Source organism: Pteronotus mesoamericanus, unplaced genomic scaffold (genome assembly GCF_021234165.1).
Source record: "Pteronotus mesoamericanus isolate MK-2021 breed Mesoamerican mustached bat unplaced genomic scaffold, CSHL_Meso_final scaffold_533, whole genome shotgun sequence".
In the NCBI taxonomy this organism is placed as follows: Eukaryota; Metazoa; Chordata; class Mammalia; order Chiroptera; family Mormoopidae; genus Pteronotus; species Pteronotus mesoamericanus.
The window spans coordinates 2,765,607-2,992,432 of record NW_026555320.1 but is presented as its reverse complement, the minus strand read 5'-3'; the positions used below and the strand labels follow the sequence as shown (position 1 = coordinate 2,992,432).

The following is a 226,826-nucleotide window of genomic DNA, read 5'->3' as shown; positions in this document are numbered from 1 at the left end:
CGTTAGAATATACAAGGGCTGGTCAAGGATGTTTATTCTCTTAGCTCCCGTTTCAGCAATTATGACACATTGTTTTAGTTCAGGCTGTGACAGCAGCCTGCTGCAGGCGGGGTAAGCATAAACAGAAGGGACTTGTTTTTCACAGTTCTGGAGGGTGAAAGTCCAAGGTCAGAGCGCCCGCGCGGCCGCGTTCTGCCGAGAGCCTCCTCGGCCCCTTCCTCACGGCAGCCTCAGCGGCGGGCGCGGAGAGAGGGCGGCGGGGCCCCTGCCCCGCGGGCCGCGCGCGACAGGCCGGGCTCCGCGGCCCCGCTCGCCTCCCGCAGGCCCCGCCCCCCCTGCCGCCGCTCGGGGGCTGGGATTTCACCCGCGACCGGCGCGGGGGGCGGGGGGTGCGCACCCCAGCGCTCCGCCGCTCCTCACACCTCCACTCAGCTGTTTTGCTGGTAAAATCGGACTCAGAATTTTAGCGGACAAGAAAGCCCACAGAAAAGTTCACCCGACGAACTTCTGCCCCAATCTCAACCGCCACTGACTCTCCCACGTCCGGAGGGCTCCGCCAGGGGCTTTCTGCATGCTTGCTCCTCCTTCCGAAAATAAAAGGCCGCCGTTCTCTCAAGTTATCCTACTTAATCTCACCTTGCCGTTCGTGCAGGAAAGTGATTAACATTCCCCCCCCCCCGCCTTTTTTTAAAGGACATTTCCTTTAAGGGCTTACGAACCGCGAGGACGGGAGCGGCTGCTGCCTTCCAGATTTGGGGTGGGGGAGGAGGGAGCAGGAGGGGCCGCCCCGGAGCTCGGTTGAGGGCGACCCCCCGGTTTAGCTCCGTCTCCGTCCTTGCCGAGGGGATGAGATGGAGAGGCCTAAGGGAGAAGCAGCAAGGAGGAAAGACAATGGCGAGGGGCGAGAGGAAAGACGGGCCCGGGAGGCGCGGCGGCCGCCTTACCTCAGAGCCCGAGGAGACCTCGGCCCTCGGCGCCGCTGCGGACTCAGGTGCTCCGGCAGGGCAGGTCTTCAAGGGTGGCGAGGCAGGAAGGCTCGGCCGCCGGTGGGGTCGGGCAGTTCTCCCGACGTCGCCTGCTACCAACCCCGAGGCTGCCAGCTCACGCCACAGCCCCAGGCCACCTTGGAGAGCCGGAGGGGGAGGGCGCGACGCCGCCGCTCTCGATCCGAGTCCGGCCTACAGCGCTCGGGCCCGGGGTTGTTGTTCCGGAAAGCCGGGCACCGGGTCCGGCCGGTCGGCCGGCTGCGCCCAGCCCCGCCTGCGCCTTCCTGGGGCCGGCCTGCAGCTGCGGGCGCGCTGACAGGCGCGGACGGTGCGTGTCTCTTTAAGGGGCCGGGCCTGTGCGGCTGAGGGGCGGGCGGGGAGCGTGTCGCTGCCCGACGAGTGTGGGGGAGAGAGCGGCGGGCGGGAGGGCGCCGGAGGGAGGGAGCCAACGAGCGACGCGGGCCGCCCCTGCCGCCGCCGCCGCCGCCGCCGCGGTCGGACCAGCGGCCTCTTCCCCTCCCCTCCCCTCCCCCGCGTCGCTTTGCCGCGGGGAGGGGGCTCGCGTCGCCGCCTCCAGCCGCTCCAGATGAAGCAGCTGCCGCCACAGCCGTCTCCGAAGATGGGAGATTTCTACGACCCTGAGCACCCGACCCCTGAGTAAGTATCAGCTCCGCGGCCTCCCGCTGCCGACGGCCGCCTCAGCCCGAGCCCAGGGCGGCGCGTCCTGACGGGCGGCGGCGCGGGCCGGCGCGAGGAGTAACGGGCCTGCGGTGGACTCGCGCGGCCGGCGTGGGGAACAGGCCCCCGCCGCCGCCTCGCTCGGGCCGCCGCGGGTCGGCGGCTGGGCCCGGCGTTGGCGCCGCTCCTCGCGTCGCAGCGGCGGTTGGGCCGGGTCGGTGGGGGATGGGCGGCCACGGCCTCCGCTGCCGCCGCGTCCGCACGGACCCGGCCGGCCCGAGGCTCGGAGGTCTCCTCGGCTCCCCGCGGCCCGCTGAGGCCGCGCTGCAGGCACGAGGGCCGAGGCGGAGGAGCTGCCGGCGCCTAACTCGGCGCGACGGTACTGGCGAGTGTAGGCCGCGAATCCCCGGGCTCGGGTGGAAGCCCGACCCGTCACCCGGCCTCCTGGCAACGGCGGCTCGGACCGGAAGGGCCTAGCGCGCGTCGCTTGGACCGGGGCAGCGGAGGGGCCCGCGCTGCACTCTCGGGTTTGATTTTTTTTCCTCCTGGAACTGGATCCTGGCCTCGGAGTGCTTCCGGCTACAAATTCTGCACCTTTGGCACTTCGGTTTTGTAATGGTGGCGAGGTTTGTGTAGCCCCGCTGCTGAGGTGACACCGGGGTTGTTTTTCCGCCCGAAAGTGAAAGCCTCCGGGAGGGGGGCACACATTCTCTTCCAGATTAAGCGATCTGCACACTTTGGAAAGGACACTCTGCTGCCTCGGGAACAGGAACCTCTCACCCTAAAAGGATGACTTTCCGCTCCTTGTGAGGAAGACTTGCTTAAAAACCAGGAATCGTGCGAGGAGTCCCTAAAGAGACAGTATCCTAAAAAACTGAAATACAGGTTTGCCCAATAGTATTTTTTGTTTTTCTTCATCGTAAGACTTTTTTTACATTTTGTTAAGGGTTGCAGCTGCCCCTGTATGTGACACCTCGGGGAGCTTCCTCTCCACAGCCTGGATCCACTTCTTTATCTACGGCCTTGCAGGACTATTGTTTTACAAAGCTATTATTAAACTCCATTTGTTGGTGTTGGTCGAAGTCTGGATCGACTATACGGTTCATAACGCTGATTGGGATTTCAAATGAAACTGTCACTTTTATGACCGGAAAGATACCACTAGATTTCCTTTGGACACATTTTACCTTAGTTCTCCTGTGGCTCCTGTTTTTGAACCCTTTTCCCAGTCTTTTCACCTTGGTCTAGAAATGTCTGGATCTTGGTAGTTCTACACTTGATCGTAGACAAAAGGCTGAAAAGTGATGGATCTTGATAGTTCTTAATTTCAAGGGCAACACAGAATTCTGTTGGGGTGTTGATGGTTATCTCTGCACAAAAAGAGAAATAATTATTCTATCTTCCTAAAACAAAACTGAACTCTTACTTGAAATAAGTTTTGTCAACGTGGCGTTTTCCTTTCATTGGTTCTTGCTTATAGGTTAATGGTACCTTAATTAGATTGCTTTGATTTACTACACCGTCATTGGTCAAATTACAAAGCTCATGTTATAGACTTTTGGTTTGGGGCTTGGAAAACCTAAAAGGGGGGAAGTCATGGTCCAATAAACTCTTACTGAGCACTTACTTGTCCTGTTCAAAATGACATGGTAGTTCCTGAACAGGCTAAGTGCCTACTTTCAGTTCCTTTCCAGGTTGTTGGGCAGAGTCCACAAGCTTTGAGGATCACATCCTTACATTTCTTTGGGGAAAACATAAAGTTTCATACTATGTGAGGAAAATGGACTGGAGTGCACCTTAATAGAAGACCTGAATGGGGAGGACTCAAGAATGTTTATTTAGTTTTACACAAGGTCTTGGAGGTTTTTCTCTGCTTTTCAGTCTCTCCTGCTTTGTATGGCTACCAGTGACTTAAGTTCCAAAGAGTGAGTGAGTGAGTGAGTGAGTGTGTGTGTGTGTGTGTATGTATGTATGTATTGACCTGTCTGGACTGTATAAAGAATTATAAATTGTTTTCTATCATATACTCTGAGAACTGGAAGGGATCTTGGTAGGCATCCTGAACAATATCATCTGTTTTACAGATGCAGAAACTGGAGCCTAGAAAAGCGAAGTGACAGCAAACCCTATGAGGTAGTAAGTATAAGATAGTTAGTGTCTCTACCATTGGGGAGAGAAAATGCAGTATAGTATAGGGTTAAAGAAATAGTATTACAGAATGAGACCTGAATTTGAACACTAGTTGAACCACGGACAAGTGACTTCATCTCTCTAAGCTTGGATTTCTCATCTTTGAAATAGGTATATAATGGTGGCAACCTCATAGGGCTGTTGGGAGGATTGAATGAGAATAATGTGTGAGAAGTACTTGGCACAGTGTGGCATGTGTAATTGCTTCTAGCTGGTGTCCTCGGGACATTTCAGAGTTAGGATTTTAAGTCAAACATGAAAAGAGTAGGTGGGTTTGAGAGGGGGTGATGTGGCAGGGGGAAAAGAATGATCAGGTGCCCTTTTTAGACTAGATAGTATGACATGATTCTTACATGCATGAAAAAATTGAGGCACAAAACAGGTAAATTCATTTTGAAGTAATAGTTGGAACCTGGTGCTATGTATTTGTCTTGTAGCCACTCTTTAATCAGGCACAGCTGTAAGACCTGACTTTTTTCTGTGGCATATAGGATTGTGTTTCAGGTGAAAATGACTGTAATCACCTAAGTATCTCTGCTTTAAGTGCCTGCTATTGGGCAGGGCCAGGGCCAGGTGTTGAGGACACTGCAAATTAGAGCCAGAAACTTTAAGGAACTCTTCTAGAGATAGACAAGTACTTTGCAGTGATGAAAGTGCTGTTCTTTGAACATATGGATGTCTGCTTTGTGCCAGACACAGGCACACTAAGGGTTGTATAAACCAAACAAACTTTTGATCTTGTGGGCACCAGTGAAGGAGGGGTGGTAAACAGTAAATAATACAGGATGTTCAAAGGAAAGTGCTTTGAAAAATGGAGCAGAGCAAGGAGGATCCAAAATTTCTGGGGAAGCTATTGCAATTTAAAATGAGGTGGACTGGGGCCCTGGCCTGGTGGCTTGGTTGGAGCATTGTCCTGTGCCCCAAAAGGTAGTGGGTTTCATTCCCAGCCTGGGCACATACCCAGGTTATGGGTTTGATCCGTGTTTGGGGCGTGTGCTGGAGGCAACCCATTGATGTTTCTCGGCACCCCCTTCCTTCCTTCCTCTCTCTCTAAAATCAATAAACATATCCTCGGATGAAGATTAAAAAAACTGTATAAAATGAGGTCAACTGGGTGAGCCTTTCTGAGAGTGATACATAGACAAAGACACAAAGGGGAGGGAGATAGTCATGTTAATACCTGGTGGGAAAGCATTCCAAGTAGAGGAAATAAACAGCTAGTTCCATGGCACTGAGGCAGACCTAGTGAGTTCCACCCAGTATGACTAGAATGGAATGAACAAAAAAGAGTAATAGTAGATTGGGTTGGGATGGGGTGCAGATTTCACAGGTCTCTGTGGAGCTGTTAGTATAAGGACTTTTCTTGGAGCCTTCAACAGACAAGCGACATGATTTGCTTTCAGCTTCAGAAGGATCACTCAATTTGCAAGGGGGAATAATAGAAGCAGTAAGACTTGTAAGGAAGCTGGTAATCTAGGAGAGATTTGTACCAAGATGTTAGGTAATAGGAGATGATGAGAAATGGTTGAATTCTGGATATACTTTGAAGATCAAACCAATATGATTTGTTGATAGATCAGATGTGGCATGTGAGAAAGGGGCCAAGGATGATTCCAAGGTTTTTGGTCTGAGCAGCTAGAAATACTGAGTTGCTGTCAAGAAGGATAGGGATGACTGTTAAGAAGAGCAAGTTTGGAGAATAGATTAGGAGTTTACTTTTAAGCATGATGAGTTTGAGGTGCCTGTTAGACATTTGAGTTATTGATATCCAAGTCTGGAATTTAGGGGGAAGGTCTGGGTGAGAGAAAAATTTTGTAGTTGTCAACTTAGGTAGCATTTAGAACCTCAAGATTGGATGAGATCATCCAGGGATCCAGTGTAGAAAGAGAGAAGGACCCAGGGTGGGTCTTTTTAAACTGCAGTATTGAGAAGATTGTTATAGTGTGCAGTGTAGGGGTCTTAACATTGATGACATCCATGAACTTAGGGGCGAAATTGCATCTTCACTAACCTCTAAATAATAGTTAGCATTTCTTTTAAAATATTTATTTATTTTTAGACAGATGGGAAGGGAGAAAGAGAGGGAGAGAAGCAGCAGTGTGTGGTTGCCTCTTGCACACGCCCTACTAGGGACCTGCCTGGCAACCCAGAACCCACGTATGCGGCCTGACTGGGAATTGAATTGGCGACCCTTTGGTTTGCAGGCCGTCGCTGAGCAACACCAGCCAGGGCTAGTTAGCATTTCTTTTAATTACTGATGTAAAACAGCAAACTAAGGTATATTAACAGTACCTGTGTTTTTATTACTAGTACAAATCACAGATTTTTTTTATAATATATTGTGATTATTGTAGATATTTCAAAGTGTTATTTATGTTCTTCATTACATTGAAATTATAGTAGACATGAGATTCACCATTAGATTGTTAAAGAGCATATTACTATTTTCACACATTTGGGTTTTTTGTCCCCAATGTAACTGGTCACTTTTGTAATCATATGTATTTTATGCATTAAAAAAAAAAAAAAAAAGCTGAGAAGGCATCCACAGGCTTCATCAGACTGCCAAAATGGCCTGAGGCACAAAAAAGTTAAACCTCTAGGCTCTGGAGCCATAATTCCTGGTTTGGAATCTTACCTCTTTTATTTAATAGCATTATTAACCTGGGCAAGTTTTGTTATGACTCTGTGCTTTGGTGTCCTTATTTATAAAGTGGGGATCATAATAGCATTTTCTGCAAAGGGTGTTATGAGGATTTAAGTTAAGATTAATAATGGATGGAAAGATGCAGCTAGAAAGAACAGTACTATACAAAACACCATGATATAAAAAACATGGTGAATTTGGCAAAACTAAAGTTTATTAACTGGGAAAAATATTTTAGCATCTTTAACTAAAATACAAAGCTGTGAGGATAAATTCTCAAAATTGTCATGTCACTTTAGCTACATTGGAGATAGAGATGCCATAGGAAGCCAACTAAGATAAAGTCTCATAATGTAATCACCAGATTCCACATATGATCTAGACATTTAGTAGCTTTGCATTCAGTGCATGAATTAAAATTTTTGTTATTTTATAAGAGAAATAGCTTTGTAGTGATTGAGGTATGGCTCCACAGGCAGAGTACCCTTTTCGGGTTACTAAGGTACATAAAAGGCCAAAATATTACTTGGAGGGTTTTCTGGTAAGTACAGAAAGCCTCATGAGCTCTCCTAGTACTTAGGATAGAGTATACCTCTCCAGCATTCATGTCCCTGTTTGCTCTTGCCTTTTCTAGATTTCACATGGGCCATTCTGTTGATACATTATGTCTTTAGCAAGGTATCAAGCAACTGTTGATACAGTTGTGTTTTTCTAGGAAATATTCAGAAGACTAAGACACTTTGTACATATAAGATTATCAATCATACTTTGCTAATTTTCTTCGTGGAATGTTTGTATTCCCAAGTCTTTTCTGCCACCTTTCATTGTAGTGACTAATTGATTTAATCTATTTCCCTTTTAAAAATGGAAATTCATTATGAGTTACTCTTTAACAGATGTTATAATAATTTTTCTTGACCCTTATATTCAGTGTTCTGTGGGCATTGTCAATTTTTGCAAAGAAGAAAGAATAGTTATATTCTTGGTGGCAAAATATTACTAGTCTGGTTACAGAATAAAAAGTTGCCCAGCTTCATTATTTCTGTCAGTTCTTTCAGAGTACTGATGAGTACTTTATTTTGTAATGCACTAAGGACAATTATTAAGATCCTGAGAGATCATTTATATTGGAAACTGAACCATTTATATCTAAAGTCACCGAAAATCGGGTTTAGAATCCTTTTTCTTTGTGAGATCCACTCCTGATGGGGTAAAAATCCTAATCCTTTGAAATTTTGAAAAAATTTCACACTTGCAGGAAAGTTGCAAGAATAGTATAATGAATTCATTCCCATATATTTTCTGTGTAGATCAATTGAGTAATTGAAATTTTGCCACATTTGCTTTATTTTTCTATATTGAAATATATGCATGTTTCTTTTTCGCTAAGTCATTTGAGAATAAGTTGTAAACATTATGACCCTTCACCCCTGAATATTTCCTTTTTTCCTTTTTTTTTAAGAATGTTTACTGATTTTAGAGAGAGAAGAAAGGGGAGAGACACACACACACACACACACACATGCACACACACATGCACACACACATGCAAAACATTGATTGGCTGCCTCCCTTAAGTGCTGCAACCTGAGATCAAACCCACAACCTAGGTATGTGCCCTGACCGGGAATCGAACCCATACCCTTTTGTGTATGGAACGATGCTATAACCACCTGAGCCACCCAGCCAGGGCCCCTGAATATTTCATAATATGATCTAAGAACAATCATTCTCTTAGGTAACTGATATACAGTAATCAAATTTAAGCGATTTAACTTAACAGTACTGTTAATTTACAGTTCATGTTTAAATTTTGCTGGTTGTTCCAATAGTGTCGTCTTATTTTAGTCTAGGGTTATACATTTCATTTAATTGTCATGACTCTTAGTCTTATTTCCTTCTTTAATATCTGAGGATAGAGCTTCAAATTCAACCTTTGGAGGTACTTTACTATGATGATCTCTTTGTACTAACTGTAAATGTGATATTTTAGAAACAATAACAGTGTCTGATAATATGTTTAAAATGGTTTCTTTTTTTAGATTGCTAAAACAATAAATGCTTATTGCAAAAGGGTAAGATAATACAGATGTTTATAGAGGAAAAAGTGAAAATCCACCCTTAACATCTCTTCCCTGCTCCACCTTTCCGGATTTTTTCCTTTTGTTTGATTTTTGATTTTACATAAATGGAGTCAAAACTACCATACGTAACCCTTTTTTCTACATGTTGTAGCATCTACATGTTTGCATTTACATAAAAGATGTGCTTATTTTTTTTAATAGGCAATATTCTATGTTGTGGATATACTATAGTGTTTTATTTTCTTAAGGTGTCTGATTATTATGTTAAGCAGCTTAAAAAGTGCCTAATGACATACTGTAATATATGGAACGGGTCTCCTTTCAAATGTTTCCTCATGGGGTGAGTATATCTGGTAATTTATGATAGTGTTTTTATGACTTTATTTCGAGTTTGACTCCTATGCTTTTTTCTTTTTTAAAAAAAATTAATTTTATTGTCTGTGCTTATGTTTGTTCTGTCTGGTGCTGATGGGTTAAAGAACTTTTATTCCTGCTCTACTCCCATTAGTTGCTTGGTTATTTTAAAGAGAAAACTCAAGGCATTTAAGTGCAGTCTCTTGAAAATGGTTGGCTTGAAGCTGGCCAACTGAAAATTCAATAGTCTTGTTTTTCATAATGGGATTTATAGTTGGAAGTCTACTTTCATGGGTTCAATGAGAGGCAATTATCTTGTGTAATTTTTGGTTATTGTTTGATACTGAAGTGTTGTATTTGGGTCCTTTAGTTTTGGAATTCATGTATAATGTTCTTTATGTTTAATTTGGTAGCCTTTTTAAAAAAAAAATCAAGCTAACATTTACTTCAATGTCTTTTCCAACTGTGCAGATAATACCTTGGTCATTAGATGGAGGTTTAAAATTGGTCTGAATTACTATAGATGCTTTTTATTTTAGAATGCTTTTTCTCTCACATGCTAACATCTCACAAGTGAAAATATCCTTGGGATGGTGTGTGGGTGTGGGTAGGAGTGTGATCATGCTGGCTGTTTACTGGGAGCCTGCTGTGGGCTTGCAAGAACCTGAAGCAAGTATGGTTTTTCTCTATAGATCTTCCTGTTGCCCACTTCCTGCCAAGTGCAGTTAGAGCCTCTCTTTGGGGAGGGTTGTATAGTAATCACCAGTATTTGCTTCATGATTACCTCTTTGGAGACCCATCGATTAACTTGTACTTTGAGTGTTTAGTCTGGTATTTGGCCTCTTGGTGAATAGCTATTAATTACATGCTCTCTACTTTAGTTGCTAAATGATGCATGCCAGGTTTAAAATTTTTATGAAATTTGTGTTAACGTAAAGCTAACATTTTTAATAAATTTTATAGATGTCTATGAAAACCCTTGTATCAAAATCCATTTATTCTGATCTTGAGCACAAATACTTTTTAATTACCTGGCTAAAAAATACAACTCTTCCATTAATTTATCAATTCTAGAGCAGAGTATCTATATCAACTCTGTAACATAAGCTACATATTTTATGGTACTGCGTCTATGGTGAAAATGATAGTTATGAAGAATCAAGTGGACTGCAACATTTACTAAGCATGCACTATTATGTACTCAGTTCCTAGTTACTGGGATTCCTCCATTTCAAAGAATAGTGAGTCTACAACATGTTCATTGTGGTCTTTGGATTTTCTAGTACTTGGGACTGCAGAATTTCTTAGGTCTTAGCAAAAGAACCATACAAGTCTAAATTGTGCAAAAGAATGCATGAATGCTTAGGCTCCAATAAAATGTTAGCTTTTCTTTATGCTTGGTATAACTAACCACCTAAAGTATCTTAAAGCTTGGAGAATTATAACAATGCACATGCATATAAACACATCTTTTTTTATTGATTGATTTTAGACCGAGAGGGAGTGAGAGAGAAAGAAAGATTGACTTGTTTCATTAATTCATTAATCCATTGGTTGATTCTTAGATATGCCCTGACTTGGAATTGAACATGCAGCCTTGGTGTATCAGGTCAATGCTCTAACCAGCTGAGCTATCTGGCCAGGGCTGTAAACACACTTTTTGAATTTTTTATATGGCAAAAAGTAGTATAAGCAGTGGCTGCATTTCATAAAAGCACATAGCTGACAGATTTTGCAGCTAGCATATGCTAAACTGAAAAAATATCCTATCACAGCCAGGTTCCACCTTGGTCCTAAAATTCATATTCTCCAACACTATTTTATCCAATAATGAAGAAAAGTAGTCAGAGAAAGATGAACACTAAATATTGGGTTGGCCAAAGATCATTTGGTTTTTTTCTGTAAGATGGCTGTACTAGTGCTTAGCTGTCTTTAACTTCATTTGAAACAATTTTGTTAAATTGTATTGTGACAGCTGCCATATCAGCCTGCATTTAAAAAAAAACTTATCAAAATTAGTGAATTTTTGTGTAGCCATTTTAATGCCGAAGATGGAAGAAAATACACAACATTTTCAGCATATTATGCTTTATTATTTCAAGAATGGTAAAAATGCAAAACTGAAATGCAAAAAAAGAATTGTGCAACGTGTGGAGAAGGTGCTGTGACTGCTGGAATGTGTCAGAAGTGGTTTGCGCAGTTTCATGCTGGAGAGAGTTCTTGCAGGATGATGTTCCACGGTTGGGTAGACCAGTTGAAGTTGATAGTGATCAAATCAAGACATTGAGAACAATCATTGTTATACCATGTGGGAGATAGCTGACAGACTCAAAATATTCAAATCAATAAAGTTATTGGTGAAAGTAAAAAGTGTCATTTTATGGAAAAAAAAGTTAATGGACTTTTTGGCCAACCCAATATTTCTTGGTAGTCTCATTGTTTCTCTAATGTACACAAGCAATACTGTTAATTGGGGAAACATGGGTTTTATATTCAGCTACCATTGTTTCAGTGTCGGTATTCAGCTATTAACATTACTTCTTTGCACAAACTGCTGTTAATCTGCCAAAAAGACTATACTGTACTTTTCATAATTGTGATCATTGGTTTCCTGAATAATTATACAATAAAAGCTTTTTTTATTCTTAAAGATTTTATTCATTTATTTTTAGAAAGAGGGGGAGGAAGGGAAAAAGATAGGGAGATAAACATTGATCGGCTGCTTCTCATTGGTATCCTGACCCTGACTGAACCCACAGCCCAGTCATGTGCCCTGACCGGGAATCGAACTGGTGATCTCTTGCTTTGTGGGATGTCGCTTCGCCTGCTGAACCACAACGGTCAGGCCTGATTTTATTTTTTACTGGACATGATGAACTTAAGTTTAAAGGGTGCACTTACTACAGTTACCTTGAGAAAAACTTCAGGAGTGCATTTTCACTTATTTGTAACAATATTTTATTGTACCTCAACAAAATTTATCTGTTTACTATAGATAATTTGCCATTTATTGAGAGGGGTAATGTTTATTTTATGCCTTTCTCATGCCACTTATATTACTGTGCTGTTGCTTGTGCTATGTTTGTCTTGTTATCAGTGCAAGCTGTGTCGAGGTGATGAGGTAGTCCTAGTTCATGGGTGCTCTTAGGACTTGAACTCATGGTTTTTGGGTAGATGGACAGAGTTCACAAGTAGCAATAATGACCATATTTGTGGGAGCATTAGATATCATTCCTCATTGCTGATACGAGGGAATCAAAGTAATTGTGGATTAACAGGAAAGGCTATATAATTATGGGTACTCTATAATAAGAAATTTCCATGTAACTTGCTTAGATGTCTATATATGTTTTCTCTACTTGAAGAATTGTTTGGAATATGGGAACATTATTACTCTAAGTCCTACATCATTAAGACCCTAACTTAATGCTTCTCAGATTCAGAAATTTGTGTTATTTACAGTTAATTAAAAAGCCAATGCTTATTTTGTGGAACTATAGAGGTAGAAGGAATATATATAAGGTTGGTAAATACTTAAAAAGAACCTAGATCCTATTGTACTGTGAAATTTCCCTGTTAGTAAACTTTCTTATCTTTTGTTCTCATTAAAAGAAAGCTTGAGGAGGATAAGTGATACTGTTCCGTTTCAGTGAAGTTTCAGGTTAGTTATAGTGGGTTTTTTTTTTTTTTTTGAAGATTTTATTTATTTACTCTTTAGAGAGAAGGGAAGGGAGGGAGAAAGAGAGCCTGTAAACTAAGAATGATTTTATGTTTTTCTTAAATGGTTAAAAAAGAATGGAAAGATTTTAAGTTTTCAGGAGAGCATGGCTCATCCCAGTTTTATGCTTTTTAGAGTGACTTGATAAAAAGCTTACTGTACCACAATATATTAGAGTGATGAATATCACAGTTATGTTGGAATAATTATTTCTATTTTATATATTTTCCTTTAGTATAACCTTTTAAGAAAAGAACTTTAAGCTCTCAGGTTGTTTTACTGTGTGTCAGTCAGGAAAACAATTTAATGTAAGGAATTGGTTAAAAGGGTTTTTGGAGAACTGAGAAAATGAAAAAGGGACACTGAGGTGACAGAGGAAGGCAGTAATTTATAGCCACCCTAGGGTTGGGAGAGAAAAGGGAAGAGGGTGTGGCTCCAGAGCCTAGAAGCTTGGGGTAGGGCCCTGTAGAACCGAGACTTCTGTTGAAGTTGAGTACTGGGTTCCTGGTGCTGGTGTTTGTGAGGAATTGCAGTCAGCCTAGTCTGGGATTGTCAGGAAAAAATGTAGAAACTGGAGTCAACACCAGGGCAAAATGCACTGATGATTTATGGGTAAAGATAGGAACCATGACCTACAGGAGAGAGCAGATTCCTTCTTGTTCTTCCAGCCTTTGAGTATTCCTCTACGTAGCACATGCTATTAGTGTCAAAGGAGAAATGTAGTTTACAGGGTTCTAATTATACTTTCACAAACAGTGTAGGAAGTGTGGACTTGGGGCCAAAAGAAAATTTCTTGCAAACGACATGTAGTCTGAACATTGTGAAAATTTCTCAAAGCTCCAGGTAAGAAATGATTCTAGTTTATTTTCAGGAATTCAAGAAGGTAAAGAAATCCAAAAGAAGATTTTTGGATGAACATTGTGAAGTTTCTGGAGGCCTCTTTTTTTTGTTTTTCCTTGTTCTTTTCCTTCTTCCTTGTCCGTTCTTCCTCCTCCTCCTTTCTTCTTCTGTCACATCTGTTTATTACCCACATGTATACTCTTCTCTAGGAGGCCTAAACAGTGAAATCCTGGCTTTTGTTACCTTGACCTGTTGTGTAAAATAGTGGTAAAAGACTGAGGAGTGAAGAATAGAACTTTATTAGGTAGCAATAAAACCCTAACATACAAAAAGTTGGGATTTTCTGAATATGCTTCAAATTAAGATTGCTACCCCATAGAAGAAAATAAATCTAATTATCAGTTATTTAGGGTTAAGGGGTTCCAAATAGGATAAAGCCATTCATGGATGTTTTAGTTTAGTGTCTCTTGAACTACCTGTGGTGAAAGACCAGTGCTCGCTTTTCTTTCTTCTCAGGATATTATGGACTGATACTTTTTAAATGTACAATAAAAATGAATTCCTAGAAAAATGAAATGAAAAATTTAGACATTCAGAATACAGTGCCACAGATGGAAGTCAATATCTTGATGTGGTGGTGGTTACATGGACCTATACATGGGATAAAATTGCGTAAAACACACATACACACACAAATGAATGTGAATGGAGGTAAAGAATGGTGAAAACTGAATAAGGTCTACTCTGGTTAATAGTAATGTACCAATGTCAGTTTCCTTGTTTTAATAGTGACTATGTTAAGATGTCACTGTTTGAAGAGGGCTGGGTAAAGAATACAGGGACTCTGTACTATTTTTGCAACTTCTGTCAATCTGTAATTATTTCAAAATAAAAAGCTTAAAAATATATAAGCCTATTGATCACTGGTCAAGGTCAGATTGCTGTAAAAGTTTCTAAACTTCAGTCTCAGTTATGTGCTTGTGGATTTGTAACAAAACTTAGCCAACTGGCTCAGGTCTGAAGACTACAGTTAAGTGTTATTAACCCCTTTTTCCCCTCTGTCATGCCTCCGTATTTTTGCAATTCTCAGTCTCTCTTACCTTTCATCTCTTACCTCCACTTCTCTGCTCATTTGATTAAACTTATTTACTCTGCATCCTATCAGTGCGAAAACCTGGGGATAAAAAATGAACAGGGCCTTTACTATTTACGCTTATTTTCTAAGAGTGGAGACTTGTTAATCAAAGAACCTTATAAATACATAATTCAAATTGCTAACTATATTTCCCATTTATTGAGCCATAACTATATGCCAGGCCCTATATGGAGGATTTTAAATAGACATTTTTCCTTTTTTGGGGAGGGGATACCAAAGGACTTTATTTGAAGAAATAGTACAAATGAAAAAACATAAGTGGATGATTTGGTGCAAGTTATAGAAAGGTAACTCCAAAATGCAGGAACTGCTTTGGTGATCAAGGAAATTACCCCCGTGGCAATGGGAAGCCAGCCTAAGGTTTAATTAGTTCTCTTCATTGTCTCCCAGGGTGAGTTTCAATGAAGTCACACAAAGGAGAGTCATTTTTGTTAGAGGCCAGTTTGTGCAGTTCTAGTAATGACTGATGGCAAGCTTTTTTCCAAGTGTAATGCACACTCCATTGCATTTAGCCTATTCTCCCAGTCCTCAGGTCTGGTTTCTTGATATCCTAAAGGAAGATTTGGCTACCTTGTTGGTTTCTGCAGCATCTTCAGTTTCTCAGCATATTCTCTCACGAAATTGGTGAAGAAAATATTTAGCAAAGTTTTCAAAGCTGCATTATAGTAGTCAAAGAAGTAAGACATGGACAGTTAGATGTAGGATGCGTGAGCTCCAGGTTGTTCTGGTGGTCAATGGAAGCCTTTGGGTCTCGGTGGTAGTTCTGGTGCACCTGCGGTGTGGGTGCTGCTGTCATGGCTAGAGGCTGAGGAGAGGTGGCTGTGTATGGCTGGAGTGGTGGTAGGCCTTGGAGCGTCTGAGCGCACTGTGAGGAGGTGGCATAAAGCTGGACTTGAGTAGCTGGCTGGGATGGGGGTCGAGCACTGTTCTGTCCAAGCACTGTTGAAGCAGGAAATCAAGGTGACTCTCTGTGAAGATGTAAACAGTTTCTCCCCTGCGCTCCCCTCTGCTCCGCACCCCTTCCTTCCCTCCTCTCCTCTCTCTTCCCCTCCCTGCTCTTCCCCTGTCTTCCATCCTCTTTTTGAAGTAAATACATTATTACTATTTTAGTTCTATAGGTAATCTTTTTGGCCACCACTGCTTGGTTAATTTTGTTAAAAAGTGGTAAAGTATTGGAGATGGTATTCAAATCCACATTGACTGACTTTCAAGTCTTTGCTCTTAACCTATGTATGATATGATAATGCTGTCCCCCGTCTGGAATTTTGGAAACATATGATGGGGGAGAAGAGGAATTGGAACATGACTTAAGGACAGGAGGCACTAGAAAGGCCCTAGAACAGAAAACTTAGATTAAACTATGTAGTTCTTTTTCCTCATACTAGCTAGGGTGTATAACAGTGTCAGCTTTGATTTTCAGTGCTCTTAGTGTGATTGTAGGCATGAAAACCAGCTGCCTGGTTTGACTTTTGGATATTATATTCAACTACTGTTGTTACTTCCAAGTCACAGTCATCCTTCTGTTACTTTACTTTTTGTTTCTGTGAGGAGTACATCTGCCTTATCAATTTGCAATATTTCTTGTAGCGCATAAAATTTGATCTCTTCTAGTGAGCTATTGATGATACTTAACATTCCTTTGTGATTACTGGAATATTTTAAAGTGGCTAGGGACTTGATAGCTAGGGCTGTGGACCAACTGCATTTTCATTAATTCTGGTTATAGTATAACTTGATATTTGAGACATAAAGCAATCAACCCACTGGACAGAAGTGATAAAGTTCTGTTTTATAGATTAATTCAGCTTTATTATTATATATTATTAATATATAGTGTAATGTACATACCTGGAATTTGATATCTGGAAGTGGAAATTGCATCTAGATTTCTAATTTGAAAAATTATATACAAAATGTTCTATTGTTTTTATGTTTACCTTGAGAACTCAAAAGATAATTTTCACAGGAAATGAAAATTTAGCTCTGTGTGGTCTCTTATCCTAAAAGATTAGAATAGTTCTATATGTACTGTTGAAAATTTTTCACCTTGAGTCTTCTAAAAAATTTTTCATACTGAGTCTTTTCAAATTAAATGACCCTAGAGTAGAATGGTGTTGATGTTATTTGGCAAAAGTTAATTTACAGAAAATATTTGCCATCATAATATAATGTTTGCTTTGGTTACATATTTATGATTTTTTAATTTATTGTTGGGGAGTGAAATTCTTGCAACCATAGGAATAGTCTAAATCAGGTGAGTGAATCCTGGTGATTGCTTCTGCTTGGGTCAAGAGATGAATGCTGAGCCCACAGCCAGGTGAGTGGGCCCTGATTGTGGATAGGTGGGTGATTGGATGGTAACGGGAATGGACACATTCTGCCAACACACTTCTGACCACCAGCCCTCTGCTACTACATGTGCATGTGTGGTCTCTTGTTGTTTATTTGGAGATTTGTTTTCCTCTTTCGTATTACAATTAAACTTTAAAACATTTTATTCTTGAAAATTTTAAACATTCATACAAGAGAAAATAATATGCCCCTGCCCAGTGTACTCCTCTAGCTTCATCAGTTACTAACATTTTGCAATTCTGGTTTCATCTATCCCCTACTCTTTCTGTTGTTACTGGAATATTGTAAAGCTACCAAGATTTTCTATCATTTCATACTTTATATTTCTAAGAGATAAAGCCTTTACAAAAAAAGCAGCCATGCCATGGCTGGGTGGCTGTTGATTGGAGCATTGTCCCCTGCACCAAAAGGTTTTGGGTCTGATTCTTGGTCAGGGCACATACATGGGTTGCACCCAGGTTGAGGTGCAACATATCAGTGATAATTTATTATGCTAGAAACTTCCTGATTTTCTGTATTCATTGTGTTACCAAAATATAACATGGCCCGTGTATATTTTTAATATTTATACTTAAAACAAAAAAATGGCTTGTGAAACATGAAAGAATAAAATTATTTTCAGAAGTAGTTTTAATTAATACCAAAGTAAGCAAGTGTTTATGAAGGAAAGAGATCCTGAATTCTTTATCATCTTAGTATTTAAAAAGAGAAACCTCCTCTTTCTCATGTGTTTAGGGTTAATCACATCCCATGTTTTACTTTCATTGTTTTTGTTGTTTTTGTTTTGAAGATGGGTTTTAAAGGGCTAATTTGCATGAAAGTCTGTAACCACATGAAGGAACTGACCACTGTGTATTTTCATGTTTCTGTTTAATGTGGTTAAATAAGAGTAGGACTGTAAGGCTGGCATAAGAACTCAGTGTGGTAAAATACAGGATCGGTGCAGCTTATTGAACGTTAACTGGATGAGTTTATATATCCTACAGTCTGTCTGTAATAAGCCATCTCTCTCAGACTCTTGGGAGCCAGTGTTCCACACTGCTTTCAGTGTAGTATCTATTTCATAGAAGAATTTAGTCCTAAATTGGGGAAGAAAAACAATTCCAGTTATTTATTTTTTTTACATCTCGTTTAGGAGTTTCCTAATACAGACACGATCATCAGGACTCTCATGTGAACACTTCTGTTACTTTTTATTTCATGTTATAGCTCCTTCTGTTGCTAGGCAGGTAACATTAAATCAGAATATGTTTTCCTGAAACTTCTTACCCTTTGCTCTCAGTTTTGTGTACTTGCTAATATTTGATGTAAAGAACAAGGGCCCTGCAGTCAAATAGCCTATGAATTTTCTTGGCTTTGCCGCTTCACTAGCTATATAACTGTAGGTTACTTCATTTGTAAAACAGGCATACAAATAGCATACTTTTCATAGATTTGAGGGACAAATGAGCTAAAGTTTGTAGAGCATTTAACCCAGTACCTGAAAAATGGAAAATAATCTGTTAGCTGCTTATAATGGTGATGGTGGGCTAATAAATGGGGGCTATAAGACAGTAGTATAATATGATCAGGTCACTGAGAACTTACCCTCAATTCTTTGTGTTGTGATTCATTGGCTAGTACTAAAAATGAGTTTTAGTACTTACACATTTCTGTCTTTTGAAAAATATTTGGTAATGGGTATCTCCTCTCCCACATTTTGCTTATTAATAAGGAAAATAGGTAATTTAAGAGATTTAATTCAAATAATGAATGCAGATAGTGAAACATTTGCATATAACAGGCCCTGAAATGTCCAAATTGGGTCACCATATAGCCCAATTCATGAGTTTTGGAAAAAGCAAATTGCTTTAACAGGAGAACATAATTCCCTTTATGCAAGTGTTTGTGCAGACTAATTTGGAAGACAAATTTAGGAACAGATTTCAGGTATACATACCGTTAATATTTGTGATGATATTCTTACCTTTCTTCACTTACTGTTGAACTCTACAATGATACGTTTGAGATCAGCTGTGTTTGTTTATAAAGTGATTTCTTGTATAAAGAAAATAAGTTAGTAAAGCTATCTTATACAGACACCACATTAAAATAAATCTACAACTATTTGGGGGTATAAGAATAGTTTATAGGTATGGCATTGCGGGAGAGGGCTGCTATTCTGACGTATATGTATATATCAGAGATGAAATTACTTTCTGTGAGAATATTCTCGCCTTGTAAACATTGTAATTTTAATATTTGTTTTTGTTTTCAAATTACTTTATCTAGATTTAATCTGTACACATTAGATTCTAGCGCTAGGACTTTTCTGTATATCTGAGATACGATGCCACTTGAAGATGTGGACTTAAAAAAGCAAGTGAGAAATGCTGCATGTGTTTATCAAGTCCATTGGTACCAGTTCAGGTTAGCATATTCATTCCAGAGTGCTTTGCTTAAAGTTTCCAGACCTTTGAAAAAAGCAGTGTGGTGTGCCTGGCTTTATTGTCCACATAAATTATGTATATTTCTCATCAGTGTTCTAACTCACTTATCCTCATAGGTCCTATTTCTGGAATGAGAGTATGGCAAATATTATAAATTATGGCCTGTATGGCTTGCTTTTTCTACAAGACTGTTTTGGGGTGTTTCTTTTCCTCTGGGAATTACCTGATATTGGAAAGCTAAACTTGGTACTAGTGTTAAGGAAGTTCTTTAATTCAAAGTGTTTTGAGAATTATGCTAGGGGTGGGAATGGTAAGCCAGGGGAGATCACACAATAAAGACAAGAGAGTGCCTCTGTCTCTTTGTAACTTAAACTCTAGTTGGGAAGGCAGGAACAAGAAATGCAAGTCAAGGCTATATGTGATTGTCATTCTGCAAAGTGCATGGTGTAGGAATTGAGTTCAGTAGAAGTGTCTGCAATGGTAAGGAAAGGGATGGGAAAAGGCAGTACAGTACAGAGTTCATAGTAGAACTCATACTTGTCAAGTGAATGAAAGTGAGATGGAAATGGCTGAGAGGATTAAGATGGGCGGGGGGGGGGGGGGGCGGGGATGATTTGTGCATGCAAACTGGGAGAGAGGGAGGAAGATGGTAGAATGAAGAGCAGTATGCAAAATTATTTGAAGTTGAGGATGATCTGTGTTTGAACTTAGGGGAGGTTTTTGAAATTTCTCCTGTGGAGTAGTTGGATATTAGGGAGATGGGAATGATGTGAGTCAAATATTTACTAAGTACTTCCTATGTTCCAAGTAGTGCTTTTGGTACTTTAAATGCAGTGGTGAACAAGAGAAACCAAATCCCTGCCCTAAAGGAGCTTATGTTGTAGTGGGAGGAAACAGGCACTACATTAAAACAGAAAAACACCTCATACTGATAAATGCTAGTAATGAAATAAGGTGCTATAAGAACAATGGGGAAATATCAGAGGAGATAACATTGGTGGTATCATCTTATTGTTAAGGAGTGGTCTGTGAAAGATCTACTGGGAATAGTACTGTGTCCTAAGAAGAAACCTTGGGAAGAAAAGGCTAGGAATTAGCTTGGAGTTTGAGGGACAGAAAGAAAGTGGGTTCCATTCCCAGTTGGGATGCAAACGGGAGGCAACCAGTTGATGTTCCTCTCTCACATCAGTGTTTCTCTGTCTCTGTCCCTTCCTCTCTCTAAAATCAGTAAACACATCCTTGAGTGAGGATTAAAAAAACTATAAAAAGAAAAGCTATTATGCTAGTAGAACTACAGCTGTAGCAACATCTATATATGTTGATGTGTAATGATGATCAAGGCTTTAAGTGGAGAAAAAACAAGGTGCAGAACATTTCCACCTGTGTGTTTTCTCCTAAAAAGAGATGTATATGCTCATATATCCACACAATTTTTGGAAGGATATATAAAGCTTAACAATAGTTGCCACTGGGGAGAGAGATCTAATTTTAGTTGTATATCTATTTGTATTATAAAAACTTTCCTTGAATGCATATATTTTAAAATAAATAAATTTAAAATGTTCTAATTAAATGAGCTAAAATCTGTCATTCTGTACTTCTGTTGGTCACAGCTCCAACTTTTGGAATTATGCAAAATAAGATTATTTTATCTCTGAGTTTCCTGATATTTTGAAATAAATCACTGTGGTCCTCTGTAAGTCATCTTTTTTTCCAGAGTAACTAAAAATATTTCCAATTAACTGTAACCATTTCTTGTGTGACATGTTACCCAGAATAGCTTTTCTTACTATCCAACCTCTTTATAACAATTTATGAATATCCTTCATATGGACAAATCTCTCATACCAGGTCTTCCATTGGAAACTTTACTTCTTGTGTTCTATCCTTATATGGTTGGTTGGTTGGTTGGTTGATTGGTTGATGTTAATAATCATGCCATTCTTTGGGGTTTTTTTTGTCCTTGGTAAGTAAGACTAAAACTCATCTTTTTCCACATGTGCTCTCTGACCCAATAATGATTGTCTTTGTGTTGACATAGATTAATCAGCATTCTTTAAATATATTTCTTCAGCAAGCTGCAGATCTGCACACTGTGCATTTTGACGGTCAACATGCTGCAATATTCCTCTGATTTTCTTCTGTAGTAACTTTTCAAAAGAAGTAGTAAGCCATTCTAGCATGATCTAATGCTAGAGAGTTAAATGCCTGTTTTTGCATGCTGCCTCAGTGTTTATGGCAGGGGCACCGGGGGAGCCCAGTACTTCTAGCCCTGGCTTGCATACCCGGTTCTTTGCTGTTGACATTATATTATTGACTAAAGCAAGTCTTTTGTTAAAAATACTTGTGGCTGTTTCTTGCTATTAATTGTGGCCTCATAATTTCATTAATTTCTTCAAAAATCTCTCATCCTCTTACTGTGTGGCAGTCTACTCCCATGGCCACACCTGAGTATTGTCATCTCCTGGAAGTGTACCCCAACTGTAAAATATTACTCTGACCATACTTTTTAATTCTTTCACATTACTCTCCTACTTTTTGGTTTCCACCAAACCTTCTCTTTGAAGGTGCTGATATCTCGTCCTTACTGGTCCTACAGTTTATCAACTTCCTTCAGATTTCACTCCCTTATCTATTGTCTGTGGATCTCTAGGTCAGTCACTTCAACATTCTTGGAAATACCTTCAATTTTTTCAATCCCTTGCCTTCTACCCTTCTTGTCCCACCCAACTTGCTGGAGTGACTCATCAGTTGTTTCCTCTAGTTGCTTCTAGACAACTTAATGTTGCCAGCAGAAGTAGAATAAGTATGCTGATTATAAATTAGTAATGTCCAACTTTGGGCAGCAACATTGAAGATTTATAGTTTGCTTTCATTTTTTTCCCACACTTGAATTTTCTTTAGGTCTTTTACCCTGCCTCTTCCCCCAACTTTCAATTAATTCTGTCAGAGAGAAATTGAGGCCAAAAGATACATGGTTGCTTTATTTTGAAAATTGACTATACCTTCGCTCATTTATATCCCTTTCTCTCAGGATCATACCCTCAGTCTGTTGTGATGCCATACTTTTTCTGTGATCTGAACACCTTATTTGCTCACCTGCTCTGTTTATGATGAAGGAAGGAAGATACAGAATGGCTTAAATGCTGTGATTACTATACTTAGAAAGAGACCTCTCTGTTTAAGTCCTCCACACACACAAGTACACAGAAATAGTGTTTGAAGGGTCTAGACTGAGGATTTAACAGCAGTTGTCTCTGGATGGGTTGAATTGTAGACTCTTCTTTTTGTTTGTAATTTGTTTTTTTTCTCTTAATGTGAAATGCTCTTTTGAAAACTTTGATATTTTCTCCGTATTTTTGTATGTGCTTATATTATTTTTATTATAAACATTTAATTTTATTATCAAGTTATGGGATATGGCTTGCCATCTCTGTCTAGCAGTTCTCTGATTTTTGAAACAGACCTTTATCTTCCTCTGCCTACCTGTTCCCCCACCAATCCTATATTTATAATGCTTCTTCAGCCGTTTGACCATGTAATGACTGTCCTCACAGTTTGTCAGGATTTTCTTTTCATTTGCTTGTTTATAATAGAATGGCTGAGGCTTAGGAAAGGGCTTTGTCACTGAGGTATTTTCAGCACTTCATATGTAGGGATACCATGCAGACGAGCACAGATGCTCTTAAATGTCCACTGAAAGAGGAGTACAGATATAAATGACACTCTTAAGTGCTTGGACATCTCCAGGTATCTTTCTGTTCTTGGAAAAAATTTCACGTGTTTCTAATTTAAATCAAATCTAGTATGCAATAGGTTGGAAGACACAAGTGTTTAACCTAGGCACTACTTCAGCTCTCATCCATGCAGTGTCAACTCTTTTCCCCTTTTTACTTGGTTTTGTATGGCTACCACACACACTAGTGAATTGACTGAATTATGGTGGTGACAGGCCTACATTTAGGGAAAGGATTTTTTGTACATTTTGTTTAAGGAGCATTTAAAACAGATTATATTGTACGCCAGTCTTGCAACATAGCCTGTGGAGTTACCTGCTTAAAATATAAATTTGTGTGTCATAGTCTAAAGCCCTTTGCAGCATCCCTTTCCCCCTTATATCCCAGTGCACTTGTGCACACTAGCCTTTTTGGCTTGGATTCCTCAGAGTCATTGTGGCTACCAATTTTAGAACATAACTAGGAGCTCAGAGGGAGGCGTGCTGTGATGTGGAGCAGAGTGTGTATACCTTATATTCATCAAAGAAATTGTTGAATGTATACCAAAAAGGAGTGAGAACCACTAATTTATATGATAAAATATGCTTCTCTTCAGGAGAAACATGACCTCTATGTCTGGCCACTGCCTCCTATTTCATCTAACTATTGGCTTTGTTCTGCTTTACACTTTATACTTAGGTAATGTTGGATTGTTTGTAGTTTCCTTGCCCATATAGTTTTATGTTTTAATCTGTGTGCTTTTGCCGGGGTCTTCCTCCCCATATATTCTTCAAAAACTACCATATTTTGCCCTGTGTAATGTGCTCCTGTGTGTAGTGCACACCCACATTTTTGTGCGCAGTATACATGGGATTATTATACACATGGTATGTAATCATTATACCCATGTATAACGTGCATCTTTGTTTTTCCCTAAAAAATTTGAGCAAAAAAAGTGCGCACTATACTTGGAAAAATACAGTAATCTTTTAGGAAGGATTCTTTGTATTCCTTCCCTTCCACTAAACCCAGTTACTTATCTTAGTCTTTGCTGTTACACTGTGTATATTTCTATCCTTGTATTTACTCCATTATGTTGGAGTTACTTTTGTAACAAAGTTACATCTTGGATTTATAACTATAAGCTTTTTAAGGGTGAGGACTCAGCTTTATTCTCTTTTTATCTTCAGCACCTGGCATAGTACATGGCACTACCTTCAATAAATATTTGCTATACTAAATGTACTTGAGGATATGAAGGAATGGACAGTCCATGTAAAATATACCTGTATGTTGTAGGTATCCTAAGTTTTAAAAAGAAAAACAACTTTCATTTCCATTTATGATTTCTTTTTATTTCTTTGCATGCTCTCTTGGCTGGATGGTAATAGAGAAGAAGAAAATGAGGTAAGTATAATATAGGTATTCAGTAATTATGAGATTAAAAACATTTAAAATTTTGCTGTCATTTGGAATGTGATATGAAGTAATAGTTTTTGTTTAATTTTGGTGTTGGATCTACAGTAACTTATTCCAGAGTGGGATGTTATATATATCTAAAAAATGTTAAAGTTTGGTGCTTCCAGAGCTTTAAGCAAGGTAAAGGAAGCTGGCAACTCTGGAGATAGTTTCTCACCTGTTTTTATGTGTTGAGCTTCAATGTAAGATTTAATTTGAAAAGTAGATTCTGCTTCTTTCAAGTATTTTTTTTAATACCACTGCTCTGTATGATAATGCATGTGAAGATACTTACTTTCCCACTTGAATGGTTACTGTATAATTTTGAAAATTGATTTTAGATTGTACCATGTTGGGGGGGGGAAGCTATTCTCTTAAATAGCTGGAGTTGATTAAAGAACATCAATTAGAAGAATGTTGCAGATGGCAAGTGTACCACTTCTCTTTTAGGCCTGAGTTTGTTGTAGGTTTTTCTGAAGTTCTAGCCTACACCCTAAGTTATGCATTTCACTTCTAAAGCCCACTATTTCCTTTGGTGGTTTGGCAAATAATGGAAGGAGAAGTCTTCTTAGATTGTACTTTGTAGTTGTCGCTTACACAGTAGGATCAGACTATAAATCAGCATGTCCTGAGTGTGTGGGGCCTAGGCAGAGACAGTGATGGTGTGCCAGGGCAGAGCAATTTCCCAGAAGTCAGAAAGGCCTCTTTTAGTTAACTTCATCTGGCAAATGAGTCAGATGGGAGGCTTGGGTTGTGGAAACTTGGGTGGGTACTTAGCAGTTTATTCTCCAAATATTGATTGAAAATTTTCATAATAAAGAGTTTTAAGAATGCTCATATACTTACAGAAATTTTACTATTTATCATTAAAAAAGGACTTTCATTTCCCTGACATTTTAAACTGTGATACTAACCATTTGAAAATAACTTTATTATAGTAGTAACTGCTTCTTTTGTTCATTTGTAGGCAAAGATTGAAAATGTGCAGAAAACAAGTTTCATCAAAGGACCAATGTTCAAAGGTGTTGCTTCTGGTCGGTTTTTGCCCAAAGGCACCAAGACAAAAGTTAATTTGGAGGAACAGGGACGACAGAAGGTGTCATTCAGCTTCAGCCTTACAAAGAAAACTTTGCAGAACAGGTTTCTGACTGCACTTGGCAATGACAAACAGAATGATACTCCAAACTCCGCAGCTGTACCTCTTCAAGTAGACTTGACTCCTAAAATTAAAATGGACATTGGAGATACCTTATCTACTGCAGAAGAATCTTCCCCACCAAAATCAAGGGTAGAATTGGGCAAAATTCATTTTAAGAAACATCTGCTTCATGTAACATCCAGGCCACTGCTAGCTACGTCCACAGCAGTGACATCACCTTCCCCCATAGTACCAGCAGTCTTAGCAGAATCAACAACTGTAGACTCACCACCCTCATCTCCACCTCCTCCACCTCCTCCACCTCCCCAGGCCACAGTACCCTCACCACCAACACCAATAACAGAGCCAGTGGCCTTGCCACACACACAAATTACAGTTCTGATGGCAGCACCTGTAGATGTAGCGGTTAGAGCCTTGAAGGAACCGCCAGTTACAACTGTACCAGAATCTTCAGAAGTGGACACTAAACAGGACTCTGTATCTATTAGTTTAGAAGAACACATAGCTCAAAACTTGAATGAGCAAGCAGATATTCCCTCACAAAAAGAAGATTCCCATATTGGGAAGGAAGAAGAAATTCCAGATAGTTCTAAGAATAGCCTGGGCTCTAAAAAAACAGGTTCTAAGAAGAAATCCTCACAATCTGAAGGCACCTTTCTTGGTTCGGAATCTGATGAAGATTCTGTACGGACTTCCTCAAGTCAGAGATCACATGATTTAAAATTTTCAGCAAGCATTGAAAAGGAAAGAGATTCAAAAAAGAGCTTTGCACCTTTAAAAAGTGAGGATTTAGGGAAATCTTCACGATCTAAAACAGAAAGAGATGATAAATATTTTAGCTACTCGAAACTTGAAAGAGATACTCGTTATATATCCTCTCGATGTAGATCTGAGAGAGAACGAAGACGAAGCAGATCTCGTTCTAGATCTGACAGAGGCTCTAGAACTAGCTTATCTTATTCCCGGTCAGAACGATCCCATTATTATGACTCTGATCGTCGCTACCATAGGAGTTCCCCTTATCGAGAGAGGGCACGCTATTCTCGGCCCTATACAGATAACAGGGCACGAGAGAGCTCTGACTCAGAAGATGAATATAAGAAGACATACTCAAGGCGCACCTCATCTCATTCCTCCTCTTACAGAGACCTAAGGACATCATCCTATTCTAAATCTGATCGGGACTGCAAAACTGAGTCCTCTTACTTAGAGATGGAGAAAAGAGGAAAGTATTCTTCAAAACTAGAAAGAGAATCCAAAAGGACTTCAGAAAATGAAGCAATGAAAAGATGTTGTTCTCCACCTAATGACCTGGGATTCCGAAGGGGGTCATCATATTCCAAGCATGAAAGCAGTGCTCGTTATAAATCTGCTCCTTCAAAATCTATACCCAAGTCTGATAAGTTTAAAAATTCTTTCTGTTGTGCAGAATTAACTGAAGAAGTCAAACAATCTCATTCTTTTAGTTTACAGACTTCTTATTCAAAAGGTAGTGAAGTAAGAATGATTAGTAAAATTCCTGAAAGAGAAAAGACTGGGTCTCCGTCTCTATCAAGTCGATTAAATGATTCACCTACTTTTAAAAAGCTAGAAGAATCTCCTGTTTTTAAGTCTGAATTTATAGGACACGATAGCCGTGATAGTATTAAGGAATTAGATTCTTTATCTAAAGTGAAGAATGATCAATTAAGAAGTCATTATCCCATAGAATTAAATATAAATGGATCTCCTGGGGCAGAATCTGATTTGGTAACATTTTGCACTTCTAAAACTAACACTGTCTTGATGTCTTCTGATGATAGTGTGACTGGATTGGAGGTATCCCCTCTGGTAAAAGTATGTATGCTTTCATCAAATGGATTTCAGAATATTGACAAATGTAAAGAAAAAGACTTGGATGATTCTCGCATGCAGTGTAGTAAACCAGAAAGCCCATTTAGAGAGACAGAACCTCCAGGGTCGCCACACCAAGATAGACTCATATCTTTGCCAGTTATGACTATAGATTGCTCTAAAGCAGTAGTTAAAGAACCAGTTGATATGAGTGTGTCTAGCTGTAAAACCAAAGATTTGGACATATACTGTACTTCAAATGACAATAGCCCTTCATTGTGTCATTCCGCAGCTGAAGATATTGAGCCTTCAGTTACAAAGATTTCTTCAAATAGCTTTATGAATGTACATTTGAAATCAAAAACAGTTATATGTGATAATAGAAATCTGACAGATCAGCACTCAAAATTTGCATGTGAAGAATATAAGCAGAGTGTTGGCAGCACTAGTTCAGCTCCTGTTAATCATTTTGATGGTTTATGTCCATCTGTAGGGAGTTCAGGCATTGCTTCATCTCTTCAGAATCTTCCACCAGGAATAAAAATGGACAATTTAGCTCTATTGCAATGTGGAGTGAACACATCTCCAGTTTTGGATACCGTACTGAAAAGTAAAAGCACAGAGTTTTTGAAGCATGCAGAAAAAGAAGTAATAGAAGTAGATAGTGGCCTTCCTGATTCAGGAAGGGGGTTTGCTTCTTGGGAAAACAGGCATAATAATGGGTTACCTGGGAAATGTGCGCATGAGGCTCAAGAAGAAGGGAAATCTATATTGCCTGATAAAAGAGGAAGACCAGAAATCTCTTTAGATGAGGAAGGAGGAAGAGAACGTGAACATACATCTGATGATTCGGAAGTTGTATTTTCTTCTTGTGATTTGAATTTAACCATGGAAGACAGTGACTGTGTGACATACACCTTAAAATGTGACAGTAGTGGCGGCCATGCCTCAGAGATCGTGTCTACTGTTCATGAAGATTATTCTGGTTCCTCTGAAAGTTCAAGTGATGAAAGTGATTCTGAAGATACAGAATCTGATGATAGCAGTATTCCAAGAAACCGTCTTCAGTCTGTTGTGGTTGTGCCAAAGAATTCTACTTTACCCATGGAAGAAACAAGTCCTTGTTCTTCTCGGAGCAGTCAGAGTTACAGACACTACTCTGACCACTGGGAAGATGAGAGATTTGAGTCCAGGAGACATTCATATGAGGAAAAATTTGAGAATGTAGCAAGTAAATCCTGTCCTCAAACTGAGAAGTTCTTCCTTCATAAAGGAACAGAAAAAAATTTAGAAATTTGTTTTACACAAACTAGCAGAAAACAAATAGATAACCACTTGACTGAAATTGCACATTCTCAGAATGATGGGGTTGATAGTACAAGTCATACAGATGTGAAATCTGACCCTCTAGGTCATCTAAATTTTGAGGAAACCGTGAAAACCAAAATAACTTCTAGGCAAGAAGAGCTGCCAGTTTATTCTTCTGATGATTTTGAAGATGTCCCAAATAAGTGTCGGCAACAGACCACTTTCCCTAATAGGCCAGATAGTAGACTGGGAAGGACAGAGTTGAATTTTTCTTCCTCTTGTGAGATCTCCCGAGTGGATGGCTTCCATTCATCAGAAGATCTCCGAAACATAGGATGGGATTTCTCTCCACAAGAAAAGCCTACTACCACATATCAGCAGCCTGATAGCAGCTATGGAGCCTGTGGTGGACACAAGTATCAGCAAAGTGCAGAACAGTATGGTGGGACACGTAATTACTGGCAAGGCAATGGCTACTGGGATCCAAGATCAGCAGGTAGACCTCCAGGATCTGGGGTTGTATATGATCGAATTCAAGGTCAGGTACCAGATTCATTAACAGATGATCGTGAAGAGGAAGAGAATTGGGATCAACGAGGAGGATCTCAGTTTTCAGGCCAGTCTAGTAAATTTTTTCTATCCCTTCAGAAGGACAAGGGGTCAGTGCAAGCACCTGAAATAAGCAGCAATTCCATTAAGGATTCATTAGGTGTGAATGAAAAGAAAGATCTTTCAAAAAACTTGGAAAAAAATGATATAAAAGATAGAGGGCCTCCTAAAAAAAGGAGGCAGGAATTGGAGAGTGATACTGAAAGTGATGGTGAGCTTCAGGACAGAAAGAAAGTTAGAATGGAGGTACAGCAGTGTGAGACTGCAGTGCCCCCAGGCTCAGCACTGGTTGGGCCTTCCTGTGTCATGGAGGACTTCAGGGACCCACAGCGATGGAAGGAATGTGCCAAGCAAGGGAAGATGCCTTGTTACTTTGATCTGATTGAAGAAAATGTTTATTTAACAGAGAGGTAAGTGTAATTAATAATTTGACAAATTTTAATCTCAAAAAATATTACTACTCTTTATTTTAGAGAGAGAGAGAAAGGGAGGGAAAGAGGGAGAGAAACATCAATCTGTTGCCTCTTGTATGCCCCAGCTAGGGACCAGAGCAGCAACCCAGGCATGTGCTCTGATGGGGAGTTGAACTGGTGACTGACCATTCGCTTAGCAGGATGACGCCCAGCCAACTGAGCCATGCTGTCCAGGGCTTAACCTCTTTTTTTCTTTTTTAAAGATTTTATTTATTAATTTTTAGAGAGAGGCAAAGGGAGGGGGGGAGAGAGGGAGAGAAACATCAATGTGTGGTTGCCTATTGCATGCCCCCAACTGGGGACCTGGCCCACAACCCAGGCATGTACCCTGACTGGGAATCGGCAACCCTTTGGTTTGCAGGCTGGCACTCAGTCCACTGAGGCACACCAGCCAGGTCTTAACCTTTTTTTTAAAAAATTAGCTTTCAACAGTTCAGAATGTATGAGCATAATAATATGAAATGTAGTTGCGTAATAAAATATGAATGGAAAAATATAAAATGTGTATTTACCTATTTAGGTCCCCGCCTCCGCCCCAGGAAGGGGTGCCTGATTTTTTTTTGTCTTATTACCTCTTTGGTTCTAAAAACACAACTTAGGCCATGTGAAACTGTGGCAGAAAATGAAACAAAACTCTAGCAAAACAGCCTGCTCTTAGAGAAGTAAAAAGTAGTTATGTTGGATTTTTTTCCTTTTCAAAATGGTTCAGAATAAAGTATCTTTAGGTACTTTATAAAGCTGGAACTAGACTAGAATATAGTTTTCTTTTGTCAGGCTTTTTAGTCTATTGTTAATAGGTTGAATTTGGCATTAGCATAACAAATACTCTAGAAATAAATGGTAAAATGGTTTACCACAAATCCCTAACATGAAACAAGGTATAATGAGAGTGGGAATAAGGAAAACATATTCCTTTACTCATTCCAGAGCTTCTCAGTCTTTCTTTTACCCCTCCTCAATAATCTCATTTTCCTAATATAAATGTATGGTGAATCTGCCTTTTAAAAAATCTGGTCTCTTGCCTTGGCTGGTGTGGCTCAGTGGATTGAATGCTCGCCTGCCAACCAAAGGGTCGCATTGGAGAGCCTTTTAGGAATGGGAAGCATTTTTACATATTCCTTACTTTTAAGTGCCTCTTGCTATACGCTGGGCATTTAGGAGCCACCGAGAAGACACATTATTATAAAATAGTATGACTAGAGTGAAAATTTTTTTGTTATGTCTAATGAAAATAGGGTTACCTGGAAAGAATGTGTGCCCATTAGTCCTATTTTGGCCTTCTAGGGCAATACGTAGTAAAGCTACTGCTGATTTTTCAAAATTACAGCTCCCAAGTACTTGCAAAGAGGTATTTTGTTTATCTTTAGTCATCTCCATACTAAGCAATATACTCATTAGAATTACATCTTTAATTGATTCAGATGAATTCCTCTTGTTACTCAAACTTAGTTTAACTATCATGACACCCTTTAGGTACTTTATAAAACTAGGATTGTCATAGAAAATAGTTGAAAATGAGAGCAAATTAGGAGATTAAGTAAAGACAGCTACTCAAGAGCATCTGTGCTGTTCACTGTCTGATAGTTGAGGAGTAAGGCATCGTTCCCTGATTTTAAAAAGAAGATCTAAGTTGACCATCTTTCGTTTTTCTTCTCTTTGACAAGGGTACAAAAATAGAGTTCAACAAAAAGGCCAGTAAATAGTCACATTTTCACTTTTGCTTTGCAAATTCTGGCATAGGTTTTTATGAACCTGGTCAATTTTGAACACTTTCCCTTCTCCCCTCAGTAGTTTACCTACATTAAGAAAGTTTAGCTCTCTGAAGCCTTTACCTGATTATTTTATAGTTATACTTCATTCTTTTTAAAATTACTCATTTTTCTTTTAAATAGGATTTGTACAAATGTGATGTTACTGAAAGATTCTCTGAAAGATTAATTCATTTAAATTCGTAATTAAAAACCTTTTTAGCAACTCTTTTTTCCATCGTAGCTTGTATCTCAACTATTATTTGTTCATCCATGAGGACTGATTTTTAAACTTAACTAATCAGCCATGCCACTACTGTATACTCATAAGTTTCCTGTTTTTTTCCTGAGCCAAATATGAGTATTAATACTTGAAATTGCTCAAAATTCTGGGCTTAGAAGACCTGGACTAGGAAATAAGGGCTGAGTACAAAATGATAAACTTGAACTTACGCTATTCTCCTGTTTGCCAGGGCCAAGGTTGCCTCTCTCATCTTTTTTGCAACACAATTTGTCGTGTTTTTAGTCTCACAAATTCCAGTGATTAGATTTTTTCTTCCTTGTGAATGATTGACTTAACCAGAATCCTTACGTGTGAAGCTAATGAGAATTAGCAAATTATTTGGTTGTCAGGAGATTTATTTAACTGGTTTCTATAAAATTTTACCCACTAGAAAGAAGAACAAATCCCATCGGGATATTAAGCGAATGCAGTGTGAGTGTGCACCGCTTTCTAAAGATGAAAGAGCTCAAGGTGAAATAGCATGTGGGGAAGATTGTCTTAACCGTCTCCTCATGATTGAATGGTAAGTAAATGAGAATGCTCTGCTTTTGTTCAACCTGTATTAAATGTCTCGAAATATTAAAAAGAATTATTAGTGAAGAGTAAAATTTAACCTTTTTCCTTCTACTTATTGTTGAGTGTTGAGTGTTTATAAGCAATAAAATGTCTTTCCCTTACATTGTGCATTAGGTTATAGCATAGATTGTAAATGATTTGTAAAGTGGCCCTATACTGCTAATAATGTAATAGTAATTTTTATCCAGTTTCCTTTTATTTCTTGTAATGTTCATGTCTTGAGTGGTAAGTGGTGGGATTTTTTTAGCTTTTACAGTGAAATGAGATAAAACTCTTAACATTTCAAGAACTCATAGAACAAAATGTCTTCCTCTCTCAAACCTCAGTCTGTCTGTAGCCTTTCCAGATGATTTTTATGTCTGTGCCAACATAGGTAAATGTTTACTCTTTATGAATAGAAATGAAATCTTACTGTATGTACTTTTTAAAACTTTGTTCTTCCTTTCCCTTCCCCCCCTCCACACACATTTAATAAATATGTTTTGAAGACCTATTTAAAGTTATACATACAGGCCTACCTAAATCTTGCCTTTACCTGCATTACGTATTCCATTCACAGCCAACCCCTAAGTGTTAATCTCCTATTGGTAGACATTTGCTTTTATATTTTTCTTATAAATGGTAAACATCTTTATATTAAAAAATGTGTGATAATTTTTTAACATGAAAAGAATATTAAGGTGATGTATAGTTGTAGGTACTTTATTTTTAGTGTTAATAAAGTGTTTTCTTTCAAAGCTCAATTTTTGCTTTTGTTCATATTATAGTGTTATAAAAATAAAATGTATACCTCAAAAAATAAAAAAGAGAAAGCATTTTTGATATTCCTTTACCTAAACTAAAAATAGAGGTTCATGTAAGAGGAAGAGACATAAGAATCAGCGCTGTTCTCCTAATTTAACATTGTTGTCCTAGTCTCTGCAGTATTCTGGCTTTTTTCTTGCCAACCTTGCTAAAGAGATATGAAGTACAGAATTTCTTTCTTCATGTTATTCCCATTTTGAAACTGTTAGTAGTTTTCTGGATTAGGTTCAAATTGAGCCTGGTATTTAGAACCCTTGATAGTAAAGCAACAATCTGCTTTTCCATCTTCCAGCAACCCACCTTTCTTATCAATAATCCTTAGCAGTTTTAGTTCCATTTCTTCAAGAAGGCCTTGTTTCCTATTTCTGCATACAGGCAGGCACTGCCGTTTTATCTCTTGTCTTCCTTACTACCCATATCTTAAGTGTCACTAAAGCTTTTGCTTTAATTCTGCTCCCTCTTGAAAGCTTTCCTTCACTACCTCACTCTAAAGTTAGTCCTTCATCCTTTGAGCTCCCATAAAAATGTTATTTACTACTTGTTTGGCAATAAATAATAATGTATTGGAAATGATCAGCAATCTCTATTAATATTTTAACCTTACTCAGTATTTAAAATGTTTGTTTCTGCCAGTTTTGGAATATTGAAAGTTTAGTGAATGTTTGATTTTATTGTTTCTATCCTAGTATACATGGGGAGAAGGCTTGCCACTTTATATTGTGTTTATTCTGAACAATGTTTGGTTTCTGTTTTTTTTTTTTTAAGATTTTATTTATTTTTAGAGAGAGGAGAAGGAAGGGAGAAAGAGTGGGAGAGAAACATCAGTGTGTGATTGCCTCTCACGCGCCTCCCCTACTAGGGACCTGGCTTGCAACCCAGCCATGTGTCCTGCCTGGGAATTGAACCTGCGACCCTTTGGTTCATAGGCCAGTGCTGAATCCACTGAGCCATGCCAGCCAGGGCTGAACAAGGATATGTTTAATGGTGACTTTGGTTTCTCTTAAATGTAGATCAATTAGTTAGCTACATTGAAATGATCAAATTAATGATGATTGGAGTGGAATATAAGAGGAGGTGCACTGGTAGAAAATAAGTTAGCCCTGCAGAGTTGTCAGGAGTACTGCAAGCTTACTTCCATGCAGCCTAGAAATGTTTTCTAGACACACAGGGAGTGGGTAATGATTAGATGACAAGACTGTGTTGTGGGCACCCTCTGATTAAGTAACAATGTAGACACTCAGTTCTGAGAAATGTCTTCATGGTGGAAAGAATTATTGAGGAAGACTCACTTAAAGATGTACCACACATACGCTGATTATACCACAAAGATACAGATATACTATGTATTCTAGCAAATGTATTTTTGGTTCTTTCGCTGCTTTGCGGAATTAGTTTTCTCCATTTCTTATTTCAGTTCTTCTCGATGTCCAAATGGGGATTATTGTTCCAATAGACGATTTCAGAGAAAACAGCATGCAGATGTGGAAGTCATACTCACAGAAAAGAAGGGCTGGGGCTTGAGAGCTGCCAAAGACCTTCCTTCGTAAGTTATGTTTTAATCACCTTTCACTTAGTTTTTGTGTTATTGAAGTTGATTAGATACTTTGTAGGGAAATACTTTATCTATTATATTGAAGTTTAACAGTGAGTTATACAGAATGACCACTTGGTAGCTAGTGTGTAAAAAAAAAAAACAAAAACCCCACTTTTGGGGGGGAAAAAACCCCTTCTGCTTATATATATAAAAAAAGAAGGGCATTTTGTCACTTGTGACATTTGATAGGCAGGTCCTTTTTTGTCTAATAGTTATGTTTCTCTTAATTCCAAGCAATTACTGAATGTTTGTTGTAGACCCCCAATGAAACTCTCTATAGAAAGGAATTGGGACTGGCTGTGTTAGTGCATATAAGACTGAGTTGGGATCAGAGGAGAAGAGAGCACCTGAGGATATGGAGGTAGAGAACTAAAACATAGTTGACAGACACGCAAACATTTGTTGAATGAGTAAGTGTTGCCCTCCACTTAACTTATGTCAGCTTTTTATATGTAATGCAATAAAAGGTTTACTTTATTTTCTACCATATTCAGTATTTCTTTTAAACATAATTTTCTTATATATCACATATTAAAGTATTTTTATGCCTTTTTCTTTTAAAGTTAAATATATACAGATTACATGTGTTGATGGTTTAAAAAATTTTTGAATACATACCAGGAATGAGGGAAGAAGGAAAAACATTTGCTGAGTTCTAGGTACTCAGGCACAGCTATTCTTTCAGAGTCCTCTAAGCATATGGCCACACTTAGATGGGAATTGGAATGGGATGAAGGTTTTTAGTCTGTCTATTGTGGGGGTTCAGAGGAATCCCCACAGGCAACAAATAATCTAATAATCACCACTACCACCACGAGGTAATTTAGTTTTCTGACAGGAATTTCCTGTATCTTTTAAAAGTAAACTTGTTCTATTTTTCTTGTGAAAACAGGAAATGATATTTGTATCAGTCCATTCTTTTGGGAACCAACCAGTAAAAAAAAACATGTTTTATTATATAAAACGTGGTTAGTCAGAACCTCATATATTTTCTTCTCTACAGAATCATCTTATTATATTCCCTATCCAATTCATTGTATTCTTTATAATAGTTTAAACAAATAATAGGCAAAATTTCCTTTAACCACTATTAATGGCATTGAACTCAAAACTTTCTAGTTTAGCCCAGTGCATTTCTAAAATCACTAACTCTGGTCTAGATGCAGGTTTTCAGGGACACTTGTATATTCTACCCAAGCCAGCAAGCCAGCTGGGGTTTTCTATTTGAGAGTCTTCTTTTATTTATCTATTTATTTTTGAACTCCAGGAATAGTCTGGACACTGCCTCTTAGCAGAGTTTCACTAAAACCTCATGTAAATTCTTGCTATATGCGACATAGACTTTGTGGCTTAGGAATCCATGTCTTTTGGGGAAGGGAGGAGAGAATGTATTACTGGCTTATATGGCCGGTTAAAATTTTCTACAGCTCTTTAGCTTTCCTCGGCTACTCATAGAGATTGCTGCTGTGGTAAAATATACTAGAACTTAATATTTCTGTGTTTCCTACACCTTCCTATTCATATGATTTCCATATGCTGATGGTAATAACAACGTCATAAATTTTTAGTGCGAAACTATTTAGATATTAAAGGAGAATACCAGTGAACAAGGACATATTATCAAGTATGCAGAGGTTGAGGAAGCATTTGGGGCTAAGGTGCTAGTTAGTGTTAAAGTATTATGGTAGATTCCATCAAAGAACCCTAAACAAATCCCTACCAAAATTTTTTAGTTTTAGGCTGTGGGAATGGAAGCCAGTGCTTGTTCAGGTTGACTTAAAGTTATTGGATACCAAGTGGGGCTTTTTAAAAAAGTTGAGGTAAAATTTACATGCTATTATAGTAATTATTTTAAAATGCATAATTCAATGCCATTTATAGTACATTTACAGTATTGTATAGCTATCACCTCTTTCTAGTTCCAAAACATTTTCATTACCCCCAAAATTTTCATTAGAATGTGTATAGAAAGGAAACCATGCACATTAAGTAGACTCTCCTCATTGCACCCTCCTTCTAGCCCACGGCAACCTCTGATCTGCTTTCTGTCTCTATGGATTTACCTATTCTAGATATTTCATGTAAACGAAATCATATAAATGTGGCATTTTGTGTCTGGCTTCTTTAACATAGATGGCATCCTGTTTTTGAAGTTTTACCCCTGTTACAGCATGTATCAGCACTTTTTTTTATGTGAATGTGCTGCATTTTGTTTATCCATTTATCAACTGATGAACATTTGGACAAATGTGACTTTTTTTTTTAAGATTTTTATTGATATTTTTAGAGAGACGGGAAGGGAGCGAGAGAAGCATTGATCTGTTGCCTCTCACACTGGGGACCAGGCCCTCAACTCAGGCATGTGCCCTGACCAGGAATCAAACCGGGGACCTTGCGCTTTGCAGGATGATGCCCAACCAACCAAGTCACACTGGTCCTGGCCAAATGGGACTTTTTTTAAAGCCATTTTTTCCTGTAATGTTTTATGAAAACATTGAAAAGTTGAAAGAGTTGAACATTTCACACTTACATAATTACCACATATGTTCTCAAGTTGTTGGCATTTTGCTCTATTTGCTTTATCATATATTCTCCCTGTGCTCACCTCTTTATTCATCTTTTTGATGAATTTTAACGGGGACTTGCAGGCATTCCCTTTAACCCCTAAACCTCCCTTATCTGTAGCCATCCAGCTTTTCAGTGGTAACAACAGTCTGCCCACTTCTACCTCCTGCCTGCCACAGTGCAGCACTGTTGCTTTTAACAGACTTCAAGGAGCAGTGAAGAGAGACCCCTATTAAGCCAGGAGCAATATCAGACTAAGACGAAGATTAACTAAGAATCATAAGATTTATTGCCTCTGCCTTCAGGACCTTTAGTCACCGTGTCAGGCAGTTTGGTGTTACTCTTTTTTTTTTTCTCTTTTGGTTGTTTTTAATTGAGACATAACTTTTCTAGCTACTTTTAAGGACTGCATGATATGATTTCACATTGGCTTCATTTAGTTTTTTGTAGGTTAGGCAGCTGAAGGGTCTAATGACTCTTCCTACATTTCCTAAATTACTGAGGACTTTGAGACTCGTCTTTCAGCTGTGTCATCAAGCCCAAACTGTCATATCCATGGGTAGTGACATGTCCTTCAGAATTCCTGATGATGTGAAGTCTCTACTCAGATTGAATGTTTCGTCAGGTTGTAGAAGTGATTTGAGAACAGTATGTTGAAAATGGAGTATTTTAATGTAATTGCAAAACGTCTTTATGATACAATGGAGCAAGCTGTCATTCAGGTGTCTTTATGATACAATGGAGCAAGCTGTCATTCAGGTGAAGTTTGAATCCTGGACTATACATCTAGCTTTGTGACCTTGTGCAATGAATTGTATTTGCATTTTTTTTAAGGAGTGGGAGGAGAAGAAGAGGGAAGAAACATCAGTGTGAGAGAGAAATATTGATTGGTTGTCTTTCATACATGCCCCCACTGGGGACCAAACCCGCAACTCAGGTGTATGCCCTGACCAGGAATTGAACTCGGAACCTTTTGCTTACTGGATGATGCCCAACCCAGTTAGGGCTTCAGAGAACTTTAAATGAGCATTAGGGGAGGAAATGGACTTACTTTTTACTTAAAATGTACCAAATTCTGTATAAGATGTGTTTTGTAGTTAGTCACTATCACATTTAATCTACATGGCAGCCTGTGATGTGTCATTTTTTTTCTTTTTCTCAAGAGAGGGTACTAATCCAAGAAGTGGAGAGTCCAACATTATAGGAACTTAAATTTTGTGACCATTCTAGTACATTTCTTACCAAAAAATAATCTTCTGAGGTTAGAAAGGAAAATTCAAGTATTGTCTATAAAAGTAGTAGTTTTTCAGGATTATCTGTACTATATTTTGGTTATTGAGACCTAAATTTATTTGTGATGGACTGTTGCACAAATGCATGTATATCCATTATAATCCTGTTTAGGGGGTTTACTTTTTTACATAATTGTTTTTTCTCATTTGTTTTTAACTGCTTTATTTTCTAAGCTAAGAGGGTTTAATTTTTTCAGTTGGCTACTTAATTCCTTCTTTAATAAGTGCATTGATTATATCAGTATGTTGTAAAAAAATACAAATGATTTATATTTAAAAAATCTCTGGTTAGAGTCAGGGCATTTTTATTTTGATGAGATAAGCTGAGACTTCCTGGCAGGTCATTTCAGGGTAGAACTTAGGATCAAAGCATATAGAGATGCATCTGCCTACAAGGAGGTAGTAATACATGATGTCATTTATGGGAATGACCTTTTATAGAATAAAAGGAAGGGGAAGAGTATGAGAATTTAGTATCTTCAGTAGAGGAAAAAATAGATAAATAGCCAAGGAAAGAACAATCAAGGGTGGAAAGTAACTGAAAGCCAAGGAGAGAAATTCATAATAATTATTGATAAATGCTAGAGAAAACTCAAAAGAGAATGCAGCCAGAGAAATGGCATATTTGACCTTTATCATTGGAGACCTCTGAGAATAAAGCCAGTAGAAGGGCTGCTATATTTAAGTTGCCTTCTATTTTTCTAAAACATAAATGTCTAATTTTTCAGTGCCTTCTGATTTCTTCAGAGTTGTTAATCAGCTCTGAATCACTTTTTGTCATGATAATGTAAACCAGACTTGCAAGTTTGTTTTAATATCTAGTTAGAAAAAGTATGTGCATCTTGGTACTAAGTACAAATTATAAAAGCTTCTTAGAATCAACATTCTTAAAACTATTAGGAAGGAGAAAAGTAACCTTGATTAGATGCTAGATACTTTACATCTATTTTACTTATGTCTTGTGTAATACCAATTTCAGCCACTTAGGAATATTTCTTTAAACTCATTACTTTTGCTTGGATATATGTGCATTCCATATAGGAAAGTACTTGTAGGCAGGAAGTGTTACTGTTTCCTTTTTGTTTTGCTAGAAACACCTTTGTCCTGGAATATTGTGGAGAGGTACTTGATCATAAAGAGTTTAAAGCTCGGGTGAAGGAGTATGCACGAAACAAAAACATCCACTACTATTTCATGGCCCTGAAGAATGATGAGGTGAGCAGCATGAATATTTTTGCTTTGAAACAGATCTGGAAGCTGTTGAATTGAAAGATTCATTGATCTGGACCAATCTCTAGAATAAGTGACAAAAAATGAGGGAAAGAACAGTGTATATAAATTGTTTCTGTTTAGAAAAAGGATGGGAGAGGAAGGTGTTTACATATATATAAATGTAGACATAACATGCTTCATGTTACAACTCTTTTTATTTTTATTTTTTACTTTTGTTAAGGACAGTTGTCTCCATTTTTCCCCCACCACTCTCTCCCCATGCCACCCATCCCCATCTCCCACCCTTAAACCTATGCCCTTTGGTTTTTCCGTGTGTCCTTTATACATGTTCCTTGATGGCCCTTTTTCTATTTTCCCCCATTATACCTCTCCCCTGCCCCTTCATTACAATTTTTAAAAATTATTGATGACCCTCCCCAGGAGCTTTTGTTTATGTCAGTTATATTTGTCAGTATTTAGCATATTAAAAATTAAAACTGAGAAATTAAAAAATAATTATTAAACCATTTCAAAGTAATAAGCCCATTATATATTGATACAAATAGTTATGAAAATTATTGTAAAAATTTTTTTAGTGAGGAGTGCTATTGTTTTACATTTTTACAAATTTCTTTAATATTTGGCTTAATAGGATTTAGCTAGCTTCTCATATTTGTCTCTACATTCAGTCTAGAAATGCAAATCCTAGGGATGGACCCCAGGACCTGCTGAATCAGAACTCTGGAGGCAGGCCCAGCAGGAGTTGTAAAAAGTGGTCCAAGGGATTCAGATGGACAGGGGTCAGAGCTGTTGCACTGTGATGTAGCATGCACTTTAAAATGAAGTTAATATACACATAAAATGAGATTGGAATATGGTAGGATGTAAGAAATAGCTTAAAGTAAAAGAGAAGATGATAGATAGGCAGATAATTTTGGCTATAGGTAAAATGTTTATAGTTAGCAGATTTTCTGGAGGAAGCAGTCATCACTATGATGTGTAAAGTAGTGATGTATAAAGAGAAAATGCCTCTAGAGCATTCTCTAGAGGAAAGCAGGTTAGGGTTGGGATTTTAAATTTGTCTAATACCTTTCCTTTGCAAAGTGCAAGTATATTTTAAAGTCTCATTTTTAACTCTTAAATTATCCTTTTCCCTAGATAATAGATGCCACTCAGAAAGGAAATTGCTCTCGTTTCATGAATCACAGCTGTGAACCAAACTGTGAGACTCAAAAAGTAAGTTGAAGGAGATTTAGAGTTTGGGGTATTTGTTAAAAATTCGTATTCTGACCATTTAGATTCTATATCCAAGGTACCCATGGCTTTTTAAATTATTTTTAAAAAAATATTTTTTTAATCCTCATCAGAGTATATGTTTATTGATTCAAGAGAGAGAGAGAAACATAGATGTGAGAGAGAAACATCAACCAGTTGCCTCCTGTATGTGCCCCAACTAGGAATCAAACCAACGACCTAGATACGTGCCCTGAGTGGGAAATGGAACCTGCAACTTTTTTTAGTGTACTGGTTGATGCTGTAACCAACTGAGCCACCTGGTCAGGGCCCCAACGGCTTTTATTTTTAAGTCCTTTTCTTCTACTCTACTTTCTTGTTAACAAATTTTATTTTCAAATAGGTTTAGATTATAAAATAATAAATAGTGCTGAAATAGTACAGATTCTCATACTATGCTTCACTTAGATTCCCCAAATGTACACACCGTATATAACCATAATATAATTACTCAATCCAGGATATACTGTTAACTGTTAGCTAATCTAAAGACCTTATTCAAATCTTGCTATCTCATTTTTTAGAAAGATTTTCTTTTCAGAAAGAGAGGAAGGGAGGGGGAAACATCAGTGTGCAAGAGAAACGTCAGTTGGTTGCCTCTTGCACACCCCCAGCTGGGGATTTGGCCCACAACCCAGGCATATGCCCTGATAGACTAGAACCAGTGACATTTTGCCTCGCAGGCCAACATTCAGTCCATTGAGCCACACCAGCCAGGGTGCCATTTCAGTTTTTTGGTCTAGGATCCAGTCCAGGAAACTTCTGTTGGCACTTAACTGTCACCTCTCTTTGCCCACAAATTTTAGGTATTATTTGAAAGGTGCCAAAATACAAAACTAAATTTTGATTTTGGTGAAGTCCAGTGTGTGTGTGGTATTCACATTTTTATCAGCTCCTATTCAGGTTCCAAATTTGACTATTTTAATAACATACTAAGGGGCCAAATGGCCACAAATAAGAGAGATTATGTGATGTGCATGTGGGTACGCTGCTCCTCCTCAACAAGGCCAGGTTTTGGGTCTTGCTTTTCTTTACGTGCTGTGCCTGGCACATCGTTGACACTTGATAAATGGATTCATCAATGGATTTGTCATTTTGCGTACCTCTCATTTGTGTTTTGAGCATATATTTTAAAAACATATATACATTAGAACTTTGGTTGTTTTTTAGGTTAAGAAAACTGTGGGCCCCCTCCCTAGAAAAGTATATATCAATGATCTCCTCTCATATTGAAATAGTGCTTTTGAGTCCTGGATGTTTTTTACCTTTGATCTTTGTCCTAATAGATCTTAAGATATGATGATTTCTAAGAGCTGAGTCATGTAATGAATAGGAGAAACCAGCCTGAAATTACTTAACCTAAATTCTGGTTCTAGTCTTGCCTGTAGCTGGTGGCCACATGTCTAGCTGTGAGACTCCATCTGTACTATGTCCCTTCATTTTTTTAAGTCTGGGTTTTTTCATCATTAACATGTTCAAATGATCTGGAGAGGAGCTTTACAGTCGACTTATATCTCAGATGTTCTGAAGCTACAAGGTCTAACTCTTGTGTATGTACCCCCACGTTAATTCTTGAGTTTTATACATGTGTTCTGATGTTTCCCTTCCCTTTCACTACTTCATGACATTAAATGATTTTGGCATCATTTTCCCCTGGTTCCATACCGTAGGTCTTATCTAAGAACATAGTTACTTTAGACATGATATAAGGGGATATAAATTTGCCTGTGATATTCATTGACACCAAGCATTCCCTATTTTCCTATTTTTGGTACAAGTAACCTTTACTATGTAGAAATGTGTATTAAATTAGTTAAAGTAGCAGTTACTTTTATTAGAGACAAATTATAGATGATGTTTAATCTGGTAGTTCATGAAATAAGAGTACCACTTAAATATATTAGTTTATTTAAAGAAAAAAAGTCCCCCATTTATCTATTTGGAAAAACCTTTATTTTCTAAAGAGGCACATGAATAATTAAGGTTGATAATGATGTTAAAAAAAAACCACATGGATTAATCAGTTACTAATTTCTTTTCTTTTAAAAACAACATCTCAGTGGACTGTGAATGGACAGCTAAGGGTTGGGTTTTTTACCACCAAACTGGTTCCTTCAGGCTCAGAGTTAACATTTGACTATCAGTTCCAAAGATATGGGTGAGTATTGTTTCTATCCTGTTTTGCTGCTTCTGATGGGGAAATAGACTGTTCAGACATAGAGATATAAAACTTTGATGTGAATTACTAAGAAATTATACATACTGCCAGCTCTTATCTGTAGCGTACTGTTTCAGTTTTGTGTGTTTTTTCTACTGTATGGCACTTCTGTCCATCGAGGGGTATTGTACATGAACTACATAATTTTCCTCTGAACTTCATACTGTCATATTTACATGATTATGTTTCTAATGTATTAAACATTTTTTAATTATAGAAATGTCAAATGTGTATAAAGAGAATAGTACAGTAAATCTCTGTTCACCTACCAGTTACCAACTGATGATTAATCTTGTCTCATCTATACCATATTGTACTTTGAAAAATAATTTGTTACCTAGTTTTCTTTCCAAAATCAATAAGTAATGCAGTAGCAATGAGTACACTTAGCATCTATTAAAATACACTGTGGTTTTACAAAATCCCACTAAAGAAGAACAGGGTTTCTTGGAGCAATACCTGATTTCAAGTTTGAGAAAGGAACTGAGCAAGGCGATCCTAGGTTATCTTGTCATAACCAGAAAACCAGTTATAAAATATTAGGAGGGTCATGTCAGAAGGACTCAGGAGCTAGCTTGAGTAGGCTCTCACTTAGCAGAAGCGGGAGATCACTTAAGCATCAATAAGGATAACTGAAGCAGTTTGAAACATGTTATATAAAATCCTTGAGTTTTAACGGTATTTTAAAAATGAAGTTGCATTCATCATAATTAATGAGAATCACTTCATGATTTTAAAAACTAATTTTATAAATTCAAAAAGGAAAAAAAAATCAAGCACTTCTCCTGCTTCTGCCAACTGAATTTTACTTCAGGTTTAACAAAGTTAATGAGAGGAAGTTCTTCTTTACACAGGTTATTTCAGCTAACAAATGAAGTATGATGGTATCACCATTTAGCAATACCTCATGAACGTCTGGATCTGGGCAGTGGCCGAGTGTTGAGGGATGAGTGCCAGCCAGGCTCTGTGTAGGGCTCTATTTTTTTTTTTCTCCTGTCTTTGTACTGTCCTCTTTGAAGGAAGGAAAACTGGAAACCAAGTGCTATTTGTGATTTCCTGCTCTATTTTTTGAATAATTTATTTTTGTGCCTCTAATTGCTACTGTCATATACTAAATTTTTCAGTTTGCTTTGGAATAGTTTTCCTCAGGTAGCACTCTCAGATCACATAGCAAACGAATGGCAGATGCAGTTTTTACCCAGGCCTATACACTTAGGCCTATGTTCTTTCCACCATTTTCCCTTGTTTCTGTAGTTACATTTATTTATTACTGTATTTATTATTAGTGTCTCATCCTTATGTGATAACTTTTCATAATCATGTGTTTCCTTTTAAGTATCCTGTACTAATAATGCATTTTATGTCTGTGTATATCTGTTTATAATAATACATCTGATTGTTCTATATACCAGTTAAATATTTACATACAAGCAGTAGATGTTGAATTTTTAAACAATTTTGTTCTTAGTCCAGATATGTATATGAGCTCTTATTTTCATATATTAGTAGGTACTTCTATAAAATAAGTAGATTACTCATTAACTTCTTAGTTAGTTTTATCTAGCTAATAAAGGAAGATTGGAAAAAGAAAAAATATTTTTAAGAGCAATTTTCAGGCATTTGCATTAGATAGTATGAAGTTTTTTGAAGTTTCAAAATAATTTTTTTTTTCCTTAGGCTGGATTAACTTCTCTCTTGTAATTGTTATATTGTCAACATTTTAATATGATGTACTTTCACATACTGAACATCTTTCCTATGCTTCTTGAACAGAAAAGAAGCTCAGAAATGTTTCTGTGGGTCAGCTAATTGCCGGGGTTACTTGGGAGGAGAGAATAGAGTCAGCATCAGAGCAGCAGGCGGAAAAATGAAGAAGGAACGATCTCGTAAGAAGGATTCAGTAAGTGTTCCATTTTTCTTTAAAATTTCACCATGTGCATTTTCAGATGGGAAGGTAGCTTTTCTGATTGATGTTTGAAAAATTAAAACTACAACCAGAGAAATTGAGAATCAGGTGAGGTAATTGTGGAAGAGAAACAGGAATGGTTGTTATTTTTATTTCAGGTTCATAGAGCTTAGAATTGGGTATGTTTGAGAATTAATGAAGTCATCTTCAAAACACATGGGCTAATAGTTTTTCAGAGCCTGTAAAACTCTTAATCCTGAGTACAAATAAAATGTTTTCTGTTAGCTCACTTAAGGTTGGTCTGTATTCTTAATCTTTTAATATTGGTTGTCTTTTGTATGTAACTCTAAAGTTTGCAAGTGTTCTTAAAATCTGAAAGCCCTATTTGGAGGGTAAAATGAATTTTGAGAGGTAACAGGCAACGCAAGAGTAAGAAAGGAATTGTTTCAGGTGGTCTTTTAATACATGAGAACAGTAGTGATAGCCTCTTTCTACCCCAGCTCACCTGAGTTACTACTGGAAGTAGGAGGTATTTGGATACTAAAAGAACTCCTAATTGGGGGGGGGGGGGGGGGGTGGCGTGGGGAGGAGAGAGAGAGAAAGAGATGTATATTTCTCCTCCCTTTTTATGAAAATTCCTTTTTCAGAGCAGTGTTTCTTAGCCTTATAACCAGCCATCTGGCAAGTTCCATAATGAAAGTGCACATTTTTGAGCCCATCCCCAGACCTGTAAATCTTATTGGAGGGCTAGGAGAAAGAGTTGTTCCACTAAAATCTTTTGTAGTTAGCTCATTCCGTGACTTTTTAGGAAAAAATAATGTTAAGAATTATAAATGATATCAATCTTGCTGTTTAAATGAGGAGATAGAAGACATCGTGGGGGGAGCAGATAGAAATACAGTGGTTAAAGATGATGTCATTAAGCCCAAATTAATTGGAGAGAATTAATTGTGGAGAACCTGAATTCTATAAGAAGACCCAGATATCAAAAAGCATTGAAAAGGGCCACTTAAAAAATTCAAAAAAGGAGTTTATAACAAACACTCATTTTTCTGCCACCCAATATGCAAAAAACTGTAAGTTAAGAATATTTTATGCACTTTAGCTCTCTTTTTAGAGAACATATATACTGGAACTATGTGCCACTCTTCTAAGTACTTGAACTCATTCAATTCTCACAATAAGCCCTTACTTAAATTAGGTACAAGGATTTTCCCTCTTTTACAGACTAGAACACAAAGGCTGTACAAGGTCACCCCATAGGTTACAAGGTCACCCCGTAGGTGTCATCTAGTTCTTGTCTTTGCTCCTAACGACTGTTACACTGCAGTCAAATTGTAGAGAGCAATCCCATCCCCTCCCAACTCTGAGACAGATGGGGTCGTAACAGCTGCTCTTTCTGCATTTTAGAATATATTGAGTTGTTTTGTGTAGAGTTTTAGAAATGGTATGTGTATGTATGTATGTATCTGCAATTTGTTTTTAACTCTTATTTTAAAATTTGATCCATGTTTATATACATGTAAAAATAAACACTTTGCTGTAAAGTTTTTCATCATACAACAGTTTACTTACATATATTCCTACTAATTGACACTTGTGTTTCCAGCTCTTTCGTCTTAATGATAAAAGTTAGTTGTCTTTGTACATGTTCCTTCTGCATGTTTCTTCAAGGGTGTATCCATGGAAGTGATCACAGGTCATAGCCTATTAGCCTTTTTGACTTGACTATTACAGGAAATTTTCCTTTAAACTCCATTAAGGTTGCATTTATTTTTAACTCATTTCATACAATTGATAGTTTACCAGAACAACCACAAAATAGTCATTAAACATATTGACCTAAGCTAAAATCTTCATTAAAAACCTCCCTTTGGCTATTTCCTGTTTTCAAAACTTACATAATAAACATGCTTTTAAAAACTACATTATTGGTAGGAAGTGTCCTTATAATATGATGGTTTCTTGGACAGAGTTTTACCTCCATCATACCAGTATCCGATGGCTTTCTACCTTCCTGATAAGATCAAAGAACAACCCCAAGGAACCAAAGTGTAGGTGTTCTTGTATTTTATTTGCTTTTTTTTATTCTGGTAATGATGTGTCAATATCAGTGTAGGCCTTGGTATTATAGACTGAATTAGGTGTAACATGAATCCAGTCATTTGATGGGCTGAAGGTCATGGGTTCTAGATGTGAAGTTACTCTGAAATAAGGATATTTTGGATGAAACTTTACCCAGATAGAGGATTGACCTAGTATGAATCTAGGTTCCTAGAAGGGTCATTTGTCCTTGACCCTAATGAAGAGTGTAACTCTAGTTTTACTTGTATTGTCTCCTGCTGAAATCCCCTTCTGCATGTCTAGGTTCTTTTCTTTTTTTAATTTATTTTTTTTTAAAGATTTTATTTATTCATCCTTAGAGAGGGGGGAACAGAAGGAGAAGGAAACATTGATGTGTGAGAGATACATTGATGGGTTTCCTCTCGCAAGCCCCCACTGGGGACTGGCCTATGACTCAGGCATGTGCCCTAGGCCGGGAATTGAACCCGCGACCCTTTGGTTTGCAGACTGGCACTCAATCCACTGAGCCATACCAGCCAGCACTGTATGTCTAGGTTCTGATTCTGATTAGGTACAGTTGAATAGACTCAAAGATGTAGCACCTCTTGAATTCCCGAGTGAGTCTTAGGACTTCTTTTGGTTAGGAGGTACCATGGAGAGGACAGTATAGTAGCAATTTAAAATACAGTTTTGCATGTTTTAATTATTAATAAGAATATGTTAATGATATGTAGTCTTTATCATCCCCCCATATTAGCCCTTGATTGGCAAATATTTTTTATTCCTTGCTGTTGTGATTGCATTTTCATACAGCTTATCTCCTTAACAGAACTGTAAGCTCTTTTGGGAAGGTGATTGTCGTCTTTGGGTATGTCACAAACTAAGTACATAATTAAACCCTCATTTGGTGGAGGCATAATAGTCCCTTATTTGTAGTTTGGAAAGTACAAAAAGGAAATGGTCTAAAACGTCCTTTAGTCTCTCTTGTTTGAATTTGTGAAACAAATTAATAATTTACACAATAAAGAGTGTGAAAAGCCACCAAAAAGAAATATGTGCTTTCCACACATAACAAAAAGTTGTAGTATTCAGAATATCACTAGTATCTACTAATCAATAAGAAAATAACAGCAAGCACAAAAGAAAAACAGGCAACTTCCACAGACACGTTACTAATTCAAGTAGCCAGTAAACATACAGGAAGGCGTTTGACCTCCTTAGTACCCGTAGGAGAGTAGAGATTAAAACTGTCAGATGTCATTTACATACTCACCAGATTGATAAAAATTAAGTCTGGTGATACATCACTACAACAGGAGATGTCATACAGTACTGGTGAGGTTGTACATAGATACAATCACTTTTGAAAACACTTAAGACATGTTTGCTAAAGGTGAATGAATGTATAGATGAACCAGTAGTTGAACTACTGGGTATATGACCAGAGAGGAACTAGTTACAGTGTGTGTCAGGAGTCACAATAGCATTGCTTATATTAGACAAAGCAGAAACAACTCAAATATGCATTTACATTAGAATGACTAAATTATAATGTAATCATGTAATGAAGGAACTGTGGCTGCATGCAACAACATAGATGGCTCAAATCTAAGATAGAATGAAAAAGAAGCATGACTCAGATTTTGTCCAGTATGATTTCATTTCCATAAAGATTAAAATTAGACAGAATTAAACTATAACATTTAGGGATTTATATAAAAGTAGCAAATCTGTTTTTTAAAATCAGTACTGTTATCTCTAAAGCAGAGAAGAGGAGGTGTTATATAAGGAAAAGGTCCATGGAGCATTTCAGGAATAGGTTAGGCAACATTCCTTTTTCTTAGAAGAGTGTCGGTTGCATAAATGTTGCTCACGTTTTTATTAAACCTATTTATTTACTAATTGTTTATATACTTTTCTGTATGTATACTATTTTTTTATTTTTAATTTAATTTATTTATAGAGAGAGGGGAAGTGAGGGAGAAAGAGAGGGAGAGAAGCATCAGTGTGTGGTTGCCACTCACAGCACCCCAACCTGGGGACCTGGCTTGCAGCCCAGGCATGTGCCTTGACTGGGAATCAAAGCAGCCCCCTTTCGGTTCTCAGGCCGGTGCTCAATCCACCGAGCCACACCAGCCATGGCTGTATACTATGTTCTATCTGCAGGTATTAAAAATGGGGCTTAGACCCATTAAAGAAAGTTCATAGCCAAAAAATACTAAAGTATTAAAAAATAACGATTTTTGTTTTTATTTCCTTTTTTAAAAATAACATCTTTTTAAATACTTATTTGCCATCTGTATATTTTCTTTGGTGAAGTGTCTGTTAAGATCTTTGGCCCATTTTTAAATTGCATTGTTTGTTCCTTTTTGTGGATTTTTGAGAGTAAATAATTTTCTGGACTGATTAAATACTTAACAGAATAAATTTTTAAGTGCTATAGAATTGTGCATAAGTGTACATATAAAAGTTTAATTATCAATAATTTATTAAAATACATCCTAATTCTTATACTTTTATGTTAATTTTTAGTTATTTAACTCAAATCCTTTTTGGAAGGTGGTGACGCATAAATGAAAATGGTATGTGGAATCTAATGAACAAACAAGGAAAATGAGGATAGACTCAGATGGAGAGCAGGCTGTCCGCCATGGAGGGGAGAGGATGTAGGATGGAGGGATTGAGCGCAAAGGACTCATGGGCGTTGACAGCACTGTGGTGATTGCTGCGGGGAGGAGGGTTTAAGGGGACTAAGGTAACGGACAAAAACACAAGAAAGAAGAAATTCAAAGACTAAAAAAGAAAAGAAAAAGAAAAATACTTTTAGTAAATGTAAATTAATGAAAGCAGTTAAACTCAGTCATCCCTTGCCCCCCCCCCGCCAATGTATCTTAAAAGTTATTAATTCCACAATTGATTGTCAACTGTATCCAAAATTATAGGAGCTGTATCATATCACCATTGGGATTGCCATGCTTACTTTTACATATATCAATACAATCATTAACCTTATCATTATAGTAGGAACGTTCAAATGCTGTTTGCCTCTGTATTTTGTTTGCAAAATAGTATTCTTCAGTTTCGCATTTTAACTGTTTATTTCCTAAAGATAAGATTACTACTTTATAATATTCCAGGAGTGCCTTAATTGTAGTAATATCTATTCAGTACATGTTTATTGAAGGAATGAAAATAACAACTCAGTTTTGTCTCTAAGTTTTCATAGTTATAGAGTCATTACATGCCTAATTACAAATGATAATAACCCAGGTCTTAACCCTTAACCCAGTGAAATATTTACATCTTAAAACTGTCTAAAGCAGGATTCTGGCTGCTGCTTTTGGTGGGGAAAATGAATTTAAAGTTCTTGGTGTTTCCTATGTTAATCCTCTAGAATTTGGGATACAGGAAGTTTTATATTTAGGATATGCGAGGAAAAAACATCTTTGAGGAAATTGTCTTTGAATTAAGATTTAACTCTTAAATTGGCTTTTTTTTGTTCAAGCCTTTTAATCTGTTCAAAATTTAAGAAACTATATTGGAAATAAAAAAGAATGAGCCTTAAATGTACATTTTAGAAGGAAAAAAATGAGTTCATGTATCTTCAACTTCTAGTAGGCAGCATTTTATATTTTCTAATTTATTTTTGTTCTTTACCATAATGTGAGTTTTGAGGTATAATATGAAATAGAAATGTTTAGTGCCTTGTTTGCAATTATATTAGTTGAGTTGATAAAATAGTTAGCCCGTTAAGTAACAGAAAATTTTCTTAAGATTCTTTCATATTTGCTTTTCTCTAATTTTTTATCAGCTCATTCTAGACTTATTTCATGCCAAGTTGATTTAATGCTATATTTCTATCCCTTCTCCTTCAGTCTTATCTTCTCTAGATTTCATTTTATTGCCATACTAATTATTCTCAAAATCCACTTTGATTTGATCATATTACTCCTGTTTTGAATTCAGTAATAGATCTCTCTTGCTTAGTTGCATCAAGGTCCAGATTCTTTTATATGACATCTGAGATCTTTAATCTAACACCAGCCTCCCTTCTGATACAGTTTTTCTCAGTTTCTCACCGTACCATAATCCACTCCAGCCAGCCTGAGCTATGTATGCGCTATCATAAATTCCCATTTTCCTTCATTCAAGCTTTTCCCTCTACCTTGTTCACCCTCTCCTCCTTCTTCTTTATCTTACTGTTTCTGTTTCTACTTCTGTAAACTCATTTCTGGTGACTCATTCTAACCACTCTCTTCCTTCTTGGGCGTCTTTGGTTTTTAACATTAGCATTTACAATAATGCTTCATTGTTCATTTTTATGTGGATTAATTTTATCTTTGCAATTGTAAGTGCCATGAGAGCATCTTTATAACTGCTACAATACAGCTGAAAAACAGCCTTTGATAGGTTGATTTTTCTTTTGTTTCCCATTATTGAAATGTAATATCTGAAACATCCAAAGAATATGTGTAAGCTAGAAAGCATAATTATAATGTAAACCCTTCTGAGCACTTCTGTTTCCTTCTCTCTGCTTAGCCCTTAAAGGATACCACTGTCTTTGAATTTTGTGTCTTAACTTTTCTTACCTTTTTAAAATAGATTTTTCAGATAAGTAGCTATAAAAAAAATTGGTTTTGAGGTACATAAAAACAGATTCATATAATATGCAATCTGAAGTTTGCTTCTTTCACATAACATTGTCAGATTGATGCATGTCGTTGCATTTGGATGCACTTGATTCCTTTCACTGTGATATAATATTCCATTGTGTGAACATGCCAGTTTATCCAACCTGACCACAGACATTTAGGTTGTTGGCAGTTTTCTGCTATTATGAATGATTGTTCAGTGAGCATTCTCATGATTCTCTGAATACTTTCTTTCTCTAGGGCTTATTCTTAGGAATAAGAATATGTGCAAAACTTTCTCTAGGGCTTATTCTTAGGAACGCAATTGCTAGGCATTAGGGATACAAATATTTTATTTTTCAAGCTAATGCTTGATTTTTTTTTTTTGGCAAGAGCAGATATTTTTGTTTTGGTTTATCGCAATGTCTTCAGCACCTTAGAGTTATACTTGGCATATAACAAGTGCTTTCTCATTATGGTCTTAATTGCATTTTCCTTACTGGTGAGGTTGAGCAACTGTTCAGGTTGATTCTTAGATATCATGGGGTTTTTGTTGTTGTTTTTGTTTTATAACCAGATATTTTTTTTTGTTGTGGTAGGTGGATGGAGAGCTAGAAGCTCTGATGGAGAATGGTGAAGGTCTCTCTGATAAAAATCAGGTGCTCAGCTTATCCCGGCTAATGGTTAGAATTGAAACTTTGGAACAGAAACTTACCTGTCTCAAGCTCATACAGGTGAACACTTTGATGTTAATTAATTTATTTTTTTTCTGAATTTGAGGTGGGATATTTAAACTACAATTCAGAATAAATGAGTGGAGAAGGAATAATTCCGATGAGAAGAATTACTCTTATTTTTAAAATAGATATGTAAATTCTACATGACTTTGAAAGCTTGTACTCTTAAAAATGGCTTAAGAGTTCACTATCACTTAGTCTATTAGTAGATCTTATTTGCATTCTCTCTTTAGTCAGAACATGGTGGGATTTTTTTGTGCAACAGTTCATGACACTTGATAATTTTTCCCCCTTGATTATTAGCATAAGAAAGCCATTTTCACCACATGATCTCAGAGCAAAAAATTATAAGAGTAATCCCATTTACTCCAGTTTATTAGATATGCAATAAGAAGGTGGATAATAAAAAATGGATCATTTTTTTAAATCTAAGAGACAAAAAGCCTTTTGAACAAGCATCTGAGAGAAAAGATAGTTATTTAAAGACTAATTTTTCTAGTTTCAGCTTTTTCTGTAAAAATGGTGAATGTGATTTTTTTCTTAGTCCTTTAGAATTGAATTTCATTGTAAATGACATTAATATTTATGTAATTTTCTACTTAAATAAAGTAGAAAAGATACATTGTGGGTATCAAAATAGATTATAATCCCTTACTTTAAAACATCAAATAGAGTTATAGTTGAGTTAAAATAGTTTCTACGTTTTTCTGGAATATAAACTAACTCTGTAGTCCTCTTCCTAAACCCTCTTTAATGCTCTATCTGGTATTCTTCTCTCCACCCCTCCAACCCCTCAAAATACCCTGCATCCTGCTTCCCTTCCACTATGGAAGAACACACACTCACAGTCTTGCCTAAAGTCTTTTCTGGAACGCCATGGGCTGTCTTTGTTGTGGATCTGGATGGCAGAGCTAGGTGAGGGCCGGGAAAGTAACCAGAAGCTTCAGGAAGAGGTAAGTTCACGTTCATCTTGCTTGTTTCTTTCTTTTTTGTAATCCTCACCTGAGAATTGAGATAGATAGATAGATAAAGATATATGAGAGAGAGGAAAAAACATTAATTGGTTGCCTCTGTATATGCCCTAACCAGGAATTGAACCTGCAACCTAGGTATGTGCCCTGACCAGGAATCCAACCCACAACCTTTTGGTGTACGAAATGACACTCCAACCAACTGAGCAACCTAGCCATGGCCAACTTGCTTGTTTCTTAAAACCACTATAGTGATTATGTAGGTGGTTGTATATGATAATATTAGAGATAATGAATTTAGCATTATATTTGCTGCTGGTATTAAGTATTTTTATCATCCCAATGTCACCCCAACTATAACCTTTACATGCACCTTACTAGTAGTTTGCCCTGTGGTTTTTCTGGTAGTATTTTTTTAAAGGTTGGTACTATACAGCTGGGAACTAAGAGAAGATATAATATCATACTTAAGTGAAAGATCCAGTATGTTGCTAAAACCATAGGTTTTAAAAGATAGGAAACCACATGGAACTTAAATTCTGGGGTTCTAAAGAATTTGTAGGAGCTCAGTTGTGAATGACAAGAGTAGGGCATTTTTAGGAGTAAATAAGTGTTTCAAAAGATCTAAGTAAGTGTTCAATAACAGCATTGTTAGTGGAGTTGTGATTTATACCTTCCCATGAAGTAAACAGTATTTCCTAACTTGGTTTAAATGTAGTTCCTTTTAGTTACTTATTTTTTTAATCCTCACTCAAGGACAAGCCCACTGAAATTAAAGAAAGGAGAAGGGAGGGAGAGAAACATTGCTGTAAGAGAAAAACATTGATTGGTGGTTTCTTATATGGACCTTGGCTGGAACCAAACCCACAACCTAGGCGTGTGCCCTGACTAGGAATCAAACCCATGACCTTTCAGTATACAGGATGACTCTCAACCAACTGAGTCACACCAGTCAGGGCTAAATATAGTTCCTTTTAATCATAATTTCTAATATAGTCCCAAAGTTGTTTAACAATACTCTTAAAAAACAAAAACAAAATATGGGAGTAGGCAAATCAGTGATTGTCTTGCCTTCACATTATTCTCCCAGGAGATTTGGCAGTAAGTAAAAGTCAGGAAAACTTTGAGGTTTTGGGGAACTACGTTATGGGATATACTTTGGAAGAAATTCTTGGATTTTAGAGTGGGAGGGGTGATTATTTCTGAAGAAAGAATCTTCCTTTGCTAGACAGATATTTATCAAAGGCTACAGAGGTAAGTAAATATATGCAATTTTTTGTGTTTTAGTGAGACATTATTTAAATATATGTTGTTGCATAGTCCCCATGCCTGTAACAGTCACTTGGGAAACTTTTTAGAAAAAGATTCCTTAGGTAAGGTCTAATAGTATATATGTAAATATCTACTCAGGTTTGAGAACTACCAGTGGGGAATATTAATATTAAGCAGTCCTATATGATGTTGTGAGCACACTGTATTCTTGCTTGTGAGTCTTATTAAAATTTTTTCTTCCCTTCTATAGAAAAATAGTATTATGACATTTAAATCCTTTTGTGGTTTTCAAAACTTATGTCTTAATTTAATAAGACAGCAACAGAAACCCCCCTGCTCCTGCAGAAATGATCTGACCCCCATCCAGAGGTTTGAATGGTCATCTGTACAAAGTGATTTTTTTGTTGTTGTTGTTGTTGTATTTAACCAGATTATAAAGACTTTGGAACACCTACCTATTCCTACTAAAAATATGTTGGAAGAAAGCAAAGTACTTCCAATTATTCAACGTTGGTCTCAGACCAAGACTGCTGTTCCTCAGTTGAGTGAAGGAGATGGGTATTCTAGTGAGAACACGTCACGGGCTCACACACCACTCAACACACCTGATCCTTCCACCAAGCTGAGCACGGAAGCTGACACAGACACCCCCAAGAAACTCATGTTTCGCAGACTTAAAATTATAAGTGAAAATAGCATGGACAGTGCAATCTCTGATGCTACCAGTGAGCTAGAAGGCAAAGATGGCAAAGAGGACCTTGACCAGTTAGAAAACATCCCTGTAGAAGAAGAGGAAGAGTTACAGTCACAACAACTACTCACACAACAGCTGCCTGAATCTAAAGTTGATAGTGAAATTGCTGTGGAGGCCAGTAAGTTATCCACATCTGAACCAGAGGCTGACATTGAAATAGAGCCTAAAGCGAGCAATGGCACCAAACTAGAAGAACATATTGCTGAGGAAACACCATCCCAAGATGAAGAGGAGGGTGTATCTGATGTGGAGAGTGAGAGGAGCCAGGAACAGACAGATAAAACAGTAGATATAAGTGATTTGGCCACCAAGCTCCTGGACAGTTGGAAAGACCTGAAGGTAAGAAAACATTTTTTGTTCATTTTAATATAAATTACTCAGGTTTAGAGTTGCACAAACTTTAAGTCGAATTATCTACTTTGCTAGCTATACATTGAGAAATGGAATAGTATCTTACTGTCAGCTAATTATAAATGTCTCAAACATCTTTAAATCTTGGCAAGAGATACACCAGCCAAACTAATATACAAATGTCCCCTTTTCCTCATTTAGAAAAGGGTATCACAACAGGAAATTTAGTTATTCAAGTGCTCTTTACGTTGAAAACAAAAGCAAAAAATTCTTTGTGTAACAATTGTATGATTCTACCTTTGAAAATTCTGTGCAAGAGTCTACATAAGAAAAAAATGAATGTTTAAATTAATTGGAAATTTATTGGATTAACTGAGAATTAATCTAAAATAAAAAACTAATTGGAAAACCAAGGTAGTTTAGCATCTTTTCAGCAAAAAATGATTTGATGTAAATTTCTATTGCAGTAGAATAACTTTATATGTAACTAGTGGTATTCAGTTCCAATACTGTGTCTGAAATAGATCTATTTTTAAATGCCTATTTCTTTCCACAAAAGATGCTATTTAGAGGAAAAATAGAGAGATGTGGGACCCTTGGGCCTAATATGTACATAATTGCCTCTTAAAGAAGGTAGCAAGGTGTGCAGGGTTTGCTTTGCAGAAAACCCAGGCTGGTTCTTGGATAAACACAAGTGAGTAACAGGAAGAGCCTAGGAGAGATGTGGTACATTTCTACTCTAAGTGATCTAGATCTGGGGTCCAGGTCTTGAGGATCCTATGGGAACAGGTTACATTTCTAGTTTCTATTTCTCTGTTCCTCCTTTCTTCTGGCAGAGGTGATAAACCAGCCAAACCAACAGTACAGATTTGCAGCAAGATGGATCCTGAATCCTCCCTATCCCCAGTTATGACTACAAAGTTCACCTCTTAAATTCTGTGATTTTTGACCCCTACAGAACTGGCCTTACACTGAGCAAAATGAGTAGTTGGTTGGTTGTGCACTGTGCTTATTTTTGGCATTCGCAACTTGCTGTGTTGAGACCCGTCTTTAAGTATGGTGTGGTTTCAGCTCGTTTACCCATTTGAGCTCTTACTCGTGCTACTTTTTCATCACTTACAGTTCAACATAAACTCAAGTCTTACTAAGCTCTATGAAATCGGACGTTTTTATAAATCTCAAAGGAAGGACTCATAGTCAATATGCCTGTGACACAACATGTGAACTACAAGAACTGGAATTGCAATTAATTGAAAGAGATCCTGGGTCAGTCACTTGGGTGGACCTTTATTTAAGGCCTGCCTTATTCTCCCCTGGAAGAAGTCTCTTGTGTTTAGAGACTGCTTGCTAGCAGAGTCTTCACTATGGCTGGCTCATTAAGGAAGGTGGAAATGGAGACAAATACACAGGTGGACATAGAAAAGGTGGACATAATGTAATAGAGAGTGGCGTTATAGACCCAGTATTTCACCTTTGCCTGAGAAGTCTCTGGTTGATATAATTAAAAAAAAAAAAAAAGTCATCATAATTCTTTAAAACCCTGTCTCTTCTTAAAATCTGGAGAAAGTGACTATTTTTGTTTCTCTGTGTGGTAGTTTTTTATTGTAACACTAATGCTATGAATTATTCTTAAGTCCTACAAATTATTTCTTCCCCTGCCTGTTATCCTCCCTGTTTCTATTTGAAAGATCAAAGCAGTTGCACAGTACTATGTAGCTGGATGGTCCTCTTGATTTGAAGTTTAAAATTTTATTCATACTTAAAATATATCTTCCTTACTCTGTACTTTGGGTTTATCCTGATTCTTAGCATTAAGGAAGCCATTAAATAAAATCCTCTTTTTTCAAACTTTACTTTGCTCTGGAATCATTACCCATCTAGAATTGTATTACTGAGAAATGTTTTTGCTCAACTGAACTTGTAATGTTTTGTTACATATCGGTGCTGGGGTTTTTAATTCACTTATTGTTCTATTAACATTTACAACGGTTCTAATTTCAAAACTATGATTATGATTGTCCTTAAGTGCTTTAGCTAGTATCTAACAGGAGCTCGGAACTTAGGAACCCATAATTTGAACATTTTAGAGAAACACATTTACATGATGTGATTACTATACAGTATATTCGTACTATCCGGCATTGAAAGAGTTAACTGCTTCTGTCTGACTTCCACCTAAATGTTCAAGTAAACATTGGCGGGAAAGAAAATGTCTTTTTCACCCAATCTTAGCACCAGTTGCCAAGCACTGTTAGTTGCTGATGTTAATTCTGAGATCATACTAAAAAACATTGATCTAAGATTGTGGTTATGTTAGCCACTCCAAGCTTCCCTGACCTACTGGGACCACTTTAACATTGCTGGACATGTGTTCCAGTTGGCCTTTCTGCACACTGGATGGAGTGAAGAACTGAAAGAGGTTGCTTCAGATTCCTTAATCTTTTTTTTTTTTGCTGTGAAGGCAGACTATAGGGATCATCAATAAATGAAAAAGGGTGGGAGGGAAGGGAATGAAGCTTCATGAATTACTCTTTGTCCTCCCAGATCTGATGATGATCCCTCTTGTAACTTGAACCATTTCCATCTAGCTTCTCAGGGCAGCAAGGAGCTTGTTAACATCACCAGCTGACCATGTGTCTCCTTTTCTCAACTCCATTTTCAACTTCGTGCTGAAGAAAAACAAGAACCTAGCGTGCATTCTGTGAAGAAACAGGAAGATGGTTGGGAAGTTGGATGATGCATGAAAAATATAATAGGTGAAAAGAGGACAGAGGTGGTTAACTCACTGGCGCCGGCGTTATTTTGGTGCGTCCATTGCCGACAATGGATGTCGTTCTGGGAAAATCCCGACTCCTGGCAAGAAAGGATTAAGTGAGCTACTTTTTCTATACATCTATACACAGGACCACTGCCTTGCCTTGGCTCCACAAGGCTTAACACATTTTAACTCCTAAAGTAGTCCTAAACAAGAAACATCACCTAGCACATTGCGACACATGAGCATGTCTTGACTTTCACAAACAGATTTACTGGGCTACATTTTCAGCAGGGACATGTGCATATATTTCTTGTTTGCAAAAGGAATTGTTGTACATCACCCCTCATGCTGAAAATTAACCCTAGACGTCACAGGGCAAAACAGCTGGTTATAAGTGGTGATTAATTATAACCTTGACTGGACAATCTTCATTTGGATCATGAGAGAAAGAGGTAAGGTCCCTATGAATTTGGCAGTTTCAGTTGTAATTAAACACTCAAGAGATTGTGATGGCTAGTGATTCCAGAGCCCGTCTTATAGACACTTAGGTTATAGGATGTGTATCTCTCTTTACAATGAATTCCAGGCAGTTACAGTTACACCTGAATTAGAAGATTTAGAGGCAACATTCTGTACTGTAATATGCTGGACTCTTCTTAATGACCATTCTTATTCTTTCATCTTTCTCTCCAGACATTATCTTGCAACAAACATTATTTTCTTTTCTTGTCCTTTACAGAATAAGTTTGCCAACACCTGATCTAAATAGTAAAGTACAGAATCTGGCTGCTCTAAGCATTCTGATATTGAGTGAAGTCATTTAGACAGAGCTCTTAAGGTCATTTTGGGAGAGCTCTTAACCCTATTTTCCTAAAGACATAATGATCATGTTTTTGTAGGACATGAAGTTAGCTTTAAAAAAAAAAAATGACTCTGTTTAGGGAAAATTACTTTATTTGGATGTAAGACTACCTGAGAAGTGGGAGAATATATGCATTATAAAATTACTGGGCTAGAAGAGACCTTTAAGGGATATTGTTTTTCCATCTGGACCATGATCAAGTTAGTGGGAAATGAGAATTTTTGAATATAGATAAGTTGGTATCATGTAGTTTTATATGTAATCATAACTTAAAAATACAGATTTTTCTTCTTAAATGTTTTTTTTAATTCTTATAATTTTAGACATACCAGAAAACTGCAGGCATACTCTTGTGTATGTGTTCTGCAAGTAATACACATTTTAGTGACAAAGTAGAAAAAAATCAGTTAAAATTTTTAAACCCTTCACCCAGATCCCCCAACTTAACATTTTATCCAATTTGCCATATCACTTTTCTTAAACTTTTTTTAAAGAGTAAGTTATAAATAAGATGCCTACTGACCTTGGTATTTCAGTGTGTACAAGGGTATTTCATAAAAACAAGGGCATTCTTCCACATTACTTCAGTAGATGTCTCAATCAGCAAACTATAGTGGCAACACTATTTAATCAACAGACCTCATTTAGATTTTGCCAGTTGTGTATATAATGTTCTCTATAGCAAAAACTTTTTCTATTCAAGATTCTAACCTGAGAGCAAAAGTAATTGAATTGTATTACTTAATAATCCTTTAATCTGGAATAGATTCCTCAGTCTTTCTTTGCTTTTATAAATTTCACATTTTTTAATACTTTTGAATTTCTTAGAATATTTCTCAATTTTGGCTTGTCATGTTTTCTCTTGTTTGGATTCAGGTTATACATTTTTGGTCAGGAATATTACAGTAGTATTCTTCACATGATGTTGATTTGTTCCATTATTGGCATCATCAACTTTGATCACTTGGTTAAAGTGGTGTCCTTCAGGTTTCTCCAATGTAAAGCTACTGTTTTTCTAATTAAAAAATATCATATAGGAGCACCTTTGGAAATATGTAAATACTCAGATTTTCCATCAAATTTATCCTTTAGTTTCAGCATTCAGTGAATTTGCTTGAATCACATACCTATGATGGTTGCCAGATGGTGCTTCTCTAATCCATCATTCCTTTTACTTCTGTGTTTTTACGTTGGCATTCTGTCATAAATAAGAGCTTTCCCTGCCTTTCCATTTATTTTTTCATTCATTGATTTATATCAGTTTAGACTCATGGATTATTGTTTTTATTCAATGAATTACAATTCATTAGTTCCATTTATTCAATGTTTAAATGAAATTGTCCTTTATTTGGGCATTGAGATTCTGTAAGATCCTTTCTGTGTGATTTTGACATCTCCATTTAATTAATTAATTAATTAATTAAAAGATTTTATTTACTTCCAGGGTGAGGGGAAGGGAGGGAGAAAGAGAGAGAGAAACATCAGTGTGAGAGAGGAACATCAGATGGCTGCCCCTTGCGTGTGCCCCATCCAGGAACCTGGCCTGCAACCCAGGCATGTGCCCTGACTGGGAATCAAACCAGCGACCTTTTAGTTCACAGGCTGGCACTCAATCCACTGAGCCACACCAGCCAGGGCTCTATTTTATTATTTTAACATGTTCTTTCAAGCTCATCTTGTACTTCCCCTTACCCAGTCCTGAAATCAGCCATTTTTTCTAAGAAGCTCTGGTTTCTTGTGGTGGGAAATAATATTTAGAAACCAAGATCCAGGATTTAGATGAAGTTATTGCTACTGGGGCATTACTTGTAGGAGTTGTCAGCAGACTATAAAAAATATATACATATGTATATTTCTGTATGTATGTGAATGAATGTGTGTACTCATAAAGTACTTAACCTCTCTTATTTCTCTTGCCTTTCCTTCTGTTAATGTGACAGCACACCCTCTTCTGAATCATTTGAGCTTCCTTCTGTGGCGTTTACTAATGTTCTATTCTGCCTGTCCCTTAAAAGGTGGCAGTTCTTAGGGCACGTGAGATTTCTTTTGACCTACTTGTGAAATAGGTCATATTGTCTCCTCTTTGCCATTTTTAATTCAGGGTCTTTTCATTTCTTGATTAGACAACTTTAACAGCCTCCTATTTGTATTTCTTGCTCCTATTCTTTTCCCCATTTACATTGTTTTTTTATGCTACAGTGTTATTTTTTAAAAACACAGATGTGATCAATAACTGGAATCTCTAATGGCATCACAGACTCCCATTACTAAAATAGCGATGCCTTTAAGTATATGAGGGACTAAATAAGTAGAGGTGGTACTATGTTTATTTTACCTTCTTGTTCAATAATTTCACTTAAACACTAAGTGCATGAGTCACATCAGGCTGTTCATTTATATGCAGGGTGGGGCAAAAACAGGTTTACAGTTGTGAGTATGTGAAACAGTTTATTCTTGTATTATTGTTTATTATTTATTCTATTTTCCATATGAACAACCATAAACCTACTTTTCCCAACTGTGTTTACTTTTCTGTGTTCTTGTATATGCTGTTTTCTTTGCTTAGAATATCCTTTCTTTTCTTTGTGTCTTTTTTTAAATCTTCCTTTATTCAGAATTACAGTTGCAGTTCATCCTGTGTAGTACTCTGTCCTTTTCTGTATTTTTATACAATGGAAGTAATCTTAATAGATTACTTAAATTACTTGTGTAAATTCTTGTTTTCCCTCACTGGACCATGAGATCTTCGAGGGCAAGGACCATAAGAGTTACTTTTATTATTGTATCTTCATAGTAATGGTTATAATAATAAGTAACCTATTAATAATAGTGAATGACTGTGTGCCCCAACAGCCTATGCTATACTTAGTAGCCAGAGTGAGCTTTTGGAAAATGAAGATGTGTTCCTGTCAGTGTCCTATTTAAAACTTTTAAATGGTTCCTCATTACACTATTAAAATTAAGCTCATCTTTTCTTAACAAGGCTTGCATGTCAGGACATAGTCTGGTCCTCATTTATTTATGTAGTCTTACCTCAAGCCATCCTGGCCTACCAGTGGGCCGGTGCTAGTGATGTTCACACACGTAAAAGTGCTCATTCCTGAAAACACTTGTTTGTTTGTTTGTTTAGATTTCTGTTCTTTGTTCTCTGTAGATGTCTATTCTCTGTTCTCCGGGAAAGGCCTTTCTAGTCCTCCAAGACAAAGTCTTCTTCCCTTTCTATCTGCTCCCATAACATCCTTCCCGGTCACAGCAGATAACATTTCATAATTGTACATTGTGTGAAAGCAGAGATTGCTTCTCTCTTGGTCACTTGAGTTTGCCAGGTACACTGGGGTCATGTTTTTATCAGCTGCAAATGGAAACAAACAGGTCCATTAGGTTGTAACTTAGCTTTTAAGTGACAGAAATAAAAATTGACTCAGGTCTTTTGATTTAAATCCTGTATTTTTTCCACTCCTTTTTCTGATCCAACAAATAGTGATTTCTATATTCTTGGTAGGCAAATCATGGAATTATGGTGAAATGGAAATATGGTGAATACTTTTCAGGTTTATCTTAAGCTGCTTTTGATTTTAAAGCTGTAATAAGTCCAAATTCATTCCGAAATCATAGAAACTATCATTTTAATGTTCTGTTCAAGTACCTTTTTTTCCTTAGTGCTGCAGAGCTTTTAACCTGCGATTCATGGGTGAACATCAGGAGGTTTTCAGAAACCCATGAAAGGATGCAAAACAATGGGGCTTTCTGGGTCAAGAGGTCCATAAATACGAGCAGCTTCTCAAACAGTGTTGAAAGCCAAAACTGACTCTTACTACCTGCGGTTTCTTGGGAGCCCAACTCTCTGCAGTTAGAAGAGTGTCTCCTCAGGGGACACTTCTTCAATTTATTGCAACCAGTGTTTTGTAATTTTCAGTGTCCTAGCCTTGCTCTTCCTTGGTTAAAAATTTTATTCCTAAGTGTTTAATTTTTTATGCTAACATAATAATGGGCCTACTTTCTTGATTTCATTTTTGGCTTGTTCATTGTTAGTTTATAGAAATGATTTTTTGTGTTTGTTGATCTTTTGTCCTGCAATTTTGGTGAGGTAATTTATTATCTTTAGTAGGGGTTTTGTGTGTGTGTGTGTGTGTGTGTGTGTGTGTGTGTGTGTGTGTATTCTCTAGTATTTTCTGCATACAAGATCATTTTATTTGCGAACAGAGGTAGTTTTACTTTTTTCTTTCCAATTTAGATGCTCTTTATTTCTTTTTCTTGCCTAATTGCCCTGGATAGAACTTTCAATACAATGTTGAATAGAAATAGTGAGAGCAGGCATCTTTGTCTTGCTCTAAATTTAGGGAGAAAGCTTTCAGTCTTTCATCATTAAATATGATGTTAGTTGTGGGTTTTTCATAGATACCCTTAATCAGGTTGAGGACGTTCCTTTCTATTCCTGGTTTGTTGAGTGTTTTTATCATTAGGGTATGTTGGATTTTGTCAAATAACTTTTTTTCTACATGTATTTTTAGTATATCTAAATGGTACTATGTTATCTCATTGCTTTTTTAAAAATTTAGCACTATGTTTTTAAGATCCATCTATTATGTTGTTTTGTATTTTTTCTAGACCTTTGTGCCTGATTTCCATGTTTTATTTTGTGGTGTGCACCTACAATATTTTATTCATCCTTCCCCTAGTAATGGGCACGCAGATTTCCATCAATTCTCTCCCACCATAGACATTGTGATGATGAACATTTTTTACATTTTCCTCTATGAGCCAATATAAGGTTCTGGGGGGCATATAATCCCAGTTGCAGACTTGTTAGGTCATAGTTTCTTTATTTTCTGTTTGGCTCTGTTAGCCTTTTTAATGAATATTTATATATATTTTTAGGTCTGGAAAGCTCGTCTTCATTATTTCTTTTATTTTCTATTATTTATTTATTTATTTATTAGAGTGAGAGAGAGAGAGAGAGACCGAGAGACCTCAATTTGTTGTTCAACTTATTTATGCATTCCTTAGTTGATTCTTGTATGTGCTCTGACCAGGGGTCAAACTTGCAACCTTGGCAACTTTAACCAATTGAGCTACCTGGCCTGGGTTCATTTTCATTATTTCTTAAAATAGTTCCTTCTCTCCTAGGACTCCTTTTCCTGGAATTGGCACTTAAACTTTTAGTCTTCATATCTCATAGCTTTTCTTTCAAATTTCCTATCTTTCTGTTCCCTCCTGCTGTTCCTCTTCTTCCAGGTACGAAAGTGGCAGCTTGCTCACAGTCTTTCTTGTTCTAGTCTTGCTGTCATTTTTAGGAAAATAGGAGAAATAATATGGTTGGTACGTACTCGGTTTGATCTGTACTTGCTAACAAGGAAAAACTAAGCAGTCTTAGTTTTAAAAGTAAATGTTATCATACAATAGATAATCTGATATGTATATAATAAAAGGTAAAAAATTAATTATACTCTCATTAGCTTGGGAGCAGTCTACATTAGTGTTAAATTTTTATCCTTTCCAGAAAAAGTATTTTTAATAAAATATTGGTTTGTAATTTTGTTTTGATGCTGTTTTTATAACATATTTCCAACAGTTCATTTGGGACATGTTAAAAACGTGCTGCAGTGCTTTGCCAACAAACTTCCAATGAGTACTTTTTGAGACTGTTGGATGAAAACATTCCAGTTTAGGCCCACTTAATTACTTCGTAGGTGACTTGTTCAAGTGTTTTTTTGCTTTTTAACCAAAAATGGGTATTATAAAAAAGTATATAATTAAAAGTGAACCTTTTTTAATAGATGATTCTTTTTACTCAATCTATTTACTGTAGCTTTTTTTTTTTTTTTAAAGATTCTATTGATTTAGTTTTAGAGAAAGAGGGAGAGAAACATTGATTTGCAAGAGATACACCAATTGGTTGCCTCTCACATGCCCCCACCTGGGGACCCATCCCGCAATCCAGGCATGTCCCCTAACCAGGGATTGAACCAGTGGTGACCTTTCGGTTCGCAGGCTGGCATTGAGCCACATGATCCAGTGCTACTGTAACTTTAAACATAAGCTAACTAACTGCTTTGGGGAATTATGATTCATATGTAATAAAGACAAAAACATCAGAATCATAGCTGAATAACATTTCTTGAGCTAAAACAATTTTTTTAGTATCAACATTTGTTTTCATTTTTATTGTGATATAATTAACATATTGCATAAGTTTAAGGTGTACAATGTGGTGATTTGGTACATTTATATATTACAAACTGATTACCACCATAGTGTTAGCTAACATCTGTATTACATAATTATCATTTTTTTTGTGGAGAGAACATTTAAGATCTATTCTCTTGGCAGCTTTTATAATCCACCCCTTTTAATGTAAAAATTTGTTGATTATAGCAGTTGATCAAAAAGTGCTTTTTGCAGATAACTAAACTTTTCTGTGAGGCACAGTATTGTTGGCTAGATAAAAAAAGATAACTTTTTTCAAAATTTAACAGGTTTGAGTGACATCTTCCTATCTTTTGCAAGTTTTTAAAAAATAACCAATATCTCCTGGTTATTTGCACAAAAGTAAAGATTCAATACATGACCTATATTGAATGCTCAGTTGTTGAATTTAGATACATATATGTATTAATAAATGCCTGTATCATAATTCCAAATGCTGGGAAATTCATTTACAATAACTTTGCAGAGCTTTTCCATCACTCTTTCAGGAATCATTAGGTCTTAAGTACCTAGTATAGTACAATATACACTGTAGGCAATTTATGAGATCTGTGAGACAGATTTTAGAGTCTTGAATCTTGGGTCATCCACAGTCTTGGTCTTCAGCGGTCTCTGCTGGTAGAGAAAATTATGAGACCTCATGGATCTGAAAAATGCCTTTATTCTATTCTTGCTTGTTTGGCAGATCCTGTAGTTATCATTTAGAAATAAATCTTCTTTTAAAATGTTCATTGCATCATTATCTAGCTTACATTGTTATTGAAGTCTGATGCCATTTCAGTTCCTTTGTTGTGGTAGGTACTTGAGCCCTTTCCATCTGGTGGCTTATGTCTTTCAGTTCTAAAAAATGTTCTTATATTATTTTTTGATCATTCCTCTCCTCAGTTTCTTCTCGTTTTCTGGCATACCTGCCACTACATGTACACTTCTAGCACTTATCCTCTAACTTTTTTTTTTTTAATTTTCCAGTTTCCTTCTTAACTTTTTTGTTCTGCTTTCTGGGAGACACTCAAACTCTTTTTTTCTATCATAGTTTTACTTACCAAGAATTTGTTCTTATTCTTGGTGTCTTTTTTTAAAAAAGAGCATCTTGTTTCATGGATGCAGTATTTTTTTCTGTGTGTTAATCATCAAGGAAAAACATGAAAGACTATGCATGGAATAGAATAAAATGTTTAATTCTACACACATTTAGTACCACGTAATTAATATTCTTAGAAAGAAAAGATACTATAGATGAGTTTATATCATTTTTATTCTTCCACTCATTTTTTAGGGCTTAGGTATAAACTTGGAATAAACACATGTGTTCAGTCTTCCATGTTTGTATTTTCCACCTCTTTCTTTCTATGTACAATTATTAGTCATCCTTCAAAGCTAGGCAAATGTCTATTTCCTTCAGGATACTTTTCCTAGTCCTCTCTCTTAAACCCCAAACCAGTTTTAATATCCCTCTGTTGTATTTTAGTTACTATTTCATATATTCCTATCATAAGATAGTGTATGCTTATTTTCCCTTTTTCCTGAGTGCTTTTGAGGGAATGGTAACCGGTTAAGAGCTTGTACTTTGTACAGAGACAAAGCTTGGACTCTGGGTGCAGTATGTAATTCACTTTCTCATAGTATGATCTTGGTTGGGATAGTTAACCTTTCTGAGCCTATTTTGTATGTATTGTTGATATAGCAATAATAGCCCCTTAGCAGTGTAAGAATATATAAGAATGTAGTTAAAGGATATGGCACACAATAAGAAGCGTTATCAGTCTGTGAACCCTCGGCAACAGGTACTGTGCATCTCCAGTGTCCAAAACATAGGAGGCCCTTAATAATATGCTTTTTAGCACATAGTTGTTGCTCAAGTAGTTGTTATATAAATGAGCAAATCATAGTTCCACAAATAACATCTCTGCCTACATTTAAACATTTTCATAAAAAGAATATTGGGTGCATTAATGGTGCATGAGCCTATTAATGACTCAGTGTTTATCAGACAGTATCTGAAGGTTGATTTTTAAGCCTTCAACTGAGGAGGAGTGATTGGCCAAGGGTAGGCTCTTCTAAGCAGTGAAAAGAGTTTAAAATGTTGCAAAGGCACACTTATTCGTCTGACCCTGGAAATATGTAATCTTTGTGGTTGTATGTGAGGCCTGTAAATATGTTCTTACCAGGGATGAAAGAGAATGATGGTATAGGTGTAGTGATAAAAAGCATGAGATATATAATACTTAGAGTTTATTTAGCAATATGTGATTGATTTCTACAAATTAGAAGTAGAATTTCACCAGTAATAGTTATGTGCCCAGCATTGTTCTTGATGTTAGAGCTACAGCAAAGCGTAAGATAATCTTGGCCATGAAGTATTATAGCTTGAATGTATATGAATGTGTATATTAGTTGGGAGCACCTAGGCACCAAAGAAATAAAACAGGGTGATGTGTAAAGAATATTAGTTGAAGTGAGGAACCAGATCTTTTTTAGGACCCTCCTAGGGCAGGGTTAGTCCCAGAACCCAGTTCCCTGACTTATAGTTCAGTGTTCTTTCATAATATGCCAGTCTCTTGAGTAGAATTTTTAACAGAGTAAAGTGATTTTACATAAAGTGCTAATGTAAAATGTAGCCAACTCAAATAGCCTGTGAGTATGACATTATTCCAAACAGACTTCCATATCTTGTAGGCTAACACTATTGCTACCTATTCACAAGACAGAATGATCTTAATAGAACTGTTATAGTAATCCTCACATGGCTGCTTCCTTCTCAGTTTTTGGTATTGTGGGACTTTGGAAAAATTTAGTTGTATTTTCAGGGCGTCAAAGTAAATAACCTGAGTTTCCAGTTTAAGTTTTATATGCAATTTTGAATATATGTAGAAGGGGGTCAAGTTAGTAACTCTTTAAGTGCTTAGGTGTATATTGATAGAATTTGTTCTCCATGGTGTTCCGCACACACTAACAAAATAGTTGCTCTTGGCCACTAGTCATCCATTTTGTGAACATCAGAATATATTTTCTATTTAACAGTAGCTCAGAAGTTTTGAATGATATTAAGAATGTTTCTTTGATAAGCACTTCCTCTGATACTTAACAGCCACCACAGAATAGGTCCCCAGCTTGAGGTCTGTGTAATAAATTTCTACAAATGTTTATAGCGAGCACTTGTAATGCCAAGACCTTATGCAAAAGAAGCTAAATAGGTTAAATTTATGTAATTCTTAGTTGACATAGACATATATCTGTTCTACTCACCCTTCATGAATAAACATGTTATCTTTAGGAGTGCCTAGATTTGCAGAATACTTATTTTCTTCCTGTAGAATGGGTGGATGCTGGTGACTTGCTTTATTACTTTTTCCTAAGTTTGGTAACCCCTCTGAGAGGCAGATAGGAGGAATCAGACAGAGCTAAGAGTATCAGCTCTTTCTGTCCTTCCTGCCTTTACTCCTGACTCAGTATACAGGTAGACACTGACAGCTAGACAACTGCAGGCATCCCACAGAAGAGCAAATTGGAATATATCCTCTCCCCAAACAAGAACAACCCAAGAGGAGGCCCACAGGGCTCTGAACTGAGGATAGGAAGCATATGCGTAGTTCTGTCAAATTTTCCCTTGTGAGCAGTGAGTGAGGGCTATTAAAAGGAGCTAGTAGCTCAGTGGTTCTCAATCTTCTTTGGGCATCCAGAATCATCTGGGGAGCTTCTTAAAAATGCAGATAGCTGGGACCCATGCTCATAGTTTTAGATTCAATAAAAGTTTCCTGGAACGGTCTAGTATGCAGCTGGAGTTGAGAATCACAGTTCTAGTGGAAGTCCTACAGAGGAAAGACAGCCTCGGAGGGGATGGACAAAGCCACTACGTTAATGCGTAACTCTCCAAGTGGTACTGCTTTCCAGATTCATGACGTTAGCCGTATTCTGTGTGTTAAAGGATTTTTTTAAACCTACATTCATATAGATTGTTCTGATTCTGTGTGGTCCACAGTTGACATTTTGACCCTTCCTCGATTATGTGCCGTGTGGGTTATTTCTCATTTTCCTCATTTTCTGTGGATTTGCTAGAATCAACAATCATGTGGCAAGAGGAGTTCTTTGATTTTTTTTTTTTTTTAGGAGTGCAATTCCTTTAAAAATGGGATTACCAGGTCATATAGGTATGTTCAATATTATGAGATTACTATAAAGGGAGGGTATCATATGATATACCATTGAGATGTATAAGGTTGCCATTTGCCCATTGACTGGTAGGAAGTGTTGTGCCCTAGAGCTACTTGATGGACCAGAACAGTCAAGGACTGTCAGGGAATAGAACTGGTTCTAGGCCTGAAATTTATGCTGTAAGAAAGGTACCTCAAGGCCTAAAAACACACTTTACCATTTCTCAAGAATAATTTTGGTATAGTATTAGGTGCTATTTTAAGAGCAACAATGATCTAATGTTTCTCTTCCCTTTTTAAAAATGACAACAGTATGAAAGTAGATATTACATTTGGGCATTAGCCAAGTTGGTTTTGCATTTATAGAAAGATATGCTGAATAGCAGGAATTGTCTTTACACACATAATTTTTCTGAAGTGTTTTTTTTATATAGCTGAGTTACTACTAACCTTTTCTTTAAGTAGAGGTAGTAAGTGAGATGTTAGAATAGTTCTTATGAATAATCTCAATAAAAGAACTATAGATGACTTAATTTTATGTGCAGAAAGCATACAGAAATTATCAGGAAGTGTATCCATGTTAGAAATATAATGCCCAGTTCCTTAGACTGCTACTTGACTAATGAGATCATATGAGCCTTGTAGATGTTAAAATGTTTTTACTTGTGCTATATATTTTTGTTTGTTTTTAAGGGGCTGGGATATATTTTTATTTAAAGCCAGGTACAACTTAATTTTTGGAAAAGAATTAAATACCAGCCTGTTCCTTCTCATTTCTTTGTTGCTGTGTGAAACTACTCAGCTTCAAAGCAATCACCACTTCCACTCCACGCTAACAACCCTCTTTTGGTTTGTTTTTTTGCAGGAGGTATATCGAATTCCAAAGAAAAGTCAAACTGAAAAGGAGAATACAAGTAGGTATTGCACGATACTCTGTGTGTGTAGCTTTACAAATATATTTTGGAAATATTCAGAAATAACTGATAAGAACTTGAGCTATTTTGTTTTTGAAACCAGACAATATATAAATAGGTAAATGAAATATTTGGTATAAAGGTTTGGAAACTTGTATTTTTATGCTTAGTGAATTTCTGCCAAAGGAGAGGTCTCTTTATACTACCTTTGTTGTTGGTTTCCTTGAAGTCATGGCCTTTAGTAACTTTTCTTCCAGTCACTTGTTCCTCTAGAGCAAACATTATTAAACCTGCACTTCTAAAGTCTTTACTCTAGGAGTCTGTGTCTTTACTTGTGTATGTTTCTATACAAAATTCTTTGTGTACATTCATTTTTCTGAGGAAAATTCAGAACTTTCATCATATTCTAGGAATCAGTAACTCCTTAAAAGGTTAAGAATCATTATTACAGAACAGATAACAGGGAGGCCATGGTGGTCTGGTTTCTGGGTTTTCAACATACTCCTTTAGAGATTAAAGCAATGGGCATCAATTATGTCTGTCTCTTTAGCCCCTCCAGCACTGCCCTAGTTATAAGTATATTGTAGGAGCCACTATGTTCACATTTTTAGTCTTTCTCTTTATTTTTGGCATGAAGAGCTGTTTATAGTCTTAAATTGGTTAAATAATCTTAATGGTTAAAGACCTGTGAGGTGTCCTTTGCATGATTGTATCTTTTGGATATATATTTTTTAAGATTTTATTTATTTTTAGAGGGCAAGGGAGAGAGAAAGGAAGCAAGAGAAACATCCATCAGTTGCCTCTCACTTGCCCCCAACTGGCTACATGGCTTGACCTCAGGCATGTGCCCTGACTGGGAATTGAACCAGTGACCTTTTGGTTCACGGGCCCGCGCTGAATCCACTGAGTCACACCAGCCAGGGCTCTTTTGGATATTTTTAATTCTACTGGTTTAATCTCCTCACAGACAGAAATCCTACATTTAGGGCTGCAAAGAATTCTTCCCATAAGAAACAAGGCAGGGTTGTACAGTACTGGTTGACAAAACCAGTGGAATCACTGTAGAGTTGATCATCAGAGGGTACCTTCTCTGGAACCACTGACTTGAAAAGATTAGCAAGAGAGCCAAAGCTTACATACCTCTGAGGGTTCCCCGAAATATTTTGCAAATATCTAGTCTGGTGTGGCACTCTGAGAAATGCTGCATGACATGGTCTATAACAGACAAGTATAATTTTTCCAGGAAGCAGCCTTTTGTGTGTCAACTTTAGTTTTTCGTTTACATATGGACACTCCTCCCCAATCATAGTCTCAGGCTTTTCAGTTATGGAAATGCTTAAAATTCAAACCTGGCTTCGTTACCTCTCAATGTCAAACAGTTAATAAGCTCTTTAGAACTTTTAAAATTCATAAGAATTGTGAAATATTTTGGGAAATATGTAGTCTCATTTTATATGAGAAAAACAGCCTGAATAAATGGAATGAGTTGTCTGCCTCACATTTTCTGAGATGCAAAGTCAAGACTATGAACTGTTGGTATGATTCCTTTTCTAATTTAACAGCATATAGAAAAGAAATAGCCACATTTTAAGGAAATTAACACCAGGGAAAGGGACCTTGGGTTGAAGGTAGAAATACAGTAGTCATGGACAGATACAGATAAAAATAGGTAATAATATTTCACAGAAGGATGTTGTGCTAATACTGTGAATTGGAACAGTTATTTTAATTGTACAACATTTTCTGCCAGCATATGGTATTGATGAGTTCTCTTAGCTTCTCACTGGCAAATGCTCACACATGGCTGTAGATTAGTAACTGTTTTACAAATAAGCAGAGTTTCTGGCCAACTAAAAGGGGAATGAGATGCTGTGTGCTAACCTGACCCTACTGATAGCACGTTTTTCAGAGACAAGAAAAAGAACAAACAATTAATGTGTATTGAACATCTGCTTTGTATTGTGAGATTTTATAGGAAATTCTGTCAAGAAGAGAGCAGTCTGATTCATCAGGGACTAGTAGCTAACATGTACAAAACAACAGCATATACCAGTCAGTATATATTGAAATGTTCAGTAGTGGGATTTAGACTTCTCAGGGAGATAAGCAGCTAGGAGGTGTGATCAGTGAAAATACTTAGGGCAGCCATTGGGAACAATGACAATGGCACTGGGTGAGGGTAACACAAGTAAGAACCATTTTAGGTAAAGAGACTGGGTGGGTAGTAGTACCATCTTTCAGTGGGAAGCTGACATTCTTTTTTTTTCTTTAAGACTTAGCTCTGGCTTGAATAACTTCCTGAGTTATGACCTGTGTTGGAAATGTTTTCCTTTTGAAATTGTTGTTCATAAAAAGTTGTTTAAAAATTGAACTACCTTAGAAGGTTACATTCTGTAATTTAGTAAACTGAACCATGCTAGTTTGTTAAATTTTACAATCATTCACTTTGGAGGAAGTCATAAATAAAAGCTCCCACTTCTTTTTTTAATCCTCACCTGAGGATGTATTTATTGATTTTAGACAGAGAGAGAAACAGAAACATGGATGTGAGAGAGAAACATTGACTGGTTGCCTCCCCCGTACGCCCCCTGACCAGGGGTCGAACCCGCAATCTAAGTATGTGCCCTGACTGGGGATTGAACTGCAGGTTCAGCCTTTTGGTGTATGGGTTGATGCTCCAACCAACTGAACCACCCAGCCAGGATGTAAAGCTCCCCCTTCTTGAGTAAAGAAGCAAATAAGAAGTCTTTTATTGTTTAAAGTCTATTTTTTTTTTACATTAAAGAGACATTTCCTATTGAGGTTTTTATGCCTAGCTTGCAAATTGTAAATATGCAGAGTTCCAGGGGCAGTACAAGGCTTTTACATTTTGAACTGACAAGCAGACTGTCTTGCTTAAGGTGGCATTCACAGAAGAGGCTTTCAGGAAGTAGAGTACACTCATATGCAAGACCTTGTGTCTCATCCAAATTCAGGACTAGAATATGAGGGAGGAGTCCATAGACCCATTTGCTGCATAGAATTTTATTATAGTTGATGCACTATCATGATGGAGGAAAGTCTACCGAGTAAATTTTTTTAAACAACCCTTTTCCCTTAGTAATTGAACGAGGAAGGGATGCTGTTGGCTTCAGAGAACAAACAGCTGCTCCAAAGACTCCTAACAGGTCAAGGGAGAGAGACCCAGACAAACAAAATCAAAACAAAGAGAAAAGGAAACGAAGGGGCTCCCTCTCACCACCTTCTTCTGCTTATGAGCGAGGAACAAAAAGGCCAGATGACAGGTAAGTGGCTTGTGTGAGTTATTCTCTCTTTTGAGCAAGTCAAAGAGTGCTCAAGTCACATACTTATGATTTTTGGACACCAAGAGCTTTTGGGGTAAGTACATTCTCTTTATGAGTGAGTATAAAACTTTACCAATACATATTGAGACAGTTTCTTTTGATATTAATATTAGCTGTAAAGACATAATATATTTTGGTATTTGAATGATTTCTAATTGATAACATTTAAATTTTATTTGAGGAGTCAAAGATTTGTTCTCTAATGGGGTGTGGGGGTAGGTGGGATGTAACTCTTCAAAGATCATGGTAATCCCTCTGAAGTCGGAACTTTGTTTTCTAGTGACTCTTGTGCCATTCCAGTCAAAATATGATTGATCTCTGTGTCAGAGGCTGTCTTTGTTACGATAGTAGGGAAAAAGGCCACATAATCACCAACTAGGGACTAGAAAACATTCGAGGGAAGTTCTTTTTAAATTTTAAATTTACATTTATATAGCAGTTATCAGAATTTTTAGTTTGGGGTTGAGTATGTCATAGTAACTCATTGTGATTTTAGTTTGCATTCCTCTAATTACTAAATAGATTGGACATCTCATCATATATTGGCCGTTTCTGTTTCCTCTTCTATGAAGTATGTTTGTATGTGTTGTTCATTTATTAAATTATTTGTCATTTTGAGTTTTACAAGTTTTTATATACATTCTAAAAGTATAATTATGTTTTGGTGATAATTTTTGCAAGTATTTTTGTCTCCAGTTTATGGCTTGTGTTTTGACTCATTTTGTATCTTTTGATATACAGAATTTGTTAATTAGATTTAATTGAATATATTGTATGTTTCCTTTATGAATAGTGCTTTCTGTGTTTTAAGAAGTTCTTTTCTACCCTTGAGGTGATGATATTATTTTCTTTAAGAGACTTGAGTTCTTGATTCATTGGGAATTTTTGTATGTGTTATAAGGTAAGGATCTGGTTTTATTCTTTTTCTAGGTGAATATCCAATTGTCCCAGCTCCATTTACTTGAAAGCCCATCCTTTCTCCACTGATCTGCAGTGCAGCCTCTCTCCAAGTTTTCGTAGATGGGAGGATCTGTTTCTGAGCTTGTAGTGACTCTAGCTTATATGGTCTTGATAGCAAGTAGGGCAGATCCCTTCTTGATCTTCTGGATGTCATTCGTGTCTTTTCTCAGATTTGTTCCTCCTCACAATATGCTTGTCAGGTTTCTTCCACACCCTCTACCCTCTCAAAGAGATGATTCTGAGGAGACTTGACATCTTTACATTTTTTAGTGTTTCTATTCCTATATTCAAATTGAGTGTTAGAATGTTGTCTGTCTAGTTAGGTCTTCTTTAATGTTTTTAATAAAGATGAAGGTTTTCATTAATCTCTTTAATTGTTTACAGTTTTCTCTAGAAAGACTTACGTATCTTATGGTCTATTTCTGAGAACCTTAATTTTTGTTACATTTTCACTTTGTTGCTGTTGTTCAGATATGCATTTGACTTTTGTATATTGATTTTATGTTTGGCGACCCTACAAAGCTATTATTAGTTTCAAGAGTATGAAGGGGTTTTTTTGCTACTGCTTCTGTGCTGCCACAGGCCCCAGCATCAAGATCTGAGCCTTGGAGGGCAAGATCATTGGAGATGAATTGAAGCAGGAGGTTATCGGTCCCAGCAGCAAAGGCACAGCTGCCCCCAGTGCACCTCTCTGGCCTGGTCTGCTGATGGCCAAACTCTCTTTTCCAGTTACACTGACAGCCTGGCGTGAGCGTGGCAGGTGACCATCATCACCTGCTAGAAACAGATAGCAGAGCTTTAGAAATAAAAATCTGGTTTTTTTGGGGGGGGGCGGGGAAGAATACAGGGTTTCTACCCTTTTTTTCCTCTGTCACTGTCAGTCCATATCATATGAATTTATTTATTTTTCTTCCTAATCCTTATGGCTTGTTTTTGTTATTTTACTAGCAGTGCCACCAATACAGATATATTTTTTATCTTGGTATTGATTTTTACTGATGTTTTTATTTCCTTCCATTTTGGATAACTCCAGTATCAGCAGTCTTTGTAGGTCTCTTCCTCACATTTGTTTATATGTATATAATTTTATAATTATATAATTGTATTCTTTAATGAAATTACATTCGTTAGAACTTTATCTGGGGGGATTCATTGAGGCTTGGATTTAAGGTGCTTGCTTTTATAGACTTTTTGCATTTGTTTCTGCCAGGCAGCTAAGGACACTACCACCCCACTAACACTCTAAAGGAAACGTTCAGCTTAGAGGCTTTTAAACTATCTATTTTTTGTTGCATGGGAAAATGTTATGCCCTTATCCATCAGGCTCTTACTGGATGTATCTTTGCAACAAAACATCTTGAAATAAGTCATTTTTAAAAATATTTACCAAGAGCACTTTCTCAGAACTTTAATTCAGACTATAGAACTTCATAAAAGAATCTTTTAAACCCTCAATTCTCTTCATGTTATGAGATTGTTAGAGCTGATGGTTTCTTGTGGGCTTTCTGAGGATACTTGGCAAAACTATCTATGAGGCTTAACAGTAAGATATACTTGGTGTTGCACAGAGAAGAGTATATGAATTTAATTTTCCATACACATGTGTGCATGTTCATTCTTTGTTAATATCTGTTGTAAATGTGTGCGGCCAGACATATGTCAAAATCTGTGGCTTTTATTAGTATATTTTGGTTTTTGTTTTAATTTCAAAATTTGTAGTTGTAGATCTGCCCCCAACTTTAAATAAGAATCTATTTAGGATGCTATGTGTTTCTTTAATTTGAAATGCTAGAATCTGAGAATAGGATAAAATTTTTCTTTTCATCTAGGTGTCTATTTCCTTGGACTTCTATCTGGAAGACTTCTTAAAGTAATTTTGAGTGTGATTTTTAACCAGTGCCAAATTAGACTTGGTGAAGTTAATGATTTAGTATTGGGTGACATAACACTTACTAGTGCTTTGATTATGCCTATAATTTAGGGAACAACTTTTTGTGACGCTCTCATTGTCTTCCTTTCTAGATATGATACACCAACTTCTAAGAAGAAAGTACGAAAAGACCGCAATAAACTTTCTACAGAGGAGCGTCGGAAGTTGTTTGAGCAAGAGGTGGCTCAGCGGGAGGCTCAGAAACAACAGCAGCAGATGCAGAACCTGGGAATGACATCTCCACTGCCCTATGACTCTCTTGGCTACAATGCCCCTCATCACCCCTTTGCTGGCTACCCACCAGGTTATCCCATGCAGGCCTATGTGGATCCCAGCAACCCTAATGCTGGAAAGGTGCTCCTCCCCACGCCCAGCATGGACCCTGTATGTTCTCCTGCTCCTTACGATCATTCTCAACCCTTGGTAGGACATTCTACAGAATCCCTTGCTGCCCCTCCACCTGTGCCAGTGGTACCACATGTGACAGCCCCTGTGGAAGTTTCCAGTTCACAATATGTGGCCCAAAGTGATGGTGTGGTACACCAAGACTCCAGTGTCACTGTCTTGCCAGTGCCAGCCCCAGGCCCAGTCCAGGGACAGAATTACGGTGTTTGGGATTCAAACCAACAGTCCGTCAGTGTACAGCAGCAGTACTCTACTCCTGCACCATCTCAAGCGACCATATATTATCAAGGACAGACTTGTCCCACTGTCTATGGTGTGACATCACCCTACTCACAGACAACTCCACCAATTGTACAGGTAACTAGTTTTGGAACCTCTCCTGTCTGTCTGAACAGTTTATTTATGGGACATTAAATCTGATGCACAGGAATGTCTTGCCATTTATCACTTTTATATATTGATGAATACCAGTTATGCGTTGTATAACAAATTACTCTAAAACTTAGCAGCTTAAGACAACAAATAATTATCTTACAGTTGTTGTGGGTCAAGGATTCAGAAACAGCTTGACTGGGTGGTTCTGGCTCAGAATCTCTCATGAAATTACATTAACCAATTAACCAGGGCTGTAGTCATCTGAACACTAGATGGGGGATGGAAGATTTTACCTTCAAGCTCATTCACAAGGTTGTTTATGGCCTGGGCTCCTTACCCCACATGGGCCTCTGAATAGCGCTGCTTACAGCATGCTAGCTGGCTTCCTCTGAAGCAAAAGAGAGAATGACTTGGATTGTTCCTCTCTTTTTTGCTTATAGGCAATAAATTATATAAAATTTATTCTTCTGTATCCCTATGAAGGAGATCCCTCTGTCATGGTCATTGAATTAGGACATGGCTTGTCCTTTCTTCTTCTAGACTTAGCTTGCACATTATTTCTTATAACCCTACATGTTTATCATCATGAAGTTTGCCAGAGTGACTCTGATGCACTGAACTTAAGGATATTACTATGGTAGGAAATAGTAATGTTAAATTTAAAAGCTAAGAGTGTACTGGTTTTATATTTCAAATTTTTTTTTCTGTTTTTTTAATCGTTTCTCTTTTTTATAAAACAAAGTAATACATTTTAAGCTAAAAAAAAAAAGAATGTACAAAGAAAGTGTCATCCTTACCACATTCCTATGTTTCTCTCTTTTCCCCATTACATTTCATCAACCTTAAAGGTGAAATGTGGCTAGCAGAAATTCCCGCAGATGTTTTCTGTACACCTTACTTAGTATTGATCAGTAATGTTCACTTGTTAGTATTTTTATGCTGAAGCCATATCAAAATTTTGTTCAAAAAGTCGTGACAAAGTGTCCTGCTTTAATTCCTAAACCGTAACTGTATTAACTTTCATTTTTTATGATTTAACCACAATTACATATTTTTAATATATTGGTAATCTTAAAGACTTGAAGTTTTTTATCCTATCTTTTTCTGCTTAACAGGATTCTTAACCATTTTTCCAAATCATTCTGTATTTTTGTGTGTATACATACATACATGCATGTACATTTTAATGGCTATATAATATCCTGTTTCCTTATAAGGTCATTTTTAATCTACTTTTCTGAGATAGTCATTTAAGTTGAAAGTTTGTTTTCATAATTATAAATAACACTGCACTGAACATTTTTATACTTAATTTTGTGTATGTGGGTTGCCCCCCATGTTTGGCTTAAAATAAATGTTACAGTGCTAAATAAGGGTAATAAGAAAATGTTCATTATTGGTTATTAGGTATTGATTTTACAGAGTGTTCAGGAATCTTAAACAGACTTCTTAGGTCCTAACTTCTCCTGCTGTTCTGCTGTATTCTTTCTTGGACCAAGACATTATTTTTGAGTTTCACCCTGGGAGTGTATATCACTGATAAAAGAAAAACAGTCTGCTTCTGTCCCATTCCTATTCCTGAAATATGTTCTTAACCTAGGTGTTAGAGCCTAAGCAACAGCAGTGGAAGATATCCTTCAGAGACTCAGTAGGGAGCTCACTGGACATATGGTGGTTCTTATACAATAGAATCTTTTTTTCCATCTCATTGAGCAAAAGATTTCTCTAGGCGTTAGTCATACGTAGCTTAAGACTCAAGTATCACAGTTTTATATGTTTCCAGTTTTCCAGTCTGTTCTTACCAAGAAGTCATTTACTGACTCTAACCCACTTTGTGTGTGCTAGAGTAGCAGATAGCTGGACTAGGATGGTTCAGACTATCCTTCCCTTCTCTGTGAGATTAGTTGAGCAAACATGATGTTGGGCTTTGGGGAATGAGAAGCACAGATCATGTTGTTAGTGTGTATTTTGAGTCCTAATCCATCATTTATTCTGTGTCCTGAAGACAAGCACTTAGTTTCTTTGGTTTTAATTTTCTCATGTATAGCATGAGCAGAATGTCTCAAGAGTGCTTGAGGTTTGCATGAGATAATGGATATTAACCATGGTAGATTTAAAGCTCCATTTACCTTGAAGGTTTAATTATAGTTATTACTCAAACAATTACCATAATAATACCGAGAGAGTATTGACATTAGTGAGCTGTGAAATGTAGCTAGTCAAGGTCATCTACCTCTGTCCAGCCTAAAGATCTGACCTCCAGGAGGAAGCCTTGACGCCTGCGTCATTCAAGCTTAGTATTAACTAACAAGATGGGCTACTGAGGTTATAGAGTTTATAACCTTGACAGTGAAATATTATATGATGTGATACAGATTTGTGTGTGTGTACGTATGCAATATCTTTGACATGTGAAATAGATGTGTTATTAGAAAGTGATCATGTCATTTTTTTGTCACAACAGCTTATTAAACATAAGCTCAATTTTTAACTGAGGCTACATGATTTATAGTGGTCTTGTGACATTAGTAAGTGACCTTACAAAATTATGCTGAATCAAATCTCAAAAAATTGAATGGTTAGCCTTAGCCAGGTAGCTCAGCTAGGTAGACCAAGCATCCCAGTATATCAAGGTTGCAGGTTTGATCCCCGGTCAGGGCACAACAAGAATCAAGCAAGGAATGTAAATCAGTGGAACAACAAATCCTTTGTCTCTCTCTCTTCCCCTCTTCCTTCTCCCTCTCCCTCCCCCTCTGATTCACTCTCCCTTTACTCTCTCTCCCTAAAATCAATTTCAAAAAAAGAATTGAGTGCTTAGATTATAATTTCTCATATAAAGTCAAGTGACTCAGATATAAAGTAATAGTGATTTTTCCTTCCCTCTAGAAGTGGGAGCGGAACAATTATGTTTTCCCCTCTACAACATATTGGACCTTAGTTTATTTTGAAGATATTTCTAGACGGTATTTATGTTTGCAAAGTTAGGTTTTGTGTAATTTCCAGTCGCGTAAAGGGGAGACCCAGTTTCCTACAGATTATCCCCTCAGCAAATGGATTTGACAGACACATGCTATTTGGATGTATCTCACAAGCGTGTATATCTTTAGTATTATTTCAGTGGGGATGTAAACCAGTTTTCCCTTTTTATTGCTGCTATCGGTTTTGGCATTGGCATATGATTGTCACCTAGTTTGGATAGATACTAGAGAACCCTGAAAAACATTGACTTTCCCTTTACTTTTTGACAGCTTGAGTTTCAAACACTATACCTCCAAATGAAAGATTATGCCAACTTGGATGTTAATTACTGCTTTATTGGAGCTAGAAAAATATTCATTATGTGTTTCTTCATTTTATCTTTTAGAGTTATGCCCAGCCAAGCCTTCAGTACATACAGGGACAGCAGATTTTCACAGCCCACCCGCAGGGGGTGGTGGTGCAGCCAGCGGCAGCCGTGGCTACAATCGTTGCACCGGGACAGCCTCAGCCCTTGCAGCCAGTGAGAAATCTTTTGGTTGATAAAGCTCTCATTTGCTGCCTACTTTCTCTTTAGAAGGTTTACCTTTTGTTTTAGCAAGTTTGTTGTTGGTGATGTGGTTTAGATTGGTTTTATTTTTGTTTTTTTCACTCTGGGTGTGGTTTTTAAAAAAAATTTTTGTCATCATCAATTTTATTTAAGTGCCTGTACACCCTGAGAGAATGCTACTCAATCCTCTGCAGAATTTACAGCGATGTTAATTGATATGTATTTTGCTCCTAGGATCCTTTTTATCTGTAATTTAAACAGACTGACCTTGTATTTTTATACTTGGCAATGAGTTTCTGAAGTAATAATTTTTTAGACCAGCTATTATTATTTATGATATTGTATGATACCATACTAGACTCCATGGACTAGTGTAGCATAGATTTGAATGCCGTACTTTACTATTCACGTTGTGCAATGTGTACTGAGGGAAGCTTTTGGTATTCACCATATGTAGAAGGACATGGTGAAATTTCAATGAAGTGTTGTTTTGGGACAAAATGGGAAATAGGAAGCTGGTCTTGGAAGCAATTGAAAAAATAAACATGAGGAAGAGCATGATAACAGGGTAGAATACTTAGAATTCTGAAGAAGGTTCCTGAGGCACTCTGGGAGTGATGGTGGCTTTAGAGAGGTAGGGCAGAAAGTGGAGATGTAGGAAAAAGACTGCACATGAAACATTTGGGAGGAAGGCAGTGTGTACTTCCTTCAGGAGTTCGAGGGCTTGCTAGGAGTTTGGGCCCTCCTAGGCATTTTTAATACAATCATAACATTGCATTTCTGTTATTAGAAGCTGACCCTTTACTGAGAGTTGAGGACAAAGAATTATACTTAAAGTAGTCAGAGGTTAATGTCATGAAAAGTGCAGATGAAGAGTTTGAAGAGAGAGTCATTCACAGGTGTGGGAACAATTAGTAATTTACTAAGTACTAAATGATGTGAAATATTGAATTACACTGAAGCTTAAGGAACAGGGCAAATAGAGGACTGTGGGAATGGAAGAGGTAGAACCTAAGCAAAGCCCCCCAAAAAGCAGCTACATAAAGTAGAAATTCAGAGGCGCTATGCACAAAGCAGCAATCTCAAAGACCCACAAGTGCTTAAAAGTGGACACATTTTGTCTTAGCCTAGTATTTTAGGTTCCTCTTTAACTGCTCAAACAAAGATAAAGCTGGAAAAATTATTTTTGTGTGTGTGTGTCTGTGTTTTTTAGCCTGAAATGGTTGTGACAAATAATCTACTTGATCTGCCACCCCCCTCTCCTCCAAAACCAAAAACCATTGTCTTACCTCCCAACTGGAAGACAGCCCGAGATCCAGAAGGGAAGATTTATTACTACCATGTCATCACAAGGTAAGAAGGGCTGTGTGGCATCCCCCCAAAAGCTTTCAGTTCATCAGAGAAGCTGCCAGCTTAAGGGGAGTTTTATGCAGTGACTTGTTGTCATTGGCTGTGCACTGTGCTTGAGGGCTGCTAGGTTTCCAGAATCACGTCTTAAATGTATGTTATACCTTAGACTTTGATCCTTTTTAATATGTTTTGGTGTATTTTTAATCTGCAAGGCTCTTTTGGAGAAAATGAAGGAGTTTTTAAAAAATGGTAATGATTTCATCTAACATTATAGATTTCTGGGAGGACTCATGGGCAGACCTTTTCTGTAAAAGGCCAGATAATAAATATGTCAAGCATTGCTGGCCTTCAGTCATGACTACACAATTCTCTACCATTGTTGTGCAAGCAGCCAAGACACTACATAAATTAATGGGCATGTCTGAGTTCCCATAAAACTTTATTTACAAAAATAGTCATTGGATCAGATTTGCTCTAAATTTTTAAAATGTCTTTTGATCAGACAGCTTTTTATGAATTTGTGTTTTCTCTGTGTGTGTGTCTGTCTTTATTCATCAGTATATTATTTGCAACTACATTTTTTTATTTTTCAAAGTACTTTTTTTTTAAAGTAATTTATTTTTTCAACTACATTTGTCTCTGTCTTCCCCCCACCACTTTCCCTTGCCCCCTCCCTCAACTCTACCCCTTTGGTTTTGTCCATGAGTCCTTGCTATATGTTCCTTGACTTTCCCCTTCCCTTCCTTTTCCCCCGCCCCCCCTTCCCTCTTTCCCTCTTGTCTCTGTTGGTTTCTTTTCCTTTCAGTGGCAACTACATTATTTTTAATGCTTGCTTATACTTTGTTGTGGGGGTCAGTAAACCATGCCCTTGGATCACTTGTTTTTGAAAATAAATTTTTCTGGGAACACATGCACACCCATTTATGTAGGAATTGTCTGTGGCCGTTTTTACACTACAATGGAAGAGTAGGATAGCTGTGCCAGAGACCTTATGGCCCACAAGGCGAAAGATATTTATTTTCTGAATCTTTATAGAAAAATGCTTGCCAACCCCTGCTCTTTTGTATGGCTATACCAAAGTTTATTTAAATTGGTAATTATTGTCTGCCTACCAGTAAAAAAAAAGAATTATTTGTACCAATTTTGACTCCCGCAAACAGTAAACAAAAGTGCCTTTTTCATCATAGAAGTCTTAATAGGTGAGAGATCTTAATTTCACTAACAAGTCTTACTGTGATGGAACATCTTTTTTTCTTTAAGATTTTTTTTTAAAGAGTAGGGGAAGGGAATGAGAAAGAGGAAACATCAATGTGTGGTTGCCCCTTTTGCTCCCCCTACTGGGAATCTGGCCCGCAACCCAGGTCTGTGCCCCGACTGGTGACCCTTTGGTTCACAGGCTGGCACTCAGTCCACTGAGCCACACCAGCCAGGGCTGGAACGTCTTCATTAGATTAGTCACAGTTTATTATCTTTTGTGAATTGTTTGGGGCATGTACCCATTTTTGTCAACATTGTTAGATTTAAAAAAAAAATTTTTTTTTCCAGATTTTATTTATTTACTTTTAAAGAGAGGGGAATGGAGGGAGAAAAAGGGAGAGAAGTATCAATATGCAAGAGATACACAGATAGGTTGCCTCTCATTTGCCCCTAACTGGAGACCTGACCTGCAACCCGGGCATGGGCCCTGACTTGGGATTAAACCAGCGACCTCTCAGTTCATATGCTAGCACTCAATCCACTGAGCCACACCAGCCAGGGCCATTGTTAGATCTTTTTATCAAAAGTATTGCAAATGTTTTTTGTTTGTAATGTGACATGAAAAAGTTATATTTTCATATAGTCAAATATTTTCCCTTTAGGTTTTCTTCTTAGAAAAGCCTTTCTTCTATAAAATCCCTTTATAAAACAAGCCTTCAGTATGTTGCCATCTGAAAGCATAGTGATTTTAAAAACCATTGTTTGCAAATTTTATCAGAACTTTTGTTTTTTCAATACCAAAGCAAACTTTTTAATGTACTATCACTTTTCCTAAAAGAAAAAAAGATTGTAGTTCTTATTTATATGTATACCTTTTCATCTTTTTTTCTAGGTTTTCCTTAGCTAGCACCTAAGAGCATCATACTTCCCTTTCTGTTTTCATTATAAACCCACAGCTGCTTATGGGTCTTTGATTACAGTAGAAACCTTGAGCACCCCCCCCCCCTCTTTTTGGTAATTAGTTGCATTGGTCAGAGGTATGCCTGTTTTCACAATCATCTGCCAAACTGATTTATGTCAAATACCCTTAATGTTGCTGACGAAAAAGACTCGTGTGGTATGAGAGCAGACGACTATGATGGCAGGGCCGGCTGGCCAGACGCATGGCCAGCTTCTCTGAGGCTTTTGACATATTAAATGGTCAGCCTTAAAGCTTCCCCTGTGGGAGCTGACTTCAGACTCCTGAATATGAATTTCCTCACTTCCAATTGCTACCTCACATATTTAGCTTAAAAAAAAAACCCAACTTTGCCTATGTGTTTTCAAAATAACTGTAAACATACAATCAGTTAACATGATTGAACCCTCTTTTTAGCAGTCAGTCAAGAATATTTTTAGCAGAGGGCACAAGTTTTTAACCCATACAACTTTTCCGTGCTGTCAGAGGGTACAGCTACAGACAAGAAGGCTACTAAAAGCAAGGAAGAACTATCTCACATGCTCAAGGATTGTGAGGAGTATGTTGTGATTTATTTTATTTTGCTCCATGAACATGCTAGATATAGTCACCATTGATCTCTTCACCTGCATAGGGATGGCATAGGCAGCCACCCACTCCACGTACTTTTTAGGCTTTGCTGAATCTTCAGGACATAGCCAGGTGAGAGACAGAAAGATGTTTGGCTTTACTGCTTTCTTTGACACCTAGCAAATGTTGCTACATCACTGGATACAGAAAAATGGTGGGCTAAACAGTCTGTCTCTGGGATAGGATCATTGTCGCTGGGAAGATGTCAAGGAATGTCTTTGTCTTATGGAGCTGTCTTGTCCTGTGTCTCATTGCATGTTGTATTTTCTGTATACATGAGCAGAGATGCCCGTGCCAGAGTTCTCTGTTTTCTGGCCATGACAGCATGGCTGTTCTTATCTTCTTCTAGGCAGACTCAGTGGGATCCTCCTACTTGGGAAAGCCCAGGAGATGATGCCAGCCTTGAACATGAAGCTGAGATGGACCTGGGAACCCCAACATATGATGAAAACCCCATGAAGGTTAGTGTGGCTTACACAAGTGTTTCCTGATCATTTTGGATGTCATTTTGTAAGGCCAGTAGCCACATGGTCTTAGGATTCTATTTTTCTTGTTGTTTTGGAGTATTACACATGTAAAAAATGCTGGGGGTGGGGGTGAGGGGGGCACCTGAGACATCCGAACAACACAAAAGTATGGTATGTAGAACAGAAGATAAAGGCCCTTAATTTCTGTCAGCTGCTCTCCTTTCATTATACTTCCCTCTTTGGCGATAGTTAGCTTTTAGTGCAGGGGTTCTCAACCAGAAGCAGTTTTTCACCTCAGGGGACATTTGATAATATTCAGTTAGTTTTGGTTGTTACACTTAAGGAGATGCTACTGGCTTCTAATGGGTAGAGGCCAGGGAAGCCACTAAAACATCTTACAATGCACAGGACAGTCCCCCCAGAACAAAGAACTACAAAAATTTAATTTGTTGTATGTTATTCCATGACCTTTCTGGAAAACACACACACATATTTTTCTCTTTTCATTTTAAACACACAAATAGAATCATAGTACACTGATGACCCCTGGGAGCCAACATATAGAAAAGGCAAACTGATTACCACTGAGGTCCTGGGAACACATTGCTTTTTGAAGCGTACGAGTGCTCCCTGACTCCCCCTCCCCTGCCCTGTGGGTTTTTTAATCTGAACTAGACCACTTGTGGTACAAGTAGATAGATGTTCCCTAACCCATGAAGTATCCTGTTATATTTTGGGGATCATTGGTCCAGTCTGATGTCTTTTCTGGTGCCAAAGTATTTTAATTGGCAGTAGACATTTGGGAAGGTTAATAATATTTGGTTTTAAAAGTTTACGAATCTCCCTGGCTGGTCAGGCTCAGTTGGTCAGGTGTTGTCCTGCATACCAAAAGGTCGCAGGTTTAATTCCTGGTCAGGGCACATGTCTAGGTTGTGGGTTTGGTCCCAAATCAGGGTGCATGCAGGAGGCAATCAGTTGATGTTTCTCTCTCACATTGATGTTATTTTCTCCCCCCCCCCTTACTTTCCTCTCTCTCTAAAATTCAATAAAAACATATTCTTGGGTGAGGATTAAAAAAAAAAGTTTATGAATTGTAGAAATGGTAACACTTAAATGGGATTTTTGGAGTTGGAGTGTATTCCCAAGGTTTTCATGTATCCATCAAATGGCCCTGACTCTGGCTCCTGGTATTAACCAGTTTCTGAAGCTATTTCTTATGCCTTTTGCAGACCACAGACCAAAGAGGGGTATGTGAATTTCAGTACTTCCAAGAGTACTTCATTTTGGTTTACAATTTCCGTGATATAAGTCTAGGCACACTTCATTTGAACATTTTCTTTCTCAATCTCAATTGCATAGCACTCACCAGGACCACAAATCTAGACAGTGCTCAGTGAATTGTGCTCTGTAACTGTTTTTAAAGCCCTACCAACCTCACCAAGTCAGAGATTAAATTAGAAAAGCAATAAATATGCACTGAATTTATTTAGCTTTCTGAACACATACCCCATTCAGAGGGAAGCAGAACATTTCTGTTTATACATACAGTAGTCTTGCTGAGAGCCTGGCCTCTTCCATAGGACCAGGAGCCTTGAGATGGTTGTTATACCTCAAGGGGCTTTCTGTACTCATTGCTGTCGCTGCTCATTTTTTGAGATCTACAAGAGAACATTTGAGGATGTGTTGAAGTTTCCTTGGCTTGTTCAGGCAATTCTGGATCCCTTGCTATCTGAGGTCTTGTAAAGCACACCACACTCTAGTACTGGAAAAGTAACCACAAAATCCCAAAGCATTTGAAAACAGATTACTTGTTGGGTTTTTTTTGTTTTATTTCCTGAAAACAGAGGTTGATGTGTGTGTGTTCTTTCCCCTCCCCTTCCCATCCTGCTCCCGAAGCCACAGACAGTAAAAAAATGGAAAATATGTAAAACTTTTATAACAAATCAGAGAAAGCTGATTTGTAACAGCCCAGAGCAAGGCAGTGCTGCCTTCCTCTGGAGTCAGTCCAGAGCAGAGGGATGGAACAGCTTTATCATTAGTACCTTCATACTGTGGGTGGAAATGGAGGAGTCAGAACTCTGAGGGGTGAGTTAGGAATAGAAAAAAGTTTCTGTTAAACAATTTTCCAACAAAAACATGAAGTACCTATAATACCAACTGCAGCTTCTCCATCCATCAGAAATGGCTATACTCAAAGAGCAATGCTCAGAATCTTTTTTTTAGTCCTCACAGAAGGGTATTTTTAAATGATTTGCCAGAGACAGACAGACGGGCATAGGTCAGTTGTTTCCCAAACACGCCCCGACCAGGGATCAAAGCCGCAACCTTTTGGTGCACAGGACGATGCTCCAGCCAAGGCCACTCAGCCAGGGCAATGCTCATGATCTTTTCCATGGAAAAGTACATTTTCTAGCAAGGGGCCTGATGGCTGGTAGTGGGCAAAGGTGTGGGGAGATGGCCTTGCATGGTGGGTGCTCTGAATGCCATGGCTGCTGGCCCCTCACCTCTCAGCAACTCCTGATTAGGAGAACTTGGCAGCCACTCTTTTGGCACTGCTGGAAGGGAATATTCCTAGGTTTGTCATCATCTTACCAGCTTGGACACAGTGTCTTCTGTGTCTTATCATCTACTCATCTGTTCATTGACTTGGACAACCCTTATCTCCTTCCCTCCAAATCCTTGGTACCTCTTCAGTCTTCACATTTCCAAACTGTAAGATACCAACCTCCAAGGACCCTCCCTTGCATGGTGAGACTGTCTCCTACAGTCTGGCCAGCTTTACCTTTGAAAGATGAGTATCCAAGGGGAGCAGAAGGTCTTGGGTGAGGATCCTCATGTAGTAGGAACTCCAGATGCGTGGTAAAAGGTCTTCAGAGTGTTTTGCCTTTGTCCTGGAATCCGGGACTGTCAGAGCCAGGAAAGGTGGAGCTCACGGAGGCTAGGCCTTGCCATTGTGGGGCACTGACCATGTGGGGTGTTGAAGCTTGGGCAGGGATCTGAATGATCCAAGTCACACAGCACATTCTGCTCTGCAGAGAAATTGACTCTGAAATGACTAGAGATGTTTAGCTACATCAAGGAGGTAGATTTGAGTTAAGGTAGAGAATTAGAACTTGGTTGACAGCAGCTGTCCCCAACCTTTTTGGCACCAGGGACTGGTTCACGCACCTACTGTTCACCTCCTGCTGTGCAGCCTGGTTCCTAACAGGCCATGGACCGGTACCACTGGTTTGCTGGAGGTCAGAGCCAGATGACAGAATTAAAACATGAGGTGAGAGTGTTAACAGCAGCCAAGCTAGCTCCAGGCCTTTCTCCTTAATACTGAGAGTGAGGTATCCCAACGTGGAAGGAAAGGAGGGTTCTGGAACAGCAGGGCATCACTAACCTGACCTCTCGTGCCAGCATTGTTACATTTTCTTTTATTTCTAGACCTCAAAAAAGCCCAAGACAGCAGAAGCAGATACCTCCAGTGAGCTGGCTAAGAAAAGCAAAGAAGTATTCAGAAAAGAGGTAAGGTTTGGTGGATGGTTCTCAGCTCCACAGGCTTAAACCAGAGCTCTTTCCTTTCTTGTCCTAAATATGCAGAACTATTTGTAGGGAATGCTATGGGTGTTCCCTCACTTCTATAATTTGACTGCATAGTTGTTATGTGGTGACACATTAGCATGGTCCTTTACAGTTGGGTAATAGGCACTTTCGTATCCCTTATCTGATTTCATATCCATTATTTGATTATCCACTGAGGTAGGCAAGAAAGGAATTGTCAGTCCTTTTACACAGTTGGAAGAACTCATAAGGTTCTGAGAAGGCAAGTTCTAGACAGAAGACTTGAACTCAAGCCTTCTGGCTCAAACTTCAGCTCTCTTTCTGTGATACCTCATTTGGTGGCTGCCTATGCCTTAAGGGATTGGAGAAAGCTGCTCCTGTTTATGCTACTGGAATTACCAGCAATCAGGACACTAACCTTTTAGTCTGCCTCAGAACACCTAGATTCTAAACTCCAGTCTGGATGCAATGAAGGGACTCATAGTTTGTTGGAGGAAACAGACTTGTAGGTAAGTGGTGGCATCTGTGTGAAGAGTGCACTGTGATAGTGCTGGAGGCCACTGTGCAGGCTGCTAGGAAGGGCTATCGAATCAAGGGTAAGAATTGATGGGGTAGATCTTCAGGCAGTAGAATGTCCAAAGGCAAAAGAAAGCACTGTCCCTTCCAGAGAACTGTAAGTAGTCTGTGGGCTATATAGCACAGGGTGTGTGAGGGATGTTGGAAGATGAGGCTGAACAGTATTGTGCTGCTTCATATAGGGCCTATGTGTCTGTGAGTTACAAAGAAACACTGCAGGATTTTAAGCTGGGAACAATGAGATAAATCCCTGACTGTGTTTGGGAAAATGGATTGTAGGGAGAGAGTATGGAGGCCAAGAGACCACAGAGTTTAGATTTAGTGTCTCACTATCCCTATTTGAAATTATTGGTGTTTCAGCTCAGCCAACTAGCAGCTGTTTATTTAGTGCCTACTTTGTGCTATATCCTTGTTCTTTGAATGTCTGAAGGCTTCCTGAGTTTTAGGGACGGGTAGGCCTTGCTCAGGGTGCTCGCTGGTGAAGTTGCTGTCACTGACCTCACTCACTCTCATTTATGGCACTGATCTTAGTGCCATAAATACTGCCAGAGGTCCTGTGCCTGTGTCTCTTGAGAGCCACGGGGTTGGACAGACACTACAGAGACAGCTCAGGAGGACATTGGAAGTTGTATGCTGGAAAGGGTCCTACCCTTGGTTTTTTCGCGCCAGCTGTCATAGCATGCTTTTATCTGCTTCACACTCCTATAGTGTGAATCAAAAGAAATGTAACATTTAGAGAATCTAAGTAACCTGCATTTCCTGGGGTTGCTGAGCCTCCTAGAAGTACTGGAGCGTGCTCTCTTTCCATTGCCTCAGGGAGCCAGAGAACTTAGCTACATTATCTATGCCAAGGATGTGACAAGTTTTGGTCGAAACCTGGGCCTGCCATTCCAGTAGCACAAAGAGGAGCTGCTTTCTCCAGTCTCTGCTGCTGGGTCCCTCCATCTAAGTCAGGCTTGCTCCATCCATTCTAGGGAGCCCTCCCTCTTGGGGCTGACCCAGGATCCTTTTGTCTCACGTCCCACTGGCATACTAGCATTCTTCTGTCCCAACTAGCCAACCTGAGTTGGCAAGGATTGGCTGGCTCTCCTGGCTGTCTTTTCCAGTTATTCCCTCAGTACAGCTTCTTGTTCTCACTGGAGTATTGAGCAGTGTGTTCTCTCCCTGCCGGCAGATGTCCCAGTTCATTGTGCAGTGTCTGAACCCTTACCGAAAACCGGACTGCAAAGTGGGAAGAATTACCACTACGGAAGACTTCAAACACCTAGCTCGCAAGGTATTCTCCCCAGCTGTGGTCTTCTAGGCAAACCAGGGACCTTCTACAAAGGCCTCTTTCATCAGAGAAAGCGGGTTTTTCTTGCCAGATGCCCAGGCCAGAGAAGGGAGGGCACCCTACTTGGGTGTAGTGATTCTCTAAGAAACTTCCAGAACTGAGCTTCCCTTTCTGGCGATCCCTGCACCAGCCTGCCCCATTCTGTTTATTCAACTCCCAGTCTTGGTTAGAGGGCCCTGAGGCAACAGGCTGGCCTTTCCCCCTCAAATCATTTCCACTCTGATTGGTGGCTCTGGTCTCTCTTCCTGTGTCCTGGACAGCTGACTCACGGCGTTATGAATAAGGAGCTGAAGTACTGTAAGAACCCTGAGGACCTGGAGTGCAATGAGAATGTGAAACACAAAACCAAGGAGTACATTAAGAAGTACATGCAGAAGTTTGGGGCTGTTTACAAACCCAAAGAGGACACTGAATTGGAGTGACCTATGGGGCCAGGGTGGGAGGACAGGTGAGCAAGTAGGACAGACTCTGGGCAGAAAAAATCTTGTGGGTCCTCCCTGCCCCAGCCTTCCGTCAGAGCTGTGCTGCTGATGGCACATCACCCTGGGGAATCAAACCTGCAGATTTAAACTGAAAGCCCAAAAAATGAGCTCAGTCTACAACGAGCAATCCCTGGGCATGAGCTTTTGGGGTCAGGGTTTGAAGCCATCAGAGGTGAGGGCCTAGGGAAGACCTTCCTGCAAGCCCCTGGCCAGGCCTGACCCCCCCCCCCAAACCTGGGTCTCCTCCTTGGCGGTGCTGTCGGCGCACAGACCCATGCGCATCCCCTCCCACAACCTCTTACCCTGACGATCTGTATTATATTTTAATGTATATGTGAATATATTGAAAATAATTTGGTTTTTTCCCAGTTTTTGTTTTTTGTTTTGCTTTTAGCCTTTATGTGCTAGGATCACAGGAAGACTTTGTAAGGATAGTTTAAGTTCTCCTGCAAGGTTTAATTTGTTATCATGTAAATATTCCAAAGCAGGCTGCCTTGTGGTTTCGGCCAGCCTTGTGCTATGTTGATAAGATTGATTTACTGCTTAAAATCACTTTACTTTATCCAATTTTTACTGAACTTTTTATGTAAAAAATAAAATTAATTAAAGAACTTGGCATGTGTGTTCCCTAAGAGCTAGTTAAGCATGTTTGTGTATAACATCATTATACACAAGAGAAAGGAGAGAGGATGGATATAGGTGTGTGAAGTCTAAAATTTGTCCTTGAAATTGGGGTCTGTTCACAGGCCTTGTTCCCCACAGGTCCCACCAGGACTGAGAGCCATTTGCCAGGTGACTGACACTTGTGAGCTTGGGATCTGGTAGCCATTCAGGGGTGGAGTCAATTTACATGTACACTCCAGAGCAAAGGAGGTGGACCTGAGGCTCCAGTGCCGCTGGGCTTCTCTGGGTAATAGGTCAGTCAAGAGAAAGGCATGTGCCTTCTTCCCTTCTACACTTCCTGGCTGGGGAGAGGCATTGCCATTCTTCTCTTCAGAGACTTGAGGTCTCTGAGCCCCCTGGGATGCTCATTTGATGATGTGGTTCCCTGACCTTCACCACACTGCCCAACCCCGGGCTTGGACACTAGACGTAGAACAGAGGAGGAACCCTATTAAGGGGTATGGTGCACAGGTTGTGATGAGAGTGGACACCTCCTGGAGGATTCAGGGCCCAGTGGAGACATGACACACACATGCCCCTTGTCTGGGCAGTGAGGAGAGCCACAGGCTTCAGGCCAACCTGGGGGTCTGTCTTTGCAGAGATTGGTTCCACCTCTTCCTCACTGGGGTTATCTCGCTCACGAAAGCAGTGCACCTGGGGAAGAGGCAGTGGCCCACTAAGTCTTGGGTGGGGTGGACAGCAGTTTAAAGCACTCACTGCCTACTGGGTGCTACACTGTGCACTTGGAGTTCAGGTTGTGCTCACTGGAGCCTCACAATCCTGAAGTGCGGGAATGGACGCTATTTTATGTTATTTTAATTTTAAACAGACATTTATTTATTTAGTTGAACATCTACACACAATAAGTGGTTTAAGATTTTTCAGACCTAGGCTGGTTTGGGCAGAGTGGATTGAGTGCTGGCCAACCTAAAGGTCGCCAGTTCGATTCCCAGTCCGGGCACGTGCCTGGGTTGCAGGCCAGGGTTCCCCAACTCGGGGGCATGTGAGAGGCAACTGATAGGCAACCGATGATGTATCTCTTGCACATTGATGGTTCTCTCCTGCTCTTCCTCAGTCCCTTTCTCCTCTCTCTAAAAAGTAAATATAAAAAAACTTTTAAAAAGTTTTTTTTTTGAGTGGAAAGGAGTGTCTGCTACATTGTGTTTTCTGAAAGTTACTTAACCGAGCCTTTTAAGATCCCTGATGGCTGCAGCCAGATGGAAAAGTGAAAAAAGCCTATTATATAGTCATAATCATTAGACATGCTTGCTCGAGCACATTAGGAAGCATTTCTCTTTGGGGTAGGTTTGCACGCAAGGGTGTGGCCGGGTGCTCTGCAGCTGCTTAAAACCACGTCCAACTCACGGTTTTAACGCAAGGCTCAGTTTCAGACTTTCCCAGGGAATCTGGGCAGCCCTCTATTAAAGGGTGGTGACCAGAGAGCTGTCGTGTTTCAGGTAGGATGCTTTTGAAAAGGAATTCTATTATTTTCTTCCCTGTTGTTTTTTCCCCAAAATCTTTGCACTTTCCACACACCCCTTGACACCTTCAGGCTCCAGTCAGCCCCTCCGTGGTGACAAGGGCTGCCAGTGAACTGAGAACCTATTTGTGCCACTCAATGCAGGATTTCACATTTACCACCAAGCCAGTCTTCGATCACGCTGTGGCCAGCCCCCTGCTGAAATAGGTGTGACTTCTCCGGAGCTGGTCTGATTCTAGCTAAGGGACTGCGAGTCATTCCTGCTTTCTTTCCTGGGTTATCATTGCCCAAGGGTCATCTCTGGAAAAGATGGGTAGGTTTAAGCAGGCCCAGTAAACTCCTGAGGAATAGCAGCAGCAGAAGCCTGATGAGTTTGATGATCACAGAGCAGCCAAGTCCATCACATCTTGGTCAGCCAGGGGACAGGATCTACCGTGTGTCCCCTGGACCATGACTGGATCCCACATCTCCTGAGTGAGCTGTGCTTTGGGAGGTGCAGGCCAGGAGAGCAGCTGCTGTGCCTTCCGAGGCCGGGCCTGTCTGCCGTAGCAGTCCTCTCCTAAGGCACATTAACCAACCTGCCTGCCTCTCCCGTCATGGTGGGCACATGTGTGGGGTGCAGGTGGTTTGGCTGCAGCTGCCCTGTCCTCGGTTGCCCCTTGGGTGGGTGGGATGACCTGCCTGTCCTCAGCTTGTGTAGAGCAGAAATCTTAAGCAGCAGCGGAAGCAGGTTTGGCCTGCCCTCTCCTAAGCCTGCAGTATAGCCTTGGAAGGATGGCCCTTTCTTTCCCCATGTAGAGGTGACCAGAGGTCCTTGATGACTAGCCTCCCAGGACCGGTCTGCCTCTTGCCTCCTGCCTAGATGCTTGTCACAAGATGCTCCTCCAGCCTCCCCTTGGTGCTTGTCACAAGTTGGGAAAATTGTTTTACCCCGGGAGTCTTAAGTGAGGGGAACCTACTGAACATGCCATTCTTTTGTTTTCCAGCGAAGGAAGCTGAGGTTCGAAGGGTGAAGGAGCGAATGGCAGGTGCAGGGTGTGAAGTGCACTCTGCTGCCCGAGCTCATGCGTCTTCTATGGGAACACACTGCCAGCCCAGGGGCTCTGCCCACAGCTTAGGGACCCTGTCCTTTTTCTGGGCCTCTGCCCCACAGCCACCCACTTTCTCACAAGCCCAAGGAGCCAGAGAGAACCGGCACAGTAATCCAAAGTTGCCTTTAATATGGAATACACAAGTAGAAACAACCGTTAACAGGCTAAGGAAGGGGAGGTGGAGTGGGGTTAGACCATTGCCTACTGCCAACGCCCCCCAAATCCTGCTCTCTGTCTCTGAGGAGGGCAGGGCAGGGGAGGTGTGTAGTGGCTGGACCCTGGGAGTCCCACCAGAACAGAGCAGGCTGAGCCCACCACCGCTGCGAGGAAGCCCATGAAAGGAAAGGCTTATGAGATGGGCATGGTAGGTAGCACCAGAGCAGATACCCTGAGAAGCCAGGCTGCGGCGGCTTCCCTCACACGACCGAGCAGCCCTCAGGCGGGAGGCCCAGGACCCGGACCACGTCCTCACGGCCCATGGCAGCCAGGGCATCCCCTAGCACCCTGAGGGTAGCACCTTCTTGGACAGCCCAGTCCCTCAGCAGCGTGGAGGCAGGCACCTGGCTCCGGGCCATGGTCTCCACAGCCTCAGCCTGGTAGCCCAGGTGGCCCGCCAGGCCCTGCCAGCCCTTGTCAGGTTCGCCTGTCCCTCCCAGGAGCCGCTCCACTTCCTCTTGCTGCTGCCGAGGGAGATGGAGGTAGAGCCGGCAGCCAAGCTCAGGATGTGCACCTGGGGTGGGAGACATGAGGGGCAAATGAGGGTCAGATGGGCCAGGTGGTGGGCAGGGCTAGGTCTGAAGGACCAGATTGGGGAAAGGCACTCACCCTGGCTGGGGACACAGGACTCCCGACCGCTAGAAGAGTCCCGCAAGACACTGCTGTCTCCGTGCATCTGGTCCCCCAGCTCTGCAGTCCGAGCCTTGGCCAGCTCCTGTCTTTGTTTATGTGAGCGCCAGCTGTGGGGAGAAGGAGGGGCCTGCCAACCTGCTCCAGTCCTCACTGAGACAGAGAAGGAGCTGGCTGGGAGTTCCGACTGGAAGGGGGTGCCACAGGGCAGTACCCAAGCCACCTACCACTTGAAGGCCACGTAGGCAAGCAGACCAAGGACCACAGTGGCCAGGAGGGCACAGTAGACAGGGATGATGCTGCCCGAGGCCCCTGGAGGCTCGGTGGGGAATGAGGAGGAGGTATTGGGGGCCAGGGCTCCCCCTGCCCCTACCCACACTCCTTCCCTGTCCCTGTCCTGCCCCTTCCAGGTCTTTTCTGCAGAAAGAAGGAAAGACAGGGTCAGGGGCAAGGAAGCAAGACTAGGGTCCCTGGGCAGCCTCACCGAGGCTTTGCTGCCAAAAGATCTGGAACAATAGTCCCTACTCTGTAGTCAAAAGCTCGTATCACAGCATCAAGGGCTGACTGGCCCGTTTGCCACGCTTATCTCCCACAGCTTCCCCTTTGCTTACCGTTCTTGCACACCTAGCCCTTCCCTGAGGTACCCTTTTCCCAGACTTCCAGAGGCCTGCACTTGCTGTTCTACTTTCTCCATCTGTCAAAGTGGCAGGAATCTCCTATTCTGAGAAACTTCCTTGATCTCTCCAGTCTTTCCCTTTTCTGCCTCCTGTTGCACTTCCTATCTACTATGGCACTGAACTGTGTCCTGTCTTTCCAACCAAGTCTGGACTGGAAGAGCTCATTGATTCATGTTGGTCCCTCTGAGGGGGTCTCTGTGCACAGAAAACTGTAAATTTTTGCACAATAAAGCTAAACTGGGTCCTGGCCGGGTAGCTCAGTTGGTAAGAGCACTGTCCCGATAACGCCAAGGTTGCAGGTTTGATCCCCAGTCTGGGCACATACAAGAATCAACTAAAGAATGCATAATAAGTGAAACAACAAATCAATGTTTCCCTCTCTCTCTAAAGTCAATTAAGCCCTGGCTGGTGTGACTCAGTAGATTGAGTGCCGGTCTGCGAACCAGAAGGTTACTGGTTCTATTCCTGGCTTGTGGGGCAGGTCCTCCAGTTGGGGAAGTGTGTGGAGCAACTGGTATAACCTCCTACATGTTGATGTTTCTCTCCCTCTCTCCCTCCCTCCCCCTCTTGCTAAAAATACATTAATCAATTAAATAGAACTAAACTGGAAGACAGGTAAATGCTGCTGCTGCTGCTTGCTTACTTCTGTCTGCAGGCCAGTTGTTCCACAATCCAGGGCAGGCAGGGCACAGTGGACAGGAACTCCAGAGTCTGTGACTGGGCTTGTGTGTGACCTACCCACCTGGGATACCTTCCGTCCTTCTCCGTGCCCCAAATTTGGATCAAGAGGTGCTTACCCACATGGACCAGGCCTTCCCTATGGCTCGAGTTGTGGAGCATCTCTCTGCCGGCTGGTAGCGCTCCCAGGGGCTGCATCTCTTGGAGAAGGGGTTGGCGTGTCATGGGCAGTGCCCAGGCAAGGGAGCTGGGAGCCTTCTCTAGGTCCAAAAGGGGCTATATGTGGGGACGTGGGGGGGGGGGACACCTCAGGCCTGATGTCAGGATACCCTTTGGGTAGTCTGTCCCCCTTTCCTGGCTCATTCTGTTGTGATTCACTCCAGGACTGGGTGCCCCTGCCACCCCCACTCGTCAATCTGAACCAGTTCCTCTTGTGTCAGATGGAGTGGGGGTGATAGAGCTAGTCCCAGCTGGCAGAGCTGGAGGAGCCAGGGTGCAGCTGAGGAGGGAGAAGGGCTGGTTGGCAAACCTAGGTCCAGGGATAGAATGGACGGACCAGGAAGATGCCCACCCCCATCTCAGAGCCAAGCCAGAGACTTGCTGGCCAGTAGGAGACTCCCCAAGACTTCAGCATGAGCCCAGGACCCCAACACCGAAGCCTCCCTAGAGTGACTAGGTTCTCACTCCTGTTTCCATGATGAGTGTTCAGCCCTCACCTACTGCTTGCTCTGAGACCAGGCTGCCGGCTACCCTGGAGTCAGCAAGGGCAGAGGGCATATGGGCTCAGAGGCCAGAAACCTGAAGGACAGGACCACTCAATCCCAGGACCGATCTGGACTTAATAGGGCTGATCCTGACCCACTTCCTGAGGCCTGGCAGGGAGGGGCCCAGGTCTGGACTGAGGAGGGATCTTGCCTGGAAAAGGAGTGAAGAGACCTGGGGAAAGTCCCTCCAACTCCCCAGTGTCCACCACTCCGTATCTGGCCAAGGTCTACCCCGGGGGCTCCAAACTCGCTTCCGGGCAGAAGGCCGCGTGCCCATGTTTATGGTAAAGTGCACAGTTGGCAAGTAGGTCTGGGACAGAGGCTGCCTGCCGTGGCCCTTGCCACGTGTCGGGTGTATATGTTTGTGTCACCGCAGGAGGGGCCCTTCTGGGATCCTGGAGGGGAGGTTGGTGAGCCTGTGACCACCAGCTTGCTCAGAGACAGACAGACCTTGTGTCTGCCTGACCCACCCCAAGCTGTGGGACTGGGGCCTCTACCGCCCCACACCACACACCAGCCTCCGGGCCCACAAAACACGCGCACACAGTGCAACACCCCGCACGCCCACACGAGCCCGGCGTCCTACACGCATCCCAACGCAGGCGGCGCACCACGACGGACAACACCGCAGGATCGCGGGTCTCAAGGTGGGGTGCAGAGAGACAGCTCTCGGATCCCTCCGTCCAGGAAGACCCGGGGCTTTGTCCCCAACCCACTCCGGCCCTGCGGCGGCCGACCCTCCACAGGCCCCAAGATCCGCTCACCCTGGCGGGCTGGGGGCCTCTGAGCCTCAGGTCTAGCCTTGGGCCGGCTGGGAAGACGGCTTGGAATCCCGGGTTCTGGCCCTCCCGAGACGAGAGAGGTCGCGCGGGAAGAGGACTGAGCGGACGGGTAGGGCGATCCCGGGAATTCCAGCGGCCCGGGTCGCTGTGAGAGGGGCGCGCGGGGGCGGAGTGGAGGGGCGCGGCCGCCACGGCCTCTCCCCGCCCAGCAAAGGAACGCGCACGCGCGCCCACCTGCGGCGGGGCCCGGACGGCGCGCGCGTGCGTACAGGGGTGATCTCGTGGAGGACTGCGTGCGAGCACGAGATGAGAAGGATGACCGGCCGGGCCGCGAGGGTCGGGGCGGTACGACTGGGGAAGCCGAGGTCAAGCGGAGGGGACGAGTCGCCCTTGGAGGGCTCATGACCCAGGCAGACTGAGACGACGCGCGCGCACATACCACATACTCAGAGGCGGGGCAGCTACAAAACTAGACCGGTTTATTGCCGAGAATGGGAGAGCGGGAGCCGCCTTAGGGATTAAGGCCACAGCCCCGTCCCTGGGCTCTGCCGGAACGAGGGACGTGGGAGGCTGGGCTCCCCGCCCCAGACTGTGCAAAAAGTGCTGTGAGGCCCTTAGGGCCAGTGCCGGGACTCCGGGCTGCCCCTCTGCCGGCGAGGGGCGGGACTTCCGGGAGTGACACCGCCCACGAATCCCTGAGCTGGCCGGGGGTGGCGCTCCGCGCACCCCCGGGTGCCGGCCGACTGTTTCGCCGACTTCTGGGCGGGGCCCCGCGGGCGGAGCATGCGTAAGGGCGGGGCCGGGTGTCAGCGCGCCTCTTCGGGTTTGTACTCAGTCTCTCCAGAGGATACCTGCGAGATGCGCCGCGAGGACCGCCACAGCTTCCGCGCGAACTGGCTGCTGCGCACCTGGGGGGAGGAAGAGCGGAGTGGGCTCAGCCAGGACCAGCACTCCGCGCCCCACTGGTGGCCCACCTTGCCTTTAGCCTCACCTCGGAGGGCTGCCCGGCGCCCACCACGATAAGCTTGCCGTCCTCCAGACCCACAAGCACGTGGCTGCACTCCTTCGTCACAGCCAGGCTGCGGATGGGCACCTTCATGGGCAGGGGAGGCGCAGCTGGGAGCAGTCTGGAGCGGGGAGGGAGGGAGGGGATACAGGAACTTAAAACTACAAGGCAGCTCGACATCCAGCAGACTCGTCATTCTCCTATATACCCCGCCTACCCTCATTTGAAGGATGGTTCAATTGAAATCTTGATACAGGAAGTGATCTCCCACAGGTGTGTGGCTAAGGCAAGCCAAGGGCAAGATCTCCCCATTGACAGGACTTGCAGGAAGTACCCACAGGTGTGCAAAGAGGGTGGGGGGTCCACCTCCTAGTACCCTCTGCCAATGACCACCACCCTGAGGAACCACGAACCCATAAATAGTGGGGCTCACTTGTTCAGGCGGAGGATGTGCAGGGCACACTGGGCTGTGCCCAGCAGAACAAAGTCCTCTGTCACTGCCAGGGCTGTGGGCTGCTCTACCAGGGACAGTGAAGCCCGCAACTTCCCATTCACTGAGTACAGGTGCAAGGAGTAGGTGACCTGGAAGAAGCAGGAGGTGTCAGCAAGGACAGAATCCCAAGCACCCCTGTCCTGACTGGGTGCCCCTTTCCCATACCTGAGCCCCGAGACGTTCCCGCGCTGAGCTCTGGACCACGATCTGGCCCTCAGATCCCAGTGCCAGGTGGGACACGGGTCCAGGCAACATGGCCCCCGGGGGCCGAAGTGCAGCCACAAACTGGCCACGGCGTACAGTGTGGATGATCACAGTTCCATCCTGTAGGAAGGCAGCTTAGGATGCTGGGCAGGGGTCTCTGGGTTCCAGGGACAGTGCCCAGCAAACGGCCTCCCCTAACACAGGCATATACCCACCTCGGATCCAGACACAGCCATGTCCAGTTCAGTGCTGATGGCCACACAGCTCACTGCAGCCTCGTGCCCATATAGGACCTGCATAGGCTTCGATGCCAGCCCCACAGAGAGACCATCCTGTGGGAAGCCAAGGCTGGCTCAGGACTGGGGGCATCCCATTATCCTGGCCCTTAAATGAGAAGGCTAAGGCTCAGGAGAGTGAGGGCACTGTGTGAAGCCAGAGAGCTGGAGGGTGGTGGGGCCCCGGACTTGCTCGCAGTAGTGGATGGAAGGGGAAGAGAGGAGGGCAGGACTGGAAGCCTATTGAGGGGCAGGTGGGCTGTGGGTCTGGACTACGGGAGCCCCACGAAGCTGCCCACCCAGCATACCTCCTGCAGGAGCTGCCACACCATGCACGTGGTGTCCCGGGAGCCTGAGATGAGGTAGATGCCACAGGTGTCCAGTGCAAGACAGGTCACTATGTCTGTGTGGGGAAGGGAAGGTCCAAGGAGAACAGAGCAGTCGCACCTTTCCTGGCCAGCCTCAGAACCCGAGCCCGACCTGCACCTCCCCTAGCTCCCAGGCTGCTCGTACCAAGGTGGCGGCTGATCTGGTTCAACAGCTTGCCCCGGGGTAGTGCGGTCACCCGAAGGCTGCCATCCCAGTGGCCACCGCTGAACAGCAGCTTTCCATCGGGGGTCACTGCCAGGGCTTGCCCACTCACGCCACTGTCGGACATCCACGGGCCACTCAGCAGTCGCTGCATCCTGACCCAGTGAAGGGGATGACAGGTGAGGCCAGGCCACACAGGATACCGAGGCCCTCAGAGACCTTGGCTAGACCCAGCCGCGGGCCTGCATTCTGATTGGATGACCCTGCCCAAAGAGCCTCTATCTTACTTGTTGGAGTCTTTGATAAAGCTGAAGTAGTTGCTTATGTTACGGTCATAGGGCAACCAGCTGTGAGTGCCCAGCAGCCCATTGGCACTCACGGTCACCTGCAAACAAGAGGGGCAGAGGCAGGTTTGGGGTAGAGTTGGAGAGGGGATGGAGCTGGATGGGGTCCTGCCCAGCGCACTTACCAGCAGGTCTGGGGTCATGAAGGAGTGGAGCTGTCGGTGGGGAACCAGGGCCAGCACCAGGGGCACGCCGTCACTGATGGCCTGCGGGGTAGAGAGCAGGGCTGGCCACATGCAAGCAGACAGCCAGGGCCCCCATTATACTACCTCTTCCCTGGGGCACCACTCCTTTCTTTGCCCTCAGCCCCCAGGGGTCACTGGCTAGGTGTCAGAGGCGGAGGTCCCTCTGAGAAACATGCATGAGACCAGTGGGTCTTCAAGAGGGCATCTCAGAAAGTGAGTGAGGGCCCTGGCCGGTAGCTCAGCTGGTGGGAGCACCATCCCAATACACCGTTTTGGGTTCGATCCCTGGTCAGGGCATGTACAAGAACTGAATGCATTAATAAGTAGAATGACAAACTGCTGATATTCTCCCCCACCCGCAAATCAATAAATAAAAAAAGAAAGTGAGTGAGAAGCTGGGATGGACAAGGAAGATCCTTCCTGAGCCTCAAGCCTGGTCTCAACCTCGGTCTGCCTACCCCATCGCCCCATGTCCCCTCCCCATGCTGGAAGGAGAGGAGAGCCTAAAAAAGCAAGGCCCAGGGGGCATTCTGAGATATAGACAGGAAGGGGAGGGAGCATCTGAGCCAGGTGCCCTCCCTTGTGGTCTCGCTAAGGCTTTCAGAGATGGCTGCAATCAACACCTCGTCCCCGCCCTTGTGAAGAAGGTACCCCCGCAGCGCTCCCATAGTCCTCTCTCGTTCACTTCTTTTTCCAAGATGTCTTAATATCAATGATGTGGATTTAGGTTTTCCATCTGCCCCCAAAGGTTGGTAAGGACAACAGGGTGAAACTCTTTTCCTAGAGTAGGAAGTTAAGGCCCCATCTCTCACCTCCGCAAAGAAGGCCTTGAGCTGGTCCAGGTGCTGGAAGATGCTGGGTGAGTTAGTGTCCAGACGTGCCAGGCGCTGGGCTGCTTCCTCAGCGGAGAGCCGAGCTGGATGTGGCTCCTGTGAGTGAGCGGCCAGTTAGCACCATAGCGTGGGCATCCCTGACCACCATTCTCCAGGCTGGCCTTACCTTCAGCAGCTGACAGGGGGTCTGCCCAAAGTTGCTGATAATGCCCTCCAGAGCCTTCCGTTCCCGCTCATCTGCCACATGGTCCAGGTCCACAGCCCCTGCGCAGGCGGGCGGAGCAGTCAGGACTGCTGTGCCCTCTGCACTCACCCCTCCTTATCCGTGCCCAGCCACCCCCTGGAGCCCAGGGCACTGCCTACCCTCATAGGTGCAGTAATAGAAGACATTGAGAGCCTCCTCCGCAGCTGGCCCCCGCTGCTTGTAGCCAAAGATGAGATCAATCCACTTGTGCAGGTGGGCAGACACGTACTCTGACTCCTGGGGGTGGGGAGGGGCGGTCAGCCTAGGGACAGACAGCGGACCCCTAACCCTGGCTGCCCGGCTGTCTGTGTGCGCTCAGGTCCTCACCAGAGCCTGGCGGTGCTGCTGGATGAAGTCCTCGGGAGAGTTGGCCCACGGGGGCAGCACCACGTCGCCCACCTTCTCGTTGGTCAGCTGGAGGCAGCCCAGGTCAAAGCCTGGAACAGAGGCCTGCATCAGCTATCTTCACGTGCGCCCTGGCCACCCTGGCCCATGTCCCCGTCCCCATGCCAGCTCCTACCGTTCTGGTTCTCCAGGAAGTCAGGGAAGTAGAAGAACTCGGGGATGAGCTCCTTCACATCGGCCAGGCTGTCCAGGCGGGCCTGCCAGGCTGCTGCCACCGAGTGGAACTGCCGGTCAGAGCAGTCAAAGCTGGGGGAGGGGCAAGGGCCCAAGTGAGGTGGGGAGAATGGGGATAAGGAGGGAGAAGGTAGGGCAGGGAAAAGAAGGGCAGAGAGGCAGAGGGCCCAGGGTGTCTCTTCCCCTCATCTGCGGGCCTCCCCGCACCAGCTGCCATCTGCCCGCCACCCCCTGGGCCGCACCGGCCGCTCTGCAGCTGGACATGCAGGGAGGTGAAGGGTTCCATGCGGATGAGGTAGTGCATCACACCCGCTGCGTTGGAGTAGTGGGTGCCATAGTGGAACTTGTCAATGGTGCCCGCTGGGTCCTCAAAGCTCTCGTACCTGGAGTCACAGTTTAGGCACAGTCGGCAAAAGTGCCCTCTCCTCGCCCATCCCAGCCTCCAAGCCCGGCCCTGCCCACATGCTCACTTCTCCCTCACGAGCTGGGCATGCTTGGGGTTCACCACACCGATGGGCTTGGACAGGTCCCGGAAGACAGCTGGGTTGCTGAGGTCCAGGGTTGGGGACACGTAGTCCTGTAGGACCCAGGGGAACTGGCCACCCACCCGGGCAAGAGCTGCATGAGGGTCCTGATGGCCTACCTGCCCACTCTGCCCTGCCCTCACCCTCGGGAAGATGGGCAGAGCCCACAGGTGGGGACCCATCCCTTGGAGGGGCCACAGGGGAGCAGGACAGACTGTCTGGGACAGGGTTCCTTTCAGGGAAAACAGAGGCCAGGAGGGGACAAGAGTGGGGTTGGGTGTGTGTGAGGGTGGCAGGGGACACAGGCCAAGTCTTAGGCAGCAGTGACAGAGCTCAGGGCCTAGCCCCCAGATCGGTGCCTACACTTGGCCGAACCAGGGCTGGCAGACCAGAGGGGCAGGCCAAGGTACGGAGCGGGCTCTCACCACAGGGTACTGAGACAAGTCGTTGTAGGTCCGCCCCGCAATCGTGTTGAGCTGCATCAGGTACTCAAAGTTGGAGATCTCCCGCTGCACCCATTTCTGCGGGGCAGAGGCAGGTAAGAGGTGAGCCAGCTGGGCTGTCCAGCACGCCTCCCAACCACAGGGCCCTGGCCTCGCCCGCCCCTCACACTGCAGGGTCCTCACCTGGGTGAGGCCTGAGGCCCGCAGCATCTCCTGGGGGGAGCGGCTGCTGAGGTAGCCTTGGGCCGGAGGTCTCAGGCGCAGGAGCCACTTGTATACCTGGTTCCGTATCTGGGTGTGGGGTGGGATGGGGCAAGGTTGAGGCCTGGGGGCCTGGCAGGGAGATGAGCCTGCGGTCCCACCCACCTTGCACGGGAAGTTGAGGAAGTAGTTGGCCTGATCAATAAAGAAGAGCTCGAGTGCTGAGCGGCGCAGGTTGAAACGCCGGAGGTGGACCTCACGTAGCTGGGCCAGCGGGCGCCGGAAATCGTGGCCAATGCCTGCGGGGGTGGATGGCAGGTGTAGGACTCACTTGACCGGGCCCCACCTGACCACAGCGCCCCCCCACCCCGCCATCCCTCCAGCCTGCTTCATCAGAACGCACCCTCCTCCGTTTCCACGCGCTCAGGGCTACCATCGTAGAAGTATATGTGCTGCGTGGTGACTTCCAGCAGTCCTGGGACCACAGCCACTATTGTGACCAGTTGGCATTCAGCGGACAGCACCAACTTCTCATGCTGCTCGTCCAGCTCCACGGCCTCCATCCTGGGGGTCAGCACCAGCTTCAGGCTCTAGACTCTGGGACCCCCCTCCCTATAAGCCCAAGGAGCACACTCTCCGAGTGCCATCGAGTCAGAGGGGAGGAAGGAGCTGCTCAGGGTCCAGACTGGCCCCAGGTCCTGCCCCTGGGTTTCTGAATGTTTTGCCAGGGCACCAGCTCATGTTCCCAGCTTTCCCTCACCCAGCCCCCGCCACTCCCAAGGGCCCCTGCCTAGCTCTGGGGTGCCTAGCCATGAAAGAGCAACTTCAGTTGTGTTTGCTCTCTCCAATCCTCCACTGTCCCTTCAGGGTGTTGAGCCCTGCCACAGAAGAGGGAATGCATGCAGGGGCCAACCCCCCAGAGCAGGCACGCACCTGCGGAGCAGACCCCTGGCCTGCCGCCCTGACTCACAGTGTCTCCAACGAAGCCAGCTCATCCTCGCCCAGCTGGTCTTCCTGCAGCTCCTCGGGGAGGGTGCTGACTTTGGCCTCTTTGGTCACTGCTAGAGGCAGCGAGGCCTCCTCGGTGGGTGTCAGGGGGGCCTCACCTGCAATGGACCCAAGGGTGTTCAGCCAGAACGAGGCAGGACAGCATATGAGGTTGGGTGGACCTGACTCAGCACACCCCCTTACCTAGGTTGTCTCGGAGGGCACTGGCTTCCAAGTGAGAGTTGAAGTGATGGTTGGGCACCAGCTTCAAACGCATTCGTGAGTACGTCTCGGCACTGGACATCTTCCACCGGGGTGTGGGTGGGTCCCTGCAGATATGTTCCAGGTGATGCCTCCCAGGCCTCACCCCAAACACAAACTGGTTCCCCAGGCTCCTCCCATACTCCTGAGCCACGCCCCTGCCCCATGCCATACCCACCTCAGGGCCCAGGCCCCGCAGGGGCTGGAGAGCTGACGCCACAGAGCCCCCCAGTGCAGCAGGACCATGGAGTGCTGCGCTGCCTGCTGCTTCTGCACCGAGCCATAGCGCAGCCCCTCCAGGCGCGCCCGCCGCTGCACAGGTTCCAGCACCAGCTCCTGGGGGGTGGGGGAGTGCAGCAATGGGTGAGTCCCGGGGGCTGCTTCCTGTCCTGCGCGTCAGGGGTCTGCCACCCCAGGGGCACACCTGGAAGTCCTGATGACTTTGTGCCCGCTCCCGCTGGCGCCGCTGCCCACTGCTCATGAGTGTGTCATAGCAGGAGTTCCAGAAGCCTGACATGAGATCGTGGCTCTTAGCATAGGTGTCCATTTCGAACTGGGACATGGTGGGCTGCACCTGGAGGATTGGCCCAAGAAAGGATGTCAGCCCTTGATGTGGGCTTCCAGCCCACACTTCTCTTCCTATGCCCCCACCTCCAGACACCTGCTTGTCGATGAAGTGACGCCACTCAGGTGTGATGCAAAAGTCCTGGAAGTCCTCGAAGAAGGTGGGGCTGCCGTTGGTGGGTGGAAGGGAAGGCAGCCCCGACTGCAGCCCCAGGGGTTCGTAGGCACGGTCTAGCAGCGTGCGCACCAGTGGCACCAGCCATGAGCAGCGCTCAGTAGACGCAGCAGCTGTAGTTGGGGACTCCTTGTCCTCGGTAGGCAACTTGCAGGGGGAGGTGTTAAGCGCTCGTGCCAGCACAGCCTCCAGTTTGGAGAGCACATAGCAGGCCTCCTCCCGGCGCATGGGCAGTGCGGTCTGCAGCAGTGAGTGCAGCCTCACATGGGCCTGGGCGTGCTGCTGGGGGCGAAAGTAAAGTGTGCGTGGCACCCAGCCACTCCCCAAGCTCCCTACACCCGCCCATCCCCTCCCCCACAACCACCCTGTGTTCACCTGTGGGTCTTCCAGCAGGATGTAGCCAAGCACGAGGTGCAGGCCAATCTGTGCCATCTCTCGGAGATCCGCTGTGCCATTGGCCAGGTGTGGCCAGGCTCCCAGGCGATCAAGCAGGCTGCACACACCTTCAAAGAGCTGCCACACAACATATTCTCAGCAGCCATCACCAGGTGAGGCCAGAAGCCCAGCGGGAGGGAACAAGGTAAGGCTTGGGAGGGGGGCCAGGTCAGGTTTGTACACACATGTAAGACCATGCCCACAGACACCTGTGCCAACCCACCCAGGACTGCTGCACACATGTACTCATCCCCCCAGGCCTGCAGGCTCAGGTGAGCACGTGTGGTCACAGGGCTCACACCCCTGAGCTGCCGCACCTTCTCACTCCACAGCTTCTGGTTGCCATGGCCCTCAGCGCACAGGAAGTCCTGCAGCAGGCGCAGCAGCCAAAGCACCTGCTGGGTGAGGCTGGCCAGGACCCCAGCATGCGCCTCTTTGATGTCGGCCAGGGCTGACTCCAGCATCATCTCCAGGAGGCTGGGGACGGGCAGGGGGGACTCAGGCGTCTGCCTCGCCCTCAGGCTTCCGGGAGGCCCCCGCCCTGTTGAGATGCCTCCTCACCTGTGCTTGATGCTGTCTGGTGGGCGTATGAGCGTGGCTGAGGCCCCCAGCTGGGTGAGCACGGAGAAAACCTGGCCACGTTCCCGCCAAGCAGCCTCGTCACTGCCTTCCACGCCCCGCCACGTCACCAAGAACAGCACGTTGGTGAGCAGGTTGCACAGCTCCTCCTCAGGGGTCTGCTGTGGGCACAGATGGGTGGTGTGAGGGGTGGGCTGGGGATACTGGGGGTCAGGCTGACCCCCCATGATCCCTGTTCAGCACCCCTTGCCCACCACGAGTAAGGACAAAAGGAGACAGAGCATTCAGCCAACCGACGGCTGGCTCCGAGGCCTGGAAGAAATGGCAGAGCGGCCTCAGCCACTGCCTGGATTCCAGGGAGAATCCTGGGGTTTCAGTGACTCCCGAGGTGGGGTCAGGTAGCTCACAAAATTATACCTGGGTCCTCACAGGCCTTAGGAACTGTCCTGGAATTCTCTGGAAGAATGTCATAGAACAAGCAGAGGCCCACTCCCGAAACCCAAAAGCACCAGGCAGGACCCTCAGAGCCGTCCACAGGCCCTGTGACGTCTCTGCCCTCTTCTGGGACCCCCCCCCCCCCGCCGGCAGTGGCAGCCCTGATGTCAGACAGGGCTACACCTGGAGAAAGGCTATGCTGTCTTACTGTCTGCCTCGTGTCCCCGAGGTATCCTCCCTCAGTGCCACGCAGTTGCGGCGGGGGGCCCGTCCCACCTGAGGGTTGCTGGTGTTGGAGATGTCATCCCCACTGACGGTGGGCTCGGGGAGGCTGCCGTCTTCCAGCACGTTGGACAGACTGGAGCTGAGGCGGCCACGGGCGGCAGGGAAGGGCCGGGGCCCGTCCAGTGGGGAAGGCGTGCCAGGCTGGCTGGCTGGAGTAAGAGTCCCGCTGCTGCCGCCACCGCCAGCAGTGTTGCCTGAGCCCACACTGGACCGTTCCAGGCCCAGGTCAAAGGGCACGGAGAATGGGGAGAGAGCTTGGTAAAAGGCATCAGGGTCAGGGCAGGGGGCCTCTGGGGGCAGGAAGACATCCGAAGGTTCAGGTGACTCAGAGGGTGGCTTGGATAAGGCTGGCTCTGGGGAGGCGGGCGGCTCTGGGGGAAAGGGCAGGGGACTGCCCGCTGTGGCAGCCTCCTGCACGTACAGCCGGGTCAGGACATCCTGCCAGCCGGTCTGTCGGGCCAGCAGCCGCACGAGGTCGGGCTGTCCGTAGATGAGGTGGAAGAGCTGCGGGCCAGGGCACAGCAAGTGAGGGGCTGGTCCCAGAGATCTGCTCCCAGACCCCCGTCCTGGGGCCTTTGCAGGGGACACGTCCAGAGACCCCTCACCGCTGGCAGACAAAGTGAGTCTTCTGGGTAGAACCCCCCACCCCCACCAGAGCTTTCAGCTCCCACACTCACCTGGCGACAGATGTACAGACGGACGCTGAGGTCAGCCTGGAGGGACAGCTGCACCAGAGCCATCAGATCTGAGAGGTTCAGGCAATCTGGAAGGTGGCCAGATGGGGCCTGAGGGACTGACCCCAGCAGGGGCCGCACTCCCCTGCGGGCTCGGCCTCAGTCCCTGTACCAGCGCCTTCTCTCCCGCCCTCGCCCTGGGTCCGTGTCACCCTCCACCTGGCCTTTGGGTCCCAACCAGGTTGTACCTGTCCCCAGGAACAGCCTGTAGAGGTCCTGGCAGAGCTGAAGGGAGACTGCCCCTTCCGGCAGGCAGGCGACAAGCCCCTGGAGGCCACACTCTCGCAGCCGGAGCCGCTGGCGGCTCCGCTCAGGCAAGCGCTCGTTCTGCTGCAGTCTGCACAGGATCTGTGTACGTGTTGGGGGGCGGTGTCACCACGGGAACAGGTTCCCGTAGGAGGGGTAGCCACCACGCAGGTGTGTGGTTCCAAGAAAGGCTTGCGAAGGCAGCTCCCTCTGCCAGCCCCGGGCCTGCCTCGCCTCCCTGGGCCTCCAGCAGGGGCTGCGGCCAGTGGGATGCCGGGGTCGGGTGGGCGGCGTGTACCTTGCAGACTCGGTAGGACAGCGCAGGCCGTGACCGTGGCTGCACTAGCAGTGCCAGCAACACCTCCAGGTTCCCCGGCCCCAGCAGGAACAGAGCCAGGGGCTCCTGTGCTGACGAGCCATGCAGCAGCGCCAGCAGCATGTCCAGGACGCCCGCCACCTTGAGGAGACAAAGGCTCACACTGGGCTGGGCCTCCCCACGCGGTCCACACTCCACCCCGCCACCAAGCCTCCTCGTCACCAAGCCCCAGCCTACCTGGCCATCATCGCCCGGAGCTGCCAGAAAGTTCAGCACGACCTGCATGTCATCAGCTGGGGAGCTCCGAACCAGGAACTCCCGCGCCAGGCCCAGGAGTAAATTCTGCACCGTGCGCAGGTCGTCGGCCGCTAGAGGGCGCTCCCGCTGTGGGCTGGACCAGTCCCAGCAGGCACGCAGAGCACAGAGACACAGAGGGGAGAGAACACGGAGAGTGGGCAGGTGAGCTGGCGGACTGAACTGCCCCGCCCCCAAGGCCAGACCCTTGGCCACCTGCGCCCCCTTCACCGGCCTCACCTGTAGTGGGTACGTAGGGCATCGAGGATGAACTGAACACCGTACTTCTTCCGCAGCTTCTGTCTGTGCTCGCGGACTATGCTGGACATGTACTGGATGTGGCCTGAATTGGCATCAGCATAGGGCTCAGGCCACTGGGGCAAGCCAGGCCCTTTCCAATCCTCCTACCAGACACCTCCAGGGAGGGTCATGTTCCTCTCAGATGCCCCAGAGCAAGTGTGTTCCCTCAGATCACCCAGAGCGAGGTTATAACTTCTTAGAGCCTCCACCACTCCGCTTCCTGGCAGTGCCCCTTCCCCCAAGTCCCCACACCTACCAAGGTGCACAGCAAAGTCGCTGAAGGTCCAGAGGTGAAAGTTGAACAGCAAGTGCTGGTAGAGCAGGTATAGCAGGGGTCCACTGCCCTCAGCTGCCACCTGCTCCATCAGCAGCTGGGCAGACATGAGCACATTCATGTCCATGGCCCAGCTGGGGACCTGGAGGGGAAGGTGCTGCGGTGAGAGCTCAGGCCCTGTTCGCCAGCTGTAGAGCCCCCCGGCTTCCACCCTGCCTGGCACAGGCGGACGGACACGAGCTCCCTGCCTGCTCAGAGCCCCTCAGTAGCTGCCTCCTGGCTCTGAAGTGCATGCCCTCCAGCCTGCGGTGCAGTGCCCTGTCCCAGCCTGTGCTAGCACTTCCCCCAGACCCTCAGCCAAACCCTGCCCAGACCTTCAAAGCCCCACTCCAATGCTACCTTTCCCAGGAGGCTCTCCCTGACTAACAGCATCTTGGTCCCCCAACCCAGCCCTTTGGTCAGACAGGGCAGCCCTCTCCCCACCTCCCCTGGCAGGCCCACCTTGCGCAGGAGGGCCCCGATGATGGCAGGCCCCTGGCACTGCACCAGGCTCTCCTGGTTCACAGCATGGCCCTGCAGCAAGTTCCGCAGCATCAGCAGAAAGGCAGCTACTGCGTTCTTCTCCATCCGCTCCTCTGCCGGTCACCAGGAAGGGGACAGATGTGTGTCAAGGGCCTGCCAGTGGCCGCAGAGACCTCAGGCATACCAGCACCCCCGCCCTGCAACCCGGTCATGCCAAGATTTCCTCCCCACAACCGAGGCACCAGGGACGCCAACCTGGGGACTTGCCCAGTGGGAGAAGCAGGCCATGGCTGTTGTGGCCAGAGGTCAGTTCAGGCCCCACAAGGTCATATGTTTCAGCCGGACCCGCCTCGGCCGCTTGGGGCTGTGCAGCCACTCGCTCTAGCAGGGGCAGCAGGGCGCCCATGCCTCCCACGCAGTTCACCACATCCTAGGGGCAGGGGCCGGCCGTGAGAGGCGGCTCTCCGCCATTCCCTGACCTGCTCCCCCGAGCATGCCCTCCAGTCTGGGAACCTGGGTCCAGGAAGCTTTGCTCTCTTGAACCCAGGTCTCCTAAAAACCTCCCAGGCCCCAGCCATGTGGCTCAGCTGGTTCGAGTGTCCTCCGGATACACCAAGGTTGTGGGTGAGACCTCCGGTCAGGGCACGTACACAAAGCAACCAGTGAATACGTAAGTAGAACAACAAATCAATGTTTCTCTCCCCCACCCTTTCTTTCTCTAATATTAATAAAATATATGAATAAAAGGACCTCCCAGTTCACAGGGCCCCTGGACACACATGTGCCCATGCTCACGCTTCCTGCACGCACCACCCACACGCATACACGCACCTTCACGTCCCAGGTCTCCACTGTGTAGCCCGTCAGGCGGCCATCCAGCCCATGGCCTGGGGACAGGTCCAGGCAGATGTTGTTCTTACAGGCCTGGGGGCATGTGGTGAGCGGGCAGTGAGCATCAGTGGGAGGAGGGGGCAGCAGACAGGGGAAGCCAGGGGGAGGCAGCAGGGTTGAGCCAATGGCTCCCCCCATACCTGAGGTGAGTAATGGAGGAGCAGCTTGGTGCTGAGTTCATGCAGTTCACTCTCGGGCTTGAAGGGCGCCGTCTCATTGGGCCCTGGGGGTTGGCAGGGGCCTTCAGACCTGGCTGAACCCCTGGCCAAACCCCATCCACAGCCCTGAGCAGAGGGCCCCCAGGGATGCCTTCTTCCCCTGGACCCCTAGTTTCTGGCCTGGGCATTTTATAGGCCCCAGCCACCTGACTCCCGGACACGGCAGGGGATGGGCTGCTTACCCAGGGCGCACAGGACCTTCAGGGCCTCCGCCTGCAGGGCTTCATGGAAGATGGCCACGGCCCCCAGCTCGCCCTCCAGGGACGTGGGGCTGCCCCACCGAGTGTCCTGCGTGCCTGCAAGGGTGGAGCTGATGCTGCCCTCCTGCAGGGGGGCCATCGGCCCCGACCCCCAGCCAAGCTCTGTGGTGGCCGGGACTGACTGGGAGCGGACGAGGGAGGGGTGAGTGTGAGCCAGGGCAGCGGGGACCGGTGGCGCAGGCAGCCCCATGGTGGTAGTCGTTGTGCGGTGCCCAGCAGAGCCGATACAGCAAGAGGAGAAAGGCTGTGGGGCCGGGGTTGGGGGAGTGGTCAGGTCACAGCAAAGCCTGGGGCTCCGTCTACATCCAGTTCCTCAGTGACCCTCACGGCCGCACAGACCCAAGAGACTGAAGTCTGAGGCCTGGGGAGGGGGAACACCGGGGCTCCAGACCCCACCTGTCCACGTCCCCACCCACCCACCCAGAGCCTCCCTGGACCCTGCCTGGCGCACCTCACTGAGGGAGGGGCAGCGGAGGGGTGCAGCCTTGGCCAGAACGCCGTCTTTGTAGACATGCACCAGGTTCTGGCTGAAAAGCCGGCGCCCGGGCACATGGACGATGGTCACACAGTGCTAGATTAGAAGCCACCGCGTCAGGCTGTGGGTTCAAGCTTGGCGCCCCTTCCACCCCCCGGGGCCCCATGAGGATGGAGGCTCACCCAGGCAGAGTCGGCAAAGGGCACTTCAGGCAAGCTCACGGTCAAGTACTCCTTCCGCGTGCACACGGCCACCACCAAGGTCCCAGCCGCCGTGAAGAAGGCCTCAAACCCCGAGCCACTGCTGGTGAAGAAGCTGGGGACAGGCCAAGCCCGTTACACCTGCTGGTTCTCTCACTCGCCCGGCCACTCTGCCCTCTGGCACTCACCCACCTGTACAGCTGCTTCCGCTGGAGCAGCCGGGCCGGGGCCGGGGCAGGCGCTGCTGCCGTGGGGTGCAGACAGAGCCAGGCGTGGAAGGTGAAGCCGGTGCCTGGCCATCGCTGCACAGGGGGCACCATGATACCTGCCATGCTGGGCGTGAGGTCAAAGTAGTGGAGGGCGCGTGCAGGGCCCTGGTGCCGGGCCATGCCTGATAACGCGCGAATGATGGCCCCTGCGTGCCGGGCGTGCCCTGCCTCCGCTCCGCCAGGCCCCGAGTCCAGCCCCGGTGGGGGGCGAAGCAGGCGACGCAGCTCCAAGGGCCTCAGCGACACTCGGCCCAAGGCTTGCAGCAGCGCCAGCAGCTGCTCCTGGCAGCGGGCCCCCAGGGCTTCCCCCCTGCTGAGCGTCTCCAACAGGCAGCCCACCAGACCAGCCTGCACGCATGTGGCACGGCTGGCAGGGCCGCTGTCACAGAGCCACCAGAGGCGTTGTGCTAGGAAGAGCCTCAGCTCGGCTGTGGGCAGCGCCGGCAGCCACCGCATCAGCACCAGCACCGGCTGCTCGTTGCGGATCGGTGGCGGCGGATGTGCGCTGTGGTCGCCCTCCACGGCCTGTGGGGGAGAGTGTGGAGTAGTTCCTGGGCAGCTGGCGTGGAGCAGGCCACCTGCCAGTGATGGGGCCTGTTCTCTCAGCTTGCCTACAACGTGGCAAGGCAACCTGTGCTCCCCTATTCTGCTCACAGGTTGTGTCTGAGGCTCAGAAAGTCAGGGGCACACCGACGGCCGTCAGTACTAATGACAGCCCTTCAGGCCCATTCATCCCTGAACCTTGGCTTTTGGGCCAGGTTGGCCTTAAACCCCAACTTCGTGTCCTCAGGATAATCCTGTAACTTCCTAACATGCAGCCCAGCACCCTCACCCCAGTGACGCTGACACATGGTCAGCCACAGGTCACAGCATGACCTGGCCACAGTCAACCCAGTCCCCCAGGTGGAGAGCTGGCCTTCCGTGGGGGCCCTGACAGTCCTGGCTGCCCCCGGACCCCGAGGCAAGCCCCCACCCTCACCATGTTGAGCAGCTCCTGCAACAGCCGATGGGTGGGGGGGCCGTGGCTCTGAAGAACCTCGTGCAGGTGAGGGTAGCCAATGCGCTCCTTAAACACCTCCTGTGCAGGGTTGTGTGGGGAGAGAGTGAGCGCGGAGGCAGACCCAGGGCCAACTCACGCCCCACAGGAGCGTGGAGGGGGCGGCAGCTTCCAGGGCTCCCGCGCCTGGTCTGCCTCTGGGTCACTGAGCTGGCAGGGGCGTGGACTGTGGCAGGGGCACGGGGCCACCTCAGGATGCTGCAGGTGGTGGTCAGCCCACAAGCGTCCTTCCCCCACCCAGCCCTGACCCAGGATACAGGCTATCCAGGGCCGACGGACGACCATGCCACCCAGTGGCCTGAGCTGCACCTCTCCCGCTCACCTGCTCTCATGGCCACCCACCAGGCCGGTTCTGGGGCCCTGTGGTCAACTTAACTCCTACCCTACCCACCCCGCCCCCCCACTGCAGGCAGGCGGCAGCGTCCTCACCTTGGCTGACGGGGAGCCACTCATGATGCAGGTCAGCACTCTGACAACGTGGACGGCGATGGCATCGGTGTCCTGGTCCAGCACCTTGGGGCGGGGAGGGGCAGTCAGGGGAGGCAGGCGCCAGGGCATCGCAGCCGGCAGCACCCTGCAGCAGACGGAGTGCAGGGCCAGGAGCAGGTGTCCCAAGGCAGGTGGCCGGGCTGGCTGGGGGCCCTGGGAGTGCGGCAACCCTGCCTGGGCACCAGGCCCTCTGCTCCTTGCCTGCGCTGCGGTGCCCCTCATCCTGACCCGGGGGCCCTCTCTGAGCAGCTTGGCAGGACCCTCCGACAGTGAGGCCGGGGAAGGAACCAAGGCTGCAAAGGGCCCCGCTGGGGCAGGTCAACAGCGGCCCCTCTCGCCATCCCCATCTGATGGGCCGCGGGCTCCCCGTGCACCCATCCCCCCCCAAGCGAGACACACACGCGTGCAGGCAGGCTGGCAAGTGCCCCGTCACCGCTGTGATTGACAGGGGGTCGGGGAATCCAGGGACAATCAATCACAGGATGTTAGAACCAGGAGAACCTTCGAGACCTTTCAGTCCTGCCCAGCCCCTTGCCTGCTAGAGCCAGGTGGGGACACGGAAGCTCACCCCGGCCGAACCCGACAGTGCGGCTCACTCGCCTTGCTCTGCCCTGAGGGGGTGAGGGGCCAGGAGGGCTTGAACAGCTTTGGCCAGCGGGTGCCAGGCTGTGCCCTGGCTCCGCGGGCCCTTGGCTCCAGCTCTGCCTGACCCTCCAGGTGGCCTCAGGCTGCCTTCTTACTCTCTCCAGGCCTCAGTTTCCTCGTTTATAAAAACCAGGGGCCTCGCCCGCCATGTAGGTGAACGGACAAGCAGGCTCTCAGAAAACAGCCAAGTGCAACAGACACATGGGGCCGCCTTCTGAGGACGAAGCCAGGGTAGGGCTCCGGGGGCTGGGGCCCAGGCACTGACCCCCCCGAGAGAGGGTGCCCCATGCGGAGCCCAATGCCCTGAAGCTTCCTAGCTCCCATGGAAGGTGAGGCAGGGAGCACCTAAGGAGGGGATGAGAAGACGGAGACTCCCAGGGACCTGCGTTGGGCAGGTGCAAGGGTCCACGGGAAGAAGTGGCCCCACGTAGGGGCCCTCCTTTTGCGGGAATGACTGCAGCTAAATCCCTGCCTATCGCGGCCTCTGTTTCCCTTTCGTGAGACGGATGCAGGTGATTGGGTTTCGAAGGTTCCCTCCAGCCTGGCACAGCCAAAACCCAGCTCCCAACAGCAATACTAGGCAGGACACAGATCACGCCTGCCACGTTCCCTTAGATGGCATGGGGCACCCAGCCCCACCGCTAGGCCACACCAGGCCTTGCACCTGTCTGCACACCCCCTGCATGGAGCAGGAGAGGCCCGAAGAGGGAGCCCGGGGTGTGCACGCCCAGGGAGGTCAGTTTCTGAGCTGGGTGGCCCCAGGGTGGTACCTTCTGGACATCTGGCTCGGTCAGTAACCGGGTAGCCAGGTCACTGTCCCCCTCAGGGGGCGCCCGGGCCTGCAGGTATAGCTGTGGGGAAGGGGGAAGGCACGGGGTGGAGGCAGGGGGAGAGGGGGAGGAAGATGAGGGAGGGGCAGGGTTAGAGCAGGGCTGGGGGCAGCTGCCCGGCCTTGCCCCAGAGGGAAGGATGCGCCCTGGCCCCAGGCTGGGTGCCCCTCCAAGCCCTGGAGAGGCGGGGAAGCTGAGCTACCCATGCCCTGCTCAGGGGGACAGAGCCGGGTGGTTAAGCAGGCAGCAGGAGGCACTGCGTGCAAACCGCTGAGCCGTCCTCCTGCCCCTGCAAAGGGGAAACAAGGGGCCGGGGCAGCTCCTGGCCTTTCACAACAGCCCCTTCCTGTGGGGTACAGAGCCATCCTCAGCCCCTGACGCCCCCACCACACTGCAGGCCACCCCACCAGCCACGCTCCCCCAGCCCGGCGCGGCCCACGTTTGTTCAGCAGCATCTCAGTGCCCTCACATGGCCCCCCGGCCTCCGGTGTCTAGGCCCTCTGCCCACAACCCGAGCCCCGCCCACCTGGCTGTTCTGGATGAGGCGAATGAGATGCTCAAAGCAGTTGTTGCTGAGGAAGGTGGCCTGGAGCACCGGCCGGTCCTCGCAGGCCAGCATCACGGGGATGGCGTCTGTGGAGGGGCCAAGGGTCAGCCCTGCCCAATCCCCTCCTGGCAGTGCCTACAGTCAGCCTTAAACCTCCTTCCCAATATTGCTGAGTCCAGCCTTCCTATCGTCACTTGGGCCTTCACCTCCCAGCGCCACCTCCCCAAGAATCTGGGAGTTCACACCCACCGAGCATGCTGACCCGGAGGGTGACCAGGGCCTCTTCAGGGCCTGGGCGTGGCCCCGTTGGCCAGTCGGAGTTAAGGACGCGAAAGTAGCCCTCAAGCAGCGTGCGGAGCTCTGGCGCCCGGTGAGGCGTGCGGCTGGCGTGCAGGACGTGCACCGCGCCCACCAGTGCCGCCAGGGCCAGTGCCACCAGGCGGGAGTCCTGGGCCGACCCCCGGCCCCAGCCCTGCACCACATCCAGCAGGCCCTGCACGGAGCCGGTGCTCACGGCCACCTGCCCGTTCTCCTGCAGGCACGGAGAGGGATGGCGTTGGGCAAGGGGCGCACCCAGCAGAGGCCCTGGGACAGCCGCCCTCTGGCCCGCAGGCTCCTCCCAGCCTACCGTCCCTCCTGCGAGGACAGCGCCAAAGAGGTGGATGAGACGCAGCAGCAGTGTGGGAGGCAAGCGATCTGCATCCTGCAGGCTCTCTGGGTGGGGTGGGGTGGGCAGGACAGGGCAATGTCACCAAGCTTGTAGGGGCTGTGGATCCACAGGGGTCTCTGGAAGAGGTGGGAGCCTGGGGTGGGGGGCGGGGGCTGGGAGGCCCAAAACCCTTCTCTGGGGAGGTTAAAAGGAACATGGCCTTGCCCTGAGAGCCTGGCCAGCTCTGTAGATCCTCAAGCTCCAAAGCCGAGACCCTGAGGGGAGTACCTCCCGCCTCCACCCTGCTTCCCCATGGAAACTCGGGTTTTAGTTTCTCAGATGCAAATGTCCTGGTTCTTCGGCCCTGTGATGGTTGGAGCTTCCCCCAGTGACCTGCTCAGGGGACGCTGCTTGTGTCTAGCACACGTCTGCCCCCACCCCAACCTGTGCCCTTGCTGGGGACTTCTAGGGGCTTTCACAGCATCGCATGTGGGATGGAGAGAATGCCAGGCCACAGACTGAAACCCGGAGAGCAGAAAGGACAGGTCCTAGGTCACATGGGTGGGGTGGGGGTGGAGGGGCAAGAGCAGGGCCCGACTCTGGTGGGACGGGGTGGGAGGCCTAACAGGGGACAGGGCTTCAGAGGGGAGGCCCGGGAGCACAGCTGGCCTGTGAAGGGAGAGGGAACAGTGGGCGAAGGCCTGGCGGTGCGGTACCTCGTTGCATTTTAGGAATGAGAGGACAGGGCCATGTCTAGGGTGCAGGGAGCAAGTGGGGCTGGGCAGGAAGGCTGTGGGGAGGGGCAGGGTTTGATCCCGAGGGTGTCAGGCCACGACTGGGGCATTTATAGCAGCGGGAACTAAATCCAGTTTGTCCCTGGAAGAGTACTCAGCTAGTGGGAGAATGGAAGCAGGGGGGCTTCCCAGCTTGTTTTCCCTCCTAGAGCTGTTGCCCCTGCTCCAGAACCGGGCCAGCAGCTCCTTGGGACACCCAGAGACAACAAAACAGTTTTTGTCCCAATAGGCTACCGCCTTCCCAAGCCCAGCAGCCCGCATCAAAGCAGCGTCCAGCCCGGAGCCCACCGAACATCCTGGCCAGTCTCCATCCAATGATAGAAGAGAGGGGACCCAGGAGAAGAGGGTCCCCAGGGAGAACAGGTGGCCAGAGACATCCTGGGGGTGAGGTCCTCCAGGAAAGAGGGAGTAGGAAGTGGGGGGAACACCTAGTGGGGAGGGGAGGAGACTAGGTGGAGGCTACAGGAACAGAGGCATTGCACTGGGGAGTTTTACAATAGCCCAGGTCAGAGTGGGGCGCAAGTGGCTGGGGGAGACTCAGAGATGGGGGGGGAAACGGACGCCCCCACCTGATGCCAGGCCTTTGCTACGGCCCGGAGATTACTCGTTTTACCCAGGCGTGCCCTTTCTCTCCTCTGCCTGTGAACCCCCTCTGACTGGCAGGGTTCTCCCAGCCCCAGGAGCAGCCACCACTAAGGCAGTCCTGTCCTGTGTAAGGGATGGGAAACTGCGGGAAGGGGCTGAGGCTTGGGGGCGGAGCCAAGAGGGGGCGGGGCAGGGCCTGACCTTGGAAGAAGTCTCTGAAGTCACCAGGCAAAGCAGCAGGAGGGAACTTGTATTTGCTCTTCTCCTTGGCACTGATGACTTCCCTGGGGGCGGCGATGGGGTGGACAGCAGCGGGGTGAAGCCAGGCACTTCGCCCTTCCTCAGCCATCCTCTCCTCACCAGCCTGCACACAGCCCCCTCCTGCCTCCGCACCTTTGCGGCTGCCCGCCCCCTCCCCAGCCCCCTCAGGGTCCTCTGCTGGAGGGCCAGCCCTCACCCGCTGTGCTGGCGCCGCCAGGTCTGGTAGGGGTCAAAGAGGCCCTCGCTGAGGAGGAGGGCATGCAGGGCCACCTCCTCCAGCTTGGGGCGCTGGCCCTCCTGCGGCACCGGGGATCCTTTCAGCTGTCGGAGGGGGGAGTGGGGAGAAGGTGGGAGGGGGTTAGCCAGGCAGTGACTACCACCTGCCATCCCGCCAGGTAGAGGACACCTCACCTTGGCCACCAACCGAGTCAGCAGGGCCAGCACGCGGGGCACCAGCACCCGGCCCCAGCCTGCCTCCACATTGTCCGGATTCCTGGGGAGTGAAGGTCACAGAAATACGCCAGTGCCCACAGTTTCATGCTCGCCCCGCCTTGGAGAGGACACGGGGACCCACCTGCAGAGGACAATGAAGAGCTTGAGCAGCAGCAGCGTTTGCTCCAGGTCCCTCTCGTCCAGCTGCTCGGCCAGCTCCTGCAGCGGGTCCAGTGGCAGCAGCGGCACCTCTGCACTGGCCTCTTCTGGCCTGTGGGGACAGAGGTCACTGAGGCGCTGAGGACCCCTCCATCTCCCCTCCCTCCATGGAGCTGGCCCCGGCCTCACCTGCGTGGCTCCAGAGACGATAGTGAGATGCTCTTCTCGAAGGCACCTACAAAGGCTTCCAGCCATCGCTGCAGGCAACCCGGGTCCTTCTGCACGTTTGGGGCAACGGGGTGGAGACAGAAGGGGTGCAGTGATTGTGGGGGCACAAGGGGATGGAGACAGAAGTGGAGAGTGAATGGGGACAAAGCAGTGGGGGTGAAGACAGGAGTGACAGATAGAGGTGGGGGCCGGGGGGAGCAGGAAGTTGGAAGGTCTGCATCGGAAGATTGCTGTACATATTGACCACTCTCCCAGGCCCCTCAACTGCTTTCCAGCCTCTTGTTCCCATCCCCTCTAATCTTTGGGGACCCAGGCAGGCCTGGCATAGGCAGGGGAGGGGCTTAAGTGTGTACACACTGGTGCCAGGGCTGAAGGTCTTCCACCCACCAGCCAATCCTGACCCAAAGCCTTGGACTGGGCTCTCGCCAGCCACCTTCTCCCAGCTCAGCAGCCACCGCATCCAGGAAACCTTCCCAGGCTGTGGGTCCCAGGGTGCATTTGCTCTATTAGCCAGACAGACCCATGCATACACACATCCCCCGCCTACACATCCCCCGCCTGTACAAGAACGAGAACGATGTCCTACCTCACCCTGGGAAGCTCCGCCCACCCTGGCTGGTTACCTGGACCCCAGGCCCCAGAGCTGGTTCCATGGGCAAAAGGGGCAGAGGCTGAGCCCGAGTCTGGGTGCCGCCAGGGAAAATTGGGTGTGAACGGGAAATGTCCCCTCCCGCCCCAGCCGGGCAGGAAGCGCAGAGTCACGGTGGGGGAGGAGGGCCGCTTCCTCCCGGCAGACCGCAGGGATGTTGGGGGGGCCCAGGGCACCCAAGGCCCAGCAAGAGAAGCTGTGAGGGACCTAGCCCAGCACCAGCGGTGGCACCTAGAGTGCAGAGGGGCAGGGTCACACTGCTCTGCCAGGGAGCTCAAGGACCTGAGACTAGTTTTACCGGCATGAGATGCGGGCCTGGGGTCGGGGCAGGCCGATCTAGGCCCAGGCCTGACTCCTACCGCGGCAGTGCCCTGCACTGAAGGCACCAGGAGCGCCCTGAGCGGGGCTGAGGGTGGGCGGCTGTGGCTGTCTGCCAGGGGGACAGGGACCACCGAGCTGCCTGGTGCCGTCGTGTTCCTAGACCTGCCCGCCCTCGCCCAGGCCTGACATCAGCCCTGGCTGGCCCCGTGTCACCTCATGACCCAGACTCTGCCCCAAATCCTTCATCCCCGCCTCTAACCACCTCACTGGGGAGTTTGCAACGGGGCAGCACACAGAAATTCCTGAAGCGGCATCGAGTGTACCTCTGGTGCTCTTCAGTTATCACCGCTGTCCCATCAGCTGGTCACCCACCCTATCACGAGCTGGAGGGCAAGTCCACAGCCTCCCCTGCCCACGACTGAAGCCCCACGTGGGTGGTGCCCTCCGCATCACCAGCTTAGGTGCCCTGCTCACTGGATGCCCCAGCGCAAAGGTGTGTCACTCACTGTCCCATGCCCACAGGTCTGCACGCACTTTGCTCTCCAAGTTTCCTCTGCCTACGTGATCCCATCAGGACCTGAGCCTTTCCTGAGACCCTCCCCTGTCCGGTGCTTCAGAGGCCGGGGCTGCCCAGCGGCATGTGGTTGAGGGCCCAGGCTCTGGAGTCCAGGCCTGGTTCACACCCTCGCTAGCTTGTTGCTTAACACTGACTTGTCTCTTTGCACTGCAGCTGCCTCTTTAAAACCCATCTGTTTGCTTAGCTGGTAAAGGCCCTCCCACTACACCTGCCCAGCACGTGGTCAGGCCGGTGGGCGCTCACCCCCAAACCCAGGGGCCCTGCCTTCCCAGGCCCCTGGCATTGCAGGGTAACACTCGTGATCTCCCATCCATCTCCGCGAGTGACAGAGGAGTGGCTACTCCCCGGCGGCTGTCCTAGGCACGGTGAATGGGATTTTCTCGCTGGGCCCCAGGAACGAGCTGGGACCGGGCAGGGAAAGGAGATCTGAGCTGCCCGAATGGAAGCGAGCACCTCATCTCCTGGAAGACACAGGCAGATCTGGGATAGGAAGGGGCCTTATCTGCATGCCCTGTTTCAGGCCTGGGGGTCTCCCCACTCAGCATCGGTGGGTGGGGAGGGGGCTGATGGCAATGCCAAGGTGAAGATGGCTTTTGACTACACCAGGAGCGGATGTCAGACTTGGAGGACCTCAGACCACGGAATGAAGCAGGGAGACGGAGACGTTGCAGTGGCCAGGACAAATGAGGACAGTGGTCCAAGTGCCCAGGTGGCTGGACCAGTTTCTCCCCCTTACTCGGGGAGGGGGTCTTGAGAGGGGTAGACCTTCTGGTCTCCATAACACCTTTGTCCTATCACTGTGGAAACCAGGAATTTCCTTCGAGGGTCCCAGAGTAAGAGACCTTGTTTCCATGGGGACCCCACAATTCCACATCAGCTCCCCAGTTGCCATAACGACTCCAGAGGCTGAACTCCCCCAACCCCGGGTTCAGCTTCTCTCCCTAAACACTTCAGTCTCGCCCGCTTCAGTTGCCGCGGTAGTGAGGCTGGGAGGAGGAAACCCTGGTTGCCCCAGCAGGGTATGGAGGGCGCCTGAGCTACTCCACCTTCCTTTTCCCCATTATAAGAGGGCAAACTGGGGCACAGGAAGGCATATGACCCAGCTAAGGTCCCCGAGGGAGCCGAGGGCCTGACCGAGTTTCCATGAGGTCACCAGCCAGGGGTGAGGAGCCAGGGAGGGGTGGGCAGAGCAAGGTCAATTCCAGCTTTGATCTGACCTCCCTAGAACCCTGAGTCCTCAATGGCAAAACTGGACAGTTCAACCTGGGCTCCCCCCCGGGAACCCGAAAGTCTGTTCTATCCTGCCCTTTTAGATATTGAGTGCTCATCAGCTCTGGTGCCTCGGGGCTCCTTTTCACTGGGGGCCCTTGGAGGGACACCACTGCTCCAGTGGAAAAGGGGCCTCTCATTTGCACGTTATTTTGTCTAATCTTTACATGCTGCCCTATGGCCAGCCTGTGGGGTGCCATCCCCAGTCCCCTTACCCTCTCGCCCCCTTCCCAGGCCCTCCCTGGGGAAGCCCTGGGGGGCTGAGTCCTCTGGATATGCCCCCACCTGTCCCCAGCCCTCCCCCTGACTCCACTATCACTTTTTGCTCCCGCTGTTTGTCTCCTCTGGTGTGGCTCCCTTGATCGGTCACCGCTGTGGCTCTCTCCTCTGTCCAGCCATTCAGCTGAACCCAGGGACCACCTCCTAAACGTGAGGTGCTGGGGAACCACAGTATAGCAGCACAATAAGGGTTACAAGGGGGACACCCAGGGCCAAGGTTCTGCTTGGTTTGGGGAAGTGGGAGGAGGTTCCACGTGGAGGAAACAGCCTGTGCGGACCCACCTGAGGCTTCCTGCCCGTGGGCTAGGCCTTTCCCGGGTAAGGGAGCACAGGGTAAAGGCCAGGCAAGAGCTCCGCTGGACTCTGCCCCAAAGTTGTCTGGTGACCTTGGTATGACCCTGCCTTAGTTTCCCCATGAAGGCCCCAAGGGACTCAGACCGAATGATGTGGCCCTCTTCCCTCCCTCCCCCAGCCCCTTCCTCCACGGGCGGCCCCAGCTGAGCAGGGCCCACAGGGTAGAGGTAGGGGGTCTAAATCTGGGACCTGTGAGGGGAAAGGAAGAACAGAAGGGGGTGACTCCCTAGGGCGGGCCAAGACCCACAACTGGGGAAACAGGTTTGCCAGCTGATGTCAGCTCTCACTTCTGCAGGGAGGGGCAAAGGTGTTGGGGGAGCCTTCTGGCTGGGTGGACAGACAGCTCAGGGGTCTCTTAATACCTTTATCAGTTCAACCCTTTTCCTTTTCTTATCCCCTTCCCCCAAGTACACACACACTTGGTCCCTAGAAGGGCCCCAAGTGACACAGCCACTGTTCCCTTACGGGGAGCCAGCACAGAGGGGTGGGGACAGTGTTCCGGGAGCAGGAGCAGCACCGAGTGGGCAGGAAGGCCGTGCAGAGCTTCCTCTCCCCAGGCGGCCTGGCCCCGCCTGGCTCCCAGGCCACACTCACATCCTGGATTTGTTTGCCAGGCCCCAGGCTACCCCCTGCCTGTCCAGGCATCGGACTAGAACCGGCCAGAATGTGCCCCCTACCCACCCCCTGAGGTGAGGAGCTGGGGGGCGGGAGAACCTGCACAGATAGGCGCTAAACACCTGAGGGAATAGGGGGCTGACCACTTGCAGAGGTCATCTAGAAGCAGTAGCGGACGCACCCTGTCCCAGCAGCATGCCACCCAGCCTGGCGATCCATCGTTAACATCCTTCAGACCTGGTCACAGGTGAAGAAACTGAGGACCATGGACCTGCTCATGGCCACAGGGGCAATCAGAGGCATGAGGGCCAGGGGCAAGATTTCCTTCTGGATCTTTTGCTCCTTTACAAAGACCAAACCTTGGAGATGGAGACAGAGTCTGGGGTGAGGGAACCCAATGGGGCCAGGGAAGCAGGAGCCTTCTCCAGTCTGGACCAGCCATACTGGCTACCCCTCTGCAGGGCACAGGCCACTCCTAAGGTCGGGGCTGTACCAAATTTACGGATGGGAAGCTCAGAGATGTAAAGAGCTTGTCTGGGTCACACCAGAGAAAGACTCTACTCCATATACTGCCTCCTGCCAGGGGCCTGGACCTCTCCCTGCCTGAGTGGGCCCAAGAAGCTGTGGCCCTTATGGCCTGGATTCCACGTCCCTGGGGCCCCAGACATGGCCTGTAGTCCTGGGAGAGCGGGACAGCCTCCTCACAGAGGGCCAGCTGATCTGAGCATGAACTCCCTCCCACCCCCCGCCAGTGACAAGATCAGGGGCACACAATAGTTCATTGTGCCCAGGGCGCACCTGAGCCAGGAGCATGATGCCAAGCAGGTGCAGGGAGGGAGGCTGGTGCAGGGCTAAGGGGAGGGGACATTATCCTGGTATTACTCCCTGCTGTGGACGCAGAAGAAAAGTGGGGGCTTATGTGCACGAGACACAGAGTTCTGGGGACACCATTTTTCTCAGCTCTGATGGACACCTCAGTCAGTCATTCTTCACCTTCTGAGGCCACTTGAGGCAGCCTCTGAGACAAGGCGGGGAGCTCAGGAGGAAAGGGCTTCCCTCCATCCCTTTGGAACATTCCTGCGAGCTCTCCCCCCTACCGCCACGCTCTGCATCTAAGGCAAATCTTTTCCTCGGCCAGGACGCAGGGCCGCTTGGGGTCAGACAGAACCTCATCGCTGCCGGTTCTCTGGGGAAGGGGTGGTGGCAGAGTTGACTCAAGTCTACTCGCAGTAGGGACGCTTCCACTGCATACCCCCAGCTTACTCAGACTCTAGGGCCCTGGCCACCCAAGGGGGCCACACCCACAGGTGGAGCAAGGCCCAAAGCAAACTAAGCCTCTCTGCTCCTCCCGACCATGCCAATCTTGCATTTTGTTTCCGGTCCTCAGTTTCCCCATCTGTAAAAAGTGAAAGTGCCGGGTCGTCTTGGTCCAAGCCCTACTCCTCCGGCACGACTGAGGCTACGCGGTCCCCATCCAAGAGGTTCTTATGAGGTGCGCGCTCGCGAGGGTAGTCCCCCAGGTGTAAGTCCCAGTGGCACCGGAGGGTCCGGGGTGCACGCGTGTGTGCGGAGCCCGAGCACGCCCAGCGCGCGCGCATCTACACGGTCCCGGCGGCGCGGGGCGCAGGTGCAGCTGGCGCGGGACACGCGGAGCTAGGGGCACGGCGGACGCGGGGCGGGGCAGCCTCACCTGTGTGGAGTACAGCAGCCACAACTCGTAGAGCCGCTCCGAGGCGGCCATGGCCCGGCCCGGCTCCGGCCCTGCTGCGCGCCACCTGCCGCCGCCGCCTCCTCCGCGCCGCCCGCCGGTTGCCCTCGGCCAGGCCCATGGGCGGAGGGCGTCACTCCGGGGCGGAGCGGCGCGGTACTACTGGGGTAAGTAGTACTGGCCCCCGCCGCTCTGAGCCACCCAGATCTGCACGCCCCTCCTCCCGACCGACCGCCGCCCGGCTTCCTGCACTTAGCTGCCTCCACCGCCGCCCCGCCCCTCCTGGGACCGTGCAAAGGGCGGGGAGCTGGGCGGAAGGAGGTGCCTGGGGCCGTGGAGGGCGCCCCATAGCCCCGCCCTCCGCAGTCCGCCCCCTGCCAGTGTCTTGGAAAGGGCAAATCTGAGCGCTGACGGGTGGCAGGGTCAGGGATTCCAGACTTGTTCTGGGCCCAGATACGCCTAGGACACTGCCCGTCTGGCTGGAATTGCCACCATTCGTGCAAGGGAAAGGCTCGCAGGGTGAGGGGAAGGGGCTGCGGGCCGTGGGTAGTGCCCAGGGTCCTTCAACAAGTAATGATAACATTAAGCGTGACGACCACTTGTAGAGCTTACCACGTGGCAGGTGCTGTTCTAAGCGCTTTATGAAAAAGGCCGAAGCCATACTTTTTTGCGTCTACTGTTTGTGGAGCAGGATGGGGATCAGAGGACAGCAGGGCACGCCTGAAATAACTTCTGGGAGGAGCAGTGCCCTCCATCTGTCGGGCAGATCCCTGGGAGATTTAGCCAGTCCTTGGCGGTGCTCTCCTCCAGGAAGCTTTCCTAGATGCTCTAGAGAAAGCACCCCGCCCCGCTCCAGGGTTCAGCACTTACTTCACATCTTTTGTTTTCTTTAACCTTAAGAGGTTAAAGGCAAGAGAGTGCCTCATGCCTTTGTTTTACAGAAGGAGAAACCGATTCCCAGATGGGCCATATTAGGACTACCTGGGCAGCTAGGGACGGCCTGGACAGGGACAGAAGCCTGACTAACTCTTAGCTGGGCTGCTGCCACCATGACCCCGAGCCTTCTTTCTTTGGACCCACCTTTCCAGCTGGCCTGGGACGTGAGGGGACCCCCTGGTGTTGGGCAGGGGTCAGGTCCTTTGTTGGCGCTGGGGAGAAGTTTGTGGGCCTCAGAGAGGTGGTAGGGCTTGACCAGTTGTAGGACTTGACCAGCCTGGAGCCCCCCAGACCTTGGGAAGACAGACTTTGTCCCCATCCCCATTCTGTTCTGTCCTTCTGGCTTCTTAGGCAACCCTTCCACTCTGGCCTTTTCTCCTGCCCCATCCATCCTACCACTGAGCTGACATTTCCTAAGTATCTGCTGCATTTATACCAGGCCCCAGCAGGTTACCCACCTGATGCAGGGGATAGAGTACCAAAAGACCCCGGTTAGAAAGGTCAGGAAGGTCGTTTGGGGGGAGCAGGATGAAAGTGTGAGGCAAAGGGGCCTTTGTCTTCCCAGGTGGAAGGAGATGGGGCTTTGGGGACCCCAACATGCTGTCAGGAGATCTTGACCAGCCAAAGGGGTGTCTTGGTTGTCAGGGGATGCTGATCAATACAGGAAAGAAGACCCTGGCAGTTCCTGCTGGAGAGCAGAGCACATGGTGGCCAACTGGTGTGGCTGAGGCCAAACCAACTGTCAGCTTAGTTCTCGGGAACTAGGCTCTAGAGGTTCCTTGAGACCCACTGGGCCCATATTGGGGAATGCTCCTCTGCAGGTGAGGTAGGCTGACCCTGGGTACTTTGCCACTCCAGAGATGTTGGAGGAGGGAGGGGATCACCTATGAGCCCGAATGGAAATGGCCATCCAGGCAAGTGTTGCACTGCGCAGCCTTTGTCTGAGCCGAGAGTGGACACAGAAGAGCCTTGGGACCCATGGATATCCAAGGAGTCACTGATAGGTGGACACCAAGGGAGAGGTAGACCTCTTACTAGGTTGAGGTCGGAGTGGCGAGTGAGAAAAGGCTTCTCTTGAAGGCATTAGAGCCTTGAAGAATTAGAACAAGTGGACAAAGGTTGGGTCAGCTCATTCCAAGTGGCCAGCTTGGAGCGAGCTTTGGTTAGCACTTAGGCAATACCAGAGCGATCGACGCGCTCTATCCTCCTTCACTCAGGTCTATTCCACTTGCTGCTTTCTCACTGATTGGCGTTGGACGCATCAAGCCTTACAGCTTTGCCCGCCTCCTACCGGCTAGGCAAGTTGCAGGAGAGGAAGAGGGCGTGCCCTCCTATAGCAACTCAACATTGATTGGCTTTCAGGACTTCCTGCTCTCTCATTTTCGTCCCTGGATTGGCTGTAAGAGTCATCTACTCATTGGACCTGCGTGGTGGAAAACAAGAGAAGAGGAGGGGGTCGTCGGGCAAGATGGCTGCTATTGCGGCCGGTGTGGGCAGGCTAGAGGAGGAAGCGTTGCGGCGAAAGGAACGGCTGAAGGCCCTTCGAGAGAAAACCGGGCGCAAGGTGAGTAATGCGGAGTGAAGGCCGTGGCTGAGGTAGCCTGCGTTCGGATTAACAAGGAGGAGGGGGCTGGGGACTCCTAGGAATGGCAACTGCCGAGGAGGCGCATGCGCGCGCGACTGGAGCATGCGTGGGGAGCCGGCGCCCGCCCACCAAACCTGGTGCTGGCGCGCGCTGGGCTCTTAAGCGCGTGGGCAGCAGGGCAGTGGTCAGTCGCCGTAGACAGTTTGGTTCTTGCTGGGTGTTTTCCTCGGAGGTCTCTAGAGCCATTTACCGTTTTAGGTGCCGGTTGGTTTAGTCAGAATAGGTTCGCGTCTGAACACGCTGTCTCTTCCGTTTCCCCATGACCCAGCCTCCCGCCCACTTGGAACCCTGGTGAAATTCCAAGAGTCTGGCAGACCCTCCTCAGGGCGCCCAGCCGGAGTCGTTGAGTACAAGAATCCAAAGTGAAAGATCCATTTTTAGGTCAGCGTGGATCTCAGGGAAAGAGGAGGGCGCTTAGCTCTTTCCCAGCCTACTTACCTGGGATGGACCGCCTTAAGCCTATTAGTTGCTATACTTCTGAGCATTTTTTTTTCTTGCTCTTGTTTGACACCAGAATGGTCTGATTCTATTTCTACTCTGTTCATCTTGTCGAAGTAATCGAGAGGAAAGAGAACCCTGACGTTCACTACTTATGTGCAAACCCTGGCCCTTTCCCTTGGGACAGTGGGACCTGGGGACAAATTGCTTCATCGCTGTAAGCCCCGGTTTCTTCATGTCTGGAGTAGAGGTTAACAACCCTTAGACACTCATCCTCATTGGGCTATTTTGAGATCTAACAGGATAATCTGTATGAAAGGGCCCTAGAGACTATCGAGGGGTGGAGGTTGTTGGTTCTGCTCTTGTTGGATGGACAAAACCCCTGTTCTCAACTCTACAAAATACAAAGCACATTAAATATCTAGACCTGCGAGGGATAAGGAGAAACAGGGACTCCACTTTCCAACTCGAAAAAAATCAGGCGGGTCGGGCTAGTCCGTTTGGCCCCTGTTTACTTTTTGCATGGCTGGCCGAGGTTCTTGGGGAAAGCCAAGGCAGGGGTAGTGAAAGCTTGCCAGATTGGCATCTGCTTTTGTTGGCAGCTTGTCAGCACTTCCAGGCAGTTACCCCACTAGCCGCCTGGCCTCAGGAAGCTCAGCCTTCACCCTTCCAGCAGCTGCGCTAGTCAACCTGTATGGTTGGCTTGGGTTTAGGGCCCAGGTTATTGGGACTGGGTTTGAGATCGATACAAAGGACAAGATGGCGCCCACATCCTTAGGGTCTCATCATTTTACATTCCAATTTCTCCACATCTTTGTTAATACCTGTTATTTTCTGCTTTGTTGATTATAGCCATCCTAATGGGTGTGAAGTGGTATCACATTGTGGTTTTGATTTATATTTCCATAATGGTTAGTGATATTGAACATCTTGTGCAGCTGTGGCCATTTGTGAATCTTCAGATAAATGTCTATTCAGGTCCTTTGCCCATTCTTCAGTTGGGCTTGTGTTGTTGTCGAATCGTAGGAGTTCGTAATGTATTCTGTATTAACTCCTTATCAAATACGTGATTTGCAAATATTTTCTCCCACTCCCAAGATTGTCTTTTCACTTTCCTGATAATGTGCTTTGATGCACAAAGTTTTTAATTTTGGTGAAGTTCAGTTTATCTGTCTTTTCCTTTTGATGATCTCACTCTTGGTGTCATACCTAATGAACCATTGTCAAATCCAAGACCACGAAGATTTCTCCTGTGTTTTCCTCTAAGAGTTAAATAGTTTTAGTTCTTATGTTTTGTTCTTTGATCCATTCTGAGTTAATTTTTGTGTATGGTATAATGTAAGGGTCTAATACATTCTTTTACATGTGAATATCTGGCTTTCCCCTTATCAATTGTTGAGAAGACTGTCCTTTCCCTTTTAAATGGTTTTGGCACCCTTGTTGAAAATCATTTGACCATATGTGCGAGATGCTTTTAGGGGTCTGTATGTCTTTCCTTATTCCAGTAGCACATTGTTTTTTGATTACTGTAGCTTTGTAGTAAGTTTTGAAGTCAGAAGTGTTTGTCCTTCAACTTAGTTCTCTTTCAAGATTATCTTGGCTTCTTAGGATCCCTCGAGATTCCACGTGAATTTCAGGGTGGATTTTCTGTTCCTGCAAAAAAAAAAAAAAAAAAAACAAAACCATTGAAATTTTGATAGGCATTGCATTGAATTTGTTGCTTGTTTTGGGTAGTGTTTGCCATCTTAACAATATTTAAGTCTTCCAATCCATGAACATTGGATGTCTTTTAATTTACTTGAGTCTTCAACTTCTTTCAACAGTGTTCTCTAGTTTTCACTGTAGAAGGCCTCCTTGGTTAAATTTATTCCCGAGTATTTTATTCTTTTTTGTGCTGTTGTAAATGGGACTGTTTTCTTAATTCCCTTTTCATATTGTTCATAGTGTATAGAAATGCAACTGATTTTTTTTTCTGTTGACTTTATATCTTGGAACTTTGCTGAATTCATTTATTAGTTCTGACAGTTTTTTGTGGGCTTTTTTGGGTTTTCTGCATATAAAAACATGTTATCTGTGAACAGAGATACTTTTGCTGCTTCTGTTCCAATTGAGATGCCTTTTATTTCTTTCTCTTGCCCTATTGCTCTTGCCAGAAGTTTCAGTAACATGTTGAGTAGAAGTGGTGAAAGCAGACATTTTTTTCTTTCTGCCCTCAGGGAAATGCTTTCAGTCTTTCACCATTGAGTGTGATGTTCACAAATGGGTTCTTCAAATATGGCTTTTGTTGTGTTGAGGAAGTTTTCTTCTATTTCTAGTTTACTGAATTTTTATTGTGAAAGGAAGTTGAATTTTGTCAAATACTTCATCAACTGAGATGAGCATGTAGTTTTTTCCCCTCTTTCTGTTATTGTATCGAATTGATTGAATGTTGTCTGTTGAACCATCCTTGCATTCCAGGAATAAATTCCACTTGGTCAAGGTGTATAAATCTTAATCTGCTGAGCTCGGTTTGCTAGTATTTTATTGAGGATTTTGCATCCATGCTCAGGAGGGATACAGGTCTGTCGTTTTCTTGTAGTGTCTTGGCTTTGGAATCAGGGTAATGCTGACCTCACAGAATGAGTTACAAAGTGTTCCCCCTTCCCTTTTTTTGAAGAGTTTCAGAAGGATTGGCGTTAATTTTAAATGTTTGGTAGAATTTACCAGAGAAGCCATTTGGCCCTGGGCTTTTCGTCTTTGGTAAGTTTTTGATAACTTATTCAGTCTCCTTATTAATTATATGTTTATTAAATTTTTTAATTTCTTTTATGAATCAGTTTCAGTAATTATCAAGGAATTTTTCCATTTCTTCTGTGTTAGCATTGTTGGCATACTGATTGCTACTGTAATTGGGTTTAACCTTCACAGTTCTAGCTTCAGAAAGCTCTTGGCCATGAACTCACTTCTGAAAAATGTGTATTCGGAAATCACATGCCTTCTCTCTTAGAACTGAGAGGTCACTGGCCTTTGGAGTTTCCTTCCATTCTTCTTAAGAAACAAGAATTAACGTGAAGCCACATTCTTGATTCCATTGGAAGCTTTTTCCTTTCCTGGAGTGCCTTTTCTCTCCAGGAGCTCCTAAATTTCCCCCTCTATCTAGTCCTTTCCCTGCTGAGGAAGAGAAGTTTGAATATGTTCTTGACTCTTTAGTTACCAGGCTGTGGTATCAATGGTGGATTAGTAGCAGGTGATAAAGTGTGTGGCTTGGTTCAAAATGGGTCCTTGGAGCTGGTACTTCATTTTTTCTGCAGATGTATACTGAGCACCTACTGTGCACCAGTCATTCAGGAAGTCTAGCAGTAAGTGAACAAAGCAGTCAGGAGTTGCTGCCCCAGCCAGCTTCCATTTAGCTGGAGAGAAGGTAATCAAGCAGATGTACCCAGTGTTAGATGGAGATGGTGCTGTGGCGGAAAGGGAAGAGGGAAAGAGAGATGGGGAGTGCGTAGTGTCCCTGGTAATCTCTGTGGCTCTTAACAGTTTGTCTTTCTTTTTAAAGATTTTATTTATTTACTTTTAGAGAGAGGGGTAAGGAGGGAGAAAGAGAGGGAGAGAAACATCAACAGGTGACCTCTTGCAGGTCCCCTACTGGGGACCTGGCCCACAACCCAGGCATGTGCCCTGACTGGGAATTGAACCAGCAACCCTTTGGTTCACAGGCCGGCACTCAGTCCACTGAGCCACACCAGCCAGGGCAACTTTTCTTTTTTAAAGACAACAGCATTTTCAGATTTAATGTGGTTAACGGTAAAAAAAAAAAAAAAAAAAAAAAGGAGGGTTAATTTATAGGTGAAAGCACTGAGACCAATGAAAGTGAAGTGGTTTGCCCAAGGTCACATAATTAAGAGGTATGCCAGGTGAGTGTTAGGGTTGGAAGGGACCATGAGAACGGGTAGTGACTCTCTTTCTGCACTGACTTGGACTGGTTGCCTAGGTGCCGGGAGGAGGTGGCTTGAGAAATTTTGCTTTACGCTTCCTGATACCCTTTAGGTTTTGTAAATTACCTGCTCAAAAAAAAAAAGTAGTGGTAAAAGAGTATAGGCCCCAAGTACAAGCTGCCCTGTGTACGTGCCTTAATCCCCTTTGGATTCAAATTCTGGCCCTCTTTCCCCCAGGCGAGGACAGGTGTAGGTTTATTTGCCACAATTTCTTCTTTTATTTATTTTTTTAAGTCTTCCCCTGGGAATATGTTTAATTGCTTTTAGAGAAAGAGAGACATCGATATGAGAGAGAGAAACATTGATCTGCCTCCCGTGTGCACCCTGACCAGGGACCAAACCCACAACCTGGGCACGTGCCCTGACTGGGAATCGAACCTGCAACCTTTTGGTGTACGGGATGATGCTCCAATCTACTGAGCCATCGGCCAGGACGCAAATCCTTTTGTACTTACTTTAATTATGGTAAAATATATGTGACATAAAACTTGCCATTTAGCCATTTCTCAGTGGCATTAAGTATATTCACAATTTTACACAGTCATCACCCCTATTTCCAACACTTTATCACCTCAAACAGAAACTCTGTGCCCACTAAGCAATAACTCCCCATTCCTCTCTTACCCCGCCTCTTCAAACCTCTGGTCTACTTTCTGTCTCTGGCTTTGCCTGTTCTAAGATGTAGGTGGAATCATACAACATTTGTCCTTTTGTGACTAGCTCATTTCACTGAGCTTAAGTTTTCAAGGTTCATCCATGTTCTAGCATGTAACAATTTCATTCCTTGGGTTTAAGGCTAAATAATACTTCATTATTTGTACATACCACATTTTGTTTATCCATTTACCTGTTGATGGACACCTTTTGGCTATTGTGACTAATGCTGCTGCCATTGGCATTTTGGTGGGCTTACCGGTAGAATTCAGGCATGGGGTTGATTTCCCTTATGCTGTTATCTTCCTCTCCCCACCACGAGAATATAAACTCATAATTTAGTGATATTATGGAGGAATCATTCCTGAGATTGTGACAAATGGAGACAAAATTAGGGTCATAAGCTTTCCATATGTTCAGTAAAAAACACCTTGGTTGTGCCCATGAAGTTAAGCAGTTCTACAAAGCGCTTCCTTTTAGCCCACCTGGCAGGACTGATTCATGGGTCAGAGAAAGAGGGGCGGAGGTGCTGAGGTGCCCAAGGTCCTGAAGCAGAAGTGACTCCTGGCTTCCAGCCCATCAGCACCCTGGGGGCGCGGGACTCTGCAAGGGAGCGGTACTCCCAAAGCAGAGTCCTCTAGGTCAGCCAGCCAGGTTGACCGGTGGGAGGACCACATACGACATGAGGCTGTGCTGCTGGGGTTCATTCCTGGGAAAGTCAGGCTGGGCCTGGGGACACTTCATGGGAAGACAGTGGAACTTGAGCTGGGCCGTGCTGGGTGGGACCAGGAAGAGGGGATTGAGGTAGCTGTAAAGGAGTGTTCCTGGGCAGCGGGTGGGAACGTTCACGGGCACAGAGAGGGGACAGTGCTCCAGAGGGTTTGATGGCAAGCAGCTGGCAGTGACCTGGGCAGGGGTGAGGTCTGAAAGTGCTGCTGGGCGCACGGGCGGCCAGGCCCTGCAGGAGCCCGGGCTTCCGGCTGGGAGGGCGGCTGGCCTGGGCACACTTTTCTGTATGCGTTTGAACCTCACTTCTTGGTGCTCATCCAGATGCTCTGAGCTGGGTGGGAGCGAACAGTTCAAGGCTGAGCGGACGAAGCTCTCTGGCATATCTCTGTGGTGCTGACCACTAGGGCAGCGTGAGGTCCCTTCCTCCTCCTCTGACATTCCTCAGCAGCCAGATGGAGACTCCGAAAGGTAATGAATTTGGCGCAAATGCATGTCCTTGGTTGTTGGGTTTCCTGAGCATTGGCCTGAACTGTGCTCTCCTTCTGCCCTGAGGCTGAGGCAGACTGGTTGGTCAGGAGGCTAGCCCCTCGGGGGCTGCGTGTGACTTCAGGTCCAAAGTCTGGCTGTCACCTTGCAGGTTCAGCAGCGGCTCCTGGTTTGTGTTTTTGTTTGTAATGCAGATTCTTTTTTTAAAAAATTGATTTTTTTTTTTGGAGAGAGAAACATCCATTTGTTGTTCCACTTATTTATGCATTCATTGGTTGATAGTTGTATGTGTCCTAACCAGGTATCGAACCCACTCCCTTGGTCTATTGGGACGGTGCTCTGAGCTACCTGGCCAGGGAGCAGTTCCTGTTTCTCACCTGGCTCTGGAGAGTCCTCTGTTCAGTAGGACTTGGTGCAGTGATGGCGGTATTCTGTGTAATCTACGCTGTCTGAGTACCGTAGCCATGAGCCACAGAGCTCTTAAGCCCTTAAAATGTGGCTAACATAACGTTTTATTGATTTTAATTTCTTTCCATTTTAATTAATTTACATCTAAACAGCCACATTTGACTAATGGCTGCCTCATTGGACAGTACATCTCTGGAGGACTTGCTCTCTCCAGCCTGAAAGAACTATGTCTCTCCCTAAACTCATGAAAGTGGGTCCCTTGGCCCTCTCTCTTGGGTGACAGTGGGTGGAGCTGTTTCCATTGGAGCTGTTTCCATTGGAAGCATCCTCTTGGTCCCCTGGCTTCACTCAGCAGAGTCCTGATTCTTTGAAGGTGGAATTTCTTTTTAGTGTGAAGTATTAGATTACTGAGAAAGTGGATTTGTGAGCCAGCCAAGATGGGGTGTGTAGTCCCTGTTCTTCCAGAGATTGACTTCTCGTCCCCAGCCATGCTCAGACCCTGAGCCCTTGGAGCCAGTGAGAGGGCGAGCCTTGTGGGTAGAGGGTTGGGGCTCCTGGCACAGGCGCCTGTTGATGAGCCAGTGTTGGAAGTTGGCATCGGGTCGTCCCGATGAGGGTCTTAACTTGTTTGTTTTAGGATTTTTTAAAAAGATTTTGTTTATTTTTAGAGAGAAGGGAAGAGAGGGAGAGAAACCATGGATTGGTTGCCTCTCACACGCCCCCAGCTGGGGACTCAGCCCACAACCCAGGCATGTGCCCTGACTGGGAATTGAACCGGCAGCCTTTCAGTTTGCAGGCCGGCGCTCCATCCACTGAGCCACACCAGCCGGGGCTGATCAGTGAGGTTCTTAGATCTTCCTGTGCCTCTGGTCACCTGGGGACACAGTTTGCAGTCTCTGGCTCCATTTCAGATCTTCTGTCTTGGGTGTAGATCTTGGTGTAGAGCCTAGAAATCCTTGCATTTTTAAAGTTCCCCAGATGATTCGTTTTTTTTTTTTTTTTTTTTTTGAAATCTCTGATCAGTCTCCTGACATTCTGTCACCAGAAGTAGAGCACCTCCCTTCCCTGGAGCACTCACTGGTCACCCTTCCTCACTGCAGGGACTCTGCAGCCAGCCACCAAGCAAGCCTTTGTTGAGCACCCGCTGTGTGCCAGGCCCTGGGTGAGCAAGGCCACCTCCTTGCCTCAAGGGGCTTCCGCAGGAGGGGCAACTAGACAGTGTGCATGGGAACAGGGAAGGTAATGAGAACTTGGGAGGGCTAGGATGGGGGTATGTGGGTGCTGGGGGTGGGCCGTGCAGCTGCCGCACGTGACAAGGTCTCTCTGTGGGCAGTGGGACAGGGCGGGGGATGGGGAATGGCAGAGGGGTCGCCAGGATCTAGGACAGAGCATTCCTTGCTGAGCAGAGGCTAGCTTGGCTTGTTTGAGGGGCAGAAAGACTCTGGGTGGCAGGATTAGATCGGCGAAGGTGGGTTAAGAGTAGAGAGGGCCTGGGGGGGGCCGGACCCGCGAGGCTGGGCCTCACACCATGAGGGGCAGGGGAGCCCTCGGAGACCGGAGACCGGGTGCGCTGCCCCACCCGCGTGTGGAGGAGGGAGGCTGCTGCGTCAGCCCAGGCAGGAGGCAGCTGCGCACAGGGCTCCTGGGCATCCTGATGGGTGGGCTCTGGGGGAGGCGAGCGAGCAGGGCGGTGGTGGCGCCTGTTTCTGAGAGGAGACGTGCAGAGTGGTTTTGAAGGGGAAGCCCCGAGTCTGGCTTGGTGGGTCGTTGTAAGCCTGCGGGGACGGTTTGGCCTCTGCATGGGGAGCGGCCGGCCGGCAGGCGTCTGGACCTGGGGGTGCTGGTGGGGGAGATTTGAGGCGCTGGGTCGAGATGAGGGCCCAGGGCACAGAGCTAAGCCAGCCAAGGTAAAGATGCTCTGTGGCTGGAGACCTGCCATGCAGCTGTGCAGCCGTTTAGGAAGATCGCAGGAAGATCGCAGAGGATAGGGGGCCAGTGGTGCTGGAAGAAGCCGGGCGAGGACGGGAGCGGGTTTGTGCAGGACGGGGAGTAGGTGAGCTTGGTCAGCTGTTTCAGGGAAGAGAGAGAGAGAGAGAGAGAGAGAGAGAGAGAGAGAGAGAGAGAGAGAGAGAGAGAGTTGCGGGGGATGGATGAAAAAGGGGTCTTCAGAAAGCATCCTCACAGGGCGATCTGATCATAAGTTCCTAACCAGGCAGGCCTTGGTGGGTAGTCACGCCCCAAGCATGTGACATTTTTAGTAAAAGTTTATCGGTCCATCGTTCACGTGCACTGGGGATTAAGACGCCGGCCCTCAGGCTCTCTCTGTGCTGGACCGAGGCGAGCTTCAGGTCCAGCCCTCCTTCCCTCAAGGGCCCTTCCCTGCGCCCCAGCTCCCGGCTCCCAGCTGCCTGGCCTCTCTCTGTTTTGTCATAGAGGGAAGCTACAGCTTGTACTCTTGAGAATCCCGAGGGGAAAAGGTTGCTGTGGTAACGACGCCCTGTGGGGAGCAAGAGCCGAGCAGCAGGGCGGTTTGGACTCAGCTCTGAAGAGCAACAGGGCGGTTTGGACTCAGAGCTCTGAAGAGCTGCTCTGTCTGCAGAAAGTGTGTGGCCAGAGCAGAAAATATTTGTCCTTTCAAGGACAGCCTCCCTCCCCCCACCAAACACAATATTCAGGGCATGGTACCACTAGAATTCTTGCAGGGTAATTTGAATCCTGAAGAAAGCACCTGCTTGGTACTTGGGAGAGGAGGGGATCCAGTGAGAGCAGAACTTTCCAGACTGAGCGCAGGAGTCTCAGGGAGTGGGAGTGAGTGCTGGTCCCTGGGGCCAGAAGGGAGCGCCCTGGCCGCTGTGATAGAGCGTGCTGCTGTGGCTGGGAGTTGCTGGACGCAGGCTGCACGGAGGAGGGAGCTTTGGAACCCAGCGGGGATGCACTGTCCCGGCCTCCTCTCGCTGGCTGGCTGAGGGGTCCTGCCCCCATTCAGGCTCTGTGCCGCTGGTGCTGAGAAAATACCTGCCGAGGGATGGGGTAGAGGGCCTGGTGGGTGACAGCTGCCCTCGAGGCAGGGAACAGAAGGAGCAGGAGTAGAGCAGGCCGGTTGGGGGTGGTCCGAATGTGGGGGACCATCTGAGGAACCCCCAGGGCCCTCCGCACATGCACTGTGGCTAGCCTTTTCTGACTTGGACCCGTGCTCTCTGCATACGTGTAGGGTCTGACTTTCTAAACTGAGGGCAGCTCAAGGGCAAGGGCTAGGTCTTCCTCTGGATGCCACTGGCAGCAGTTGTGAGTAAACTGAGGGAAGAGAAGTGGCATTTGTGCGGGGGTGTTATGTGACCCTTTTCGGAGGTGGGTGGGGGAGTGGGCATCAGCTGAGCAGTGGAACGCCGTGGGCCTCACGCTGAGGGTGCAGGGGGAGCGTCAGGCTCCGCTGTGGTCGCCCCACATGGCTGACGCTTCCTGAAGAGGACTCCCCCGCCGTCGCAGGGGCTCCTGGTGTAACACCCTCTGCGGCCCCGGGCACGCGCCTTCTCAGCCTTTCCGCTCAGCACGTGCTTAAAAAAAGACACGCTGCGTTTCCAAAGGAAATGCGTGGAGGTGAGGATGAAAAGAGCTTGTTTAAGCAATATTCCCCTGCAAATAACTGTGCCAGTGCTGACTTGGCGTTTAGGTTTGGTTTTAATTAGGAGTTCGTCACTTGGAGATCACACTAGAGAGGAGACAGCTGTCTTGCCTGGACACCTCCTCCAGCTGTGACACTCAGAGAGGCAGCTGGTCCAAGGCTTCTCGTTCCCCAGGAGCAGCGGCCGTGAGCCCCTCTGGCCTGGGAACAGACTTGCGCGTGCTTTCCTGGCTTGGGTGCCCGCGTTGGGGCCTGTGTAGGATGGAAGGATGGGAAGGTGGACCCCAGGCCTGTGAGCTCCCTGACTGGCTCGTTTCAGCGCTTGGCCTTTGTGATGGACTTGGGCGGGGCGGGGGGGATGCTGGGACCAAGTCCGCAGACCACCCGTTCGGAGCCGGCCTCTCCCTTTGCACAGTGGGCGCCAGAGCCTTTGCCTGCTGGCACCCCAGGGCCTCCCTGTGGGTTGGATGAGCTCTTTCTCCCCGAAGGCCAAGCATAAGGGTGGGGCCCAGGCACTGGGCAGCCCACAGCGTGACTTGGGAACTCAGGTTCCAGCCACCTCCCTGTACGGCTTCAGGCACCACGGTGAAGTGGACAGGCCGTTCAGCGTGAGGTCCAGAGACCTACAGGTCAGCACAGGCTCTTGCCCTCCTCGTGCTGCCCGCTTCCCTGAGTCTCCTGCGGCCCTCAGGACGTGTGCGTTGTGTGACAGACTGCTCTGTGTTTCTGCTCATCAGGAGGGCTCTGTGTCCAGAGCCCACCCTGCTGAGGACAGCAGGCCCCCAGGCAGCCTGGTGTGGCCTCACACGGGTCACTCCCTGCCCCCTGCCCGCCAGCCTCTGGAGGACAGGTGAGCTCTCACCCGGGGGCTCCTCAGTTGGCCATGTGGTCGAAATGGTGGAAACAGGACGCCGGGGAGGGCGGGCTCCTGGAACATTGAGATTGTTTCTTACCCTGAAGCGGAAAGGCTGAGAAGGCGCGTGCCCGGGGCCGCAGAGGGTGTTACACCAGGAGCCCCTGCGACGGCGGGGGAGTCCTCTTCAGGAAGCGTCAGCCATGTGGGGCGACCACAGCGGAGCCTGACGCTCCCCCTGCACCCTCAGCGTGAGGCCCACGGCGTTCCACTGCCCAGCTGATGCCCACTCCCCCACCCACCTCCGAAAAGGGTCACATAACACCCCCGCACAAATGCCGCTTCTCTTCCCTCAGTTTACTCACAACTGCTGCCAGTGGCATCCAGCCTTACTTACCCTGGAAGATCCTGACTGGGTCGGTCTGTTTATACCATGTTCCCAGGGCCCCTGGCTGGTATTTGAGGCCTCTGCAGCCCTAACAATTTGTGGTTTTCTTACTTTTCTCATTTGGTAAGAATGGACTCAGTCACACTCTGGCTACTGTGCAGAAAGCTCACGCAAGCCTCGGGACTGTGTGTGTGTGCTGGAGGTCTGGGAGCGTGACGCAATCGGAAAGCCTCAGTTTAAATGCTGACCCGTTTGTTATGAGAAGTGAGCCTTGGGTAAGTCCCTGAGCTCTGAACCTCGTTGTCCAGGTCGGCCGATAAGACCTGACCCCAGGGTGGTTGTGTGGCCAGTGGTTCTGTGTGCACGAGTGAAGTGTGGGCAGCTTTGGGAGCACTCCGTGGCACTGTGCAGCTACATGGAGGGGACTGTCCCTCCAGACAGACTCACAGGCAGCTGCTGGCTGCTGTCCTTGAGGTAAGAAGGTGGCTCTCTTGATCACCTCTCCAGCCTGTTATTTTCAGTGGCCTCAACCAGTGACCCTTGCCCTTTGCTTTCTGCCACTTTCTGAGTGCTCTTCATAAAAAAACACGCTCATCACATTGTCGCCACGTCCCTGCCTGTCGTCTGCCTTAATGCTGGCTTCTCAGCGCTTGGGAACTAAAGTCTGGGGCCCAGGTGGGCCTTCCCCTCTTGCCCACCACACCAGTGTGCCACGCCCGGCTGGCCAGCTGGGCTCCACCGCTCCTCCCAGCCTCTCCAGCACGCCCTGCCCTGCCCTCCCTGGTTGCACGGGGAGTGGAAGGTTCCCACTTCCCTGCAGGGCCAGACTGCTCGCCCTGCCCTCCGGTGGGCTCAGGTGTCACCTCTGCTGCTGCAGCTGGTCACATCAGGGCACTCCCCTTAGCCAGGCTGAGTGGGGCTGCCCACCCACCTGGGCCCTTTCTGCTCCTCCTGCCTTGGGGCTGCCTGGGGGCAGCAGCCGGTGTCTTAGTCACCTTTCTGTCTGCTGGATGACGAGGCCCAGAGACGCTGAGGAAATGTGCGGATGGAGAAACGAAGATCCCGGATGGGCCCGTGGCCTGGGGAGCTGGCTAGGCTGAGGTGTTTCCCAGGGGAAGCAGACTTGCCCTTTAGGAAGGGCCCTGGGGCTTCAGGCCTGCTGGCTACAGCCACACCAGCAGGGTGCACTTCACTGAGGGACGTGTGTTAAGACCGTTAAATTTCGCCCTGACTGGGGTGGGTCAGAGGGTTGGGTGACATCCTGCAAACTGAAAGGTCACCGGTTCGATTCCTAGTCAGGCACATGCCTGGAGTGTGGGCCAGGTCCCTGGTTTGGGGCATGCAAGAGGCAGCCGATCCATGTTACTTGCACATCCATGTTTCTCTTCCTTTCTTTCTCCCTCTGTTCCCACCCCTCCCCCGCAAAAGGCAATTAAGTTCCCAAAATCTATTGTTAACACATGGACTGGGGGCACTTTGACATCTGTCCACATGGAAAGGAGCTGCTCCTTTTCATTGGTCACAAGTGACATGGCTAACCGGAGCCCTGCTGTGGTCCTCTTGGCAGCTCTTGGGGAACTGTTTGGGGGAACCCAGAACTGGTGTGAACAGGCTTGTGTGCCCAGGGTGCGTGTGGGAGGGGGAAGGGTGTCCCTTGAGGGGCCACTCCCTGGGGTATTCAGGCCCTCGCTTGCTTTTTCCATTGGACTCAAGGATGATGAACCCACAACAAAGAGGCCTCCGGGTTCAGGGGCTCAGCCTCCGAATCCCACCTGCTTGCCGGGTTCCTGTGCTCAGGGGAGCCAGTTGCTCCTCTGACCGGTGGCCTGGAGAAGGTCAGACACCAGCTGCGCGCCCTCCGGGTCAGCGATTCTGGGTGGCTGTTCCAGTCCCCAGAGCCGACCAGCTGGGCCTCCCTGCTCTGGCTCGGGCTGCCTCCTGCGAGGGGATGGGCGAGGGCTTGCGGGCCACCCCCCAGTGCTCCACCAGGCTGCCTCCTGCCTGGACATTTGCTTTCATGATCCACTCCCTCCTCCTCCCACCTTCCCAGGAGAGGAAGTCCTGGCGGTTGTGAGTCGGGCTTTGTGGCAGAGGGGGCGTTTTACCTCCAAGAAAAGGGAAGTGGTGGGGCTGCTGAGAGGGTGGGGGTGTTACCTCATGTTCGCCGTCAGTTAATTTCTTAACTGAAATGTTCTCTCAGAATGGGGGAGACGTTTGGCCTGATTGGAGGGCGCTCAACCTGCAGTGCAGCTTCTGGCTTAGCCCCTGGGCCCCGTTGGGGCTGCAGAGGGACCTGGTGTGTACAGGTCTGTCCGCCCTCCTCTCCCCTCCCCCTCTGGCAGTGCTGGGTTTGGGTTTTTTGTGTGTTTTTTTCAACCTGAGAAGAGTCCTGGGACCTCGCCTGGGCTGTGCCGGGCATGGGGGCCAGCCGTGGTTTCCTGCTTTCTTGTTGGGGAAGGGCGGGATGGGGTGTAACATCCAGACAGTGAGTCCCAGGCAGTGGGTTCCTGTAGTCGCTTTTGTTCTTAAGTCATTTTGACTACAGAATTAAAGGAAGTGGACAAGAGACTCTCCACGGTTGTGCTGTGTGAGCCCCTGGCTGGGGTTGAGCTCACGGTTGCGGGTGTGCCCCCCGAGGTCCTGTGCGCCTGTGTCACGGTGCTGCCCGCCAGCCTGCTAGTTCAGTGGCCACTTGGCTGCTTGCAGAGCAGCCGACCCGCCTCACCTCCCAGTTCCCTCTCCCCCTGTGCAGGGGAGCCACCGGGGACACCGCTGCATGTGTTGCTCTTTGTCTCCTTGTGATGCTTTTCTGGGATGGGCGTTCTTAGCCCAGAAATGAGCACATTTGGGGCTCCTGGTAGCTTGGTCATGTCCCTCTGAAATGTCACAAGGAAAAGACGTCAGCTGTGATGTGATGCTGAGGTGCTGTTAAATACTAGGGAGGCCGCCTGTGTGTTTGGAGAGGGAGTGGGCCTCGGGCTGGAGCGGAGCGCTGGATGGGGAGCAGCCGAGGCCGGAGGCCCTCACCCGTGGGCCCTGACAAGCCCGAGCTGTGTGAGTCTGGGTGGGTTACTGAGCTGCACCTGCGTTTCTTTCATCTGTAGAAGGAGGAAGTAGTGCTGACCTTACCAGATTCCCATAATAATTAATTGCATAATACCGATGACTTTAGTTAACAAATAATTAATTGCCTGGCATACTGTCAGGACTTGTATTTTGCAGAGATGAATGACCACCCTGGGGAGTGTTCAGCCCTCCCCAGAGCTCCCCTCCTACTGGGAAGTGACTTTTAAGGAGCCTCGTCAGAGTTGGTCCTACCACACTCCTCAGGAGGGGGCGTGGTTGGGATTTTGCCCTCATGTTACAGAAAAAGGTCATTGTTTGACGGGAGGGTAGAACAGGCAGCCTCGGGTGAATGAGCAGATGTGTGTGGCAGAAAGAGCTGTGTGTGGGGCAGTGGGAACTGGGACCCCTGCTGTCTGTGTCCCCGAGCCGATGGGAAGAGGCTGGGGTCTGGCCCGGGGAGACGTGCTTTAGGTGTCGTTGAGCCTGGCCTCTGGGTCCATGAGGCCAGCTTGGTGATACCCGATGCTCGGGTGCTGCTCGGAGGCTCGGCAAGGTGGGCGGAGAACCTTGTCCGTGGGAGGGAATTTGCCTGTGAACCCTGCCCCGCCGAGGGGTGGGGTGGGGGTGAGTTTATTCATTCATCCATTCGCTGTGCGTCCACTGCACCTGTGTGCCATGTGCTGGGAGCAGCGGTGGACAGACTTGTGGAGCTTCTGATCTGGGAGGGAAGATATGTGAAAGCAAAATTGAGGGAAGGCAGATCCAGCTGACATCAAATGCTTGGGACCGTTCCCATCAGAGGACCTGCCTGGGAAGAGTGCCCTCCGCCAGAAGCGGGCGTCGCCTTCAGCCGGTACAGGGGAAAGCGTGGAAACCCGCCGGCCACCTCTCAAAGCCGTGGAGCGTTCGGAGGGGGCAGAGTGAAGGCCCCTGGGGGAAAGCCTCCCAGATGTGGTGCTCCTTTCTCCAGCCTGGGGCCTCTGGTTGCTCATCCCTGAGGGAATCTGATAGGTCATTCTTAATTTGGGCCTCATTTTTAAAACCCAAAAGTTTGTCACCTGTAGAAACTTGGCAAAAAGTAACAAAATCCTACCAGAAATGGATGGTACATACGTTCCATCCCCATGTGTGATGCAGGTCGTTTTCTCTGCCAGTTGGCCTCACCGTTATGGGCCGGCCTCCCGTTGCCCAGCCTGGGTCTGGGCCTTGCACCCTGGGTGCCTGTAAATTCTCCTGTGGGTCCTGGAAGTTAGTGGGGTGTCTGCTTTCTTGGGTTTTGGGGGCTTTAAGGCAGGGGGTGGGGTGGAAACAGAGAACATCTAATTTCCAGAAAGGTGCCACAAGGGTCAGGGGTTAGGGTTAAAGTTAGGCCCATTGCTGGTGGACATCAGGGCTCTGAACACCCAGGAGGCCACTGTTCCCCATGGTGGGTGCCGCATGGGGTTCTGCACCACGCAGTGGACTCAGGTTACCTTGTTTAATCCTCAAGGCCCCGCTGAAGCAGCACCAGCCCCACGCCAACCGGAGCAGAGCCAGCCTCTGAGGGTCCTGCAGTTTGCCCAAGGTCCCGCAACCGGCTAGCATGGGGTTGTGATTACCTGCTGCCTACCTGTCCAGGCATGTCACCCAGCTGCCTCCACACCACTGCACACTCCCCACCCGCTATGAGAATGGCCCCATGGGAGTTTGGAGCCTTGCCTGGCTGCTCAGAGGAACTGGTCCCGGCTCGTTGTGTGTGAAGGACCTCGGTGTGACCTTTCAAGCTGGGGCACACTTGCAGTGCTAGCTGTTCCCTCTGCTGCCCCTCCCGGCCCGCTCCTGCTCTGTCTATAAGGGCAGAATTGGGATTCTTGCCTTGGAGAGCCTCTCCAGACACCTCCTGTGCCACCCGAAGGCTCCCCCTGAGGCCTACCCCCGCACCACCCTGCTGTTGACATCTTTCCTCCTCTGTGTCGCTGCTCCCTTGAGAACCTGAAGAACTATGGATTGTCCGGAAAATGAGCCTTTTCCAGCAGGCCCGTGTGTGTGCATTCGCCTGGAATCCTGAGCCCCGGCTGAGGCCGAGTCCCCGCCCTGGCCTGTGAGCACCAGGTGCCTGCTTGCTCCTTTTGCTCCGGCGCCCGGTGTGGAGTCCCCAGCACAAGGGAGCCGGCCAGTAGTTGTGGACTGGTCACCTACTGGAGGGGCTACTACATGCCGTCTCCTGTGCACGGCTGGTTTCCCAGTTGCACTCGGGGTCAGGAAGCATAGGACCAGGCTTGGCCTGGGGTCAGCTTCCCACCCTGCTCTGCCACACGCAGGACGTCAGCAGTCGCCTGGACGAGGCCTGTGATGGGCCTGGCATGTGGCTGCAGGGCCTCGAGATGGAATGCCGAGGAGTGAGCCCTCTTTCCGCTGCCGGGACGCTCAGACAGGCACTGGACCCGGCCTTGGTCCTCGCTGGCTGTCGTCAGGCTGCAGGATCAGGCCGGAACGCTGCCCCACCCTTTCTTTTTGTCCCTTGAGTGCCACCACCTTTTTTGTCCAAGGCGCCTTCATTCTCCCCCCGAGTCCTGGTCACAACCTGTCTCCTCTGACTCCGCCCCGTCCCTCCGCACGTCAGGCAGCCCCTTGTTCCACCTCACTGCCACTGACCTAGTTCCCGCTCTTATCTGCAGTCCTTATCTCCCGCTTCCTTACTGGCCTCAGCCTCCAGCTCCCTGCCCTCCGTTCTCTGCTCAGGAGCCTTCAGGGAATGCCCGCACTCAACCCTGAGTCTGATTCTTGGGGAAGCACGCAATGGGCAATCAGATCTGTCCCTTTGCACAGATGGTCTGGTGTCTTCTGATGTTATAACACCACCCATCTGTCCTTGGGGCTGCAAGGAGCACCAGGTGAGAAGGGCAAAAGTGAAAGCTTAGCCTGACCTTTGCAGACGCAAGCAGTCTGGGCCTGTTGTCCCGAAGCTTCTCCGCAGCCCTCCCCTTCCTGCCTTGGCTGGCCTCACCCTCACCCTGCCCTTCAGGGTCTGCTGCCTTTTCCGCCCAAGCTGCGGGCCTTTCTCCTGGCTCCCTGGTCGTCTCATTCTTGTGATGTCAGTCTAATCGTCCTCATTTCCACAAATGAGGAAACCCAGGCCACACGGTGCATAACCTGCCCAAGGTCACCCAGCACAGCAAAATGGAGCCAGCTTGCCCGCTGAGCTCCAGCCCAGAGCCCATGTGCCCCACCACGGTGCGGTAGCTCCTGGAGGCAGTGCCAGGCCCGTGGGCGCAGAAGGGCAAGACAAGCCTCTGTCTTCAAGGAACTCTCTGACCCCTGCCGCCCGCCCGCCTCACCCCTTCCTGTGGTCCCGCCCGCCTCACCCCTTCCCTGGTCCCGGGGCAGTATAGAGCTGCGTGGTTCTGCGCCCAGGTGTGGGTCGTTCAGCGCCAGTCTCATCACTGCATCGTCAGGGTGAGCCAGGCTCCGCTGGCTATGCGGCGCCCGCCACCTCCATGCCCTTGGAGCACAGCTCCCGCTGCAGCTGCAGCCACAGCCGCGCCAGACAGGAAGTCCCTTCTTCCCACACAGGGTTGCCCTCGCTCTGTGGACGGGCAACAGTGAAATTGTGAAACCTGCCAGGTACACCCGCAGTGTTCAGTCCCTTCCTACCCACCCCCTCCCTCACCCCTTTGTGCCCCTCTCTCTTCTGACAGTTTCCCACCCTGGGCCCAAGTCAGACTGGAAGGGCCCACCCTGGGGCCAGTTTCACCTATTCTGGGGGCCTCGTTTCCATGGGTGATGCCGGCACGGACCCTGTACTGAGCTAACGAGGCCTGTTTGCCTGGGCCTTGGAAAGTGGCTTCCGCACCTGCGCTTCCTGTTGGGTCTCCAGCAGTCAGGGGCTAACGTGGAGGACCCAGCAGCTGGAGCAGCTCCCTGTTAACCCTTTCCTGCCTCCTTCCATGGGGAGAGCCACAGACTGCCCTGCGGCTGCCCCGGTCGGTGGTCACTCCCAGTCCTCAGGGAATCTCAGCCACCCTCCCCAACGCACACACATGGACTGCAGCTGGGCCCGCTCCAGGCTGGCGCTGGAGCATCTCACCTGGTTTCTGGTCTCCTTGTCTCCCCCCACGACTCACCTTTGAGGCCGCCAGAGTGCCCTTGCAGAGCGTCGGCCAGTGCTGGGCTGAGCCCGCCCGTGGTGCCAGAGGGAGGCCCTGCCAGCCCCCCCACCCCCGACTCGTCAGTCCTGGCCGGGGCCTGCCCTGCAGGTCTTGCTGGTGCCTCCGCTCTGCTGCTCTCCTGTCTGCCAGGAGTGGTCTCCCTTCTTTGGGCCCTTGGTAACCTCCCATTGGACATTTAGAATTAAGGGCTACCTTCCTCCTTGACAGCACCTGCCCCTGCCAGTTCCCCAGGGGCACAAGGCGCTCAGCGAAGCCTTCCACTCCGCTCCTGGCGGAGCAGCACGCTCTGAGTCCGCTGCTTTGAGCCCCTAAGGTCCTTGAGGTCTGGGTTTCTGTGTCCTTCATCCTTGTGTCCAGGGCAGGCCCGGCACACAGAGGAGCCGGGGGCTTTGAGGGAAGAGGGACCTCATCTCTGCCTGGGCGGGAGGGCAGCAGGGGGAGGTGCAGCGCACCCCCCCACCCACCCCTCCGCGGCGTTCCTGGCGGCCGACTGAGCTGCCGGTAGGAGTCCTGTGGTTCCATCCCTGACACCGAGGGTGCACGTCTTTTCTCCTTAGTAGACCAGCGAGAGGTTTATCAGTTTGGGGATGTGTCCAGACTTGGTACTTTACTGATGTGTTTGCTCCTCGGTGAAAGGAACTCTCACTGGGTGCGTACCCCTGCCTCTTGATGGGGGGAGCCCCAACCCTGCCTGAACACGGGACTCCTACTAGCAGCTCAGTCCGCCACCAGGAATGCAAGGAGGGGCGGGGGGAAGAGGGGGCCGCACCTCCTGCTGCCGCCCTCCCCACCCCACCCAGGCAAAGAGCGGTGCATGCAGAGGGGTCCTCCGCTGTTCCTCATCACCAGGAGAGCGGGCCTTCACGGTGAGGCCGACCTGCCCGGCACCGCGGAGCAGGCAGGCCGCTCTGTGAGCGGCCAAGTGGTCACTGAAATGGAAACCTGGAGCCCTGTGTCTAAAACCTCACGAAGGAAACTTTAGGCCAAGGCAGCTTCACTGAAGTGTTGGCACCTGTTTAAGGAAAAAACAATGCCAATCTTGTACAACCCTAGTTTTATTTGTAAAAGTTTTGTTTCTGGCAAAAGGATGTCACACACTGTAACACAGGTGGGGCAGGTTCTGTTTGGGGCTGGGCTGTTTCTGAAAGCCCCTGACGTCCTGCCTCAGAGCCCCTTCTTCCCACAGGCCCTGGAGGGACCTGGAGGTGTTGGCCCTGCTGTGAACCCTCCAGTTCTGAGCCTCTGAGTCTCTGAGGCTGGGGGCCGGGGGGGCCGTGAGGCTGGCCTGCCCCTCCTGCCCCCACCCCAGGCAGGGAGGGCCCCGCCTTGTGCCCTAGGCTGGCATCGCCCAGAAGCGGTTCTCCCCCTCGTGAATGCTCACAGACCCGCCATGTCTGAATGGCGGTTCGGCAGGAAGGCTGGCATTGCCGTGCCGCCGCGTCTACGTGGCCTGCTGCTCTGCTCACCTGCTCTTGCCCCACGCGTGTCTTTATTGCACTTGGGCCCCTGCCCCATGCACAGCATCCCGGGCTGGGGAACCCAGCCTCACCCTATCGGCAGAGCGCAAACTGTGCCCCACCCACGGGACTGCTGGGCTTTTTAAAAAATGCTCTTCAGAGAGCTGGGTGTTTTCTCATTTTATTAATGAATAACTTGGCCTTTGCCGAGGCACTTGAGTGTCTCTGGGTTTCCAGGTGGTGGCAGCTGTGGCTGCTGAGTTTGCCATGCTCGAGGGCCGGGAAGGGGCACAGCGTTTGCAAACGATTGGTCCCAAAGGCTGCCTCCACAGTCCCACCCCCTCCTGCCAGCTGGCCGAGGTTAGCCCCGCTGGAAAGAAGCCTTCCTGTGGGGTTGCCCACCTGCCCACGTTGGGGGAAGCCAGGCCTTTTTTCCTCCTTCACCTCTGTCCTCACAAGGGGAGGTGTCTATCGCCTCTTCCTTGGTGGCAGGCGCCTCTGGCTCCTGGGGAGCCTGCTGGCTGGCACTTGGCAAGGAGCTTTTTATTTGAACATCCCAGCTTTAGGTCTGCTTACTTGGCTGGCTTTTAGTCAGGGAGGGGGCCTAGGTCGGGGGCCTCTGTGGGGTGTCCTACGCAGGCCCCAGCAGACCCGGGAGCCGGGCAGAGAGCCCTGACTTGTTTCTCTGTCACGAGTTCATGCTCTTCTCTGTCCCCCCTCTCTGGCATCACCACGTGAGCGCCTCTCCGTCCTGGGCCTGCCCTCCCAGCAGGGTGGACAGGCTCTGGGGAGAGGCCCCTGGTGCTCCCCGCAGCAGCGCCCCGGCCTCCCCGCGCCCCTGTCTGCGCGCAGCCCCGCCTGCCTTGGCGTTCCCCTTCACCGTCACTCCTGCCCCAGTCTCCCGTGTTCTTGCTCCCGCCAGGAATGTCCTCACTCCCGCCTCCCCTCCTGCAACACCCAGGTCCTGCCCGCCCCTCAGTAGGAGTCCCCCCCCACCCCCAGAATGCAGTTGGCCTCTTGTGTAGCTGCTGTCACTCATGCCTGCTGCCTTGTCCCATGAGACCAAGCAGCCCAGGGCTGAGAGAGTGAGGGGCAAGGGGCATCTTGATCTGTTCATCTCTCAAAAGCTGTTCTGCGGGCCAGGCCTCCAGCCTTCTCCCCCATAGGTGTGTGGCTGAGGAGTGCTGGGGTCTGGTCACCACCGTGAACACTGGCAAGAAGTGACTCATAAAGCTAATGCCACTCTTGGGGAGGCAGTTGTCAGTGGCAACACAGGCTCATAGGAAAGGCAGGACAAGCAGCTCTTCCAGTTCTGATTTAGGTGTCAGTGCCAGCTCGTTCTTATCTTCATCACAGCCTGCTCCTCAGAACACCCATCCACGAGAGTCCAGGCAGGTCATGCCCGCGATGAGGTGCTCAGTGACTCCCCCTGGAGGGCCGCCCCTGACGTGCAGGCCAGCCCTGGCAGGGCTCTGTCCTGGAGCCTCTCACGGGATCTGCAGGCATGGTCACACGCCTTCGGACGCATACACGTAGACGTGGACACACGCACATCCTGCAGGCTTGAGGCTGCTGCGCCAGCAGTGGTTGTGGAGCGAGGGCAGCCCAGGGAGACTCTTCCTGACGCGGCTGGAAGCGGTGTGGCCGTAGCCTTCTCGGGGGCCCTCGGTGCACCCAGAGAACAAGCGCGCTGCGTCAAGGTTGGGATGAACCTGCCTTCTCTAGCCTTCTAGAGAGGTCGGGGACAGGAGGAAGACCTGATTTACAAGACATTTTTCCCGTGGAAACTTAAAACTAATCCTTGTCCCCTCCATTTTCCCTAGATAATGTTGCAGGGTGAGTCTTGCTATAGACCTGGTCCAAGTCTGAGTATGCTACTCCTAAAGGTGACACAAAGTTATTTCTGGGATGGGGTCAGGAGCCTGGCCTCCCTGGGTTGCTGGTGACTGTTCTTCCTGAGTCTCTTCCAGCTCAGCTGGTGGCTCATGGCCAGTGTGAGTCCACTGTGGCACTGACCAGCTTCGTCCTCACTACCTAAAGCCTTCTAGCTCCTCCTGCTAGTGTTCTCTGAAGGCACTCGGGGCTGGGGCCTGGGCCAGGGTCGTGGGCTTTTTGCATTCTGTTGAGGGGAGTTAAGTGTGGCTTCTACGTGGTGATGTCAGTTAACTGCCGCAGACATGTGCCTCGCTCGGAGGCAGGGACTCCACGCCAGCCCTGGCCCACGTGTCTGCCTCCTGAGATGCCTTGTTCTTCGGGAGCTGCCTGGACGGCATGGGCTGGAAGTAGGAACGTTTGTCTGAGCAGGTGGTTTTCTCCTTTGCTTTGCAGGACAAGGAAGATGGGGAGCCCAAGACCAAGCAGCTCAGAGAAGGGGAGGAGGAGGGCGAGAAGCACAGGTAATGCCCACACGCAGCCCCGGCCCTGCGCTGACCCCAGCTGCTGTTGGCTCTCACGTCCCCCAGCTCCGTGTTCAGAGTCGCCCCCCTGTTCCTGCCTCTCCACACTCAACAGCATGGCTGTCCTGTTGAGACCAGAAAATGCCTCCCTTCTCCCTCGCCGGAGCCTTCTCTGCACCCTTTCCCCCATTCGCCGTCTGACTCCTAGCCACCAGCCTTTTCTTTTGACCCTCATGTTACGTCTCATCTCCCCTCAAAGCCCTCACGGGGCTTGGCTCTGCAGCACCTGCAGAGCCGGGGCCGTCCGGCCTGGACCGGCCGCCTCTGGGTTCCCTCGACCACCCTGGCCACCCACACAGCCCTTCCTGACAGCGTCCCCCCCAAGCTGTCCGCAGCCTGGTGCCCCTTTCCCTCCGTCCCCCTTGGACGTGCCGGCCCTGTGTGGGGCTCAGCTCAGGCCTCTGCTTCTTTTTCTCTGTCTCCACTCTCCCTTCGCCCAGCAGTTCCTGGAGAGTGTTTGTCTTATTTTACCAAGTCCTGTCATCGGGTTGAGTCAACTTAAGTTGCCTAAACAAATCTGTCTGCCCTGTGGGTGCAGGCTCGGGAAGGCTGGAAGCTCACCGACATTCAGGGACCGTTGTGCATCAGAAATGCCTGGGACGCGTTTTCGGAAGCAGCCTGTGGGGTGGGCGGGGGTGCCCTGTGGTTGGTCTTCGTGAGCTAGGGAAAGCCTGCATGTCAGTCAGCGCTTCCATGCCCAGCCCGCGGCTGGGGCCACGGCTAGTTGTGGAGCTCCGCTCGGGGCCAGACGCAGTGTGTGTGTGGACAGGTGGCCTCGATGCCCTTTGCCCTGGGCCTGCGCAGCACCTGCTCTCTGGGAGGGTGGGGGTTCCCTGGGAAAGCTGACCTCTGTGCTGTTTGCTGAGGGGGTGCAGCAGGAGAGGGGGCTGCTTCCCGCAGGGGGCTGGGCCGGCAGCCGGGAGCAGGCCTCCCTGAGGCCATGGCCTCGCGGCGCCCTCGCCAGCAGGAGCAGACCCCTGCCCGGCGCAGGCCCCTCCTCTCTGCCCCACGCAGGGCCCACCTCAGAGGGACGTGGCCTCGCAGTGTCACTGGGACACATGCCCACCTGTGACTGGACAGCGCCCAGCAGCCCTGCGGGGTCCTGGCCACCTCGCTTGGGCCCAGAGAGGGTAACGAGTCTGAGTGGAGAGGCTGGCAGTGCTAACGGGCAGCGGGGGACCCCGCCACCCCCTCCCTGGGCTCTGCTTTCGTGGAGGGCCCTAGCGCCCCCAGCACCTCAGGGGGACTCGCTGGTGACAGGGACAAAGGCCAAGGGGTTGCTCCTGGGCCGGGTGACCCAGCCTTGTGTCATTTGGGGGTGAGTGCCCATGCAGTGTTCCCCATTCTGTGGCGACCGCTGAGAGAACCTCTGGTTTCCTTCTAGTTTGCTCTTAGCTTCTCAGCCGTTGGCTAGAGCCTGACTCCCAGTGTCCAGGCTGCCTGTGCTTTGCCGGGGAGGTCGCTTCTCCGAGCCCCCTCCTCCTCCTCAAACAAGAGAAGGGTCACTGGTTAGCGGGTGGATGGGTAGGTGATATAGCGGAAGACTTGAACGTTGAGCCATGTGACTGAATCTCAAACATGGTGTTGGACAGGGGCCGAGGCAGGCCTCAGAATTAAGACACACGGGGCAGGAACATTGGTCAGATTTAGAAGCACACACAACGACATGTGTGTCATTCAGTCAACAAGAGCCAACCTGATTGGTTTCCTGATTGGTCCAGGGCACCGTGCCGGGCCCCGGGAGGCAACAGTGGGCAAACCCCGCCCCTCCCGCCAAGCTCCGACATTCTGTAGGGGGGCTGGACTGTTAGCCAGGCAAGCGTGTGGTAAGAGGTCAGGGGCTGTGCTGCGGAAGCTGCAGGAGTGTCGCCAGGCACGGGGGCCGTGGGGAGGAAACAGACAGGATTAGGAAACGGCTTCGACCCACTGAAATGTGTGATGGGGAGAGAGGGAGTGAGGGAGAGGGGAGAGGATGAGAACAGGAGGGACAAACCTATCACATATGACTAAGTGTTGCTTTTGTTGGCTCCGGGGGAGCTGAGTGCATGTGTTACTCTCTGGACTTTTCTGTGAGCCTGAGATACTCGTAATAAAAACAGTGTGAAAAAGCAGGTGAAGGGGCGACACAGTGTCAGGCTCCTGTCAGTGAGCCCTGGAAAAGAGACCCGCTCACCGGCCAGGGCACGCGTGATGGATCCGAAGGCCCCTCTGCAGTGCCGTGCGGAGCCCGCCACGCCGGGCCCGCTTCTGTGCCCACCGCAGCCCAGGGACCAACACGCTGGACGCTGGGCTGGGTTCTGCTTCTGCGTGTCCTGCGCGTCGGCCTCTCTCCGGCCCGGCCTCTTTGAGACAGTGGAGTGTGGTGGGACGGCACGCGGCTCCTGGCAGTCAGGACCGGGCTTCCGCAGCTGTGCCCCCGGGACGCTGGGCAGGTGGGCTCGGACTTCCCCGAGCCTCCCAGACCCGGCAGGGCCTCTGCCCGGTCGCTGCCGCGGTTGTCAGGAAGCCCAGCCTTAGCTTGGAGTGGACTTGGGTTAGCGTTTGTAGCCCCAGGAAAAGAGGACTTTTCTGGCCTTAACTGGCTGAGAGCAAAGGGAATGTGGGGCACAGCCTTGGGCTCAATACCAAAGGGCTAGACCCATGTGGGTTTAACCCCAGACTGCAGGGCGCAAGGGCTTGGGCTGGGCTTTCCAGGAAGAACCAGAGGCTACAGAGTCTGTGTCCGTCCTAGGAAGGGGGACCTTTCTCCTTGTTTGGAAAGGGACTCCCTGCAGGATGCAGTGGCCTGGGAGCTGGCAGCACAGGGGACAAAGGGGCGACCTTCCAGCTCCACTGGGAAGGGGAAGGGGACTGGCTCTGAGGCCAGTCACAAGTGAGTTCCTGGGCTCCTGGGAGGTGAGAACAGCCCGCTTCAGTCCAGGCCAGCCCCAGTGCTGGGCAGGACGGCCCGTGGGCAGGGCCCGCTCAGCCCGGGGCAGCAGGACGAGGCCTCACGGAGAACGTGCCTCTTGAGTTGGGTCTGGAATCCCAGAGGGTAGGACTTGGGCAGCGAAGGCCCAGAAGGAGCAGTGTGAGAGGGAGAGTGATTGTTGTTGGAGAGGTGGGTACAGATATCCCCCAACGCCCACTCAAACCCCAGCGAGGCTCTGTGCAGGTCACTGGAACAGGGCGGAGGATTTAATGGTGGCCTCGTAGGCACTGCACAGACATGTGGCAGGTGGCCAGTTCCTTTGACTGGTGTTCACTAGTTCCCCATGCACTTCCTTAGACACTGGTCAGGACTTAGGGAAGTGAATACCGAGGTGATTCTTCGTTCAGCAGCAGGCGCCGGGATTGTGGGAACTAGGCAGATGGAGAGAGGTCAGGATTTAGAAGCAGCTCCTGGGTTGAGGCCAGGCCCTGCCAGTGACCAGCCTTCTGACCTTGGGCAAGTCATGTTGCCTCAGTGATCCTCCTCGGCTGAGAATCTTCAGCTGAAGGATGGGGAGAAAACCCGACTTGCTTCCTAGGGAGTGGAGCAAATGCCGTAGCTGTTTTCCCAGCTGGTGCTGGGGCTTTGGGCTGAAGGAAGACACTTTGGGGCCCTCCTGAGAGAGCTGAAGGACCCAGGCACGCCTGGAAAAGGCAGATTTGACGCCTACGTACGGCCTGTGCTAATGGCCTGTGCAAATAGGGCAGCAGTGGGGTGAACAGCAAGGTGGACGGATGAGAGTAGAAATAAGCCTGCGGAACCAAGAAACTGGTCAGTAGGACCCCTTTGTAGAGCTCCCCGTGCTTGGTACAATAGATAGCCCTCCGCAAATAAGTGGCGTCACTTGGCAGATTTAGTTGTGTGTGTCCAGATTCACTGTGGGGCCAGTGTGCTTCCTCAGCTGGTGGCCGAGGAAGTGGGACTCCAGCGGGACTGAAGGCAGGCGCCCCGGACAACGCGTCGTCCCCCGCCCCCCGCCAGCGCGGCCATGCCGGGCAGGCCATCGCCCACCTAGCTCTGCCCGTGCTCCTGCCCGGCTGCCCAAGGAGACTTCGGAACCCTGGCTGTTCAAGCTCCTTTGCTCTTTTTTCCTTATAAACTACAGTCAGCTCACTAATACCTTTTTAGAAGCATGCTAGGATTTTGATTGGAATTGCATGGATTCTCTAGATCAAATTTTCTCTGTAAAGTTTTTATGCTCTCTTCAGGATCTTACCCCACCCTCACACAACCAGATCCCCACTGGGTGGGAGCCCCTGCCCCTCTGTGCGGCCCAGGCCGGGCTCTGCATACGTTCCCACCCCCAGAAGGGCCCGGCTTTGCCTCTGGGCTGGGTCTGCCCTCTTGTGGCTGATTCTGCAGGGGCGTCCATGACTCTTCTCTGACATAGACCCCCCAGCTGCTTTAAATCTAGTGTGATCTGGGGCCCTAGAAAGCCAGCCGAGCGCGAGGGGCATGGGTGTCAGCTGCTCGTGTTTCTTAAGCCCTCAGTCACTTCCTCCTCAGGGGAGGTCGGCTGGTAGGTGCCGGGGAGGCGTTTCTGCGTAGAGCTTGCGGTCCATGGCCACCCTGCCAGGTGGGAGGAGAGGGGTGCTGCACACCCCGTCGGGCACAGGGCAGGGGAGCGTGTCTTGTTAAGTTCCTGAACAAGCAAGCTCCAAACCCTCAGCCCCCACAGCAGCCGCCTCCCTCTGGCTTTGGATCAGTGTCTGCCCCCAGCCGGTGCCGTCACCATTCAGGGACAGCGATTCACCTTGGGGTGGGTGTCATGTCCTGCAGGAGAAAGTGGGCTGCTAGCCTGCCTTCTTTGGGATGGAAAACCGGTTCTCCAGCCACATAGGAGCAAGGTTCCAGCCCAGCCCTGGCCCCCGCCCTCTAGGCCGGTAGATGCCAGGCCTTCTCCCCTCTGTGGGGTCAGTCCCCAGGGGGGTGTCGGAGGCAGGGTGTGCTCGCAGACCTGTGACATCAGCTTGGTTAGGAAACACTGCGGCTCTAGGCTCCCACCCCGCCCTCCTGCGGTAGCTCCCTCCAGCCCCAGGGCGTCCCAGCACAGCCCCAGCATTTGTGCTGAGGCAGCAGGGCAGATGCTTGCTGTCACCCTGTTCTTCCTGATCCTTTGGCTCAGGAATGGGCCCCGGGCTGTGGGTGCATGAATCAAGAAGGCGCTGGCCTCAGGAAGGTGCGTCACGGAAAGCAGTGGGAAGCAGACTCGCTGTGTGACCCGTTGGGCGCTCCCCTCCTGTGTGGGGGGGAGGGGCAGATCGGCCGGTCCTTTCTGCCTGGAAACAAGTCTTCATCCTGTGCGTCATGACCCTTCGGTGCTGCCGGAGCCCTTCTCATGGAGTCTTCTTCATGCTCGGGGTGGCGGCAGTGGGTGGGGGTGTGGTCGCCCCTGAGGTGAGGAAATCTCTGCTTCTGCAGGTGACTTGTCAGAGTCTCCCCGCTGGGAGGGAGGGGAGCCCGACTGGGACCCCCGCGCCGTCCCTGTCTGGTGGAGGGCATGATGGAGCCCGTCCAGTCCAGTCCCATCGTGCCCCACGTTGGGGAGCGGGGCCACTCCTGTCCCCTGCCTGCGAGCTCCCCAGGCAGGGCAGGTCCAGTTCCGCTCCACCCCCTTCACCCTCAGTGCTGCCCCCAGAAGGGGAGGCGCTGTCACCTTATCCTACATGCCCTCTGGTCTGGGGCTGGAGGGGTGGGCAGCAGGGGTGCCAGGCAGCTGTGTGGCGAAGGGGGCCCCTCCGGCAGCCCGCAGCGGGGGCGGCAGCCAGGTGAGGTCGCGCGCCACCCACCTGCCTGGAGCGGGCAGGGCGATGGACTGTAGGCTCCTGCCCCCCACCAGCTGGGCCCTGGACAGCCAGCCTGGCCAGTCCCGTTCAACCTTGTGGGAGTCCACTCAGCTGTCGTAAGCCTTTACCCCCTCCTCTTTTAAAATGAGATACTTTCAATTGTAGAAAATTTAGAAGGTACACACTAACGTGTATCTTTGTGTGTCCTGCTGTGTTACAACCTTTTTCACACACCAGGTCATGACCATCTTTTGATCAACATACTTCTGTAAAACTCTCAGTGGCTGCTGATATTTCTTTGAGAGTGCTACCATCATTTATTTTTTAGTCCTTGTTGTTTGGCATATCAGCTGTTTCTAGTTCTTTAAGTGAACATCAGCTATGCGTTTTCAGGGCAGATCAGTTTAGAGCCCCGTGAACGGGACTGCGAACAGACCACGTGACCCAGGTGTGACAGCAGCTCCGGCAGGGCAGGGGCCTGACTTCACTAACGCTTGGCCCTGGCCATTGCCTTGAACAGCCCCCCAGGGCTGGGCCCCTGGCGCTCCTGGCGGGGCTTGGGCTCACGGACTTGGCGGGGTGAGCCTGGGCCAGCATGTCCGACCGTCTCTCCCGGTGGGGCTCCCGCCGGGTCTCCCCCGAGGTGGGCTCTGGCTCTTCCGGCCTGCCTGTCTTTAAGGTGATGGCACGACTGCGTTATTTCTGCCTCTAACACCAGTGAGCCACGGTGGTTTTAGGGGCTGGGGGAGGGTCCTGGCAGCAGCTGGGAGAGCTGGGGAGATGGGATTGGGGAACGAGGAGAAGTTTCAAGAATGGTGCTTTCGGTCAAACCTCCAGGGCTGGGGGGATAGGCAAGACGCAGCATGCCTCTTCTCCCTCAGGAGGCACCAAGGGTGCAGAGCGCTGGCTGAGCCACCTGCCCCTGGGCAGGACCCTGGTCCCTTCGTCAGGCAGCCCTCTCTCTTCCATAGTGACTGCTGCCCCCGAGGAGCCCGGTGAGCGAAGCTGGGGTGGGCGTCCACCTCCCGGCCAGAGACTTGTTTGGATTCTGACTCTGGCTCTTCCCTCACTCAGAGGCCTCAGGCACATCCATGAATCTGTCCAAACTGTTTCTCCATCTGGAAAGCGTCAGTCACCACCACCACCTCGTGCGGAAGGGCCGTCCTGAGGGGCACCCTCCACTGGGCAGAAAGCATTATCCTGCTGGGCACCACCTGCCCTTTGAGGTGGGGGCAAGACATCAGGACAGCTCCTCCCTTTTCCTGACCCGTCTGAAGAGGCGGCTGTCGGTCCACGTGATGTGGCCCTGTCTAGCACGTGGTCAGTTCTCATGTCATGTCCTCCACCCACCCCACATCCTCTCCGTACATGAGGAGGACAGGAAGCCTGGGGTGGGCTGTGGGGTGGAGGCGGGGCTGGTGGACAGAAGGGGAGAGCTTTTATTGCCCTGTATCTGTGCCCTGTCCCCGGAGTGAGGCCAGAGTCACCTCCTGGGGGAAGCTAGAGGACAGTGTCATCTGCCTATGAGCAGGGAAACCACTGGGCGCTTCAGAAGTTTCATTTGCTATTAAGCCAGCTATCAAGTGTCCTAAATTAAAGTGTTGAACAACTACCAAAGAGAAACATCCCTCCGTGACCCGCTGGTTTGGTGTCTGTGTTCCGTCCCGATCTCGTACTGGACCTGCGATAATGTGCTTTTGCCCTCACAGCCCGGGGCTGTGGCCGCACTGTCCTGGGCTGCTCTGTGCCCACCCTGGCCTTGGCCGTACTACTCGAGGGGGCTCTGCCCGGTGGCTGGTGCACGTTACGCCACACGTTATGCTGTACGTGGAGCAGTTTGGTTTTTGCTTTTCCCTATTTTGTTAGCATTTCTGTGAACAGCCAGCAGCTGTTCAAGGCAGTGACCATAGAATAGTCCTGGATTTTGGACATTTTGATGCATCTTGAAGGAAGAGCTAGGTTAAGCCTCTGGCGGCACCCAATAAGGCCTTGTTATTTACGTTGGGAACGTAGGGGTGTCTCCATGTGCGGAGCCTAAAGCTAACAGGTTATTGGCAGGGGGAGGGGGCGTTCCTGGAAGAGCCTCCCTGTCTACGCAGAGATGCTGACACCTCAGGACAGAGCTGGGTTCCTGAGCCTGCAGGCGCGTCCTGGGCTTGACTTCCCCAGGGTCTGTGCCTGTGAGGAGCGCCTCTGCCACCTCTCTTTCTGGCCCCTAAGGGGGCCTGTGTGGTAAGGAGGGGCCCAGGAAGCTCCTCACCGCACAGGGGGGAGGACCTTGTTCTCAGAGCCGGCCAGGGGGGGCGTGTGGGGGGGTGGCCCTGAGAGCGGCGGGGAGAGAAGAGAGGCAGCAGCCCCCGACGGTGAGACGGGGGTATGAACGAGGGGGCGAAGTGGGCAGGGGGGCCCGGGGCAGGAAGCCTCCGTGAGCAGTGTAGATTTTCTCTGAGACCCATTTACTAGAGAAGGGGTATCTGGAAGCTCCATTGCACTTTGGAATTCTAGAATTCTGCTCTTGGGCTTCACATTTTACAGGGAACACCAACTTTGTCCACTGCCTTCCTGTGAGCAGCACACCTAGAAGGTGTAAAAAACACCCTCCAAGCGTGATTTCCCCAGCGTGTCCCTGGCCAGCCCATGCCTGGCGGCCAGGGACCTGACCGTGAGGAAGACCTTGTCGTGGTCATCGTGCCTGTTCAGCCACTTGACAGGCCTCCCCAGATAGCGGGAGGAAGAAGAGGCGAGGAAATGAAAAGACATTTCCCTCTTTTAAGAAGGAGACTCAGTAGGATGTGAACTCCGGCATCGCCCTGCTATTTGGCCACAAAGACGACGGAAGTCGGACCCGGCCACAGTCCCGCCCTCTCTACAACTCCTGGACACCACTGCGTTGCTTCCTGAGTTGTCTTTCCAAGCCTTTAAGGGGCCCCAGAGGGCCTCAGGCCTCCCGGAAAGCCCTTTTCCCCAGTGCCCTCTCTGAACTCTGGGGTCAGCCAGAGGCTAGTGTGTGCCCAGCCCGGGCTCCGTGGGTGCTGGAGGGGGTCTCTTGGAGCTTGTAGGGGCAGAGTGTGCAGGACAGACACACAGCCACCCGGGGCCACATGCATGGGGTATGATTTCTGCTGTGTACAGGGTAGGGGTGCCAAGAGGGGGCCCAGGAGAGGAGTGGTCAGTTGTACCTTGGGGTGGGTGGGAACATTTAGGGGCTGCTCACAGTGACACCTGGTTGGATTAGCTCTTGAAGTCCAATGGGCAGGAAAATGTGTAACAGACAAGGCTGGCAGTGACCCAGGGGACACACTTGATTGGACAGCAGGCTATGGGGACCAATGACAGATGGCGCCAGCACTGGGTTAAGGAGTTTAGACTTGCTTTCGGGACCCTGGGGGCCCCGGATCAGAGGGAAAGAGAGTGCAGGTACCAGGGGGCTGCTGTGTGTGCCCTCTGAGGGGGAGGCAGCCAGGCCCTGCGCAGACCGGGGCGCCCACATGGAGGGGCTGTTGGTGGTCCGGGCCCCTGGGTGCAAAGGGCAGGGTCCCGAAAGGCCCTGGGCCCACTGGGCCGCCCTCTGAGATCATGTCCTTTAGACTCTGAAGCACTCCCTTTAGTGTTTCAAGGAGAACAGGTCCTCTGATGATTCATTTTCCCAGCTCTTCTGTGGCTGGAAAAGTCTTTCACTGAAGGCCTTTTAACTAGATTTGTGGTTCCATTGTCTCTGCTGAAAAGTCAGCTGTCAGTCTTAGTTTCTACTTTGTTGGTCGGGTGTTGGTCTGCTTTAAGAATTTCTCAGTCTCTGGTGTTCAGTAGTTGGACAATGGTTTGCCCAGGGATGCCTTTTTTTTTTTTTTTTTTTTTTTTTTTGGAGTTTGTAGTGTTGCTTTAATCTATGGCCTGATGTTTTTCATTGATAAAATTTTATAGAACAACTTTCAGTCATTATTATCTCTTTAACTGTTGTTTTGGGAACTCTAATTACGTGTATGTTAGATCTCTTTATCTTGTTGCATGTGACTCTTACGCTCTTTTCTGTCTTTTCTAACTTTTCTCCCTCTGTGCCTCAGTCTGGACAAGTCTCTGGCCTATCTCACAGTTCACGAATCCTTTCGTCACCTGCGTCCAAACTGCTTTTAAACCCACTTACTGAGTTCTTAACGTTGGTTATATTTTCTGTTATAGAATTCCCAGCTGATTTTTATAGTTTCAGATTCCCTGCTGAAATTCCCCATCTTGTGGTTTACTGTCCTCAATTTTTATTTATTTCAGTTATTTTACATTTCATTTTTGATCATTGCAATATCTGGATCTCCCATGAGTGCATTTCTGTTGTCTTTCTTCTTTCTCATGGCTTTGATTGAATCCTGGATATTGGGTGTGAGAAGTTCTAGAGATAATTGGAGGTTCTGGCTAATGGGTTTTCCTCTAGAGAGAATTTATTCCGGCCTCTGGCAGGCAGCTGGGCTAGGCGTGCCCTGACCCGCCCTCTCGGGACTGAGGAAGAGGCCGCCTTGCACCAGTGCCCCTCACGTTGCCCCGCTGCCCATGCCGGCGGCTGCTGATGCCACGCTGTGTGTCAGTCTAAGGATGGGGGTCACATGGGGGTCACAGCAGAAAGCCTGGGGCTTTGCCAGGACCCTACTTCTTGGCTGCCTTGAACAGACTTTTTCCTCTTGGCCCCATGAGATTGCAGGAGGTTCTGCTTGTCAACAGACGGCTGCTTTGAGGGGAAAAAGTGGTCCACTGTCAGGCTCCCCCAGAGCCTCTCAGGTCCTTGTTGCCTTGGTGCTTCCCTGGGGCCAAGAAACAGATTTTTAAAAAATATACAGAGGTGGGCAAAAGTAGGTTCAAGTACCCACTTTCAGGGGTTACTGGTTAATTCAGGGGTCCCCAGCCCCCAACCACACTGGTCCTGGCCTGTGAGGAACAGGCCGCACAGCAGGACATGAGCAGCGGGGAGTGAGAGGAGCTTCCCATGTCACCTGCGAAACTGGTCCCGGTGTCAAAAAGGCTGAGGACCACTGGGTTGGATTACCAGCCATTTACCTACAAGATAAATCATAAGTAAGCATACGAAATAATAATAAGAGAACAATACAATAATTAATGAATAAGTAATAATACAAGAATAAACTCTGTGTTTGGCCTACTCACCACTATAAACCTACTGTTGCCCGCACCATATCTGCTGTCGGGTTTCAGCTGTTGCAGAGGGTGGAGGGGCCGAACCAGGCTCCTGCTCTGGGAAGGCCAGGCGTCGGCAGCCCCAGGGCCCACGACCTCTCCCAGAGACTTGCCCTGTGGCGTTTGGCGGTGTTGGGGGTGGAGGTGGGAGGGGCAGTCAGTGGGGCATTAGTGAGAGGCTGTCTCTTCATCAGCTCTCAGAGTGAATCAGGAGGCTGCGAACCTATTGCGAACCCATTCCCCAGATGCAGAAGCTGAGGCCCGGAATGGGACAATCCCACAGTGGCTGGGACCCGGGTGTTCTTGATTGCTTGACCAGTGGTCAGCTCTAGGGGGAGTGGGGGACAGTGAGCCACAGGGCTGCTGGGGGCGCCTGGGTGGCTTTCCAGCTGCCTCTGGGTCTCCCTGTGCCCCTGAGCCGTGTCCTCCCAGAGTGGGGTAGGGGCTTGGGCACTTGCTGCTGTGCATCCTGGGGACAGTTCCCATTGACTCTCCTTCCATACTGATTTCTCACAGAACCCTGGAGCCCGTTGGAGAGTGACAGTTTTTCTCCTTCACCTATCCCTTCTGTTTCCCACACCCAGTTTCTCTTCCTCTTTTTGCCCCACCCAGAAGGAAGATCACGCCCCGCTGCAACCTGGCATTGACCGAGCCTGAGGCAGGCATGAGGGGCTGGGGCACAGGCGGGCGTCCCTGCTCCTTAGCATGGGCAGCAGGCATCCTTGGAAGTCCATGCTGGGACCCTCCCCCCCAGGGCACAAAGGCTCCGCCTAGCCCTGGGGCTGTGGCCTCGGGCCCTGGCAGAGGGGAAGGGGCAGGGGGTACTGGTGGTAGGGGACCGAACCTGACACACCAGGAAGTCCCTGAGTCCAGATCACTGCCACCTGCCGCCTCGCCTCTGGAAAGGCCTGCCTGCCCAGAGAGACGGTTCGGTAGACAAGACTGTGGGAGGCCTCCTGTCAGGAAAGTGTCCGCTGTTCTGGAGGCCCAGGACTTCTTAGGGGCCCTAGTCCTTGGAAGGGCCCAGAAGAGGTGGTGGGGAAGGAGGAGGACCCACGTTGCAATCTTGCCTGGCTGGCAGGTGTGGGGGCCACGTTGGCCTCTCCAGAGGCCTGGGTGGTCTGACCCAGTGGCTCTGTCTCGCCTTACTAAGCAGGAGCACCCCCCTCGTGGAGTCATCCAGGGGCCCCGCCTGGGGCACGCCTTGCGTGTGGGTTGGGGCTGGATGAGCAGCTGAGCCAGGGAGGCCAAGGGAGTGCTGGGTGCAGCCAGCCCTGCCCCGGGGGAGTCGGCTAAGAGGACAGTGTCACGGTGATTGCTGGCCGTTGCAGTGTGTGACTCTGGTCCCTCAGGGCTCCGCCCTTCTCAGCGGTCTTAGGGTCTGCCCTGGTAGCGTTTTAAGGACCTTGCAGGGACAGAGCTGTGCCGTTCTCAGGGCTGCCCAGGGGGACCGTGGCTGTCCCAGCCTTGCACTGTCATGCCTGTTCCCTCAGCCCTTGCAGGCCATTCCCAGCACACAGACCCTTGCCGCCAGGAGCTGAAGGACTGTGTGCCAGTGGCTGCAGGGCACGAAGGCTGAGGCCAGGCCTGCAGAACCAGTGGGTGGTCACTAGCTTGGTCTTCGAGGAGTGGTCCTGTGACCTGGTGAGGGTGGGGCGGTCTGAGTTCCTTTAGCTGTGGAAGGGAGCTCATCCAGGGGAGACAGAGCATGGACGCCATGGCACCCCCTGCCCCAGCCTCGGACGAGCGCCTGGGTGCGGGTGGGGCCCCGGGAGGGCAGCAGCCTGGCTGCCGAGCGGCAGAGGGCGCTGAGGCTCGGGTGGGGGCGTGGGCCCGCTGACGCTGTGTCCCCCTGGTGCTCCCCTCTTCGCCAGGCCAGGCCATCTCCAGAGAGGAGGGGCGTCGGGGTGTCAGCCGCTTGTGTGGCTTTGTCACAGTCTGACCTGCGTGTGTGAGGTGACCGAGACTGCGCCCCGTGTTTACTCTGTCTCTGTTTGTTCTTTGCTTTCTCAGGGAGCTCAGGCTGCGGAACTACGTCCCGGAGGACGAGGCCCTGAAGAGGAGAAGGGTGCCCCAGGCCAAGCCAGTTGCAGGTGGGTCGGCCGAGTCTCCGCATCTGCGCCCCATGGCACTGTCAGCTGCCTCCACCTGGGGGGTGTCGCCCTCTCTGAGAGAATAACTGGCTGGCTGTGCTGGGGCTCAGCCGGGCCTGGCGTTGGGCCTCTGGGGCCTTCTGTCACCGTCTCCTGGCAGATGCGCAAGTAGTCGGCCGGGTGGCCGGGGCAGCAGTCAGGGTGCTGCGAGAGAGGCCTGTTGGTTGTGCCTGTTCTGCGCTGCGCGCAGCCTGACGGGAGGCCTCCAGGGGCCGGGCTGGGGAGAGGCCACCTCTCAGAGGGACCCCTCTGGGCTGAGAAGTGGGAGTGGCCCGGCGACTGCTGGCAGGTCAGATCAAGAGCCCCCAATGAGGGGCTGGTTAGGCACTCAGAGAGCAGCGGGCAGGCAGCCGCTGGCTGGGGTGGAGGCGTGGCAGGGCCAGAGCACACCGACAGCGAGGGTGTCCTCATGGGGCGGGGGCGGGGGGCAGCACAGCCCCCAGGAGCGCCTGGCCAGCGGTGGCCTCTCAGAGATGCTCGGGCGCTTCTTATCACTCAGATCCCTGGCTCTTTTTAGTCTTTGTTTTTGTTATAAATCATTAATTAGATGAGTAACAAGTGAATCAATGCAATTATCTCGTAAAACAGTAAAGTGTTACCCAGTCGGCCACACCCCAATCTGTTTCCTCATCTCCTTGCCCCTGAAATTCCCAGGTGTGTCCCAGGTATGTTGGGCCCCACTCTGGTGGGTCCAGTCGCACCAGTGGCGGTGGGGGTGGGGCAATAAAGCAGGACAGTGGAGAGGGACGGGGAGCTGGTCCCATGCCTCAGCGTCAGCACTGGCCAGAGGGGGTGAGGCAGGGCCAGGGGCCCTGCGGGAACATGGGGCGCCATGACAGGGTGAAGGGGCCCGCTGAGCCCAGGTTTGGTGTTAGTGCTCCCAGCGCCTGCACCCGCTGGGGCAGGGCCCTCTGGGCCAGACGGCCTGGAGGCCCATGGCACAGTCAGCAGCTGGGACGTGCCTGAGGGCAGGCCGCCTCCAAGTGGCTGGGCCCCAGCTGGCCCAGGGCCCAGAGGATGCCCTCAGAGCCCAGGAGCCCCTGGAGACTGGGAGGAGCGGGGCCTCCAGGCCCTTCACAGACCCAGACTTTGGACGCTTCCAGGCAGCTCTCCTTTCGCAGCTGCGGGGACTGGGGCAGCCTGGGCTCTGTCTAGTCAGCTGGCGGCCTGCTGCCGGCTGGGGGCCGAGGGGGGCGGTGGGGACAAGAGCCCATGGTCTCCTGGGGACCTGCCTGCACCCTTTCCCCTCTGCTGTGGCTGCGGTGTGCCCACGGAGAGTGGCAGGGCCTCTCCAACAGGCCTCCGTTGTTCTCTTGCTCCCTCTAGTGGAAGAGAAGGTGAAGGAGCAGCTGGAGGCCGCCAAGCCTGAGCCCATCATCGAGGAGGTGGTGAGTGCCTGGCTGGGCCCTTCTCACCGCTCCCGTGGCTTCTCCTTCCCTACCTGCCCTCATCTCCCTTCCCATCTTGCTGCTGCTTTTTTCCCTCTCCACCTCCCTGCTTTCCCCCTCCCTTCCACCTCTCCTTTCTCCCATTTCCCTACCCTGTCCCCTGCCTTCCTACCTCCTTTGGGGCTCGGCCTCTCAGCCCTGACACGTGTCTCCTTGCTCCCTAGGACCTGGCCAACCTCGCGCCCCGGAAGCCTGATTGGTGAGTGTTGCTGGGGGTGGGCGGGGCACTCCTGGTCCGGCATCAGCCACCGCCTGGGCCTGCCCACCCACGCAGTGCGGGGACAGACAGCAGAGACACATAGCTACACAGGGCATTACTGTCTGAAGTAACTGCTGAGAAGGACAGAAATGGAGAGAGAGAAGTGACGGGGTGGCACCTGGAGCGGGAGAGGGCTCTGGTCCGGGGGGTGGCAGTACCCTCAAAAACAGTGGAAACGGTGGAGGCCTGCCCTACCTCAAAGCCCCCCGTCACCCCCGCTTTGAGCAAGGCTGACCTTTGCCCGCAGGGGCTGCAGGGTGGGGGAAGATGGTGGTTTCTGTCCCAGATACGCCCCTTCGGCCTCCGTTTCCTCTTTGAACTGAGGAAGCTCAGCCTTCCCCAGAGTCCCTGAGCCTGGGCTGAGGAAGGGCTGAGGAGGGCCATGTGGCCTGGGCCTTACCTTGGGCCACAGGCAGGGCCCGTCCCTCTGTCTGTAAGTCTGCCCAGCCCAGCACTGAGGAAGGCGTTCAAATTTGATGAAACAAAAGCACGGGGCCCAAGGCCCAGGAAACCCAGAACCAGGGAGGCTAGGCTGTGTGTGCACTTCTGGGGGCTCCCGGCGGTGGAGTGAACAGTGGCTGGAGGAGGAGCAGGACCCACGGTGGGCCGGGCAGGCCGCTCCCTGCCGGTGACTGCGGGGACCCCTGAGAAACCATCCACCCTGGCACACCTAGGCTCAGTCCCTGTGTGCGGCGGGTCTGCGGGGCTGGTCCCGGCCTCCCTGGGTCCGGGAGGGGCGGCTGCTGGAGGGCTCGGGGGTGCAGAAGGGAGACAGGAGCACCCTGGCCTCCTTCCCAGGACAGTCCGTCCCTTCAGACAGCCGAGTGCGATTCCTAATGCCTGCGGGGCTGGGGACAAGGTGCGCCCCTAGGCTACAGCAGGCCAGCCCTCAGCCTTGGGCCTCTACCGCCTCCCTGCTGCAGGGACCTCAAGAGAGACGTAGCCAAGAAGCTGGAGAAGCTGGAAAAGCGGACCCAGAGGGCCATCGCCGAGCTGATCCGTAAGTGCAGGGCCTGGCCAGGCAGGCTCCCTGCCTTCTGGGTGGGGGCCCAGGCACAGGGCCCTTCCCACCCCTCCTGTCTGCTGTCCCTGCAGGTGAGAGGCTGAAGGGCCAGGAGGACAACCTGGCCTCCGCAGTGGGAGCCACCACCGGACAGGAGGCCTGCGACTCTGACTGAGGCCTGCCCTGTCCCCTCGCCCGCCCATCAGGCCTGCCGGGGAGGAGGATGGTCTTGGACAAGGGCGGGCTGAGCTTGCCCTCACTCCCAGTTTGCCTTCAGAGCAGTGGCTCCATGCACCATCAGTCTGAACCCCGTTTGGGGCGAGGTCAGCGCCTTGTCTCCTGTGTGGCCCCAACCACCCTGGTGCGGACAGAGCCAGCAGCTGTTCTGTGGGCTTGCTGTGTCTGTAAATATGTATCATGTATTGTGAACTTTATTTTTTATTTCTGGAAATAGAAACTAGCAGACCTTTGTGTGTGGCAGAAACCTACCAGGTATTTCCTGGGTATTTGGGGCACCGGGATGTGGGCCCCTGGACAGGGTGGCTGCGGAGGTGATGTTTAATACAAGTAAGCCCGGTGTTGGGCTGCGCGTGTTGAGGCCGAGCTTCCAGGCCCAGGCTTTGGCCATCGGTGGTCACTGCAGAACACTTGAGTGACAGAGACAAGGTCTGAGCGAGTTCTCTGATAACCTAGGCCAGGTCCCCTAGCCCTAGTCCCCGGGTTAGGCCTGCAGGATTCTGTGGGACAGCGAGGGGAGGCTCCCACCTGGGCTGTGGATCCCTCCCAGTGTGGGGAAGAAGAGGAGGAGACTGCGCCCATGGAGCAGGCAAGCTGAGCCCTGGCGGCCTCCATCTGTGCTGCTCCGGGGGGCAGCCCTGGGCACTGTCCCTTCTCCCCCTGCTCGGCTCCAGGCAGGCCCTCTCGCCTTTGCCTGTTAGGGCTCAGCCATGGTGTCCCTGGGACAGGGACTCTGCTTTGGGGAGGTGGCCCGTTTTGCTCGGGTCTGACGTGGTGCAGGCTAGGTCCCGGGTGTGCTCTGACCCTCCTCTGTGGAACTGACTCTCCAGAGTGACTGGCCGGCCACAACTCAGACTCCAGGGACCTGTGGCCAAGTAGAAATTCACCTTCTCCAGAGTGAGAACCTTCCGGGTTTCCCTGAGCCTGCTGCCCCTGCCCTGTGTCCCCAGCATGTCCTTCCCGCTGTGCCGAGTTCCAGGAACAGGGACCCGGCTTTGGTGGATGGTGCGGGGCCTTGGGCCACAGAGGTGGAATGGGGGTGTGCACAAAGAGACCAGCTGCCACACAAAATCCCATCAAGTGCTTTAAGTTAAAATTGCACAGCTGCTCCTGAGAAGGTAATTCTCATGTAGAAAAGGAGCAGAACCTTGCGGCTGTGAGTGAGGGCTGATGGGCTGGGCGGCCAGCCGCTGTGGTGAGCAGTGGGACAAGCCCAGCGCTCTCCTTCCCACAGGGCACAGGGGCCAGACTTGCCCACAGGGGCCAGGGGCCTCTGCGTTTCTGGGGCCTGGGACCAGACTTCCTTTCCTAGGAATAAAGGGTGAAAGGAGACTCTCACCTCCTGGAGGTGCGGTTGTAAGCAGGATGCTGGTCTGTGGCCTCGTGGGACTTGGACACCGGGTGACCGGCAGCCAGACCCGCGCTCGGCAGCAGCACTGGGCCTGGGGTCAGGAGACCCACAGGGAGAGAGCCCAGAGACCGGGTGGGAGGCTCGCTGCCACACGTGCGGGCCCGGGCGCCGCCAGGGAGCACTGCCTACAGGGAGTGTGAAGAACAAATGCCGCCACGCAGGACGTGCGCAAACAGAATTACAAAGCAGGGGAGAAAACCCAGTGCCTTAAAGAATAACCAGCAACCGCCCCCCCTCGCCCCCAGCTGCACAGCACGGGGCCTGGTAGTAAGTTCGATTCCTTGTGTCATGCTCTGTGGCAGTGAAGTGAGTTGGAGCCACGTGCAGCGTAACAGGCAGATCTCGAAAGAAGCAAGTCACAGAAGAAACATGAGTATGAGCCACTTGTATGATGTTCCAAAACAGGCAGAAGAAAACAATAGACTCCAGGGACACACCCAGATGGCGAGGTCGGCAGAAAAGGAGGGCGGCCGCCGCCCCATCAGGCCTGCGGCAGCTCCCGGCTCCCGGGAGGGCCTGCGGGGCTGGCTGCTGACGATGGTTTTCTTGGCTCCAGTGACTGGAATCTACTTTAGTCTCCACGCATTCATTTTATACACTTTTTCTTCTGTACATATGCTATATTTCACACAGTTCAAAAAATAAATTTCCAGAATTTACAACCTAAATTAAGTGAAGCGGCGTTTTTTGGTGTGTTTTTTTTTTTAATGGCCGTATCTGCAGTTTCACTACAATGGTGTAGATGAGTGATTTTCAACCTTTTTCATCTCTTGGTACACACAAACTACTCAACTTCTGTGGCCAAAAAAAAAAACAAACCACAAACGTGTACTTTTGATTCATTCACACCAGGCAGTTCTTGTGTTGGGTGTAGCCTTTTTTTTTTTTATTGGGCCATCGAAGGGAAAAGAGGTCACTGCCCCTGACTAAACAGTCAGGTATTGCATGTTTTAAAAATTCTTGTGGCACACTGGTTAAAAATTAATAGTCTAGTTAGAACATTGAAAAAAATCATGTAAGCTTTGTGTGGGTGTGGGGATAAAGTTTACCTACAAATGAACGAGTTTCACTTTACATTAACACTAGAAATTAGGAGACATTTTTCCTAAGTGCTGGGGAAACATGTCTATCTGTTCAGTTACTGTACTAAGGGCAGGGCTTGTGGTGCTTATTACACTCTGGTCCTGCCGAAGAGCCGCGAAGGGCGCTCTGTGGCAAGACAGGCAGTGCGAGTCAGGCAGCAGGACTACATGGGGCAGGCGCTCAAACAGGATCTTTAAACAAGGAGGGGTTTAGTGGACTTGCGTTCAGTCTAAGGTGGTGCAGTGGCTCCTTGGGGCCCTCAGGGATGGGAGTCACTTCTGTCTCCCCAGCTGCCCCCCTTAGCTCCCCTAGGAGCCTTTGCACCCCAAGGTGGGAGCCACAGGTAGGAGGGGGAAGGGCCAAGGACGGGCCAGTTGAGGAACCAACCCATGGCTTCCGGACCTGTCTGCCGTCACACGTGGTCAGCTGTTACTGTGTCAGATCCGTCCCGACTGCAGGCACGCAGGGACACGTGGCCACTGTGATTGGGATGGAGGTTCCGTGAGAAAGGAAGAGGAGAAAGAATCCTGGGAAGGCAGCCAGCAGGTCTGCTGCAGGAGGCAGGACGAGGTGGTGAACAAAGAAATGAAAACGTAAAAATCGCATTGGTTAACCTCTAGCAAGACAGATTTAAAAAATAGAAATATTAGGAATGAAATAAAGCTATCATTATAGACTCCACAGACACCAAAAAGACAGTAAGGGGGTATTGTAAATAACTGTCCACACGAATTTGACAGTTGATGAGATGAACCAATTTCTTGAAAAGCACAGGCTACCACAATTCACCCAAGTTGAAATTTGCATACCTTTCTATTAAAGATACTGAATTCATAATTTTAAAACCCCTGAAAAATCTCCAAGAACAGTGATTTTTTTACTGGAGAATAAATATACAGGATTAATGTATTTCCTGTCAAAATCCCAGTAAGATCTTTAGGTGTAGACAGAATTATTCTAAAATATATCAGGAAAAGCAAAAGAACTAGAATTGCTTAAATTTTAACTAGAATAAAGAATAAGGGGTCATTAACCATCTCAAGACTTAATGAAGCTACAGTAATCAACATGGTAGTATTGGTGGAAAGATAGGCACAAAAATCAATGGAAGGGAATGGAAAGGTCAGAAGTAGCCACACACAAGGAAGGCCCGCTGACTTTTGACAGAGGTGCAAAATGGGCTCAGGGAGGGAGCAGTCTTCAGTGAGTAGTACCGGAGCGACTGGGTAGCCGTGGCCAAGAAAGGGACCCCCACCAAAACCTCAGACCTGAGGCAAGATTTAAATGTCAACTGTAAACAAGCCCTAGGAGAAAAACTTCAGGACCCAGAGCTTGGTAAAGAGTCCTTACGTCACGAGACCAAAAACAATCCATACAAAATAAATTGAGAAATTTGTCTTAACCAGAAATGAAAAGCTTATGCTCTGATAAAGTCTTTAAGAGAACGAAGAGAAAAGCCACAGACTGAATAAATACTTGTAAATACCATAACTGATAAAGGATCCTAACTAGAACATAACAAGGAATTCTCAAAACTCAACAGGAAAAAAGAAACTCCAATTAGAAAACGGGCAAAAGATGAAGGTAATTTTACCAAAAAGGATATAAGTGGTAGACATGAAAGATACTCAGCATCAGTAGCTGTTAAGGAAATGCAAATTAAAACCATGATGATGCTATATACACCTATTAGAACAGCTTAAATTAAAAATGCTGATTGTAAATTCTGGCAGGGGCACGGAGAAGCTGAAAATCTCACACGTTGTTGGTGAGACTAAATGGTAGTTACTCTGGGAGATGAGTTTGGTGGGGTTTTTTTTTAAGCTTAGAACAGAGCCCCATGGAACCTCATATTTAAAAATTTTATTTATTTTTAGAGGGTGGGAAGGAGAAAGAGGGAAGAGAAACACTGATGTGTGGTTGCCTCTCGCACACCCCCAGCTGGGGACCTGGCCCACAACCCAGGCAGGTGCCCCGACTGAGAATCGAACTGGCGACCCTTTGGTTTGCAGATAGGCATTCAACCCACTGAGCCACACCAGCCAGGGCTAAAATGTGTGATTTTTTTTTTTTTTTTTTAAGTATGCTTTCTGTGCCCCAAAAGACAACAGGCTTTCTGGAGTCTTCTGGAAGATCGGATTAGGGTAGTTCAGAGTTGCTCATAGTCCTGGCCTTGGTTAGAGGGACAGGAGGAGGACTCTCTGTCCTCAGCAGCCCATTTGTCATAGGGCAGAGGATACAGGCCAGGAGTGGCAGCGCCCAGCTCTGGACGAGCCCTAGTGCGCCCCCTGCTCCCAGCTCAGCCGGCAGCTCTCCAGGACAGCCCTGACCTCCTTAACCCCGGTCCCTCCTGCTTGAAATCCTCAAAGACATCTGGCCCCTGGGTCGTCTCAGGAGAGGTGAGGGGAGGTGTCAGGCCTGGAATGTTCTGCAACAGTGTGGATGCCCCTTCCCCAGCAGAGGATAGGAGGACAGGGCCTGTGAGCCCAGCGACCCAGGCTTGGCGTGTCTGGGTGAGAGGGAGGCAGCCAGAGGGCCGGGAGGAAGTTGTACCTGAGTCTGCAGGACTGGCCCCTCATGCTGGTGCAGGGCCTGTACTGCAGTGAAGAATGGTGGGCTTGGATCAGAGAGAAGCACAGCCCCTGAAGTCACAGGGGAAAACTGTACCCAGCCCAGTGGGCTGCATATCAGGTGTGTGAAGATGGCCAGTTTGGGCAAACCTTCCCCCAGACTCTGCTTGTCCACCCTCAGGCGCCAGGCATCCATCCTAGCCACGTTCCCTGCTGGCGTCCGCCGCTGCTGCTGCTCGCCACCTTCTAGGCTCCGTGTGTAAGATGCCTGCGCACCTTTGGGCGGCTTCTCTGAGGGCTTCTGAGCCACATCCGGGACCTGTCACAGTACTGGCTGCCCATGCAGGGGCTGGGCATTCAGGCACTAATTCGTCCCGTTTCCTGAGTGGCTGCCTCGTGCTGGGCGCTGTGCCGGGGGCTGCGATGCAGCCGGGACTCCGACGGCGACACCCTGCCCTCCTGGAGCACGCTGGCCTTCCAGGTGGTCTCAGGGCCTGTGTGGGGAGCCAAGACGCCCCCAGCCGGGTCTGAAGACCTCGCCCCACAACTGTCTGGCTGGGCATTACTGTGGCACAGCAAGTAGTGAGGTCCTGCGAGTGCCCCGCGAGAGCCCCAGCCAGAGGCTGCCTGGACCAGAACCTCCATGCAGCCTTCGGTCCCCCGCTGTCCTTGCATGGCCACTGGGGGGCAGCAGAAGACACGGAATCAGGGCCCCAGAAGGGGAGAGTGGGTCTGCGCAGCTTGCTTTCCCTGCGACTGAAGTGAGGCTTGTGCAATGCACATCACCCCACCAGAGAAAGTCCTGTCCTTCCCCACGGGGCCTGTGTCACTTAAGTGGCTGATATCAGAGATGATCCCAAGAGTGGGACTCAGCCAACCCAAACCAGCACGGGGGGCCCATGTCTTGGCGACAGCAGCAGCCTCAGCCCCACCCTATGCTGACCTTCCTCAGGCACCAGGCCCTTCAGGGGTGTGGGCTCCGGCGGGGAGGTCTTGAGTGCCCTCCCAACCCTCGGGACAGCACCAGCTCTGCCAGGTCACAGGCAGCCTGGCCCCTCCCCTCCTGTGGGCACGCATGTGAGGTGTGTGTGGACAGAATAGTCCTGGACGGGGACCCTCGGTCACCTGGCCGGGAAACTGGCCCCCTGGGATGTTCGGCCCCCTTAGCTTGTGGGCCGGGCCTGAGCATTGGTTGGCTCCCAAGATGCCTGTTGTTGACCCAGGGGCCATCCAGGCGGTGCTGTGGGGGGGAGCTCACCCACCAAATGGGCCTGGATGGACAGAGGTGGGTGATTCACAGAGCGGACTGGGTGTTGGTGCTGGGTCCGTGGGCTGCCTCCCTCCCTGGCTCAGGCCTGTCCTTGGGGCTTCTGGGTGCCGTGGGCTGGGCAGGAGTGCTGGCCGAGTTTCCCGGCCAGCCTGCCCCTTCTCTATGTAGTTACTGGTTTTCTTTAAATGTTCCCATTACTCAGGCCTCCTGTGGGCACTGAGACAGAAATAAATCCCACAAGGCAGCCCAGCCAGAAGCCGGGAATCCAATTCCCCCTCAAAGGCCGGAAGAGGCCCCTGTGCAGAGCGTGCCAGGCCACAGTGGCCCACACACTCCACGTGGTCACAAATACGGCCACGCACCCCCATGCACACAGCGTGCACATGCATGCATGCCCCCCATGGATACCTCACACCCGCACGTGCACATGCAGGCTCTCACATGTCCCCACTACAGATTCCCCGATGCTCACACGTTTACGCACACACACAGATTGGCCTCACATGCACAGTCACCTGTATGCACTGCCATGCAGACGCAGTTCACACTCACTCACACACACTCCCCGCCACACACACTGGGTCACAGACTCAGTCAACCCCCCCCCCCCCGCCCCGCCTGACACTGGCGAGTGCGACCGGCGGCGAGGCCCCGGCGGCGCGGGGATGAGGCCGCCCCTGTGCAGCTCCACAGGAGAGCGGCCTCATGGGAACGTAGGCCCGCGGCTGCCAGGGCTTCTGAATTTTTAAGAGAAACTGGAAAGCTGAATTTTTATGTGAAATATCCTGATTTTTAAATGTTGGCTCAAGATGTTGAAAATACTGTGAGAGCCAAACCAAACACATCTCTGGGCCAAATTCCACCCCCAGGCGGCGTTCTCAGACCACGGTTCCACACGGACACACACGCAAATAGACACACACAGACATGCACACAAATACAAATACAAATGGACATGCTGGTACACAATGCAGCCACACACACGGACGCGCCAGAAGACACACATGCCGACAGACACACAGATACATGTACAAACACAGATACAGGCATACATACAACCACCACAAACTGACAGAATACAGACAACAGACACAGGCAGCTAGGCACAGACACAAACAGACACACACATGCCCGTCTCTCTCACTGCTGTGGGTGAGCTTGTTAGGGACAGACAGCCTGACGGCGTGGCCTCCGGGCAGGGCCAGGGCACTGCGGTTCACACCCAGGCTGCCCCTGACTCACATGTGCCACAGCGGGAAAAGGGCGCTGGGGCAGGGGGTCCCCAGCACGGACAAGCTCTCTGGGCGCCCCTGCAGAGTGCGGGCAGCGGAGAGGAGCAGTGCGTGAAGGGCTTGCGTGCTGGGGTCTGGGGGAGTTTGGACCCCAGGTTCTGGAGCTCTAGGAAGGAAGCTTGGGCCCACCTCCCCATGCCTAGAACCAGCCTGGCCTGTCCCCTCCTCCTTGCCACTGGGGAGCAAAGCCAGCAGGGGCCCCGTGTGCGTGGCTCACCTGCCGAGTTCCCCACCAGAACTGATGGGCTGGCGACCTCCCCACCCCACCCCACAGTGGTCCTGTCGGAGGAGAACTGTGAATGGGCCTTCCAATCAGGGCGCCTGTGGGGGGATGGAAACCCACTCTGTACCCCACTGACACCGACCCTAGGAGTGAGGGTTGCTGACCAGTAGGTGCATAATTAATGCGGACACATGAAGGGGCCCCACCCTGCCCCCACAGACAGAAGGCTGAGGCCAGAAGGGGCAGCTGTGGGGCTGGAATCCAGCCTTCTGCCTCCTGCCCCGCTGGGATGGGGCAGCTGCACAGAATCCACACCTACCACCTTTTGGCCCCTCCCCCTGCACAGCTGTGAGGCTGGTGAAGGAGGGAACCTGCTACTTGGGGATGGTCTGGCCTTGGGTCCTGAGGGCCCCAGGTCTGCCCCAGGGAAGGATGGGGGCCTTGCCCAGGCAGCCAAAACCCAGCCCGGGGGCCCCGGGGAGCAGGAGGGGGCAACGAGCTCCCACGGGCTGGAAGACCTGGATGGGCAACCTCAGAGGAGGAGCCAAAGCTCAGAGAGGGGAGGCTGCTGGGCCGGACCACACAGCACACAAGGGCTCGCCAGCGCCCGGCCCCTGCCCGGCCTGGAGTCCCTCCCCCCACCCAGCCAAGGCTTGTTTCGGTTGGCCACGGGATCCTCGGGCTGGCATCCTTCCCTGGTTCCCTGGCGCTGGCTGAGGAGGCATTGGGGACAAGCAGCTGGACCCACCCCAGCCTGTGTGCCCAGCAAACTGCACTCCTCCAGCCCCTCCGCCTGGGGTCCCCGCAGCCAGGCCTGTCTTCTAACAACTGAGGCAGAGAAGGACCCTCTCAGGCCTCACTCCCACCCCGGCTGGGCAGGCCCACTGCCCCTTGGACCCCTCCGAGCAAGGCTGTGCCCTCGCAGCCCCCTGGGCAGGGTCGTGCCCCTTTTGAACTCCCAGAGAACTCGGTCCCCTTTCCCCTTTCTCTCTCTCACCACCTCCCCAGGGTGCGGGCTGAGGGTGTGGACTGTCACACCTGCCCACTGGTGGGGAATGTGGAGCCCAGCTCAGTCTTTGTTCTCGAAAAGCTTGCAGGTTGAGGTCGGGCAGAGCCATCTCTTTGGTGGCCCTGCAACACCACCACCCCCCGCCCCCACTCTGAGCTGGGGGCTTCGAATTCCTCCACCTGCCCTGAAGCCCGGCCCAGGGTCCAGGGGGCCCAGGAGGACCCTCTTCCAGCCTGGGCTGATGGGAGTCAGGACAAAGGGCCTGTCCACATGCCCCAGACAGGTGGGAGCAGGAGGCCCCCTTCCTGGCTGACTGGGGGTCCGGGGCGGCCCATGAGGTGCCCAGACACCGTGGCCAAGGAGGCCAAGGAGTCGGGGTCTCTGGGCGCCCTCCTCCCTGCCTGCCTGCCTGCCTGCCGCCAGGCTCGCTGGTGTTGACGTGTTCCCTGTGGCTTGGCTGGGCTGTGGGGCCTTGAAGGGAGAAGTGACCACCTGGCTCCAGCCCCTGCTCAAGGCAAACAGGGTCCTGACTGCGCGCCAGGCCCACTGAGGGCTCACACTTCCCCTGCCAACACCTGGATGGCCGGGCGAGGCCCAGGGGCCTCTCTGAGCGGGGAAGCCAGCCCTGGTCGGGGGCTTGGGCTGTTGCACCAGGTCCTGTCCTGGGCACCCAGTCCAGGGGGGAAATGGCGCCCAGTCTAATGGGGAAGGCCGCCTGGTCCTGCCTAAGGACACCTGAGTGGGGGTACACAGCATGTCCTGGGGACATTTAGTCCAGAGTAAAAGTGTAGCCCTATTTTGGGGGTCCCTCTGAGGGGAAGGTGGTAGTAAGTTCAAGGGCCGGGCACAGCACCATGCTGGGGGTTCCCAGTCTGAAGGGTGAGCACGCCTGGGCATGCAGGAAGCTCCTGTCTGCGGGAAGAGGTTGAACCTGTTCTGGGGGGCCCGGTTGGAATGTTCTGGGTGAGTGGGCCTCACGGACTCTACCTTGGAAGCCCTTCTGGAGGGGCCTGGGCTGGCACAGGGGCCTGGTGCGCAGGAGGAGTTGTCGAAGGCCCAGTGGTCTGGAGGCCCCGTGGCTCCGAGCCCTGGCGAAGGGCATCAGCCCCCCGGGGAGGGAGGCTGGGGTCTGTCCTGCACAGATCTTTCCCCAGCTGGTGCCCCGTGCAGGGTCCTTCCTGACAGCAGCAGCCCCTGCCCCATCACTGCCTCCCTTGACCCCATGACCCCCTCTGGCCCCTGCACTACAGCAGGGACTCTTCCAAGTACTGTTCTCCCTCTGGCACTTCCCACATTCACCCTGCAGGCCCCTGTGCCTCTCGCAGCATCCCCAGCAGGTGACACCACCTGGAGCCAGGCCTCTGCGCAGTCATTCGCCCCGCCCACTGTCTGGAAGGTCAGGCGGGGCTGGGCCTGAGGCCGCTCAGTGTGGTCGTACCACCCACCACCACCAGGAGCTTGTGGTCCTGGCCTCGTGGCCCCTTTACCAGCCCCCATGAGGAGGTGCTGCTGGAGGTGGGGCGTACTTCCCAGACGCTGAGTCCACGGAGTAGAGCGGGACGGTTTGAGCTGGAAACGAGGGAAAGGCCAGACCAGGCCAGGGCACCCGCTGTGCACAGGCCCAGAGGCGGGGCTGTCTTTGCGGGAAGCCCAGTCCAGCCCAAGCACGGGCAACGCAGCCGGGTCAGAGGAGGGCCTGTGCCATTCGAGGGCCCAAGGCTGGGCTGCGCAGGGGCCGGGGAAGGCGGTGGATGCTCAGTGACCGTCTCAGGTCCAGAGTGGATGGCCAAGCCTTACAGAACCCCACCACCCAGCCCTCTGGGCTCAGACGCCTGGTTCCCTGACAGTTCCTGAGCCACAGCAGAGACCCCGGCCAACCTCACACTCCATGGCCCTGGCACTGCCCCTGCACCCCGTCTGGTCCAGGCTGAGGGCTGGGAGTCACACGTGGAGGGTTCCCTGAACATCCCAGCCTCCAAGGGGTGCAGCAGATGGGCAGGAAGGGGCTGGGGAAGGGTCTTGGGCTTGGGGTCCGCCCCGGGGAGACCGTGACCGGGGGACAGGTAGAGAGCTCGCTTAGGGGAGACTGGGTCCCCTGTGGGGCTTGGAAACAAATGCGGGGAGCAGGTGAGGCAACAGCTGGTGGCTGGGAAAAGCTGGGGTCCACTGGTCACTGTGTGACAGTAAACAGGCCTCTCTAGGCCAAGACTGTGCTCCGACCCCAGGGACTGGCCCGTGGTTGCTAGACCCCTCCTGAGGGGCAACCCCAGCCCCCGCCAACGGCTCCCAGCCCCTCCCCTCCTGTGGAGACTCGAGTCCCCAGCTGCGACCACAGGAAGCCAAACACTGCTTCCTTTTCCCTTTTCTTTCTTTTTTTCCTTTTCCTGTTTTGTCCTCCCAGCCCAGCCGTGAGTGGGCAACCATCCAACCACCTGTCTCTTGGTCCGTCTCTCCACCCTTATGTCCATAGGTCCTGCCCCTGGGTCCCCGATCACATGACTGTTTCCCACTCCTCCTGCAACAGGGCGGGTGGCCGCTCCGGCGCAGAGGCCTCCTCGTCCAGCCCGGAGCAAGAGCCGTTGAGGAACCCGTCGTCCTTGGGCGTGGCCGCGGCTGGTGGTGGGGTCTGGCGGGCCACGGCCCCTGGCTTGGTGTGGCCGGGCAGCTGGGGGTGGCCGTTGGTAGTGGCAGCGGGCAGCAGGCGGGGGCTGAGAGGCAGGCCGAGTCCCGTGCGGGAGCCGATGTTGGTCACACTCGTATGAGACACCATCGGGCCGTAGCTGTAGCTGCTGCTCCCACTGCGCGCTTTGCGCTTGAAGTCCAGTGCTAGCGTCCAGCGGCTCCATGACTTCTTGATCTCAGCCTGTACCTGGGGTGGCAGAGGCAGGGCGGGCCATCAGGTGTGCCCCTGGACCCCTCTGCTCCGTCACCTCAACCCTGGCTGTGCCCCCATCTGTGCCCCTGCGACACTCAGCACTGGAGACAGAGGCAGAGGTTATTCCTGGAAAATTCCAAGGCACACAAAACCTGCCATTCTCAGAGCATGTGGCTGGCTGCAGGCAGCTGACATGCCTGGAACCTACAATGTGCAAACGGCCCAGAGAGTGGCTGAGGCGTTCAGGCTGATCACGGAGAATTCAGCCGTGGGGCTGGGCAGATACTGGGCTAGGGCAGACATTGACGAGCCCACAAATTGTAGCACGTCCTAGCCTGAACCGTCTGGAAAGACCTCTCTCTGCCTTCGCCATGTCCTTAGGGACGTTGTTGGAGGAACCAATGAAGAACTGGGTAGGAGAATGGGGGGACAGGGCTAGGGGAGCCCTGGGCACTCCTGCGTTACCCGCCCCGCCCCGTGCCCCGCCCCCGCCCCAATGCTTGCTTACCTCACCATTGCAGAAACAGTATATGATGGCGACAAAAAATCCCTGTGGAGAGAGGTGTGGGGGTCAGGCCCAGGGCCATGTGGGAGAGGACAAGCGGCAGCCCCGCCCGCAGCCAGGCCCGCGCGCGCGCACCTGGAAGGAGTTGAAGAGCATCTCGTAGTGCATCTGGACTTGCCAGAGCGTCCCTGAGACCTCGGTGTACGGCGTGGCCATGAAGACGATGTAGTGGACGCCAAAGAGCGGCATGAGCACCAGTGTGGATTTGAGCAGCTTCCTGGGCCAGCAGGGCAGGCGGGTCAGGCCGATGGCCACTCTGCTGCCCCCACCTGCCAGCCCCAGCCAAAAGCCACTACGGGGCCTAAGGCTCTGGCCACCAGCGGAGGACAAGCCAATTCACCTGGGACAACAATACCTTGTTGTCTCAGCAAAGTGCTCCTAGTGCCTTTTGGCTCTGAGGCGTCCCGGCGTGGACCATAAGTTACACAGCCCCCCGTCCCAGGGTCCTTTGTGCCCGCTCGTCCCACTGCTGGCACTCAGTCACCGCCCCGCGGCCTCACATCACTGCCCCATGGCCCCCTCCTCAGGTTTCAGCTGAGCCGCACCTTCTCGAGGCCACCCGCTGCCCCCTGTCCCTCGGGCCCCCTGTGACCAGCTCTTTGAGGAGACGTCTGGGTTTGCCCCACCCCGCAAGCCGCAACCCCGGTGCAGCGCCTGCTGGGGCTGGCCCTGCGGCCGGGTGGCCAGGTGGGATCCCCTCCCTCTGGGGCAGGGCCAGCAGGGAGGTAGGAGCTGGGTCCTTTCCTTGAGACAGACTCATTCTTGGGACCTCTGTCTTTGCTCTTGTACATGGCGCCGGTGCCTGAGGACCTCTGAACTCGGAGGAGCCGGGGCACGGCGGGGTGGCTCACCGGTACTGCTGCCGCGTGTCACACCGGCCGGCGTTGGTCTCCCGCAGCTTGGTGGCGAGCACCCGGACGATGTTGATGAAGAGGATGAAGTTGAGCTGTGGGAGTAAGGGAGGGCTCTCGCCATGCTGTACCCTAAGGGGCAGGGGTGAGGACGCCGGTTCCCACGGCCCTGCCCGGCTGTGCTCTGCCCTATCTCCAGAGGGCTCCCTGGGCCCTCAGTTTCCTCATCTGGACCAGAATGGGGATTGGCTGCTTCTCAGACTCTGACCCTGGGGTCTAGGGAAGCTTCTACAGGTCGCCCTCAGGGGCCAACCACTGGGCTGGGGGACCCGCACCCCCGCCCAGCCCTGGGCCACCCCTGCTCACCACGATGGAGGCCAGGATGGGCACTTGGATGATCCACTTCTTGTTCCCGGAGCTCAGGTCCCAGCACCTGGGGGAGGCACCGGCATCAGCCCCAGCCCCGTCTGGTACCGCCTTGGGGCCCCCCCAGAGAGGCCCCGGAGGTGGCCTACTCTGAAACGAGCTGCTGGGGACACAGGACAGGGGACTGCCGGGCATGGCCGGCGTGAGGCCGCCCTCAAGACCTCCTCTGAAGCAGCCTCTTGTGACCTTGCGGGCGGCACCCGGCCCAAAGCTGGACTGAAAATTCCTGGAGCTGGAGCCACTCAGGGCCGGGGTACGGGAGGCGCCCGCCACATGCTTCACGGAGGGTGTTTCTGGCCTGTGTTACCCCGGCGCCCTTCTCCGCCTGGACCTACCCGGTGTTGGCCAGGGTGGCTCTCACGCCGACCCACACGGCCACGAAGACGGCGGGCAGACCTGTGTGCACAGAGCGGGACAGTGTGTGAGGGGCTGCCGGCGCTCTTCACGCGCCTCTCCTCAGCTGCCAGTCCCACTCCCCTCGCTCCTGATGGCCCCGGCTTACCCCACGTTGTCCCCGACCCCCTCGCCCTGGACACGCAAGCTGCCTGGTGACAGAGCCGGACCCTGGCATGTGCCGCCCCGCTGCCCTCACAGCCTCCCCTCAGGGCTCGGGGCCCCGTGCAGCCCTCTGCCCTCATCTGGACTCGGCGTCTCCCATACACGCACGGTCACGCCTGCGGGCCATGGGGAGGAACAAGGTGTCAGAGACTTATCCCTGCCCAGGCTATTCTTCCTCCGCTCCCCTAAGGGGTGCTGCTCTGGGGTGGGGGGATTCCTTGTGGGGGAGGGAGCCTATTACGGGCATTTTTCTGTCTCAGCACCCCGCTGCCCACCCAGTTTAGAAGGTCCTGGCCACCGTGGATGAGGCTGGATGGAGGGAGGGTTGTCCTTTCTTCCCGGTAAAGGGCGCCAGGAAGCCTTGGTGTGCCCGGGCCTAAGCCAGCTCAAACAGCAGGTGCTACCTCTGGGTGAGCTCTGCCTCTAGAAAGGGAGCTCAGGTCCTCACCCTCCACCCCCTCACCCTTCATTCTAGGCCTGAGTACCCCTGGGGCTGAGGGGAGTGACCTGGGTTTATGAAGAGAAAAAGCTGTGACGTTCCTGTGCACAGTTACAAAGTTCTCTGGGATTTTGGTAGGTGTGTTTCCCCCATGTTGACACCCCCTAGCCCCAGGGCCTTCCTCAGTTCCTGGGGCCAGGCCTAGGTCTCCCCCAACTTTGGGGCTTGCCATGGGTGAGGTCAAGGTCAGCACGTGTGCCAAGAAGTGGGGAGGCTGTGGCTGCTGATCTGAGGGCCTCTGGGTCCCGAGCACTGGGAGGGCTCCAGCCACCAGGCCCACCCCTCCGCTGTCTGGCCAGGCGCCCAGAGCCCAGCCAAGCTCTGGGGCTGCCAACAATAATGGACAATTATCAGTAACTTGATCCTGGAGCCCCCTCGGGGGAGGAGAGCAGGGCCCCAGCTACCCATTCTGCAGAGAGGCTGCCATGGCTGAGAGCCGGGGCCATGGGCGGACCCTGCGGACAGCCACACAGTGTGGGGACTGGTGGGAAAACGGGGTTGAGGGGGACGGGCGGGTCCCAGATCCTAACTCCAGCTTCAGGCTGACCTCGGACCCCAGATCCCACTCTGACCCCAAGCTAAATCTAGACCTGGAGTCCCCGCTCCCTGTCCTGAGCCCCAACTCCAGGCTGAGCCAACTCCAGGGGAACCATTCCCAACCAAGCTCTGTCCCCAGACTGGGAAGAAGTCACAGTCACAGGAGAGTGGGCAGGCTGCCCACCTGCTGCCCCACGCCCAGGACGCGATGTGTGGAATGGATGCCTTACCCTCAGTGGCCCCCAGTGGCCCTGTCACCCACGGTCCCACATAGCATGTTCCTCTCCCCCACACCTGCGTACCCCAGCCGAAGACTGTGAAGCCCCACAGGTACTTCTTCTCGGAGAAGAAGGCCATGAAGATGAGGCTGTGCAGGTACAGCCCCTCCACCAGAATCCAGTAGTAGTTGGTGGCCAGGAAGTAAAGGAAGAAGGTGACAGCCACGCGGCAGCCCGCCTAGGAAACCAGCGCGGGTTAGCTGGGGGGCGGGGCCTGCATCTGGGGAAGGGGGAGGGGCTGGGACGGCGGAGGGGAGGCAGGACGACCAGCGCTGCTGGTCGAGCCCGGAGGAAGGGGCAGGCTCTGGACCAGGGCTCCGACCACGGGGAGGGGCTGGGGGCGTTTTCAGGGGCGGGAGGGCACTCAGCAGTGGCAGGGGGCAAGGTGGACAAGTGGGCAGTTCTGGGCTCCAGGGCTGAGGCAGGAGGGCTAACGACCCTGCCGGGAGTGGGGGGCAGTGGGGACACTCACAAAGCCCTCGCCAGTGGAGGCTGGAAACAGGACTGAGAGGTGCGAGGGACACAGTGAGGTGCGGTGAGTGGCCTGAAGCCAGTGGTGGCAGGAGCTAGGTAGGGGCGAGGGCTGAGGTGGAAATGCCAGGCGCAGCCGGGGTGGCCCGGGGCCCCGAGCCTGGGCGGCCGAGGGGCGCACTCACGTAGCCAGCGGCGGCGGCGGCGGGCGGCGGGGGTGCCTGGGCGATGGCGCGCAGCTCTTCCTCGGTGAGGCGCTCGGCCTCGTCGAGAGTGGAGCCCGAATAGAGCACCGCGTCCTTGACGAAGATGCTCACGGCCCGAAGCATGAAGGACAGGAACAGGTGCATGTGGATGTAGTTGCGTGTGCAGTGCAGCCGCCTGCGGGGCGCGCAACATCACCGTGGGTGTGGGCACGGGACGCGCGGTGTGGGGGCAGGAGGCCGGGCTGCGCGAGGGGAAGGGAGGTGCCACACCCGGCCCCGCCCCGACCGCGCCCACCCTCCCCACCTCCGCCCCGCCCCTCGCCCCGCCCACCTGAAGTAGGCCAGGATGAGTACAGCCACGGTGAGGGAGGCCAGCGAGACCGAGTAGCCCACGGTGTATATCATGCCCAGGCGATCGAACACCTCCTGTGCAGGTCGGGAGACACCCAGGGTAAGGGTCAGAGGCCAGATTAAGGTTGCCGAGGAAGTCAGGGCTGGGTCAGGGGTCACAGATGGTGTGGGGTGGCCTTATCCCCGTCAGGAAGGCTCTCACCCGTTCACGAGTCTCATTGGTCAGGAACTTGACGCATTCGCTGTAGTTGGCCCATGTCCGGTTGTGCCCCGGCACCAGCTCCCAGCTGCCATTGCGGTCACAGCGGCGGTAGGCATGGCCTGCAGGCCCGTGGCGGGGCCAGGGCGGGCAGGGGGGTCAGGAACCACTGAGGCCCTGAGCTCCCAGCCCTGGTAAACCCGTGGTGCCCACCCTACTCCAGCCCACCTTACCTTTGTGATTGAAGTCATAAATATAGTCGGGACAGGGCACGGCCACCACCTCGCCTGGTGCCCCCAGCGGCCAGCACAGGATGTGGTCCCACTCGGGCAGGCAGGGGCGCCCTGTGCCCAAAGAGACAGACAGACAAGGTGGGAACACCAGTCAAGTCCACAGCCTATGACCCAGAGGGACGCATACACCTACGGTCGCTGGCTCCCTCAGGGACAGTTGCGCCCGGAGAATGCAGTGCACTGGAGAATGCAGGCCTGGAGTGCTCTGGAGAGATTGTATTGAGCCCTCACTCCCTACTGGGCCCTGCACCCACCTTGCCTCACAGAATTCACTGCAGCCGCAGTTCGCAGGTCCTGTCACTGGCCCCATGGCTGGCAGATGCCAAGAGAGGCCGTGATTTGCTAAGGTCACACAGCCCAAGGCCTGCCCTCCTTGAGGGCTCAGCCCCTGGTCCCACCTTCCAGGCGTCCCTGGAGAAGGGCACAGTTCCAGGCTAATCTCCCTCAGCTGAGAATGCTTCCTGTGTGACCCTTGCCCGGGCACCATGGACAGCAGGCAGAAGCTCTAATTTCCAGTGCCAGCTGGACTCCCGAAGAGCCGCTGACCTCACGCAGGTGTCCGCCCTCTTTGCACTTCAGCGGCTTCGCGGGGAACTGTGAAGAGGCCGTATCGGCCCTCACTCCCACCGCCACCCAAGGCCCGCCCCGAGCACCTGCTGCGACTCCAGCGGAGGAGGAGACTCGTGGGGGAGAGGTCATCTAAGTGCCCGTTAGGATTCCAGGCAGGGTGACACGTCCCCTATTGGGCCTGGGCTCACAGCAGGGACGCTGTGTGACCTCAGAGGGTCCCCAGCTTCTCCGTCTTCCGCGCTCCACCCCCAGTCCCCTTCTCCCCCCCGCAGGGCTCCAACCACAGGGCTCTCCAGTCCCCCTGGAAGGCTGCCTGGAGGGCTGGACCCACCCCGGCCTGCTGAAAGGCTCTCTGTCCTGGGCACCATATTCCCAGCCCCGCCTGGCCAGGCCCACAATTCCCTCTGGTCCCTGGGGAGCCACAGGGTGACCACAGCCTCCCAGATGTGGCCCATCTGGAATCTCCTGCCCACCCAGCCGGTTCAAACCGGCCCTGTGGCTGCAGCCTGGGCTCTGCGTTTGTCTCTCCTTACCTCCCCGGGGGACAACGCAGCCCTGCCTCTCCCTTCCTCTCTTCTTCCCCCCCCCCCCCCCGGCTCCGTTGTCCCACTGTCTCTGGCCCCACCCTCTTCTGCTGCCTGTCTCTATGGCCCGCCTCACTGTGCATCTCGAGGCACCCTCCTCTCATACACTGAGTCCCAGTCCCCGTTTGAACCTCCTGGTCCCCTGTCTCCTCCTGCGTCTCTTCATCTCTGTCTCTCTTTGTATCTCTGGGTGTCTCCCAGCCTCTCCCTGTCTCTGTGTCTCTCTCTCTGCCCCTCTGTCTCCCGGGTCCTCTGTCATCTCTCTCCATGGAAGGGGTTCCCCCCACGCCCGAGTAGGGCAGGGCGAACTCTCTGCCCCCATCTTCTAGGGGCTCAGCCCATCCAGCTTGCCCGCCTCCTCTACATGCTGCCCCCTGGGCTCTGTCTCCCCCCAGCCCCTCCCTTGCTTTCCTGGGAGGGGCAGCAGCCTCTGCCCTTCCACGGGAGCCCAGGAAACATGAGCCCACTGGAAGGGGCAGGGCAGCGGGGTGGGCGGTCTCAGATGGATGCGTAGACGTACCTCGGTGCCTGCTGCCAGTGGGCACCTCTTTGTCCTCCTCAGATTCAGGGTAGAGCTTCCCGGATGACTTCTCCTTCCTGGACTTCCCTGACGTGGACGCGGACGCCCAGCCTTTGTCTGATTCCATTATGTCAGCTGGAGAAATCAGGGCAGTTATGGCTCTCATCTGTGCTACAGCAGGAGACTCAGGGCACCCTCCTGCCTCAGACTCCCCAGCTGTACAACGGGCGGGGGGGGCACCCTGCCCTGCGGACACCACAGCTGTTGGGAGGGCTGAGATGACAGACGAGGAAGCGCTTTACAAACTGTGCAGGTGCAGAAGTAATCGAAAGGAAGGAGACTGTCAAAGAGGGGTTCAAATGGGGGCCAGCTCCATGTGGAGTGGGGTCAACCAGAGAGTTGCACAGTAAACATGGACCAGAGATGAGCACAGGTAGGGTCTGCCCTCGGACCCAGAGCGAGCCCGAGCCCGTGCAGGAAGTGAAGGCCCCACCAGGGGGCGCATGGCAAAAGCAGACAGTAGCGGTGAGTCAACAGAGAGGTTACACAGTGAAGACGAAGCCAGGCCAGAGCGCTGGGCAAGTCAAGAAGCGGCTGGTGCAGGAGACAAGAGCAAGAGTATGCCGCTGTCAGGGGTAGACGGACAAACCTATCTACCCTGTCCCCTGACCCAGGATACCCAAGGGATTCACAAGGGACACACCAGGGACCCTAGAGACTCCATCTGAGGTGGGGCCTGGACTTTCCATGGGAGGGATGCTCCCGGTCTTCTTCACTGAAAAATCTCCCTCATTATCTGACTTGTATTCCTTAGGCTGCAGCCCAAGCCAGGACCCCTGGCCTTCCCATGCCGGAGTCTGTGGCACCAGTGGGAAGCTGAGGGCAGGCACCCCGGCCTGGGATGGAACGGCTGTGCCCGTTTTCCTGCCTGCACCCTTGGCATTGTAGGGCGGGGGGTGGGGCTGGGCAGGATGGGGTGAAGTGGGAAGACAGGGCTTGATTATAAACTGAGGGGGCACAAGGGGGCGCCTCCAGGCTCCCAAAACTAGGAGGGAGGACCCAGAGAGTGGAGGGCCCACCTGACCCCAAGACTCGGGGGTGGCCGAGCAGAGGACCAGGAAGCCACTGGCGGGGCTGGCGCAAGTCCCTGTGAGTGTGAGAAAAGCTCGTGTGCTACAGGGTTGCCATTGCATCCGATCTGGTCCTGGGTGTGCCCAGCATCCTTCCCCCACCATCCGGGGCCCCTCAGGGAGGGGGCCGCTCCTGTCAGCCAGGCATTCTGGGCCTGGACCGCTTCCAGGCCGAGGAGATTAATCAGGCACATGTCAGAGTCCTGGATGGGTGCTAATGAGGCCCCATCTCCACTTCCAGGAAATGGACTCAAGATTAAAGCCAGAGAAGGGGTGGGTGGCGGGGGAAGAGGCTCTATGGGGGATAACTGGCAACGGAAAAAATGCAATAAAAAATAAACTATAAAGAAAAAGATAAAACCCAGCTTGAGACGGGCGCAGGAGCTGTGAGGTCAGGTGAGGACCCCTCCCACCTTCACCGTGGCAGGAAGCCCTCCCTACCCCAGGTCAAGCATCCTTTCCAGACAGGGACCATGGCTGACAAAATCACAGATTTCCATCCCTAGCCCTCTGAGCTCCGCCCCTTCTTGCCCCTCGGACCCTCGGTTCTCCTGCCCCTGGACACTTCCGCGTTGTGCTCTGCCCAGCGGGCCTCCTTCAAAGACCTACTCATCCTGCTGGCCCTGCCTTGAATACTTCCTCTTCCAGGAGGCTGTCCCAGCGCACACCAGGGGGGTCTCGCACCCTAGTCTGTGCTGCCAGTCGGGCGGGCCTCATCGATCTAAGCAGCTTGGGGGCGATTCAACCGTAGCTGCCTTCATACTATCTAACCCTCACCCTGGGAGGGGAGGCTCCGCCCATTTCTGAGCCTGCTGACTTCGATCTTCCTTGATATGTACTACTTTTGGTCCTGACTTTGGCCTGGCCTCCCTTTATTTGAACCACCCTCCCCTAATGCCACTTGGGTTTTCCAGTCCGGCTCCCGCCTTCCTCGGCCCCTCCTTCTCCTGACCCCGCCCCAGGTCCTTCGTTGGCTACGCCCCCGACTCCGCCCCCACCTGGCCTCTGCAGGACTTCTTTGAGCCGCTTCTCGCATTGGGCCTGGGCACGGTGCAGCAGGAAGATCTGCTCCTCTTTGGTCATGACGTCATCTGCATCCACCTACCAAGTTGAAGGTTAGACTGCAGGCAGGACTCCCCGGGCACAGAAGCAGGTCCCACAACCATCCCAACTTCACCGAAAGAGGATCCTCCCCTTTTCAAAGGCCCCTAACTCTAGAATGTGGGAAGATATGCCTTCTACTGCTCCCATTTTACAGATGGGACGCCGCAGCTCCAAGGGGTAGGGCTGCCCCCCGCGAGGAAAAGGAGGGGAGGGGGCTGTCCTTTCTCTGTCCAATAGTAACCCCACACGCAGCAGCCACTGATATTGTCTGTCCAGTCTGTTCCCCGGGGAGCATGGGAAAGGGATGGAATGTCCCAGGATGGATCCTTGAAGGATCCCGGTCGCCGCTGGGAACCTGGGTGGGTGGGGGTGGGTAGGGAGCGCTGAGCTCTGGGGAAGAAACTGGTCCTGGATTCCTTCAAGTCCGAGCACCCTGGGGGACCTTGGGGGTCACCAGTTTCCATCCTGACCCTCTCTCCAGTGAAGGGCGAGGGTCGCAGCCCCTCCCATCCCCACACTCCCCAGCGGGAGAGGACGCAGGCGTGCAGTGTGGCAGGCTGGGGCAGGGCACTCCCGTGCAGGCTGTGGGCAGGAGTCACCCACGACCCCCATCCCGCTGCCTCTCAGGAAGCTCCCTCCGTGCGGGCAGGCCTCTGCCCCCAGGCTCAGCAGCACTGTTCTAAGGAAGGGGACAGGGCATCTTGGGGGTGGGGCTTCACCCACAGCCTCCGTCCCCTGGCTCGGGGCTGGAAAGGTGTCAGAGGGTGTGGGCAGCGCCCTGCTCTGGGAACTGCTCAGTGTGCCCAGGCCCACGAGGGAAGCCCACAGTGATTGATGGGTTCCCCAAGACGCCCGGGACAAGCACATATCCAGGGAGCCCCTCAGACTCCACAGGTCAGAGCCTGGACCCCCGCTTAGGCCCTCAACACACATCCCAAGGCCAGGCTGGGTCCCTTCAGTCTGAGTGGAGCTTCCTGGGGCAGGAGAACCAGCAGGAGGCAAGGAAGGAAGTAGGCGGGCGGGGGCTGGCGGGCCTGCCGGGGCGGGTCAAGGAGCTGGGCTGCAGGGAGAAGTTAATTGACCGAGTCTCTTGGTGGCAGCAGCAAGGGCTTCCAGGGCCAAGGAGTCTCCAGTTGGCTCCTCCAGCCTTGGGTTCTGCTGGTTTCACTTAGCCCAGGAACCTCTGCGCATGCGCATGTGAGCGGCCCGGGGCGTGCCCGTCTGTCTCACGGGGGGGACTGTCCAGCAGGCCCATTTGGGACGTGGGCCTGAGCTGTCTGTGAACATGCATGTGTTCATGTGCTCTGGGCCAAGGACCACGTGTGCACCGCTTCTGCGTGTGATACGGCTACTCCTAAGTGTGTCCGGGCGCCCGTGCTTCTGCGTGTCTCCGGAGCCTGAGTTGGACACGGAGATCTCAGCTGAACCCCGTGCCCCCCAGGAAGGGCTGGAGCAGCTTTCTGTCTGCTTGCTGCTGCCGCCCCAACCCGCCCGCTATGGGGGGCATAGCTGCAGGGGGCTGTGCTTAAGGGAGGACAACTCAGGCCTGCCCTAATGCGGGGGCTCCAAGATGACCCTGAAGTTTTATTTGTGCCTCTGGCATTGGGGATCCAGGCTGCCGAGGGGTCTGATCCCTGCGTGGTTGCGCTGCCCGCCCTGCCCACCCCGCCCCCATCACGGCCCCCTCCACCTCCGTTTCCATGGCTGCACTCGTACCTCCATCAGTGACCACCAGCAACTGTCTTCTCCCTGACTAGCGACACCAACACAACCATACGCCCCATCACCACCACCGTCACTGTCACGCTGGTAGAGCATCGTTACCGTCACCGCGGCCGGCGCTATTACCACCAGCACCACCAGCAGCGTTACTACCAAAGACAACATTAGCACTATCGCGGCCTTCACCAACGTGGCTACCGGTCCCCTACCACCAATCACTGTCAGTGCCACCTTCGCGCAGTCTTACCCTTGCTCCTCCCCTCACCACGCCCCCTCCCCCCTTCCCATCTGCCTACCTCCTCTCTCAAGAAAGATAATGCACCGCGTTTTTCCCGCGGACAGAAAGCTCCCAGTGACTGACTGATGTGCAGCGGTCCTCTCAATAGACACACCAGCCTACCGATATGACCGAGGGTCAGAGCTGATGGCCTAGGCTAAGGGCACTCAGTCATGGGTTGACGATTGTTAGTTTGGCAGATGGACAGACAGACGGGTGTGCTAATGGCGTGGTGGCCAGGAATGGCCCAAGGTATCTGCTGCTGGCTTCAGCGCCCCCTCCCCAGGGCCACGAGGAGGCACACCCTCTTTTGTGGAGTCCCGTTCCCATGGTGGGTCTGGGGTGCCCAGGAGAGGGGGAGGTGTGTGCTGCCAGCGCCCCACAGCCCCCCAACTCCTTCATTCACCCACAGCCCCACCTCTGGCCTCCCTGTACTGTACGACCCATTTCTCTGTCACCCAATCATGGCAGAACTGCCATTGTAGCAAGAGGAATCCAAGCTGAATCAAGGAAGCACTTTCCCAAGGAGGGGAGGGCGGCTTCACCAAGCACCTTCCCACCTGCCTGGCAGGGCAGCCCCCTGCCGGAAAGCCCCCTTACCCCCGCCCCCAGCGGCACCCTCTCCGCAGGCAGGAGATCCTGCCTCCACCAGGGACCCCCTTGTGTCCCTGGGAAAGTTGCTTAATCCCTGTGTCCCTAGATTCTGCCTGCAAAATCAGGACAGCAGACTGTCGTGAGGGCTAAAGGAGGTAGAGCAAGGCCTCACTGAGCATCTTCAATGGGTTCTGAGACTGGAAGTGAAATGAAGCATAACGCAACCAGTGTTCATTATAGGCTCATGGATAGAAACAAGAGTTAGGTTCCAATGGCTCCTTATCAAGCCTACAACGACGTTATTCGAGGCCCTGCCACCCTGCGCGAAAAGTCTGGGCAGAGCCAAGGCCTGGGCGAAGCTGGTGGCTGTTATTACTAATGGCAACAGCGGCAGCACCAAGTCATGGCGATGGGCGCCCCGGCTGCGGGGAGCCACGGGTGCCCCCAAGCGAGGGACCCAGTGTGGCGGGGGGGGGGTAGTGTGGGTGGCTGTCTGAGTGCAGGGGGCCACAGTGAGGGGCAGTGGGCGGTGGGACTCCCAGGACTGGAAGGGGACTAAGGAGGGCCCGCTGGGTGAGGAATGCCTCGCAAGCCTCTCCTGTGGAAGGGCGTCCCAGTAACTCCGTAGTTCTGGATCCGCCCAGGACTCACACTGAGATGCAAGGTCGCTGCTTGGATGTGTGGGGCAAGAGCCCCCCCACCCCGCCCCGCCCCGCCCTGGCTCTGACTGAGGCGGCCTAATCTCCTGGGGGTGATGGGGAAATGCTGACAGCTCTGATTCTCCTCCTGGCCCCCGGCTCTGTCCGGGGCTCCCACCCCTCCCCCTGCCAGGCCTCCCCCTGTGGAGTTCTGGGCTTCTTGGCCCAGTACCTGATGTGGAAGACCCTGACTTGCGTCATTTTAGATCCAGGGAGTCTGTGGACCCTGGCTTTCTGGGGCAAAGACTGAGAACTCAGGGTTGCGTCATGGCCAGGGTTGGTTAGTCCACACCCACCACGGATGGGGCCACCCAACCCTGATACCAGGTGTCCCACATCCCCTCCCCCACACCCCTCCTGTGGTGTTGGGTTGAGGCTCACTTCCCCTGACCTAACCATCGTTAGGGCTTTGCTTCAAGGTCTTGCCCCCACCCCCAGCGCATTCTCCCCTTGCTCGATGCAACACGGAGCCTTCCTGCGTGCACACGTGTGCACTACGTGCAGCCTGGGAGCACCAGGGGTGGGCGATGACCTGACCTTAGCCCTGAGCTGGGGAGAGGGAGGCAGGCAGCCTGGGAGCGCGGCGCTGGCCTTGGCGGGGCTCCAGGCGGGGTGCAGATGGGGGCTGGAGGCCCGCATGTTATTTACAAACATGGAGGCTGCTGTCCCAGGGAGGGAGTAGTGTGTGGTCAAGAGGCCTGGCTGCGTCTCTCATTTCCTGAGTTCAGAAGCCGAGTGGAAGAGAAAAGCCATCTGCTTGCTGCCCCTCCCGCCGGGAGCGCGGCTCCTTCTGACCGGCTCCCAAGGCGGGGATGAGGGTGGCGCTGCAGCCGGGGATGGTGGTGATGGCGGCAGCGCAGGCAGTACGAGGCGATGTCGAGGCCGGTGCTGGCGACGGAGCCGTGGTGGTGACCGTGGTGGTGCAGAGAGCCAGGTCCATGCCACTGACCAGACGAGGGCCACGCCTCTCAGGGCCCCCCCTAACTGCCAAATTCCACACGTTTGCTGTCTGTGATCCCAGACAGGCCTAGCCTCTCCATGGGGCAGAGCTACGGAGGAAGTACAAGGGAGCCTTCTTCGGCTGCTGACACCTCTGCCTGGGGAAGGCGCTTCTTCCTCCGCACACGGTTCGCCTCCGGATGCCCTCCTGGGTCATCTCATTCAGCCCTCTGCCTGGGTTCAGCCTGGTCCCCTGGGGGGAAGTTGGCTGCTGGCTTCCTGCTCACCTCTAGAGGAAGCGGGTCACCTGGTGGTCATCCCTGGACGTGGCCAGTCTCTTCCCGCCCCGGGGCAGCCCCTCTACCTGTTGGCACCAGCCACTGCCCCTGGACATCAGCCACATGTCCTTCCCCTTCCACCACATCCCATCTTACAACTGGGGACACTGAGACCGAGAGTCCCGGTTAAAAAGCAGAGGGCAGGGACTGCGGCTGCGGTCTGCATGGCACTGAGGCCGCAACCCGGAGCCGGGGCAGGAGGAAGGAGTGCCCAGCCGCCGGGTGCCGGCCTCCGCACCAGCTTTCCGCAGTCCCTCTGGACCACAGCTTTTGCTGTGCCAAGCTAGTGCCTCCTTGCAGAGCACCTAAGGCAGCCTCCACAGAGGGAGTTCAGGGTGGAGGCAGATAGGCAGGTGATCGGATGGGGATGGTGGCAGCAGTGGCGGCGGCTTATGCTCAGCTCTAACGCAGAGGAGAGTTTGTTCCTCCAGAAAAGCCAAAAGGAGAACACCATGGTGAACAGGGACCCCCTCGTGACCTCCTGGCCGGTCCGCACCCCTGCTCCAGGTTCCACTCCTGGGACCTGTGCTGGCACCCCTCGATGTCTTCCGTGCCAGCTGGCTGGGGACTGCTCCCCACCCCTTGCTGCCCTCAGTCTGTCCGGCTGGCCCGAGCAGGCTGGGACGGGCTCCCTGCCGGGGACACTCCTGCCTGCCACCGCTGACAAGTGCGGACTTTTCCTCCCCCTTGCCAGGCCTTCCTGAACAGGCTGCCTGTGTTCGGGGCTGGGAGGGGCTGGGGGGGAGGCACTGTGACGCCTGCCTCTCATCCTGGCCAGCGTGGACGCCTTCAGGGCAGGCGGTGGGATGGAGCCTGGGACGGTGCCGTTGGTGGCTAGGACAGGGCAGATTTTTGCCGGCGGCCTCTACCTGGGTTGGGGGACCCAGGCCCAGGAGGATGGTGTGGCCTGACCCAGCCAGAGCTTGTCTGGTCAGCAGAACACGGTCTCACCAGGTCTCACCTCCGCACAAGGCGGGCCCCAGAGGTGGAGTTCTTAAGAGTTTGGAGGTTGCTGATGTCTTTGTGAATCTGAGCAAAACTCCGCACCCTCTTCCAGTCACACGGTATTTCGCATATAGTTTAAGGGGTCTGCCAAAGCCTTACCACACCCTTTCTTTTTCCTGGGGACTCTTTCTCTTTGGCCTTCCTGATGTGGTGGCCGGACCAGGGAGTGTCCCCAGAAGGCCCACAACAGGAATCTGGGGGAGGCCACTTGATGCCTCATTAAAACATTCCGAAGAAAACCCAAGCTCCCGAGGGCTGGCCCCCCCCCGCCCCCCGCCCCTCCCCGCCCTGCCCACAGGCAGTCCCCAGAGCTGGCAGTGGAGGGGGGTGGGGTGTTTAAAGGGCAGGTGATATAAAAAGCTTCAACAAATCAATACAAAAAAGACAAATAACCCACAGAAAGATGGGTAATGGCTCTGAGCAAGCTCTTAGAAGATGGCCCATAAACCAACATGAAGTCCAAAAGCTCCCTGGCACTTGGCAACTTGAAAGGACATGAGACACCACTTTCACCTAGGAGCAAGGGCGAAGGAAAGAATCCTCACACTATCCCATGAGACAGAGGTCAGCGGGGGCGGGGGGGGGGAGGCCCTCCTGCTTCACTCCTGGGGTTCGCAGTCTAAACTGGCAGCAGCTTTTTATTTTATTTTATTTATTTTTATGTTTATTTTTTTGGCAGCGGCTTTTTAGAGGGCAGTTTGGCCACGTGCATGAAAATCGAAAATGTGCCTGTTCACAGACCCAGCTATGACAGAACCTAGAAATATCCCACAGGGAAATGGTCACACGGGGACACAGGAGGGCATTTCAAGGAGTTTCCCTGCCACCGTCTGGACCGCGCGCACGCGCGCACATGCACAAATTATGCAGAAACGTCCTAAGTGTACATTCCTAGGAGCTGCCGCATGAACCCAGATTTTGGGGTACTACGCCTCACTGAATAAAGACTTACATTAACTGACGCAGAAGTCTCCAGGGTGTACCTCTAAGTACAACAATGCCTGTGGCGGAGCCCACGCTACACAATGATGATATTTATTTAAAAACAAACCGAAAGCAACAGAACAAAACCATCTCCTGGAGAGGGGCCCACGAAGGTGCCCTTTGGAAACACACGGGAAGAAGTCGGGAGCGCATCCCTCACCTCACGCTGTTAAAAACGGTTTTCCTTAAAAGGGGGACTGGGGCTGAGAGTATTCAAAGATGACGTTTGTTTAATCTGTATTACCTGACTCTTTTATAAGGAAGAACATTCTCAAGTGCCCGTTAGCAAGTTAAAAATAAGAAAATAAAAGAAAGGAAAGGGATTTTTGTTTTTAAAAAGAGAAAGAAAAGAAAAAGAAAACCCAGAGAGGACACGGAGATCTGCCGCCCTACAAGTGCTTGTCCTGCTGTGCAGGAAGAAGCTCCATACAGGAGTTGGAAGATCTGGGTTCAAATCCCACCTCTGCCGCAGACTCACTGGGGGAACTTCAGGGCCCTTTCCTGTACAATGGGGGTGTGAGTGGATAGAGTGGGAAAATACTTGTGATGGTGTCTGGCTCAGCATCCGGGCATAGCCACTGGTCAGTACACAGTGGCTCCTCGTCTCTACAAGTGAGCCCCGTGGCCAAGCCGCCCCTGGGGCAGGCTGGGAGGGGCCCCCTGCACTCCCCCCAGACCCTCCTGAGTCTGCTCTGAGGTCACATCTCTACACTAAAGGCCAACCCCCTACAATGACCTTCAGGCTCTCCTGCAGTTTCTCTTTCACGTATCCTTAGGATGAGACATCCCCGAGGATAAGACCACCCCTTTGCCCCCGGTTCACAATCCTTGGGCCCATCCCTCCCTCCAGACTTCACTCCCCTGGACCCCCAGCCTCGTAGTCACTCTTCCCTGTAAGGCACGGGACGGGCCAGCTGAGCCTGGCCACAGCCAGTGTGCTCCCGAGGGGCCACTTCTCAGTCCCCCAACCTGGGGCTGGCTGGGCGGGCAGCACACAGGCTTGGTGACAGAGGCTACACGCCGGGACTGGCGGCCGTGGTGGGCACGAGCGCAGATCCAGGTGGCAGCCGCAGTGTCTGGGTTCAGGAGAGGGAGCCGGCAGGCTGTCAGCCTCTCGCTGGCTCCAGCTGGGCCCAGGGGACCCACCGGGAGTTGGGTGGGCCTTGGGCCATATCCTCTAGCCCTGAAGCCAGGGAAGATCCAGTGTGCTCAGCCCGAGTCCAGCCACAGGTGCCCCAACAAAGTCTGGGAGCACGCCCAGCCCTGACACCTCTCCCCCGTCCCACCCTCAGCCTGGGCCGCAGCTGAGCCAGGCAAATGCTCTGCATGTGCCTCAGTTTCCCCAGAAACCAGTGTAAGGCCTTGGGGACCCGTCACCCTCTACCCCACAAAGGCACAGTGCTGGGCACTTGGGCGGCACGCTGTAAGTAACAGTCACGTGGGTTGTATGATTCAGGTCAGTTAAAAAATGGGGACCTTTCTCAGAGCGTTGCTGGAGAGGTAAAGTGATTAATACTGTAAAGTGCTGGGGACAGTATCTGGCAAGTAGGTAGCGCTACAAAGCATTTATTAAATAGAAACAAGAAACTAACAGGCCTGGGTGCACGTGTGCCCCCTAATGTACATGCATGCAAGCATGGCTGTGCGCCTGCCGGTCGGATGCGGACCCACAGCCTCGGACGCGCGTGACCTCCCACATGACCTGGCACTCACATGCACACAGACCCAGAGAACACCACGCCCAGAGTCCCACAGAGCCCTGACACACACACGCACTCCCGAGACACCCCTGCCCATCGCCCTGCCTGTCCCTCGATGGTCACGTGCACATGTATGTGCACATGGGCCGTGCTGGCCAGCTGGTGCTGCACAGCGGCTGTGCTCACACGCCCTGGAGGGGCCGTGGCCCGAGGGGAGGATGAGGAAGTGGCCCCGGGCCCTGGCCTTCACCAGGGTCCTCCTCGGGCCTCTGTTTTCTGTCCAGGCCCTCGCATGGGTGACGTCTGTGGCTTTGAGAAGCCAGAATCAGGAGTGCATGGGCACTGTGAGCAGGGCGAGCTGAGGCCCGCAGCGGGGAGGACAGCCTCGGGTCAGGGGACTCGAAGGCGACTGTTTCTTTCCCGCCCGCTTGCTACAGGTGGGGAAACTCAGGTGTGAAGGGTAGTCCAAGGTTACGCAGGCATTAGCCGGAGCTGGAGGAATCCCAGAACTGCTGCCTCCCCCTTCAGGCTCTGCCTGGGTGGGAGCTGGGCAGAGGAAAGGGGCTGCCTGCCTGCCTGTCTTTCTAGAAGGCAAATGCCCTCACCTGGGAGGTGGGGGAGGCAGCAGGGGCCTCGAAGTCTGACACACAGGCCAGGCGGGCAGCCTCTTCAGCCACGGGCCGGTCCCTGGGACAGGGCTGCAGTGGGACCTGAATGACTCTCCTGGAAAAGGCCCCTGACACCCTGGCCCGGGATGGGCAGGGTACTGCCCCTCTGTGTCTCCAGCTCTTGGCCTCCGTCAGTGTCTCCCTGTTTTCCTTTGCTCTTCTGCGTCTGTCCAGCCCCCCTGCCCTGGGGAGCACTCGTCCCCTCCACCCTTTGTCTGTCTCTCCTCTCCCTCTGGTCCCCTCTTGGCCTCGGTCCTCAGGAGGGTACCGACGGGGTCCCTTTATTCACCAAGTCCCCCTCCAGAGTGCTTCTCCTGTAGGAACATTCGGTGAGGCAGTCTCCTCCGGGGCACTCCGTCCCTCCTCCATGCCACAGCACCCCCGCCTCCCTGGGCGCCCAGCTTCCATGCTGGGTAAAGCGGGGCGCGAGTGGGTATGTGTGCATGCCGGGAATCCTGAGGGCTGGAGGGTCCCCTAAACCCTACTCCTGCCTGGGTGATCCTGACCTCAGACCCACAGCCCTGTGTCCTGGATTGCAAACAGAACTTGCAGAAAACAGAGGCCCCCAGAGCAAAGTCTGCGGGACGCCATCAGGGCCAAGGCCCAGTCGTCTGCAAGATCCCACTGTCATCTTTGAGGGAGACGCAACCGGAGAGGCAGAACACAGGGGATCCCCGACCACAGTTTTCCAGACCTGGGACCCCAAACCCAAGCTTCAGAACGAGGGAAACTTAGGCATCTAGAGCCCAGAATCCAGACACTCCAGAGATAGCAGGCACCCAGGATCCGGGGTCAGAGGAGACAGCCATCCAAAGTGGACATGAGTCGGGGAACCCAAGATTCTGCGCCCTGGACACTCCTCCTCCCCGCCTGGGACCCCAGCGCAAGCCCGCAGCCTGCCCTGGAGTGCGGACCGGGGACTTACCAGAGCGTATGCGGAGCTGAGCACCGGGCAGCAGAGCAGGAGCGCCAGGCCGGGCGCGATCCGGGCGGCCCCCATCGCCACCGCCTAGGGCCCCGTCCCTCGGGGCAGCCGCCGCCGCCGGCCCTGGTGATGGTGGTGGGGGTACAGAGCTGCGTCAGGCTGGGCTGCCCCGCCCACGCTCGGGCCTAAGAGACCCCGGCGGCCCGGCGCCCCGAGGCCCCGGGGCCCGACGCGGGGCCCATGCGCCGAGGGCTAGCCAGAGAGCGAGCGCAGAGGAGAGAGGGAGGAGGAAGGGAGGCAGCCGGGGGCCGGGCGGGCGGCGGGCGGGCGCCGAGCGCTGCGGAGCTGCCCGTCTGCCTTGGAGCGGAGAAATCACATCCATATGGCCGGGCCCCCCGCCCCCGGCCCGCCCCCCGGCCCCCCCCGCCCCGCGCCGCCTTTTCTTTTCTTTTTTATTTTTTTTTCTTTTGGGGAACTGGGAGATGTGGCTTCGCCCCACGCCCAGTGGGGGAGGGGTCGGGGGAGGGGTTGGGGTCGCGGTCTGCGGGGGGCGCACGGGGCTGTTATTTTTAGCTCTGCTGCGAGCGCAAAGGGGGCGGGGCGGGGCGGGGGGCGCGTTTTGAGCCGCTAGGGGCCTGCTGCCGGAGAACGAGATCCCAACTTTGCAACGACACTGGAGCCACGGTGGTCGGGCCGCCTGCTCCCAGCCCCGCAGCCCCCTCAGATCCCCATCCTGTCCGCAGCCGCCTCCGGCGCCCCCTCCCCGTCCCCGGCCAGAGCCCCGCCTGCGCCCGCGCCGCTGGAGCGCGCCTGCGGCCAGGACGCTCTGTCGGTCTGTCAGTTTGTCTCTAGTTCCCCCGGCCTTGGCCTCCGTTCCTCCAGCAGCCCCGAGCTCCGTTTCGGTCACTCCCTCGCTCCCTCCCTCCCCTCCCTCTTCTCTCTCTACGAAAACATTTGCAAGTTTCCAAAAAAGCCACGGAGCGGAGAGGCTCGGGGCTGGCGGCTCGACCGGGCTCCGAGGAGGCGCCGCCGGCTGACACCGAGACAGACCAGCCCGCCCGCCCCGGTCAGGTCCAGAGTCACCCCTACCGGACTCCGGCCCCCTCCGCTTGGCGTAGGCCCCCGACCCCGACTTACTCCGAGCGCGTCGCCGCGGCCCCCGCCTAGCCATGGATGTCGGGGACCCCCCGACAGCCTCCCCAGGACAGCGCCCCGTCCGCGGCCCCGGGGGGACTTCATGGAGCTCTCGGTATCCCCCTCGGACAGCTTGGTTTCCAGCACCCCCGGTCCGGCCGCCGCTCGGAGCCGCCGCCCGCCGCGCGCGTCCCTCGCTCCGGCGTCTGCTGCTCCCCCTCCCCCGCGGCCGGGCGCCGCTTCCCTCCCCCGCGCCTCCCTGGGCCTCTCCCGCCCCCGCCCCCCTCCGTCTCCTCCGACACGGTGTGTGGAACGGCGGAGCGGAGCCGGCTGCCCCCTGCCCGGGGACGTTGCTCTACAGGCCGCGGCCCGGGGTCGCACCGCGGAGGGATGTGAGTGTGGGGGGCACGGAGCCGGGCAGATCTGACATCGGGACCTGGGAACGTGGCCCGGGACGCGGCCGCCGCTTCATTCTCTTCTCCGAGAAGGCACAGACGTTATTTTTTTTCTGATTGTCCGGCCGCGACCGGTGACTAAGGACCCTCAGCCGCGAAGCAGGCCCTCTTCACCAGAGGTGCCCGCGCGACTGCGGGCGCGGCGCTCTCTGTGCGCTCGCGGGACTCCCTCTCGGGCTGGACCGGGGTACCCCGAGCCCGGCTCGCCCTCCGCCGCCGCCTCCAGCCCCGCCCTGCCCTGCCCTCGCCTGGACCCCCAGCTTCGGAAACGTCCCGAGGGGGCCGGTCAGCGGTGCCCTAGACCCGCCCCCCGCCCCTACCCGAGTCTCTGGCCTCGCGCCTTTCCCTCTCCCTCCCCAGCGACTCCCCTCCCCAGTGTCTCCCGGGTTCCAGGTCTCTCCGAGTCTCGACCCATCCAGGCGCCGGCCCGGCCTTTCCAGCTCCGCCCCTGACTCCACCCCTGGCGGCTCGAGGCCGCAAGACCGTGGGCTCAGCTCAGACCCCAACCCGTGGGCTCCGCCTCCATCTCCCAACCCGGTCACACCTCCAAACGCTCTTGGCGGGCTCTGGTCCACTGGGGACCAACAGTTTAGGGAAAGGGAGGGAGGAGTCTTTGGGGACTGGGGCCGGAGGGGCGGGGCGTGCCTGCTTGGGCGGTGTGGGGACGCTTGAGCGCCAAGGACAGGGGCATCGGACCCCAAGTCTACTACCTCTCAGTACCAGGCTGGGAAGCTGAGGTCCCAGGAAAGCCTCCCTGGAGCGAGGAAGGCTGGGGAGTTCCTGGGCCGGAGGACCTTCAAGGATGGTCTGGAGGAAGCTACCATGACTGTCAGGGCCCTGAGGAACACCGTTCAGACCAAGTGACAGTCCCTGCTGGCTCACTTACCAATTGTGTAGGACTCTCCAGCGCTCTGGGCCTCAGTTTCCTCATCTGTAAAATGGGGGGTGGGAGGGTTTAACCAGCTGACTCAAACGGCACTTTTCACTTTACTGTTCCAGTGCTTCAGAAGACAGGTGTCCAGACCCATGGGCTCTGGGGGCTCCCCAGGCTCAGCTGTGGAAATTGAGCTCCTCAGAACCCCAACATCCTTTCCCTCAATGTGAATGGGTCCCCAGGCCCAAGTCCTAAGGCCACTGGATTCCAGCTGCAGCCAACCTTCCTGGCTGCCCGCCCCCTCCAGGCTCCAGTCTGCACCTCCCGGATGGTACCCACAACTGTCTTCTCCATACGGTCTGTGACCACACCCGTCTCTGTGCCCCACTACCCTCAGGGACGTTGGAGGACTGTGCTGTTTGAGGCAGTTTCCTCTAAAGGTGACTATTCTCCCTCTGTCCACTGCCCCCTGCCTTTGCCTTTGTAGTTTCCTTTGTCAGGTTTGTCCTCCTCTGCCTAGTGCAAAGGACATCCCTCTGTCCTCGGGTCCCCATCTGCTCTGCTGCTGGGGTAGGGCCCTGATTCAGGGGCTCCCCCTCTGACGTGTGGCCCCTATGGTAACAGAGGCCCAGGGACCTGTAGTCGGAACCTAAAGAACATTTGTGGTTCTTCAGTGTTACAGGTGGGTGGTTTCAGCTTTGTGTGTCTCTGTTTCTAAGTGATTCTATTCCAAGTTTTATGGTTGATGACTACTGACCATGCCCACCCCTTGGTGATAGGAAGAGGATAGTCACAGAAGGATTGGGGGAACTGAGAGGTAAAACTAGGGACTGATGGGGAGTCCTTCTGAGACCTGACATCAGGAAACTTGAGATTTGGAAACACACAGTGTTTGTCCTTGAAGGACCAGGACAGGCTGTGTATGGGGCTGCAGAGGGGGTCCGATGGGCTCTGGACCCCTTAAGGGTGTTCCTGGAGCCATACCTCTTGTGTCTCAACCCAGGGTCCCCTGCTGGGCATTCCACCTATGTGGGTGGGGCCACAGAACCCCTCACGCAGCCCCAGACCTCCGGTTAAAGTGCCACCATGGGGGTAGGGTGTCACACATTAAGGGAGAGAAAGCCAGCCTGCCCTTTCTGACAGGCAGGCCCCAGGGCCCCAGGGTCAGTTTCTGGTCAGTTTCAGGTCAGTTTCGATGGCATTTTGAAAGGCCTGGGAGGGGGCAGGAGAGGGAGCAGTGGCTGTGGGGACTCCCCTCTCTGGGCTGGGGCCTCGGAGGAGGAGCCAGCGTGGCCACCGAAGTGAGGGCTGGTCTCCAGCGCAATGGCCCCAGGCTGACAAGCCTCTGCCGCCTGTCAGCTACTAGCACCGGTAGGGCTATAGCCAAGGTACACGGACCCTGGGGCCCGGGGGGATGCCAGACACAAACAGGGAAGACAGAGGCTTAGTTCTCAGCTCTGCAGCCCAGCCTCACTCTCTCGGAAAACCCAGTGCCCCAGCGCGGGGCAACGGCCTGCAAAGCTTAGCGCCTCCCCGGCCGCCCTCAGCCCAAGCCAGCCTCAGTGACAGTCTCCACCCTGACCCCAGACTGAGTCCTTATCCCAGCGTGACCTCTAACCCCTGGCTGAACCCTGACCCCAGGCCTAGCCTCCACCCAAGCCTTAATCCCAGATCTCTCTCAGGTTCCAGGCCCCTCTGGAAGGTTTTCAAGTCAAGGGGCTGGTAGGGGAGGGGATGGCCAGGCCATAAGTGAACCGAGGTGCCACTTTTACAGCCATTTCGGCTGCTCATAAACACCCCCCATTCCACCCCCCACCCGGCTGAGTCACTGAAGGCTCCCACGCAGCTGGCCGGGCAGCCCCCTCCCCTTGCAGCAGGAAGCCCGGTTTCTCACCTCTCAGGAAGGCCAAGGGAGGGGAACTGGGGGTACCGGGGGTCTGGAGGCTCTGTTGAAGGCAGGGGGTGCTCCCAGAGGGATATGGGGTCTGGGTTTCCTGCCCCTGCTGATCACATGGTCACAGGCCCCTGTTGCCGTAGCACCAGATCCACAGATGTCCCCACACAGACAGGCAGGCCTGGTCGGCCTCACAGCAGGGCATGGGCGCGCCCAGGCGCTAACCCTGGGGGGGTGCTACAGCGGGGCCCTGTCCATCTGCACCCGAGCCTCAGGGCGTCCCTGGATCCCACTCACCTGGAACCGGCAAGGCCTTCCAAGTAGAGCCAGGAGCCACAGAGCAGAGTCAGGTTGGCCATGGGGAGGCCATGGGGAGCCCTGGGCAGCTCAGGCCTCAGCAAGGATGTTGCAGCGCAGGACAGAAAAAGGCCTGAGTCAGAGCTTTTGCTTGAAAAGGAAAATTAATTATTCTTTACCAAGCCCTGCACTGGCCCAGGACTTTGTCCCAGACCCCTGGAGGGGGAGCAGGGACAGGTCCAAGCGCACCCAGGTGCCCCGGGCTGGGCTGCTGCGCCCCCTCCGCGGGCCTGCCTGCCAGGCCCAGGCCAGCTCAGCGCCTCCGGTGCGTGTGCCTCAGCGGTTCTCGCCCCGCCCTGCCAAGCCTCCCGCTGAGTGACTCTCCTTCTGTCCGTTCCTGTGTCCCTGCCTACCCCTTCCAGGTCTTTCCATATCTGAGAGATTGCAGGCCGCCACGACACAGGAGCACAGCCCCTGTGACTTCGTTCAAGTTTTGGGCACCCGAAGAAATCAGAGGGGGGCTGACGGTGATTCATGCCCAGGTCAAGGGCAGGAAAACAGATCTGAGAAGGCCTGGCCTTCCGGCAGCGGGGACCCCAGGGCCGCCAGCCAGGAAAGACACGGGGACCCCCGCACTACCCTTGTCCTGACCCCTGCAGGACCACAGCCACCCTGTATCTGACACTGCCCCCTGGAGCTTGGGCTCCCGGTGTGAAGCCATCCAGGAAACCCTCTCTGGGTGCCCTCCAGGGCCCCCTGGGCGCGACACTCGCCTGTGCAGCTGTAGGTCGCAGAGGCCGGGGCTTGTGGACAGAATGCTCTCCCTCTGCGGGCCTGTTGGGGCGGGCTGTGGCTGCACCAGGGCTGGGTAGCCCACCGGATCCAGGGCCAGGAGACCCTGCTTGGAGGCTGCCCTCTGCCTGAGCCCAGCCCGGGCTGGTTCGTGTCAGGAAGGCCCAGGCTCAGCCCGATGAGGTATAATGATTCACGTGGCCACTGCCGCTCAGCACATTCCAGCTGCAGCCCCCAGTGCCCGGCGTGGGAGGTGGCCAGCCCCACACCAGCTCCAGCTGCTGGGGCGTGTTCCCAGGGCCCCGTCCCCAGGGGCGCCCCCTCCCCAGGTCTTCCAGGCTCCGAGATGGGGTACCACACTCCACAGTTTCCAAAGTACTTCCTAGTTCACAAGCTAGAAAGGGAGGCAGGGGGCTGGTCAGCTCCTGGCTTCCAGGTGGGGAAAATAAGGCCCAGAAAGCAAACATTGCAAGATGGGCAAACAGCACTGGCAAGGCTCCTGCCCCTGGCGTGGGGCTGTTCCCAAGCCTGCAGCTGCAAGGAGCATCCCAGGGCACGGTCTGTGACCAGTGCCCTCGGGGGCCCAGATTTCAACTCTGCAGGCCAGCGGGCCCCTGCGTCTTCCCACTGTCCCTGTCCTCCTCCCTGGCCAGGGAAAGAGGAGGCTGGGGCACAGAGCCCGCTCTGCCCTGCCCTGCGGGCCCGTCTGCTCGAGGCCTCAGTTTCCTGATCTGTCATTAATGGGCGGGCAGCCCAAGGCTTGAAGGGCTCCATGAAGTCCTGGAAGCAGACCTGTGAATCGGAGCACCCGAGGCCTTCGAGTGCAGGGCGCTGCCTGCACCGGCCCCAGCCCCGGGCCCTGAGGGGCGAGTCTGGCCCTTGGTTCCGGGGACAGGAAGTTGTATTTTGGTCCTGGGTCCTGCGGAAGGAGGCAGGGAGAGAATGGCAGCTCAGACCCAGTCGTGTTTACTCGGGCCCGGCCCGCTCTCAGCTCAACAGGCCCATTCATCGGGAGCCCCATAAACCCTTCGGGGCTCCCTGAGGTTCAGAGCGCTGGGACGCCAGGCCCGGCTGCTGCCCCGAGACCTGCTGGGCGCCGTGGGCCGCAGGTGGGGCAGGAATGAGGCGAGACTGGGGGTGGCAGGTGGGAGCCTCAGACAGGCCTTAGTTTCCAAATCTGGGCATTGGAATAATGGTTCCTGCCCTTGCATGTGGTGGGGCCACTGGGAAAATCCAGGGGGGCCTTAGTGGCTGCGGCCCTTCAGTCCTGAGAGCATGTCCTCAAGTTGTGTGGTCTTTGATGCCAGTCTGAGACCACAGTGGCCTACACCAGAGTGGACTTCCTTGTGGAGACCCCCAGCCGGGCCTTGGGTGTCCACTGCCGACCCTGGCAGGCGGGCAGCCCCTGGCCCCGTGGGTGTGGGTTCACGCCCTGCCAGGGGCCAGAGGTCTCTTGTCCTCTCTGTGGCTCACTTCTTCATCTGTTCAACCGAGATCCACTTCGGAAGTGGAAACGCGGGGACTGGGTGGGGACCTGGGGCCGCCTCACCCCGGGAGTTCTTCGCAATATGGCCCTCCAGCCGGTGGGCTAAGGGATTGCCCTGTGGGCCCTCAAAATGGACTGGAGGCGGCAGCAGCATTTGGTGGGAGAACCATGGCTTGGACCATGGCTTGGGGCCTGAGCGCTGCCCAGCTCCTGAGTGACCTTGAAATAATCCCTTCTTCATCTTGGACTTGTCGCCCTGCCGAGGGCTGGGTTAGCGTGGATGTGCTTGCAGACCCCCACTCAGGCCTGGGGCTCCTGGGCGGGCAGCTGAGTGGTGGGAGGGAGATGGTGGGGGCAGGACCTCCCACCCCAGACCCTCTTTCAGCAGCGCCCCGCATACCCCCCCAAACCTGGCCAACCATTCGCAGTGGGGGTGAGGATGGGGGTGGGGAGGGGGCGCAGAAGGGAGTCTCATTTTCCAGACGCCTTCCGCCTTCTGGTGGGGTGTGACTTCCGGCCCCAGTGGCTATAAAATCCCCAGTAGCCTGGTGGGTCTCTGGTGGGGGAGGGGCCCAGGGGTCTGCGACTCCGAATACCCCTCCCAGGTCTGTTTGACACGTGTTTCCGCTGCTCCTGGCTGTGGGCTCCTGCTGATGCTATTTATAACCTTTAAGAGCTCCTGCCGACTGCAAAGTTTTCTTAAACTCAAAATATCACCAAGGTCCTGGGCACGCGTTCCAGAGGCCGCTGGGCCCTGCGGTTGGAAGGGACGAGGGGCCAGGAAGGAGGGGGCAGCAGGGAGGGCGCTGGCTCAGACACTGGTCCTGGCTGGGGGCTGAGCTTGGGAGACCCCAGTGGGGGATCCTTGCGTCTTGACGCTGGGCTCTGCTTGGCCCGGAGGGACCCTCCCGCTAGGTGGTCCCTGGTCACACTGGGCCATTGGAGGATGGCTGGGCCATCTTTCGGGACCTCAGTTTCCTCTCATCCCGAATGCCTCAGGGGACACTAGCCGGGTGAAGCAATGAGCTGGCAATGACACTGGGAACACGTCGGCTGGGACCAGGGCTCTGTCCACCGGCCATCCAGCACCCGGCACAGAGCCTGGCCCAGAGGCGCTGTGGACGTTGGCTGAACCAGCCAGAAAGGGGAAGCACTTTGGGGAAGTTTATAAAACTGTGTGTGGGAAAGCGACGTCCAGAGAGGGGCAGTGGCGTGCCAGAGGTCACCCAGCCCATCCAGACCAAGTACCCGGGCCTTCCCGACACCGAGGGGCCTCTGAGGCTCCCTGCAGCTGTGGAAGAGGCTGAGGGGCCCTGACTGGGGACAGGTGAGTTGCCACCTTAGACGAGGTTCCGGGGAGAACAGGAGGGTGGCCTTGAGTAGCTCAGACACCCCCCCGGAGCTGGAGGGATACTGGCCGCCAGCCTGCAGGGCGCAGGGAGGGCAAGATGCCTCCCAAAGTCCCACACCCAGCTCCTGCTTGCGCTGGGCCACGGTCCTTAGGGGTGAGTGAAGAGCTCAAGCCCCACGTCCCAGGGAGAGAGCAGGGGGCCCAACAACCCCGGACTCAGCCGTGGGCTCCGTAGGGAGGCTGTCGTCTAGGCTGCTGTGTCCTCACTGCGCCCCTTTCCTTCCCGGCTCCCCAGCCTGTGAGGGGTGGGCAGAGACCAGGAGTGCTGGCCTCAAGCCGGTCCAGCGCACCTGTCCCTGCCGGCAGCACCTCCCCGCTGCAGCCAGTCCCGCTGGAAGAGCAGAGCTGGGTTCCTGGTGGAAGGGTGGCCACCCTGCCCCTCCGACTCAGGGCTCCATATCAGTTTTCCAGTTCAAACCTGACCACAGAGGGCTCTTTGGGGGCAGAAGTGGTGAGGAAGTGATGACCGAGCTGAGAGGAGAGGGAGGAGAAAGACAAGTGTTTTGGAAGGTCAGCCCTGACAAGGCCACTTCTCTGCCCAAAGGCCCCCCGGTGGCCCCCTGGATCAGGTCACGCCTTCCCTGACCAAGCTTCCTGTGAGCTGGGCTGGGCTGGGAGACTCGGAGCCCCGCCTCCAGGAGCCACGCCCCGGGGCCCCGGGGCCCCATGACCCTGGGGTCCCATTGCCTGAACCCTGGGCCAGCTCTCACCTCTGCTCCTGCTTCTCGCTGGGCTTCCCTTCCCTCCTCCTGTGCCTGAGGTCTTCCTGGGCCTGCCCCCGCCCCCAGCAGAGTGAGACCTTGGCCCTCCTGATCCTGGCCTCCTGAGGGCAGGGGCTGCGGCCTCTCTGCGGTCCCTCTGCGTCCGCCACGGTAGAAAAGTCCTCCATCTTGTCCCATGCCTCTCCTGGACGGGAGAGTTACTGGCCAGATCTGTGAACTTCAAATACTCTGGCCCCCTGTCCCCTCTTGTTTCTTAGTTGCTATGGGGAGGCCCCTGTCTTCTGAGCCTCAGTTTCCCCACAAAGAGGGAGGGAATCACAGGATCTCAGGAGGAGCCTCCTGAGACCTCTGGATGGGTCCTGCCAGGTGTTGTTAGAGAGTTCTCCTCCGGGGACCCTAGGAGGTCAAACCGCCCGATGGAAAGTTCTCGCTCCACCGGGGAGCAGCCCAAGGGTCAGGCTGCAGGGACTGCGGCCAGACTGGCCTGGGCTGCAGGGAGGGCACACCTGGGTCTTCCAGCCCAGGCTGGCTCAGCTGTCCCTGAGGCCGCCGTCCTCAGCAGGACCATGGGGGTGGGGAACAATGGGGACAGCACATTCTCTCTTTGGACCCCAAGGTCAGGCAAGGGTGGGGGGCCGGAGGTGGCAAGGGCTTCTTGTAGCCAAAATCAATGGTTCCTTTCCATGGTTCCTGACCCCAAACTGTATCAATAGTGATGATTAACTGGCAGGGGCCATGAGCATGCTCAGTGGGGCTGAAGGAGACGCCTCTGCACCCACCACAGAGGTCCCTGTCATCCCGTCAGACCAGGACTCCTGCAGACAGGACCCTGTTCAGATGGGTGGGGTTTGCTGACAGGCAAGGCTGGGCGGTGGGGGCGGTGGGGGACACAGGAAATCCCCTTCCTCCCCGCTCTCTGCAGCCTTGGATGCACCCTGTAGCTCCACAGAATCCTGCCCATGCTTCCCCTGAGGACTGGTCTCCGAGCCCCAAGCCCCAGCCCTCTGCGGGGCACTGAGCCCTGGGGCAAAGTCGGTGCAAGGGGACGAAGGAGGAGACTCAGGTCCGAAGTGACTGTGTGAGGGGACAGCATGCCTGCTGAGCAACCCAAGACTGCGGCCCACTGCACGGGTGTGCACACTGGCGTCTCCAAAGGGGAAGAGGGCCCAGGAGTCAGTGACGGGACCGGGACCCAAACTGGGTCCCCTGCTGGCTCTGACAATGGATCCCAGGACCAGCACCCTTGGTCTGCTTTGGATGGGGCATAATGCGCTGGTGTCCCCTAACATTTAGGACCCCCCCACCTGCCCAACAGCTTCTCCACCCAGCTGGGCTGCAGACTTCTCAGAAACAGTCTCTGGCCATTAGTCCTGATGCCACACCTCCTAAGGCGCCCTAGGCATCAAGTCTAGATGCCACAGGGAGCTGGGTGCCTGGGGTCACCCCGTCCATTCACGCCAGGCCCTGTATTTGGGGGCCCTGGGCCGGTGCCGGTGTGAGGGGTCACTCCACATTCCTGAGTGCTCCTGCGTCTCTCGTCTCCTGCGGTCTCCTCCTGCCCCCAAGGCCAGCCTGTTGGGGCCTCGCAGTCCCCCGCCACCCCTCTTTCCCTCGTGCCTTCCCTCCGCCTGCTCCGGGGTCCGGGATCTGGGGAGGAAGTGGGCCGGGAGCCTTCCAGAGAGCCCTTTCCCACGAGAGCCGAGCCCTGACCCCATCCTTATCTGGCCCGGGGATGCCAAGAACAACACAGATGCTAAGGCTCGCAAGCCCCGAACTTGGGGACGCCGACCTTTCCAGGCTGGCCCAGCTGCTCTGCTCCGGCCTCTGTCTCCCTTCAGCGAACAGGGTGGGGGGAGGGATGGCCCTTCCAAGGAGCAGAGGAGGCGGCGATGGCAAGGCCCCAAACACCCCGACGCACACGATGACACTCACACATGCGCGTACACTCACGTGGCCACGCAGACCCCTCCAGGCCAGCCTGCTAAGGTTCCCAGATTTCTTCTGGCCTTCAGCCTCTCCCCTGCCTCCAGGGCTCCTGATTCCCACGCGGGGCTTTCTGTACTGTGAGCCCGAAGGTGTGAGGTGTCAGCTGCATGCGTATGTAAAGGCATGCGAGTGCGTGTGGATACGGGCGCCCAGGCATATGAACGCTTGTGCAAAGGCATCTGGATAGCCTGAGGATTTGTGTTTAAAGAAGAGTGTCTGTCCTTGGTCCAAGCCCCCGAGAGCCAGGGCCCCCGTGTGAGGGCGCACGTGCGGGTGTGTATGCACAGACCCCCGGTGCCGGTGGAAGGCGACCAGGCAGGATGCAGGGTGTGCAGGGACTAGCGACTCTCTCCAGACACATAGCCACACAGCAGGGCAAGATCAGCCTGCTGAGGTATCCTCTGAGTGCGTGCGTGTGTGCGCGCATGTGCGTGTGCGTGTGTGCGCGTGTGTGCGTGTGTGTGTGTGTGTGTGTGTGTGTGTCTTAGACATCGCCACACGGGTGGGTGGGTAGATGTGTAAATACCCACACAGGCAGGTACCGGAATTGACCCTAACTATTCCTGGCTGGGGGCTGGGGCCGTTTTTAATGCAGCTCCACACCCTGGGCCACAGAAGGTGTTTGTGTGGCCATCGAGGACAAGGTCACAGCTGGTACTGAGTGGGGTGGGGTGGGGACGGCTCTGGATCTGCTGGAGCCACCACAGGTAGGTGGCATCTAGAAGGGGGACAAAGAGGGAGGAGCTGCTGCTTCGGCTGCCATGGCCTCTGTCGCCTGCTTGTCTCCCCTTCTGCCACTGCCCCGCCCCGTCTGACGCGCCCTCCCTGTCCACTGTGGGACACGTGAGCGTGCGAGGCAGGTGAGGACGAGTCTGCCTCGCATGGGTGAGGAGCCGAGGTCCGGGGGAGGCTGTGTGCCCTGTGTGTGCGACGTCTGTCCTGGGCCTGCCCTTTGTCTCTGAACTGGCTCAGCAGCCCTGTCCCCCCTGGGTCTGACTCTGCCCCCCCTCTGCGGTGGCCCCCGTGTCTCCCCTCCACGGCAGGGGGGTCCCCGCTCCAGGTCCCCCAGGCCAGCCCCGGGGAGCGGGCTCCTCCTCTCAGCGGCGTGCACTGTTTGCCTGAGACAGTCGGTCCATCCAGTCAAACAACCACCCGATTCAGACCCCTCATCTGACGGACGGGTTTTTTTCCCTCTGCTAAATTTACTTGCATTTTTGACTGAATTGGCCATTCAACAGAGGTTGTGTCCACATGCCCCCGCCCCGCCCCCGGCCGGCAGGGAGCGGGCTCACAGATGGACATGCACACAGAGCCGAACTCAGACACACTTGTGGTCACAGTCTCGTGTGACACACGTGAGCACACAGGAGGACAGGCGTCCACATGATCACATGTGATACCATCCTTGTGCCCACAGTGATACGTGTGGCACACACAGATGGCACCCGTCTACATGGTCACACAGACACTCACCCCTTGTGCCCGGGTGACCGTGTCTGTGCCCTCAGACCTGCTCCGGGGAAGTCGCGGGGAAACGGAGGCCGGGGCCGAGCCCCTCCCGCGGCCCGGGCAGCCCGCGGCTCGGCCTCCGTCCCCCACCCCGGCCAGCCTAGGTGGGGTCCCTGGTCATCTCGGGCCGCCGCTGCTGAGCCCCTGCGAGCCTTAATAGCCGTTCCCAGACCCCGATCCTAAAAGGGGACTCTTTTTTTTTCTTCCAAGGACAATAAATATTTGCTCTTCGGGAGACTGCTGGTGGGAGAGTACAGGGTTTGGCCCAGCGGCAGGGACTGCCCAGGGCAGTGCAGGGAGGCCACAGGCCACGCCGGGGAGGGCCCGGGCCTCCGGAAGCCACCTCGCCTCCTCTCCTCTGACCGCAGCCCCAGACCCCTCGGCCCCAGGCCTCACCCCTGCGAGCCCTTTGTCCGTGGGCGCTCACCCTGTCGACCCCCACCCTTTCCCATGCACTCAGGGTACCTGGCCCCGATTTGCAGCCTGACTCTTTGGGCTAAATAAGGGGTTCCGCGTCCCCAGACACATGTCCACTCTGCTTCCTTAGACGGGCCCCCGAAGGCAGGGCCGACATCCCCTGGGCCAGGTCTCGGGCCAAGCGCACCCTTCAAACTGGGTCCCTGAAGGCAAGGCAATGCCCTCCTTCCATAAGGGACCAAGCCTGGCCAACTGGGTCCCCCAGCCTGTCCCCCATGAGGCACTGGTCCCTGGAGGATCCTGCTTGTCCACCCCTCCCTTCTGCTCATTTGGGCTCCCAAATATAGCGGCCATGGCCACAGCCGGCCAGGACACCACAGCCCCAAGCGTCAGCCCTGGGCCGGGATCAGAGGGGCAGGAGCTGATTATAGGTCCCTGGGCCAAACCCCGGGCTTGCCTGCCAGCCCACTGGGCCCTGCCACCCCCACCCCCAGAACCACAAGGTTGGAGCATCTGGTCCCCGTCAGCACAGTGGGCAGAGGGAGGGGCCTGAGGGCTGTGTTTGGCTTGCTGAGGACAGAGTTGTCTGTGTGTGGCGTGGGGGCGGCACGGACGGGCTGCGACTCGGGGCAGTGACGGTCCCCTGAGCCAGCATCGCGGTGCCCCTCCAGTAGCCGTGGTACAGATGAGGAAGCTGAGGCCAGGAGGAGCCAGGCCCAGCCTGGAGAGGCCGTGGGGAGCCTCTGCCTCCCCCTTGGCCACTCCTTCCAGTCTTTCACGTCCTGGGCCGCGCCTCCGGGAAGCAGGCCACATCCTGTTGGTGGCAGAGCGGCCCTGCTGGGAAGTCCTCCTTGGAGTCAGACTCGTGCCCAGAGCTGCGGGAAATGGGCAGACATTGCTCTGTTCTGGGCCCTCGTGGCTGCCACGTGCCACCTTAGCCAGAGTTGGGGCCTGGGCCCCCATCCGTGCAGCTGGCAGGGACTGGGGCCCCCCGCGGGGTCTGTGTTTATGGCACCCAGCGCCGGGTGGTGGGTTCCCGTCTATGCGGATACACACGTGTGCCCTGGGGGGTGACCGGCAGCCCATGGACCTGCCGGCGCGCCTGCTCGTGCCCAGACGGGTCCTCAGGACCTGCTGCACAGCAACATTTGACCTACTTCTAAGGCTCTGGGTCTGGCCCAGGCCGCGTTCTCGACTCCTCCGGGAAGTGTGGGCCTGCATCCCAGCCCGGAGGCCGTGGGCCAGGAGGGGCGGTCCGGGGCGGGCCAGGGCGGCCTGCAGAGCCTGCGGCCAGGGGGACAAGGGCACGTGGGGAGCCAGACCCTCCTTCCCTGCGCTGCCTCCTGGGCCCAAGGGACAGCCAGACCTCAGCCGTCCCTCCCTTGCCTCATGCCTCCACGTGGCCACCTATCCGAACTCCCCAAGTTGGGCCTGATGGGAGGAGGGACGTTCCTCATGCCCCTCTGAACGTTACCAGGAGGATCTGCCGAGCTCTCACCCCTGCCATTTGCCAAAGCTTTGCCCCTCCAGCCCACCCCGCCCTTGTCGGCCGAGCAGCGGGCGGTGCCAGTCTGGGAAGCCAGCAGCCCCTGTCCTGGTCTTGGGTCTGAGGTCTGGGGTTTGGCCTCGGCATTCTGGGATGGGGAGTCTGGGTCTCCTGAGTGGGCTCTGGTCCTGGGTTCTGGTTCTGAGCTTGGGGTTCAGATCCTGAGACTTGTGTCCTGGTGTCTGGGTTTGGGGTTTCGGCTTCCAGGTCTGGAGGAGAGGTAGGGATCCTGGGTTCTGGGGTTTGGGTTCAGGATCCAAAGGCCCGTTCCTATCTCTTCCACGCCCCCTGCTGGCCAGCCATCATGGTTGTCTCACTGCCCACGCCAGGGGGTCCCCTGTACCCCTTCCCCCTGTTGAGAGGACTTCCAACCAACAGATAGGAATCGCAGGCTTGAGTTGAGGTAGTGGCAGGGGGGCTTACGGGCAGCCACTGGCCGCACTGCTGACCCAGGGTGCCCCCTGTCCTCACCGGAGACTGCGTCAGTGAGCCAATCCCCTTTCTCCCTGTCACCCCGTACTCCTCTCCATGGATGGGTTTGGCAAGGGGGTCCTAGGTCTCCTGTGGGAAGTGGGTAAGTTGACATGTTTGGAACTTTTGCTCATCCAACATGTATCGAGTGCCTACTGTACACTGGGTTCTGTTCTAGACTTGGGGATACAGAGCTGTGGAAGAATAAAAATTCCTCCTGTGCCAGCTGGTACTCTGGGGGGTGGGGGGATACACATAAGAAACAGGAGGACAGAGAAACAAGCCCATTTCAGGGTGTGCAAGGGTGAGGAGTCAGGGTGAGAGACAGGGCAGAGGTCCAGGGTAGTCTGAGGAGGCTTCTTGGAGGAGGTGACATCCCTCTGTGACCAATGGGTGACCTGCAGAGAGCCCGGGCAGGGGGAGGACACAGCCTGTGCAAGGCAGGGAGGCTGGACAGAACCGGACGGAGGCCAGTGTGGCCCTGGGGTCTCCTGCCTCCATTCACAGACCCCTCCGAGGTTGGGCCCCCATCTTCTGCAGCATTCCCCTTGGCCGTGTAGGGAGGGGGACGTCAGGTGGGTACCCCTGGACAGGCTCTAAAATGTGGCACGTGTGAGCCTGCATCAGATAGAGCCACCACCTGGATCCAGGATCTGGAAGAGCCCAGGGCGTGGGACGCAGGCCTCTGCCCAAGCCCCTCGGCTCTCTAGGACCCGCAGAGCCCGCTGGGATCACGCCTGCTGGGTTGCTGTTCCTGCAGGACGTGGAGCTCAGGCTGGGACCTGGGAGAGACGAGAAACAGGCCTCGGCGTGGCCTGTCCTGCCCACCCCCTGCTTCGCCCGGGGCCTCAACAGCTAATCCGGCTGGCAGCCCCGGGGGCCCTGGGGCTGCTCGGGCTGGGTGGGCTGGCGTTACTTAGGGTTCGAGAGCGGTCCTGCGGGGGAGCCCTGGGCCGCTGCTGCTCCCAGGGGCCAGCGCTCAGGCAGAGGCCCAGCCCAGCTTCCCTCCGAGCCCTGGATGGGTTGGGAATGGGGGGTGGAGGATGGCTCTCTGAACTGTGTCCCCCCTGCCGGACCTCATCTTCCCTGTGTGTAAAAGAAAGACAGCAAGACACCGCATCCCCAACCTGTTGACGGGCAGAGGAAGGTGGCGCTGGCTGGCCGCCGAGCCTGCCCACCCCGCAGCACGAGCTGAGGCCCAGGAGGCCCCTGTCACTCGCCCACCGCTGTTCAAGCTGATGTTGGGTGGTTTCCAAGGGGTGGCAGCTGTGTGTGAACAAAACAAGATGGGGAGTCTGGGTGGCTCTGCCCTGGGCCTCAGTTTCCCCAGGGTGAATGAAAGGGTTTGTGTGGGGGGGGTCTCGCTGGCTGTGCCCGTGGGTGGCTGGAGCCGCCGTGGGACACCCAGCTGCCCCAAGGGTCGGCAGGCCTGGGCCGTGGCACGGGCACTCCGTGTGTCCCCCTCCGGCTGTCATCTCCTCTTGTGGTATTTCTGGCTCGTCTCTGCGGACCCTTCCCCACCCCTTTCTTTCTCAATACTCTTGCCAAACATCTGGAAGAAAAGTGAAAAACTTGCCTCCCCCCAGCACCGGATGTTGTCAGATTTCCTGCTGCGGGGTGTTCTGCCCTCCAGATGAGGGGAGGGATGTCCCGTGTCCCTGCTTGCAGGGACCCTGGTCCCCTCCCTGGACTGCCGCTCCCCTCGCCATGAGGCTGAGTGACAGGATGAGACACCCGGGCCCAGCAGGTAGAGGCCAGGTGGATCCTCGCCTCCGGCTCCAGTTGCAGCTCCGCACGCGGCACATTCCCAGGTGTCTGGGGGTTGGCGGGGGCTGGTGAGGACTGCCTCTGAAGTTTCTATCAAAGGCTTCAGGCACTTAAAAAATAACAAGGAACACCTCCTTCCCACCCCCCGCCCCAGACGCTGGGTAAGGAATGGAGCCCAATGTGTTTGCAAGATGTCCTCCCTCTCAGAGCTCTGTGCCTGGAAGGGCCTCATGCCGCCTCAGCCTTCCCTGCTCCCCCCACCTCCCCAGATGGTGGCCCAGCCAGGCTGCACTCTGTCACTGTCTTCTGCTGAGGTCTGGGCACTCCAGGGTGCACCGGAGGTAGGAACTAGGCTGAGCGTCCTGAGCTGGGCACCTGGGGGCAAACCACACAGCCCCCTGGTGTCCCCAGAGAGGCGGACCATCCCAGGGCCCTCAGCCCCTTGCAAGTGAAGACTGGCAGAGGGAAACATGGGGCGCTGGGAGCAGCATCTGAGAGACCTTCCTGGAAGAGGGAGCACGAGGGTAGAGCCTTGAATGTACCAAGCAGAGGAGGGGCAAGGCACTCTGGGTAGAGGGCACAGTGTGCATGAGGGCCTGGCGGGACGCAGACCCCGAGGAGTGTGGGGAATGTGGGCCAAGGGGGCTGCTGAAGAGAAGCAGTAGGGAGTGAGGGGGAAACCCCAAACTGGCCTCCGCTGTTGAACTGGGCTGGACCGCTGCCTTTGAGGGTGAGGCGCCCACTCCATTGCCTCTTGGGGTGTTCTTGGGGGCCCTCGGGCTCAAGGCTGGGGCTGAAGCTGCCTGATCGCCATGACACACACTGACACAGAGACACCCGGACACACACACACAGGGCTGACACGCAGAGCCAGGCGCCACCCCCGCCCCCACAGATGCGGCTGTGGCGCACATGGACCCCCAGAGAACACACGCTGATACACGCACCCTCCTATCATAGCCACACGGAGCCCTCGCGCATACAAGCAGCCAGACACACAGAGACCACGCACACGCACGGGCACACGCGCACAACCCCTCCCCCCAGCATAGACGCAGACGGAAGCCTGGGAGTTCAATGCACAGATGGGAAGTTTCACTCCAGAGGTGCCTCAGGTGATCCAAGTCCTTCTGCCCCCAACACAACGCACACCGGTTCCGGCCTTTGGTACCTGTTGGGTGCGTTGACCTACTGAGGAACAGCAGGGCCCTGTGCATGTGCATTTGAGGGTGTGCTTGCTGCTGAGCAGTGGCCTCTGTGCTCCCCTCCCCCTCCCCCTCCTCAACAGGTGATTGGGAGGAAGGGACAGCCCTCCCTCTCCCCCACCCATTCCTGAGCCTGAACAATGCCCTCCCCAGGCCCCAAAATAGCCCCTGAGCCTGGCCAATGCCCTTTTATGGCCCTGTCCCTATTGTGCACTATGGGGGTGGGGCTGGGGGCAAGAGGTGTCCAGGATAAAGGCCGAGGTCCCGAGGCTCACCTACCCTGCTCTCTGCTTCCTTCTCTCCACCTCTTTTTCTGTGCTTACCGCTCCCATGGCCCCCAAAAAGCCAGATCCCAAGAAGGAAGAGCCCAAGCCAGCCCCAGCTCCTGCCCCCGTCCCCGAGCCTCCCAAGGAGGACGTGTTTGATGCCTCCAAGGTCCAGGTGGGTGCGGGAACTGGGTTCCTGGGGCTGGGCTTCTGCAGGGAGGGCAGGGCGGGTAAGTGGATCCCAGGGTGGACTGACCCGGCGCCAGGCCAGGCCCCAGAAGGGGAGCAGTGAGCTGATGCTGGATGCCTCTGTGCAGGGGCCAGACAAGCCCTGGGGCTTCAGGCCTCAGGAGGCTGTGGCGGAGGGGGGGTAGGCAGACAACAGCAGGGCTCCCTAGGGCTGCTGGAGGGGATCTTTTTTTTCTCTGTAAAGATTTTATTTATTTTCAGAGAGGGGAAGGGGGGGAGAGAGAGAGAGAGAAAGAGAGAGAGAGAGAGAGACATCTATGTGAGAGAGAAACATTGATCGGTTGCCCGTCTTTTGCACGCCCCCAGCTGGGGACCTGGCCCACAACCCAGGCATGTGTCCTGACGGGCAATGGAACTGGCGACCTTGCGGTTCTTAGGCGGTTCACAGGCCAGCCGCTCAATCCACCAGCCAGAGGGCGTCTTTCGCTTGCCCTTCTCCCGGGACCTCACTCACGTCCTTGGGGATTCCTGGCACCACCTGCCCCCAGCCCTGCAGCCAGGCAGGGATCCTCCTTGCCCAGCTGTGGGGTCTCAAGTCCATGCCAAGTTCCCTAGAGAAGACAGGGTGGGGAGTCAGGGAAAGCGAGGCCCCTGCTCAGGCTGGGTCATACTCACCCCAGCCAAGGTGCCTGAGCCCCAGAGCTGGGAGGGCCTTAGCTTCTAGGTGAGGACACTGAGGCACAGGCTGGATAGATTGTGAAGGAAGCTGGTCTTGAGCTGAGACCAGTGGCCCCAGGAGCCCTTCCCCAGCTGTCTAAACTTGGAGGACGAGCCATGACTCCCACCTGTGGCATTTGCATAGCGGCACGCACCCTGCACCCTGCCTGTTCCCTGTTCTTGGCTGGCCCCCAGCCACTGCGGCCTGGCTGCTGGCTGAGGCAGAGCCCTCCCAGCCCCTTGCAGCTCCCACAGGCCCTGCCCGACCTGCAGCCCCTCTGCACAGATCCAACTCCTATTTGAGAGTCCTTCCTGGAGGCCGTTACGTTGTCCCTCAAGACATGGGTTCGAATCCTTTCCCTGCTCCGAGGCTTGGTTTTCTTGGCTGTGGGATGGGGCAGTGGCCCTCCTCGAAGGCTCATATCTAGTGCTCCAGGGAGTTGGCTGCCTGACCTCTGGCCACCTCTCAGGCCTCTGGCTTGTGTCCCACAGCGCCCCCCCCCCCCGAGGGTCCAACCACCCTGGATTCTTGACAGCATTGTCCTGTCTCACTTGATCTGAGATTGGCACACAGTCCCTTCCAAGAGGAGGGACTAGTGAGGCCCCTCATGTGTGCCCCACCCCCTCAGGCTGGCTGGTGAAGGGCAGGAGCCTCGCCAGGAACCCAGGGGACCTAACGTCAGCAGGCTTCCTGGCAGAGGTGCAGCTCTCGGGGGACAGGGAAGACCTCCAGGGCAGGGCGGCAGGGGCAGGGTGTCCCTCTCACTGGTGTGTTAATGGAGGCTGGCAGGGCCCCAAGAGAGCAGAAGCAGGAAGGGTGCCAGTAATGTCCCCCTCTGCCAAGCTCCTTTCTCTCCTACAACCTTGACCTTGGGGCAAGTGACTGTAGTGATAAAAATAGTCCTGGTATCTGATGAGGAGGGGGAGACCAGGAGGAGACCAGGTCCCAGGAGGCCTCCTGACCTCGGGTGGCCCTGAGGTGGCCTCAGCAGCACTGCCCTGGCTCCCTGCCGTGCTGCACGCTGGGGCTGCCCCTCCCTCATGGACAGAGGTGCGCAAGGCCCAGGTGCAGGCAGGCCATGTGAGGGACCACGCCCAGCCTTGAGGGCCCTGTGAGGGCAGGCACATGCACGCACGTGTTTGTAAGGCACATGCATGCACACATGTGCATATCACACGCACCCCCCCTCCTGTTGAGATGAGCCCAGGCCAGTTCTGCCCACTGGGCCCCAGGCGTGGTCGGGGGGCAAAGCCAGTCCGGTCAGATCTGTGGCTTCAGGCACATCTGTCCAGTACCAGAGGCATCAGGTAAACCCCGCCCTGAGCTGCGACTAACGGCACCGGGACTTCCTCCTCACCATTCCCCACCAGGTGTCAGGGTTGGGTGCCCGTCAGACCGAAGGCCTTCAGGGCAGGCAGGTAGGGAGAGGGAAGGAGGCTGTCAAGGTGGGCGGCAGTGGGGGCTGGGATGCTGGATGAAGACAGGCTGGGACCGCGGTGGAGCTGAGGCCTGGGCTGGCCACGAAGTGACCAGGAGGGGGCCTGGCCCTGTCCTCCGAGCCAGGCACTGAGCACGTTTGGGGTCTCCTTTCAGATCGAGTTTACAGCGGAACAGATTGAAGGTGAGTGGGGGTCTTGACCCTTGGGGCTGCAGGGCTGGGCCTGGGGCCCCACTCTGAGAGTCCTGCCAGCAGTGTGGGTGGGTGCGGGGTGCGGGGCGGGGCTCCCGCTGGGCGTGTCCACAGCTCACGCTCTTTCCCGGCAGAGTTCAAGGAAGCCTTCATGCTGTTTGACCGCACGCCCGGCGGTGAGATGAAGATCACGTATGGACAGTGTGGGGACGTCCTGCGGGCACTGGGCCAGAACCCCACACAGGCCGAGGTGCTCCGTGTCCTGGGGAAGCCAAAGCCGGAAGGTTGGTACATCTAACCTGAGAGCTCCCCACTAGCGCCAGTTCCCCAGGGGACCACCAGGGGGCGCTGCCACCTGTGGTGGGACAACGCAGGAACCTACCTGCTGTGCATTGTCCTCCCGTTGCCTGGATGAGGACACTGAGGCTGGTGTCAGGGGATGCTGACAAGGTGACAAGCAGTGTTTCTTTGCTGTCCCCTCTGGCCCCGTGACAATGAACCAGGCCTCCTGGTCAAACGGGACTGACGACAGTGCAGACCAGCCTCAGCGGCCGATGTGAGAGCGGATCAGGGGCTCCCACTGCCCCTTCCTGTCCCCTCGGTATCTCTCTGTGGGTCAGGGCCAGCTTCGCTTGCCACACTGGCCAAAGAGGGTGCAGTTCAAAGGTCCCAGGGACGATTCAAAAGTCCCAGGGGAGGCCTCTGTTGGCTCAGCGGTTCCAGACCAATCACAAGGGGCAGGTGGGCGGGGCTTGTAAAAAGATGAAACTGGCGAGGACTGTTTCCCAACGCCGGACCGCCGGACCGAGCGAGCGCCAGTTCTCCCTGAGAACGGCAAAGGCTGATCCTCGGCTGATTGTGAAGTGCCTCGCGCTGGCGGAGCGCTTTGTCGGTGGCAGGCTGGTGCAGAGCGCTCTGGGGACTGTGTGCAGGCGAGGGCTCCGCACGGCGAGGCCCAGGGGAAAGGTCTGCCTGGGCCTCACGACCATTTCTCCTCAGATCTTAACTCTAAGATGATGGACTTCAACACGTTCCTGCCCATGCTCCAGCACATTGCCAAGAGCAAGGACACGGGCACCTTCGAGGACTTCGTGGAGGGACTGCGGGTCTTCGACAAGGAGGGCAATGGCACGGTCATGGGCGCCGAGCTCCGCCACGTTCTGGCCACGCTGGGTGAGGGCAGCCTCCCCCACTCCGCTCCCCCTTGGGGGGTGGGGCCTCCTAGGGGAAACCACACTGCCGCCCACCCCAAGGCCTGTGTCTCATCTGAAATGGAGAGTGACACAGACAAGGTGCATCTATGGCAGGTGACAGAAACATGGGTGGTTTAGAAATGTTGGTGGTGAATAAAGGAAGTTTGTTGGTGTAGTTCACAGAGCCGAAGGGAGATAGGGACAGGCCGGGCTCAGGGTGGGGCTCAGTGGCACGTCCAGAGGATCAGCTCCGTCCTGGGGTTCATGGGCTCGTGGGCAAGATCAAGGGCCCTGTCACCTGAGTGGCCGAGTAGATCACGTGCCTGCCACTCCTTCTCTAGGAGACTTTTTCCTATAGCAAATGTGTATGGAGCACCTACTGTGTGCTCAGACCCGTGCTGGTCCCTGGGTGTGTGTGTGTGGGGGGGGGTGCGGTGGGGGACAGGAACTGCGGCTGGCATTCCAGAGGGGGCCCAGCACAGCTCACACGCAAAAATACAGGGACAGCAGGGCGCCTGACTCGCCAGGGGAGGAGCGGTCCCCTCCCCAGTCACCCCCACCCCTGGTTCCCAGCTCACCCCCCATCCCCAGCCTGTTGTGGATGGAGGAGAGGGTGTGCTGCTGACTTGAACGCCAATGTGGCGCCGTTAGGACAGGCCGAGGCTCGGAGGGGGCACCAGGCCTGTGCCCCAGGCCCTGCCCTTTTTGACCCATCACTGACTCTCCTGGCCTCAGAAAGGGGGGTTATGGTCAAGGCCTAGCGAGCCGCGGTGGCCATGCCAGCACGAGGGGTGGGACTGCTGGGCAGGCAAGCCCGCCATCCCGAGGGGCCCGGTGCGTCCGACCTTTCGCACCGCTGGGCTGTGCTGACTCGGCCTCCGGCCCCGTCAGGTGAGAGGCTGACAGAAGAAGAGGTGGACAAACTGATGGCGGGGCAAGAGGACTCCAACGGCTGCATCAACTATGAAGGTGGGTCCGAGGGCAGGAGGCCTTCGGGGGGCCTGGGACCCTAGGTTCCTGCCCTTGGCCACCCAGGGCTGAACCGCTGCCACTCACTGTCCCCTTCTTTCCAGCGTTCGTGAAGCACATCATGGCCAGCTGAGCCTGTCACCCCAGGTGAGACCCCTGATCCCTCCCAAATTGCAGCCACCTCGGCTAACTCCGCCTTGCTGTCCCTCTAGCCCATGCCTCTGTCATCCAAACCCCTCTTCCCACCGCCCTATCTTCACCAACTCCAGTTCTCAGTTGACATCCTGCTGCCTCATTTGACCCCCTTCGCCGTAACCTGTGACCCCTTTGCTCTCAGGGATCCTGGGGAGGCCACATGGGGGACAGCGGGCGATGCTGACATCCGTGGCCTGGAGCGGCGGGGAGGAGGGGGCGCATCGAGGCTCGTGCGGCAGCTCCCTCCGTGCACCCCTGCAGACCTGTCTGTGTGGCTGTCACCTCCCACCCCGTCAGGCTGCATGCGCCTGTGCCTGCCTCTGTCCCCATATCACCCATGGGCCTACGAATAAATGTCTTTTTTCCTTCCCCCTCTCCTCTCCTTTCTTTCTCTCCTCCCTCCTTCTCTCCTTCCTTTCATCTTCTGTCTGCTCTGTGGCCCTTTGGTTGACTTCTGTAAATGCCATGGGCCAGCGAGCCCTGGACAAAACAAAGGCCTCTTGAAATGCTGCTCACCTCGTCACAGCTGCCCCGTGGGGCCCGCCAGCCCTGCGAGGCTGGCCCGCAAGACACTGGGTGGGAGCAGGGCCGAAGGTGAAGAGGCCTGGAGGCCCCCCTTGCTCTGCTTGCCCCCTCCCCCCTGAGACGGCAGCCGGGCGGTGGCCCCTCACACAGAGATGCTGCCGGGAGACTGAGAGCACTGTCTGAGCCGTCTCATCCCACAACCAGCAACTGGGGCCCGTGGGGCCTTGGCCCAGAGCCACCGCCGACACAGGTGGCAGAAGTGAGGCCCAGAGCAGAGAAGGGCCTTGCCTGAGTCAGAGTGGGAGAGGGTGGCAGGGCAGCGGCTAACTTTGTCCCACCTGTCAGAGCCAAAGACGTGTTAGACGCCTGCCTGACTCAGATGGGGAAACGGAGGCACTTCCGCCTGAGCTGTGGCTCTAGGCCAGAGGAGAAGGCCTTCCTGGGGCAGCACCCAGTGTCTACCAGTGAGTTCCCCAGCCCTGGGCTTCTCAGCAGAAGACAAGCATGCAGCCCCCAGGTGTGCGGCGGCGCTTGAGATAGAGGCTGAGGAGGAACCCAGAGTCAGGAAGAGGCTGAACAGTCAGTGCGTGTGTGTGTGTGTGTGTGTGTGTGTGTGTGTGTGTGTGTGAGGGGGTGTGCGTGTGAGTGAGAGTTGGGAGGTGTTGACATGTTAAATAACGAGGCTAGTGATTATCTGAGAAGGTAATAGTTGGGTAAAGATTTAACCAAGAAGATGTAATATCCAGAATATATAAAGAATTCCTGCCCAGACTGGTGTGGCTCAGTGGGTTGGGTGTCGTCCTGCGAACTGAAAGGTCACTGGTTTGACTTCCGGTCAGGGCAGATGCCTGGGTTGCAGGCCGGGTCCCCGGTTGGGGGTGTGAGAGGCAACCGATCGATGTTTCTCTTGCACATCGATGTTTCTTTCCCTCTCTCTCTCCCTTCCCCTCTCTCTAAAAATAAATAAATAAAATCTTAAAAAATTCCTACAATTCAACAACAACAAAATGAACAACGCGATGAAAATATAGGCCAAGGATTGGAATAGACATTCTCCAAAGAAGATACACAAGTAGCCAATATGCCCATGGAATGATGCTTAACGACACTAATCGTTAAGAAAATGCAAATTAAAACTATAATGAGATAATGCGTCATGCCCATTAGGATGATTATTATCCAAAAAAACCAAAACAAAACAGAAAACAGCAAGTGTTGACCATAATGGAGAGAAATTGGGCCCCTTGGGCACTGCTGCGAGGCGGCGCAGCTGCTATGGAAGCTGCTGGCGTGGAGCACCACACAAAACTAAAAAAGTAATTACCATATGACCCAGCAATTCCATTTCTAAGCACAAACCCAAGAGAACTGAAGGCAGGGACTGGAAGAGATGTTCGCACACCCATGTTCGCAGCAGCATTACCCACAGTAGCCAAAAGGCATAAACGGCCCAGGCGCCCATCAACAGAAGAATGGGTGGACAAAATGTGGTGTATACATATAATGGAATAGCATTCGGCTTTGAAGAGGAAGAGAATCCCGATGCATGCTACAACACGGATAAACGTCGAGGGTATTGCGCTAAGTGAAATAGGCCAGCCGCAGAAGGACACATGTTCTGTGGGATTCCACTTACACGAGGTACCTGGAGTAGTTAAACTCACAGAGACAGGAAGTAGAATGGTGGTTGCCAGGGGCTGGGGAGAGGGGGAGTGGGGAGTTTTGCTACAGAAAAAGGCAAACAAGAACGAGAGGAGAGACGGAATGTCTTGGGCTGGGCATCCCGAGCAGCAGAGCTGAGACAAAGACCTGAATGCGAGCAGTGTCCGTGGAGGCGACCATGCCGGGAAGCGTGGGAGCGTGGCTGGGAAGGGGCTGCGGTCCTGCGGGTGCCGGGGAGCGAATGGCTCTGTGGGCAGTTGGGGCTCAGCCTCCCTGGGGCCCCCTAGGAGATGGTGGAGTTGTCCCACCAATGGACGAGGCGACCGGACCATTGATTCCTGGACCCCCATCGGCACAGGGCGGGCAGGGCCGCGGGAAGGCTGGACCTCAGCATTGTCTCTGGGGAGCTGCAGGGGCCGCCCAGGGAGGAGGGCACAACGGTCCTGAGGTGGGAGCGGGAGGTGACGAGGGGCCCGTGGGTCTCGGGAAGCGCTTCGCTGTGTGTTCTGGGAGATGGTTTCTTGGCATCTCTGGGGCTGCTGGGTGGAGAGCGGGCTGGGGACACTAGCAGAGGCCAGGCGGTGGGCGGGGCGGGGGGTGGCCAGGAGAGGAGCAGCTGCATCTCGGCCCCGTGGAGATGGAAGGCAGCGGTCTGATCTCGGTCATTGCAGACAGCATTCTCAGCGACATCTCAGGCAGATTTTGAGTTCCTTTTCCAGATGAAGTCCACTCCAGCCTGAGATGCGGTTTAGGGGCAGGAGGGGCCTGGTCGACCCTCTCACGCTGCCTCATCTGGTTGGCCCGTGGCGCAGGGAACAGAGGCACCTGCGGCCTCACGGTGGTGGCTCAGCTGGTGGCGGTGCCTCCATGTGGACGTATGACCTTGCTGGGCTCTGGTTAGCCTCCCTGGCCAATTAGTGCCTGAGGACCCCTGCAGAGAGAGCAGGACCCCCCACTTTGGCCCTAATCAAGACAGGGAACCACCTGATGTGGCCAATGCCCTCTGCGTAGCCCCCAGCTCCTGTCTGTCCCAGCCACCTCGCTCCCGGACCCCCAGCCCAGAACGGCCATGCTCCCCTTCAAAAGTCCCCAGGCACCGCAGGGGACTGGGTGGTCCCAGGCTTTTTATTCCAGGGGTGTCCTGGGCTTGAGTCCTGCAGGCAGGAGTCGCCCCTGTTCTCAGTCATCCCCAGGTCAGAGAGAGCGGGGCACAGGGGCCGGGGCGGGGGACTCGGCTGCTGGAGCAAGTACCCTCCTCCCTCAGCATCCCTCCACCTGCCTCGGCTGGCGGGGTGTGCGTATTTCTTTGTGTTCCTGTGTGTTTGAATGTGCCCATGACCACAGAGTGCCTGTGAGTGTGAGCGCCGTGTGTGTACAGCTGTGTCTGCATGTGCCTGTCTGTGCTACCACGTGTGTGTTATCTCCGCGTGTGTCTGTGTCTGTGCGTGTGCCTGAGTGTGTACGTGCTGGGGACTCTGCCGAGTCAGCGCTGGTGCTGAGCGGGCGGCGCTGCCAGCCAGCCTGTGGCCTCCCCACAGTTGCGTAAACACTGGTCCCAGCTCCCCCCTCAAGCAGGGTGGTCCGGCTTGTGGCCCCGTGGGCTGGCGGAGAGCGATGGGAGGGGTCAAGGGGTTTGCCCCCCCTGTCAGCCTGGTCCCCTCCATACCTAAAGTGCCATGTCACGTGTCCCACGAAGTGGGGGTTGTTCTGGGGTCTCTCTGTGTCTCACTTTGCCCGTCTGGCCTGAGGCCTGACCTCCAAGGTCTCTCTAAGGTTGCAGGAGCATTCGCCTCTGCAGTCCTGGGCTAGCCTGAACCAGAAGGTCCGTGGGGCAGCCAGGGGGCTGAGGATCAGGCACCAGAGTTCAGCTTCAGGACCCCAGAGCCAACAGTCCCTCCTCTGCTCTGATGTCCCCGCACGGATGCCCATGGCTCTTGGCAGCCTGCCACACCCTGCATCCTCTGTCCGGCCACCATCCACAGGGATACTGGGTCACCACTGGGACACGGGTCACGTGGCACTGTGTGGGACCCAGGAAGGCCGCACATTCAGGCTGAGGTGAAGGCAGGCAGGGCCTTGAGGAAATCAAGTATTGGAGGAAAGTCGTATCAGGTCACCAGAAAGAAAGAAATCAGACTGCGGGGAAGAGAAATGGGGCTCTAGGGCCCAGATTCCTAGCGCTCAGCTGCCGGGTGGTGGGCAGAAAGCTGATAACGATCTTAAAAGAAATCAGGGGTTAGAACAGAAGGGTCCAAGCAATGGCGTGTATGAAATCAGAGGGGCGTGGAGATGAGGTGGGAGGGGAGGAGGAGGAGCAGAAGAAACTGGGACACAGTGCGACAGGCGGACCTCCTGCCTGTTGCATAAGTGGGTGCTGAGGGTGCCAGGCCGGAGTTGCCAGGCTCTGCTGTTGGTCCTGAGCCCTTGGGCAGTGGGGAAGGCTGCGGGGAGGGGGCAAAGATGAGCCTTCCCCGGGGAGGGGGCCAGTCACAGCCTGGGTCACGCTGACCCGGTCACCCCCAGATCGGGACAGCCCCAGCAGCAGGAAAACCCCAGACCCTGAACCCACTGACCCAGCTCAGAAGTAGCTCCCTGGGGTTCTCCCAAGTCCCTTCCAACAAGCCCCAGGCCTGTCCTCACCCAAGTTTGGGGGTTATTTGTTCCCACCCTCCCAAAGCCACACAATCCTGGTTTGCCCAGATGCTGACAGAGCACAGCTGGAATGTGGAGTGCGTGTGAGGGTGTGCGCGAGGCTCCCCAGGGCCGGCCGCCCCACGGCCCCTGCGGTCCCGGCAGCCAGGGCCCTCGAATGGGCAGGGCCTAGAGGGTCAGGTCTGGGAAGGGCCCCCGCCTGGCCCCTCCTCCCCAGCCTGGCTGAGGAGGCCCGAGATTCCACCATTTTTTCCCAATCTTTTGTTCCCTTCTCTGGCCTCTGAAGCCACCGAGGCCTCGGTGAGAAGGGCTGCGTCGGCGGGTTTTCTAGAGGGTAGGAGATCTGGAAGACTCCGGAACTCCAGAGATGGGAGACAGAGCTCCCTGGAAAGCTTCAGGTCTTGGCCGACTTTCTGATTTTTATACTGTGGTCCAGCCGAACACGGTCACCGCTTTTCCTCCATAACTGGTGTGCTCCGGGTCTGGAGGCCTCTGTTTTCTCTCTCCTCCTCACCTCTCTCATCTCTCTCCCCTCCTGGTTTCTTTCCCTTCCCTCCATGGTGCTTGGAAGCCACTTAAAGGTGCCCTAGAATAACAT

The 226,826-nt window shown here is 51.1% G+C and overlaps 5 protein-coding genes and 1 long non-coding RNA gene across 6 annotated transcripts; 3 read left to right on the top strand and 3 right to left on the bottom strand.

The window, feature by feature from the left end:
- Positions 1-1,395: 1,395 nt before the first annotated feature.
- SETD2 (SET domain containing 2, histone lysine methyltransferase) lies at positions 1,396-92,917 on the top strand. The gene is made up of 20 exons (XM_054594574.1): positions 1,396-1,643; positions 25,576-29,927; positions 32,413-32,544; positions 34,816-34,944; positions 39,944-40,067; positions 41,223-41,300; positions 43,418-43,515; positions 45,349-45,475; positions 52,776-52,910; positions 53,747-53,866; positions 55,587-56,249; positions 71,105-71,153; positions 74,254-74,437; positions 77,480-78,149; positions 81,532-81,666; positions 82,907-83,046; positions 86,178-86,289; positions 89,725-89,805; positions 91,592-91,693; positions 92,011-92,917. The coding sequence occupies exons 2-20, from the start codon at positions 25,621-25,623 to the stop codon at positions 92,170-92,172; spliced, it is 7,548 nt and encodes a 2,515-aa protein (XP_054450549.1). The 5' UTR covers positions 1,396-1,643; positions 25,576-25,620; the 3' UTR covers positions 92,173-92,917.
- A 2,900-nt stretch (positions 92,918-95,817) lies between these two features.
- LOC129087581 (death domain-containing membrane protein NRADD-like) lies at positions 95,818-97,829 on the bottom strand. Its single transcript, XM_054594512.1, has 4 exons — positions 97,787-97,829; positions 96,540-96,729; positions 96,292-96,422; positions 95,818-96,196 (listed from the first exon to the last, which is right to left on the bottom strand). Exons 1-4 carry the CDS (start codon positions 97,827-97,829, stop codon positions 95,883-95,885), a joined length of 678 nt encoding a protein of 225 aa, XP_054450487.1. The 3' UTR covers positions 95,818-95,882.
- A 1,843-nt stretch (positions 97,830-99,672) lies between these two features.
- On the bottom strand, positions 99,673-126,431 carry NBEAL2 (neurobeachin like 2). The gene is made up of 54 exons (XM_054594730.1): positions 126,226-126,431; positions 120,433-120,521; positions 120,227-120,355; positions 120,064-120,145; positions 119,849-119,973; positions 119,593-119,675; positions 117,992-118,077; positions 117,613-117,895; positions 117,343-117,449; positions 116,757-116,837; positions 115,282-115,365; positions 114,775-114,873; positions 113,719-114,320; positions 113,509-113,641; positions 113,303-113,422; positions 112,774-113,095; positions 112,514-112,596; positions 112,314-112,406; positions 111,738-111,912; positions 111,462-111,595; positions 110,943-111,102; positions 110,627-110,729; positions 110,330-110,483; positions 110,075-110,233; positions 109,719-109,878; positions 109,474-109,559; positions 108,788-109,300; positions 108,059-108,237; positions 107,815-107,974; positions 107,438-107,575; positions 106,985-107,344; positions 106,748-106,897; positions 106,502-106,659; positions 106,267-106,391; positions 106,046-106,181; positions 105,479-105,639; positions 105,058-105,374; positions 104,857-104,952; positions 104,378-104,502; positions 104,150-104,290; positions 103,849-103,979; positions 103,656-103,765; positions 103,448-103,565; positions 103,251-103,348; positions 103,064-103,180; positions 102,192-102,272; positions 102,010-102,107; positions 101,705-101,877; positions 101,500-101,594; positions 101,132-101,248; positions 100,878-101,036; positions 100,653-100,801; positions 100,205-100,340; positions 99,673-100,121 (listed from the first exon to the last, which is right to left on the bottom strand). The coding sequence occupies exons 1-54, from the start codon at positions 126,274-126,276 to the stop codon at positions 100,020-100,022; spliced, it is 8,226 nt and encodes a 2,741-aa protein (XP_054450705.1). The 5' UTR covers positions 126,277-126,431; the 3' UTR covers positions 99,673-100,019.
- A 2,238-nt stretch (positions 126,432-128,669) lies between these two features.
- On the top strand, positions 128,670-165,957 carry LOC129087721 (uncharacterized). Its single transcript, XR_008530922.1, has 3 exons — positions 128,670-128,743; positions 164,452-164,531; positions 165,918-165,957. It is a non-coding gene; the product is annotated as an uncharacterized LOC129087721 (long non-coding RNA).
- Positions 165,958-178,760: 12,803 nt separating this feature from the next.
- On the bottom strand, positions 178,761-198,338 carry PTH1R (parathyroid hormone 1 receptor). Its single transcript, XM_054594812.1, has 14 exons — positions 198,264-198,338; positions 188,308-188,410; positions 186,180-186,314; positions 184,446-184,556; positions 184,216-184,334; positions 183,994-184,088; positions 183,642-183,837; positions 183,010-183,163; positions 181,449-181,509; positions 181,054-181,120; positions 180,688-180,782; positions 179,912-180,053; positions 179,780-179,821; positions 178,761-179,265 (listed from the first exon to the last, which is right to left on the bottom strand). The coding sequence occupies exons 1-14, from the start codon at positions 198,336-198,338 to the stop codon at positions 178,888-178,890; spliced, it is 1,773 nt and encodes a 590-aa protein (XP_054450787.1). The 3' UTR covers positions 178,761-178,887.
- Positions 198,339-216,464: 18,126 nt separating this feature from the next.
- Positions 216,465-221,758, top strand: MYL3 (myosin light chain 3). The gene is made up of 7 exons (XM_054594799.1): positions 216,465-216,670; positions 218,996-219,023; positions 219,167-219,316; positions 220,032-220,205; positions 221,117-221,194; positions 221,299-221,341; positions 221,532-221,758. The coding sequence occupies exons 1-6, from the start codon at positions 216,560-216,562 to the stop codon at positions 221,325-221,327; spliced, it is 570 nt and encodes a 189-aa protein (XP_054450774.1). The 5' UTR covers positions 216,465-216,559; the 3' UTR covers positions 221,328-221,341; positions 221,532-221,758.
- The last annotated feature ends 5,068 nt before the right edge of the window (positions 221,759-226,826 follow it).

Bases quoted from the DNA above. Each gene is read 5' to 3' on its own strand.
- SETD2 (XM_054594574.1), top strand. From the start codon at position 25,621: ATGTTCAAAGGTGTTGCTTCTGGTCGGTTTTTGCCCAAAGGCACCAAG. The intron at 43,516-45,348 runs GTGAGTATTGTT...CTTCTTGAACAG, and splicing joins TATCAGTTCCAAAGATATGG to AAAAGAAGCTCAGAAATGTT. The intron at 83,047-86,177 runs GTAAGAAGGGCT...ATCTTCTTCTAG, and splicing joins TACTACCATGTCATCACAAG to GCAGACTCAGTGGGATCCTC.
- LOC129087581 (XM_054594512.1), bottom strand. From the start codon at position 97,829: ATGCTCCACAACTCGAGCCATAGGGAAGGCCTGGTCCATGTGG. The intron at 96,730-97,786 runs GTAAGCACCTCT...TTCTTTCTGCAG, and splicing joins GGAAGGCCTGGTCCATGTGG to AAAAGACCTGGAAGGGGCAG. The intron at 96,197-96,291 runs GTGAGTGCCTTT...CTCCCACCCCAG, and splicing joins GTCCTGTGTCCCCAGCCAGG to GTGCACATCCTGAGCTTGGC.
- NBEAL2 (XM_054594730.1), bottom strand. From the start codon at position 126,276: ATGGCCGCCTCGGAGCGGCTCTACGAGTTGTGGCTGCTGTACTCCACA. The intron at 109,301-109,473 runs GTGAGTGTGGGA...CCTGGCCCGCAG, and splicing joins GTCTGTACATCTGTCGCCAG to CTCTTCCACCTCATCTACGG. The intron at 100,802-100,877 runs GTATGGGAAAGG...TGCTTCTTCCAG, and splicing joins GGGAACGTCTCGGGGCTCAG to GTCACCTACTCCTTGCACCT.
- PTH1R (XM_054594812.1), bottom strand. From the start codon at position 198,338: ATGGGGGCCGCCCGGATCGCGCCCGGCCTGGCGCTCCTGCTCTGCTGC. The intron at 183,838-183,993 runs GTGGGCGGGGCG...CGCGCCCCGCAG, and splicing joins CTCATCCTGGCCTACTTCAG to GCGGCTGCACTGCACACGCA. The intron at 180,783-181,053 runs GTGAGCAGGGGT...TTACTCCCACAG, and splicing joins CCATCCTGGCCTCCATCGTG to CTCAACTTCATCCTCTTCAT.
- MYL3 (XM_054594799.1), top strand. From the start codon at position 216,560: ATGGCCCCCAAAAAGCCAGATCCCAAGAAGGAAGAGCCCAAGCCAGCC. The intron at 219,024-219,166 runs GTGAGTGGGGGT...CTTTCCCGGCAG, and splicing joins TACAGCGGAACAGATTGAAG to AGTTCAAGGAAGCCTTCATG. The intron at 221,195-221,298 runs GTGGGTCCGAGG...CCTTCTTTCCAG, and splicing joins CGGCTGCATCAACTATGAAG to CGTTCGTGAAGCACATCATG.